The following is a 247,389-nucleotide window of genomic DNA, read 5'->3' as shown; positions in this document are numbered from 1 at the left end:
CAACATGAATCATCTGGTTCAAAGATTCAACTAACACCAGAATGTTCGAAGCTGCATTACCATGCAAGATGAACCTTTAGAAAAATATTGTGGCTGTCATAACAGCTTGTAAACAAGACCATATTTGGACAAAGCGATTCTAGGATTACAACACTTTTAAGTCCCCTAGAATAGCTATGACTAGAGAATAGAATGATAACTTTATTTAACCGTATATGCACTGGAATTCTACAGGCATAAATAATTGTGGCATACCTTAAAGATACTGGTTTTGTACTGGCAGCATGGCTGCCAAACTTTTATCGTAATAATTCACGGTAAAGTTTTACAGTGTATGCTTGTCGTAAGAGGCGAATAACGGGATCGGGTGGTCAGGCCCGCGGACGTGGTTGAAGCATGTCATCGATCCCAATTGCATGGATCGATGCTCATATCAATCACTGGATTGTTTGGTCCAGACTGGATTATTTTCATACCGCCGTCATATAGCTGGACTTTTGCTGAGTGCGGCGTTAAAGAACAAACCAAACCATCTGCGTGGATCGATGCTCATGATGTCAGTCAATACAGTCAAATACAGACTCGATTGTTAACAGCCTGGAATGTTGCCGAGTGCGGCAATAAACAACAAAATGTCATCATAATAACAGTCTGTCACTTATGTACAGACTAATGTCATCCGAGTGCGGCAATAAACAACAAAATGTCATCATAATAACAGTCTGTCACTTATTTACAGACTAATGTCATCCGAGTGCGGCAATTAACAACAAAATGTCATCATAATAACAGTCTGTCACTTATTTACAGACTAATGTCATCCGAGTGCGGCAATAAACAACAAAATGTCATCATAATAACAGTCTGTCACTTATTTACAGACTAATGTCATCCGAGTGCGGCAATAAACAACAAAATGTCATCATAATAACAGTCTGTCACTTATTTACAGACTAATGTCATCCGAGTGCGGCAATAAACAACAAAATGTCATCATAATAACAGTCTGTCACTTATTTACAGACTAATGTCATCCGAGTGCGGCAATAAACATGAAAATGTCATCATAATAACAGTCTGTCACTTATTTACAGACTAATGTCATCCGAGTGCGGCAATAAACAACAAAATGTCATCGTAATAACAGTCTGTCACTTATTTACAGACTAATGTCATCCGAGTGCGGCAATAAACATCAAAATGTCATCATAATAACAGTCTGTCACTTATTTACAGACTAATGTCATCCGAGTGCGGCAATAAACATCAAAATGTCATCATAATAACAGTCTGTCAATTATTTACAGACTAATGTCATCCGAGTGCGGCAATAAACAACAAAATGTCATCATAATAACAGTCTGTCACTTATTTACAGACTAATGTCATCCGAGTGCGGCAATAAACAACAAAATGTCATCATAATAACAGTCTGTCACTTATTTACAGACTAATGTCATCCGAGTGCGGCAATAAACAACAAAATGTCATCATAATAACAGTCTGTCACTTATTTACAGACTAATGTTATCCGAGTGCGGCAATAAACAACAAAATGTCATCATAATAACAGTCTGTCACTTATTTACAGACTAATGTCATCCGAGTGCGGCAATAAACATCAAAATGTCATCATAATAACAGTCTGTCACTTATTTACAGACTAATGTCATCCGAGTGCGGCAATAAACAACAAAATGTCATCATAATAACAGTCTGTCACTTATTTACAGACTAATGTCATCCGAGTGCGGCAATAAACAACAAAATGTCATCATATTAACAGTCTGTCACTTATTTACAGACTTATGTCATCCGAGTGCGGCAATAAACATGAAAATGTCATCATAATAACAGTCTGTCACTTATTTACAGACTAATGTCATCCGAGTGCGGCAATAAACAACAAAATGTCATCATAATAACAGTCTGTCACTTATTTACAGACTTATGTCATCCGAGTGCGGCAATAAACATGAAAATGTCATCATAATAACAGTCTGTCACTTATTTACAGACTAATGTCATCCGAGTGCGGCAATAAACAACAAAATGTCATCATAATAACAGTCTGTCACTTATTTACAGACTAATGTCATCCGAGTGCGGCAATAAACAACAAAATGTCATCATAATAACAGTCTGTCACTTATTTACAGACTAATGTCATCCGAGTGCGGCAATAAACATCAAAATGTCATCATAATAACAGTCTGTCACTTATTTACAGACTAATGTCATATAGCTGGAGTATTGTTGAGTGCGGCGTTAAACAACACAAGGACAAAAACTGATTCCATCATCAAGGATCACTTTCTATCCTTCATATGTCCTATGGGCAGTAATCCCCAATTGGGTACTCCCCGATTGTAAGGTGCCAGTGGCCTGTAGCCTGGTTTTGATTTATATAAACAAATTGACTGAACAATTCTTTGTTTTAATGGGCGGTCGGGTAGCCTAGTGGTTAAAGCGTTCGCTCGTCACGCCGAAGACCCGGGTTCGATTCCCGACATGGGGACAATGTGTGAAGCCCATTTCTGATGTCCCCCGCCCTGATATTGCTGGAATATTGCTAGAAGCGGCGTAAAACCATACTCACTCACTCACTCACTCACTTTGTTTTAATATAGATCAGGTTTGTTTTATATCTAAACTGTGATTGTACCTCACTGTTTTACTGTCCTTTGTCGACAGGAATTTTATTATAATCGACTTGATCTCATCGCCATATTGTTGCAATATTGCCGATGCGATGTAAAATTATAACTCACTCACTCACTCACTCCTATGGACAGTACCCAAACAAAGAAAGAAAGGAGCTTTACCAATCTGCAAATATGTGAGATTTGTCTCGCGAACACCTGCTTTCATCACTATGTGGCAGTAATTCATAAACACATGCTTAAAGGGCAAGTTCACACGGAAATGAACTTAATTTTCTTGTACTTTTTCCACAATAAAAGTGTTAACCTAGAAGTGTCATAGACAAAAATATAAAAATATCACAATTAATTAACATATGTTTTGCATTAAAACGATTTATATTTTTCACATTTACCAAGTGTTCTATTTCCATAACAAAAGCACCATGGCTTATGCCCCTTGCAATATGACGTCATTGGTGCCAATTGATAAACATTATGACGGCATCATGCTTTGTTAGAGCCGCTTCACGTGGTGTAGGTACAGGTGTGTGATTCTAGCATCTCAGATGCCAGCCAGCATAGTGTTATGCTGAGTCACCACTGCGCCGGAGTGTGTCGTAGGCCATGTTGTTTTACCGAAAACTTGTACTTGATATCTTTTGCGTTCAGAATAGACAGGGACCCAGTTGAATTGGCACCAATTACGTCATAATCTAAGGGGTATAACTAAGGGGTTTAGCTCGAAAAACGAAGGCCTCATAACGGCATATCATTTTCACACTATTGTGAGCTTCCTACTTTCACTGTGAAAAAATTGAGTGTATATTTTCACACACAGATACTAACTAATTCTAAAATTGCGTTTTGTTTAGAAAAAGAAAGAAAATAATTTTTGCGTGTACACTTCCCCTTTAAGGTACAGTGTGAGTCGTACTATAGACTCTGCTTAATGCAAAGATTTCTATTGGATATGGAAAGGGTTTTGTTGCTTTATTGACAACCCTGCACTGTTAAGGTGTTGTCGCACTAGGCTTTGTTAAATTATAATCTAATCTAATTGCTTATGTCGTTGTTGACGTTTTAGATCACTAGTTTTATGGCTTGTGCTTTCTCACAATTATGTTCTGTAATGCCGAGATTGCACTATGGCAGCAACGTGCGTTCATGATACGTAGTTGAAAGGAATACAATGTTGTTCTTTAACTGTAAAGACATGGTATAGGTCCACAGAATACATTACATTTCAATGGTGGTGTTTCATACAGATGAGTTCAAATTACACTATGTTCTGTATAACGAAATACAGTGTTGTAGAGAAGGCAGTTTCCAGTGATTGCAATCTGACATTTCACATACAGGTACAGTGGATCAAGAACATGTGTGAGTTTATGGTCTTATCAAAACTACCTGTTGTTTTTTGAAGGTCGCTGTAATTACCACAGGGTTAAGGGTACTTTCAGTATGTGAAATATCACCTGGAATGTGAGAGAGCTCAAGGTTTGTTTGAGAGAACTACATCGTGTATTTTTCTGACAAGAACATTAATAACATAAATTTAGTGAGTAGGGTTTTACGCACCTTTGTACCAATATCACGGTTAATCCAACTATTTGTTAATACATCTACGTGTATCTACTGCGCGTTGTTTAAATAATGCTCTATTTTAATTTTCAAAAATAGAGCCACAAGGCTCTGTAACTCACCTGAATTATTAAGGTACAATTTTATGATGGTTCGACATTACTCTTGTAAACTCGTCTGTGGTGAGGTTAAGACAAATTGGTGAAAAAATATTCCAGGAATAGAAACACCTGCAACATAGTTAAGGATGTAAAAACCACAGTGGCTCTTCAGAAGACGTTTTAGGATGTTTTTCGGCACATGATAACATGTAACCCTACTATGTATGTCAACCCATACTCCATACACGTATACACTGTTCATTTAGAATCGCGATTCTTCAGAGAAAAACAAGGTACGTTATTTTGTTGGTTGGTTGGTAGGTTTCTTGTTTAACGCCGCACTCGGCAATATTCCAGCAATATGACTGCGGTCTGTAAATAATCGAGTCTGGACCAGACAATCCAGTGACTGACATCATGAGCATCGATCCACGCAATTGGGATCGATGTCATGCATCAACCAAGTCAGCGAACCTGACCACCCGATCTCCTTTGTCGCCTTTTACAACAAGCATAGTCGCCTTTTACGGCAAGCATGGGTTGCTCAAGACCGTTACAAAGGACGTTTAACGACGACTTCTTGACCCTTCATTAGCTGAATGGAACACTATTCATATGCGTGTTCAGAACATGTAAACTTTCTTATTTTGTTGAGTATAAATAAACTGATTAACCTTCAGTGGAACATTCCCAGGTTGCAACACTGAAACACATTACGGTTCAGGTATAAATTGCTGACCCAGGATCACAGACCCCAGAGACTGCTTGCGAGGCACCATGTCTCAGCTGTTGCCTCTTCTTCTGTGTGCTGTTGTTGGGTGTTCCCTTCAGGGAGCAGCTGGACAATCAACCAATGCAGAGGGCCAAGTGGGTGCGGATAAAGGCGAGTAGCGAAATCATTTATTATCTATTACCTTCATCAACTCTCAGTCCTTAACAAAATAGGTTTCACCTTTGTTTTATTGAGTCACCTTTCAGTGACTGGGTGATTTGATTACAAGTCAGCTAACACTAACAGCTAACAAGAAATAAATAGTAAACTTGTAAAAGTTCTGTGAAACATTTTAGCACGGGTGTACATGCAGTAAAACTGCTGTTAACGTTTAGCACAACACACTCTTCGGTGAACTAATCTATGCATCATCCAAATTTAGTTCTAGCCTGTGTCATTTTCGAGATTAATCAAACATAACTGTAAGAGGTTTGTATATTATTGCATTTTGCTTCTTCTTTGAATAAGACCTGGATGTTTCGTAAATGGAAAGGTTTTACGAAGTATATTCCAGATGTATGTTTGAAACTTGTTATACGCATCGATCACACACCATGCGTGTGACTAAAACTGGACCCGTGAAGATTCCGGGGTAGAATAGGTCTTCAGCAACCCATGCTTGCCGTAAAAGGTGACTATGCTTGTCGTAAAAGGCGACTAACGGGATCGGGTGGTCAGGCTCGCTGACTTGGTTGATGCATGTCATCGATCCCAATTGCGTGGATCGATGCTCATGATATCAATCACTGGATTGTCTGGTCCAGACTCAATTATTTACAGACCGCCGTCATAAGCTGGAATATTGCTGAGTGCGGCGTTAAACATCAAAACAACCAACCAACTAAAAACTGGCCAATGATGTCCGTAGTTTGGAGCAGATGTAAACCATGTTGCTTTGAAGCATCAAGCATATGATCTGGTGATGTCTCAAAATTTGTTTTGTTTGTTTGTTGTTTAACGCCGCGCTAAGCAATATTCCAGCTATATAATGGCAGTCTGTAAATAAGCGGGTCTGGACCAAACAGTCTTGTGATTGACATCATGAGCATCGATCCACGCAATGGAGATACGATGACAAGTAGCGAGCCTGACCACCCGATCCCGATTATCGCCTCTCACGACAAGCATAGTCGCAGCTTACGCTAAGCAAGGATTGCGGAAGATCTATTCTCTTCACGGGTCCTCAAAATTTGTCTCTTATTTTTCTTAAGTTTTGTGTTTACTGCATGTGTTTTCTTAAATAACAACAGATATCAAAATACAAAGAGAGTCCTATCTGTTTCAAGATCCACTTCAACAAAATCATTGATGAGATTGGATTGAAAATAGTTATGTTTTATGGAAGATACATCAAAGGGTAACCTTCCTTTTCCGTGTGGCCTTTTGTAAAGGTATTAAGGGGATAAAGACAGATCTACAATATCCACTTGAAGGTCTGGTTTGTTTCCAGGCCGCCGTCGCATGGCAGTTGTTGTGAGTTGATTTGTTTGTTGCTTTACGCCGCACTCAGCAATATTCCAGCTATATGACGGCGGTCTGTAAATGATCGAGTCTGGTCCAGACAATCCAGTGATTGATATCATGAGCATCGATCCACGCAATTTGGATCGAGGACATGCATCAACCAAGTCGGCGAGCCTGACCACCCGAACCCGTTAGTTGCCTTTTACGACAAGCATAGTCGCCTTTTACGGCAAGCATGGGTTGCTGAAGACCTATTCTACACCGGATCTTCACGGGTCTCATGTGTGGCGTCAGGCAACAGACGCATACTTTTTATGCAAATTGTTTGAGTGGCGGGTGCTACAGGTAGCGCAGGAGATGTTTATCCTTTTTGTGAACACCTTGTGTCATCACTGAAGGGTAATCGAAACAGGCTATTCCCTGGCGTTGATGCTCTATGTTCAGATTGTACTCATATCTTCATGGCTGACATTAAGTGTTAAGCCCTTTTTTTCAGTAGGTATTTGATCACTGCACGTTACTTAAGTTTGTCCAATTTTTAAAAGGCACAGATACCTGCTTATTTTACTGACTTTACGAAACATAAAATCTTTGTGGATATACCTCTATGACATCATAATCTGTCCTGGGGCGGTCGGGTAGCCTAGTGATTAAAGCGTTCGCTCGTCACGCCGAAGACCCGTTTTCGATTCCCGACATGGGTACAATGAAGCCCGTGAAGCCCATTTCTGGTGTCCCCCGCCGTGATATTGCTGGAATATTGCTAAAAGCGGCGTAAAACCATACTCACTCACTCATAATCTGTCCTCAACAAAATATGGACTTTTCTGCAATTCCTTCTTTTTGAGGCTCAAAAGTTACCAGTCACCCTTCGTACGCTATTCATGGACTGTTTCCGTATTTTGGTTGCTGTTTAACGCGACGCTCAGTCAAGTCTCATCCAGACAATCCAGTGACTGACATCATGAACCTAGATCTTCACGGGTCAATACTGGATTGAACTGAGCAAACATAGGTCAGCGTAGATCACGAGCAAAATGATTGCTGTTTCAGATACACTTAAGGACGATGTGGCCTTCCTTGTCAATAGTATACGGACAATGGTGCAAAATCAGCAGAAACACGTCATCAAAGAGGGCATTTCGACTCGCACACTGAAACAACATAGTAAGTTCAACATCTGTTTGGTTTGTTGTAGTTCATTGTATTATACAAATGTAAGTGGTATACCACTTCTTTGTTTTGTTGTTGTTGGTTTCACACTGAATCCCTTTGCGTACAGAGACATGGAGACATTCGGATCCCGCACTCAGCAATATTCCAGCTATATGACGGAGGTCTGTAAATAATTGAGTCTGGACCAGACAATCCAGTGATTGACATGCGCATCGATCCATGCAATTTGGATCAAGGACATGCATCAACCAAGTCAGCGAACCTGACCACCCGATCTCGTTAGTCGCCTCTTACGACAAGTATAGTCACCTTTTACGGCAAGCATGGGTTGCTGAAGACCTACTCTTCCCTGGAAGATCAACATCTAGTTTCAAGGAAAATATTGTTGCCAACCGAGATGCGGTTACTGAACTCCAGTATTGCTTCCTATAAAAACAAATCAAATCGTTTGGAGGGAGCAGGACAGCGAATGGTTACCGCAGCTATTGTCATTCCAATATTTAGAATCACACTGAAACTAAAGTACTCACGAAAATATAAACCTCAGATCTTAAATAAATGCAGTTAATATACAAAATATGTAAATATTCAAACAACTAAATTAGTACTAATTGGGCCGTGGCACAAATACAGCGTACATGTATCAAATGTTTTTATGCCTTTTTACACGTAAAAGTGTGTAAAAATGTGAATAAAACAGACTATTGTGAAACAGGGCATAACCAGGTGTAAGTAGATCAAGGTGACCTATGACACCTTGACGACAGGTGAGAACAGGTGCATAATGCCTATAGTCTGTTTCTGCTATGTCAATTTGGACTTAGTTTTATTTTTGAATGTTGAAAGTGCCGACAAATTACCTCCTGTAAAGTACATTTTGTATTGTTCACTGAGATCAAACTAGCAAATCCAGACTAGTACTTTTCGAGTTGTTTTGTTATTTCGTATTTACAGCTACGTAACACTTTGTGTCGATTTTTAAATTGAGAAAAACAGGGTTTTTTCATTTCCGTGAGTACTTTATATTCCAGAGTGAGTGATTGACTGATCATTCTGTAGCATCCCAGTTTAGCAATATTCCACCTGTAATCGATTTGGGACCAGATACATCAGCGACATGTGATTCACAATCCGAGGCCATCGGTGCAAGAGGGTAAAGGGGGGTCATGGAGGCTATCAAGACGATCCTCTTATGACAAGAGGACCCGTGAAGATTCCGGAATAGAATAGGTCTTCAGCAGCCCATGCTTGCCGTAAAAGGTGACTATACTTGTCGTAAGAGGCAACTAACGGGATCGGGTGGCCAGGCTTGCTGACTTTGTTGATGCATATCCCAATTGCGTGGATCGATGTTCACGATGTCAATCCCTGGATTGTCTGGTCCACACTGGATTATTAACAGACCGCCGTCATATAGCTGAAATATTGCTGAGTGCGGCGTTAAACAAAGAAACAAGCATGCAAATTGATATGGCATAATTTTATAGCTGTGGGACGATACTTTTATTGTAGTTTGATTGCGTGGATCAGTTCGACCAAAAATGTAATATTTTTGCACAAAAACTCATCAATATATTGTTTTTATCAGCTGTGTTCATTGATACGAACGTTACGAAATGTTTAGGATTTCACAAATTGTGCCCACTGCTAATAATCTTAAAAACAGGCATTATATCTTAATTAGGCCAAAACTATCCTACCTGAGTAGGAGTATGGGAGATCGGAACCTGCTTCATCCAGGAAATAGGATATATTCACAATGTAATGCATTTATGAAATGTTGAAGGACTTTTTCCTTTGAACGATCTTCATTTGGTTACATTTATTTTAGACATGATTATAAGTGAACAATTTCTCAGAAACTTATGTGATAAATATGATTCAATTTTCCAGATGTAAATGCTATATTTCATCTTACTAGATTTATTTACCAATACTATAATTGGTAAATATGTTAGAAACATAATTATAACCAAATTGTTACCCTATTTGCTTTTAAGATCTACATTGTCATCCCTTGTTGAAGGATCATCATACATGTAGTTCGACTCTAAAATCTATTTTCATTTTCGCTTTTGAGCTTGATTGTTGCAACTGTGTCACGTGAGTGAGTGTAGTTTTACGCCGCTTTTAGCAATATTCCAGCAATATCATGTGGGGGACACCAGAAATGGGTTCGACATACTGTACCCATAACGGTTACTATGTAAGGTGTCGGCATATAATGGGAATATTGTTGGATGCGACAACATACAAAAACTTACAACGTGACATTCTACATGACTATTCAATGTTTTCAGTTTTGGACATCAACGCCACACTGCACAGTCTCAAATATGTGATGGACAAGAATGTAGAAGAAGATTATCACCGTTGCCTACTACCAAATTTTCGCCCCCATCACAGGAGACGTCATCCTCCTCCTCCGCCCCCTCCTCGTGGCCGTCATCCTCCTCCCCCTCCTCCTCCTCCTCCTCAGAAGAGTGGTCCTGCCACTTCACTGCCATCTCATCATCTAGTTCAACCTACGATTAATGGTGATCCTCCCCCTTCGCATAAGAGCGATCCTGTTCCAAAGCAACCCCCTGCTGGAGACAACAGTGGAAATTCTAGATCCTGGGGACTGATCTAACTTTGGTAAGTAGTGCATTGCATAAGATGAAAACGTGATCATTGTGAAGGATATATCAAGAATTGAACTTGGACATCTGTATAACCTTCACACACACACACACACACACACACACACACACACACACACACACACACACACACACACACACACACACACACACACACACACACACACACACACACACACACACACACACACACACACACGCGCGCGAATGTGAATGTTATACAAATGTCCTATAATATATATACATATATATATATTCACACGCGCAGACACACACACACACACACATATATATATTCTCTTTCTCACACACACACACACACACACACACACACACACACACACACACACACACACACACATATGTAAAATAGAGATGTCCGATCGTATACTGTTTAATGAATTTGACAGTAACGATAACAATTATCACCAAATATTCCTTTCATATATTTGTATTTTACTTCCAGGAATCTTCTACATCATCAGCCGTGCACGGGCATAATGAGTCGCAGTACGAAATAAATGATTGAGAATATCTCAACTTGTGTTACTTTCATCAAAGGAATATATTGGCAACCTTTTCTACAAGTTTTCTGCAGCCTTGAGAAACACTCGATGTTCAGGATGACCCGTAAAGATCCGGGTTAGAATTAGTCCTCAGCAACCCATGCTTGTCGTAAAAGGCAACTAACGGGATCGGGTGGTAAGCCTCGTTGATTTGGTTGATGCATGTCATCGTATCCCATTTGCGTAGATCAGTGGTCATGATGTCAATGATGTTGTTTAACGCCGCACTCAGCAATATTCCAGCTATATGACGGCGGTCTGTAAATAACCGAGTCTGGACCAGACAATCCAGTGATTAATATCATGAGCATCGATCAACCCAATTGGGATCGATGACATGCATCAACCAAGTCAGCGAACCTGACCACCCGATTGACATCATTAACATCGATCCACGCAATTGGGATCGATGACATGCATCAACCAAGTCAGCGGGCCTGACCACCCGATCCCGTTAGTCGCCTTTTATGACAAGCATAGTCGCCTTTTACGGCAAGCATATATTATGGTCGCCTATAGATGTTATGTCCTAGCCCAACATGACTGTCTTATCCAAGAAGATGCGGGTTAGAATTGGTCTTGATCCATCACACTCCAGACATGTTCCATGCGGGCGAGGTCTGGAGAAACAGCCGGCCATGGCAATACAGCAATGTTATAATGCCTCAAAAAGTCTGTTACAACACGTGCAACGTGTGGACGGGCATTATCCTGCTGCAACGTGACGTTACAACCCTGCATTTGCACAAAGGGTAGAACATGATCCGAACAATGTCGTCCCGGTAGCCTACACAATTCCAATTGCCATGAACGGTGATGAATTGTTTTCTCTCATGAGTTGTGATACCACACCGAAAAATGACGTCGTTGAGCAACGCAAGCGTTGCTAAAATAGTCTCCTGGACACATGTGGCCCCTTGCCTGATCATCAGAGCTATCCAGATGAAACCTGGACACATCTATGAACAGTACACTGTCCCAGTTTTGTCTTCTGAACCTTAGATGCTGTCTACACCAAGCTAGGTGTACATGGCGGTGACGTGGAAGCAAAATTGGGCGTATTTCTGGACCTCAGAGCCGGATGTTATGCTCCCTCAACTGGTTGCATACGGTTCTGCCACTGATTGGTCACAACCAAGGATATGTCTGAGTTGTTAATGTGGCATTTTGGTATCGATTAGGTAGATGTGCCAAGCAGGTCTTCTGTACGTGACGTCACACGTTGATGTAATCGTTATTCATTGTGTGCTGTTCTCTTTTTTTTAAAAACGTGTGTGAGTATAACAAACACTCAAATATCTCAAACTGTGCACCTTGCATAAACATGTTCATGCAACTTGTTAATCAATTTACAGTCGAGGAGACGTCTTCATGAATATATATTGAAAGATATATTTCCGAATACATATAAATACCTAATGAACAAAGACTCCATCACAACAGTTAGTTATGAACATAAACCCACATTATAACAACACCTGGCCACTGTCTGTCGAATAACCATCTGTCCTAAGGCATTCGTCGCTGATGGGGGCGGTCGGGTAGCCTAGTGGTTAAAGCGTTCGCTCGTCACGCCGAAGACCCGGGTTCGATTCCCGACATGGGTACAATGTGTGAAGCCCATTTCTGGTGTCCCCCGCCGTGCTAAAAGCGGCGTAAAACCATACTCACTCACTCACTCACTCGTCGCTGATGGCGTCACTGTCGGGAATCGATTCCGTAGATGCAAAGTACGCAAGTACCGGTCTTCATTGGGCATAGTTAGCCTGGATCTGCCTGTTCTTGGCCTGTCTGATGTCTGCCCGGTCTGTCTGTAACGTTGAATCAGGTTAGTTACAGCAACACGGGAGCAACCAAACGTTCTAGAAATGTGTCCATGGGTGACTCCCATCTGTATCATACACAGGACCCGCTCGCGTTTTTCGGGTGTCCGTTGTGGCATTTCTGCGGTGTGTGTTTTCATCAGTTTGAGTGTCTGACATGCCGTCCGTATCATTATTGAATGTGTAGTTGCGGCATCCCAAACGGAACGTGTTTTTTACTTTTTCGCATTTTATACAAGAAAACGTACGTGTATCACTTTCTGCACAGAGTATTGTTGTGTTTGGTCGATATGTTTTGCATTGATTTAGTTTGAACTTGGGTTTTTAATTTGTGCAATAATCATTTATAAAATGGTGAAGTTTCTTTTGGCCGTAAGTTTAGTTCGCCATGCGTCAGAGTGAACGTTCTTTTCCAACAATACAGATATACGGGTGCGTCAGTTTGAACACTCCTCTCTTCGTGTTGCCACCTGGTGTTTCGGAATTACTACACTATTGCTCCTCCGTAGATATTGCCAAATGCACTCACGAAATGCAATGTTAGATTAGAAAGATAACGTCACTTGCTGCTAGACGCGGGCGAAGGAGTAAGTTGGTCGTAACTCTCTACTTTTAACATATGTTGTTTTGCAGTTTTGTCTGTTTGTTGTATAACGCCGCACTCAGCAGTGGTCCATCGGTCTGTAAATAAGCGAATCTGGACACGACAAACCGGTGATTAGTGTTATTGGCAACGAGACACGCCGTCGGGTATCGCTGACACGTCATCTACACATGGTCTGACCTTTGGATCCATTAGGTCGCCTCGTATGACAAGCATAGGTTAATTGGAATTAGGGGAGGGGGTTATTCTAATCTGTTTCTTTTGAACCAAATGTATGGCCCCGAGTCAATCTACTACTACTACTACTACTACTGCTGATACTACTACTACTGCTACTACTATTACTACTATTACTACTACTACTACTACTACTACTACTACTACTACCCGGGTCGATCGATCAGTGTGTACTCCGTTTTCATTCTCAACAATTTCAATTTACTACTACTACTACTACTACTACTACTACTACTACTACTACTGCTACTACTACTACTGCTACTACTACTACTACTACTTATCCAAATTGCATGGATCGATGCTCATGATATCAATCACTGGATTGTCTGGTACTGACTCGATTGTTTACAGACCACCGTCATATAGCTGGAATATTGCTGAGTGTGGGATTAAACAAGAAACCAACCAACCTTTGTATGCCTATAATATGTTTCAATTAGCCGATGGAACAATATTACTTAAAAAACAAAGGGAATATTTGAAATTCAGGGATAGAAGTTAGCGCCAACCCGAGCAGTTTTGTTTTGATGTTAAGGTACCAAAGGGCTAGTAGAATTTCAAATTGGGAGGGGGGTGCTATATGTTGTCCCTTTTCGGACTCGTACTTTCTTGATTAATTTCCACCCCTGAAATTATAGAATATAGCACGGTTATGGGCCGGGAAGGCGAAAATCAATCCCTTAGAGTTAGAAATTACGTTCACCTTCCCGGTCATCACAAAAATTCTTATTATGGCAGATGATCGCCTTCCCGGTACTTGTTAATTACAAAGAAAACACCAATGAAATGAGGACACTATTGGACTATCTGGACAACAAAGTCAATATATAACAAGTATAGTATAACATATCATATGTCATGCATGTATTTGAAGATGTATATAGACATACATTTTATCATTTATGTAATAATTCAGTTCATTCCCAGTGCAGTAGATCTGCCACATCGTCAGTGTAGTCCATTGTTGTCGTCAATTGGTTCAACAGATCTTCTTTCAAGGCACGGAGTCGAGAGTCAATCACTCGGTATTTTCTCTTCCGAGCAGGTGCCCTTGGGTGAGCGCCTAGCTGCTCAATCCTCACTTCTGTTAAAGATTGTTCACGTTTCAGAAGATTCACTACCTCGAAGATGTTAGGGTGAGTCTTCTGGGCGCTCTTGTTCAGGTGATGATGCCATCCTTCAAGGTTGTTGTTTGTTCTGCGTCCCTGGTTTCCGAAGTGATTCCACAGGTCCTTGCTCCAAGATCCTTCTACCCATGTAGTGGTATCATAGTGCATGAAGCGCGTCACCTTGATGCCTTGAGGACTGTCTGCAATCGCATCAACCATGTCTAGTGGCACCAAGGGAAGGGCAGAAGCTCGTCTTACAACCTTCTTCACTTCTTCAACGCTAGTGTATTCTGTTGCCAGTCCTTCCTTCTGTACGCGTCGCCACATACTCTGGGTAAAGTGAAAGAAGCAGCCTCTAGTATGTGTAGTTGCGAACACAGATTGAACGGCGTTGTGGGCAGCGCGCTCAAAGTCTAGCTGAAACACCCGGGGAGTCCAGTCAAAACCTAAGTTGTGTGCAGCCTCTTGGATGTATTCAAAAGCTCTCACGTAAGTACACTCTGCCTTGTTTGGTAGAAGACAGAATATAAGAGGGAACATATGCTCTTGAAACTCAGCATGAATGGTGTACACTTGGTCGAACAGCTTCGGAGAAGACGAGAAAGTGCCATCTGCATACACAATGTCTGCTTCACACAACAGTTCTAGGTTCTTGTCAGTAGTGAAGATAAGGATAGGGTCTTCGCCTTCTGACATAGGTACCGTATGAAGAAATCTCTCTCCTCCTTGAGTACGGGTCCACTCTCCTTCTAAGTTGACGTGTAGTCTACTTTGGGGCAGGCGTGGAACAGTCTTGTGACGCTGGCGGTAAAGGATAGTCTTCATCGCTGCAAAGGTCGTGATCTCAGCCAGCACACCATCAGGTACAACGTCATGGTTCTTCCTCAGGTTGGCGATCTCATCATCGTAGATCCTGGGTATAGGAGTCACCTCGGTCTTGGTACGATGAACTAGTTTCGATTTGAAGGCATCAACGTGCATGATGAAGGGCTGTTCTACATGGTTGTGTGCCTGTCCTTGTGACTGAAGGACATCATCGGAGGTGACGAGTTTGGCCTTGCACTGGCTGGTGACACACTTCCAATAAGTCTTCTCATCAGTCTTCTTGTTAATACGATACTTATGACCACTGTAGTAAAGATGCTTGCCGCCACGAACAGAGTCGATGAAAATCAAACGTACCTGTGCATTAGCCATCGTTTTGAACGTTAATGATCTTAGGTAGTATTATGGATTTTACGACCGCTTCAGCCGTTGGCTATTTCGCAGTCGGGGCCAGACGGGTTAAACAATAATAAACAATAGTGGGTAATACATAAGTAATCGGCTGGCCCAAAAAAATGTAAATTAGGGGGGTTAAAGAAGAAAGAAATATAGTAAAGGGGTGTGAAGGGGAAAGAAGTTTAGCAGTAGTAATGTAGAACTGTAAGAAACCTAGTCTAAGGGAAGTAACTAGTGTAGAGACTTAGTATGATATATAATCAGTTAAGCTGATATGCTATGTAATAATATGTATTATAAAATGAAAAATAACAGTGGGGAGGGTGGAAAACCTATCATAAAAAGTTTGGGCTTACTGGCTGGGGTAGGGAGTCAGGAGAGGGGGGGGGGGGGGGGGGGGGGGGGGGGGAGTATTGGCCGTGCGCGTGGGTGCTGAGCTTGGGTTGGTGGCTGGTTAAACGGTCATGTTTATTATAGTATGGATATGAGCGAATTTGTCGCGCGGACGTCGGAGAAGTCGGTCCGCGCTGAGAATTTGGATCCCGATCCTAAATTGTAAATGTGTTGGTTTTAGATATAGTGTATATGCTGTAATTTGTTGGGATTTTTCTAAAGTTTGCTTATTAGATTTGTAGTTTTAAGGAATGTGGCTATATGGGTAAATTTAGCGGTATGGTTGAAGGGGTCTAGAAGCAGTTGGATGTTGTTTTTGAGCTGTGGGGGAAGAGAGTTGTATAGTTGTGTTTGTTGTTGTTTATATTGTGAGCAGTGGTTGAATATATGGTCTAGTGTTTCAGGTGTGTTGCAGTGTATGCAGTTTGGATGTGGGTGTCTGTTTTGTTTGTGGAGTGTTTCGTTTAAATTAGTTTGGCCGCTTAACATTCTATTAATGATTTTATCTGCTAAAATGGACTTTGTGAAGTTCCGACACTTTGTGACTGGCTTATTAAAGAGGGATTTTGTCAAGATTGACTTACAATTTTGAATATTTGTTTTGAAATTTTGAGATAATGTGTTTCTTTTGATTAGTGATTTTATCTCGGCTTTACTGGTGGTGAAGTCAATACTTGGTGATGGTTGGGTGGTGGCTAGTTTTGCTGCTGTGTCTGCTGATTGGTTGCCTGTTATGCCAGTGTGTGCAGGTGCCCATAGGAGAGTTATTGTTTTATTAGATTCTGTGAGTTTTGTGTGGATGTCTATGATATTGTTTATTATGTCTTGCCTTGATTTAGATTGTTTATTATGAATTTGGGTTAGTGCGCCTAATGAGTCTGAAATTATAAGGAAGTTAGTGTCAGTAGATATTTTTATGTAGTGATATGCACATTGTATAGCCAGTAGTTCAGCTGTGGTGATATGTGTGTAGTTGGTATAGTGGAAGTTTGTGGTGATTGGTATAGGTTGTGTGATCTGGATGCCTAGTCCTGTTATGTCATTATTAGTCTGTGATGCATCGGTATAGATATGGGTGTGGTTGGGCCAGTTTTGATGTATGTAGTTATTAGATATTTCTTTTTTGTCAAGGTTTTTGGGGTCAGGATGTGAGATGAATGTTTTGTGGAGTGAGAGGTCTGTTTCAGGGGGGGGGGTTGTCATTTATGAATATGTTTTGGGGGTCTATGTGTTTGATGTTTTCTAGCTTGTATGTTTTTAAGAGTTTATAGAGATGTGTGAGATAGGGGGCTAGTGTGTGATTGTTTTTGAATTTCTTTAAGGTGGCAGGTCTAAGAGTGTTGTATTTAGTGATGATTTGTTTTAGGATGGGGTTTTGTTGGGCCCCAGCCCAGTAGTTGAGAGTGGTTTGATTGCGGCGGAGTTGGATGGAGGTGGTTCCTGATAGTAGCTGGAGGGTATTTAGGGCTGTAGCGGTTCTGGTACCCAGGGCTATCTTTAGGGCTTTATATTGAATGGAGTTTAGTTTGTTATTGAGTGTTTCTGATATGGAGTTGAGGACTGGAGCAGCATAGTCAATCTTAGATTGAATTAGTGACTTGTATATATTAAGTAATGTTTGTTTGTCAGCGCCCCAATCAGTGCCGCTGATGGCTCTCATTAGATTTAAGTCTTTTTGACATGATGTGACCAAATTATGAATATGGGGAGCCCATGTTAGGTGCTGGTCAAAAGTAATTCCCAGAAATTTAGCTTCCTTTTTGAATGAAATGGTTTGATCATTAAGGGTGAGTTTGGGTGTACAATTTGGCATATGTCTATTTTTGAAGAGTAAGCCGATGGTTTTATTAGTGTTAATTTGGAATCCCCACTGGGTTGCCCAAAGTTCTATATGTTTCAGGAGGGGTTGAATTCTTTTTTGGATCTCTTTTAGAGATGTTGACGACGTCCAGAAGGAAATGTCATCTGCGAATTTTTTTAATTTTAGATGGGAAAATGTCGTCAATCATAAAGTTGAAAAGTGTTGGAGAGATTATACTACCCTGTGGGGTGCCGTTGTCTAAAGGATGTGGGTCAGATAGAGTGTTGTTGGTTTTAACTGTGATGTTTCTGTCTGTTAGGAAAGAGTGTATGAAATTTAGAATTCTACCATCTATGGCTTTTGCTTTAAGTTTTTGGATTAGGCCATGATGCCAAACCATGTCAAATGCTTTACTAAAGTCTATGAAAATGGCCACAGTATATTGTTTTGGGGCGAGTGCTGTTTTAACGTCATGTTCTAGATGTAAAACGTGGTCTAAAGTTTGTCGATTAGACATAAAACCACTCTGGTCCTCATTAAGTAGTTTTTGGGATGAAATTTGGAATTTTAGTCTATTGTTTATGACGGATTCCATTATTTTGCAAATATGGGAGGTTAATGAGATAGGGCGGTAGGAATCCGGTTCTTTGGGGGGCTTGCCTGGTTTGAGAAACCGGTACTACTAGGGCTGTTTTCCAAGAATGGGGGAGGGAGCCAGAAGTCCAAATTTGATTAAATAATTGGAGAAGGAGTTTTTGAATTTTAGGGGGGAGGTGGTTAAGAATAGTGTAGCTAATGTTGTCTGGGCCTGTGGCTGGGGCTGTATTTTTGTTATTGATGGCTGTTTGTAGTTCATGTATGTTTATTGTTTTATTGTATGACATGCTTGTGAGGGGTGGTCTGGGAGAATAAGTGGGGTGGTTTTTAATAGTGTCTTGCATGATGGGGGTGTGGTTGGCGGAGCTGCTAGTAGCCGAAAAGTGAGCAGCCATGGCGTTAGCCTTTTCTCTATCTGTATTTAGGTTAGGAAAAGATGGGGATGAGAAGGTTTTTGAAGTGCCCTTTATGGCTTTAAGTTTTTTCCACAAAATTTTAGTATTTTGTTTCCCCATTTTCAAGGAGCTGTAAAAGTTTGCCAATGTTTTCTTTTGGCTGCTCTTATAAGTTGTTTAGTTGAATTTCTGAGATGTTTTGCCAAGGGGAGTTTGGTTATGTCCCTCTTGGCTTTATTAAGTGCCTTTTTTCTAAGTTTTCTGGAATTTTCTATTTCTGAGCTCCACCAGGGGACAGTGATATGGTGCGGTGAGGTTTTGACTGTTGGGATGCATTGGAGGGCTATATTGTGAATTGTATTTGTAAAGTTTGTATTGAAAATGTCGTTGTCAATGTTGTGTATATTATGTGTGTTTATTTTATTGCAGAGTGTGTGGAATGTTTTCCAGTCAGCCTTTTTGAGATTGAATTTGGGTTGCTGGGGTGTGTTGTCTAATGGGGTGGCAGTTTGGGATTGGGGTAGGGGTGGGGTTGGGGTGGGTAGGGATAGTGAAATTTTGATGGGCGTGTGATCACTGCCCCAGGTGTCCGAATGGGCCTCCCAGCAGAGTTTAGGATGGAGATGGGGGGTAGTGAAAGTAAGGTCGATTGCTGTGGGGGATTGGAGGTGGCTTGTGGGGTACCTAGTGGGTTGGTTATCATTTAAGCAAATAAGGTTGTTTAATTCTGACCATTCTTGAATTAGTTTACCGAATCTATCTGTATAGTTTTTTGTGCCCCACAGTGGATGATGAGCATTGAAATCGCCTAGAAAGATGGTGTTTGGTTCAATAAATTTGGTTAAGACATTAAGGTCTTCAACTGAGAAGGGTTTTGTTCTGCTATGATAGACATTTATAATACTGATTTTGGTTTGGTTTATAGTTGTTTTGATGGCCAGGCATTCCAGATTTGGGGTAGGAATATCTATTATGTCATAGTCAAGATGGTTTTTGATAAAGATGCCCAGGCCGCCGTGTGGTGGTCCTGGGCAGTTAGTGGGTCGGGGTCTATCTTTTCGAATGAGAACATAGCCTGGAATTTTGAAGGTCTTTTTGGGAGATAATTTAGTTTCTTGGGCTGCGATTAATAATGGAGAGATTTTTTGAAGGGCGATGAGGGCCTTAAGCTCATGCCCATTGGTGGCGATCCCGTTGCAATTCCACTGGATGAACACCATTAGCTGGTTTTAGAATGAAGGGGAAGTTGAATGGATGGTGTTCCGGGGCTAATTTGGAATAATGTAGACAGAGTTTCATTTAAGGGTCCTTAAGGCTGCCTGGAATTGTTGTAGGGTTTTTTGGTATATGTTTGCTTGGTGGGCTAGGGAGTGGAGTTTCTTGGTGGTGGGGTTTCTAAGGAGAATGGCTGCTGAGATGAATTCGATGATTTTGTGTGTATTTGAGTGAAGTTTTTTGGGTGTGACTATGACTTGGGGGGTTGTTTTGAGTGTTTGGAGTTTGTGGGAGAGTAGTTGTTTTCGTGTTGTGTTGATCCTGTAGTTGATTTGCTTGTTTTTGTGTTGAGGTTGGTTTGATGGAATTGGAATGGCTGATCTAGCTGGATGGAGGGGTTTGGGAAGGGACAGGTCTGGTTGGGACTGTAAGGGTGTGGGTGGGTCAGAGGGGGGGGCTGTTTGAATGGAGAGGAGGGCCAGGATGGGGGGGTTAGGGGGGGGGGAGCTGGACAGGAGGGATTATGAGGGGGGATTGGTAAGGGGCTGGGGGCAGGTGGGGTTGGGGGGTGGGTAACAGAGCCAATTTGGGAGCTGTTTGGGGATGGGGCTTGTGGGGGGGGTGTGGGGATGGTTGGGGGGGAGGGGGGTAGGGAGAGGGAGGATGTGGGGGTGGGGGTGGGTAGTAGAGGGGGGGGGGGGTGCTTGGGAGGGGTTATCATTCCTGAAGAGTTGTTAACGTTTTCTCCCTTGGGGGCGGGGCGGGGGGGGGAGGGTTTCTGGGAGGGAGCTGGACAGGGAGTCAGTTGTAGAGTCGAGGTCGATGAAGTCGGGGATGGAGTTGTATATGGGAATTGTAGCTGGTTTGGGTAATTGGGCTTTGGTGATATGTTTGTTGAGCTTAAGGATGTGTGACTGTTTGATCGGGCAGGTGTTTTGGGTAGCTGTGTGTCCCTCTGATTTACAGTGTATGCAATATGCGGCCCATGTGCATTCTGGGGCTTCATGTCTGTATGAGCCGCACTTTTGGCACATGGGTGGCTGTCTACATGTGGATGTTGGGTGGGTGAATGAATGGCATATGGAGCATTGGGGTGGGTTTTTTCTAACTGGGTTGACTTTGAATGTAAGTGTGCCGAAAGTAATGTGTGTAGGGAGTTCAGTTGTTTTAAATGTAAGAAATATTGTTTCGGTTGTTGTCCTGCCCGGGATGGGTGTACGATTGTTGATGCTTTTGAAATGTATGATCTTTGGTTGGGTGTGAAGTTTGTTTGCCATGTTGATGTAATCTTGGATGTCTTCTTGTGTATCCCTGTAATCTATGTAAATGACCCCTTGTATCTGTGTAAACCATTTAGGCACCTGCCATGTGATGTTGAGTCCGTCTATGATTGGTTGTCTGCTGGCGTGTGTGAGTGTTTCGTGGTTTGGAAATGTAAGTTTGTATCCCCTGCCGCATTTGTTTATGTATTTGTATGTAATGTTTGCTTTGTGCAGGCAGAGGGCGAATTTGTTGGTGGAAAAGGTGTCGTTTAACGGTGTGGATGTTGTAGAGAATGCGAGTAGAATGTGTTTGGATAGTGTAGTTGTTTGTGGGGGGGGTTGTTGAGAGCAGGTTTTTTTGGTAGTTTGTTCTATTTCAGGGGGTGAGTGAGAAGGGCGTTTTGTTTGTTTAGGTGATGGATGTTTGTTTTCTGTTTGGGGTTGAGTGGCCTGGCTTGGGGTTTGGGGTTGTTGAATTATAATATGGGGTTCAATGTGTTGATGAGAGGGGGGGTGGTGTTTTGGAATGGTTGGGTTTGGGGTGGGGGGAGAGGGGGATGAACCTGACGGGGGTGGGGGGAGTATAAGGTTTAGTTCTTCCAGGTCGAGGCCGAAATCAAAGGGGATTGGGTTTGTGTTGTGTGTTGGGGTGAGACCTGGAAAGTGTTGTTTACTATTGATGGGTGTGGTGAAGAGGGAGTTGGATTGGGGAGATGAACGAGGGGGGGAGTCCATGATGGGGACGTGTTGGAATGGGGGTTGGGGGGTGGGTGGGGGGGGTATGAGTATTGACAATGTGAGTACAGTGGGGGGGGGGGGGGAACACAGTAATAGCACAATAGTATAAAGAAAAAGGGAGTAAGTAAGCATGCAGTATGGGAGGAGGGGATAAAGGTAGATATACTTAGCAGTAATAAAAAGATTGGAGATTGTTGGATGGATGCCAGTGGTTTTCCAGACGGAGAGGCGAGTGAGTCTCCTAGTCCGGGGGCCAACTTGGCCGTGGAGCGATAGTGGCGTTCGCTGATGTAGTTGGATAGTCTTAGTTCGATATCCCTGATTTGGTTAGGTTCGAGATCCCAATTTGGGTAGGAAGTAGATTTGAAGGAGGGCTAGTGCACAACAAAATGTCGTCCGACCATGCCGGAAGTAAAACGGTTTGTGTGTTTTGTGTGCTGTTAATGATCTTCTACATATAAAAATCTTATATACTTCTTACTTGGGTTTCAGAACAAAGAGACATCCTACTCACATTTCAAACAACTTTTGCGTTAAAGTCGCATCTTCTCAATACAAGATATAGTAGTAGAGATTAACTGATTCCCGCGTGTTGTTATAGCTTCGTCGTTTCTTTACTAGATTACTTAATCTGAGTTCAATGCAAGTTAGTAATCACATTCTCTGAGTTCAATTTTAACAAATTTAGTAGATTATCTCTTTCTTTATTTTTCCGTCTCACGAGTTCAATGGAAGTTAGTAATCACATTCTCTGAGCTCAATTTGTTTTATCTCTTTCTTCACTTTTCAATCTCACAACACCCCAGTGTCCTCAATGTATAAGTGTCCGTTGTATACATAACGAGGGTACACATCACTGTTCTTTTTTTGGTCTGGCGCAAAATCCACGCCTTTAGAGGTTTAAAACGACATAAAAAAAACACCTAGCATTAACAACTCAACCAACCCCGCCCAAAAAGCAAATAATCTCGCCAACCACTTTTCGGCCGTTAGCAGTAACTCCAACTTCAGCCAAAAATTCCAAGAAAAACTTAAAACAGAAAACAAACCCACAAAAGAACCAAACAATAACAATCTGGAAATAAACCAACCCTACACAATGGAGGAGCTCCTCTACGTAATCCAAAACAGGAAAAAGGGCACAGCCCCAGGATTAGACCTAACTTCTTACCAAATAATTAAAATACAATCTCATCTACCTAAACGGACAGGTTCCTACTCCCTGGAAACAGGCCCTAGTCATACCAATCCCTAAACCTAATAAACCAGCTAATCAAGCTAACTCATATAGACCAATATCCCTAACTTCAAACTTATGTAAAGTAATGGAATCAATGGCTAAAAATAGATTACAACATTACCTAACCCAAAAAACCATCATAAACCCAGATCAAAGCGGTTTCACTCCTGGCCGCTCAACCCTAGATAACCTCGCCCGACTAGAGCAAGATATAAAGACAGGACAACTAAATAAACAATATACCACAGGCATCTTCTTAGACTTCTCTAAAGCTTTCGACATGGTATGGCACGACGGGCTAATACAAAAACTTCAAAAAATGAGGACTCAAAGGTCAGATAATAAACTACATCCAGGACTTCCTAAACAATCGTAAAATAACCGTGGGTATAGACCAAACACTATCGGACCAATGTCCCCTAGAAAATGGCACTCCCCAGGGCAGTATCCTAAGCCCCACCCTCTTCAATATAATGATAAACGATCTATTCGAGGGCCTATCCCCTAAAGTAAACACATCGAAATTCGCGGATGATGGAGCCCTCTGGATCCGCACTAAAAGCATTAAAATGGCCCAAAATTTACTCCAAAAATCTCTTAATAAAATACAACAATGGGCTGACAAATGGGGCTTCTCCCTTAACTCAGAAAAAACAACAGGAATAGTATTCAAACATAAAAACATGAAACCCGCCTCCCCAATCCTCCAGCTAAACAACCAAACAATCAAATTTAAAAAACAAACCAAATTCTTAGGACTTATTTTCGATGAACATCTCACCTGGGATGCTCACATCCAAAACCTAACAACTAAATGCAGTAAAGACCTAAACACCCTAAGATGCCTAACTGGCTCTAACTGGGGAGCCTCCAAAGATACCCTCCTCTCTCTCTACATATCACTAATTAGATCAAAACTAGACTACGGCTGCGCCATATACAACACCCTAAACAACTCTCTATCTAAAAAACTTGACTCAATACAATATCAGGCCCTCAAACTAATTACACGCACCCAACATGGCACCTCCTACACTTCACTTCAGGCCTTAACAGGAGAAATGCCACTAAGTCTACGCAGGGAACAGCTAAGCTTAAATTTCTGGGCCGCGTCCCAATCAAACCCTCTCATCCAAAACTTAATAAACCAAAATATCAGCCCCAAAAACCAAGCTCTAGCTCGTAAACACCCCTTACTTACCCAAATATCCCAAAGAATAACAATCTACCTCAATGAACACCAAATTAAAAATCTTAAACAAAACTGCAAACAATCAAATAGCTTCACCCCTAAACTTAAAATACCCAAAATAGACACAACACTAGCTAGCCAAATAAATAAACAAACCGACCCAAACATAGCTAAAACCCCCACACTAGCATACATACACGAAAATTGGCCAAATTGGTGTCACATTTACACGGACGGATCTTCAGATCCGACCTCCAAACACACAGGTTTCGGAGTCCATACCACACAACCAACTAAAACCACACAATCCTTCCGACTCCCAAACAACCAATCAATATTCACGGCAGAACTAATGAGCATGGCCTCAGCCCTCTATAATCAAGAATCCAAAAAACAAAAACAAAATCCTAATACTTACCGACTCCCTAAGTGGACTGCAAGCCCTCCAAAACAAAAATACCAAAAACCGACCTAAATTAATAAATCAAATACTTAAAAGCTCCAACGACCTATCTAAGGCAGGCAAACAAATAACCTTCTTGTGGATACCCGCCCACGTAGGAATATACGGTAATGAAAACGCCGATAAAGCAGCTAAACTATCCCTCAAAATCCCAGAAATAAGCTTAAACTTACCAATCTCAAAATCAGAAATTAAAAGCGTAAACAAGCAAAAAATCACCAAACAAATGGCATAACCTTTATCTAAACTCAAATAGCCAAATCAAAAAAGTACTCAGCAAACCACTAACCAAACCAAAAATTCTCCATCCATCAAAAAAAATCGACAGAGTAATCACTAAACTCTAAACAGGACACACCAACCTAAATAACCATCTAATTTTTTTTTTAAAAACATACTACAGGTAACTGCCCACACTGCAAACAACTAGAAACCCCAGAACATGCACTCATCCACTGCACACATTACCTAACACATCGAACCGCATTACAAATCACCCTCAATCTAAACAAGGCTCTCACTCTAGAAGCAATACTAAACCCACAAAATAAACTAGAAAACTTCAAGGCCCTAGGCGTATTCTTAATCAAAACGGAACTAATAAAACGCATCTAAAAACACTATAATCTACCAAATCAAAATTACATAAACAAACAAACATCCACCATACCCAGCTCCCTTAATTCTCCTCCCCAACCCCATCGGCATCTATTCCAAATCTCAAAATTCCAAAATTCTATATAAGCAACCCCTAAAGCCCCCTCTTGGGTTGCACACACCACTTTCGCCCCTTTCGGAAACACATTAAATGGCCTGGCCGGGCCCGTGTGCGAAATACGCATCAGTCGGAAAGCGCACGTTAAATCTCCAAAGTAAGTAAGTAAGTAAGTAAGTACTGTTCTTTTCATTCGCCTTCCCGGTTCCCTGTCCCTTACCCCTCCATTCGCCTTTCCGGTACTACTGGTAAAAAGATTTTCGACTTCCCGGGCCGACACATATAGCACAAGCCCGTTAATCGTGTCTTTTAGTGCAATCCTAAAGGTATCCTGAAGACTACAAGTTTCAGGTTGTGGTTTCTTTTCAGGGTCTTTTTTTTCGGGATGGCGTGGATGAGAATGACAGGTTATATTAAACTTTGTTATTAATGTTAGGGCTAGCTAATCAAAACTCATTATTTCGTGTATAATGCGCACCCCCTTCTGCACAGCTGTGTTTTTTGGAGAAATTAGTGCGCGCTATACTCAAGAAAATACAATAATTAAAACAATATTAAAAGGAATTTTAATAAAATTTATGAAATAAGTCCACTTTAATAGCCAGACTGTCATTACATGATTAAATTGCGTACTTCAGTATGGATTTGTTGACATGATTAATATGCGTACTTCAGTATCGATTTGTTGACATGGTATTTCCAGTGTTATTTGCTAACGGTAATGTCTTTCTGTTCGGGGGGGGGACATCAAAACTCATTATAGCATGTATAATACGCACCCCCTTCTACACAGCTGTGTGTTTTTTTAAGAACACTATACTCAAGAAAATACGGCAGTAAAACATTTCCCTTTTTAAGGGTTTTGGTATATGTTATCATTATGTGGACTAGTGGATGAAAACTGTTAGTTTTCTATCGCCGATCTGATATGTTGGCAGGTGTACAGCCGGGAAGCTGCAGCAGCTCCACCCCCACCAGCTGGGGCTGGGGCGGGACCCCCTCCTGCCAGTGGACGGGCTTCCTACAGAGGTGGGGCAAAGGAGCCCCGGCCTGGGATGGCGGGAGAAGTACCTCGGCCACCCATCGAGGAGATAGCATCTATGTCCATAGGCACTGGAGATGCTAGCGAGGTGGGAAGGAAGCGATCTGACTTCCGTTACACTGATCTGAACACAAGGCCAGCACACATAGCTGATAAGAAGGGTAGGAGGAATTATTGTTACCATGGTTACTAGTCCAAGCTGTATTCTGGAATGAATTGATTTTTACAAAGCACAGTTCAAACTGACTTTTTCAGTAAACCAGTACACATGTAGATCCGGCTTTCAACTCGCAAGTTAAAATACTGCAGTCTGTTTGTTTCATGAATTCTGTGGCAGAAATATGTTAGGTTCTTCACAAAGTAGTTTTCTGCAAGATAGCTACATTTCTGTACTGAGTGGACGTCACATTTGTTGCAAAATTTTCTGCGAAAGCGCAATACAGCAGGCACTGTTACTCGTATTGGAAGTGGTTATAAAATAATGATTTATCCTCCAAACTGATTGGTCAGCAAACTCAATCAGTTGTGTCAGTTTGCTGTTTCTGTGTTAAGTTAGTAAAACTAGATCACACCTAAAAACAAATACTTACTTCAGCTCTTAATTTCTCAAGGGGGCACGGATGGCCCAGTCATCTATGGCGCCGTGATTCGCTGTGCAGAGTTGCATCCCTTGGGCATGTCAGAAACCTATGATTGTGGGTTCGAATCCCGGTTCGCCCCGATTATGTTTCTAGGTTTGTCAGCACCATACCCGTGCTCGTTGGTTTCACCAAAGTGGTAAAGGTCTGAGACCTGCATCACTTCGGGCTTAGCTTTGGTGAATGTTGAATGATGCTGAGAGTTTAGGAGTATTTGAATAGTTCATGGTGTTCATTGAAACCACACAAGTCAGGAAAGTTTCTTATTCTTCAGTTCTTTTATCATGTGTCTGATGAAACATCCCTGGAAAGTATGAAAACGTGCAGACTGCCACACACTAGTGGACAGCGTAAGACATTGTCACTAGTCCCATAGTCCTTGCCAAACTGCCCAATAGTTAAGGTATCATAAGGACTAGTAGAATCTTTTCCTTTTCAGGGGTTTTGCTATAAGTTATTATAAGGACTAGTGGGTTACAATAGTTATTTTCTATCGCGGAGGATATACGGATATTGCTTGAATATGTATCCCTGGGTGCCTGGGCATATTCTAATATAGTTGAGATTAAGTGAAGTGTTGTGTTGCAGGAACCTCGGGCCGCCCCATGCCTGTTTTGGCAAATTTCTTCCGCCTGGAGACTGCGCCGGATTGGATGTTGTATCAGTATCATGTGGACTTCAATCCAACCATTGACTCCAGGAGGTTGAAGAATGCATTGTTAATGTCACATATTGAAAGTCTGCTTGGAAATACTCGGGCTTTTGATGGCATGATTTTGTACTTGCCCAGGAAACTACCACAACAGGTGAGTTTGATTGATAAAGTTTTGTCTCCTTATTTAATGCTACACTGAGCAGTATTCCAGCCATATGATGGCGGGCTGTAAATAATAAAGGTTGGGGACAGATATTCCTGTGAGCAATTGAGCATCGACCTATGCAATTGGAACATGACATGCATCAACTAAGTCAGCAAATCTGACCACCTGATCCCGTTACTTGCCTCTTATGACAAGCATAGGTTGCTGAAGACCATTATAGCCCAGATCTTCATGGTTGATAAGAAGGCAAATGTTAAGAGTTTTCTTGCTTATCATGAAGTAGCATTTTAAGGTTTGGTTGAGGGCATGGATACATGCAACTGGGTAGGCATGTGGGGGATTCTGGGTTAGAATTGGTTCCCAGAAACCAATGCTTGTTGTAAGAGGCAACTAAATGGTTCAGGCCTCGTGATTCAGTTCATTGCTTGTTAACGTGTCGCAATGGCTGAGATTGTTGCTCATAATATTAATCATTGGACTGTCTGGTTGATGCTCGAATATTTGCAGGCAACCATCATAGAGCTGAAATATTGTTGAGGGGTGTTTATATTATATACAGGGTTAGATCTTAACACTAGCCCACTATTCCGGGGCTAGTACAAATTACTGCGGGCGAGTACAAATTTCCCTATTTCCCCATTGTTTTAACATTACAAGGGCATCTTATCTTTACCCGGGCTAGTAAAGTTTTTGCGTTCTGACCCTGAGTTAAACAGAGTGAGTACAAGTGTTTAGTTATGTGGATGAATTGGTATATTATTGTATTGTTTTACTAAATTGAGTTAAAATATGCTGACTGTTTTCTTTCAGACAACTGAAGTTTACTCCAACAGGAATTATGACAGTGCACAGATCCGTATTACGATCACGCTTACGAACGAGCTGCCACCAACATCACCACAGTTTATTCAAGTGGCCAACATTCTCTTTCGCAAGTAAGTATCATTGTTATCTACATGAATTATAAAGAATGCCTTTGATATGGGATGACAGGGCTCGGGTTACCTATGTAAAACATGCACCAGTGCAACCTATCATTGAACAGTGCTAACTAATATTTATGTCTACATGCGCCAAGTGAATGTCAACAATTTGTCTGACTAACCTGTACTCAACAACGATCTTTGAAAACACTCCAATCCCTAAGCTTTATGTACCATTCAACATCAAAATGGGGGTACTTTAAGTTAATGTGCACATTTTACTATTGCGTCTTACAGTAATACGTAATTATTTATGTGAATGAAGCCCATTTCTGGTGTTCCTGTCGTGATATAGCTGGAATATTGCTAAAAGCGGCGTAAAACCATACTCACTCACTCACTATGTGAAGTCAAGACATTGTATGTCAGCGTAGCCCAATGGCATAGATAGAGTTCATGTTGGCAATCACTGGTTTGTCTGGTCCAGACTTGATTATTTTCAGATGACTGGAATATGGCTGGAATATTGCTAAGTGCGGCTTTGAAGAACAAACAACCAGACTCGGATTATTTACTGTACTATATGCTAATGTTTGTTTACTTTCAGGTACCTCTCCATGATCAATATGAAACAAATCGGAAGGCATTACTTCAACCCAACATTGTCTATAGACATTCCCAGGCACAAGTAAGCATGTTATAGATGATTTGTCTACTGTTATTCCCTGAGTGTATTTTAGGCCGATGCTGCTGCAAAAGCAGCACTCAACAAATCTGTGACACCACTTCTCATCCCATAAACTGATTATAAACCCGTGATTAGATCTTACATCTGCTCAAACAAATAGAACTACAATTGTCTGAACAACTGAAATTGTCGTTCTATTTCATAGGTGTCATTCAGTGTCTGCTCTAGCTTAAATTTTCTTGGGGCCACTTGGACCCCTTCATCATAATATTAGGGGTCCCAAACAAAAATGGAGGGGTCCAATTTATAGCATCATAATATAACATAAACAACAGAATACAGTGGTTGTGAAAAATCAGACATCTTTTCGCAATTGCAAAATATCAACAAACAGGCAAAGTGAGAGAAAGGTTCACATCAGGGCACATCCTGCTCTCATGACCAAGAGGTTCACATTAAGGGACAAACAATTTCTTAAAATGGAAATTTGATACTAATGAATATTTTAACACAAAACTATCCATCTTAATATCTAACTTTGTAAATGAAAAGGCAGTACACGGGTTATCAGCCATTGGTAAGGGGTCATTGGGGCAGACATTTGTGAATGTTTATATCTAGATCTTGATTTGAAGTTTATGGATTCAGTCAAGTTCAATGGCTGTTCTGGTGCTACTGTACTGAGTAGTGAGTTCATGTCGTAACTGTGACAATAATCAATGAGTCATTACATAATTGGGATATCAAACTGTATTTTTAGTAAGAGTATGTTCAGGATCCAGCATTTCCTTCATAAATCTAGTCAACAATGAACATGTTTCAGGTGCTATAAATGTTAAAACATGTCAGTTACACTAATAACGGTTCTGGCAAAATGTGTTTTGCAATGTTTAATATAATACACAAGAGATTGAATTATAATCAGCTTGATAAGTCTGTTGTAGAATAACTAAATATTCAGTGTCCACTAAATAAAAACAATGCTTACCTAAACCATATAACCCACACAGGTACTTTGTTTACTGAACTTGGTAAAGAAAATCAGCATCGATCAATCCAATGAACAACAACAACAACAAAATTGTGAATCACATATTTAATAAGTTTATAAGCGTGCCCCATTACGATCCATTATAAATTAACTACCGCCATAACATAGCGTACCGTCCTACACGGTCGCTCGATTTTGCGGGTCACTGTTACCACGTTCTGAAGTATACCCTTGATGTGCCGGGCTATTTTTAGTTTGACACAAGGTTGGGATATTTTCGACCAATCATCAAGCTAAATGAATATACGACTATACCCGACCTGCTTAATATGCGGCACCTGATTGGCTGAAGCAAAGCTACGGACCATACCAAACATTGATACATGCAAAACCGAAAATAGATATAGGTCAAGAAACCGGTTTGGGTATTTGTCATAAACAAGGAAGGAATAATGAAACTGGTTTGGTTTAGCAAATGGAAGTGTTAATCAACATGCTTCCCTGTCTTGTTTGGCAACAAATACCTTTACGCAAAGACGTACGCCTTTGATTTACGATAACAGTGTCAGTTCGATATGAAATTAAAAAAGCCCCAGTCACTGCGTCCACGAGACCCACACATGTTACGCAGGTGCGTTCAAACTCATTTTTGTGCGTCCAAGACAGAAAAACGCGCTCTTCAGCCAACACTGTTTAAAGTCGTCGTGAAAGGCAACTAAAGGGATCAGGTGGTCAGGCTCATGACTTGGTTGACGCATGTCATCATATCCCAATTGCGTGGATTACTGGATCGCTGGTCCAGACTTGATCCTTTACAGACCACTCTCATATAGCTGGAATATTGCTGAGTGCATTGTTCAACACCAAACAAACAGTGACTTGGTTGATTGCATGTCATCATATCCCAATTGCATGGATCATGGTGTCAATTACTGGATCGCTGGTCCAGACTTGATCCTTTACAGACCACTCTCATATAGCTGGAATATTGCTGAGTGCATTGTTCAACACCAAACAAACAGTGACTTGGTTGATTGCATGTCATCATATCCCAATTGCGTGGATCATGGTGTCAATTACTGGATCGCTGGTCCAGACTTGATCCTTTACAGACCACTCTCATATAGCTGGAATATTGCTGAGTGCATTGTTCAACACCAAACAAACAGTGACTTGGTTGATTGCATGTCATTGTATCCAGATTGTGTAGATCACAATATCAGTCATTGGCTTGCCTCGTTCCGAATCGATTATTTAAAGGCCACTATCATATCGCTGGAATATCTTTGAGAACAGTCTTAAACAAACACTTCTCAAGTAGATATCCACGGTAGATGACAACATTAAGAGAGAAAAATGTCGAATTGAACTTACCTGAAGTATCGTAGGAAGTTAATGGGGTTTTTTCTTTTGTAGGTACAACAACAAAACTTACAGAGTGGATGATATCGATTGGGACAAGAATCCTCTGGACACCTTCAAGATGAGCGACGGCTCCCAAATCACATACAAGGAGTATTACAAGAAGGTCAGTGAAGTTTCAAGATGTTATAAGAGCCATGTTCAGGCTTGTAGATTCACACGGAGGAGAGGGCGGAGGAGAGATATAAAGCGTCCAGCCGTCCAAAGAACCCCGAAACTGATACACATTTCTTCTTGAATTTTGTTTGTTTGTTTGTTTGTTTGTTGTTTTACATTTTCATGACAACAAGTTGGACTTAAACTGAAAATGAGGGTCGTTCTAGTTTCTGGTGCAGAACTCCAAAACCATTTGGATATTTCTGGATGAAACCTGCTAAACACATCAGTCAAGTGGTGAGCTGATGCCTTTTGATAATTTTGAATTTTGAAATATACTAAACAGATTATGTTTTTTTTCACTGAACTGAAGGTATCCAATGAACCAAAAGTAGGGTATGAATAGCACCAGACCAGGGCCCCGTTCCTCAAAGTGATCGTAGCGCTAAGGTGATCGTAAGTCCCATACTTTTACATAGGCTTACCATCATCGTAGTGCTAAGATCGCTTTGAGGAACGGGGCCCTGGGGGATATGTCATCTCCTGATGACTCTTGTTTTATTTGTAGTTTAAAGAAGAAATATCTATTTTGAGAATTTGTCCACTCAAAATGTCATACCATCATCTTTCTCATTCAGTCTTATGAGATCACAGTCACAGATGACAAACAGCCACTGCTGGTCTCCAAACCAAAGAAAAGTGACATCCGACGAGGCCAGACAGAACCAATCTACCTTCTGCCTGAACTGTGTACACTGACTGGTCAGTAATGAATGCTTGTGAATTTGCATCTGTCCAATATAGACACTCCACTCGGTTTGTCAGATGTTGCTGTAGTCGAAATATAGAATTTACATATAGTTTCAGGATCATTTGACTGTATTATGCTGCAGACGATCATGTCGACAGGCTTTGGTGTCCTGACCAGTAGATAGTAATAAAATACCATTTGTAATTTGGGAAAAAGGGTAGAAATGTTGTAGTTTAATTTGAATTAATATGTCCATAAATCTCTCATCCAGGCCTGTCTGAAGAAGTTCGGGCAGACTTTAACGTGATGAAGGACGTGGCAACCCACACATGCATTGGGCCAGAGGGCAGGAGTAAACAGTTGACAGCATTCATCAACCAGCTGAATGCGTAAGTTAAAGTGCTTGTGTCCCCTACCATTCACGTTTTTGTATCAAATTGTTAGGCCTTGTACTTAGTGAGACCGCCTCCGTGGTCTAGTCGTAGAGCGTCCGCCCGGAGAGCGGATGGTCCGGGGTTCAATCCCCGGCTGCGTCATACCAAAAGATGTTAAAAGATGGTACTTGTTACCCTTACTGGCGCTTGGCATTAAGGGGCTGAAACAAGGACTGGTCGGCTCAGAGTCAGTATACTGTGTCTGAGTGGGGTATTCATGTTAAATTGTATCTCAGTGGGCTAGCACAATAAATCGGCGTCAGTCCGGACTAGCACAATAAATCGGCGTCAGTCCGGACTAGTACAAGCAGCCGCATGCACATGGCTATATCAGTTCAATAATCTCGGACGCTACGTTAAACCCCATTTCACCTCACCTCACTTAGTTAGTGGCTTCAGTACAAATTACATAGACTACTGTTTTGTCTTCCACCTATATACGGTAATCACCAGCGTTCATTCTAGTTGACAAAATAGGAAGGGCCCTTTACGCCAGTGTTTGTTTGTTTGTTGCCACACTGAACAATATTCCAGCTATATGACAGCGGTCTGTAAATAATTGAGTCTGGAATGAATCAAGTGATTAACATCATGAGCATCGATCCACTCAGTTGGGATATGACATGCATCAACCAAGTCAGCAAGCCTGACAAACCGATCCTGTTAGTCGGCTCTTACAACAAACTTTCTATTTACGGCATGGGTTCCTGAAGACAAATTCTTGCCCGGACCAGTGAATGACGAAAGAGTCGGTCGTGTGTGGTTTGTGTGCTTTTTGATTGGCTAATGTCAACTTCCTGTTGGTTGATCAATTTTGGGAAATCTCATTCTGATGTGACCTGTAATGAGATGTTTGCGAGCACTATGACCTGATTTTACATGTCAGATACTGCACCAAAGGTCCTTAGAGCGATACCTCATTTCCTGTTTCTATGATATGCTAGCATAAGGTGTCTCACTCTGTTTTGGAGTTTGCAAACTGCACACTTCCGATGCACATATTGGCAAGTAAAGCATGCTGAAGATTTCTCTGTCATAAAATAAGGCAATTAAGATTGGAAACCATGTGCCCAACTCTGCATGTTGGCAATAATTATTGAGAAAGAAGCCAAGATGCCAGGCTCTAGAATGACCACTGTCATTACCACTTGAAACCCTCGGCTTCTGACGTTAGATGATTTGCCAATGCTTACTAATGATGCTTTCTTGAGAAACTTTCTGATGTATTTTTGCTTGTTTCAGTGAACCAAAGATAGCAGAAGATATGCGTGGATGGAAACTGCGCTTCCAGCCACAGTTGTTGCCGATACAAGCTAGGGTTGTTCCTCAGGAGAAAATTCGACAAGGCAGGGATGCTGAGGTAATACTTAAGATTATCTGTGCTTTGTTTGCTTTTCAATGGATGGCATCTTACATTCACAGCCAGCAACCGATGCTTGCCGTAAAAGGCGACTATGCTTGTCGTAAGAGGCCTTGCCTCACACCCATGAAGCAATCAAATGTACCAGATACTCTGTTGTTTGAACGAACACAAGCATTTTCATTACTGAAGATAAGAGGCAATTAATGGGATCGGGAGGTCAGGCTCACTGACTTGGTTGATGCATGTCATCGTATCCCAATTGCGTAGATTGATGCTCATGTTATCAATCACTGGATTGTCTGGACCGACTCGATTATTTAAAGATCGTCGTCATATAGCTGAATATTTCTGAGTGTGGCGTTAAACAACAAACAAAACATTCACAGCCTGTGCCAGGAACTTGCCAGGAGGTATCATGCCCCAACTCAAAACATAATTTTAGTCTATTTTTTAGCGTTGTATGGATCAATATTTCTAAGCTTACTAGACTTGGACTTCGGACTAGCGGTTAATGTTAGACTGTATTCGGCAAAAAATCGTCGTACATTATACCCATGATAAATTGAATAGCATGTGAGCAGTTCCAACCACAGATTGTGTCAATGTGCTTTTATTTTAGGTTCACTACAAGCAAGAGGATGCTGATTGGTCAAGGGATATGCGAGGCAAGCATTTGCTCGTACCGGTCAGCCTGGAAAACTGGGTAGTCCTGTCCACTCAGAGAGACTCTCCATTGGCACAAGACCTGGTGCAGACTCTAGGCAGGGTTGGACCACCCATGGGCATGAACTTCAGCAAACCTCTCATGTATGTATTTCTTTCACAGATGTGTTGAGGTGGTGGGGATTTTAAATATGTACAACTCTTTTCCCTTTTTTAATTTGCCAATGGTATGAAATATGTACTAGTATGGATGTAGACGATCATTAAAGAAGCTTTCAGTATTTATTTCTGGGACAAATCAGTATGTTTCACAGGAATTGGACATTAACAGGGATTTATCTAGGTTTGCTCAGAGGCTGATAATCGTCCCCAAGTGTTCAGCAAATGCCATTTTCATCAATCCCAATTGCGTGGAATGATGCTCATGATATCAATCACTGGATTGTCTGGTCCAGGCTCGATTATTTACAGACCACCGTCATATAGCTGGAATATTGCTTAGTCTGGCATTGAACAACAAACAAACAAAAGCAAATGCCATTTAAGAATATAATAACACACAAGGATCGATTTAAGGATGAAATGTGCACTGTGAGATAGGATAAGTATTTATGTAAAATATACAATTTTGAACAAAATAATGATTATCCTAATCTACCTTCTATCAGTGGCCACAGGCAATTTTCCAGTGATTTATCCAGGATTCTAATCTTGTCAACTTTTTTGGTTCTCTCTGCATACAGTAAACACATTGTGCCTATCTCCTTCTATTAGGTGTCAGCTTCAGAATGACCGCAATGAGACCTACCTTCAGTATTTACGACAGAATATCACTGAGCATACACAGATGGTGATATGTCTCTGTCCCAACAACAAGAAAGACAGATACGATGCCATCAAGAAGTTTTGCTGTGTTGAACACCCAGGTACAATTTCAGCCATCTGCTTTTATCTTGTATGTTTATCTTGTATATTCATAGCTGCCAACGATCCGTGAAGATCCAGGGTAGAATTATGCTGAATAGGTCTTCAGCAACCCTTGCTTGCCGTAACAGGCGCCTATGCTTGTCGTAAGAGGCGACTAACAGGATCGAGTGGTCAGGCTGGCTGACTTGGTTGATGCATGTCATCATATTCCAATTGTGCATAATGATGCTCATGCTATGAATCACTGGATTCATTCCAGACTCAATTATTTAATGACTGCTGTCACATAGATGGAATATTGCTGAGTTCGGAGTAAAACTGCAGTCATTCTCTCATTTAAAGTGGGGTAGCAAAACGTTAAGGATCTTTTATTGACCCGTGAAGATCAGGGGTGGAATAGGTCTTCAGCAACCCATGCCTGCTGTAAAATGTGACTGTTTGTCGTAGGAGGAAGCGACTAACGGGATTGGGTGGTCAGGCTCGCTGACTTGGTTGATGCATGTCATTGATCCCAGATGCGTGGTTTGATGCTCATGATATCTGGATTGTCTGGTCCAGACTCGATTATATACAGACCGCCATGATATAGCTGTAATATTGCTGAGTGCCAAAATGTAACTCCATAATACCAGCCTAGTTCGGCAAGGGTGGAAACTGGACTTTTATAGTCAGTTAACTCCCTTGCCTCGGGAAGATGCTTTTATTTAAAAAACACTGTACTTGTGAGGCGTTAAACAACAAACAAACCAACTGTGAAGATGACAAATGTTGTTGGGTGTCACAGTAAGGACCTCCTATGTTCTTTTAGACAGCCATGATTTACGGGGTAAGATGAGAAAATTGTAATCGAAAACCTTCTGTTTATTTCCAGTACCAAGCCAGGTAGTAGTTGCACGGACTGTGAGCAAGAAGCAGATGCTGATGTCTGTGGCGACCAAGATCGCCATTCAGCTGAACTGCAAACTTGGAGGTGAAGTTTGGGCAGTGGAAATCCCGGTAAGTAATCAACGCCTACCTCGTGCCGCCCCTAGGGATTTGGAGTTAGAATAGGACCCCACCAACATGCCCCAAGTCTCAAGACATTTTCTGTAAGAATTGCCAAATTGGAATAAACCGTTTCCCAGTTAGAGCTCATACAGAACAACTAATTTTATGACTTTGTAGAGGTGAATGTATTTTACCCATATCAACAGGACCAAAAAAGTGGAAGGTTTTTTTTGTGTGCTCAGGTTTACACTATTGTATTGATAAAATATGAAAGCACATTGTCAAAATACCTCTGAATTAAGACACGACATGGGTACAATGCTCTCTGAATTAGACAAATTAAGCAATAAAAGCAATTCCTATTTGGAACAAACTGATTTTTTGCCTGCCAATGGTGCTTAATTTAAATTCTAGATAGATCCTGCATATAGAGTTGCATATACTAGGGACATGATCATTGGGGCCATTCAATCAGTTGGGTGGGGCTCCTGGTGTAGATCCCAAGGTAGCTTTCTACATGATAAAGGATAGCCATGCTTTCAAAAATGCTGTTGGACTCGTGGAGTATAGCTTAGCTTGTGAACAGATACATTAATAACATAGCATGAAAATTTCTTTTAATAATGTCAGATCTTTTAAGACAATATTCTTTTTGAATTGGGGGGTTACGGGTGGTGATTTGCTGTGCAGTGTTGCCTCCCTTGGGCACGCCAGAAACCTATGATTGTGGGTTTGAATCCTGGTTCAACACGATTATGTTTCTAGGTTTGTCAGCACCATACCAGTGCCGTGGGTTACACCGAAGTGGTAAACGTCTGAGACCTGCATCACTTCGGGCTTTCCTCCAACATAAAGCTGACACGATGTGATATAACTGGAATACTGTTAAAAGCGGCATTAAACCCAACTCACTATTTTTTAATTGATATGTGATGTTTACTCTCCTCCATGCATGCTGCTTATGTCGACCTATATGTCATGTACTCCATTTGCTGAAAGAAACGCTTTTAATCATGTACGGAAGTGTGAACATGACCGCAAATGAAATGTCGTTATTGTTGGTGGGACAGCTTAGCCAACCAGCAAGCTAGCTGGATCATGTAGTAGATCGACTTGCTTCTGCCGGTGTTGTGTGCTCACGATAACGATGACATGCATCAACCAAGTCAGCAAGCCTGACCACCCAATCCCGTTAGTCACCTCTTACAACAAACATAGTTGCCATTTACCGCAAGCATGGGTTGCTGAAAACATATTCTAAAATCAAAGCTCATTTATTTAAGGGTGCCCTTTCCCCGCGTTGATTGTATACAACTTTTGGTTACATAATAGTTTGAACAACCAAAACCAAAAAGGAGACTGCCCTCCCACCCTATTTTCAAAAGCTATTGCCTCAGAACCAATTCTTTTATTTTTTGAAGTCTTCAAAGAGGCTCAAGGTCCTAATCTTTCTACTTAATAATTAATATCGTTGAAACTGTCTAAAACCAGACTTGGGAACTCTGCGTTCCAATTTGGTATTTTTTTTAGACATTTTCTGTAGATCCGGAAGCCTGGATATTTTCCTGTAATGCTGATGTTAAAACCTTAGTTTAGTGTGTGGCGAAATTTGTGATACTATTTTTGAAAGCCTCAAGGACCTTTTGATTCCCCTGCTTTCTGACTGACAAGCATGCTTTATTTCCCCTGATAAATGTGTTGATTGTTCTTGTAAAAGTACATTTGTGGATCCATAGTGTGATTCGATATTTCAGAACCCATGTGAAATAACAAAGATTTTTTTCAAACAACGCTAACAGCCAATTCTATACACGCCTTCACAATCTCATTGTATCAGGTTTTCAGATCTGTTCATTTTCAAAGACATTGACTGATAATCATCAAAATGTCTTATTGATTTTGTTCCAAAATTAGGGAATGATATAGAGGAATATTCTATTAAATGTTGATGAAATCATGGACATGTTCCAATATGATTTGCTTTGTGTAAAATCACTATATATTTAGCATAATATTAAAATTCAGAATCACAGTATTGAAACCTTCAGTAGAACATGCTTTCTTGCTATACGACTTTAATATTCAAACTAGCTGAAATATTTGATGGTTGTTGGGATCGACTGCTACCACGACTCTGCGAAGAAGGGTCGCTCTGTGGGTGGAGTGATGGCCAGTCTTAACCTGCTTCTCACCCGCTACTACTCACGCTGTACCTTCCAACACAATATGCAGGAGTTGATGGACGGCCTAAAGATCTGTATGAATGGTTGGTTTGACTGGCTGCCTGACATTCAGTTCTTGCTGCGGTTTCAGCAGTGGTGTTTGCATGAAGCTTTAGCATGTGCTTTGAAGATGGCGAAACTGTTCTGGGTCATTGATTGAAACACATTCATGAGTATTTAAAAATATAAGTCTTTATATCCCATTGTGAATATTAAGCATTGTCAGTAATGCAGTTGATTCAAATAGGGCAAATAGAACTTGAAACATTTTTTGTCTTATTTAATCCACTGGCACTACTGAAAATTGGTAGTTTCAGGATGTGTTTCTTTCAAACCTGGAGACCTTTGCCATCAACTGCGTTTTTTCTGATCACTAGTTTGAAACATGCAGGTGCTTTTCTGTAGCTGAGGAAAAGAAATCACAAACTCTGGTGATCATTGACACGGGCCTCTAAGTTGAACATTTGCAACAAGTATGATTACTGGCAGTCAATACCAAATATTGACAATATTGCTACAATACCATTGATATGATTTTAGTGGCTATGAGATATTGCTGATTTGCTGCCTGTTTATTTTCAAAAAACATTTTTTAGCCCTTCCTCCCTCCCCTGTATGTGTACTGAAGGATTATGTAGTAATCAGCCTGTCCGTCCATCCGTCTGTAATCAGTTTTTGTCCAGACGATATCTCTAATTCTTATAGGTATTCTTTTATGAAACTTTAGACATACAAAGACCAGGTTGTCATCTGGTGCCTTTGGCTGTTTAGGAGTTTTTAGAATTTTTATTTTCCCACGTTTCCACGGCAGCATGTTTGACTTTTGTCTCTGTTCATGGTGGTGTTTTTGTCCGGATCCTGCCTCCGAAACTAACAGGCATTCTTTCATGAGACTATGCAAATACGAGGACAAGGTTGTCAGCTTGTGCCTTTGGCTGTTTAGGTATTTTTCAAGTTTGTTGAGGGTGTGGGGATTTGTCATCTTCTGATGACTCCTGTTTAGAAAGGGGCTGTGGGGTAGCCTAGTGGTTAAAGTGTTTGCTCGTCATGCCAGAGACCCTGACTTGATTCCTGACACAATGTGTGAGGCCCATTTCTGGTGTCCCCCACCATGATTTTGCTGGAATATTGCTAAAAGCAACATAAAACCATACTCTGTCACTTCCTGTTGTTTAGAAAGAGTCATTGAACGCACAAAATATGTCGCTTAGAGGCCTATTGATATGCAGTATGATTGATTACTAACATCAGCTATGCATGTTGCCAGGAATTTGGCATTGTTACCTCTATTCATTCATTTTTTTGTTCATTATTAATTCATGACTGTTTTTGCACGTTCAGCTGAATTACACGATGGTCGTTGGTATTGACACCTATTATGACTCCGCCAGGAAAGGTCGTTCTGTTGCTGGTGTAGTAGCCAGTGTGAACAAGAATCTGACCAGGTATTACAGCAAATGTACCTTCCAATTCTCCCACCAGGAGTTGATAGATGGGCTTCGGACATCCTTTACAGGTAAGATGCAATTTCTGTTTTAGCAGACAAAGACGCGTTTTTTAGTAGATCCATGCAAGTTTTCCTGGGCTTGATATTTGGCAGTAAATTACATTGGTTACTGTCTGCAGTGTCATTTGTCAGTGAAATTTCACAATTGATTATTTCAATAGGCTTGCGGACTTGCTTGATGTATGTCATCGTATCCCAATTGCGAGGATCGATGGTCATAATGTCACCGTATCCCTATTGTGTGGATCGATACCTATGATGTAAATCACTGGATTGTATGGTCCAGACTCGATAATTTACAGACTGCCGTCATATAGCTGAGTGAGGCATTAAACAACCAACAAGCAACCAAACAAACTTTTTTTTCAATTATAGTAATTTAAGCATCGTGGTAATATAAGGGTTCAAAGCATCACTAATAAACAATGCCAATGCATCATCACAACGCTTCTGCTGTCTACTTATGACTATGGACCTGCGTTGCAAAGGAGAGTAGCCCCCACTTGGACCAAGTGTACAGTCGACAGAATGTCTTTCTCCTGTTAACCAAAGAAAATTTTGGATTTTGTCTAACTCGTTTTGGAATATTCATAATTAAAATGGTATTATGTAGTAATATATATAAATATTTTTGTATATATTCAGGTTTGTACAATGCATCATATAGATCTACTGTGGCCATTGCAAATTTGTATATTCTAATGCTGATTTGATTGTTAATGTCTTGAAGGTTCTTCTTGGCTTATCTTGACAGCCTCATTTATCATGTTTATACATTAAACATTGCACTGCCTCCGTGGTAGGGCGTCCGCCCGGAGAGCGGAAGGTCCAGGGTTCAATCCCCGGCCGCGTTATACCAAAAGGCTGTGCCTCACAATATATTCTCAAAAAACATTGCTTGAGAACCATTTTATTTACATTTTGTTACATTTTTCTTTAAGCCTAATCCTTTGAGTTTTTAGCTGGCTCTGCTTGACTGATTTGTAGTAAAATCACAACTTTGTGGACTGGTAAAGTGTTATTGCCCTTATATTTTACTGGCTGTTGAGGACAACCATGAATGGATACTTAATAGTCCCTGACTATGATGAACTTACAATATATTTTCTATTTTGTGTGTATTCACAATGATGCGATGTAACGCAAACATAAACGTTGCCTGTTGCAGGGGCGTTCAAGAAGTTCCATGAAGTGAACAACACACTGCCTGAGAAGATCATCGTGTACCGAGATGGTGTGGGAGACGGACAGCTGCCGGCTGTGTATGAGCACGAAGTGCCACAGATGATACAGGCCATCTAGAAGAGTGGAAGCGCTGAATATGAGTATGTTGCACGTTTTGACCAGGCCCTAAAGATACGATAATACTTGTCATTCTCTTTCAGATTAAATCCTCCTTGGGGCACTTATTGCATTTTCCTTGCTCAAGAAAATCTACATGACATAGTTGTAACCATTTTCCTTAATAAAAAATGTTACCACACAAAAAACTTCGTTTTTGTATGATATACGACCACCCTTACGGGGCCTCACCCCAAAAAGCGCTTCACGCCAGGGGGAGCAACTCACACCCAAATCACTTTCCTTATGTCATCTGTAAGAGACAGACGTGTTGATTTTTCACACAAGGCAAAAATGATATATCTATCGTTCGACAGGAACCATGGCTGACAAACTGTATGTATGGTACATTTCTTTCATTGCAAAGGCGTACTACGTCGCATTGTAAAGTTATAGAGTTGTAATTATACGCCACGTGCACGGTACCTTTGTGTACGGGTGTCCATATTGTAGTTCCACGGGCTGATACATGTAACACCAAGGCCATTAGAAACGGCTTGGGGTTTTGTTATATCATACAGCATTGGTCTACAATTTTTTCCTTTACAAAAACCCAAGGTGGTGTGTTCATTTATAAACTACACTTACCTTTTTTACAGGTTTTACACCTTAGCGCGTCACACGCCCCTTTGGTGTTATAATTATACTACGACATTGGCTTAGTATCGCGTTACAAATCGCATTCTACATTACGCCTTTGCTTCTAGTTTCACAATTTCTGCACGTATCTTTCCGATCTTTATATCACACTGATACACTTTAATACCCTTCCCGCCCACCTCAGAAATTAGGGTCTTGTCTTGTTTGTCTGGCGGAGGACATTGCCTTTACCCCCTGGGGCCCCCAAAAAGAGACAAGTTGACTTGTTACACTTTAAAGAGGTCTATTAAAGGCGGGGGGTAGATATCAGATCTACTAAGACATCCACCATCCCCCCTCCCCATCTAAAGACGGGTAAACAAGCTGCCGAGACTGTCTCCCCCGCTCCCTCTCCGGGGGCCGGTGGAGAAGGCTCGTGGGTCCCCGTAGTAAGCACTGCACCCTCTCCTGCACTGTCTTTGGCAGACTTTTCAGCGTTACTTAAGTCGATGATGGAGGAGGTGAAGTCTTGGCTCCGGCAGGAGCTACGGGCCTTCCCCGTTGTCGGCGCCGAAAGAGGGGCTTCGAGACCTTGTGTTATGCCCGGCGTCGGCCGAGGCAGGCCACTTGGTCTCTGGGATGATCCGAGACCGGGCTTCGGCTTCGGCTCCGACTCGAGGTCGCTCCCCAGCTCCCCAGGGGTGGCGGGCGCCGGTCTGTGCACTACCAACGCACAATTTTCTGTAGCGGAGCCAGACGCCTCTTCCGAGGCCGAGTCTTCCACTAGTGGATACCTAGCCCAGTGCCAGGTGGGTTCCCTTGAACCTCCGGCACCTCGGCACCTCAGCACTGGGACTCGGCTTCGGGCCGGGTGCGGGACCGGATTGTCCAGGTACTGCCTCAGGTGGCTGCGCCATGCCAGACTCGGAGACCCCCAAATTGACTAAGGTCAAGCAGGGCCTGCGGTTGCACCCCCCCACTCCCCCACCTCCCCTTTCCTGCGTGCGGTGCAGAGTTGAAGGCTGCTTACATATGCTTCGAGGAGCAATATCATAATGCATGCCAACAGCTCCATGTGTCCGTACACTCCGCGTATCTGTTGGCTGTACAGAGGGAGTTAGCGGGAGAGGGGCCGGCCAACTCCGAAGTGCAACTAACGGAAGTTCAGTCATCTTGCACGGGACGCTATTCGTAGCGGTGCCTCGCAGATGATGTGCGCATTTATGGGCTTGCGCAGGCGGTGGATGTCGGTATCTAAATACTTGACTTACACACGCCAAGACCTACTTGCTTTGCCGTATAAGATGGGTGCCACCCTCTTCCCTGGGGCTCAGCAGGTGGTCCGAGAGGCTGCTCAATTGTATACTCCCATCAAAGACTTGTTGGAGGTACCAAGCGTTAAAACCACGTAAGCGGGCCTCTCCACTTGTCCCCTCCTCCGCTGATGCACGGGTCAGAAGTCCACACCTGCTTGGAAGCCGCCGCTTCTTTCAGGTATAAGAGCGCCGGGAGGAGCAAGAGAGGCACGGGCCGGGGCAAGGCAGCTGGTCGAGGCCAACAGCTTTTTCGCGGGGCTGGGAACCTGATGGGTTCCTATTAGCGCCCGAAGAGCCCCAGGTGGACCCACAGTTGCAAGTTATCGAACTGCCGCCAGCCGGGGTCCACTGCCTCCAGCCGGATGTCCCTGTAAGCGGCCGACTAGGAGACAGTTACATCACAGTCCCCGGACCCCATCATCCCCTTTCGGGGATGGCCATTTGCCTCGGGGGAAACATCATCCGCCCCTCCCCTTCTCAGGGATAAAGCTCACTCAGGTGCCTGCTACCCGAGAGAAGGCGGAATTCCTCCGTGCCAAGGTCGACACACTTCTTATGAAAGCTGCGATCAAACCGGGTCCCGAGGGACAGGAAAGCGAGGGCTTCTACTCTACTTATTTCCTAGTCACCAAACAGTGATCTCAGCTGTCGAGACAGGAGAAAGGCGTATTTTAAGTCTATTGACGGTAGCCAATCTCCACATACCCATACACCCAGAGTTCAGGAAATACCTGAGGTTTTCTTTCGGCGGGAGGTGTTATCAGTTCAGGGTTCTACCATTCGGGATCTCCACGAAAAAGCCCCGAGGGTGTTCACAAAGCTGATGTTGTTTCCTGCCCAAGTGGCCAGGTCGAAAGGTCGGTTCTGCCATCCGTACCTCGTCGACTGGTTACTATCCCTGAGTCAGATAGCTACACAAGAAAGTGATAGACATTCTGATCACTCTAGGGTAGATGGTCAATCTCAAGAAGTCAGATCTGAGCCCCACTCAGAATCTAGTCTTCCTAGGGGCTAATTTCAACACGGTGAGAGGACGTGTATCTCTGTCACAAGATATCAGGTTCCTTAAGCGCAAGTCACACTGCTCGTACATGGCTCCATTTACTGGACAACATGGTGGCAACAGTGGATGTGGTCTGGCAGGCGCGCTTGAGAATGTGCACTCCGTTGACTATGGGCAAACTCGGAAGATCTCGAGACTGTGCTCGAGACTCCGTAGTGGCTCATTACACACCTCCAGTGGTGGACCGAGGTCGGGAATGTGTCCCGGGGGCTCCCCCTCGACACTCCCGTTCCGTCTCTCACAGTTCATACAGACGCGCATTCCCCGGCTGGGGAGGCGTTCTGAATGATCACACTGCCTCGGGACTATGGTCCCAGCAGGAGATCAAACTGCATATCAATGTGCTAGAACTGATTGGTTGGTTGGTTGGTTGGTTGGTTTGTTGTTTACCGCCGCACTCAGCAATATTCCAGCTATATGATGGCGGTCTGTAAATAATCGAGTCTGGACCAGAAAATCCAGAGATTGATATCATGAGCATCGATCCACTCATTTTATCAATAAAATAGTGTAAACCTGAGCACACAAAAAAAATCTTCCACTTTTTTGGTCCTGTTGATATGGGTAAAATACAATCACCTCTACAAAGTCATAAAATTAATTATTCTGTATGAGCTCTAACTGGGAAACGGATTATTCCAATTTGGCAATTCATACAGAAAATGTCTTGAGACTGGGGTTATGTTGGTGAAGTCCTATTCTAACTCAGAATCCCTAGGGGCGGCACTAGGTAGGTGTTGATTACTTACCGGGATTTCCACTGCCCAAACTTCACCTCCAAGTTTGCAGTTCAGCTGAATGGCGATCTTGGTCGCCACAGACATCAGCATCTGCTTCTTGCTCACAGTCCGTGCAACTACTACCTGGCTTGGTACTGGAAATAAACAGAAGGTTTTCGATTACAATGTTCTCATCTTACCTCGTAAATCATGGCTGTCTAAAAGAACATAGGAGGTCCTTACTGTGACACCCAACAACATTTGTCATCTTCACAGTTGGTTGGTTTGTTGTTTAACGCCTCACAAGTACAGTGTTTTTTAAATAAAAGCATCTTCCCGAGGCAAGGGAGTTAACTTACTATAAAAGTCAAGTTTCCACCCTTGCCGAACTAGGCTGGTATTATGGAGTTACATTTTGGCACTCAGCAATATTACAGCTATATCATGGCGGTCTGTATATAATCCAGTCTGGACCAGACATTCCAGATATCATGAGCATCAATCCACGCATCTGGGATCAATGACATGCATCAACCAAGTCAGCGAGTCTGACCACCCGATCCCGTTAGTCGCCTTTTACGACAAGCGTAGTCGCCTTTTACGGCAAGCATGGGTTGCTGAAGACCTATTCAACCCCAGATCTTCACGGGTAACTAGAACTGAGAGCGGTCAGGTTGGTGTTCCAACACTTCCCGGATCTGCTTTGTGGCCAAGTGGTTCGTCTAGAGATGGACAACCAAACGGCGATGTCTTACATCCGGAAGCAGGTGGGAACGGCGTCTCCGTCGCTTCGACGAAAGACGTGGCAGTTCCTCCTATAGTGCGACTCTCACGATATCAGGGTGCTACCTGTTTATCTCCCGGGGGTGGACAACGTCCGTGCGGACGCTCTGTCTTGCCGGATCCTCGCTCCTCACGAGTGGAGGCTCGACCCGGGGATATTCAGGATTTTCTCCCTGTTATACAGGCCGTTACAGATCTGTTTGCGTCTGGGGTGAATCACCAGACACCAACGTTCTGCTCCCGGGTCCATGACCCGGGGTCGGTGGCACCGGACACCTTCCAGCTAGATTGGACGGACAGTTCTGTGGGCATTCCCCCTAGTACCTCTGATTTCCAAGGTCCTGTCTCAGCTAGGCACTGAGCCTGCGCGATGAATTGTGCTCATGGCACCTCTTTAGTCGGCGCGGTGTTGGTTTCCAGTAATACTCAGGTTTCTGGCCCAGCCTCCTGTTATATTACCTTTACGCCCGGACCTCCTATCCCAGACCGGGGCCCTCCACCTGAATCCCAGGATTCAATGGGTGGCCTGGCCACTATCAGGAATCGCCTCCAGACGAGCGGTATTCCTGCACGAGTTGCAGACACAATACTGGCTTCGCGGAGGGATTTGACAAACGTTCAGTACGAGGATAGATAGGCCTGCTATGCGCCCTGGTGTGTCGATAGAGGGATTGCAGATCTCTTTTTCTGCAGATCTCGTAGCCGTGCTTGAGTTCCTCCAGTTGACAGCCTGGCCGCATCGACAGTCCAAAGGGTACTCTACAGCTATCGCAGCTTTTCACGTCCCTGTCGACGGGCACTTCTGGGTGCACAGCTTACAGGCAGGGACCCCCTACCAGGTTGAAGGCTCCTTAGGTTAGAGCAGTGGCTACGTCAAAAGCGTATGCCGCGGCTCTGCCCATTGAGCAGATCTGCTCCGCGGCCCTTTGGAGCCAGCCGAGCACAATTCATCAAACATTACCAACTCGACAAACACTCCAGCGAGCTTCCTCGGTTTGGTCAGTCAGTTCTCCGAACTGGGCAAAGTTCTAATCTAAAGCCGATTGAGCGTTCGAGATTTTAGACAGTCCTCCGGTTATACTGCTCAGTAATGGTCCGGATTTTATCTTCTGCGGTCGATAAATATCAGTCCTTACTACTCGATAATACTCGTATTTTGTGCACGCACTCCTTCGATCCTCGGGGACCCTCTGCCCTAGCTCAGCCCTTGTTATGGTCTCTCGTGATCTACGCCCCTATATCACTTGTTAAAAAGGGTTGGGCGGTGGGAGGTGTTTCGAGTTCTCAACTTATGACAAGCCGCAATAACAGGCTTTATCATAATATATGGTCGACGACGCCCTGTCTCTAGCCCCCGATTTTCGACGGTGGTGCCTCACGATAAGGTTGGTTCCATTTATTGAACTCTTGTTTATTCATTGAAATAATCAAAATACGATGTATTTATGCACGCTTGCTGCTGACGGATGCCACTTCCTAGATTATCTTTAGGAGTCTATCTTGATGCAATAAGTGCCCCAAGGAGGATTTAATATGAAAGAGAATTTTACAAACCTGTAGAGGTTATGAATTCTCTGATGAAATCCTCCTTGGGGCACGGCCACCCACCTCCCCACATTCTGTCAGCATTTGACAAATGGAAAGTAATTTGGGTGTGAGTTGCTCCCCCTGGCATGAAGCGCTGTTGGGGGTGAGGCCCCGTAAGGGTGGTCGTATATCATACAAAAACGAAGTTTTTTGTGTGGTAACATTTTTTATTAAGGAAAATGGTTACAACTATGTCATGTAGATTTTCTTGAGCAAGGAAAATGCAATAAGTGCCCCAAGGAGGATTTCATTAGAGAATTCATAACCTCTACAGGTTTGTAAAAGTTATTGGACAGTTTCATTGAATAGAAAAATACTCGCATTAAGGTACATGGCTATTAGAACCGTGAAGATCTGGGGTAGACTAGTTCTTCAGCAACCCATGTGGTTCGCAGTTGAAGACTAAACTCAGATTAACTAACATGAACTTACCTTGCAATCAACTAAACGTGAAATCCCCTTGTAGTGTAATAAGATAAAATGAAATGGATTTGAAACTTAAGGTGAAGTAACCCTTTGATTAGCGTATGTCAACAGTTTAAATGGGTAACTCTCTCAACTATTTCTATTCTATTCTATTTCTGTACTTTTCTGGTTTACTAATTTGTAACTTAGAGATATCCATTTACTACTTGCACATATGAACGCCAGAAGCCAACTGAACTACACTGGGTCCAGAGCATGCACATTTTACGCTCATCCAGCAAGAAGCACATGCTGCATGCCAACTTTAACGCTTTCCGCGAAGCTGTTTTGTACCCATGAATCATCCGCTGTGTCCAGGAACCTGATGCATGTTCCTGGATACTTGTTCCAAGTGAGTGAGTGAGTTAATGCTTTACGTCACATCGGCAGTATTTCAGCCATATCGTGACGAGGAATTTTACATTTTTAATACATATATCTTTACTAAAGTAAAACCTGTCATCGATGGACAGTAAAATTACTAGAAGATCACAGTTTATTACTTAAAACTAGCATACAACTATAAAAAGATATCACTATAAATAACGGTACAATATAAAAAGGGCTATAGTTCGCCAGCAGCGGAAGGTAGATCACCATGCTAGGGTCCATGGGGACTTACAGTACTTTTGCTACCTGCATGGACCCCAGCCGGATTTACATCATCCCTTCCGCTGTTGGCTATTAATGACAAATTTAGCCAGGTTAAAGGAACATATATACTACGATTAAAATTGTGGTGAAAAAACCCCATTACTTTGAATGACATGGTCTGACATACCCTCTCAGGGGGACAATCATTTTACACTGCTTAAACCCCCATCAAGGGTAAAGCCACGAACAATCTCAGTTAACATGTTTTCCGCTACCAATACTAAAATATGTATTATTTACAGAACATATCATCAAAATTTATGTTATAATTCTATTTCCTTTAAAAAAACAATAATTAAATAACTACTTACGTGATTAAAAAGATCCTTTAGCGATGAAACTGAAATATTTATCCCTTGTGATGGAAAAATCAATACAGTCAAGCAGGACATGCTTGATCGTGATTCTCTCATCACAAGGGATGCAGAATGGAGGATCCTCACCTTTTAAAATATATTCATGAGTGTACCGTGAATGGCCAATACGGCATCGTCTTAAAATAACCTCTTGAAATCTGGACTGACAACCCAAGTAGGTATAACCGATATTTGCTTTTATTGCATGTAATTTATTTATACCCACTTGGGTGTCCAACTTCTTCTGCATTAGATCTCTGATATAACATCTAATAACAGGTTTATAATCACTGTAGGGTAGAAGAAGTGGTGTCACAGATTTGTTGAGTGCTGCTTTTGCAGCAGCATCAGCCATTGTATTACCAACAATTCCGACATGGCTGGGTAACCAACAAAAGACGATGTTGTATTGGCCAGTAGCAAGATTATTATGTAACTCAATGATGTTAAGTAAAACTGGATGTTGACATGAAGTATTTTTTATTGCCTGAAGACATGATAAGGAGTCCGAAAAAATAACGAATTCCTTATGTTTTGATTGTTTATGTATATATTCTAGAGCAGTTAATATGGCCTTTGATTCAGCAGTAAAAGTTGAAGAGTCATCTGGTAATCTAGTTGATATAGTTCTGGATCCAATGACGGTGGCGCTGGCAACAGCACCTCCATCCTTGAATCCATATGTAAATATTGATTTTTAAGTGTAAATCCGCTTCGTAACTGATTATATTCTTGTTGATATTGTAGTTGGTTTGTGTCAGATTTCTTTAGTTTAGATAAGGTAAGATTCACCTGTGGTTTTACCAATTGCCAAGGAGGAGAAGAAAGCAGATGGAAAGGAGAGATATTCTTGAGCTCAATTCCTGCAGCAGAAACATCGGGTTTAATTCTGATTCCTAGTGGTGGAATAACGGAGGACTTTTTATTGAACAGATCCTCATAAAGAGGATTAAAAACGCAGTTGTAAGCTGGATTGGACTAGTTTGAATATAATTGAGCTATATATTGCAACGATAGTTTTATACGGTGTTGTTTAAGAGAAGGTTCATCAGCTTCAATGTATAAACTGTGAATAGGAGATGTTCTAAATGATCCAAGACAGAATCTGAGACCTTGATGGTGGATGGAATCTAAAAGTTTGAGATTGCTTTTACAGGCTCCACCATAAATGATGGAGCCATAGTCAAGTTTAGAACGGACAAGTGATCTATATAAGTGCAGGAGGGTCGTCTGATCTCCTCCCCACTTGGAATTAGAAACGACCTTTAATAAATCTAGTGCCTTCAGACATTTAGCTTTCAAATATTTAATATGTGGTAAAAACGTAAGATGATGATCAAAAATTATTCCTAAAAATTTAGCTTCTTTTACGACTTTTATTGGAGATCCAGCTAGATGTAATTCTGGGTCCTTATGCGGTTGATATTTTTGACAGAAATGGATACAATTAGTTTTAGATTTAGAAAATTTAAAGCCGTTCTGCTCTGCCCAATTATTGATTTTATTTAGACAAAGTTGTAACTGTCTTTCAATCGTGTTCATATTTTTACCTCGACATGATATATTAAAATCGTCAACAAATAACGACCCATCAATGGAGTCATTCAAAACCTTAGCTAAACTATTAATCTTTATACTAAACAACGTTACTGATAAGATACTACCTTGGGGGACACCTTGATCTTGATCGTAAAAATCAGACAAAGTGGATCCCACACGTACCTGGAAATGTCTATCTGTTAAAAACTGAGATATAAAAGAAGGCAAACGTCCTCTTAACCCCATCTCATGAAGATCCTTTAAAATTCCATGTTTCCAGGTCGTATCGTATGCTTTTTCTAAATCGAAAAATATAGATACGGTGTGTTGTTTATGGACGATAGCATTTTGAACAAATGATTCTAATCTAACTAAATGGTCAATAGTACTTCTATTTTTCCTGAAACCACATTGAATATTTGTTATTAGATTATTTGTTTCCAAGTACCATATTAATCTATTATTGACCATTCTCTCCATGGTCTTACAAACACAGCTAGTAAGCGATATTGGCCTATAATTTGAAGGATCAGTGTGATCCCGGCCAGGTTTTGGTATTGGTATTATAACAGCATTCCGCCACGATGAGGGGAAATTACCCGTTGTCCAGATATTATCAAATATATTTAATAGTGTTTCTAAACAGGATTCAGGTAAATGTTTAAGTAACTGATAGTGGATATTATCAGCACCTGTAGCAGTATCATGAGCTTGCCTTAAGGCAGTATTTAGCTCATGAATTATTAGTTACAAACTCCTCAAGAATCGTACCTTTTGTGTTAGTATTTGTACCACCCCATAAAGGGTTGTGGCCATTCAAATCACCCATAGGTTAAAAGTATCTGTCTGCTTTAGATAGGTGTCTTGTAGACAGAATGCTGATGGTTGTAAGTCCTGTACTAAAAGCAGTAATTCATTAGAATTATTCTTCAGGCCTCTACAATTCCACTGTACAACATGTGAAGAAACTATCTCTAAGGAGGGTTTACCAGGGATCTGCCCCGCACTTTTCTGGAGGGCAACAAGCTGTGTGCCCTAAGCTGGATGTTTTCGGACACATCCATGTCCTCAAGAGAACCAAACTTGTTGTAAAGTTGTATCTGGTTCTTTGATCCTTTTGTGGGTCTGCCACTGTGATAATTTTTAGACGGTTCCGTTCCAGGTTTTACCGTGGTTTTAGATGATCGTGATTGAAGTTGAGATTCTGCAGTTTGAGTTGACTGTTCATTTGAGAATATTACAGGATTATCCGAGGGAACCCATGTCAAGTCGGTTTGGCAGTAAAGTCGAAGATGTTGTTACAGATGAAGTGAGTACTTTGGGGGTTGGTTCAGCTGGTGACCTGGTAATGAACGCATAAGATTCATTTGGTTCATGAGTTTGAACAAGTTTTTTTGCATCTGCAAAACTGATGTTTTGTGTGAATTTAATTTTGTTGATCTCCATTTGTTTTTTCCAGATAGGGCATTCTTTGGAGAAATATGAGTGATTTCCCAAACAGTTGGCACACTTCTTAAAGTTGCTGTCACATTCTTCTGTTACATGCATATTCTCACTACAGTGAGCACATGTAACAGGCAATGTGCAAGTATTCACACCATGTCCATATTTTTTACATTTAAAACATCGCAAAGGATTTGGAATGTAAGTATCAACATTGATACAGCAGTACCCTGCCTTTATTGATTTTGGAGCAGTCGGAGCGGAAAAAGAAAAGAGGTAGGTGTTAGTAGGTTGAGTTTGGTCGTTCTTGCGGGTTGTAAACCTTTTGACAAAGATAACGCCTTGATCTTTCATCTCAGTAACAATTTCAATCTCAGTCATGTCTGTGAATAATCTGTCTCTATCTCTCACAATCCCTTTGCTCGTGTTCAGAGTTCTGTGAGCAGAGATCAAAACCGGGACTCCAACAAACCGTTCAGTAGACAAGAGGTTAGTAGATTGAGGTTTTCGTTTACATTCTACTAAGATAGAGCCAGATCGTAAACGTTTGATGTTTTTAACCTCGCCTGCAATGCCCTGAATACCCTTTGATATTGCAAATGGGTTCAGTTTGATTGGCGTCTTGTCAGGAGTTTCAATAACCAGGAAACATGGCCAGTATTTGATGGATTTGGACGGTCTATGTTCGGCAACATCATGATCAGTATCAAGAGGACGTTTGGGGTTTTTTAAGGGGTGTTTCGTAATCCATGTTTAGTGTGTAAGTTTCATCATCCGAGCTCCCCACCCACCATGGAGTATCATAAAGACAATGCTAAATGCAAGTGGACCACCGTCTTGCAGCACCAAGGATACTCGGATGATATCCTCGAGCAGAAAAATCAAAAGATCAATTTTTCCACCAGATTGGCCCATGAGCTGGCGCCTTCTGGGCATAGGACTCTAGGCAATTTACGAAGTTGGAAATATACATTTGAGTGAGTTAAGATTGTAAATCACAACGGCAATATTGCTATATTGATAAGTGTAGTGGTGACCCGTGAAGATCCTGGTTAGAATAGGTCTTCAGCAACCCATGCTTGCCGTTAAAGGTGACTGTGCTTGTCGTAAGGGGCGACTAACAGGATCGGGTGGTCCCAATTGCGTGGATCGATGCTCATGATGTCAATCACTGGATTGTCTTGTCAAGACTGGAATATGTACAGACTGCCGTCATATTGCTGGAATATCGCTGAGTCGGCATTAAACACCAAACACCAATTCAGAGAAGGTGTAAACTACTGAAGTGTGCCTAGTATGGGCAAGAGTGAAGACAAAAGTTGATTCCTTAGCATATTGTGCTATGGACAGAGTAAAGCTAATGAATCATGCACTGTGTGTCCACCCATCTTTTGACAGTTTATGTAACTCCCTATGGGGATACCGGGTTAAAATTGGTCACCAGCTACTTAAACTGGTCGGATCCGGGGTAGAACGTCTTCAGCAACCCATGCTTGCCGTAAAAGGCGACTGTGCTTGTCGTAAGAGTTGGGTGGTCAGGCTCACTGACTTGGTTGATGCATGTCATCAATCCCAATTGCGTGGATCGATGCTCATTGTGTCAATCACTGGATTGTCTGGTCCAGACTGGATTATTTACAGACCGCCATCATATAGCTGGAATATTGCTGAGTGCGGCGTAAAACAACAACAACAACCAACCAACCTTGCAATGATGTAATTTTTTTGGCAATTCTTTTCTTCTTCTCATCTCCCTGTCCCCGCCCGGCACACACACACCACCAAATTATCAGATGGTCAGCCCCTTACCAAGGATCTCAACTACTATAAATGGCCACTGTGTCTCATGCTTTTTGCAAGGTAGACATGTGAGCAAGTTAAAATTTAACGTCACATCAGCAATATTTCAGCTATATTGTGACGAGAGGTTAGACATGTTTATCATGTCAGACTTGTGTGACATACTTGGGGAGGAACATGAACATCTGGAAATCAAATCACTTGAAACAAATTAAGAAAAAAGTCTACTTATTGGTTTAAAAATGCTCTATAGATTGTACCTAATGGAGTAAAGATATGTTGAATAACATAGAAAACTTTCAATGCCTGATGATTATCTAAGTTTCCCCAAGAGACTGGTCTCAAAATGATAGGTAGCCTTGTCCATCTGCGGTAGTAACTACTGCACTCTAGTGGGCGGAGCTTATACAAGTGATTTGACAGGTCAATATGACGTCACGGTAACACATACATTTCATTGGTTAATGTGTAAACGGGTGACGTCATGTAAACACCCACCCACGTGGGCCGTTTGACAACAAGGGCGTAAGTTTTAATGGTAATATAAATATCTACCAAACGATTCCAAGACTTTTCAACAACCGCGTACATCTTTGGTTTCAAAACCTACCAGCCATGTCGTCTTCACATCTTCATAAAATGATACCGTGGAATGTCCACGATTTATCCAACACAGTCCAACACACAAATTATGGTTCTAAATCGAGAACGAAATACGTTTGTCGTGATGCATATGAGCAGTGTAAATTAACAAGAAACATAATATGTGTTGGGGCACCAATCGTTATCCTGTTGAGTACGGTATATGTGCAGTTTATAAATAGCATTTCTCACAATATATACAGCAATCGGTGATTTCAACAATGTTTTTCTTCGTTGTGTTCGTCTTGCCTCATCTGGAATCTGGATGACAACGATCGTGTAAAAAACCCTGGTAATGGTCAAAAATATTTTCAAGTGATCAAAGTAGTTTCTTGTCGTTTTTTCATTGCCCAGTAGCAATGTATTTTGGCAAAGTCTCACTTGTCTGATGAAGCTCCTCATGCCGAAGTAACTCGATCCGTGAAACTTGGCGGGTCCCAGTGACCCAGATCCCTGTTGATTGGCATGCCAAAGGCCATCCATATTTTTTGTATGTTTTTCTCCCCTCAAGACTCAACTAATCAGAGAGAGCGCGGACGAAATAAAATTTATGACTAATCAAAAAATGTCTTTCAATAATTGTGTAAGTTATTTTATGACATTTTAAAAAAGGTTCAACACTTGGTACTAGAATCTAGTCTATGAATCGAGATCGATTCGCTTTTTTTCGGAAACATATTTTTAATTAACATGGGAACAAAGATAAAGTTGACCTGGTTCTTTTATGACGGTGCAATTGTAGATCTAGTAGTATTTCTTTTAATAGATCGGTGCGCAATTTTCCACAGCGGCAGCAAAATTGAGACACGAAGACATTATATTATTTCACGTCGGAATGGAGATAAAAATATTCAAATCTGGACAGCCTCATAGACTTCAAAATGATGTTCAGATAAATATTTGTTCACATTAATTCTGTCATGTGCGTGAAAATGGGTTTCAACATTACTTTCATCAAGCTTATATTCAGGTCGCTGGCTACTTCGGCAGTAGTGTTTTGTCGCGAAGCTCAAAGCAATGTTTCTCTCAGATACATTTTTCTCTCCATCCATGACGAACATCTGTCATAATGTGCCTCAACAATCTTCCTGGGCAGTTGAATTCAACAATGTAATACACACGGCCTCATTCACGGCATCATCGCAAAGATTCCTTCCAAATACCAACCACGTGATCAGGGTTACGACCTTGGGATAAATTAATAAATTATTTTGCATTTTTAGAAAAGATTCTTTTCGTGAATAATATTATTAAAAAATATCCTGTACATGGTACTTTTTCATTGCACTGGGTATTTCTTTTATTACTTTCTAAAACTTTTTATTTTCGCCTTTCTGAACACGCGATCTCCTAGCAACCACGCCCCATGAGCGCATCGAGTTGCTGCTTACAACTGTCAAGAACTTTGCAATTTTGTCTTATATATGAGCAACGGAACATTTTCATGTGAAGCCTAATTTGACGAAGAATTGTTCGAGATAATCAGGGAGCCTTAGGTCATTTCGATTGTGACATTGGTGACTTTATCGTGGAGAAAGTTCCAGTTCAAGATGACATCATTCCAATTTACAACTCGAATCGACAAGATGGCGCCTCTCTTCCCGCCCTTGCAATTCAACAGAAACTTTGATAAATTCAGTGCCGATTCTTGGGATTAGTGAATGAGTGTCACAGCTAGATTTCATTTTGGAACCAGATGAAGCCGAATATGTATGTTCACACTTCTTTTGTCAACCATGCGTGACACGGCACAGGCAATCGCAGTTAGGGAATGGTGCGGCCACCATGTTCCAGAAATTCGTCGATTCGAACACATTGTTTCTGGACTGAGCTAATTATACGAAGTGTTTGGAGAGATCGTAGATACTTGGACTTGAAGAAACGGAATTAAACGTTGCAGCAAATGAAGGATTGGTGTGGACAAAACGGGAAAGGGATCCCAGGTTGTATTTTAAAACTTGTGCTCGAAGTGTATCCAAATACCTCGAACAAAAATTACATGGGACAAGTGTGGATCTAATGATCAAACTCAGTTTTGTGTGTGAAAATTCTGTGAAAGCAAAGGAAATTCATAAATAAAGTTGTCTTGGAATATGTGTATTGGAGTTTTTCGTTTATCGTAAGTACAATATTATCCGGATACGCCTTCTCTAGGCCAAGACATCAAGTATAATCAGTTACTTATTTACCAGTTGCTTATGTGCATTGTTATGTTGATACATGTGACATATTCATCAATTGTAGTCAAGCTGAGAAATATTGGCGCAACTTCTGGTGCTTTAAATTAGGCCCCTTCCTAAACACTAGTTGAAAAATCTCTGTAATAATTTACGTTTCATGAATATGAACTGATTATTGTGTGGCACAAATCTAACTGTTGAATGCAAATGACCAAAACTAAACAAATATCTGTAATTTTCAGATTGAACTGAAAGAATTGCGTCGTCAATTTCGTATTTAAGTATCGTTACTGTTACATTAACTGAAACTGATGTTCTGCTGCTGTACTGCCGTAAAAATATACAACACAATACACTTTGACCACAAATGCATTGAATGTGCCACATCGGCACATGTACACATGACCATGTGTTTTGCTATTTATAGCGCAAACGTAAATAAGCTCCGCCCACTGTGATCGATGCAGACGCCAAACACGATCGATTCGATTTTTTAGGATAAAACTACAGAAAATTTATTGACTTATATCTTGATATGGAGCCATTTGTTGTATCCATGGTTTGTTATTCAAGTTGATACCAAGTTTGACGGTCAATGGTAATCTTGTCCCGTATGGTTTTCAAAAAACGTCTCCCGACACTCGGTTGTGTTTACATTGTCAGACATTGTTCGAAACTGAAACACCGCCACCTTGCGGGCTATTTATACTCATGGTGGTGTTCGCTTGTCACTCCGAAGACCTAGGTTTGATTTCGACATGGGTACAATGTGTGGAGCCCATTTCTGGTGTCCCCGCCATGATATTGCTGGAATACTGCTAAAAGCAGCAAAATATATCACTCACTTACTCACTCAAAATGATTAACTTTTTCAATGCAGAATATGCCAATCTATTGTTACTTCTTGCAGGGAACAATCCGAGTGCCGGCTCCATGTCAGTATGCCCATAAGCTGGCTTTCCTTGTTGGTCAGTCTCTTCATAAGGATCCATCTCCATCGCTGTCAGACAAGCTTTTCTTCCTCTGAGGATGAGAACAAAATGACTTATGAGACAATATGAGAAAAGAGTGCCAAGGACTGTGCAAAGTTTCCAAAGGATATGTTTTGAAAACATGGGAATAGAAGTGAAAGGCCTGTGAAGTTTCAGGGCACTGACAGCTGATAAGATGTTGATCAGCTTACTTACTAATGAACAACAAAACTTTCATTCTCTTTTCTTTCAAATTTATTCAACATTCACAAATCTTTCATTCATGAAAAAAAAGAAAAGAAGTAAGCTGATAAACATCTTATCAGCTATCAGTGCCCTGAAACTTCACAGGCCTTTCACTTCACCAAGACAATCCAGTGATTGACATCATGAGCATCGATCCACGCAATTGGGACCACCCGATCCTGTTAGTCGCCCCTTACGACAAGCACAGTCACCTTTATTGGCAAGCATGGGTTGCTGAAGACCTATTCTAACCAGGATCTTCACGGGTCACCACTACACTTATCTATATAGCAAATTTTAACCGATCCCGTTAGTCGCCTCTTACGACAAGCATAATCGCCTATTATTGCAAGCATGGTGTCTTGGAACAAGTGTCCAGGAACATGCATCAGGTTCCTGGACACAGCGGATGATTCATGGGTACAAAACAGCTTTGCGGAAAGCGTTAAAGTTGGCATGCAGTATGTGCTTCTTGCTGGATGAGCGTAAAATGTGCATGCTCTGGACCCAGTGTAGTTCAGTTGGATTATGGCGTTCATATGTGCAAGTAGTAAATGGATATCTCTCTCTAAGTTACAAAATAGTAAACTAGAAAAGTACAGAAATAGAATAGAATAGAAATAGTTGAGAGAGTTACCCATTTACACTGTTGACATACGCTAAACAAACGGTTACTTCACCTTAAGTTTCAAGTCCATTTCATTTTATCTTATAACATTTTCATTGTTCATTACACTACAAGGGGATTTCACGTTTAGTTGATTGCAAGGTAAGTTCATGTTTAGTTAATCTGAGTTTAGTCTTCAACTGCGAACCACATGGGTTGCTGAAGAACTAGTCTACCCCAGATCTTCACGGTTCTAATAGCCATGTACCTTAATGCGAGTATTTTTCTATTCAATGGAACTGTCCAATAACTTTTACAAACCTGTAGAGGTTATGAATTCTCTAATGAAATCCTCCTTGGGGCACTTATTGCATTTTCCTTGCTCAAGAAAATCTACATGACATAGTTGTAACCATTTTCCTTAATAAAAAATGTTACCACACAAAAAACTTCGTTTTTGTGCGATATACGACCACCCTTATGGGGTGGCCGTGCCCCAAGGAGGATTTCATCAGAGAATTCATAACCTCTACAGGTTTGTAAAATTCTCTTTCAGATTAAATCCTCCTTGGGGCACTTATTGCATCAAGATAGACTCCTAAAGATAATCTAGGAAGTGGCATCCGTCAGCAACAAGCGTGCATAAATACATCGTATTTTGATTATTTCAATGAATAAACAAGAGTTCAATAAATGGAACCAACCTTATCGTGAGGCACCACCGTCGAAAATCGGGGGCTAGAGACAGGGCGTCGTCGACCATATATTATGATAAAGCCTGTTATTGCGGCTTGTCATAAGTTGAGAACTCGAAACACCTCCCACCCCCCAACACTTTTTGAACAAGTGATATAGGGGCGTAGATCACGAGAGACCATAACAAGGGCTGAGCTAGGGCAGAGGGTCCCCGAGGATCGAAGGAGTGCGTGCACAAAATACGAGTATTATCGAGTAGTAAGGACTGATATTTATCGACCGCAGAAGATAAAATCCGGACCATTACTGAGCAGTATAACCGGAGGACTGTCTAAAATCTCGAACGCTCAATCGGCTTTAGATTAGAACTTTGCCCAGTTCGGAGAACTGACTGACCAAACCGAGGAAGCTCGCTGGAGTGTTTGTCGAGTTGGTAATGTTTGATGAATTGTGCTCGGCTGGCTCCAAAGGGCCGCGGAGCAGATCTGCTCAATGGGCAGAGCCGCGGCATACGCTTTTGACGTAGCCACTGCTCTAACCTAAGGAGCCTTCAACCTGGTAGGGGGTCCCTGCCTGTAAGCGTATACGCTGTACAAATGGTTGAAACTATCCACCTCGAGAGAAGATTGTTTGCTCGCAGGTGAGCCAGCCGTCCTACTGCCGTAACAGCAAAATAGTTCATAGTTCTGCTGATATAGGCCTTGAGGGTCATGCGGACATCCAAGACATGGGCATGTCTTGCAGTGGTCCCCGACGAGGAAGGCTGTGAAAGAGCAGGTAGCTCAATAGGAGCCGTTCACGTGGAAGCGTGTGCGACCCTAGGACGGTAAGAGTCCGGTAGTCGAAAACTGACTCTGTTCCGGTGGAAGACAGTTATTTCGGGATCGGCTGACATAACACGAATGTCGCCTACCCGTCTGCCGGACGTTACCACCACAAGGAACGCCGTCTTCCAGCTCAACAGCTGAAGAGAGAGAGACGACAGATCCTGAAAGGAAGGACAGGACAGCCAATCGAGAACGATTGACAAGTCCCAAGGGGGACTGATCCGCCGGACTGGCGGTCGGATCCTGTCCACACCTGCTAAAAAGCGCTGCACTAATGGGTGTGCACCCAGAAGTGCCCCATCGACAGGGACGTGAAAAGCTGCGATAGCTGTAGAGTACCCTCGGACTGTCGATGCGGCCAGGCCGTCAACTGGAGGAACTCAAGCACGGCTACGAGATCTGCAGAAAAAGAGATCTGCAATCCCTCTATCGACACACCAGGGTGCATAGCAGGCCTATCTATCCTCGTACTGAACGTTTGTCGAATCCCTCCGCGAAGCCAGTATTGTGTCTGCAACTCGTGCAGGAATACCGCTCGTCTGGAGGCGATTCCTGACAGTGGCCAGGCCACCCATTGAATCCTGGGATTCAGGTGGAGGGCCCCGGTCTGGGATAGGTGGTCCGGGCGTAAAGGTAGTATAACAGGAGGCTGGGCCAGAAACCTGAGTATTACTGGAAACCAACACCGCGCCGACTAAAGAGGTGCCAGGAGCACAATTCGTCTCACAGGCTGAGTGCCTAGCTGAGACAGGACCTTGGAAATCAGAGGTACTGGGGGGAATGCCCACAGAACTGTCCGTCCAATCTAGCTGGAAGGCGTCCGGTGCCACCGACCCCGGGTCACGGACCCGGGATCAGAACGTTGGTGTCTGGTGATTCACCCCAGACGCAAACAGATCCACCTGTAACGGCCTGTATAACAGGGAGAAAATCCCGAATATCCCCGGGTCGAGCCTCCACTCGTGAGGAGCGAGGATCCGGCAAGACAGAGCGTCCGCACGGACGTTGTCCATCCCTGGGAGATAAACAGGTAGCACCCTGATATCGTGAGAGTCGCACTATAGGAGGAACTGCCACGTCTTTCGTCGAAGCGACGGAGGCGCTGTTCCCACCTGCTTTCGGATGTAAGACATCGCCATTTGGTTGAAGATTCGGGGTTGAATAGGTCTTCAGCAACCCATGCTTGCCTTTAAAGGCAACTACGCTTGTCATAAAAGGCGACTAACGGGATCGGGTGGTCAGGCTCGCTGACTTGGTTGATGCATGCCATCGATCCCAATGAGTGGATCGATGCTCATGATATCAATCTCTGGATTGTCTGGTCCAGACTCGATTATTTACAGACCGCCGTCATATAGCTGGAATATTGCTGAGTGCGGCGGTAAACAACAAACCAACCAACCAACCAATCAGTTCTAGCACATTGATATGCAGTTTGATCTGCTGGCACCACAGTCCCGAGGCAGTGTGATCATGCAGAACGCCTCCCCAGCCGGGGAGTGCGCGTCTGTATGAACTGTGAGAGACGGAACGGGAGTGTCGAGGGGGAGCCCCCAGGACACATTCCTGACCTCGGTCCACCACTGGAGGTGTGTAATGAGTCACTACGGAGTCTCGAGCACAGTCTCGAGATCTTCCGAGTTCGCCCATAGTCGACGGAGTGCACATTCTCAAGCGCGCGCCAGACCACATCCACTGTTGCCACCATGTTGTCCAGTAACTGGAGCCATGTACGAGCAGTGTGACTTGCGCTTAAGGAACTTGATATCTTTGTAAAGGAAAAAATTGTAGACCAATGCTGTATGATATAACAAAACCCCAAGCCGTTTCTAATGGCCGGTACACGATGATCTTCTCAGGCAGTGTGTTGTTCACTTCATGGAACTTCTTTAACGCCCCTGCAACAGGCAACGTTCATGTTTGGGAATACACACAAGATAGATCATATCTTGTAAGTTCATCATAGTCAGGGACTATTAAGCATCCATTCATGGTTGTCCTCAACCATGTACAACAGTGTGACTTGCGCTTAAGGAACCTGATATCTTGTGACAGAGATACACGTCCTCTCACCGTGTTGAAATTAGCCCCTAGGAAGACTAGATTCTGAGTGGGGCTCAGATCTGACTTCTTGAGATTGACCATCTACCCTAGAGTGATCAGAATGTCTATCACTTTCTTGTGTAGCTATCTGACTCAGGGATTGCGATAGAGTTCTTAGGAACCATTCGACGAGGTACGGATGGCAGAACCGACCTTTCGACCTGGCCACTTGGGCAGGAAACAACATCAGCTTGGTGAACACCCTCGGGGCTTTTTCGTGGAGATCCCGAATGGTAGAACCCTGAACTGATAACACCTCCCGCCGAAAGAAAACCTCGGTATTTCCTGAACTCGGGGTGTATGGGTATGTGGAGATAGGAGAAAGGCGTATTTTAAGTCTATTGACAGTAGCCAGTCTCGACAGCTGAGATCACTGTTTGGTGACTAGGAAATAAGTCGAGTAGAAGCCCTCGCTTTCCTGTCCCTCAGGACCCGGTTCGATCGCAGCTTTCATAAGTGCGTCGACCTTGGCACGGAGGAATTCCGCCTTCTCTCGGGTAGCAGGCACCTGAGTGAGCTTTATCCCTGAGAAGGTTTTCCCCCGAGGCAAATGACCATCCCCGAAAGGGGATGGGGTCCGGGGACTGTGATGTAACTGTCTCCTAGTCGGCCGCCTACGGGGACAACTGGCTGGAGGCAGTGGACCCCGGCTGGCGGCAGTTCGATAACTTGCAACTGTGGGTCCACCCGGGGCTCTTCGGGCGCTTCAGGCCCATCAGGTTCCCAGCCCCGCGAAAAAGCTGTTGCCCTCGACCAGCTGCCTTGCCCCGGCCCGTGCCTCTCTTGCTCCTCCCGGCGCTCTTATACCTGAAAGAAGCGGCGGCTTCCAAGCAGGTGTGGACTTCTGACCCGTGCATCAGCGTAGGAGGGGACAAGTGGAGAGGCCCGCTTACGCGGTTTTAACGCTTGGTACGTCCAACAAGGCCTTAGAGTCTTTGATGGAAGTATACAATTAAACGGCCTCTCAACCACCTGCTGAGCCCCAGGGAAGAGGGTGGCACCCATCTTATACGGCAAAGCAAGTAGGTCTTGGCGTGTGTAAGTCGAGTATTTAGATACCGACATCCACCGCCTGCGCACGCCCATGACAGCGCACATCATCTGCGAGGCACCGCTACGAATAGCGTCCCGTGCAAGATGACTGTACTTCCGTTAGTTGCACGGCCAACTCCGAAGAGTCGGCCGGCCCCTCTCCCGCTAACTCCCTCTGTACAGCCGACAGATACGCGGAGTGTACGGACACACGGAGCTGTTGGCATGCATTATGATATTGCTCCTCGAAGCATATGTAAGCAGCCTTCAACTCCGCACCGCACGCGGGAAATGGGAGGTGGGGGAGTGGGGGGGTGCAACCGCAGGCCCTGCTTGACCTTAGTCAAGTTGGGGGTCTCCGACTTTGGCATGGCGCAGCCACCCGAGGCAGTACCTGGACTATCCGGTCCTGCACGTGCCTCTGCACCCGGCCCAAAGCCGAGTCCCGGTGCTGAGGTGCCGAGGTGCCGGAGGTTCAAGGGAACCCACCTGGCACTGGGCTAGGTATCCACTAGTGGAAGCCTCGGCCTCAGAAGAGGCGTCTGGCTCCGCTAGGGAAAATTGTGCGTTGGTAGTGCACGGGCCGGCGCCCACCACCCCTCCGCTGGGGAGCGACCTCGAGTCGGAGCCGAAGCCCGGTCTCGGATCATCCCCGAGACCAAGTGGCCTGCATCGGCCGACGCCGGGCATAACACAAGGTCTCGAAGCCGTGTCCGGCGCCGACAACGGGGAAGGCTCAGCCCGTAGCTCCTGCCAGAGCCGAGACTTCACCTCCTCCATCATCGACTTAAGTAACGCAGAAAAGTCTGCCAAAGACAGGAGAGGGTGCAGTGCTTACTACGGGGACCCACGAGCCTTCTCCCCCGGCCCCCAGAGAGGGAGCAGGGGAGACAGTCTCGGCAGCTGGTTTACCTGTCTTTAGATGGGGAGGGGGGTGGTGGATGTCTTAGTAGATCTGATATCTACCCCCCGCCTTTAATAGACCTCTTTAAAGTGTAACAAGTCAACTTGTCTCTTTTTGGGGGCCCCGGGGGGTAAAGGCAATGTCCTCCGCCAGACAAACAAGACAAGACCGTAATTTCTGAGGTGGGCGGGAAGGGTATTAAAGTGTATCAGTGTGATATAAAGATCGGAAAGATACGTGCAGAAATTGTGAAACTAGAAGCAAAGGCGTAATGTAGAATGCGATTTGATACGCGATACTAAGCCAATGTCGTAGTATAATTATAACACCAAAGGGGCGTGTGACGCGCTAAGGTGTAAAACCCGTAAAAAAGGTAAGTGTAGTTTATAAATGAACACACCACCTTAGGTTTTTGTAAAGGAAAAAATTGTAGACCAATGCTGTATGATATAACAAAACCCCAAGCCGTTTCTAATGGCCTTGGTGTTACATGTATCATCCCGTGGAACTACAATATGGACACCCGTACACAAAGGTACCGTGCACGTGGCGTATAATTACAACTCTATAACTTTACAATGCGACGTAGTACGCCTTTGCAATGAAAGAAATGTACCATACATACAGTTTGTCAGCCATGGTTCCTGTCGAACGATAGATATATCATTTTTGCCTTGTGTGAAAAATCAGCACGTCTGTCTCTTACAGATGACATAAGGAAAGTGATTTGGGTGTGAGTTGCTCCCCCAGGCGTGAAGCGCCGTTGGGGATGAGGCCCCGTAAGGGTGGTCGTTTATCATACAAAAACGAAGTTTTTTGTGTGGTAACATTTTTTATTAAGGAAAATGGTTACAACTATGTCATGTAGATTTTCTTGAGCAAAGTGTCCCAAGGAGGATTTAATCTGAAAGAGAATGACAAGTTTTATTGTATCTTTAGGGCCTGGTCAAAACGTGCAACATACTCATATTCAGCGCCTCCACTCTTCTTGATGGCCTGGATCATCTGGGGCACTTCGTGCTCATACACAGCCGGCAGCTGTCCGTCTCCCACACCATCTCGGTACACGATGATCTTCTAAGGCAGTGTCTTGTTCACTTCATGGAACTTCTTTAACGCCCCTGCAACAGGCAACGTTCATGTTTGGGAATACACACAAGATAGATCATATCTTGTAAGTTCATCATAGTCAGGGACTATTAAGCATCCATTCATGGTTGTCCTCAACGGCCAGTAAAATATAAGGGCAATAACACTTTACCAGTTCACAAAGTTGTGATTTTACTACAAATCAGTCAAGCAGGGCCAGCTAAAAACTCAAAGGATTAGGCTTAAAGAAAAATGTAACAAAATGTAAATAAAATGGTTCTCAAGCAATGTTTTTTGAGAATATATTGTGAGGCACAGCCTTTTGGTATAACGCGGCCGGGGACTGAACCCTGGACCTTCCGCTCTCCGGGCGGACGCCCTACCACGGAGGCAGTGCAATGTTTAATGTATAAACATGATAAATGAGGCTGTCAAGATAAGCCAAGAACCTTCAAGACAACATTAACAATCAAATCAGCATTAGAATATACAAATTTGCATAGCCGCAGAAGATCTATATGATGCATTGTACAAACCTGAATATATACAAAAATATATATATATATTACTACATAATACCATTTTAATTATGAATATTCCAAAACGAGTTAGACAAAATCCAAAATTTTCTTTGGTTAACAGGAGAAAGACATTCTGTCGACTGTACACTTGGTCCAAGTGGGGGCTACTCCTTTGCAATGCAGGTCCATAGTCATAAGTAGACAGCAGAAGCGTTGTGATGATGCATTGGCATTGTTTATTAGTGATGCTTTGAACCCTTATATTACCACGATGCTTAAATTACTATAATTGAAAAAAAAGTTTGTTTGGTTGCTTGGTGGTTGTTTAATGCCTCACTCAGCTATATGACGGCAGTCTGTAAATTATCGTGTCTGGACCATACAATCCAGTGATTTACATCATAGGTATCGATCCACACAATAGGGATACGGTGACATTATGACCATCGATCCTCGCAATTGGGATACGATGACATACATCAAGCAAGTCCGCAAGCCTATTGAAATAATCAATTGTGAAATTTCACTGACAAATGACACTGCAGACAGTAACCAATGTAATTTACTGCCAAATATCAAGCCCAGGAAAACTTGCATGGATCTACTAAGAAACGCGTTTTTGTCTGCCAAAACAGAAATTGCAACTTGCCTGTAAAGGATGTCCGAAGCCCATCTATCAACTCCTGGTGGGAGAATTGGAAGGTACATTTGCTGTAATACCTGGTCAGATTCTTGTTCACACTGGCTACTACACCAGCAACAGAACGACCTTTCCTGGCGGAGTCGTAATTGGTGTCAATACCAACGACCATCGTGTAATCGTGTAAAAAAACAGTCATGAATTAATAATGAACAAAAAAATGAATGAATAGAGGTAACAATGCCAAATTCCTGGCAACATGCATAGCTGATGTTAGTAAGCAATCATACTGCATATCAATAGGCCTCTAAGCGACATATTTTGTGCGTTCAATGACTCTTTCTAAACAACAGGGAGTGACAGAGTATGGTTTTATGTTGCTTTTAGCAATATTCCAGCAAAATCATGGTGGGGGACACCAGAAATGGGCCTCACACATTGTGTCAGGAATCAAGTCAGGGTCTTTGGCATGACGAGCAAACACTTTAACCACTAGGCTACCCCACAGCCCCTTTCTAAACAGGAGTCGTCAGAAGATGACAAATCCCCACACCCCCAACAACCTTGAAAAATACCTAAACAGCCAAAGGCACAAGCTGACAACCTTGTCCTCGTATTTGCATAGTCTCATGAAAGAATGCCTGTTAGTTTCGGAGGCAGGATCCGGACAAAAACACCACCATGAACAGAGACAAAAGTCAAACATGCTGCCATGGAAACGTGGGAAAATAAAAATTCTAAAAACTCCTAAACAGCCAAAGGCACCAGATGACAACCTGGTCTTTGTATGTCTAAAGTTTCATAAAAGAATACCTATAAGAATAAGAGATATCGTCTGGACAAAAACTGATTACAGACGGATGGACGGACAGGCTGATTACTACATAATCCTTTAGTACACATACAGGGGAGGAAGGAAGGGATAAAAAATGTTTTTTTGAAAATAAACAGGCAGCAAATCAGCAATATCTCATAGCCACTAAAATCATATCAATGGTATTGTAGCAATATTGTCAATATTTGGTATTGACTGCCAGTAATCATACTTGTTGCAAATGTTCAACTTAGAGGCCCGTGTCAATGATCACCAGAGTTTGTGATTTCTTTTCCTCAGCTACAGAAAAGCACCTGCATGTTTCAAACTAGTGATCAGAAAAAACGCAGTTGATGGCAAAGGTCTCCAGGTTTGAAAGAAACACATCCTGAAACTACCAATTTTCAGTAGTGCCAGTGGATTAAATAAGACAAAAAATGTTTCAAGTTCTATTTGCCCTATTTGAATCAACTGCATTACTGACAATGCTTAATATTCACAATGGGATATAAAGACTTATATTTTTAAATACTCATGAATGTGTTTCAATCAATGACCCAGAACAGTTTCGCCATCTTCAAAGCACATGCTAAAGCTTCATGCAAACACCACTGCTGAAACCGCAGCAAGAACTGAATGTCAGGCAGCCAGTCAAACCAACCATTCATACAGATCTTTAGGCCGTCCATCAACTCCTGCATATTGTGTTGGAAGGTACAGCGTGAGTAGTAGCAGGTGAGAAGCGGGTTAAGACTGGCCATCACTCCACCCACAGAGCGACCCTTCTTCGCAGAGTCGTGGTAGCAGTCGATCCCAACAACCATCAAATATTTCAGCTAGTTTGAATATTAAAGTCGTATAGCAAGAAAGCATGTTCTACAGAAGGTTTCAATACTGTGATTCTGAATTTTAATATTATGCTAAATATATAGTGATTTTACACAAAGCAAATCATATTGGAACATGTCCATGATTTCATCAACATTTAATAGAATATTCCTCTATATCATTCCCTAATTTTGGAACAAAATCAATAAGACATTTTGATGATTATCAGTCAATGTCTTTGAAAATGAACAGATCTGAAAACCTGATACAATGAGATTGTGAAGGCGTGTATAGAATTAGCTGTTAGCGTTGTTTGAAAAAAATCTTTGTTATTTCACTTGGGTTCTGAAATATCGAATCACACTATGGATCCACAAATGTACTTTTACAAGAACAATCAACACATTTATCAGGGGAAATAAAGCATGCTTGTCAGTCAGAAAGCAGGGGAATCAAAAGGTCCTTGAGGCTTTCAAAAATAGTATCACAAATTTCGCCACACACTAAACTAAGGTTTTAACATCAGCATTACAGGAAAATATCCAGGCTTCCGGATCTACAGAAAATGTCTTAAAAAAAATACCAAATTGGAACGCAGAGTTCCCAAGTCTGGTTTTAGACAGTTTCAACGATATTAATTATTAAGTAGAAAGATTAGGACCTTGAGCCTCTTTGAAGACTTCAAAAAATAAAAGAATTGGTTCTGAGGCAATAGCTTTTGAAAATAGGGTGGGAGGGCAGTCTTCTTTTTGGTTTTGGTTGTTCAAACTATTATGTAACCAAAAGTTGTATACAATCAACCCGGGGAAAGGGCACCCTTAAATAAATGAGCTTTGATTTTAGAATATGTTTTCAGGAACCCATGCTTGCGGTAAATTGCAACTATGTTTGTTGTAAGAGGTGACTAACGGGATTGGGTGGTCAGGCTTGCTGACTTGGTTGATGCATGTCATCGTTATCGTGAGCACACAACACCGGCAGAAGCAAGTCGATCTACTACATGATCCAGCTAGCTTGCTGGTTGGCTAAGCTGTCCCATCAACAATAACGACATTTCATTTGCGGTCATGTTCACACTTCCGTACATGATTAAAAGCGTTTCTTTCAGCAAATGGATTACATGACATATAGGTCGACATAAGCAGCATGCATGGAGGAGAGTAAGCATCACATATCAATGAAAAAATAGTGAGTGAGTTGGGTTTAATGCTGCTTTTAACTGTATTCCAGTTATATCACATCGTGTCAGCTTAATGTGGGAGGAAAGCCCGAAGTGATGCAGGTCTCAGACTTTTACCACGAGCACTGGTATGGTTACGGTTCTTGGTCGATGTTATTTTTATTAGTTGGTGCATCGTGTCTGCAATGGGAAAGGTTTACTCAGGAACTACTAAAGTTAAATACCCGTGAGAATCCGGGTTAGAGTAGGTCTTCTGCAACCCATGCTTGTTGTAAAAATCGACCATGCTTGTAAGAGGTGATTAACGGGTGGTCAGGCTCGCTAACAGATGCAGGTCATCGTATCTCAATTGCGTGGATCGATGCTCATGATGTTAATCACTTGCTTGTCTGGTCCAGACTCGATACTGACCACCGTCATGTAGCTGGAATATTGCTGAGTGCGGTGTTAAACAAGAAACAAAACGACGTTTTATGAATGAAACTTGGCATTACTATCGAAGAGATACTTTTCAAGAGTGAGTTCGAAACAAATTGTGTTGTTGGACTCAACTAATCAAGATTGTTTGGGGATATTTTGATCTTGATTTGACCTTTGAACATAACGGCATGGGAACGTGCTCATAATATCAATCATTGGTTTGCCAGGTCCTGACTCCACTATTTCTAACCAGTCGCTGGAATATATCTGACTGGCGTTAATCAATATTCACTTACTCAGTTGTCTTGGTTCAATATAAGACTGCCAGTTATTCAGCATTAAAACTTAAACTAGGCAGTTTTTCAAACTGGAGCTAGAATTTACTTAGGTCTACCAGTCTCTTGTCGTTCCCTAAATACTACTACTACTACTAAATATTTGTTAACACTGCTTAGTGTGACAACAACAAACAAACAAAACATCTGTTAACATGAAAGACGGAAATGTCAAGTCTTTTCTATGTGCGAATAATCTTGAGACTTTTAGAGAAGAAAGTGCTTTTGAATTAACACAAGTATTCGTTTTGACATAAGGTTTCTGCATGCGTTATTCCATGTTCTAGGCAACAACAATTGCTGCATCCCTGGTTTTAACATCATTCTGAAGCTGTGTAACTGTCGGCATTCAAATTTAGGCCACTCCCATGGGGCCATTCTGATACTGACAGAATACGACCACCTCAGATCAAATTCACAGGCACAAAACAATAACAGTTACTTAGCAAGTTTTTAATTTTATTTACAAAGTACATAAAAATAATTATTTTTACACTCACATCATTCAAACAATGCAATGAGTATGTAAAAGAAAATACAGAGTAAAATACTCAACATTTAACTTAAACAAAATATTGAGAAACTATGTTACAAAATATTGAGTAACTATGTTACCAACAGAGCAATCTAAAACATGTTCTAAAATTTAATTAATGATGAAACTGTTGTCAAAATAATAATCAGATTTACGACCATACAAATGTTAACTAAACCATTATGTATTTTCCTTTACACTTCTTAAACAAAAACCAGGCTCACAATCATGCCATGATATGATATGACCAAGGTAAATAGTTATTCTGTTACAAAGAGCAACTTAACATATGCTTTGTATAAATGAAACATGCACGTCCCTAACAAAAACTTGCACTGCCCGTTATTTCAAACCAGTGAATGCAACATTCACACAAGTCTTTCAATAATACATGAACAAAAACGATGTTGATAAAAACTTTCAGCTAACCGTCCTGTGAAACTCACTGGCCTTTCATGTCAATGTATACATATCTTTGAAATACGTATATATTATGATAATGAAAAATGCACTTGAACAACAAAACTTTCATTCCCTGTTCTTTCAAACCAATTTATTCAACATTCACAAATCTTTCATTCATGAAAAAAAAGGAAAAGAAGTAAGCTGATAAACATCTTATCAGCTGTCAGTGCCCTGAAACTTCACAGGCCTTTCACTTCTATTACCATGTTTTGAACACGTATCCTTTGGAAACCTTGCACAGTCCTTGGCACTCTTTTCTCATATTGTCTCATAAGTCATTTTGTTCCTGATCCTTAGAGGAAGAACAGCTTGTCTGACAGCGATGGAGATGGATCCTTATGAAGAGACTGACCAACAAGGAAAGCCAGCTTATGGGCATACTGACATGGAGCCGGCACTCGGATTGTTCCCTGCAAGAAGTAACAATAGATTGGCATATTCTGCATTGAAAAGGTTAATCATCTTGCGTGAGTGAGTGAGTGAGTTATATTTTTTGCTGCTTTTAGCAATATTCCAGCAATATCACGGCAGACGACATCAGAAATGGGCTCCACACATTGTACCCATGTCGGGAATCAAACCTGGGTCTTCGGTGTGACAAGCGAACGCTTTAACCACTAGGCTACCTTATCATTTTGAGACCACTCTCTTGGGGAAACTTAGATAATCATCAGGCATTGAAAGTTTTCTATGTTATTCAACATATCTTTACTCCATTAGGTACAATCTATAGAGCATTTTTAAACCAATAAGTAGACTTTTTTCTTAATTTGTTTCAAGTGATTTGATTTCCAGATGTTCATGTTCCTCCCCAAGTATGTCACACAAGTCTGACATGATAAACATGTCTAACCTCTCGTCACAATATAGCTGAAATATTGCTGATGTGATGTTAAATTTTAACTTGCTCACATGTCTACCTTGCAAAAAGCATGAGACACAGTGGCCATTTATAGTAGTTGAGATCCTTGGTAAGGGGCTGACCATCTGATAATTTGGTGGTGTGTGTGTGCCGGGCGGGGAGAGGGAGAAGAGAAGAAGAAAAGAATTGCCAAAAAAATTACATCGTTGCAAGGTTGGTTGGTTGTTCTTTAACGCCGCACTCAGCAATACTCCAGCTATATGACGCCAGTGTGTAAATAATAGAGTCTGGACCAGACAATCCAGTGATTGACATCATGAGCATCGATCCACATAATTGGGATCGATGACATGCATCAACCAAGTCAGTGAGCCTGACCACCCGATCTCTTACGACAAGCATAGTCGCCTTTTACGGCAAGCATGGGTTGCTGAAGACCTTCTACCCCGGATCTTTACGGCCTGTTGCAAGGTGTTTTTCTTAAATAAATATGTTTGTCATTTGTTTGTTTTAACGACGCACTGAACAATATTCCAGCTATATAACATCGACTTGTAACAACGAAATCTAGACCAGACAATCGAGTGACTGATATTGTGAACAAAGCCGTAATACAGGAGGATCCATTTGGTAACCTATACCTATTCAATATGCTAAGGAATAAACTTTTTTCTTCCCTCTTGCCCATACTAGACACACTAAATAAAATTGTAGTAGTTTACACCTTCTCTGAATATGTAGAAGTGTCATCTGCTTCATTTTTTTTAAAGGGACTTACCGGCCAGTTGTAGTACAAATGTGTTAGTTTATATGCCAGTCTCTGCATGTGATCTGGTTTCAATCCGGTCTTGTCCCAGATGATGTTGTAGTGGGTTGGTGAGACTGTTCCCTGCCGTACAGACTGGCTGATCAAAAAGAAGTCGTACCTGGAAGGAGACAGAATTCATTAAAGCAGGAAATGTACATTCACTCAACTTCTTTGTACATCTACAAAAGAGATGCCTTACAAAAATATAGAGATAGAGATAGAGAGGTATGGTTTTATGCCGCTTTTAACAATATTCCAGCAATATCATGACGGGGGACACCAGAAATTGGCTTCACACATTGTACCCATGTCGGAATCGAACCAGGGTCTTCGGCGTGATGAGTGAATGCTTTAACCCCGCCTTCCATTTGAAGAGCTTAAACACTGCAAGAGCTGTCAACTGGTTCACTTTAGTGGTAAATCTGCTGAAAAGTTGATTTTGTTGAAGGGAATACTTGCAGACCTGTTAAAACTACCAGCATTATCCCCCAAATTTTACCACATATAAAACTCTGGAACTGCTCTGTAAGGCATATCAACAAAAAAGTTGTTTCAAACAGCAATACTGATTCGGGATGAAACGATACAGCAAGATCATGATATGATACGTATCACGACGCAATACATATCACGATACATAGGTAAAGATATGATACGTAGTGCGATACTCATATTTACGTCAAATTGCATGGAATTCTTTCTGGACAATAAACATTTTAGAGTTGGTTCAAAAGCTAGCTGTAGACAAATGTTCGTAAGGGGTATTTTTAGTAGTGAACTTGAAACGCTAATTACAGTGAGCGAGTATGGTTTTACGCCGCTTTTAGCAATATTCCAGCAATATTACGGCGTGGAACACAGAAATGGGTTCCACACATTGTACCCATGTCGGGAATCGAACCCTGGTCTTCGGCGTGACGAGCGAACGCTTTAACCACTAGGCTACCCAACATTTTACTATATCTGACTGTCAAAAAACGCCAGAGGTCATGGAACGAGTAGTAAGCATTTTATTTCAGCAAGTGTATCGGCTTGTATCGATACAGAGAAAAACGTATCGTGTATCATATCTTCACATGAAAACTCAAGATGCACCCATCTATCGTCTGACCACCAATAGTGGTCTAGGTATAAGTACTTACCATTCAGGCTTGGTGACTTCACTGTCGATGACTGTTCCTGGCATTGGGTTTCCCGTATTAGGGCCATTCCTGGCAAAGAACCTTGCATTGATGCGCTTCTTGACAATCACAACAGCAATCTTGGGCCTGTGGAAACATAATAGTATTGTGCAATCAACAAAAGTCTTACATATTTTTCAATTTTAACAGCAGACTGAAAGTATTGTGTTTGTTGAAAAAGTTATCAGCTGATGACATATCCCACCTGTCTGGTGAAATTCAGACATGGAGTTTGGCTACTTTCAGCAAAGTTTTGGAACATTGCCATTTACACCCTCACTGGCTTCAGTTCAGTGCAGTATTTTTCAAAATCCAAAATCATCCAAATGAACCAGTTCACCACTACACTGTGTTTGTTGTTTAATGCTGCACAATATTCCAGCTGTATGACGGCGGTCTGTAAATAATCCAGTCTGGACCAGACAATCCAGTGATTGACATCATGAGCATCGATCCACGCAATTGGGATCGATGACATGCATCAATCAAGTCAGCGAGCTTGACCATCCGATCCTGTTAGTCGCCTCTTACAACAAGCAAAGTCGCCTTTTACATCACGCATGGGTTGCTGAAGACCTATTCTACCCCGGATCTTCACGAGTCACCACTACACTTATCTGTATAGCAAATTTCAACCGATCCCGTTAGTCGCCTCTTACGACAAGTATAGTCGCCTATTATTGCAAGCGTGGTGTTCTGAAGCATCTGGAAAAACGTTTGGAAACAAGTGTCAGGTTTCTGGACACAGCGGTTGATTCATGGGTACAAAACAGCTTTGCGGAAAGCGTTAAAGTTGGCATGCAGCATGTGCTTCTTGCTGGATGAGCGTAAAATGTGCATGTTCTGGACCCAGTGTAGTTCAGTTGGCTTCTGGCGTTCATATGTGCAAGTAGCAAATGGATAACTCTCTCTAAGTTACAAAATAGTAAACTAGAATAGTACAGAAATAGAATAGAATAGAAATAGTTGAGAGAGTTACCCATTTACACTGTTGACATACGCTTATCAAACAGTAACTTCACTTTAAGTTTCAAATCCATTTAATTTTATCTTGTAACATTTTCATTGTTCATTACATTACAAGGGGATTTCACGTTTAGTTGATTGCAAGGTAAGTTCATGTTTAGTTAATCTGAGTTTAGTCTTCCACTGCGAACCACATGGGTTGCTGAAGAACTAGTCTAGATCTTCACGGGTCTAATAGCCATGTACCCTAATGCAAGTATTTTCTACTCAATGGAACAGTCAAATAACTGACACGTTTTATCGTGTCTTTAGGGCCTGGTGAAAACATGCAACATACTCATATTCAGCGCCTCCACTCTTCTTGATGGCCTGGATCATCTGTGGCACTTCGTGCTCATACACAGCCGGCAGCTGTCCGTCTCCCACGCCATCTCGGTACACGATGATCTTCTCAGGCAGTGTGTTGTTTACTTCATGGAACTTTTTTAAAGCCCCTGCAACAGGTAACGTTTATGTTTGCATAACATCGCATCATTGTGATTACACACAGGATAGATAATATTTTTGTAAGTTTTTCATAGTCAGGGACTATTAAGCATCCATTCATGGTTGTCCTCTAGGGCCAGTAAAATAGGAGGGCAATAACACTTTACCAGTCCACAAAGTTGTGATTTTACTACAAATCAGTCCAGGAGGGCCAGCTAAAAACTCAAAGGATAAGGCTTAAAGAAAAATGTAACAAAATGTAAAAAAAAGTGGTTCTCAAGCAATGTTTTTTGAAAATATATTGTGAGGGACAGCCTGTTTTTTATAATGGGTTGTTCACACTAGTATGTAACCAAATAAACAGTTGTGTACATCAACCTGGGAAAGGGCTTCCCCACATAAATGTATAATTCCCTGATGAGTAAAATACTGATAAGTTTGTCGCTTCGTCTAATTTGAAACAGCTAGTGCAGGTCACCATGTAACTCTTCAGCAGGGAGACAAAGCTTTTGTTTTAGGCTAAAAATATATATAGTCACCCACATCATCAAAAAGTCTGCCACACGTTTTGTTTTTATTTCCACTCCTAATACTTAAGTATGCACAAAAAAAAAATTGAAAATGGAAACAAAAAGGAAATGTGTAATGAACTTTATGATGATGTGGGTAGTGCCTGACTAATATTTCTTTTAGCCTTACTGTATATCACAAAATTTTATTGAAGGCAATGTTTAATGGGTGAGGTGAGGTGAAATTGGGTTTAACGGCGCGTCCAAGATTATTGCACTTATATAGCGACGTGCATGTACTTGTGTCTGCACACTGAGATACCATGCCGCAGTTTAACATGAATACCCCACTCAAATACATTATACTGACTCCTAGCCAATGAGTCATTGTTTTAGCCCCTTAATGCCAAGCGCCAGACAGGGTAACAACAAGTACCATCTTTTAACGTCTTTTGGTATGACGCAGCCGGGAAATCGAACCCTGGACCTTCCGCTCTCCGGGTGGAAGCTCTACCACTAGACCACGGAGGCAGTCCAATGTTTAATGTATAAACATGATAAATGAGGCTGTCAAGATAAGCCAAGAAGAACCTTCAAGACAACATTAACAATCAAATCAGCATTAGAATATACATATTTGATCTATATGATGCATTGTACACACCTGAATAAATACAAAAACATATATATATATATATATTACTAAATAATACTGTTTTTATTATGAATATTCCAAAACGAGTTAGACAAAATCCATGACACAGGTTTGCTTTGGTTAACAGGAGAAAGACATTCTGTCGACTGTACACTTGGTCCAAGTGGGGGCTACTCTCCTTTGCAACACAAGGTCCACGGTCATAAGTAGACAGCAGCAAACCTTGTGATGATGCTTTGGCATTGTTTATTAGTGATGCTCTGAACCCTTATATTACCATGATGCTTAAATTACTATAATTGAAAAAAAAGTGTGTTTGGTTGCTTGTTTCTCGTTTAATGCCTCACTCAGCTATATTCCAGCCATATGACAGCAGTCTGTAAATTATCGAGTCTGGACCATGCAATCCTTTGATTTACGTCATAGGCATCGATCCACACAATAGGGATACGGTGATATTATGAGCATCAATCCTCGCAATTGGGATACGATGACATACATCAACCAAGTCAGCAAGGCTATTGAAATAATCACATTTTTTTTAAAATTGCGGTGAAATTGTGAAATTTAACCGACAAATGACACTGCAGACAGTAACCAATCTAATTTACTACCAAATATCAAGCCCAGGAAAACTTGCATGGATCTACTAAGAAACGCGTTTTTGTCTGCCAAAACAGAAATTGCAACTTACCTGTAAAGGATGTCCGAAGCCCATCTATCAACTCCTGGTGGGAGAATTGGAAGGTACATTTGCTGTAATACCTGGTCAGATTCTTGTTCACACTGGCTACTACACCAGCAACAGAACGACCTTTCCTGGCGGAGTCGTGATAGGTGTCAATACCAACGACCATCGTGTTATTCAGCTGAACGTGCAAAAACGGTCATGAATTAATAATGAACAAAAAAATGAATAAATAGAGGTAACAATGCCAAATTCCTGGCAACATGCATAGCTGATGTTAGTAAGCAATCATCCCACATATCAACAGCCCTCTAAGTGACATATTTTGAGAGTTCAATGACTCTTTCTAAACAAGAGTGAGTGACAGAGTATGGTTTTATGTCGCTTTTAGCAATATTCCAGCAATATCACGGCGGGGTACACCAGACATGGGCTTCACACATTGTACCAATGTCGGGAATCGAACCCGGGTCTACGGCGTGACGAGCGAACGCTTTAACCACTAGGCTACCCCGACGCACCTTTCTGAACAAGAGTCATCAGAAGATGACAAATCCCCACAGCCCCAACAAACTTGAAAAATACAGTAACAGCAAAAGGCACAAGTTGACAACCAGGTCTTTGTATCTGCATAGTTTCATGGAAGTATGCCTGCTAGTTTCGGAGGCAGGATCCGGACAAAAACACCACCATGACAGAGACAAAAGTCAAACTTGCTACCGTGGAAAGAGGGAAAAATAAAAATTCTAAAAACTCCTAAATAGCAAAAGGCACCAGATGACAACCTGGTCTTTGTATGTTAAGTTTCATGAAAGCATACCTATAAGAATCAGAGATATGGTCTGGACAAACCCTGTATGACACATACAGGGGAGGGATGTATTTTTAAAAATACAGGCAGCAATATTTCATAGCCACTAAATTCATATCAATGGTATTGTAACAATATTGTCAATATTTGTTGCAAATGTTCAACTTAGAGGCCCGTGTCAATGATCACCAGTTGTGATTTCTTTTCCTCAGCTACAGAAAAGCATCTGCATGTTTCAAACAAGTGATAAGAAAAAACAGTTGATGGCAAAGGTCTCCTGGTTTGAAAGAAACACATCCTGAAACTACCAATTTTCAGTATTGCCAGTGGATTAAATAAGATAAAATAACGTTTCAAGTTCTACTGCACACAAAGGCCCTCTTTGAATGAACTGTGCATTATTGACATTGCTTAATATTCACAATGGGATATAAGGGCTTATATTTTTAAATACTCATGAATGTGTTTCAATCAATGACCCAGAACAGTTTCGCCATCTTCAAAGCACATGCTAAAGCTTCATGCAAACACCACTGCTGAAACGGCAGCAAGAACTGAATGTCAGGCAGCCAGTCAAACCAACCATTCATACAGATCTTTAGGCCGTCCATCAACTCCTGCATATTGTGTTGGAAGGTACAGCGTGAGTAGTAGCGGGTGAGAAGCGGGTTAAGACTGGCAATCACTCCACCCACAGAGCGACCCTTCTTCGCAGAGTCGTGGTAGCAGTCGATCCCAACGACCATCAAATCTTTCAGCTAGTTTGAATATTAAAGTTGTATAGCAAGAAGGCATGTTCTACAGAAGGTTTCAATACTGTGATTCTGAATTTCAATATTATGCTAAATACAGTGATTTTACTGGAAGCAAATCGTATTGGGACATGTCCATGATTTTATCAACATTTAATAGAATATTCCTCTATATCATAACCAAATTTTGGAACAAAATCAATGAGACATTTTGATGATAATCAGTCAATGTCTTTGAAAATGAACAGATCTGAAAACCTGATACAATGAGATCGTGAAGGCGTGTATAGAATTGTTGATAGCGTTGTTTAAAAATAGCAATTTTTACTTGAAAGAAATCTTTGTTATTTCACATAAGTTCTGAAATGTCGAATCACACTATGAAACCCAAAATTTACTTTTACAACTACAATCAACACATTTATCCGGGGAAATAAAGCATGCTTGTCAGTCAGAAAGCAGGGGAATCAAAAAGGTCCTTGAGCTTTAAAAAATAGCACCACAATTTCGCCACACCCTTAACTCAGGTTTTAACATCAGCATTACAGGAAAATATCAAGGCTTCCGGATCTACAGAAAATGTCTAAAAATAAATAAATAGGAACACATAGTTCCCAATTCTGGTTTTAGACAGTTTCAACGATATTAATTATTAAGTAGAAAGATAAGGACCTTGAGCTTCTTTTCAGACTTCAAAAATAAAAGAATTGGTTCTGAGGCAATGGCTTTTGAAAATAGGGTGGGAAGGCAGTTTCCTTTTTGGTTTTGGTTGTTCAAACTAGTATGTAACCAAATAAACAGTTGTCACAGTATACAATCAACCCGGGAAAGGGCACCCCTAAATGAATGAGCTTTGATTTTGGAATATGTTTTCAGGAACCCATGCTTGCGGTAAATGGCAACTATGTTTGTTGTAAGAGGTGACTAGGGGGATTGGGTGGTCAGGCTTGCTGACTTGGTTAATGCATGTCATCGTTATCGTGAGCACACAACACCGGCAGAAGCAAGTCGATCTACAGCATGCAAACTACATGATCCAGCTAGCTTGCTGGATGGCTAAGCTGTCCCACCAACAATAACGACATTGATTAAAAGCGTTTCTTTCAGCAAATGGATTACAAGGCATATAGGTCGACATAAGCAGCATGACAAACCTAGACACATAATCTGTTGAACCGTGATTCGAACCCACAATCGTAGGTTTCTGGCGTGCCCAAGGGACGCAACACTGCACTGCAAAAAAATCAGTTTGTTCCAAATTGAAATTGCTTTTATTGCTCAATTTGTCTTAATTCAGAGAGCATTGTACCCATGTCGTGTCTTAATTCAGAGGTATTTTGACAATGTGCTTTCATATTTTATTCAATACAACAGTGTAAACCTGAGCACACAAAAAAAACCTTCCACTTTATTGGTCCTGTTGATATCAGTAAAATACAATCACCTCTACAAAGTCATAAAATTAGTTATTCTGTATGAGCTCTAACTGGGAAACGGTTTATTCCAATTTGGCAATTCTTACAGAAAATGTCTTGAGACTTGGGGCATGTTGGTGGGGTCCTATTCTAACTCGGCATCCCTAGGGGCGACACGAGGTTGGGGTTGATTACTTACCGGGATTTCCACTGCCCAAACTTCACCTCCAAGTTTGCAGTTCAGCTGAATGGCGATCTTGGTCGCCACAGACATCAGCATCTGCTTCTTGCTCACAGTCCGTGCAACTACTACCTGGCTTGGTACTGGAAATAAACAGAAGTTTTTCGATTACAATGTTCTCCTCATCGTACGTCGTAAATCATGGCTGACTAAAAGAACATAGGCGTTCCTTACTGTGACAACCCATAACAACATTTGCTATTAACAGTGGGTTGGTTTGTTGTTTAACGCCACGCTCAGCAATATCCCAGCTATATGACGGCGGTCTGTCAATAATCTAGTCTGGACCAGACAATCCAGTGATTGATATCATGAGCATCGATCCACGCAATTGGGATCGATGACATGCATCAACAAAGTCAGCGAGCTTGACCACCAAATCCCGTTAGTCGCCTCTTACGACAAGCATAGTCGCTTTTTACTGCAAGCATGAGTTGCTGAAGACCTATTTTACCCCGGATCTTCATGGGTCAAACAGCTCTTTGTAATAAAAGATCCTAACCATTTTGCTACCCCACACTTTAAATGAGCGAATGACTGCAGTTTTACTCCGAACTCAGCAATATTCCATTTATGTGACAGCGGTCATTAAATAATTGAGTTTGGAATGAATCCAGTGATTGATAACATGAGCATCCATATGCACAATTGGAATACGATGACATGCATCAACCAAGTCAGTGAGCCTGACCACTCGATCCCGTTAGTCGCTACTTACGATAAGCATAGGCGCCTTTTACGGCAAGCAAGGGTTGCTGAAGACCTATTCAGCATAATTCTACCCTGGATCTTCACAGGTCGTTGACAGCTATGAATATACAAGATAAATATACAAGATAAAAGCAGATTGCTTAAATTGTACCTGGGTGTTCGACACAACAAAACTTCTTGATGGCATCGTATCTGTCTTTCTTGTTGTTGGGGCAGAGACATATCACCATCTGTGTGTGCTCAGTGATATTCTGTCGCAAATACTGAAGGTAGGTCTCATTGCGGTCATTCTGAAGCTGACACCTAATAGAAGGAAATAGGCACAATGTGTTTAGTGTATACAGATAGAACCAAAATAGTTGACAAGATTAGAATCCTGGATAAATCACTGGAAAATTGCCTGTTGCCATTGCTAGAAGGTAGATTAGGATATTCATTATTTTGTTCAAAATTGTATATTTTATATAAGTACTTATCCTATCTCACACAGTGCACATTTCATCCTTCTTTATGGATCCTTGTGTGATATTTTATTTTTAAATGGCATATGTTTTTGTTTGTTTGTTGTTCAATGCCGGACTCAGCAATATTCCAGCTTTATGACGGTGGTCTGTAAATAATCGAGTCTGGACCAGACAATCCAGGGATTGACATGAGCATCAATCCACGCAATTGGGATTGGTGAGGTGAGGTGAAATGGGGTTTAACGTCGGATCCAAGATTATTGCACTTATATAGCGACGTGCATGCACGTGTATGTGTGTGTGGCTGCTTGTACTAGTCCGGACTGATGCCGATTTATAGTGCTAGCAGTTTAACATGAATACCCCACTCAGACACAGTATACTGACTCGGAGCCGACCAGTCCTTGTTTTAGCCCCTTAATGCCGAGCGCCAGACAGGGTAACAACAAGTACCATCTTTAAACGTCTTTTGGTATGATGCGGCTGGGGATCGAACCCCGAACCTTCCGCTCTCGGGGCGGAGGCTCTACCATTAGACCACGGAGGCGGTCCCAATTGGGATAGGTGAAAATGGCATTTGCTGCACACTTGGGGACGATTATCGGCCTCTGAGCAAATCTAAATAAATCCCTGTTAATGTCCAATTCCTGTGGAACGTACTGATTTGTCCCAGAAATAAATACTGAAAGCTTCTTTAAGGATCGTCTACATCCTTACTAGTATGTATTTCATACCATTGGCAAATTAAAAAGGGAAAAAGAGTTGTACATATTTAAAATCACGACCCAAACACCTCTGTGAAAGAAATACATACATGAGAGGTTTGCTGAAGTTCATGCCCATGGGTGGCCCAACCCTGCCCAGAGTCTGCACCAGGTCTTGTGCCAATGGAGAGTCTCTCTGAGTGGACAGGACTACCCAGTTTTCCAGGCTGACCGGTACGAGCAAATGCTTGCCTCGCATATCCCTTGACCAATCAGCATCCTCTTGCTTGTAGTGAACCTAAAATAAAAAAACACATTGACACAATCTTTAGTTGGAACTGGTCACATGCTATTCAATTTATCATGGGTATAATGTATGACAACTTTTTTGCCTGATACAGTCTAACATTAACCGTTAGTCCGAAGCCCAAGTCTTGTTAGCTCAGAAATATTAATCCATATAACGCTAAAATAGACTAAAACAAGTATTTGTCACAGAGTGACGAAATATCCCCCGCCATATACACCATAGTACCAAATATGAAGACAATCCAGCGATTAGTTCTTGAGATATTGTGGCAACACCGTTTTCCAACTCCAAAAACAGATTTGCCTGCTGTGACCTTGAAAATGGGGTCAAGGTCACCAAATCTGACAGGTGTATGCGGTGTCTGTATATACACTATAGTTCCAAATATGAAGACAATCCAGCGATTAGTTCTTGAGATATCGCGGCAACACCGTTTTCTAACTCCAAAAGCAGATTTGCCTGCTGTGACCTTGAAAATGGGGTCAAGGTCACCAAAACCGACTGGTGTCTGCGGTGTCTGTATATACACCATAGTTCCAAATATGAAGACAATCGAGAGGTTTAGTTCTTGAGATATCGCGGCAACACCGTTTTCCAACTCTAAAAGCAGATTTGCCTGGTGTGACCTTGAAAATGGGATCAAGGTCACCAAAACCGACTGGTGTCTGCGGAGTCTGTATATACACCATAGTTCCAAATATGAAGACAATCCAGTGTTTAGTTCTTGAGATATCGCGGCAACACCGTTTTCCAACTCCAAAAGCAGATTTGCCTGCTGTGACCTTGAAAATGGGGTCAAGGTCACCAAAACCGACTGGTGTCTGCAGAGTCTGTATATACACCATAGTTCCAAATATGAAGACAATCCAGTGTTTAGTTCTTGAGATATCGCGGCAACACCGTTTTCCAACTCTAAAAGCAGATTTGTCTGCTGTGACCTTGAAAATGGGATCAAGGTCACCAAAACCGACTGGTGTCTGCGGAGTCTGTATATACACCATAGTTCCAAATATGAAGACAATCCAGTGTTTAGTTCTTTAGATATCGCGGCAACACCGTTTTCCAACTCTAAAAGCAGATTTGTCTGCTGTGACCTTGAAAATGGGATCAAGGTCACCAAAACCGACTGGTGTCTGCGGAGTCTGTATATACACCATAGTTCAAATATGAAGACAATCCAGTGTTTAGTTCTTGAGATATCGCGGCAACAAACAGGTGGGACGTACGGACGGACGTACGGACGGTCGTGAATACTATATCCCCCGCTTCGCGCTTTCGCGCGGCGGGGGATAACAAGAAAGAAGTGAGCAAAGCTCACATACCCCTGTTATCCCCGCTGGTCAACAACAAATAGTAAATAGTTTGTTAATTAATGAAATATACCTGTTGCTTTAAGTCAGAGGAACTGCCCTTTCCTTTGTAACCCAATGAGGATGCATTATGTTTGAAAAGAACACATGTTTTTGCCAATATATTTCAATCTAGTGTGGGATAATCAATGCTTCGCACAACATACATTCTTGATGTTTCTTAATGTGTCCATGGAAACGGCCACAATTTAAAAAAATCAGAATCTTCAAACTAGCAAAAAGCACAAGTACTCATTGTGGTTAATGGGTGTAGAAGTTTGGTGCATGGTTAAAAAGTTATGGGCCGTCAAAAACTCAGACGGAAGGACAGACAGACGGAACGTTATATACCCATGATTTATTTCGTAAACGGGGGTATAAATATGTTTAGAGTTGGGGGATGATACCTCCTGGCAAGTTCCTGGCACAGGCTGTGAATGTTTTGTTTGTTGTTTAACGCCACACTCAGAAATATTCAGCTATATGATGACGATCTTTAAATAATCGAGTCGGACCAGACAATCCAGTGATTGATAACGTGAGCATCAATCTTCGCAATTGGGATATGATGATATGCATCAACCAAGTCAGCGAGCCTGACCTCCCGATCCCATTAGTCGCCTCTTATCTTCAGTAATGAAAAGGCTTGTGTTCGTTCAAACAACAGAGTATCTGGTACATTTGATTGCTTCATGGGTGTGAGGCAAGGCCTCTTACGACAAGCATAGTCGCCTTTTACGGCAAGCATCAGTTGCTGGCTGTGAATGTAAGATGCCATCCATTGAAAAGCAAACAAAGCACAGATAATCTTAAGTATTACCTCAGCATCCCTGCCTTGTCGAATTTTCTCTTGAGGAACAACCCTAGCTTGTATCGGCAGCAACTGTGGCTGGAAGCGCAGTTTCCATCCACGCATATCTTCTGCTATTTTTGGTTCACTGAAACAAGCAAAAATACATCAGAAAGTTTCTATTAATCATTTTCCTTGCAGCAAGAAAGCATCATTGCTAAGCACTGGCAAATCATCTCACGTCAGAAGCCGAGGGTTTGAAGTGGTAATGACAGTGGTCATTCTGGAGCGTGGCATCTTGGCTTCTTTCTCAATAATTATGGCCAACATGCAGAGTTGGGCACATGGTTTCCAATATGAAAAAAAATCGCATATTATAACCTTAAAGAGCCTTACTTTATGACAGAGAAATCATCAGCATGCTTTACCTGCCAATATGTGCATCAGAAGTGTGCAGTTTGCAAACTCCAATGCATAGTGATACACCTTATGCTAGCATATCATATCACAGGGAATAAGGTATCGCTGTAAGAAGCTTTGGTGCAGTATCCAACATGTAAGATCAGGTCATAGTGCTCGTAAAGATCTCATTACAGGTCATAGTGCTCGTAAAGATCTCATTACAGGTCACGTCAGAAACGAGATTTCCCAACATTGACCAACCAACAGGAAGTAGACATTAGCCAATCAAAAAGCACACCAACCACACATGACCGACTCTTTCGTCATTCACTGGTCCGGGGAAGAATATGTCTTCAGGAACCCATGCTTGCCGTAAATGGCAACTGTTTGTCGCAAGAGGCGACTAACGGGATCAGATGGACAGGCTTGCTGACTTGGTTGATGCATGTCATCGTATCCCAATTGAGTGGATTGATGCTCGTGATGTCAATCACTGGATTCATTCCAGACTCAATTATTTACAGACCGCCGTCATTTAGCTGGAATATTGCTCAGTGTGGCAACAAACAAACACACACTGGTGCAAAGGCCCTTCCAATTTTGTCAACTAGAATGAACGCGGGTGATTACTGTAAATAGGTGGAAGACGAAACAGTAGTCTATGTAATTTGTACTAAAGCCACTAACTAAGTGAGGTGAGGTGAAATGGGGTTTAATGTCGAGTCCAAGATTATTGCACTTATATAGCCACTTGCATGCACGTGTGTGTGTGTGTGGCTGCTTGTACTAGTCCGGACTGATGCCGATTGATAGTGCTAGCTCACTGAGATACCATGCCGCAGTTTAACATGAATACTCCACGCAGACACAGTATACTGACTCCGAGCCGACCAGTCCTTGATTCAGCCCCTTAATGCCGAGCGCAAGTCAGGGTAACAACAAGTACCATCTTTTAACGTCTTTTGGTATGACGCAGCCGGGGATCGAACTCCGAACCTTCCGCTCTCCAGGCAGGCAGACGCACTACCACTAGACCACGGAGGTGGTCTCACTAACCATGCTATCTAAGTACAAGGCCTAACAAATTGATACAAAAATGTGAATGGTAGGGGACACAAGCACTTTAACTTACGCATTCAGCTGGTTGATGAATGCTGTCAACTGTTTACTCCTGCCCTCTGGCCCAATGCGTGTGTGGGTTGCCACGTCCTTCATCACGTTAAAGTCTGCCCGAACTTCTTCAGATAGGCCTGGATGAGAGATTTATGGACATACAAATTCAAATTAAACTACAACATTTCTACCCTCTTTCCCAAATTACAATTGGTATTTTGTTATGATCTACTGGTCAGGACACCAAAGCCTGTCGACATGATCGTCTACAGTACAATACAGTCAAATGATCCTGAAACTATATGTAAATTCTATATTTCGACTACAGCAACATCTGACAAACCGAGTGGAGTGTCTATATTGGACAGATGCAAATTCACAAGCATTCATTACTGACCAGTCAGTGTACACAGTTCAGGCAGAAGGTAGATTGGTTCTGTCTGGCCTCGTCGGATGTCACTTTTCTTTGGTTTGGAGACCAGCAGTGGCTGTTTGTCATCTGTGACTGTGATCTCATAAGACTGAATGAGAAAGATGATGGTATGACATTTTGAGTGGACGAATTCTCAAAATAGATATTTCTTCATTAAACTACAAATAAAACAAGAGTCATCAGGAGATGACATATCCCCCAGGGCCCTGTTCCTCAAAGCGGTCTTAGCACTACGATGATGGTAAGCCTATGTTAAAGTATGGGACTTACGATCACCTTAGCGCTACGATCACTTTGAGGAACGGGGCCCTGGTCTGGTGCTACTCATACCCTACTTTTGGCTCATTGGATACCTTCAGTTCAGTGAAATAAAACATAATCTGTTTAGTATTTTTCAAAATTCTAAATTATCAAAAGGCATCAGCTCACCACTTGACTGATGTGTTTAGCAGGTTTCATCCAGAAATATTCAAATGGTTTTGGAGTTCTGCACCAGAAACTAGAACGACCCTCATTTTCAGTTTAAGTCCAACTTGTTGTCATGAAAATGTAAAACAACAAACAAACAAAATTCTTCTTTGGACGGCTGGCCGCTTTACATCTCTCCTCCGCCCTCTCCTCCGTGTGAATCTACAAGCCTAAACATGGCTCTTATAACATCTTGAAACTTCACTGACCTTCTTGTAATACTCCTTGTATGTGATTTGGGAGCCATCGCTCATCTTGAAGGTGTCCAGAGGATTCTTGTCCCAATCGATATCATCCACTCTGTAAGTTTTGTTGTTGTACCTACAAAAGAAAAAAACCCATTAACTTCCTACGATACTTCAGGTAAGTTCAATTCGACATTTTTCTCTCTTATTGTTGTCATCTACCGTGGATATCTACTTGAGAAGTGTTTGTTTAAGACTGTTCTCAAAGATATTCCAGCGATATGATAGTGGCCTTTAAATAATCGATTCGGAACGAGGCAAGCCAGGGACTGATATTGTGATCTACACAATCTGGATACAATGACATGCAATCAACCAAGTCACTGTTTGTTTGGTGTTGAACACTGCACTCAGCAATATTCTAGCTATATGAGAGCGGTCTGTAAATGATTAAGTCTGGACCAGTGATTGACACCATGATCCTCGCAATTGGGATATGATGACATGCATCAACCAAGTCACTGTTTGTTTGGTGTTGAACACTGCACTCAGCAATATTCTAGCTATATGAGAGCGGTCTGTAAATGATTAAGTCTGGACCAGCGATCCAGTGATTGACACCATGATCCACGCAATTGGGATATGATGACATGCATCAACCAAGTCATTAGTTGCCTTTCACGATGAGCAAGGGTTGCTGAAGACCTATTCTAGCCCAGATTTTCACAGGTTTGCAAACAAATGAAGACGGAAATCCTAACCAATCATTACATTAGTGATACACACCTTGTAAGCACAATGGAACCAACAAACTTCTTGAAGACTTTGTCATAGAAGTTCCTGTTGTCCTGTTCATAGATGGCATACATGATGTCAAGCACGGTGTCCGACCTCAGTATCTTGTGGGCAATATCTGCTCCCAGCAGAACGGAAGTCTCATACTGCAGGATGGACGTCGTGAAGCCTGGCATCACCTGCAATCTGAAAAATACATACACAAGGTATTTACATGGAATCTAAATGTATTAACTAAAGTTCCTCGGAAAGCATTTGAAATGACACCTACAAAATAGATCAACAATTTCAGTTGTTCAGACAATTGTAGTTCTATTTGTTTGAGCAGATGTAAGATCTAATCACTGGTTTATAATCAGTTTATGGGATGAGAAGTGGTGTCACAGATTTGTTGAGTGCTGCTTTTGCAGCAGCATCTGCCTAAAATACACTTAGGGAATAACAGTAGACAAATCATCTATAACATGCTTACTTGTGCCTGGGAATGTCTATAGACAATGTTGGGTTGAAGTAATGCCTTCCGATTTGTTTCATATTGATCATGGAGAGGTACCTGAAAGTAAGCAAACATTAGCATATAGCTCAGTAAATAATCCAAGTCTGGTTGTGTGTTGTTCAACGCCGCACTTAGCAATATTCCAGCCATATTCCTGTCATCTGTAAATAATCAAGTCTGGACCAGACAATCCAGTGATTGCCAACATGAACTCTATCTATGCCATTGGGATACGCTGACATACAATGTCTTGACTTCCCATAGTGAGTGAGTGAGTATGGTTTTATGCCGCTTTTAGCAATATTCCAGCTATATCACGGCAGGGGACACCAGAAATGGGCTTCATTCACATAAATAATTACGTATTACTGTAAGACGCAATGGAAAAATGTGCACATGAACTTAAAGTACCCCCATTTTGATGTTGAATGGTACATAAAGCTTAGGGATTGGAGTGTTTTCAAAGATCGTTGTTGAGTACAGGTTAGTCAGACACTATTGAAATTGTTGACATTCACTTGGCGCATGTAGACATGAATATTAGGTTGCACTTTTCAATGATAGGTTGCACTGGTGCATGTTTTACATAGCTAACCCAAGCCCTGTCATCTCATGTCAAAAGCATTCTTTATAGATAACAATGATACTTACTTGCGAAAGAGAATGTTAGCAACTTGAATAAACTGTGGGGATGTCGGCGGCAGCTCATTCGTAAGCGTGATTGTAATACGGATCTGTGCACTGTCATAATTCCTGGTGGAGTAAACTTCAGTTGTCTGAAAGAAAACAGTCAGCATATTTTAACTCAATTTAGTAAAACAATACAATAATATAACAATTCATCCACATACACTTGTACACCCTCTGTTTAACTCAGGGTTAGAACTAAAAAACTTTACTAGCCCGGGTAAAGATAAGATGCCCTTGTAATGTTAAAACAATGGGGAAATAGGGAAATTTGTACTCGCCCGCAGTAATTTGTACTAGCCCCGGAATAGTGGGCTAGTGTTAAGATCTAACCCTGCATATAATATAAACACCCCTCAACAATATTTCAGCTCTATGATGGTTGCCTGCAAATATTCGAGAAACAACCAGACAATCAAATGATTGATATTATGAGTAACAATCTCAGCCATCGCGACACGTTAACAAGCAATGAACTGAATCACCAAGCCTGAACCATTTAGTTGCCTCTTAAGACAAGCATTGGTTTCTGGGAACCAATTTTAACCAGAATCCCCCACATGCTTACCAAATTGCATGTATCCATGCCCTCAACCAAACGTTAAAATGCTACTTCATGATTAGCAAGACAACTCTTAACATTTGCCTTCTTATTAACCATGAAGATCTGGGCTAAAATGGTCTTCAGCAACCTATGCTTGCCATAAGAGGCAAGTAACGGGATCAGGTGGTCAGATTTGCTGACTTGGTTGATGCATGTCATGTTCCAATTGCATAGGTCGATGCTCAATTGCTCACAGGAATATCTGTCCCCAACCTTTATTATTTACAGCCCGCCATCATATGGCTGGAATACTGCTCAGTGTAGCGTTGAATAAGGAGACAAAACAACAACTTTATCAACTAAACTCACCTGTTGTGGTAGTTTCCTGGGCAAGTACAAAATCATGCCATCAAAAGCCCGAGTATTTCCAAGGAGACTTTCAATATGTGACATTAACAATGCATTCTTCAACCTCCTGGAGTCAATGGTTGGATTGAAGTCCACATGATACTGATACAACATCCAATCCGGCGCAGTCTCCAGGCGGAAGAAATTTGCCAAAACAGGCATGGGGCGGCCCGAGGTTCCTGCAACACAACACTTCACTTAATCTCAACTATATTAGAATATGCCCAGGCACCCAGGGATACATATTCAAGCAATATCCGTATATCCTCCGCGATAGAAAATAACTATTGTAACCCACTAGTCCTTATAATGATAACTTATAGCAAAACCCCTGAAAAGGAAAAGATTCTACTAGTCCTTATGATACCTTAACTATTGGGCAGTTTGGCAAGGAGTATGGGACTAGTGACAATGTCTTACGCTGTCCTCTAGTGTGTGGCAAGTCTGCACGTTTTCATACTTTCCAGGGATGTTTCATCAGACACATGATAAAAGACAGAGCTCCAGATAAGCTTTTGGTGTTGTGGGTATTTTACCCATGCATTTTAAAATCATTGGGGATCAGTAATTCTATCTGGGCATTCAAATTTCTGTTACCCACTAGTTTTAACACATGTGGGTATTCAAGTTAAATATTTAAAAACACTATTCATCTAGCCCCTGCAAACTGTTGTCGTGTGGGTTCGAGAGCTTTATATGACTCAAAAGTACTGCGATACTTCCACAAGAAAGTGTGATGACAAATGATCATGATGCAACTGTTATCGTGGAGTTTGGCAAGGTTGACGGAATGTCCATATATACATGATATAATTGAGTCCTTATTCACTAGAGTGCCCACTTTGATACCTATGAATTTCAAACAGTTGTAAATTTAATTCCAAGGAGAGTATCTGCAAAATCTGAACTACATTGGATACATCATGAATTTTGGAGATAGTAAACATATTTTGAGCTTTTTAAACAATGTATATAAATTAAATAAAAGAATTTTTAAATTAAAACAAGTGTGTTTTCTGAGTTCTGTTTGTTACATGTCTGTGCATACCTCCAATCTGTAGGCTGTATTCCACATTCAGTTCAATATTAATGTACGATTTTAACAGAATGTAACAGGTACCTTTGTACTTTAACAGATTTCAATAAAAAAAAAATTGAAAAAAAAAAAAAAAATTAATACAAATGTACAATTAATTTGACAAGTGTCGGACGTAACAATGTCTGTCCTCGATGGGTGGTGAACAAAAACATCATTTTGTAACGAATTCTGAAACCACAGAAAGTTACTTCGGAAGCAGAATGAAAGTTGGTGATCAATGTATGTTAAACCTAAACATGAAATCAAAACAGGTTTGCAACCACAGAAAATAAATGCAAATCATAAACGTCTATAGAAAACTCTGTCCCACTGTTACGGGCGAATTGTCGATCATAATTTAACTTTTCTGATCGCTACACGTCATCTGGTTTATATTCCGTCATCGGATTTGCCAAGTTCCGGTTGGTTTCCACATGATACGAATTACATGATTGCCGAAATTTGGTCAGCAGCAGAGATGGCGCCAAAGAAGAAGGATGCTTCCACGTCTGTCTCGGTAAGTGTAAATGTTACAGGCGACCCAATGTTACGGGCGAACATTGAATTAGTCGATTTATATACGATAGTTCAAGTTTTCACCAGTTCGGCCACAAGTACTTTAGAAAAGTAATTCAAACACACAATTAAACACGACTACTAGAGTTTGCTTCGCACTATGAATAAGAACAAGCTTTGCGCAAAGCCTCGCATAGAAAAAGTTGGACAGACTTACTTCGTTCGGGCATAACATTGAGACAGACATTTTATTGTCGGTCGTAACAAGTGGACATATTATCTGACGGTCGGACAAACTGGTAGACAGACGACTTCGGTCGGGCAAAATAGTATATATTTTTATGGACCTACCTGTAATATCATTCATTTATTTAATCTATCACATTTGACAATGTCGGAAATACGTATTCCTTTTCAATTTATCATTTTACATCGATAAATTAAAAAAGTATTCACTATTTTCCGTGATGTTATTGAAAATAAAATTATCGCACAACGGGTCCACATCGAACATGTCAAAGAGCAAAATATAGACGTTTTAAACAAATCTTTAAATATATTATACAAAGTAATAAATAAAATCAACAAAAATATATATAAAAGTAATCAAACTTACATAGATGGGTTATTATTTCCATATGTTCGTGTATCGCGTGTAATGCAAGTCAAATGACATCTCGGCTTTCATCGCCTTGAATTCTCGGCTCGGACACAATGTTTAATGCCAAAATATATGCATGAAAAATCTTTGTCACAGCTCATAACCTAGCACGATGCATTCACGAAGTTCCATATTTTTAATATATATCATGATTTCCTGCTTAAAACGTTCAGAATAATACGATTTAACGAAAATCTTTCGTCAACTTCTGAAAATTATCAAACACGAACTTGTTATTACAGCTGTAATTTGATTGGCTGCCTTAGGTCACGTGCTCAAATTTGGCTAATCGCGAACCTTGTAGCAGATTTCGGCAAGAAAGCCTCATAAGAAACCAATTTTATTCCAATGACATCGATTGTTATAACTACGGAACAAAAACCAGACCATGTTACGAGCGTGTAGATGGAGGAATAAGCTTTCCAGCGATGTGTCATATGCCATTCTTCAACGAACGTGTTATTCATACGAAGTCTCGAAAACGGGGGTATTTCTTCATGTTACTGAGCGGACAGCCGCTGTTATCGGGAAATGGGTGATGACAGAAACTATTTATAATTCTTTTTAAAATGATTTTCCAATTACGTAAACAATGAAAATAAAACAGAAATAGGTAAGTGGATTGTATGAAATCTTATATTTGCCGAAAATCGTCAAGTTTTCGCTTCCTTGGTCCTTAATCTGGATGTTAACTACGTGTTAGCTTACATTTTATTTATTTACAACAAACTTATGCATTATTTTAAATAATGTGAAAAACATAACTTTCATATTTATAAAATATAGGATTATAGGATCAGACCTTTCAATTGATGTATAACATGTAGCAGCAAATATATTTTACAAGCAGATATCTTCTTTGATGAATGTTGGCTTCATCTATCACACAAGAGTCTCTGGGAACTTGTGAGTGAGTGAGTGAGTGAGTTGGGTTTAACGCCGCTTTTAACAGTATTCCAGTTATATCGTGTCCCAGCAGTAAACACTTCTGGTTGACTGGTGTTGAAAGAGTTAATTGACTCATTTATATCTTGGAGCTACTTTAATCTTCCATGGGGCTATGTAAAACATGTTAAACATTTACATACAAGGGTTAAAACAATAAATGACATGAAAAAATGTGAACATGAATTTAGGTTAGGATGGATGACTTTTTGTAAATTAAAACCTGAGAACTGTACTGTTTCAAAGAAAATTATACCTCCATATAAAAATTACTTATTCAAAACTATATTATAGTTTTTTTAATTTGAATGCTGACATTTTTCAAAGTAGGGCCGAACAAAATTAATTGTGCGTTTCCTAGATTAGGATTTTAAGTGTGTAGGTCTACATCAAGCTTTATAAAAGTGAGTTTAAATTAAAAAAATAATGATAAAAAAATTCCCTATTCCTTAATCCTGGGAACATTTCATAAAAAATCAAAATATCTCCCCCCTCCCCTTTTCAGTTTTTTTAGCTTGGCGTAACAGAATATAAGTGTTGTCCTAGTTTGTTTATGAATAAAATATAGATCTATATGTTTATTGACAGTGCAATACGCATTGCTAAGGGTAACATTTTGCTTTATTGTAAATTAATGAATGTACTTATTGGTCTCATTAGAATGGTGAGAGGTGTAGGCGATGGGAGGCAGCTGAAAAAAGGTGACCAAGACTACATCGAACAGGAACGAAAGCGAAAAGCTGATTATAGGGGTCGGATGAATCCTGAACAAGTTGACAGGTAACAAACTTCAGAATTAACTTTGTGTTTTCCAATATAAAAACAAGATGGAGTTACTCCAAGTCAACAAGGGAAATATATATAGTCCGATATGTAGTAGATTAATAGATGGGTCCATTTCTCTGTTTATCAGTATGATCACATTGGACTCAACAATATACTTTTGGTTTTTAACAAAATGGAAACTCACATCCTCCAAAGGGAAGTAATTATACACAATATCATTACAAAATCTCATTTATGCTTAATAAATTAATCTTAAAAATAAAATACCACCTGGATATTAAACAAAACTTCAAATTTATATTTACTATATGGATGTGCTTCACTTTGGTAAAAGCATGGTAAATTACAATTATTACTTGTCTTGATACTTCCTAGATCACAATTAAATTTTTACAAACCTGTAGAGGTTATGAATTCTCTGATGAAATCCTCCTTGGGGCACTTATTGCATTTTCCTTGCTCAAGAAAATCTATATGACATAGTTGTAACCATTTTCCTTAATAAAAAATGTTACCACACAAAAAACTTCGTTTTTGTATGATATACGACCACCCTTACGGGGCCTCACCCCCAACGGCGCCTCACGCCAGGGGGAGCAACTCTCACCCAAATCACTTTCCATATGTCAAATGCTGACGGAATGTGGGGAGGTGGGTGGCCGTGCCCCAAGGAGGATTTCATCAGAGAATTCATAACCTCTACAGGTTTGTAAAATTCTCTTTCTGATTAAATCCTCCTTGGGGCACTTATTGCATCAAGACAGACTCCCAAAGATAATCTAGGAAGTGGCATCCGTCAGCAACAGGCGTAAATAAATACATCGTATTTGATTATTCAACAGAATAAAATATTGAGTTCAATAAATGGAACCAACCTTATCGTGAGGCACCACCGTCGAAAGGCGGGGGCTAGAGACAGGGCGTGGTCGACCATATATTATGATAAAGCCTGTTTTTGCGGCTTGTCATAAGTTGAGAACTCGAAACACCTCCCACCCCCCCACACTTTTTTGAACAAGTGATATAAGGGCGTAGATCACGAGAGACCATAACCAGCGCTGAGCTAGGCCAGAGGGTCCCCGAGGATCGAAGGAGTGCGTGCGCAAAATACGAGTATTATCGAGTAGTAAGGACTGATATTTATCGACCGCAGAAGATAAAATCCGGACCATTACTGAGCAGTATAACCGGAAGACTGTCTAAAATCTCGAATGCTCAATCAGCTAGAGATTAGAACTTTGCCCAGTTCGGAGAACTGACTGACCAAACCGAGTACGCTCGCTTGAGTGTTTGTCGAGTTGGTAAGGTTTGATGAATCGTGCTCGGCTGGCTCCAAATAGCCGCGGAGCAGATCTGCTCAATGGGCAGAGCCGCGGCGTACGCTTTTGACGCAGCCACTGCTCTAACCTAATGAGCCTTCAACCTGGTAGGGGGGTCCCTGCCTGTAAGCGTATACGCTGTACAAATGTTTGAAACTATCCACCTCGAGATAGATTGTTTACTCGCAGGTGAGCCAACCTTCCTACCGCAGTAACAGCAAAATAGTTGGTTATCCTTACGGACACCCATATTTCTGCTGATATAGGCCTTGAGAGTCGTGCGGACATCCAAGACATGAGCATGTCTTGCAGTGGTCCCCGACGAGGAAGGCTGTGAAAGAGCGGGTAGCTCAATAGGAGCCGTTCACGTGGAATCGTGTGCGACCCTAGGACGGTAATAGTCCGGTAGACGAAAACTGACTGTCCCGGTGATATTTATCGACCCCATGGAAGACAGTTATTTTGGGATCGGCTGACATAACACGAATGTCGCCTACCCGTCTGCCGGACGTTACCACCACAAGGAACGCCGTCTCCCAGCTCAACAGCTGAAGAGAGAGAGACGACAGATCCCGAAAGGAAGGACCGGACAGCCAATCTAGAATGATTGACAAGTCCCAAGGGGGACTGATCCGCCGGACTGGCGGTCGGATCCTGTCCACACCTGCTAAAAAGCGCTGCACTAATGGGTGTGCACCCAGAAGTGCCCCGTCGACAGGGACGTGAAAAGCTGCGATAGCTGTAGAGTACCCTCGGACTGTTGATGCGGCCAGGCCGTCATCTAGTCGCGACTGGAGAAACTCAAGCACGGATACGAGATCTGCAGAAAAAAGATCTGCAATCCCTCTATCGACACACCTGGGCGCATAGCAGGCCTATCTATCGTACTGAACGTTTGTCGAATCCCTCCGCGAAGCCAGTATTGTGTCTGCAACTCGTGCAGGAATACCGCTCTTCTGGAGGCGATTCCTGACAGTGGCCAAGCCACCCATTGAATCCTGAGATTCGGGTGGAGGGCCCCGTTCTGGGATAGGAGGTCCGGTCGTAAAGGTAATATAACAGGAGGCTGAGCCAGAAACCTGAGTATTACTGGAAACCCACTCTGCGCCGACTAAAGAGGTGCCAGGAGCACAATTAGTCGCGCAGGCTGAGTGCCTAGCTGAGACAGGACCTTGGAAATCAGAGGTACTGGGGAGAATGCCCACAGAACTGTCCGTCCAATCTAGCTGAAAGGCGTCCGGTGCCACCGACCTCGGGTCGTGGACTCGGGAGCAGAACGTTGGTGTCTGGTTATTTAACCCAGACGCAAACAGATCCACCTGTAACGACCTGTATAACAGGGAGAAAATCCCGAATATCCCCGGGTCGAGCCTCCACTCGTGAGGAGCGAGGATCCGGCAAGACAGAGCGTCCGCACGGACGTTGTCCACCCCCGGGAGATAAACAGGTAGCACCCTGATATCGTGAGAGTCGCACTATAGTAGGAACTGCCACGTCTTTCGTCGAAGCGACGGAGACGCCGTTCCCCCCTGCTTCCGGATGTAAGTCATCGCCGTTTGGTTGTCCATCTCTAGACGAACCACTTGGCCACGAAGCAGATCCGGGAAGCGTTGGAACACCAACCTGACCGCTCTCAGTTCTAGCACATTGATATGCAGTTTGATCTCCTGCTGGGACCATAGTCCCGAGGCAGTGTGATCATTCAGAACGCCTCCCCAGCCGGAGAGTGACGCGTCTGTTTGAACTGTGAGAGACGGAACGGGAGTGATTCCCGACCTCGGTCCACCACTGGAGGTGTGTAATGAGCCACTACGGAGTCTCGAGCACAGTCTCGAGATCTTCCGAGTTCGCCCAAAGTCGACGGAGTGCTTGTTGAATGGGACTCATTCTCAAGCGCGCCCGCCAGACCAAATCCACTGTCGCCGCCATGTTGTCCAGTAACTGGAGCCATGTACGAACAGTGTGACTTGCGCTTAAGGGACTTGATATCTTGTGACAGAGATACACGTCCTCTCACCGTGTTGAAATTAGCCACTAGGAAGACTAGATTCTGAGTGGGGCTCAGATCTGACTTCTTGAGATTGACCATCCACCCTAGAGTGATCAGAATATCTATCACTTGTTGTGTAGCTATCTGACTCAGGGATTGCAATAGAGCTCTTAGTAACCCAGTCGTCGAGGTACGGATGGCAGAACCGACCTTTTGACCTGGCCACTTGGGCGGGAATCAACATCAGCTTGGTGAACACCCTCGGGGCCGTGGAGATCCCGAATGGTAGAACCCTGAACTGATAACACCTCCCGTCGAAAGAAAACCTCAGGTATTTCTTGAACTCTGGATGTATTGGTATGTGGAGATAGGCGTATTTTAAGTCTATTGACGTTAGCCATTCTCCTGTCTCGACAGTTGAGATCACTGTTTGGTGACTAGGAAACAAGTCGAGTAGAAGCCCTCGCTTTCCTGTCCCTCGGGACACGGTTCGATCGCAGCTTTCATAAGAAGTGCGTCGACCTCGGCACGGAGGAATTCCGCCTTCTCTCGGGTAGCAGGCACCGGTGTGTGCTTTATCCCGGAAAAGTGGAGGAGCGGATGAGTTTTCCCGATAACTTGCGACTATGGGTTCACCCGGGGCTCTTCGGGCGCTAATGGGAACCCATCGTTCCCAGCCCCGCGAAAAAGCTGTTGGCCTCGACCAGCTGCCTTGCCCCGGCCCGTGCCTCTCTTGCTCCTCACGGCGCCCTTATACCTGAAGGAAGCGGCGGCTTCCAAGCAGGTGTGGACTTCTGACCCGTGCGTTAGCGTAGGAGGGGACAATTGGAGAGGCCCGCTTACGCGGTTTTAACGCTTGGTACCTCCAACAAGGCCTTATGAGTCTTTGATGGAAGTATACAATTGAGCAGCCTCTCGGACCGCCTGCTGAGCCCCAGGGAAGAGGGTGGCACCCATCTTATACGGCAAAGCAAGTAGGTCTTGGCGTGTGTAAGTCGAGTATTTAGATACCGACATCCACCGCCTGCGCATGCACATAACAGCGCACATCATCTGCGATGCACAGCTACGAATAGCGTCCCGCGCAAGATAATGTTAGTTGCGCGGCCAACTCCGAAGAGTCGGCCGGCCCCTCTCCCGCTAACTCCCTCTGTACAGCCGACAGATACGCGGAGTGTACGGACACACGGAGCTGTTGGCATGCATTATGATATTGCTCCTCGAAGCATATGTAAGCAGCCTTCAACTCCGCACCGCACACGGGAAAGGGGGGCAACCGCCGGCCCTGCTTGACCTTAGTCAAGTTGGGTGTCTCCGACTCTGGCATGGGCGCAGCAACCTGAGGCAGTACATGGACAATCCTGTCCCGCACGTGTCTCTGCACCCGGCCCGAGGCCGAGTCCCGGTGCCGAGGTGCCGGAGGTTCAAGGGAACCCACCTGGCACTGGGCTAGGTATCCACTAGTGAAAGCCTTGGCCTCGGAAGAGGCGTCTGGCTCCGCTAGGGTAAATTGTGCGTCGGTAGTGCACGGGCCGGTGCCCGCCACCACTACGCTGGGGAGCGACCTCGAGCCGGAGCCGAAGCTCGGTCTCGGATCGTCCCCGAGACAAAGGGAACCAACCTGGCTCCGGGCTAGGTATCCACTAGTGGACGCCTCGGCCTCGGAAGAGGCGTCTGGCTCCGCTAGGGAAATTGTGCGTCGGTAGTGCACGGGCCGGTGCCCGCCACCACTACGCTGGGGAGCGACCTCGAGCCGGAGCCGAAGCTCGGTCTCGGATCGTCCCCGAGACCAAGGGAACCAACCTGGCTCCGGGCTAGGTATCCACTAGTGGACGCCTCGGCCTCGGAAGAGGCGTCTGGCTCCGCTAGGGAAAATTGTGCGTCTGTAGTGCACGGGCCGGTGCCCGCCACCACTACGCTGGGGAGCGACCTCGAGCCGGAGCCGAAGCTCGGTCTCGGATCGTCCCCGAGACCAAGGGAACCCCCCTGGCTCCGGGCTACGAATCCACTAGTGAAAGCCTCGGCCTCGGAAGAGGCGTCTGGCTCCGCTAGGGAAAAATTGTGCGTCGGTAGTGCACGGGCCGGCGCCCGCCACCCCTCCGCTGGGGAGCGACCTCGAGCCGGCGCCGAAGCCCGGTCTGAGATCGTCCCCGAGACCAAGTTGCCTGCCTCGGCCGACGCCGGGCATATCACAAGGTCTCGAAGCCGCGTCCGGCGCCGACAACGGGGAAGGCTCGGTCCGCATCACCTCTCGGAGCTGAGACTTTACCTCCTCCATCATCGACGCCATCTGCGACTTAAGTAACGCAGAAAAGTCTGCCAAAGACAGTGCAGGAGAGGGTGCAGTGCTTACTACGGGGACCCTCGAGCCTTCTCCCCCGGCCCCCGGAGAGGGAGCGGGGGAGACAATCTCGGCAGCTTTTTTACCCTTTTTAGATGGGGAGGGGGGGATGTCTTAGTAGATCTGATATCTACCCCCGCCTTTAATAGACCTCTTTAAAGTGGAACAAGTCAACTTGTCTCTTTTGGGGGCCCCGGGGGGTAAAGGCAATGTCCTCCGCCAGACATATTCGGCAGCGTTCGTGCCTGTCTTAGAACAACCCGTACACAGTTTGAAGGTCTTGTAAACAAGACCGTAATTTCTGAGGTGGGCGGGAAGGGTATCAACGTGTATCAGTGCGATATAAAGATCGGAAAGAAACGTGCATAAATTGTGAAACTAGAAGCAAAGGCGTAATGTAGAATGCGATTTGTAACGCGATACTAATAGCCAATGTGTAGTATAATTATAACACCAAAGGGGCGTGTTACGCGCTAAGGTGTAAAAACCCGTAAAAAAGGTAAGTGTAGTTTATGAATTAACACACCACCTTGGGTTTTGTAAAGGAAAAAATTGTAGACCAATGCTGTATGATATAACAAAACCCCAAGCCGTTTCTTAATGGCCTTGGTGTTACATGTATCAGCCCGTGGAACTACAATATGGAAGCCATTACGGCCATTTGAATTCAAAGGTACCGTGCACGTGGCGTATTATTACAACTCTATAACTTCACAATGCGAGGTATTACGCCTTTGCAAAGAAAGAAATGTACCATACATACAGTTTGGTCAGCCATGGTTCTTGTCGAACGATAGATTTCTCTTATTTTTGTCTTGTGTGAAAAATCAACACGTCTGTCTCTTACAGATGACATAAGGAAAGTGATTTGGGTGAGAGTTGCTCCCCCTGGCGTGAGGCGCCGTTGGGGGTGAGGCCCCGTAAGGGTGGTCGTATATCATACAAAAACGAAGTTTTTTGTGTGGTAACATTTTTTATTAAGGAAAATGGTTACAACTATGTCATATAGATTTTCTTGAGCAAGGAAAATGCAATAAGTGCCCCAAGGAGGATTTAATCAGAAAGAGAATCAGTTATACAGTCTATATTTTGCTTATTAGAACCACTGTGGCAAAGTGGTTAAGTCTAGAACTCAAAATCCACAGGAAATTTGGGTCTGGGTTCAAATGAAAAGTTGGCCGAGTTTGTGGCAGCCCCATCTAAAATTAACCTGGTTGTTCATGGGGCAATATTTACATTTTCAGTCTTCTGTCTTCAGTCTGCTTTCGTGAATCCTTCAATAAAATTAAACTGTGCAGCTTGCTTATGAAATCATGTTGAAGTGGCAAATACATATTATATATTATAATTTTGATTTCAACAGGTGGATGATTGGCCATGGGTGACTTTTTTCACTAAAGTGAAACAAAGATGGCTGGCAAAGGACATCCACCACACTGTCATGTTTCGAAGACGTCAGAATAGCAATTGATAGGACATTATTTGAGGTAGGACATTTAATAGAACTTTATCTAACTCAAAATATTGCATCATATTTCTGACTGTTGTACTGAAAGAATTCAAGTTTTTGGTCATGAATATAATGTTGTTTAAAGGGACAGTCCCCGAAAACACTGTTTTTATGGTTAGATATGTTAGCATGTGCTGTGCATTGGAGCTGTACAACAATTTCAACAATAATCTTCATCTGCACATAGATAATAACAAAATAGCAAATTAGATTCACTATGAATGGACCGATTTTCACCAAACTTTACCATGTGTTGCACAAGTGTATCTTGCAAAAGTGAAGTGTAGCATACTAAAGTAGGTCACCTTACCTATATATTATTGACTTATTATCTTTCGATGAGGGACTATGAATTGCCTTGCCTTGTATGTTAATGTTCTTCAATTTTTAACATTTTATTGGTGATGCAATTATATATATCTTGTTGATACAGGAGATGACTAACGCCCTGTCCACCTTTAGAATGGACTACAAGATCAAGAACCAAGAGGACACCAATAACCAGTTTCTGAATAAACATAAAAAGGAGTATGGCAAAACTGATATTGGTCATTGAGATAAACAATATTCAAGATACAGGATAGCTAATGTTTAATTGCACAGTGGAAGACTTTCAAAGTTAAATTAAATTAAATTAATTTTTCTAAAATGATTTTTCATGTGGATACAAAATAGCAGCAATTGTACAGCTTTGCCTAGGAATAATTTATTGTGTCGCAGTTTTTTCCTGATTAAGTCTTGCGATAATACTTTGAATTCATCAACAATTTGAAGTGGTTTGTAAAATATTCAGTACAATGAATAATTGTCAAACAGTTACTGAATATATAAATTGTAAAGGGTTATTCCTAAATGAATGTTTGAGAGGGCTGGGATGTACATTTAAAAATATTTAATGAGTGGTGGGGATATCAAGATTCCACAATCTGTTATTTTTAATATACAACTTGCATACAGCATTATAGTTTTAAAATTTGATGGGCGTGTGGGGTCCCTGAGTCTTAGAAAATATCTTCCTGCCCTGCCCACATTAATTTCTGGAAAACCCCAAACCACATTCCAGGCTGTTGGGAATCTTGTCTACCGATAAACAATTGTACTTGGAATGAAATTATGTATTAATACAGTAATGGAATGTGTTATCACTATATATTACAACTTCATTACAATGTAATTACCCTGGTGTGTTAATTAGTAACTTAATGTCAAAATAATATCTAGAAACAAAAGAATTTTCTGCTAGAACATATTTCGGGCATACCATGAGGCACAAGCATTTTTTTTTACAAAGTTAGTAAAATCTAAATATTTTTTACATTTGTATACTTATCCTGCATTACTCCGTATTGCATTTACTGCTATGTTTGACAGAGAGACGAACTGTGTGAGATCCAGCTGCTGAAGAAAGTTGTCCCCAGCCCAGGAGGCAGCGCCCTCTCACAGTCGGCACGTGACCCGGAAGTCATGACGTCACACCAAAAGACATAACTGCTTTAAACATAACATCTGAAACTTCGTGGGGAGGTAGCGTAGCGAAAGGGAGGGAACTTAGACTTCGTAATGCAGGATAAGTATACAAATGTAAAAAATATTTAGATTTTACTAAATTTTTTAACTTATCCTGCATTACTCCGTATTGCATCTTTATCAGACGGCTTGGCCGGTGGGCATACTTGCAGATGTGAACCATATTAAACCCTCGTCAAGGTCCAATGAATCCGCACCGCATACAAGTGATGACCGGAACATCTACGACCATTCCTGTCTTCAGGAAACAAGAGTCGATGCAAAAACGAAACGCCCGAATAGGTAACCGAAATACAATGAGGCGTGTAGCCAAAATATATAACTTACCGAAGAGCGAAAGCGAAACGCAGTAGAACCTAGAGCTAATCTGAGGTGATAAACACCAGAGAGTTCGACGGGCCCCGCTCGGGGAATCGAAGAATCAGCGGCGTCGGCGGCAAAATCTACGACCAATCCCAAGATCGAATGCGAAACGCAGGAGAGCCCTCTAGGCTGGAGGCAAGGAACACCGGTGAGGTCGACGGGCACCGCTCAGGTACCATAGAAGCAGCGGCGTTGGCGTCGGCGCCGGTGTCCACATCTACTACCATTCCTGTCGTCAGGAAACGAGAGTTGATGCAAAAAGTAAAACCCGGATAGGTGACAGCAATAGAATGAGTCGGGTAACCCAAAACTAAAACTGACCTAAGAGCGAATGCGGAACGCAAGAGAGCCGTCTCGTCTGGGGTGATAAACACCAGAAAGGTCGACGGGCCCCGCTCAGGGTATCGGAGAATCAGTGGCGTCGGAGATAGATGACCTGTTGGGCTACAACCAGGGACCAAAACTGTGAACGCCGGCGACAACTTTCAAGGCTACATCACGGAAGTAGTGGTTGGTGAAGGCGGTGTCCGATCGCCACGAACAGGCTTCCCTGAACGACGGGATGGAACAGTATACCGTGAAGAACCAGTGTAAATACGATCGCCCTGATCTCATTTTATTTCAGGTAATAGCCTTTGGGGGGAGGGTCCAATCCGGCGGCTCATACGCTTTAAGGATGACCGCCCGGAGCCACAGGGAAAAGTATTCCGGCTGACCAACGACAGCGACGAAGGGGAGACCGGCAGAAAAAGGTGTTTCCTAGACTTGCGGCAGTCTTTAGATCGTAGAATAACCTTCAGTGCCCTTACTGGGCATAATGACGCTCGTCCTCATCCTCGGCACCCACACTGGACGAGGGGGGAGGGGACAAGGAATGATCTATCAGGCTGTCCTGGGAGTTGAGTCTTTACGCTGACGTCCCAGTACGGTCCATGATGAACGGCGCCCTGGGTACCGCATTCGAACCGGGCATGGGAGACGTCGAGGGCGTGCTGTACATGGACTCGAGCGGCAGTAGTCAAAACCAGTAGAAACACCCGTCTTCTACTTAAGGTCGAAGAAGGAAGACGAGGGGAGTGGTTCGAAGGGCATTGAAGACCACATTCAGATCCAACGCAGGCGGTCCGAACTTGGTCTTCAGGTCTTCAAGACTGAACGAGCGCAGCCAGGCCCATAGGTCGGGAATTGTCGTCTTTCTCCGATCGTCCGGGATGGCCAGAAAGGAGTAGATGGCGACCAGGTATGTGGGGGTGGTAAGCCCTTCAACCGATGGGTGCTACACAAGTACAGAAGGAACTGATCCAGGATCTGCGGTGACGCTGTCATCGGATCCTGGTGTTTGTCAGAACAAAATGCCTGGAACAAGCATCATTTATCAGCATACAGTCCCCCTGTAGATGGACGGTGGGCTGAAGCAATAGCCTTGGTCGCTCTAGCCGAATAGCCCTTGGCTTTCTGCATGTGTGTCAGGCGTGCAGACGATAACATGCGGGTATGAGGGTGTGGCAACAGACCGTGTGGATGGAGCAGAAGGTTGGACCACACCGGAAGTTCCAGGGGTTGTCTCTGGCTATGTTTCGGAGGTCGATAACCCAACTTCTGGCTGACCAATAAGGCGAGACCAAAGTCAATGGCAGGGGTCGAGTGGCCTGGATCTCTGAAGAACCGTGGGAGGGAGAACCGGAGTCGGAAAAGCGTACGCGCATAATCCTTCTCAGGAACGATGGAAGGCTTCGACTGCCACAGCGGTCGTATCCGGCACAGGTGGAATGGAAGACGACTGCTGGCCACATTCAGATATGAGGCAAACAGATCTAGGGTTGGGGTGTCGACCGTTTCACATAGTCTGGCCCGAGGCGCCGGAGAGCGTGAGGCGTCGGAGAGCTTGAGGCGCCTGGAACGCCTAAGATGGTGATTCTCGGGGGCGCCGGTCGAGTTTGTAGCGCCGGGAGAGGGGCGAGAACTCTGGGTCCGCAAACACCACACTACGGTGACGTCGTCAGTGGACACGATCAACAGGGCGTGACCGAGAATGCACTGTCAGCAAGTGCCGTCCTGGATAAGCATTTATCTCGAGGCTGTTGCTGTGCCTATGGTGTTGATCTCTGGATCACAGGTGGTCACAATGTGGGCTGGCGTGGGCCACTAGCCACTGACAAGGTGGCAGGGGAGGTAGTCAGCAACAGGGGTCTGCGATTGCGTACCGTCGGTACGATTCGGAAAAAGGTGTGATCGCCTGCGAGCCAACCTCAAGTAGACGAAGTAAACTAGCTTCACAATCGACCGCCGGGGCATCGACGTAACCGGGTAGTAGGAAGTCGAGGCAATATGGCCATTGCACGAAGTAATGAGATCGTTTTCATCCCTGAAGCGGCGTATAAGTACTCCTGTTCTTATATCGAGGTGACGATGGAGGACGACAACACGATACGAGGCAGGTATGCAACAGGGGTCAGTGGGACGGCCGAGGGACTTTAAGTATCAAATCGACACTGTGTCCGGTAGTCAAGGCGGAAGATAGGAAGGTGTCGTAGTCGAAAAGATCAAACCGGACGAAGGAAGGCGATCTTTTCCATCCCTTGAACGCCTATAGGCGCTATCGTTCTTATAGCGAAGGGTTGATGAAACAAGGTTCCTCGTGACAGCCGTGTTGGTAGAGGAGGTCTATTGTTTCCAACATCCGTGCATGGATGGACTGCGACAGGCGCCTGGTTGAGTGGTATCACCAAGCGTACAGGTAGACATGGAAACCAATCTGTAGAAATACATGGCACCCCTTGCCATGGTAAGTTGACCTAAATCCGGTCGGAGTTGTTGACAGTCCGAGTACTTGACACGTGACATGTAAATCACTCTGCGCAGTAGCCGAGAAAACCGCCTTGGAGTCGGAACTGAGGTGCAAACTCCACACACAGACAATCCTCAATGAACTGTGTGAGAGACGATCAAGTGGTGTACCCGAGTTTTGCGATAAAACACGGAACCCCATGGGCGTCGTGTAAAACCCGGGGAGCGCCGAGGAAGAGTCTCTCTCAGGAACGCTGGCGCTAGGGTAGGGTAGAACAGCGTTGATGTCTGCGATGTCGACGAAGTAAACTCTTTGTAAGTGGATGTCGTCATCGAATCTGATACAGACGCTGTTCACATGGCGCTCTGTTTCGATGGAAACCCGCAGGTCATCTCTCCGGAATCATAGCGCTTTAAACGACGGGATTATGGATAACGTCTCAGTGGGCAAGCTGAATCAGACCAACTGTCTATTGGTTGAAATGATTCCACCCAGGAAGTAGTACGATAGTCACGATCCCGAAGACCGACGGGAGAGTAGCGACAGGAGCGGCGACAGTTGTTTCACCATGCTTCTCCGTGTGACGAGTTATGAGACGGCAGCAAGAGAAGAGGGCAGTGGCGCCGGGGAGGCGATTGCCGATGGTGCCCCTTAAGCCGCAGTAGAAGATCGGATGGTCGGCTCGTTGATCTGAGCTTGATAAAGCTTGTTGATCTGAAGCTTGTTGAGCGCCGAAGACATCAGAGGATGCGGAGGCGCCGGAGCGCGGAGACATCAGAGGCGCCGAGACATCAGCGGCGCCGGTGGCACCGAGTCATCGGAGGCGCCGGGAGCGCCGAGTCATCAGCTTGTCATGAACAAGTCATGAAGCTTGTTGAGCGCCGAGACATCAGCGGCGCCGAGTTATCGGAAGCGCCGGAGGCACCGAGTCATCAGAGGCGCCGGAGGCGCCGAGTCATCGGAGGCGCCGGGAGCGCCGAGTCAGAGGCGCCGAGTCATCAGAGGCGCCGAGACATCGGAGGCACCGTGTCATTAGAGGTGCCGAGACATCGGAGGCGCCGTGTCATCGGAGGCGCCGAGACATCGGAGGCACCGTGTCATCAGAGGCGCCGCGTCATCAGAGGCGCCGTGTCATCAGAGGCGCCGGAGGCGCCGCGTCATCAGAAGCGCCGGAGGCGCCGTGTCATCAGAGGCGCCGGAGGCGCCGCGTCATCAGAGGCGCCGGAGGCGCCGGGAGCACCGTGTCATCAGAGGCGCCGCGTCATCAGATGCGCCGTGTCATCAGAGGCGCCGGGGGCGCCGGAGACATCAGCGTTGACGGTGTTGGAGACCGTGAACGGTCGTATGTCGTGCCAGGGGAGGCAGACTCTACGTTGGGAGCGCTGGAGCCGTCGGTGGAGTAGGAGACCGTGAACGGTCGTATGTCGTGCCATGGGAGGCAGACTCTACGTTGGGAGCGCTGGAGCCGCCAGTGGAGTAGGAGACCGTGAACGGTCGTATGTCGTGCCATGGGAGGCAGACTCTACGTTGGGAGCCGCCGTGAAGCTCCGCTGAGCGCTGCTGCCGTCAACGTAGGTGGGGGTCGACGAGCACGTTGAGCGAGGTGTGTCCTGGATACTCGCATGAGCTGAAGGATCACAGCGACGAATGACTGCAACATCGGCACTGCCTTGTGAAAGTACAGGGCGTCGTACAATCACGGCAGAAAGGGGCGGCCCCGGCCAGATTTGTTCCCGCGGCAACAAGTGCAGCGAGGCAGAAAATCTGGAATTTAAGCAAAACATAACTATGTGGCAAAGCCACAAAGTGCGGGAAGCATAATGTGTGGCCAATCACAAAGTATGGGAAGCATAAAGTAACTCAAAAACAGTATATTTTATTAAAGTTTATGAGATAAACAAGTACGCTAAAAGGGAGCGAAAAGGCAAAGCCTTAAGCAAACACGTAACCATGTGGCAAAACCACAGAGTACGGGAGACATAATGTAACTCATAAACTTCGTATTATATTGAAGTTTATGAGAAGAAACAATTACGCTTAGAGGTAGCGAAAAGGCAAGGCTTTAAGCACACCAAAACAACATACATAAATGTAATGTATTACCCAAGCCAAAGAGAGAATTCAAAACGCAGAACACGACATTACGTGGCCACGTGGTGAATGGCCAAAATGGCGGGAAAGAAAACAAAATGGCGGGAACAACATTGCGCCCGTAAATTACTGTGACGTGAGCCACAGACGAGCGATAAACGTTACAATTTACGAATGGGAAGACCCTAAGGTCACGGCCCACAACAGGTAACAATGTAGCAGCATATAATGAATGTAGAAACACGCAAAATATAAAAAACAAATAATAAGCTTTAATTTCCACAAGGGATACAAAGTACGTCCGTCCGTGGAGGTGACAAAGCAGTTATGTCTTTTGGTGTGACGTCATGACTTCCGGGTCACGTGCCGACTGTGAGAGGGCGCTGCCTCCTGGGCTGGGGACAACTTTCTTCAGCAGCTGGATCTCACACAGTTCGTCTCTCTGTCAAACATAGCAGTAAATGCAATACGGAGTAATGCAGGATAAGTTAAAAAATTAGACACATTTATAGTTGGTTGTAAAGAAGACATAATTGCATGATACTTCATGAATTTTTATGCTAAATTAGATATTATTGATATGCATATGATTTAATTCAGAAATAATGAACAGCTGTTATTTTCCGGCGATGGGACAGCCTTATTGGGTTGTTTATATTGAAAAATATTCCATGGTTATAGACCAGTTAGAAATTATTTTGAGATACATCGTCATCACCATTGTAGAATTTGTGACTTGTCACACAGTATGATTTGGAATATGAAATAAAAGTGGTTTGCAGACTGTATTTTATCCTGTTTTGCTTTGTATGTCCTTTGTTCGTCCTGACATCACAAATGTCTGTCCTTTGTTCGTCCCGACATCACAAATGTCTGTCCTTTGTTCGTCCCGACACAAAACCCTGATTTTTATTTGTCTTGTGCTGCTTAAATAGTTGTAATTAACCTTTAATTGTTTGATTATATCTTAATGTACTTGTAATGTTTCATTCCATACTTCAGGGAACAGTTAATTTTTCTTGTAAATTGCTATTTTAAAGCATCATGTCTGTCTCCGTTTGTCCCAACACTTTTTGATATTTTTTTTAACCTTGAAAGAGTTTCAAGACATTGATATATTCACATGTATTAATCCCATTTTGGGTGGCAAGTTGTACCCACTACCCGAAATGCAAATGAATTAAAACAGATTTATATGAAGAAAACTTAGGTATTGTCTGTCCTCGTTCGTCCCAACATGTCTGCGTACCATCAGTGTTTTCATGTCAAAATTAAACAAACTGAGCCAGATATATCTTCCCATGTCCAAAGATGAAAAAAAGAATGTTTAAACTTGTCAAAAATGCCGCCACCTTGTCTTTTCATAAATATCTAAATACTGACTCCAATGTAACACTTCAATGGGCATAAAAGTGAATAAGGACTCAATTTCAAAATAAGTTGCTGATTTGCTAATCGAATACGCAGGGTTACTTCACAATATTTTGATGATACGCACTAGTTTTATTTTTGTAGTGTATCTGTAATGTTTGTTGCGTATTTGATACACTCGAATTTTATTTCACTGCATATTTCTGATGCGTATTTTACGCAGATACGCAGCTTATCTGGAGCTCTGAAAAGAACTGAAGAAGAAACTTTCCTGACTTACGTGGTTTCAATGAACACCGTGAACGTTTCAAATACTCCTAAACTCTAAGCATCATTCAACGTTCACCAAAGCTTATCAGCTGCTTATTGTAAGTTATGTAACCTCCTGTTCATGTGTCACATCTGAGACAAGTAATCACCAAACTTACACTACTGTTTACTTAACTATTCTCATTTATTTGGAATTCAACTTCAAGCCATTAAAACCAAATAGAACAAAATATGCCTGGATATTAGTGTAATAACTAGGTGTTCCGATTAATTGAAATAATGACCAATATGAAGATTGATTGGAAGGTCCAAAGGTCCAAGTAATTGGACACAATTTTTCCTAATCCCACACCAATGACATTGTCCCAGCTCTCAACTGTTCTTACCTCTTAAGATTCACTTTCTTACATTCGGAGACACAAATTGGGAAAGAGTGAGGCCAGAATATTTTTTGAGAAATTAAGAGCTGAAGTAAGTATTTGTTTTTAGGTGTGATCTAGTTTTACTAACTTAACACAGAAACAGCAAACTGACACAACTGATTGAGTTTGCTGACCAATCAGTTGGGATGATAAATCATTATTTTATAACCACTTCCATTACAAGTAACAGTGCCTGCTGTATTGCGCTTTCGCAGAAAATTATGCAACAAATGTGACGTCCACTCAGTACAGAAATGTAGCTATCTTGCAGAAAACCACTTTGTGAAGAACTTAACATCTTTCTGCCACAAAATTCATTAAACAAACAGACTGCAGTATTTTAACTTGCGAGTTGAAAGCCGGATCTACATGTGTACTGGTTTACTGACACAGTCAGTTTGAACTGTGCTTTGTAAAAATCAATTCATTCCAGAATACAGCTTGGACTAGTAACCATGGTAACAATAATTCCTCCTACCCTTCTTATCTGCTATGTGTGCTGGCCTTGTGTTCAGATCAGTGTAACGGAAGTCAGATCGCTTCCTTCCCACCTCGCTAGCATCTCCAGTGCCTATGGACAAAGATGCTATCTCCTCGATGGGTGGCCGAGGTACTTCTCCCGCCATCCCAGGCCGGGGCTCCTTTGCCCCACCTCTGTAGGAAGCCCGTCCACTGGCAGGAGGGGGTCCCGCCCCAGCCCCAGCTGGTGGGGGTGGAGCTGCTGCAGCTTCCCGGCTGTACACCTGCCAACATATCAGATCGGCGATAGAAAACTAACAGTTTTCATCCACTAGTCCACATAATGATAACATATACCAAAACCCTTAAAAAGGGAAATATTTTACTGCCGTATTTTCTTGAGTATAGTGTTCTTAAAAAAAACACAGCTGTGTAGAAGGGGGTGCGCATTATACACGCAATAATGAGTTTTGATGTTTTTCTCCCCAACGGAAAGACATTACCGTGAGCAGGTAACACAGGAAATACCATGTCAACAAATCCATACTGAAGTACGCAAATTTATCATGTAATTACACAGTCTGGCTATACAAAGTGTTCTTTGTATATCCGGACTTATGTTTGTAACCTATTTCATAAATCTTATTAAAATTCCTTTCATATTCTTTTAATTACTGTATTTTCTTGAGTATAGTGCACACTTTTTCTCTCTCTCCAAAAAACACAGCTGTGTAGAAGGGGGTGCGCATTATACACGAAATAATGAGTTTTGATGGTTATTTCCCCCATGGAAAGATATTACTGTGAGCATACCATGTCAACAAATCCATACTCGAAAGGGTGCACGGGAATCACGCACGTTGAGACGCCAAACGCTAACACCGTATTCGTGCGTGCGTGATTCCCGTGCACCCTTTCGAGTTGAGTTGAGTTGAGTTGATTGGTTCCACTGTGTCATATGGCCCTGTGATGCAGGGGTAGCATTATGCAGATGGCTGTTTCAATGAATGCTTGTTCCACCCGTGACGAACACGTCTGGTTGTTGATGAAATATAGTGATAGCTAAATAGAGATTTTTTATTCATGCACCGATTGTCTTTAAATGTAATATTCAGTTATGTATGACTGTTTAATAATCTCATACCAACTTTGACTGGAGTAGATCCGATAGTTTTTCAGATATTGTAGTAAACGTTAGTACCTTATATTACCTTCCAGAATATATAGGACTAGCACCAGTTTCTACTGCTGAAGAAGGTGGTGCAAGATATCAACATATTTCATGCCACTGGTGTGCAGTGACATTTGTACATATATTATTTTGTGGAAATTTAAGACATGCAGGGACATTTGTACATATATTATTTTGTGGAAATTTAAGACATGCAGTGACATTTGTACATATATTATTTTGTGGAAATTTAAGACATGCAGGGACATTTGTACATATATTATTTTGTGGAAATTTAAGACATGCAGGGACATTTGTACATATATTATTTTGTGGAAATTTAAGACATGCAGAGACATTTGTACATATATTATTTTGTGGAAATTTAAGACATGCAGTGACATTTGTACATATATTATTTTGTGGAAATTTAAGACATGCAGGGACATTTGTACATATATTATTTTGTGGAAATTTAAGACATGCAGTGACATTTGTACATATATTATTTTGTGGAAATTTAAGACAAAACAAGAACATTTGCTTTCCGTCTTCGACAATTAACATTATTGACAATAACAATTCTGTTTCAGTAAGTCTAAACTTTATTTCATCACTATAGTTAGTGTAAGTTATTATCAATGACAACAATCTCATCGATAATCGTTACTATATCTTCCCATTGACTATAATTTGGATTATTGATCTTGTTAGCTAGCCCTAACATTAATACCAAAGTTTAATATAACCTGTCATTCTCATCCACGCTATCCCGAAAAAAAGACCCTCAAAAGAAACCACAACCTGAAACTTGTAGTCTTCAGGATACCTTTAGGATTGCATTAAAATACACGATTAACGGGCTTGTGCTATATTCTATAATTTCAGGGGTGGGAATTAATCAAGAAAGTATGAGTCCGAAAAGGGACAACATATAGCACCCCCCTCCCAATTTGAAATTCCACTAGCCCTTTGGTACCTCAACATCAAAACAAAACTGCTCCGGGTTAGCGCCAACTTCTATCCCTGAATTTCAAATATTGCCGACATTTTTTAAGTAATATTGTTCCATCGGCTAATTGAAACATATTAAAAGGCATACAAAGGTTGGTTGGTTTCTTGTTTAACGCCACACTCAGCAATATTCCAGCTATATGACGGTGGTCTGTAAACAATCAAGTCTATACCAGACAATGCAGTGATTGATATCATGAGCATCGATCCATGCAATTGGGATACGATGACATGCATCATCGATGTCAGCGAGTCTGACCACCCGATCCCGTTAGTCGCCATTTACAACAAGCATCGTCTAGAGGTGCGCGGTATACCCCGATATGGCTTTGCGCCCAATACGTATTGCGATAGTTTCAATATTGCAGCCATTTAAAAAAAGTATTACCTATCTGAATTTCTTGTTTAAATTCGTTGTTTCAAAGGCGATCGATGAAGCTGATGTCACGTTTGATTAGAGTTACGTCCCTTCTTACATAATAACGCGATATGCTACGAGATCTCGCCGTATCCATGGTAATAAAATGGCGGATCACGACTGGGAAGTCATGAGAAAAACTCGCCGTAAATCCGATGTGTGGCAGCATTTCGGGTTGAAAAGGCTTCAAATCGATCAAACAATCGAAAAAAATGTTGCCATTTGTAGAAAATGTGAATCGTTTGTGAAATACGCCGGCGGAACAACAAACTTAACCACACATCTTCGAAGACACCATCGGACTTTGGCAGGAAAGATAGGCCCATCAACAACAATGTTATCTCAAACTCGTATTGAAGAAACGAAATCGAATGCAAAATCAACAAAACAATCCCCATCTCAACCTACCAATCATGTAAGCTTCATCAGATTCAGATGAATATCACAAAGTTCTTGTGCAATGTGCATTTTCATTTGATTATTAATTGGATTGTTGTTTTAAATATTACTTCATTCATTATGTCATAAGTTATCAATTCAATTGACACACATAGACAATTATTACTCAGTTTGCATTTGACTAGTCACACAGAAATATATCATTTTGACTTTTGAGATGAGTTGGTGCTAAATAATAACACTTTCATTAGTTCATTCCTCTTGGAATACTCCATGATGATAATGTGTCTTTTCTAGTCAAAAAGAGAGTTTGTTTTTACCCAAATAATTAAACAAGTCTTAAAACAGAAGAATTTCTTTATTTTTTCTCAGAAGTTGAAAACATTTGGTTTGGGCAATATATTGTGGTACGTATCACAATACACGACTTTGTATCGCAATATATTGCAATACAGGTTCAAGGGGCAATACCCATCACTAGCATCGTCGCCTTTTACGGCAAGAATGCGTTGCTGAAGAACTATTGTACCCCGGAACTTCACAGGTCCATCTTCCCGAGGCAAGAGAGTTAACTGACTTTAAAAGTCCAGTTTCCCCCCTTGCCAAACTAGGCTGGAATTCCTGGGCTCAATCGTAGCGCCACCAGTGGCTATTACGAGTAATGTCCTTTCTATGCCTCTTCTATTGACCAATCAGATTCAACCTCTCGTATCACTTGCATTTGCTTCAAACAAAACAGTGGCGCCCACTCAAGACGATCTGATCTAAATTGTGATCAAACGAGTCTTACATTACGAAGTGCATCAAATCAAGTGAGCACCTTGATTAAAAACATGAAAAGATATAGAAAATATCTGTTGACAACAAGTTAGCAGCGGTGCACATGCTCTGCAAATCCTGCAGTCGACCGAAATATGCATGACACTTTACGAACCGGATTTCGATTTCAGTTCGCGATTTTCATTGGACTATGCATGGACTCGTTAGTCCAGCCAAAATGTAACTCCATAATACCAGCCTAGTTCGGCAAGGGTGGAAACTGGACTTTTATAGTCAGTTAACTCTCTTGCCTCGGGAAGATGTCACGGGTCAGGCATACAAAGGGTTGCTAGTTTCCGAGCATTATGGTACTCTGTACCACAATGCAAGTTTTTTTAATTAGGTATTTCTACAAAATGACACAGGAATTGATATACTAACCAGCATTTGTTAGGACCACACCTTTGACTAAAGATGACTATTTTGGTCCTAAGCAAATGTTGAGTAGCATATGTACATATTTGAAGGAGACCCATAGAATGATGTACTAAGCACCCAGGACGCTCTCAAAATTAGAAAAAGTGTCTCTTATTAGAATATAATTTTGGTGAAAGAGTCGAAAGATCGTAAATGTTATGGTTTCTGCTGACAGCCTGAAATGATACAAAAGAAGTCTGTGCGTATTATACACGACAGATATATTTTTCAAGGATTATATAGCCCGTAATTAAGGGTGCACATAACACACGAGTGCGTATTATACACGAATAAATGTACACGAATTGTGAACATTGATCAGTCGGAAGGGGGCTAAATGGGATTGTTCACTAGCCAATATATTGGGAAAAATCGCTGTGGGTGCTTATTAGAGCGGGGCGCTTATTATGTCGAATACGGTACTCTGAAAATGGCTTGTGAATGCTATTCTTAACAGAATAGCGACACATATATGTTCTCACTTCAAGCTTAATTGATACAAATTGCCACAAACTGAAACCAATCCGGGGTGAGCGAGTATGGTTTTACGCCACTTTTAACAATATTCCAGCAATATCACGGTGGGGGGCACCAGAAATGGGCTTCACACATTGTACCCATGTCAGGAATCGAACCCGGGTCTTCAGCGTGATGAGCGAACGCTTTAACCACCAGGCTATCCGACTGCCCCTCACTCACTGAAACCAATCATGTCAATGAAGCTAATGGATTTCACATAGTTAAACCCCAGTTGCATTCCAACTAGCGTAATCATGTCCTCTCACCTCTGTCCTTTGAGCCTCTTCCCCTGGCCTACGTGCCTGTTGTTGGTCCGTACCACCCCGAGCCCTTCCTCGTGCTCTGCCTCTAGCTCTACCCGACATCGCTGCAGCACTTTGGTAACACAATCCAGATTACTGTTCACTGAAAACATATGTGGTTGACATACAAAAAACTTCCTTCACCTATTCTGTCATGCATGATCATCCAACCAAAAAAAAGAGTAAAAAATATACAGATAAAAAATTCATATGACCAATGATTTTTTCATTTATCTACAGACATCATTTTTATTTATTCATATAACTTCATGCAAGTCTGCTTAATCTCGTGACAAGTTGTTTCAAGGGCTGTCAGGCTCATTATCGGTTTACAACAATACAAATTTTGTACAAGACTCGATTATTTACAGACCACCATCATATAGCTGGAATATTGCTGAGTGCAGCGCTAAACAAACATCCTGTGAACTGTGATATATAAGTTTGGAACAATGTGAAATGGAATTCATTGGGAATGTGATGTCAAGAAATCTGAGGGGACTATTATCTATATTGCACATTTGCCATATTGCTTTGCCTAAATAGATGTGTATGAGTGCCTTGCCCAGTAACTGAGAATTGTTATATACTTATCTTTGTTTTAATTATTAAATCTAGCTTTAAACTTCAGAGATTGTTGTGTGATTCTTGTAATTGTTATTTGTGGTATTAGCGGGAACCCCTGCCGTTTATACCACACGTAACAATATCCAAAGGGTTGCTTAGTTAATTTCAATCGTCAACACTCAACCTATTTCCTGAATTCTCACCTGTATGCTTATTACAAGCAATGGCAAGAAGTGAAGAACAAATGTTTGTTGTTTAACGCCGCATTCCAGCTAATGACGATGACATCATGAGCATCAATCCACACAATTGGGATATGATGACGTGTATCAACCAAGTCAGCACAGCCTGACCACCCTGATTGCGGCGTTAAACAACAAACAAACAAGACACTTGCATGTGCTCTTATCTGAGGTGTGTATACACAGTATGGCCAAATACCTGGCACTCTGATGATTATCACTTTGCAGTGTCAAGTAAGGTGTACGGAACCTTTAGAAGTCATTTTCACTCCTAATTAGCGTTTGGTGTAACATTTATTAAAGCAAATATTAAGGTAAGACTAAGAGTCTATATTTTGAACTTAGTGTGGGGCTGTGATCCATACTTGTATCAAGAAGTAAACAAAATTGTGATCCACCAATGCATCAGTGTATTGTCCCACTACTATTAATATGTTGACTAGCTTCATCACATGATGAATTTGAGCGGTAACAACACTTCAGTACTGAATATCCTCTTCACCTTGATGAAAATATTTACTTCTATTCAAGTGACAGGAACACCCAGTATCCTTGGTTCACAGATTTGCCATAATAAATTAACAATCTGCTTATTTAGAACATGTAGATGGCATGTTGCAAGTCTTGATATAAGAATGCTGGATCCACACACAGGATGCCGTTTATCAGAGAAGGCACAAGGAAACAAAGGATTTTTGCTTCATGGAAAGCTTTTGGGACTTTGTACGATGGTCGTTTGGTAATTGAGTTTGGCAACCCACTATATCGTGTCATTTTTTGGCTGTCAACATTCAATCTGGATACAGACTAATGTCAAAAACTCCAAAAAATATCATTGACATTTCATTTGGAAACTGTCATGAATTATTTTCATGAAGTTAGAGTAAACCGGGGTAATTTCGCCCACCCAAGTTATACTTTACAACCACCGCTCTCCCGGGTCAGCTACAGCATGTTTTCGTCGTTGGGGGAAGGTGAAGGTCATTAAGCCTATCACTTTCTGTAATGTGGAATTTGATTGGTCCATAGACGCCCACACCCATTGGAAGAGTGCAATATTACCGTAAACGGGGCAATTTCGCCCACCTCCGGGGTAAAATCGCCCACCTTCCTGGGGGAATTTCGTCCAACTATTTTATTAAAGGGTAATTTCGTACAGTATGTAATACACAACATAACATTTCATGTCATTGTCTTTTTTATCATAAACTGTTTTTTCTAATGACCAGAGTTGTTTATATATATATATTATTTTCTTTCAAATGAGATATCAAACAAACAACAAAGACGGATCCATTTCTGATGATAAAATTCATTTAATTAAAGAACTACTACTGGGAAGGGAATTTAAGAGACATGTCTCCTTTTTTGGTTATTTGTATGCAAAAATAGCAGTCATGAAACTATTGCGAGTGCAATTTTTGCGGAACATTCATACTCGCAAATCTCTCCAGATTTACAATATTCAACACATTACACGAATACAGAAGCAGAAAAACTTAAGTAATGTTCGAAACTGAAATACAGCTAGCGTGTGAGTGAATGAGTGTCGTTTTACGCTGCTCTTTGCAATAATTCATCAATATAACGGCGGGTGATATCAGAAATGGCCCTGACACATTGTACCCACGTGGGGTAAGTAACTCTTTCTCCACTAAATAATGTGTGAGTGAGTTAAACTTTTGAGTCACATCGGCAATATTTCAGCCATATCGTGACAATAAATACAATTAACTTACAGAAAAAGGGCTATGGATCGCAAGCCACTGAAGGTAGATCACCATACTGGGGACCATGGGGACTTACAGTACCTTTGCTACCTGCATGGACCCCAGCCGGATTTACATCACCCCTTCAAGTGCTGGTGATCACAACCCCACCGACGCTACTGTTAGATTTGCAAAGGTGACAGAAAAATGGTTTGTCATTTGATAAATCTTCCTGTGTAACTGTGTAGGGAAGGCAAGCAATGTGTGTCCACCTTGAGCATTTATCGCACTGAACCCAGGTGGTTTGCACTGAGTTGTTGATTGTGTTGGATGGATTTCGCCGTCTGCACACGGAACATACTGACTTTTTCTCCTTTTCCTGGCGTTCTTCTAACTTTCTCTTTCTGTCTTGAATCCTCTGCTCTTTCATCATGTTCTTCTTTTCCTTTTCTTCCTCTTGCTCCCTCTTCGATTGAATGACTTCATTACTGGTCAAAATGCAGCAAGAAGTAATTATTTTTTTGGTCTTTCTGGACTGGGGAGTAACAACAGGTGGCAGGAAGATTTCGTTAACAGCAGAGTTCCAAGATGATGTTTCAATCTCCTTGAATATTTTTGAACCGCCTGTTGCGAGTGATGGACTGTGTATCTAACACAGCTGTGACGTCTGCAGCATCCTTATCAAGAGTGGCAGAGGCCACAACCTCAGCATCGGAAGGAGCCTTCTCAACAACGTCCAACTCCAGTTCTAGCATCTCTTCAAGTGCAGAGTTACCAGGGCCTCAGGAGGTTCTGCAGCCTCTAGAGCAGAGGGGGGTACCAGGGCCTCAGGAGATACTGCAGCCTCTAAAGTAGAGGGGGGTACCAGGGCCTCAGGAGGCACTGCAGCCTGTAGAGCAGAGGGTGGTACTAGAGCAGCTGGAGCCTCGGGATCATCTAGAGTCGCCTGGGCTGCCTTGTATGACTGCGAGGGCATGAACGCTTCTGAAGGCAAAGCATCTTCATTAAACGGGAAAACACTGCACGCCCTGAACCCACTTGTGATGTTCCCATGGGTAAGTGCTGCATTATACACAGATCTAAATATGGCAGGCCAGGTAGCTTTGGATATGGTCTGTTCTGGGTTGTCGCTCATAAATATGGAGGCCATTTGATTATAGTTGCTCTTCACTGACCTAAAGACACTCCTGTCTAGTGGCTGAAGGTAGTAAGTGGTATGGGGAGGAAAGGCTAGTAGAGTTATATTCTCCTTAGAGGCTGCCTCTAGGAGACCCAGGGTCTCATGGCTGCAGTGACTGTCCAACAGCAGCAGCTGAGGTCTCTCCTCGCCGATGTTTGGCAGGAATACTTTCGTAAACCACTCCTGGGCAGTGACCACTACCGTGATGGATTCCCTGGAGTTGCTAGTTCTGTCAGGAACAGATTTGCTGCCTCTTTTAGCAATTATGGAGCTTGGGGTGTGTTCCATAATTATCCCCGTTTCGTCTAAATTCCAAATACGCTCTGGTTTATCCATGATATCCAGATTATCAAGTGTTTGGTTTAGAGTTTGAAAGTACTCTTCAACTATTGGCCGGTTCATCATTCTCACCCTACTCTGGCTGAGTTTTTCAGGGGGTCTTATTGATAGTTCAGGTTGACGTTTGTGGAAGCTTTCCCACCAATCTACACCAGGGATGCTTTCTTTAAAAGGCGTTTGAATTGTTAATCTTTTTACTATGCGGCATGTTTTAATTAACAATTGCTTTCTCGATATATCCCGAAACCCATTGCAGCAGCTTTGGAAACGTTATTCGCAATTTCATTTTCATTTTTTTCTGGGATTGCCGGGGGTCTGCCAAAGGTGGCACCAGACTACTCGCCCTTTAACGTGATCTCGTAAAGTAGATTTGGGGATGCCATACAGGGTAACAGCTTTGCCATAGTTTATTGTGCCAGATTTTAATCGCTGAAACGGCAGCTTCCAGTTTTATAATATCATGCTGCTTGTATACGCCCTTCTTGTAGGTTCGGGGCATCTACAAATTAGCAAAATATTTGTCAGGATTTCCTTTTGTCTTCATTAATCATTGCTATTTATGTGCAACTGATTAATGTTTATCACTATTTCATACTGTTTATTCTCATTTGATAACTTGTGAAGTCTATTTCTAAACAAAACTTAAGCTCATATTCGCATTATGTTTATTCAAATATCCTGTACAACAAGGACGGGGTAATTCCTTCCACTTTAAATTCCTGTGTAAAAGCTTATTTTTCAATTAAATTTATGTCAAATGTTACATTTTATTGAATTTTAAAACGAAAGTAACATGTTTAGAACTTTTAATATTTCCTTTCGGTCAGTGTTTTGGGTTGTTTACGACAGTTTCCTGACGTTGTCAAAAGCTGTCAAACCTCGGTTCCTGGCAATGGAGCGTCCCAGTGACGTCAGAATGTTGACCAATCACAATGAATGTTACAGTACTAGATAAAAATAACCAGTGACGTATTGGGAAAAAAACAGACTATTTATAGATTAGTCCCGAGTGAAGCGACGCCGTTTTTCTTCGGTTTTATAATATATTAGGTATGTAAATTGCGTTGGTGTGCGAAATTACCCCATTCTACCCTACATTTCTTTTGTTGTTCAGTATATTCAATGCACCAAATCCTTGAGAAGAAATTTAACATGACAAAGCCCCTTCAATCTCACAGTACAGTACACTGGTCATATTTACTGAGAAAGGGCCCTTGAAAAAAATTATAGTGGTCCAGAGGACTCCTAGTCTAGTAGGTCCAGGTAAAACCCTGGATAATATAGTTACTATAGAAGTCTATTGGGAAACATTTGCTTTTGTGTATAAATATTATATTTATAGTTCCATATTGCTTCACAACAACACGTCTGTCAGGTCAAGATTAATCCTATAAACATGATTTCACACGATAACATGTCAAAGACTATCAACCATTAGTTGTCAAGTTAGACCGTTCAAAGCATGGACACACTAGAAAACAGTTGTCAAGACCAATATCAAGATATGTCCTCGCTGCACATGGCTTCACTGCGTTCAGTTCGGAAAGGGACGGTAACAGGTCAGGTCACTCGGAAGATTAATCCGCCAAACATTAAAAAGTCACCGTTAACCATTATATTACTTGAGATGACATCTCTCCCATCACACAATAAACGCACATTCGGTACTTCAACTTTTAAACACTGTGTCTTCGAGTTCCTGTTCGTGAACAGTGCAAGGCTACCTATATGCGTGGCGTCCATTTTTGTTTTTGATCGCTGTTTGCAAACAACGAACGATGCTGTTCATACCTTATTCTGCGTAATATAATAAACATGTGCCATCAAATAAACACTGCAAATGGTTTCATTTTAAATAAAAATCATTACCATTAGTCCACGCTTCTGTCTTCTTCCCTCGCAAATGACTGCTGAATTTTTCGCACGCGCTTGTCCCCGTCAACCAATGATAAGTGAGGCGCGTTTTGGCGCATCAGACCAAAACTGCAGTGATGACTTAAAAATTGGTACTAGCCTAGGTTGGGTAAGAGAGTGCCAAAATGGACGATCTTGTTCTGAATCGCTTTCTAAAATGGAAACCGAAAGTTGTACGAGAAATGTCTGACTCATTTTCTTAGAAGGCATCAAAACCGAAAGTTGTACGAGAGATATAATTGGTTCCAAGACAGCCATGCAATGATGAGAATTGTCACATGTAGATCTATAATATATATTGAGCTATAGAGGACGCACTATACATAATATTAAAATAATATCAAATATATAACAAATATTAAATTTAAATATTAAACTTATACATTCACATCTATCAGCGTAATACTACATGTATAGTATTCAATAGTATTCAGTATGATGTATCTGTAGAATTTGAGTAGTAAGTACAGTCTAAGGTGAGGTGACGGCCATAAAATTTCCGAGTGCCGTGATGGGTTTCGAACCACGGACCTTCTGATCAGAGGTCGGACGCCTTGTCCACATGACCAAAGAGGTTAACCCCGTCAGCAAACTGACAAGGTAAGGATGTCATCTGGGGGATGACTCCACGCCCTGCTTGTCAGTTAGATAAGGTAAGGTGATCAGAAAAGATAAGAAGACGTATTGCCAAAAATCATTTCAGATGCAATATTTCAATATTTAAATGACATAACATTATGATTCATACATGTATATGAAGAAAACATGTATAGTTTATAACTTCCATTGTCACAGGTAAAGCTTTGATATATATAAAATACAAAATAAAATCCAAATGGAGCCTAGAACAATGCTTAATTCCAGCAGCTGAGGCAATCTAGACTTGCCAAATCATTCTCCACTTGAGTTGAATAATTTATATAATTTATTCTTTAGTTTGTGTATTTGTTCTTCACGCCGAACTCAGGAATATTCCAGCTATATGGAGGCGGTCTGTAAATAATCGAGTCTGGACCAGACAATCCAGTGATTAATATCATGAGCATCGATCCACGCATTTGGGATCGATGACATGCATCAACTAAGTCAGCGATCCTGACCACCCGATCCCGTTAGTCGCCTTTTACGACGAGAATTGTCTATTATATTGAGCTTACTGCACATATAATAGCTTAATAAAGGCTCAATTTGAATTTTATTAAGTAAATATTAGTATTTCATTAACAAAGTCTTGGCCTGATCATGCTGATTGGGGGTTCTAACTTCTTCAAACACACGTGACAGCCGCATTCGTGACCAACTCGTGTTTTACGGAAAGGGGCGAGTGGTGACGAATGGTTACAGCCGATGCGCCAAGCACAAGAGTTGTTTCTTTTGACTGAGCCGGAACGGGCTTTTGTTGTCAATTGAGTATTTGCATCTCCGGCTGAAGATGTTGCTATACTGTCAGAAAATAAGGCCTTTTTTTGTGATGCTGGCGATAAATCATACTCAGACCTTAGTCTTTAAAACTGTAGTTCCATGTGATTTGTAAAACATGATTGGTTTTTTAAAGGAGGACCTCAGCTGACGTTTTCTCCAACTCTTGTCACGTGACCCTTCCTCATTGTGCGTCATCCCCATCGAATATGGTCTGAATCCCCACCCGTTCAATGAGCAATTGTACGATGGTATTTATGTCAACGTGTTAACTTTGCGTATCGGTATAAAATGTCCAACTTCAAGTCGATAGTCTGGTGGAATGCTATTCCGCCTGCCTGTGTACTGACAACCGCTAGCATGCATTTTACTGTAAAACCTGGGGTAGGGTGGGGTGGGGTCTGGGGTCTGAGGTGAGGTCTGGGGTGAGGTGGGGTCTGAGGTGGGGTGGGGTCTGGGGTCTGAGGTGAGGTCTGGGGTGGGGTGAGGTCGGGTCTGAGGTGAGGTGGGGGTCTGAGGTGAAGTGCATGGGGTCTAAGGTGAGGTGGGGTCTGGGGTGAGGTGGGGTCTGAGGTGAGGTGGGGTCGGAGGTGAGGTGGGGTCTAGGGTGAGGTGGGGTCTGAGGTGAGGTGAGGTAGGGTCTGAAGTGGGGTTTGAGGTGAGGTCTGGGTCTGGGGTATTCGGTTTGGGTCTTGGGCTGGGGTAAGGGCTGGGGTCTCTTGTATTATCAGATGAAATATGTAAACAAAACCCCCAAATTGTGTTGGAAGATCTGTCTGGACCCATTATGGCAGCAATCACAGATGCTGGTTTTTCTAGCAGACGACATTTTCATTTGCCAGCTTTGGAATATATGAGAAGGATTTTAAATTCTTTATTTTTACAAAAAAATTAGTAAAATCATTCATGGATAGTAGTGGTATAACTATGAAGTGTAATTTATCTAAATGGAAAATAATGTACTTTACATATAATGACGATAAACATTGATACATTGTGATATATTTATAACAATAATAAGCTAGAAAACTTATTAAGTTGCAGTCTTCATCAGAGTGTTAATTTATGATAAATATCTAGCTGTATATCCTACACAGCTATGTTTATATGTGCGTCACTAATCACGTCTTCATTCTCAGCTTCAGACAGAAAACATATGATGTGAAACCAAGACCCCAGCCCATAACCCCAGCCCAAGACCCCAGCCCATAACCCCAGCCCAAGACCCATGCCCATAACCCCAGCCCCACCCCCCGCGCCCAAGACCCCAGCCCATAACCCCAGCCCCACCCCAGGTTTTGGCACGGGTGGCCCAGTCGTCAAAGGCACCGCGATTTGCTGCGCAGAGTTGCGTCCCTTGGGCACACCAGAAACCTATGATTGTGGGTTCGAATCCCGGTTAGCCCCGATTATATTTCTAGGTTTGTGAGCACCGTGCTTGTGGGTTTCACCAAAGTAGTAAACGTCTGAGACCTGTATTACTACGGGCTTTCCTCCCACATTAAGCTGACACGCCGTGATATAACTGGAATACTGTTAAACGGCGCGTTAAACCCAACTCACTCACTCACTCAACACCCCAGATTTTACAGTATGCCGGATGTGCCGCTCGGAAGACAAACTGAAAAAAAAACCCATTCAACAACCAAGAGATAAAGGTTTAAGTGACAGGCATATTTATCATGTTTATGTGCTCTCTAGCCAAGATCTTCCCGAAGCAAGGGATCCGAAGATTAATGATTTTACAAGTCTAGAAACTAGACGTTTAAAGTCAGTAAACACCCTTGCCTCGGAAAGAGTGCTGTTCTCATCAAAATTATCTATATTTATATAGATTCTAATATGTTGAGATATGGTGAAAAAAACCTCTTTACAGAAGACTTTTAAATGGAAGTGAAAAGATCTGCACCTGTCTCATGCTTGAAGACGCCCTGAATGTTTCCATACGGAGAGATTGCTACAAACATTGTGTGTAAAAACTGCTGTGTTGTAGTGGTAAGAGTTGCAAATACTTGACACTAAAAGCCCGTTCAGGCTCAGTCAAAAGAAACAACCCTTGTGCTTTGTAACCATTCGTCACCACTCGCCCCTTTCCGTAAAACACGAGTTGGTCACGAATGCGGCTGTCACGTATGTTTGAAGAAGTTGGGACCCCCAATCAGGCTAAGGCTTTGTTAATGAAATACTAATATTTACTTAATAAAATTCAAATGTAGCCTTTCTCCAAGCCGTGACAAAAGACAGATACATGTGACTAGACGCGCCTATTGAAGATGTAGACTGCTTCGATGGCCTCATATATATTTCACACACATTTTGGAGACGAAGCCCCAGCCTCACTAGCGTCTTGCCACACCGTGTAGCTCTCTTGTTGAATATATATTTGTTTCTGTTTCAACTTTATATCTAAGTTTATTTCGGGAATTATATGTTATTTTAAAGACCGCCCCAATCATACCAAGGGTTTTCAATTTGAACTGATTGTTACTACAATGTTGACATCTGTTCCGCATTTTCTGAGCTGGGCTGAGGCACAGGAGTCCGTATCTAAAAATAGACGCCCTCATGCATATTCATGACCATCTCCACACGCGAGCCCGAAGGGCGAGATGGTCATGAATATGCATGAGGGCGTCTATTTTTAGATACGGACTCCTGTGGCTGAGGCGAGCATAGTGACCTCGTTATATCTCAACATTGTTGTGCAGTGTAACGTGGCTATAGCGCACGTCAAGATGTACACAATATATGTGTGGTATTTGAAGGAGGGAAAGAGATGAATTATGTACAAACTACTTTGTAATCCGTCAACTTCTAAGAAATGCCTGTCTCACAGTCCTAGAATAACATCTTGTCTCTGAAATGAACTATTTTACAGGAAGAAAACCTGTTAAATTATAGTTATAAGATATAATAAAAGGGAGACCAGAGACTCCAATTTCCTGATACTGTAGTAATCTAGACTTGCCAAATATTATAGACTTGGATGGGCTGCATTGGATATAGTTGTTTCATGGTTAGTCTGTCTTACAGACCCTGATACAAATATATATCAAATACAGCCCATGCAAGTCTATAATGTTTGGCAAGTCTAGATCACTGCAGTATCAGGAAAATGAAGAGAGTCACTGGGCTCCTTTTTATTATATTTTTATTAAGATAACTGAACAACTGTTTTTTATGTACGATATGTTCATTTCAGAGACTAGATGTTAGTCTATTTCATGGTCTGTTTGACAGACTATCACAGTCCCAGAACCATATATTATTTTCCCTTCCGCCCGACCGTTACTGTACATAATGCTTTATAACACTAAATGAAGCAAGTCTAGATTTCTTCAGGTTCTCTAATCCCCATCTTACTGGGGCTCCTTTTCAATATAAATGTAGTTTGATTTCTATCAACATTATATATTTTCAGAGAATACGTCATTATTCCCAAAAGAAACGGAGGCTATATATCGATAGTTGCCCTGTGTGTAAACAACTGCGCATGCGCACAATACATGATGATCTCTCTCGCCGGGTGCATATGATTTTGATAGTGTGACAGTGGAATCACATTAGCCCATAATCACCACACACGAATGGAGTTGATATTTGTTGATATTGCACACGACACCTTGTTATCAAATCCTCATCTCCAAGTTGAGTCAGAGTGAGTGAGTATGGTTTTACGCCGCTTTTAGCAATATTCCAGCAATATCACGGCGGGGGACACCACAAATGGCTTCACACATTGAACCCATGTCGGGAATCGAACCCGGGTCTTCGGCGTGACGAGCAAACGCTTTAACCACTAGCTAGGCTACCCCGACCGCCCCCAAGTGAAGTCAGAAGGCACACTTGAGACAGAGAAGCAAGATGCTAGCCTCTTTGTGACATATATCTTTTCAAATCCAATTATTGAGAAAATGATAATCTAAATATATCACTGAAATGCTGAGTTCATGGCCGAATATATATTGCTTCAACGGGATTCAAAAGATTCATAATTTTTTCATTACATATTAATTTTGACAAATGACGTTCTAAATGACTCGTTGAGCAAGTCTTAGTAAGAATGGCTGACTTTTAAGTTATAATATTAGCATATAATGGCCCATGTCATTAGCACGATCTCCGTTTCTCCTTCACCCTAGACTAACACTTAGTATATGAAAACAATAATTGTTATTTATTTTTTCAAATAACCTTTCCTCCTCTAGACTAGTCTTAGTTTAGTTTGATCTAGACGTTCCTATAATGATTTTAGTAAAACAAATTAAAATATCTATAAATGACGCAGGACTACCATCACTCGACCGCCGTCATACAGCTGGAACATTGCTGAGTGCGGCGTTAAACAACAAACCAACCAACCAACCAACCATCATTCGTGAACGCATTTGTGCTTTGCAGTCCAGTTTCCACTCAGTAAACTCTCTTGCCTCGGGAAGATGGACCACATGAAGCGAAATTCATTTCTTGACACAATGTTGCTGTCGACAACGTCAACTGTGCATCACGCATCAAGAGGTCAAAGGGCATGGTGTGGCTACCGACGTTCTGACAAATACGGCATAGCGTGAAGTGTGAAGTGTGGAATGGAGTTCGGATTGAAACTTGGAACGGAATTGGGAATGAGACACAATGGAATATACTCATCTAGCACTGATAATAGTGAGTGAGTGAATTGGGTTTAATGCCGCTTTTAACAGTAATCCAGTTAATTCGCGGCGTGTCAGCTTAATGTGGGGGAAAGTCCGAAGTGATGCAGGTCTCAGACGTTTACCACTTCGGTGAAACCCACGAACACGGTGCTGACAAACCTAGAAACATAATCGGGGCGAACCGGGATTCGAACTCACAATCATAGGTTTCTGGCGTGCCCAAGGGACGCAACTCTGCACAGCGAATCGCGGCGCCTTAGACGACTGGGCCACCCGTGCCCCGCACCGACAAACCCTGTTGTATAGACTTATTGATACAATAACGGAGTTGACAGTTCGCAAACAGCTCCCCCCACTGCGCTCAGTCCCACTGCTGTAGAGACTTGTACAAGTCTACTACGTAACATTTGCGATAATGGATAGACATAATCGATATAATTTTTACTGATAATAAACATGATAAATATCAAAACAGAACATGGTGTTCTGTTGTGCCTCATCAGATTATCATATGTCATTATAGGTTACGACCCGTGAAGATTCCGGGTTGAATAGGTCTTCAGCAACCCATGCTTGCCGTAAAAGGTAACTATGCTTGTCGTAAAAGGCGACTAACGGGATCGGGTGGTCAGGCTCGCTGACTTTGTTGATGCATGTCATCGATCCCAATTGCGTGGATCGATGCTCATGAGATTAATCACTGGATTGTCGTGTCCAGACTCAATTATTTACAGACCGCCGTCATATAGCTGGAATATTGCTGAGTGCGGCGTTAAACAACAAACCAACCAACCAACCAACCAACATTATAGGTTACTATTTCCTCGTATACCTTGCTCCAAGGCTCATTGAAAGAGTGAGTGAGTATGGTTTTACGCCGCTTTTAGCAATATTCCAGCGATACCACGGCGGGGGACACCAGAAATGGGCTTCTCACATTGTACCCATGTCGGGAATCGAACCCGTGTCTTCGGCGTGACGAGCGAACGCTTTAACCACAAGGCTACCCGACCGCCCTCTCTACTGAAAGAAATATCCAATATGTGTAGTAATTCTATCCTCCTAATAGGCAAGTCTAGCTATGTGGACAGTCTAAGGACTCCAGTCTCTTATAGGGACAACTTGTTCTTATTGTTTACATAATCTAGAACTTATGATTAAAAATAATAATTATTGCCTTAGAGACGTGTGCAAGTCTATTTCCTCGTCAACTGTAGGCATATGTCTCCTCGCCTCTCATCGTAGTCGTGCACCATGACCGTGGAATATATTTATTTTATGAAAAAATATTAATCTAGAAATGCATACAAAAGCAAGTCTAGCCAGCTCAAGCTAGCTCTATTCCACATAGGGAATTTTTTTATTTTTAGAGTCAAGAAGGATATTGTGTAATATAAGATTTCAGAGACTAAATGTTAGTCTACTCTCATCGGTGTGGGCATGGCTGAGGAATACGCTGAGACCGACGTCCCTTAGCTTATCAATCAACAGCTGTTTATAAACTGTCTTACCATATTAGATCGGTGACTTAATTTTTTGTAAATTGGGTATGCTCCATTTGTCTCATTCCAAATTCTATCCCGGAATTCCAAGCTAAACTCCATTCCAGTCTTTACACTCTGCCGGTAACTACACGAAGAGCATGAACTCCACGTGCACCGCATCACAAACGCCATCGCAATCTCAATAAAATCAGATCTTAGTTCTGATCTGATCTGAGGACATCCCATTACGGGTCACGTCAGACCGACCTTGCACGAACTTTCACCGACCAATGGAATGACCAATCAGAAGGGAGCTTCCTCGTGCTTTACGACACTAATTTCAAATTTGCGACTACGCTTCGAAATATATTTTGACAAATTCTCGATTACAAATTTGAAACCTGAACAAAAGAACATTCTGGAATGGCTAATAGATGTCTAGAATGTATCAATTCAGTCGTTAAACCCGTAACATTCGTTCGGAGTTAAGTTTTCGAGGCTGCATGATTAGAAATCACATTCCGACTGTCACTTCCATGATCTGGTAAGCGATGCTCTGATTGGTCGGATGAAAGGTCGGTCGGATGAAAGGTCGTTCTGACGTGACCCCTAATGGGATGTCCTCAGATGTTTGTTTAGCGGTAGCGAGAACTGAGGTCTGATTTTAATGAGATTGACGCCATCGCAGTCCCAGCTCCAGGTCACTGATTCAGATTCTTCACGAGAGTCAATAAAAGAGACATAAAATAAACCTAATTATTGAACCACTCGTATATATTAATGTATACTGATTCTGAACTGAATTCGGTTTCGGCGAAGTTGCACGCGTTTAAATTGTCACTGGTTTGAGGGATTGCCTGGTGAAAAATAATTGAAAAAAAATCGTTGTGAAACAGTCCCCCTGCTCTAGACTGACATCTAGCGTCCAATGTAATTTTAAGTCGTTATAGACGGTAAATGTTGCGTTGCGTACACGGAAGGTAGCAATTCGTGTACCTCTTCTGCACCTGAACTACGGTAATCCCTTCGTTCTTGGTGCTGACAATCAGGGATGAGAGAGAGGTACAATGTCAGTACCCGAGAGCCTTGGACTTATTACCGTAGTTACTCCAACAAGCACAAAGAGTGATCTTCGTTTGCAGCTTTATTCACTCTAGCATTGTTGGTCAACCCAGTCTATGGTCACTTTGTTAACTTGGGCCGCAAGGCTTTACTCCCAGTCAAATTACTGGAGGTTTAGTATGGCTTTCCGAAAACTAGATCGAGTCAACAGTGTCAACACCTCGGGTTCCATCGTCCATTAATCCCCTCCTACGTCACGGATCTAATCATTTTTCCTTTTTTTCTATTGGTCAGCCACCTTCTCCCCCCCCCCCCCCCCCCCCCCTCCCCTCCTACACACACACACACACACACTAGATCGTGGCGGTGGTCATCAACTAAACTAAAGTATGGGTAATACTAGCCCTGCACCATGACTGTGGAATATATTTATATTAAGAAGAAAAAACAATCTAGAAATGTATACATGAGCAAGTCTAGCCAGCTCTATCAGCATAGGGCATTTGTTATCGTATCAAAACTTTTTTGTCATATAAGCTGTTGTCCTTGCACAGAACGAGTTAACTTCATTGACAGCGACAGATTATTAAGAGCATCCAACACACAGATGCCTTTCCCACGCCCTCGCTGCCACCCCCTTATCTTAGCGGGGTGACCCTGCTTGCTTCTCACCGTCAAGAAGACATTCCGCGAACTGCCAGTCCGAGGCCTGACCCCCCTTTCTGAACAGATCTCGACCAGATCACTCACACGGAGAAGCCGGATAGCTGGAATTTTACTGATAGGGCGTAATGCAATATTTATTCATTCACACACAAACGTCACATCATTATTATATACTATATTGTACCTCTATATATATAGTATGCGACCGCCTCAGTGGCCCAGTGGTACAGCGTCCGCCCGGAGAGCTAAAGGTCGTGGGTTCGAACCCCGACCACGTCATACCAATATACGTTAAAATGTACTTGTTGTTACCCTGGCGCTCGGCATTAAGGGGGTAAAACAAGGACTGGTCGGCTCGGAGTCAGTATACTGTGTCTGAGTGGGGTATTCATGCTAAACTGCGGCATCAGTATCAGTATCAATATTAAATCGGCATACAGTCCAGACTAGTACAAGCAGACACACACACGTGCATGCACGTTGCTATATAGTTGCAATCATCTTGGACGCGACGTTAAATCCTACTTCACGTCACCTCGCATCGTCTGCTTTGCTACGCCAGGTTATGCAGGATGCGACAGAATGTTTGAAGGACCACTTCTTCAATAATACTTTCTGGTGATAGTCATGCCTTAAACAACTCCCCCCAAGTTCTCATTCCGCGAGGATCCGGGTAAAGAATAGGTCTTCAGCTACCCATGCTTGCTGTAAAAGGCGACTATGCTTGTTGTAAGAGGCGACTAACGGGATCGGGTGGTCAGACTCGCTGACTTGGTTGATGCATCCCATCGTATCCCAATTGTGTGGGATTGTCTGGTCCAGACTCGATTTTTTACAGACCGCTGTCATATAGCTGAAATATTGCTGAGTGTGGCGTTAAACAACAAACAAACAAACAAACACACGCACGCACGCACGCACGCACGCACGCACGCACACATGTCGTCTGCTACAGAAGAGCCTGTGGTCATTAATCAGCTGTGACACACCAGGGAACTGGCAAGGGGACCCCTGCTGATAGTGGGGGTGGGGTGGTGGTAAGTATGGAATGCAGTTAGCTGTTCCTCACTTTGAGGATTACAGAGACCCTTGTACCACTAAGTGTAATATTATGTACAGCGTACATCCCTTTCTTAAAAAACAAATGAGCGACCCATAAAGAGTGACATCTGTCCTCAATCAAAAGCACAATCTCGTCAAGGGCAAGACACTGACACCCCCAAATGTGCTCATCACACGTAACATTGCGTGGCCCAGCTGTTGTGCGCATGTCCCGTGGTCATCCGACCGAACCAATAGTCTCCATACGTCATAGCCCTGTCACAGACATGGAGTCTGTCGGCTTACCCTGTGGCATGTTGTAAACAGTTGATCTTGATAGTGATACTCAATGACAGACACTGCCGAAACAACGCTACCTCTGTCTGTTGATTATAAACGACCCATACTGCCACAAAACTACATATATAGCCTAGGGATGCCCCATGTGACGTCATTTCTTTCAGTGGTGACACGACTTCGTGACTGGTATACTGGACCAAGTGCATGAATATATGGTGACTACTACACTGGACCAAGTGCATGTAAATGTGGTGACAGGTATACTGGACCAATCACATGTAAATATGGTGACAGGTATACCAGACGAAGCACATGTAAATATGGTAACAGGTATACTGGACCAATCACATGTAAATATGGTGACAGGTATACCGGACCAAGTGCATGTAAATATGGTGACTGGTATATCAGACCAATCACATGTAAATATGGTAACTGGTATACTGGACCAATCACATGTAAATATGGTAACTGGTATACTGGACCAAGTGCATGTAAATATGGTGACTGGTATACTGGACCAAGTGCATGTAAATATGGTGACTGGTATACTGGACCAAGTGCATGTAAATATGGTGACTGGTATACTGGACCAAGTGCATGTAATTATGGTGACAGGTATACTGGACCAATCACATGTAAATATGGTGACTGGTATACTGGACCAAGTGCATGTAAATATGGTGACTGGTATACTGGACCAAGTGCATGTTAATATGGTGACAGGTATACTGGACCAATCACATGTAAATATGGTGACTGGTATACTGGACCAAGTGCATGTTAATATGGTGACAGGTATACTGGACCAATCACATGTAAATATGGTGACTGGTATACTGGACCATGCACATGTAAATATGGTGACTGGTATACTGGACCAATCACATGTATATATGGTGACTGGTATACTGGACCGAGTACATGTAAATATGGTGACAGCTTTTCTTGATATACCGAATGTCAGTCATGGGGTTTCCGTCCTAATTTGTTGAGTACTGATATTAATCCAGGGGATATACAACATTAAATGCAAATATTTTCAACGTTATTCATTGAACAGATACAACTTTACTAAAACATGACGAGTTGTAGCATATACCATGTCGTCTCCACAAAATATGTATACACGTCGTAGATCTCACCAGGGGGTCTACAAAGATAAAGTCTGTATCTCAATAGTCTCCCTGATATAACATAATACATCTCGTCCAGTAGCCTTGCTCCAAGGCTGTATTGAAAGAGAAGTCCAGGGATGTGTAGCTATTCTGTTCTCCCTAAAGTCAAGTCTAGATATGTGGACAGTACAGAAGGACCCCAGTCTCTTATAGAGACAACATGTCCTTATTATTTACATAATCTAGAACTTGTGATTTAAACTAATAATTATTGCCTTAGAGACTTGTGCAAGTCTCGTCCAGCATCATGGCTGCCTGGTAAACACGGCTGGTTCGGCCATATGTGCCCCGGACTTGTTTCACAAACACTAAACCAAACGTTCTTAACAAGTCCCGCTTATTTACGTTCTGTATCAGGCAGTTGACGACTTGAACCAGTTAATATAAAAATAGGTTCCCCAAAACAAAAACACCGAAAACGGCTTACCAGTACAATATGCAGCAGGTACCATCAAGTAAGAAATACACACCCATCTGGTTGGGTGACGTGTAGCACGGGAGCAACCTTGACCTCCTGACACCCATTCGAAGCATGTGGGAAAAGGGGTCATTCAGGGGTCACAGTACACGGGCGAATAAACATATGATTCACTGGCTGGTAACTAATTGGCTGTTACCAAATGTCTGTGTAAGAGCGTGAGCGTCTCTGGACTGTTTCATATCTTTTTTAAAAACAAACCTATTTTAAAAAAAAAATTGCAAACATTATCAAAGTAGTATCAGGAAAAAACAGTCGCCGAAACACTGTAAATTTCAGGTCCAAAACACAACTGTGATACCCGTATCAAATACATCTCCATCGAATAAACATTTCTTGTGTGTATAATGTTATCACTATTAGACATGGTGTATACTTTCTGTTTATAATATGAACGAGCCCAGAGAGTCTTTTCCTTTTAAACTGAATAAATCTAGACTTGCTAAAGCATTATAGACTTGCTTGAGACTTGCTTTCGCGTGTACGGACATTGTTGGACGCCGTACTGTTCTTAACGTTTGTAATGCGAGAGATTCTCGTACTGACAGTGTTTTTTCGAGTGAGTGAGTACGATTTTCGACGCTTTTAGCAATATTCCAGCAATAACACGGCGGGGGACACCATAAATAGGCTTCACACATTGTACCCACGTGAGGAATCGAACCCGGGTCGTCGGCGTGACGATCGAACGCTTTAACCTCTAGGCTACCCCACCACATCGTGTCTTCTTAAAGGTCAGTGGATTGGGCGAATGATATCCACAGTAAGTTGAGACGTGGGGTTTCCTGGTAAGAATATAGGTAATAGACGACTATGCTTGTCGAAGGAGGCGACTAACGGGATCGGGTGGTCAGGCTCGCTTGCATGTAATCGTATCCCAATTGCGTGGATGGGTACTCGTGCTGTCAATCTCTGGATTGTCTGGTCCAGACCCGATTATTGTTATCTCATCTGCTGACCTGATAAAGTTGACAGTGTCGCTGGTGTCTGTCACCCTTGCAGATATCAACATTGTCAGGTCACTCGATCAAATGAACAAGTTTTTTGAAAAAGAGATACGTTATTTCAGGGTAAGAGCTCGGATTAGGTCCCCAACGCTCTATATTTATTGTCGTGAGTGGTAACTTAATAGGCCTGGTGACTTTGTGTGTCATCGTACCCGACCATGCACATGCCGCCCTTCACTGGTTTGGCTGTCGAGGCGTGATGACCCCGAGAAAACTGACATTAACACGGCGACAAACACTTTGTTCATCAGATTAAAATAAAATAATTTTCCATAAAATATGTTATCAACTGCCTTGTCTAATACAACATGAACAGGAATTTAGTTTCCTGTTTTTCACCTTAAACAATGTTTTGGACTACTTTGACATAACTACCCCACCCCATACATACTGAATGAGATAAACAAGTCCCTCCACGGTAAATGAGCACAGTAGCTGATTCAGAGTGTCTCCCTTTTTTTTATAAACGGTAAATGCTTAAAAAATAAATGTACTGCTGTCGTTGCAAATGTTAAACAACATTTCTAGAACTAAAAATGTATTGGTGCATAGTTTAGTGAGTGAGTATGGTTTTACGCCGCTTTTAGCAATAATCCAGCAATATCACGGCGGGGGACACCAGAAATGGGCTTCACACATTGTACCCATGTCGGGAATCGAACCCGGGTCTTAGGCGTGAGGAGCGAACGCTTAAACCACTAGGCTACCCTACCGCCCCGGTGCATAGTTTAAGATTTCTTACTACGCCGTCATATAGCTAGACTATTGCTGAGTGCGGCGTTAAACAACGAACAAACAAACACATGTGTATTATATCTTTATACTGATTCCATAAATTTGAGCAGGAAACCTTTAGGGGCGGTCGGGTAGCCTAGTGGTTAAAGCGTTCGTTCGTCACGCCGAAGACCCGGGTTCGATTCCCGACATGGGTACAATGTGTGAAGCCCATTTCTGGTATCCCCCGCCGTGATTTTGCTGGAATATTGCTAAAAGCGGCGTAAAACCATACTCACTCACTCACTCACTCACTCAGGAAACCTTTGTCACATACAAATAACCGCTCCCAACAATTTCCCAGTGCTCAATCTCAGAACAAGTACTTTTTCCGGCGACTACCGTCGCCGTCATTAAATGTCATGCACGTCAGGGCTTAAATAAAATATAACTGATCAACTATCAAAATATGAGACATGTAGGAACAAGTAAACCAAATATTACATGTTATAAACAATTGTTTATGAAGATACAAATGTAAGTTCTTTCAGTTCAATTCCCCATCAGTCCCACAGACAATCGCCACCCTATCATTATTGCTGTATCTTTTCTTAAAAATGCGATGCATTTCAGGGTTTAAGTAAAACTAAAACTAAACAACTAATTATATTGAGAATTTTAATAGCTCCTAGACCAAATGTAAAATTTTAAGAGCAATTGAAAACAAGATATTGAATACACCAATAAGGAAGTGTTAAAAGATTTATAAAAAGCAATTATAAGAATTGTATATACTTTGATGTAAATTGTGGATCAAGATTCTGTCAGGTTATACACTCCCGTCTCAGGCTTGGCTGCAGTGATCTTAAGGCCGACAAATTAGATTTATATCCGGCAGCCCGAGATGTTGTGGCTATCCATCGGAAGATGCTCTTCATTTCTTTCTTACGTGTCCCTTAAACAGTACATTAAGGCAAAATATGTACCGTTTCGTAAAAGGCTACGATTTAAATTCAATTCTAAATAGTAATTCACATTTAACGACAGTAACAAATCTTGAAATTTTGAAATCAGTGCACAGTTTTATTCTATCTTCTTGCCGATTTAGAGATTTTGTCTGAGATGTTGGCTTTGGTATATGATACTGCGATGTTGCGCTGGATGTAAATAATAACGTAGCTGTAGTTACGAAAGATACTTCAGTAATTAAACATTTACAGAAAAATATTTATCTTAAATGTCAATTAAATAATGTATGCTATTTCTCATGTCATTTTGAATACATTGCTATTTGTACATGTATCATGTTTGGGGAGGCATTCAGATAAGCCAAATTTGCTTGTTTGCCAATCCCTCCACTTTATGGAAATAAGTGTTTAAATCAAAACAAGATTACTTTGATTCAGATGATCATTACCTATTGATGTAAGTACCTAGCATGCCTATCCTCCCATAGGGGCGGTCTGGTAGCCTTGTGGTTAAAGCGTTCGCTCGTCACGCCGAAGACCCGGGTTCTATTCCCGACATGGGTACAATGTGTGAAGCCCATTACTGGTGTCCCCTACCGTGATATTGCTGGAATAATCCTAAAAGCGGCGTAAAACCATACTCACTCACTCACTATGCTGCCACAATAAAGGGCACATGGGTAACACAGAAGGTAAAACAGATTGTAACTTGCATGTGGTGAGTTCAGAATCAGGAATGGAACATGGTACATTTCAGTTTAATTATTTATGTAATACAAAAGTACAAAGCAAACATATTGTGAAAAAACCCCTTGTAATATGTTTTCACAACAATGACTTCCGGAAACATTTGTTATTATTTTCAAGGGACAGGGGGTATTAAGTTGACACAATCATAGTGGTATACATGATTCTGTAGACATTGATATTTCTACAGTGGTAAAGTTATAAATATTTTTTTCATAACTAATCTTTTAGCTGCGTTGTCCCTCTCATGATTCTTGCCGAATAACACAAATATGTTAAGTTAAATAATTCACGGTTAGGAATGTTTTAAACAATATTTTCATAATCATTGATGTATTTCGTATGTACACTTATCATTATACACATGTGAGACAAAGGGAAAGTTTCTTTCAAACGATTACTCATCCCCAGTGCCCATATGGTGAAGATTTTACGTACGATTTGATCACAATTTTATCACGACAGAGGTGACGATTTTATGGCCGATTCAATCACTAAACTGTCGATCAGCCTGAATACCCGTGAAATATATACACAACTTACCTGTTAATCACTTCTGAATATATATATATATATATACATATATATATATATATATATGTATATATATATATATATATGAATGACACATTTATTTCATCAGGTCTTTGAAATGCATTTAGAAGTGATACACATATAAAGGAGAGAATATATGGATGTCAATTTCTTTAGTATGAGGAACACAACGTTTCGGAGTATATGATTACTCCTTCACCTGATGAAGGAGTAAGCATATACTTCCAAACGTTGTGTTACTCATAATAAAGAAGTTGACATCCCTATATTCTCGTCCTCAATCATTTCATGTTAAACACCGCAACGGTCATAAATAGCATACAAGGGACATAACTCGTTCATGCCTGTGTCACTACAGGCCCGATAAAGATTTGCTCCCACCATGTGAACTGATTTTGCAAGCACATATTATAAACCCTGATAGGCATAAAACACAGGATTACAGCAGGGTTCATTCATGGTGCCAACAATTCCTACATAATTCTGAACTTGTGTTAAAAATGGCTGTTTCAAGCAGCCATATTGAAACAGTAAATTTGTGACATTGACTTATCCATTTATTAGTAGTAATGTTACAATATATATCATGTTATATATCTTGGTGTGCTGTCTGTCGTCCTTCTTTATTTCTGTAGTTATTTTTTAATATATTAGTCCAATAAGGGGCACATTTCAACATTTCCACATCATTGAGGTTGAAGATCTTACACTGATTGTTCTCGGGTAGGTTTTCACCATTCCATGGACATGCTGACTTGTTATAAGGGGCCGGTCACAAATTGGGCGGGTGGGCGGGTGTATGGGTCATCAATTCTTAATTTGGAGGGTGCCCCAAAAAACAAGTGTGAATGTTATCGTTGACGAATTGATTTGATATTACTGTGTTTGCTTGTTGCCTTTGTCTTTGATTATGTCTTGGACCCGTGGGGGCGGTCGGGTAGCCTAGTGGTTGAAGCGTTCGCTCGTCAAGCCGAAGACCCGGGTTCGATTCCCTACATGGGTACAATGTGTGAAGCCAATTTCTGGTGTCCCCCACCGTAATGTTGCTGGAATATTGCTAAAAGCGGCGTAAAACCATACTCATTTTCTCACTCTGGGACCCGTGAAGATCCCGGGTAGAATAGGCCTTCAGCAACCCATGCTTGCCGTAAAAGGTGACTATCCTTGTCGTAACGGGATCGGGTGGTCAGGCTTGCTGACCTGGTTGATGCACGTCGTATCCCAATTGCGTGGATCGATGCGCATGGTGTCAATCACTGGATTGCCTGGTCCAGACTTGATTATTTAGATACCGCCGTCATATAGCTGGAATACTGCTGAGCGCGGCGTTTAACAACCAACGACCTACCGACCGAACGATTATGTCTGGTTTTGATAATAATGAACACACCGTTCTACACTTGCAATGTGTTAAGCCCAGAACGCGGTAGGGGTCTCTTGTGATATCTCTGTTTTACAAATAGACGTATTGTATAGGCTTGCTTGGGTTTGGTCTGTGTTTGATAAGCGTTACAATTGCTGTACTGCAGTGGTGGTACTGATACACCTTTGGCGACTGACATGAACGGGTGCCGTCGGGTACAATGACACCAATCATCCAAGTCCTTCAGCCAGACCACCCGATCTATATATACAAGCATGGGACCGGTTGTAACCCATCTTCCTGAGGCAAGAGAGTTAACTGACTTTAAAAGTCCAGTTTCCACCCTTGCCGAACCAGTGTGGAAACTGGACTTTTATAGTCAGTTAACTCTCTTGCCTCGGGAAGATGGTTGTAACCCCGATTCCCAACACGTTTACTGTTTACGAAAGGGGACATCATGTAACCATGGTAACTGCACACCTAACCAGTAATACGTTGCTAGTTTACCTGTAATTGCGTCTTGAATCAGGTTTCGTTTTAAGTCGACTCCATGTCGTGTCCACGCCGATGCATTCGCCACATAGCCGCACCCTTATAGCACAATATTCAATCAGTACAGGACACAGTATATTGATCAATATCAGTACAGTATCAATATCATGCAATACAAGGGGCGTCACGCATGCCGAGGCTTTTGATTAGCATGTATAGCCATGCAATAAGGGAATACCCATACAAATGTATTTCCGCGTTTTCGACAAGGCCTATACAAATGAGAACAATAGCCTGTAGTTATGTTGTAGAGAAGCCACCACTGCTGCCTGTAAACACGGCGTTCTATTATAAGGTAATTCTATATGTTCTATATGACATCACAAGCAACAATACCCGTGAAGCTCCCGGCGTAGAATAGGTCTTCAGCAACCCATGCTTGCCGTAAAAGGCGACTATGCTTGTCGTAAAAGGCGACCAACGGGATCGTGTGGTCAGGCTCGCTGACTTGGTTGATGCATGTCATCGATCCCAATTGCGTGGATCGATGCTCATGAGTTCAATCACCGGATTGTCTGGTCCAGACTTGATTATTTTACAGACCATCGTCATATAGCTGGAATATTGCTGAGTGCGGCGTTAAACAACGGGTCCCCAGAATATCAAATGGTCGGTCCCTAAAGCAAATCATTTAAAATGTCAGTGTCACTATTTTCACGTCGGCTTGCTGTACTGCAGTACCTATCTCTGCCTTGTCAAAATAATGAACTGACACTGATGTTTAGAGTCGTGGGTAGTAGAGGTCCCAAGCAACCATGGTATTGTCCCAAGAGCTGGTTAATCGAAGAAAGGGCATACTCGCTAGGTTGTACCTCAAAAGTTGTGAAATGCAGACATCACAGGCTGGAGTGAGTGAGTATGGTTTTACGCCGCTTTTAGCAATATTCCAGCAATATCACGGCGGGGGACACCAGAAATGGGCTTCACACAATGTACCCATGTCGGGAATCGAACCCGGTTTTTCGGCGTGACGAGCGAACGCTTTAACCACTAGGCTACCCGACCGCCCCTCAAAGGCTGGAGAAGCTCGAGTATTACTCGACACGTGAAATGAAAGCAGACTACAAATGAAGCCTTGATTGGAAATACATCTTGTAATCTTGTCAGTTTTGTTCGAAAAGCCATTTCGTGACACGCTTACATTATATCCTTATAGTTGCAATACTGTGGATGTTGAAAAAGCATGTGAATGTATTCCGTTTATTATATGATATACGGTATCAGACTGCCCATTGGCCCTGTGGCACTTGATTAGAGTCTCAAGAGGAAAATAAATGGATCAAGATGTTTTATAGACCCGTGTTGGCACAAAACTGTTCTTTACATCTTAGGTCGCGTGTGCGAAGTCCAAATTACCATCGGTCAATCTAATGCCCGCACAGACCGATGCATGCATGTACTTAATGCGTTTACTGCCTTTGAAACGCACAGTATGGCTCAAATGAAATCAGGTTAGTATTTCTAACGCACAATAACTGGTAATTTGCCAAGAGGTGTATCGTTTTTACAGCATACGAGGAACAGATTACGAAACAGAATTTTGTCAGAGCTCCAGGTCCAGATTCAGGGCATCATCTCACAACCATACAAGCATGGAGACTGATAAACACATCACCGATGCAAATTCCCACGGAGAAATATGAAATACTGAGGGTGCAATTCTAGCATTCATGAATTGACAAAAATGAGCATGAAGAAAAGAGGTGAAAAATATCACAATTTTGATTATAATCAAGTTCATATGAATACAAATATACATTTATTTATACATGTATTTCTCCCCTATACCCTGTTGTTGTCAAAGCGACACGTCTCGGATCTACTGCAACCCAATTAAATGAAATGTCAAATCCATCTCTATGTAACGGCAAGGGAAGCAGTTCCCCATATCTGCCGCAGCCCAGTTGCCAGATCACAGTAGTTGGTATAGAGGTTTGTTAACCAGGTAACTCAGCATGTAGATATCGGCCCCGCCTGCCTGCCTGCCACCACTGGACTTGACTGACGGAAAGCAGATTTTACTTATTTAATTGTCCTAACTTTGAGGTGTCTCCCTGTGGCCACAGTGTGTGGTTTCTATCTTGTATTAGTTCGCATTGTGATGTGGGATATTCATGTTAAATCCCACTCAGACACAGTATACTGACTCCGAGCCGACCAGTCCTTGTTTTAGCCCCTTAATGCCGAGCGCCAGACAGGGTAACAACAAGTACCATCTTTTAACGTCTGTTGGTATGACGCGGCCCTGGACCTTCCGCTCTCCGGGCGGACGCTCTACCACTAGACCACGGTGGCGGTCGAATGACTGATGACTTGGCCAACCCATTATTCAAACATCTACGGTAGCTTTAAGCAGCCCAACCGTTCTAATTATCTTACGCGATCTCATTAACGGTCTCGCGGCAACACCGGGACTTTAATTCCGTTTTTACTGACATTTGTAGACACTCCTATTCTTCAGTAGGAGTAATCACCCACATGATAAAATTGCTTTCACACATCAAATCGTTTTACTAGTCAGTACAATGTAATATATAGCTCATTTGTCTGTGCGTTAACGCGTTTCTCCTCCGCTGTTTATGGTGTCGGTTCCCCTCGGCGTATTTTCGGTTTCATGGCGACAGGCCGAGTACAGTAAACAGATCATCACAGAGCAATTAATGTATCAGACATCTCTCGTCGAGATAACTGCCCTTTGGAGTTTTCTTGTAAAGTTTTTCAGGGTTGCTGCTGCTGCTGGAGTATTTCAGTTACATGTGTCGTCAGTCGAGTGTACGGGAGGTAAATTGTCTTATCCTTTTTTTCTCTCAGGTGATTGACTTGCCTTTGCATGTGTTTGTGACTGATAACCCTGTGGGCAGGATACGTTTGGTTTTTCGTTAACGCTTGGTTTCAACACTATTTGATAGTGTTTAATAAACATATGCTTGTGATATAGTCGGAATAGTTGAATGCCTTTGTCCCGTGCTTTTTGCAGGTGAATGTTTGCTTTGCTTTTGCATGTGTTTGTGACGGTGCCACCGATAGGGCAGGGTACGCCCATCTTTTCGCGAACGCCCTGTAGCATCCCTATTTGATAGTGATTCATGATGAAGTCACAGATATTTTGTAACAGATATTGTTTTATGAATACATCTTTCCAAGGAAGAGGAGTTAACTGATTGTAAAAGTCCAGCTCCCACCCTTGCCGAACTAGGCTGCAATTTCGTGGTTCGATCGTAGCGCTGTCAGTGACGATTACGGGTTATGTCCCTTCTTTGTCCCTCCTATTGACCAATCAGATGTCACCTTTTATATTACTTTCATTTGATTCAAAGACAATGGCGGCGTCCAGTCAAAACAATCTTATCGATAATCAAGATTGTTTTTAATAAAATGGGTCTTACCTCGCACTGTACATCAAATCACTTGAGCACCTCAATTTAAAACATGATTAGATTAAGAAAACATCTGTCGACGCCCATTTCACGGTACACTTGCTCTTCAAATCCTGCAATCAACTCGGCAGCCGCCATGTTGTTTATGAACCGAATGTTCCAACTCGTTAGCCCAGCCAAAATATAACCTTGACTCGGGAAGATGTATGAATATAGAACGGGGTTTGCTGTTTGTTATACACAACGACACCCATGTGTTCAGCGCTCAGTTAGTATTCAATGCGGTGATAAATGGCCAGATTTGTCAATTGTCACAAAGGACAAATGTAAGACTCAAACATATGTTACCAGCGCGTCAAATATATGGTAGGTACCTTGAATTGTATTTTGTATTTCGATTTCGCAAGCACTCTATATTCACAATTATAGCTAAATCTCGCAGGCTTCCTATTATGCAACGTGATGATCACGAGCGGCATTGTTGTTCGTCAGGTTAAAAAAATGGGAAAATGGTACCAAAAAGTGTAATCGTTACCGAATTTGGCATCCATAAATAACAAATATGTAAGTGCCGGGCTGATCTTTTCGGCCGGCCAATGATAAGAACGTAATGTGTCCTCAGTCAGTTACTGGCAAATCCACTAACTGGAGCCCATTTCTGTTGGACCCGCAATGATATTACTGGACTTTTGCTCAAAGCGGCGTAACACCATACTCACTCACTCACTCACAAACTAGGATCCATAAAACGAGCATTGATAATGTGTATTACATTCTCCAAGTCCGTATATGATACATCAATTGTCATGGCTTACTGTCGAATAGGTCTTCAGCAACCCATGCATGTCGTAAAAGGTGATTGTGCTTGTCGTAAAAGGCGACTAACGGGATCGGGTGGTCAGCCTCGCTGACTTGGTTGATGCAAGTCATCGATCCCAATTGCGTCGATCGATGCTCATGATATTAATCACTAGATTGTCTGGTCCAGACTCGATTATTTACAGACCGCCGTCATATAGCTGGAATATTGCTGAATGCGGCGTTAAACAACAAACAACCAACCAACCAACTGTCATACAGGGTTAGCCCTGTAGGAAGTGCGCCTGCTGAACACATCTACATGGCTCGTTTCCTTATGCCCCCCTTTCACTACGACCACGAATATCCCGAATCACCACGAATCGGAAAATTTCGAAATTCGTGATGATTCGGCCAATAATGCAAACTATCGTGGCTAATCGGGTTGATAAATATGAAGAATGCCAGGAATGGGTTAGGAAACATGTACGAATTACAAGATTTCATGTACGGATCATACACGAATTGAAAGAATCACCTACGACTAAGTTACGAATATGCCGAATGTTGTTCTTACTTAATTTTTACATGATTCGTAGTTGACTCGGGACACTCGTGGCTGTTTCGGGATGTTTTCGGGTTGAGGACAAGACATTTTTGGAGCCACGAATCGCTAAGAATAGCCAAGAATGCAAAAGAATGGATTACGAAGCTGTTACGGAACATATGAATTAATTACGAATGGATTACGATGCAGCCACGAAATTGCAATTTGGGGACCCTCCTACGAAAGTTTTGGACAAACAAAAACTTTCTCGCCGATTCGACGAACTCCCGCGAACTGTACGAATGTTTGGGAATCAAATAAGATTCATTTAAGAACTTCAAGAAATGATTGAGATTTATCTACGAACATGAAAAATGTCCTATTCGGGGTGATTCGGGATATTCGTTGGTTGGTTGGTTGGTTGGTTTGTTGTTTAACGCCGCACTCAGCAATATTCCCGCTATATGACGGCGGTTTGTAAATAATGGAGTCTGGACCACACAATCCAGTGATTAATATCATGAGCATCGATCCACGCAATTGGGATCGATGACATGCATCAACCAAGTCAGCGAGCCTGACCACCCGATCCCGTTAGTCGCCTTTTACGACAAGCATGGGTTGCTGAAGACCTATTCTACCCCGGAATCTTCACGGGTCTGGGATATTCGTAGTCGTAGTGTAATTGGGGCATTACGCACAACCATGCAGGTGAATGGGAAAATGACATAATTACCACAATTACAGAAACTTGCATAGACACGTTTAACACGTGCAGCGGGATAGGCCTCACGTCCAGCATGCTAGTCGTCAAATCCGATTAAAATGAGTGTTATGTCGTTAGAATGGTTTGGATAGTTGTTCATGATATCAACCACTTGTTTACATGCTACAGCTTCGATATATTTACAGGCCTCCAAGATATAGTAACAATGTCGACGGTGGCGTAAAACAACACTAAATTTCGAAATAAAATATATCACATCACATGTTTGTTTGTTAGTTTGTTGTTTAACGCCGCACTCACCAATATTCCAGCTATATGACGGCGGTCTTTTAGTGATCGAGTCTGGACCAGACAATTCAGGGATTGACATCATGTGCATCGATCCACGCAATTGGGATCGATGACATGCATTAACCACGTCAGCGAGCGCCTCTTACGACAAGCATAGTCGCCTTTTATGGCAAGCATGGGTTGCTGAAGACCTATACTACCCCGGATCTTCACGGGCCTCATGTTGGTGAATGACAGTATTTGTAATACTGAAGTCAATGATTGAAGGCTTCAGTAAAGAGATTGATTATCTATATCAATGCTAATGAAATACTTGTGTTCGCCGCGAAAAGCTGGAAAATTTCTGATGCAGCATTAAGCAATATTCTTTCAAATACTCGTGGATTGTTAAGAGGAAATGATATTGAAGGATTCCGTGTCCCTCTTCCGAGTGTGCTGCTATCCGTGGTAGTAGAATCAGGGGCACCACAGCACCAAGTGCGACCAGCAATGAGTTCCTGAATTTATGTTTGTTCGCATATGCGTTCAGTCATGTTCAGTCATAATAAATTATTTGCTTTTATTGTAATTAATATAGTTGAAGGCATGATTTACTTTATCTAACTAATCTGATTTGCATTAAACATCCATGAACATGCGTTGTATGAAAGGATAATTTGTTCTCGTCGCTATACAGCTGATATATTGACAATGCTATATGGTTTTAAACTTATTCAGTCATTTGTTTCAAAACATCAAAGTTGTTTTCACGAGCAGAAAAACATTCTGATTTCTAATCTTTTGAAATATAAATTCTAAATGTATTGTCGAATCGACGAAGTATTAAAACAACGTCTTCAGTCATAGTCTGAACAAAGGGAAGCATATGAAATGAAATATCTCTGCAAGAAACCTTAAAACAGTGTGTGATTTATTTGCATTTTTAGTCAATTGGTTTTGTGTAAAACATAAATTTCAAAATATCGATTTGTTCTTAAGCCCTGCATAAATCACTGTTTATTTTGTGTGACGTCAGTGGTTCTTGCAATAGCCTCGTTGCTGAGCAATACTTGTATCATCTCCGTGCTCGCGATCTCTAAAATCATTATCTTCATAAATTTAATCTTTCTTTTATCTCAACAGATTCTCCAACCAATGTGAACTACTACCGTTTTTCGTCAATATTCGCTGTAAAGTTGCTTAGTTTGCTGTTTAACGCCGCACTTAGCAATATTGCAGCTATATGACGGTGGTCTGTAAATAATTCAGTCTGGACCAGACAATCCAGTGATTAATATCTTGTGCATCGGTCCACGCAATTGGGATCGATGGCATGCATCAACTAAGTCAGCGAGCCTGACCACCCGATCCCGTTAGTCGCCTCTTACGACCGGCATAGTCGCCTTTTACAGCAAGCATGGGTTTCTGAAGACCTATTCTACCCCGGATCTGTACGGTTCCGCTGTAAAGCAAGGTGTTCCTTTGGCGTGCCAGAAACCTTTAATCATGAGTTCGAATCCCCCTGATTATGATTATGGTGTTACCAAACAGTTTTAAACGTGGGCCATCTTGGTCTTTCCCCACAAATCAAGCTGACATGATGTGACATAACTGAAATACTGAAATATAGGGCACGTTAACTCAGTCACTATTCATACAGAAGTGCTTTCCCATAATTTACTCGTCTTAAACCAAATATACATAAATTCAACTGACCTTGTGCAACTGAACCGCCTCGACGATTCTGGGGTAGGATAGATTCCCCATTTCCGATGGTTGTGAAAGACGACAAAAGTACAATACGGTAATGGCAATGTATTTAAGAAAGTGAGTGAGTGAGTTGGGTTTAACACCGCTTTTAACAGTATTCCAGTTATATCACGGCGTGTCAGTTTAATGTGGGAGGAAAGCCCGAAGTGATGCAGGTCTCAGACGTTTACCACTTCGGTGAAACCCACGAGCACGGGTATGGTGCTGACAAACCTAAACACAGAATCGGGGCGAACCGGGATTCGAACCCACAATCATAGGTTTCTGGCGTGCCCAATGGACGCAACTCTGCACAGCGAACCGCGGCGCCTTAGACGACTGGGCCACCCGTGCCCCCTATTTAAGAAAGGGTCAGGTGGTCACAATGCTATACCGAGCTCCGTTGACATGGAACCTTACACCTTCCATGAACCACTGGTTGCCCTGGTCCAGACACGATTAAATATGGGCCATGACATAATTTGTTTTCGTTTGTTTGCTTGTTTGTTTGTTGTTTAACGCAACACTCAGCAATATTCCAGCTAAATGGCGGCGGTCTGTAAATAATCGAGTCTGGACAATCCAGGGATTGACAACATGAGCATCGATCTACGCAATTGGGATACGATGACATGCATCAACCAAATCAGCAAGCCTGACCATCCGATCCCATTTGTCACCACTTACGACAAGCATAGTGGCCTTGTACTCATGACATAGCGCGCATGTGCGTTGACAAGAGCAATCGTCAGTAACTCATGTCTTTCGTTCAATAGGATGTAAATGAAGAGTGATGAGGGAGTATGGTTTTACGACGCTTTTAGCAATATTCTGGCAATATCACGGCGGGGGACATCACAAATGGGCTTCACACATTGTACCCATGTCGCGAATTGAACCCGGGTCCTCGGCGTGTCGAGCGAACGCTTTAACCACTAGGCTACCCGACCGCCCCTGTAGATGAAGACAAAGTTGACAATTGCATTTCGAGAATAAAATCAACTCTCTTTTCATTGATGCTACAGTTTTCAACATGTAACCTGAAGATAAGATTGTTAAAGATGGTATATGTTCAAAACCCATAATTCTTCTTGATCTTAAATTAATTTCAAGGAATGCCACCTTTGATGTAAACACTTCTGCATTAAACATGTACGAAGGGTGTCATCGATGTGTCGGTTTTAAGGACATTAGTGATACGAAAGATCTTTTGCCGTATTGGGACCTCACTCAAAGGGACACTAGTTCCAGCAACTGCAATAAGCAAATTTTGTGTGTGTGTGAACTCATATGTTATGATGTATATCAATGTGGCTGTTGATAATTACCCTAAATGCACACATACACAGCTTCGGTTTGATACCACTCACTAATTGCTCAATTTTCGCATGAAACGAAAATGGTCGTGGAGAAAGGTCCCCTTAATATAACTTTGTTAAACCCCAAGCACTACTCACAGTGATTTTGTTGGATCCTGTACATGTTTATGAGTATCGCGTTGATTGGATTAACAGTTTATGCAAACTCTGTTTTGGGAATATATTATGTTATTTTTAAAGTTTCGAAACTGATGGTTTGTTTTCATACTTTGATTTCTGACATTCGTAATATGGTAATATTGTACAGATTCCTCTTAATGTCAAATATCTGTTCATTTGTCACTCACAACAATCGTTAAGGGGGCACAAATGTGATCGTGAAGATGCTTATTTGATTTTTTCAGCATCCAATGTAGTGTTTGATATGAACGTCAACATGTGTGATTGTGAAAACATCTTGATCAAAGGTCTTCTGTAATGTTAAAACCAAATGATATCGTCGTCTTTCGCTTGCCTTTGATCTTTGCCGATGGTTTGCAGCTTCTTTTGGCTGTTTTCTGCTAAGATGCTAATTATTTAAATGGACTTGTGACTATAGAGGTTGATCATTCAAAGGGGATTGTTTGATCCTTTTAGGCAAAGAGTGTGATCTCTTTGATGAAGAAGCAGCTTCAGGCAATCAGGCCTGCGAGAATACAGTTTGAATTTAACTTGAAGAATCTGCTTTCGAACTTCCTCTTCGTCAATGACCACATTCTGAAGTTTGTTTCCTGGCTGAATAAGACACTGCAAGGGGATCACAACATGTCGTAGTTGATATCACTGAAGAATGCCGCAGAGAGTGAGTGGGTTGTGTCCGACATTGAAATTGAAAATGGTTTGTTTGTTTTTTGTTTTACGCCGCTCTCAGCAATATTCCAGCTATTTGAAGGTGGTCTGTAATAATCGAGTCTGGACCACCTCTGGACCTATTTACAGACCGCCGTCATATAGCTGGAATATTGCTGAGTGCGGCGTTAAACAACAAGCAAACAAACAAACATTGTCATGAATACAGTAGTTATTTTGAAAATCGGCAAGGTGCATTTTGGTTCAAGTTAATGAATTAAATAATGCGACCCAATTTTGGCATCATCCGCATGTCAGTTGACATTAAGAATATTACATTGTTCTTAGTTAAGATTCAAATTTCGAAAAACCTCTCACAGATATTAAAAAAAACGTGATTCACAGCGGACACTTTCAGTGAACAGGTTGCTGTGCATTGCTCGGGGACTTCCTTACCCAGTTGCTCTGGTACAATGTACGTTATTCATGAAATCATTTCTGTGCTATGTAAAATCAGGTACACACATTTATCATTATACGAAAAGAAAAGGGATTTTTTTAATTAAATGTAAATGCCATTTCAATGTATTTAATCAGAGGGGCTTCAGTACATTAAAAGGTAATCTGTTTTCGATTAAATGAGGTGTTTTTCAAATCACTTTATGTTTTGCGGTTTCACGTGAATTTTGTTTCGGAAGAGATATATTTTCTTCACACGATTGCAATTACCTGACAATAAATCATTGAGGTTAGGACCAAAAATCCTAATGTACACGCCTCCCGGATCTATGCCAGACCCAAAATGCAATTACTCCATCGTATCATTTCATTTATTTATAAAGCACAGCAAACAGCTCTGCAATAAATCCGAAAGCCCTTGTTGTATTTAAGCGTTGTTTGAGTTCCTACAAGAAATGAATAATCTCTTTAGGGATCAGTTAACTTGTTTTTACACTTAATGCATCACATAAATTACAATTTGACTCCTATGTTTAATAGCGATGTTGCGTCTGCTGGCAAAGAAACTTCAAACTAATAGCCAATAATAAAAGTACGACGGCCACGTTCCTGGTTAATCAGGTTGCTGCAAGAAAGCGCTTGAATGATTACATTGATGCGCAGGGCATGAGTGAGTGAGTTGGGTTTAACGCCGCTTTTAACAGTATTCCAGTTATATCAGGGCGTGTCAGCTTAATGTGGGAGGAAAGCCCGAAGTGATGCAGGTCTCAGACGTTTACCACTTCGGTGAAACCCACGAGCACGGGTATGGTGCTGACAAACCTAGAAACATAATCGGGGCGAACCGGGATTCGAACCCACAATCATAAGTTTATGGCGTGTCCAAGGGACGCAACTCTGCAGTGCGAATCGCGGCGCCTTAGACGACTGGCGCCTTAGACGACTGGGCCCGCGCAGGGCATGAACTACATGCTCCACTACGACATTGACCTGTATTATAATGAACGACTATTCTTGCAATATGACAGCAGCATGTAAATAATCGATTTAGGACCAGAAAATCCAATGATTGATAGTTTGAGCAACGATCCACGCCATCCGGGCACGAAGACACACAATCAATAAGGCGCCCGATTAAGTCGCCTCGAAAGACCAGATTTTAATCCGTGACACCAACTGGTTTCTCATTTCGTGTGTACAACCATTTAGGCCCACATCTGTGTAGTTAGCTTCCAAGTAGAGTCATGTCATTTCTGACAGCAGTATTTGCTCCTGAGGTCTATCTCTGGTTGATGGTGGTGGCCTACTGTTATATGATACTTCGTGGATAACCTCACCCCCTGAGTAGCTCACCCACTGTTCTAATTGCTCAAAGAATGTGAGGTGAGGTGAAATGGGGTTTAACGTCGCGTCCAAGATTATTGCACTTATATAGCGACGTGCATGTACGTGTGTATGTTTGTGTGGCTGCTTGTACTAGTCCGGACTGATGCCAATTTATAGTGCTAGCTCACTGAGATACCATGCCGCAGTTTAACATGAATACCCCACTCAGACACAGTATACTGACTCGGAGCCGACCAGTCCTTGTTTTAGCCCCTTAATGCCGAGCGCCAGACAGGGTAACAACAAGTACCATCTTTTAACGTCTTTTGGTATGACGCGGCCGGGGATCGCACCCCGGACCTTAGCTCAAAGAATGCAATACCATCGCCAGTTCCCACTCACATTGTCACATCTGTTGCATTGGTTATATATCACTGTGCTTTTCGCACTTTCTAACCAGTAACGGGTGTTCCCACTTGCAACTTGGACGGTGTGCATCCCCCGTGTTGTCGAAATCCTGGACTCCCTGGGGAGTTTTTAAGTCGAACCATGGAAATACTTTAACAGTATTAGTTCATGATGTATAAGGTTGACGTTGTTATTCAGTAGATAGTTACCTTGGAAAATACAGAGGCAAGCCAAATCGGCAGATATTGACAAGCATGTTGGACATCACAAATGTAATATATTATTATAGCAATAGTTTAACAAATGCACTGAATGAATTTAAATGTTCTTAAGAAAGTAACTGCATCAAACTGCATATCACTGTATGAAACATTCCGCATTAAGTTGTGTTTGTTGTTTAACGCCACACTCAGCAATCTTCCAGCTAAATGATGGCGGCCTGTAAATAATCGAGTCTGGACCAGACAATCTAGTGATTGACATCATAAGCATCGATCCACGCAATTGGGATCGATGACATGCATCAACCAAGTCAGCGAGCCTGACCACCCGATTCCTTTAGTCGCCTCTTACGACAAGCAAAGTCGCCTTTTATGGCAAGCATGGATTGCTGTAGACCTGTTCTACCACGGATCTTCATGGGTGTTGTCAGATGTAGTTAGATGAGAATTGCAAGTAGAGAACTCTTCATCATGATTTCTAGGCCACTTTCCAAATGGGATACTCCCAAATTGGAGTGCTGATTGAATACGGAAGAAAAGCATTTCCTGGCAAAGAGAAGTCGTCGGTCCGTACATCACATAAGAGTGCCTTCACGTACTACTTTTAAAGCGATGAAGAAATCTGAGTCTTTGTCAAAATGTGAAAATATGAACAAATTTCAGCTTTGATTATAGGCATGCACATATGGATGTGATTTGTGGTGTTGGGATTATATTATACGTGATTTGTTGGGGGTTGTTCAGCCAACGAAACGTGTGAGCGGAGAGAAACAAAATTATGTGCCTGTTCATCCATATTTAATAAATGGTAATAACCATATGTTAGATTCACTGCAAGCTCATGATGACCGGTTCTTCATTTGGAAGCATTTCACTCGGGCTATTATAGATCATCGATATTTAACATGGATATTGCATGTTTGACATGTTTAGTGCTGCCAGAGGCACTGGTAATAACCTCATTCAGATCGTAGGAATGAAATCAATATTTATCAAACGATCTTGACAGGACAGCCCATCCCTTTAACAGGCAATGTCAAAATGAAAATGATTTCAAAAAGAAACCTGAAAGGGGTTAATTGTCTATTGGAAGGTCCTTATTGATGGTGAATGAACATTAGATACCGTTTTGAAACAGAAGTGAAAATATGGTGGTCAGGTTTGACAATATATTCCCTCAAGATTTAAAGAAAATGCGAAGGGCATGTGTAGTACATGAACGTGAAGATGTGCGAAGTCACAAATCATTGTCATGTTAATAATCATATGGGCGACACCCATATTGTATTGGTTCTCTGAAGTGTTGAGTGAGTGTTGTTTTACGATGCATTGGCAATATTCCCTCAGTATCACTTTAGGGGGACATCAGAAATGGGCTTTATACTATAAATAGGTGACTATCAACAATTTATATCGATAAACAGGTGATCAACGACACACGGCCTAGCTAAATGGGTTGTCATCTATAAAGCCTGACAGAGCTACACTATCAGTGGCTGATCAACGACACCCAACACAATTAAAGGGGTGATCAACGACACCTGACTTAGCTAATTGGGTATTCAAGGACGTTGTTAAATGTGTCATGATTCATGAACAACATCACAAATAGCTAAACGGGCCTTCACTTTATTCAGTACTTGTAGGCCACGGGCCTTTTTGTACAGACGAATGTAATTTGTCGCGGAAACTACAAATATATTGATTGTCAATGATAAGATGCCCAAGATACCCATCACTAGCATCTTTGTAAGTAACTATATTTAATTATACCTTCGTAGAAGCAGTGCAGACTAAGCGCCAGGACAGCTCCTTTGTTAATATAATGACGCTAACCTAAGATATTTAATTGGACACAAAACATATGATAAAATCAACTGAGAGGTATAGTTTCTGTTGCTCCTCAGTTTACTTGTAGAAATGTGTTACTTTTATCTGACTAATCAGATCTGTATTAAATGTGTGATATCTATTAGACTGCTGATTTAGATCTATGCATTAAGATTCAGAGTGGCAAAACACTCTCCACAAGACTTTATGACAAGGCTTCAACCTTCCAACAGTCAACTTTCCCTTCATGTGGAGAAATATTCCAGCAGCTCCAGCAACTCCAGCCTTTGGTGTTTACAACTTTTGAGATACAGTCAAGCATGCACTTTCTACCAAGACTTCACACAACGTCATACGATCAAAGCTGTTTGATCAAGGTTGCAATATTCAAGACCTCAGTAAAACTTTCAAAAAGTTTTATGGTAGAGATGTAGAGGACATTTCCAAATTTGACGCATTAGTGACCAAAAATGATGTCCGATGCAATTCTCTATTTTGACTTGTACCACGTGTTCCCGTGTTTTTTCATGTGAACAATTGATTTGACTTTGCATGTGTTTGTGGGGCAGGATAAGCTCACCTTTTCGCGAACGCCTAGTATCATAACTATTTGATAGCGATTCATAAACACATGCTCACAATATAGTCGGAATCGTAAAATCGAATCGATTTCTATTTGATATGGAAAGGGTTTTGTCGCTTTATTAAATTATTAAAGTGTACATGTCTTTTTATGAATGCATACTTTGCACTCGGTTCTACATAGATGAGAGATTGACGATGCCACGTTGATTCTGAACATGAGGAAGCATACCAAAATGGAATATCTCTACAATAAACCTTTAAAAGAAGTGTAGGATTCATTTGAATATTAAGTAAACTGGTTTTGTGTAAAAATGCAGTTATTCAAATAAATATTGATTTGGTCCTAAACCCCTTCATAAATAACTCTTTCTTTTGTTGGCATCCGTGATCAACGGTTCGTGCAATGGCCTGTTTGACGAGGAATAATCGTATTACCTCCGCGCTCCCGGTCTCTAAAATCATTATCTACATAGTTGTTAACTATTTTTTTATATCTCAAGCGGCTTTGCTACGAATGTGTAATATTATCCTATTTCTACATGAGGGCCAAGTGTCATAATCGTCTAATTCGCTGTGCAGAGTTGCGTCCCTTGGGCATGCTAGAAACACTTGATCGTGGGTTGCGATAGCATCCATCCACTTTTGGGAATACCACGAGCAAAGGTATGGTCGTCATTGATACCACAACTTCCAAGTCAAAATGCTGGCCATTTACTTACCTCTCAAAATTAAATCCAAGTAATGAAACTTCGACTTCTGCATAGATCCAAGTCGAGAATGTCCTAGGTGTGTGGCTTTAAAGGACATCAATGACACAAAGGATCACATGCCATAATTGATGTATGGGGACTTTTGGCTCCGGTAATTGGCAGCAAAATTTGAAAGATGTCTCCGAAAACTCACTTTGCGTGACTGTGAACTCCATTTTTGTCATACACATGTATTCTAATGTGTCTGTTGATGATTCCCATAATTACATACATACACTGTAACACTATCAGTTTGACACAGGCAATAATTACACAATCTAGACATGAACCGAATAAGGCCACTAGGTCGTGAAAATATATTTTATAGTTTCGATTAATATATTTTTGTTGAACTCCAGCGACTACTCACATTAATTTTGTTGGATTCTGTTCAAGGTAATCTTGTTGATATGATTAACAGTTTAATGGAAATGTTATGAAAATACAATGAATTGAGTTGTGTTTAAAGTTTGGAACAAACGTTTTAGTTATTTTCTTTACATGTTGTATCCATTTTGATTTAAGTTATTCGAAGCATTCCTTATGGAATGCTTTAGATCCTCTTTTCCTCTGTCAACGTCAAACATCTTCTGTTTTGTCACTCACAACAATCCGCAAGGAAGCACAATATGTATGTAAAGATGTACGTTTTATTTCCCGGCCGTCAATTATTGACATGAACATCAGCATATACGCCAGTAAAACGACTTGATCTGACGTCTTTTGTAATGTCACAACCAAGACACATCATCGTCTCTCACATGACTTTAGGGGGCACGGGTGGCCCAGTCGTCTTAGGCGCCGCGATTCGCTGTGCAGAGTCACGTCTCCTGGACACGCCAGAAACCTATGGTTGTGGGTTCGAATCCCGGTTCACCCCGATTATGTTTCTAGGTTTGTCAGCACCATGCCTGTGCTCGTGGGTTTCACCGAAGTGGTAAACGTCTAAGACCTGCATCACTTCGGGCTTTCCTCCCACATTAAGCTGACACGCCGCGATATAACTGGAATACTGTTAAAAGCGGCGTTAAACCCAACTCACTCACTCCTCACATGACTTTAATCTTTCCACATTCTTTGGACTGTTGCTAGATGCTAATTATTTAAATCGACTTGAGGATACATAGGTTATTCATTCACAGGGGAGTGTTTAAACACTTTTGGCGAAGAATGTGATCTCTCCAATGAAGACGCACCATAATTCAATCAGGTCAGCGACAATTGAATTTAAATTTGAAGTGAAGAATCTGCTTACGGTTCTGCTCTTGAAGATGAATACTTCAGAGTCTAAATTTGGTTCCTTGGTTGAATAAGATATTGTACAGAGATCACAACATACCGTTTTTGACATCAATGAAGTAAGCCGAAGAGAGTGAGTGCGTTGTATCAGACATTACAATTGACTTGTAAAGAACTAAACTAATTTGCAACAAACACATAAAGAAAACAAAGCAGCCAGTTCACAAACTGAAATTGTCTTGCCGTGTATGAATTAAACTGAACTTGATACAGATAACAAACATTGTCACAGTGTTGTGAAGACGGCGTTTGTTTAACGACGGTAAAACAACTTAACAACACAATACATCTAAAAGTTACATTGTTAGGGTGAACACATTAAACACAAGGCAAAATTAAAGACAGAATGCATTGAAACACCGCATAGAAAGTTTATTATAGGATCTATGGTAACGTCAGTTTGTTTCTTGGTTGAATAAGGCATTGTACAGGGATCACAACATAGCGTAGTTGATATCACTGAAGTATGCCATAGAGAGGGAGTGGGTTGTAACCAACATTGAACGTGATTGATTTGCAACATAAACATGACGAAATGAAAGCGGCCTGCCCACAAACTGAAACTGCCTTTCCATGTATTAGTGAAACGAGATTTGATACCGATAACAAACACTGACACAGTGTTGTAAAGGTGACGTTTGTTGTTGCATCGACGGTAATACAATGCAACAGCACCATACATCTGAAGGTAACGTTGTTTGATCAACACATAAAGCACAAGGCATGCTTGAAGACAGAAATGACTAAATACCACCGAGGAGGTAAATCATAGAAGCTATGGTAAAGCCAGAATAGCCTCACACATATCAAGTTCTACGGAGCTGTTTCTTTTGATCTCGTTAACTCTCACCAGGCTGCTTCTATGCGTTTAATAACGTCTTAATGCCATTCTGTTGCTGAAATTCAATAAATCTGTAATTTGATAAAATTGCGTCCTAACACTTAACGAGGTCTTTCGTCAGCACGATACAGTGACCGCCTCAATTTGAGGCATTTGTTGCCCACAATGGGCTTACAAGTTATGGTCTTGTCTCTCCTGAACGTAGTTTAGTTTGACCAAAGAAACCTTTCTTACAATAAATAAACTGCTTTTTTAACACGTTTACAAATTTCTACCACGTCCCTACGGGAAGATATTTCTCACTGTCAGCACCGCTGGCTTTATGTGCGTTACGTGGGATTAGAGGCAATACTATTGTGCGTTTCTAAGATTTACAGCTGACTTTAATTTTTGTTAATTAATTAATTTATTTTCTTTATTAATATTTTCAACTGTTTCTTCTACATTCATCAATTTCCACAATTCTTAACATGTAGTATCTATCGTTCTTGAACCAATTAATATGGGAGGAAAGCCCGAAGTGATGCAGGTCTCAGACGTTTACCACTTTGGTGAAACCAACGAGCACAGTTATGGTGCTGACAAACCTAGAAACATAATCGGTGCGAACCGGGATTCGAACCCACAATCATAGGTTTCTGGCGTATCCAAGGGAGGCAACTCTGCAGTGCGAATCGATAGTTTCATTGATAGTTTTACCACTTCGGTGAAATCCACGAGCACGGTTATGGTGCTGACCCCTGTGCAGGGCATGAACTACATGCACCACTAAGAATATGACCTGTATAATAATGAACGACTATTCTTGCAATATGACAGCAACATGTAAATAATCGATTCAGGACCAGAAAATCCAGAGATTGATAGTTTGATTGATAGTTTTACCACACGGGTATGGTGCTGACAAACCTAGAAACATAATCGGTGCGAACCGGAATTCGAACCCACAATCATAGGTTTCTAGCGTGCCCAAGGGTCACAAATCTGCCCAGCGAATCGCGTCGCCTTAGACGACTGGGCCACCCGTGCCCCCTATTTAAGAAAGGATCAGGTGGTCACAATGCTAAACCGAGCTCCGATGACACTGATCCTTACGCCTTCCATGAACCACTGGTTTCCCTGGTTCAGACACGATTAAATATGGGCCATGACATCATCTTTTTCGTTTGTTTGTTCGCTTGTTTGTTTGTTGTTTAACGTCACACTCAGCAATATTCCAGCTATATGGCGGCGGTCTGTAAATAATCGAGTCTGGACAATCCAGGGATTGACAACATGAGCATCGATCTACGCAATTGGGATACGATGACATGCATCAACCAAATCAGCGAGCCTGACCTACCGATCCCATTAGTCACCACTTACGACAAGCATAGTGGCCTCATGACTCATGACATAGCGCGCATGTGCGTTGACAAGAGCAATCGTCAGTATCTCATGTCATTAAAAGGTCACTTTGTCACCAGTCTTTCGTTCAATAGGATGTAAATGAAGAGTGACTGGGTGAGTATGGTTTTACGCCGCTTTTAGCAATATTCTGGCAATATCACGGCGGGGGACATCACAAATGGGCTTCACACATTGTACCCATGTCGGGAATTGAACCCGGGTCCTCGGCGTGTAGAGCGAACGCTTTAACCACTAGGCTACCCGACCGCCCCTGTAGATGAAGACAAAGTTGACAATTGCGTTTCGAGAATAAAATCAACTCTCTTTTCACTGATGCTACAGTTTTCAACATGTAACCTGAAGATACGATTGTTAAAGATGGTATATGTTCAAAACCCATAATTCTTCTTGATCTTAAATTAATTTCAAGGAATGCCACCTTTGATGTAAACACTTTTGCATTAAACATGTACGAAGAGTGTCATCGATGTGTCGGTAAGGACGTTAGTGATACGAAAGATCTTTTGCCGTATTGGGACCTCACTCAAAGGGACACTAGTTCCAGCAACTGCAATAAGCAAATTTTGTGTGTCTGTAAACTCATATGTTATAGTGTATATTAATGTGGCTGCTGATAATTACCATAAATGCACACATACACAGTTTCGGTTTGATACCACTCACTAATTACTCAATTTTGACATGAAACGAAAATGGTCGTGGAGAAACGTCCCCTTTATATAACTTTGTTAAACCCCAAGGACTACTCACAGTGATTTTGTTGGATCCTGTTCATGAGTATCGCGTTGATTGGATTAACAGTTTATGCAAACTCTGTTTTGGGAATATATTATGTTATTTGTAAAGTTTCGAAACTGATGTTTTGTTTTCACACTTTGATTTCTGACATTCGTAATCTGGTAATATTATACAGAATCCTCTAAATGTCAAATATCTGTTCATTTGTCACTCACAACAATCGTTAAGGGGGCACAAATGTGATCGTGAAGATGCTTATTTCATTTTTTCAGCATCCAATGTAGTGTTTGATATGAACGTCAACATGTGTGATTGTGAAAACATCTTGATCAAAGGCCCTCTCTAATGTTACAACCAAATGATATCGTCGTCTTTCGCTTGCCTTTGATCTTTGCCGATGGTTTGCAGCTTCTTTTGGCTGTTTTCTGCTAAGATGCTAATTATTTAAATGGACTTGTGACTATAGAGGTTGATCATTCAAAGGGGATTGTTTGAACCTTTAAGGCAAAGAGTGTGATCTCTTTGATGAAGAAGCAGCTTCAGGCAATCAGGCCTGCGAGAATAGAATTTGAATTTAACTTGAAGAATCTGCTTTCGAACTTCCTCTTGCAGATGAGTACGTCAATGACCACAGTCTAAAGTTTGTTTCCTGGCTGAATAAGACACTGCAAGGGGATCACAACATGTCGTAGTTGATATCACTGAAGAATGCCGCAGAGAGTGAGTGGGTTGTGTCCGACATTGAAATTGAAAATGGTTGGTTTGTTTTTTGTTTTACGCCGCTCTCAGCAATATTCCAGCTTTTTGAAGGTGGTCCGTAATAATCGAGTCTGGACCACCTCTGGACTTATTTACAGACCGCCGTCATATAGCTGGAATATTGCTGAGTGCGGCGTTAAACAACAAGCAAACAAACAAACATTGTCATGAATACAGTACTTATTTTGAAAATCGGCAAGGTGCATTTTGGTTCAAGTTAATGACTTAAAAAATGCAACCCAATTTTGACATCATCCGCATGTCAGTTGACATTAAGAATATTACATTGTTCTTAGTTAAGATTCCAATTTCGAAAAACCTCTCACAGATATTAAAAAAAACGTGATTCACAGCGGACACTTTCAGTGAACAGGTTGCTGTGCATTGCTCGGGGACTTCCTTACCCAGTTGCTCTGGTACGTTATTCATGAAATCATTTCTGTGCTATGTAAAATCAGGTACACACATTTATAATTATACGAAAAGAAAAGGGATTTTTTTAATGAAATGTAAATGCCATTTCAATGTATTTAATCAGAGGGGCTTCAAAGTACATTAAAAGGTAATCTGTTTTCGATTAAATGAGGTGTTTTTCAAATCACTTTATGTTTTGCGGTTTCACGTGAATTTTGTTTTGGAAGAGATATATTTTCTTCACACGATTGCAATTACCTGACAATATATCATTGAGGTTAGGACCAAAAAGCCTAATGTACAAGCCTCCCGGATCTATGCCAGACCCAAAATGCAATTACTCCATCGTATCATTTCATTTATTTATAAAGCACAGCAAACAGCTCTGCAATAAATCCGAAAGCCCTTGTTGTATTAAAGCGTTGTTTGAGTTCCTACAAGAAGTGAATAATCTCTTTAGGGATCAGTTAACTTGTTTTGACACTTAATGCATCACATAAATTACAATTTGACTCCTATGTTTAATAGCGATGTTGCGTCTGCTGGCAAAGAAACTTCAAACTAATAGCCAATAATAAAAGTACGACGGCCACGTTCCTGGTTAATCAGGTTGCTGCAAGAAAGCGCTTGAATGATTACATTGATGCGCAGGGCATGAGTGAGTGAGTTGGGTTTAACGCCGCTTTTAACAGTATTCCAGTTATATCAGGGCGTGTCAGCTTAATGTGGGAGGAAAGCCCGAAGAGATGCAGGTCTCAGACGTTTACCACTTCGGTGAAACCCACGAGCACGGGTATGGTGCTGACAAACCTAGAATCATAATTGGGGCGAACCGGGATTCGAACCCACAATCATAGGTTTATGGCGTGTCCAAGGGACGCAACTCTGCAGTGCGAATCGCTGCCTTAGACGACTGGGCCCCCCCGGGCCCCCCGCGCAGGGCATGAACTACATGCACCACTAAGAATATGACCTGTATAATAATGAACGACTATTCTTGCAATATGACAGCAGCATGTAAATAATCGATTCAGGACCAGAAAACCCAGTGTGCATCCCCTGTTTTGTCGAAATCCTGGACTCCCTGAGGAGTTTTTCAGTCGAACCATGGAAATACTCTAACAGTATTTGTTCATGATGTATAAGGTTGACGTTGTTATTCAGTAGATAGTTACCTTGGAAAATACAGAGGCAAGCCCAATCGACAGATATTGACAAGCATGTTGGACACCAAAAATGTAATATATTATTATAGCAATAGTTTAACAAATGCACTGAATGAATTTAAATGTACTTAAGAAAGTAACTGCATCAAAAGTATCACTGTATGAAACATTCCGCATTAAGTTGTGTTTGTTGTTTAACGCCACACTCAGCAATATTCCAGCTAAATGATGGCGGCCTGTAAATAATCGAGTCTGGACCAGACAATCTAGTGATTGACATCATAAGCATCGATCCACGCAATTGGGATCGATGACATGCATCAACCAAGTCAGCGAGCCTGACCACCCGATTCCTTTAGTCGCCTCTTACGACAAGCAAAATCGCCTTTTATGGCAAGCATGGATTGCTGAAGGGTGTGGTCAGATGTAGTTAGATGAGAATTGCAAGTAGAGAACTCTTCATCATGATTTCTAGGCCACTTTCCAAATGGGATACTCCCAAATTGGAGTGCTGATTGATTACGGAAGACGTGATTGAAATATTGGTTTCCGTCCTCAACATCTGGTGGCATTTCCCATTACAACATATTTAAGCCTTTTCTAAAGCATTTCCTGGCAAAGAGAAGTCGTCGGTCCGTACATCACATAAGAGTGGCTTCACGTTATACTTTTAAAGCGATGAGTCTTTGTCAAAATGTGAAAATATGAACAAATTTCAGTTTTGATTATGGGCATACACATATGGATGTGATTTGTGGTGTTGGGATTATATTAAACGTGATTGGTTGGGGGTTGTTCAACCAACGAAACGTGAAAGCGGAGAGAAACAAAATTATGTGCCTGTTCATCCATATTTAATAAATGGTAATAGCCATATGTTAGATTCACTGCAAGCTCATGATGACCGGTTCTTCATTTGGAAGCATTTCACTCGGGCTATTATAGATCATCGATATTTAACATGGATATTGCATGTTTGACATGTTTAGTGCTTCCAGAGGCACTGGTAATAACCTCATTCAGATCGTAGGAATGAAATCAATATTTATCAAACGATCTTGACAGGACAGCCCATCCCTTTAACAGGCAATGTCAAAATGAAAATGATTGCAAAAAGAAACCTGAAAGGGGTTAATTGTCTATTGGAAGGCCCTTATTGATGGTGAATGAACATTAGATACCGTTTTGAAACAGAAGTGAAAATATGGTGGTCAGGTTTGACAATATATTCCCTCAAGATTTAAAGAAAATGCGAAGGGCATGTGTAGTACATGAACGTGAAGATGTGCGAAGTCACAAATCATTGTCATGTTAATAATCATATGGGCGACACATGGTATTGGTTCTCTGAAGAGTTGAGTGAGTGTTGTTTTTTTACGATGCATTGGCAATATTCCCCCTGTATCACTTTAGGGGGACATCAGAAATGGGCTTTATACTATAAATAGGTGACTATCAACAATTTATATCGATAAACAGGTGATCAACGACACACGGCCTAGCTAAATGGGTTGTCATCTATAAAGCCTGACACAGCTACACTTTCAGTGGCTGATCAACGACACCCAACACAATTAAAGGGGTGATCAACGACACCTGACATTGCTAATTGGGTAATCAAGGACGTTGTTAAATGTGTCATGATTCATGAACAACATCACAAACAACTAAACAGGCCTTTACTTTATTCAGTACTTGTAGGCCATGGGCCTTTTTGTACAGAAGAATGTAATTTGTGGCGGAAACTACAAATAAACTGACGTCCAAAAGAAACTTTACCAACTGAAAATATAAATTTCAGACAAAGTATAACTTTTTTTTCGATGAAGTCTATCTTAAACACATAAACTAAATACAACAATAGTGTATGCAGAAAATGTTCATCGTCTGTTACATGTTTGCGAGATAAAACGCGAAAAAGTGAAAAACACGTGCACCACGGACAACTGCAAATGCACGTGCGGGCAAGGGTATAAAACGATTGCAACGGCAACTTTACTTCATGCATGTATGTTTTGTTGTTTTTGAGCAAGAGTGAATTGAAACTCTGGTAAAGTTTCTTTTGGACGTCAGTTTATATTGATTGTCAATGATAAGATGCCAAAGATATCCATCCCTAGTATATTTTTTCAAGTAACTATATTTAATTATAACTTCGTAGAAGCAGTGCAGACTAAGCGCCAGGACAGCTCCTTTGTTAATATAATGACGCTAACCTAAGATATTTAATTGGACATAAAACATGTGATAAAATCAACTGAGAGGTATAGTTTCTCTTTCTCCTCAGTTTACTTGTAGAAATGTGTTACTTTTATCTGACTAATCAGATCTGTATGAAAAGTGTGATACCTATTAGACTGCTTATTTAGATCTATGCATTAAGATTCAGAGTGGGAAAACACTCTCCACAAGACTGTATGACAAGAGGGATGACTTCAACCTTCCAACAGTCAACTTTCCCTTCATGTCGAGAAATATTCCAGCAACTCCAGCCTTTGGTGTTTACATTTCACAACTTTTGAGATACAGTTGAGCATGCTCTTTCTACCAAGACTTCACAGAACGTCATACGATCAAAGTTGTTTGATCAAGGTTGCAATATTGAAGACCTCAGTAAAACTTTCAAAAAGTTTTATGGTAGAGATATAGAGGACACTTCCAAATTTGACGCATCAGTGACCAAAACTGATGTCCGATGCACCACGTGTTCCCGTGTTTTTTCATGTGAACAATTGATTTGACTTTGCATGTGTTTGTGGGGCAGGATACGCTCACCTTTTCGCGAACGCCTAGTATCATAACACATACTCACAATATAGTCGGAATCGTACATTCGACTCTGTTTTATGCAGGGATTTCTATTTGATATGGAAAGGGCTTTGTTGCTTTATTAAATTATTAAAGTGTACATGTCTTTTTATGAATGCATACTTTGCACTCGTTTCTACATAGATGAGAGATTGACAATGCCACGTCGATTCTGAACATGAGGAAGCATACCAAATGGAATACCTCTACAATAAACCTTTAAAAGAAGTGTAGGATTCATTTGAATATTAAGTAAACTGGTTTTGTGTAAAAATACAGTTATTCAAATAAATATTGATTTGGTCCTAAACCCCTTCATAAATAACTGTTTCTTTTGTTGGCATCCGTGATCAACGGTTCGTGCAATGGCCTGTTTGACGAGGAATAATCGTATTACCTCCGCGCTCCCGGTCTCTAAAAACATTATCTTCATAGTTGTTAACTATTTTTTTATATCTCAAGCGGCTTTGCTACCAATGTGTAATGTTATCCTATTTCTACATGAGGGCACAGTGTCATAATCGTCTAATTCGCTGTGCAGAGTTGCGTCCCTTGGGCGTACTAGAAACACTAGATCGTGGGTTGCGATAGCATCCATCCACTTTGGGGAATACCACGAGCAAAGGTATGGTCGTCATTGATACCACAACTTCCAAGTCAAAATGCTGGCCATTTACTTACCTCTCAAAATTAAATCCAAGTAATGAAACTTCGACCTCTGCATAGATCCAAGTCGAGAATGTCCTAGGTGTGTGGCTTTAAAGGACATCAATGATACAAAGGATCACATGCCATAATTGATGTATGGGGACATTTGGCTCGGGTAATTGGCAGCAAAATTTGAAAGATGTCTCCGAAAACTCACTTTGCGTGACTGTGAGCTCCATTTTTGTCATACACATGTATTCCAATGTGGCTGTTGATGATTACCATAATTACATACATACACTGAAACACTATCAGTTTGACACAGGTAATAATTACACAATCTGGACATGAACCGAATAAGGCCACTAGGTCGTGAAAATAGTTCCCATTAATATATTTTTGTTGAACTCCAGCGACTACTCACATTAATTTTGTTGGATCCTGTTCAAGGTAATCTTGTTGATATGATTAACAGTTTAATGGAAATGTTATTTAAATTCAATGAATTGAGTTGTGTTTAAAGTTTGGAACGAACGTTTTAGTTATTTTCTTTACTTTTTGTATCCATTTTGATTTAAGTTATTCGAAGCATTCCTCTTTTTTCCTCTGTCAACGTCAAACATCTTCTGTTTTGTCACTCACAACAATCCGTAAGCATTCACAATGTATTTCCCGGCAGTCAATTATTGACATGAACATCAGCATATACGCCAGCAAAACGACTGATCTGACGCCTTTTGTAATGTCACAACCAAATCACATCATCGTCTGTGACTTGACTTTAATCTTTCCACGTTCTTTGGACTGCTAATTATTTAAATCGACCTGAGGATACATGGGTTATTCATTCACAGGGGAGTGTTTAAGCCATTTTAGCGAAGAATGTGATCTCTTCAATGACGACGCACCATAATTCAATCAGGTCAGCGACAATTGAATTTAAATTTGACTTGAAGAATTCTGCTCTTGAAGATGAATACTTCAGTGTCTAAAGTTGGTTCCTTGGTTGAGTAAGATATTGTACAGAGATCACAACATACCGTTTTTGACATCAATGAAGTAAGCCGAAGAGAGTGAGTGGGTTGTATGAGACATTAAAATTGACTTGTAAAGAACTAAACTAATTTGCAACAAACACATACAAATAACAAAGCAGCCTGTTCCCAAACTGAAAGTGTCTTGCCATGTATGAATTAAACTGAACTTGATACAGATAACAAACATCGTCACAGTGGTGTGAAGACGGCGTTTGTTTAACGACGGTAAAGCAACTCAAAAACACCATACATCTAAAAGTTACATTGTTAGGGCGAACACATTAAACACAAGGCATAATTAAAGACAGAATGCATTGAAACACCGCAAAGAAAGTTTATTATAGGTTCTATGGTAACGTCAGTATGTTTCCTGGTTGAATACGGCATTGTACAGGGATCACAACATAGCGTAGTTGATATCACTGGCAATATTCCAGCTATATGACGGCGGTCTGTAAATAATTGAGTCTGGACCAGACAGGGATTACAATTGGGATCGATGACATGCATCAACCAAGTCAGCGAGCCTGACCACCCGATCCGGTTAGTCCCCTCTTACGAGAAGCATAGTCGCCTTTTACAGCAAGCATGGGTATTATGCTTACAAACCTAGAAACATAATCGGGGCGAACCGGGATTCGAACCCACAATCATGGGTTTCTGGCGTGTCCAAGGGACGCAACTCTGCAGTGCGAATCGCGGCGCCTTGTACTCATGACATGGCGCGCATGTGCGTTGACAAGAGCAATCGTCATTAAAAGGTCACTTTGTCACCAGTCTTTCGTTCAATAGGATGTAAATGAAAAGTGAGGAGTGAATATGGTTTTACGCCGCTTTTAGCAATATTTTAGCAATATCACGGCGGGGGACACGAGAAATGGGCTTCACACATTCTACCGATGTCGCAAATCGAACCCGGGTCTTTGGCGTGACGAGCGAACGCTTTAACCACTAGACTACCCGACCGCCCCTGTAAATGAAGACAAAGTTGACAATTGCGTTTCGAGAATAAAGTCAACTCTCTTTTCACTGATGCTACAGTTTTCAACATGTAACCTGAAGATACGATTGTTAAAGATGTTATATGTTCAAAACCCATAATTCTTCTTGATCTCAAATTAATTTCAAGGAATGCAACCTTTGATGTAATCACTTCTGCATTAAAGATGTACGAAGAGTGTCATCGATGTGTTGGTTTTAAGGACGTTAGTGATACGAAAGATCTTTTGCCGTATAGGGACCTCACTCAAAGGGACACTTATTCAAGCAAATGGCAGTTGCTGCAAATTTTGTGTGTGTGTAAACTCATATGTTATAATGTATATCAATGTGGCTGCTGATAATTACCATAAATGCACACATACACAGTTTCGGTTTGATACCACTCACTAATTACTCAATTTTGACATAAAACGAAAATGGTCGTGGAGAAAAGTCCCTTTAATATAACTTTGTTAAACCCCAAGGACTACTCACAGTGATTTTGTTGGATCCTGTTCATGAGTATCGCGTTGATTGGATTAACAGTTTATGCAAACTCTGTTTTGGGAATATATTATGTTATTTGTAAAGTTTCGAAACTGATGGTTTGTTTTCACACTTTGATTTCTGACATTCGTAATATGGTAATATTATACTGATTCCTCTAAATGTCAAATATCTGTTCATTTGTCACTCACAACAATCGTTAAGGGGGCACAAATGTGATCGTGAAGATGCTTATTTGATTTTTTCAGCATCCAATGTAGTGTTTGATATGAACGTCAACATGTGTGATTGTGAAAACATCTTGATCAAAGGTCTTCTGTAATGTTAAAACCAAATGATATCGTCGTCTTTTGCTTGCCTTTGATCTTTGCCGATGGTTTGCAGCTGCTTTTGGCTGTTTTCTGCTAAGATGCTAATTATTTAAATGGACTTGTGACTATAGAGGTTGATCATTGAAAGGGGATTGTTTGAACCTTTTAGGCAAAGAGTGTGATCTCTTTGATGAAGAAGCAGCTTCGGGCAATCAGGCCTGCGAGAATAGAATTTGAATTTAACTTCAAGATTCTGCTTTCGAACTTCCTCTTGCAGAAGAGTTCGTCAATGACCACATTCTGAAGTTTGTTTCCTGGCTGAATAAGACACTGCACAGCGATTAAAACATGGCATAGTTGAAATCACTGAAGAAAGCCGCAGAGAGTTAGTGGGTTGTGTCCGACATTGAAATTGACTAAAGTACAAAATGCACCTGACGAAATGGTTGGTTTGTTTTTTGTTTTACGCCGCTCCCAGCAATATTCCAGCTATTTGACGGCAGTCTGTAATAGATCGAGTCTGGACCACACAATCCAGTGATTTTTATCATGAGCATCGATCCACGCATTTGGGATCGATGACATGCATCAACGATGTCAGCGAGCCTGACCACTCGATCCCGTTGGTCGCCTTTTACGACAAGCATGGGTTGCTGAGTGCGGCGTTAAACAACAAACAAACAAACAAACGTACTATCTGTCCATCCTGAATTGATTAATAAAACGTAACTGCATTTTTCGTTATTATGGAAATAACAAGTTTGTTTTGTAGACAGTGCACCCATTTCAGTGAATGTGATTATGTACTGACATTGTCATGAATACAGTAGTTATTTTGAAAATCGGCAAGGTGAATTTTGGTTCAAGTTAATACGTCGGATGGTAATGCGACCCAATGTTGGCATCATCCGCATGTCAGTTGACATTAAGAATATTACATTGTTCTTAGTTAAGATTCCAATTTCGAAATACCGATATTGGAAAAATCGTGATTTACAGCGGACACCTTCAGTGAACAGGTTGCTGTGCATTGCTCGGGGACTTCCTTACCCAGTTGCTCTGGTACGTTGTACGTTATTCAAGAATCCATTTCTGTGCTATGTAAAATCAGGTACACACATTTATCACTATACGAAAAGAAAAGGGATTATTTTAATTAAATGTAAATGCCATTTCAATGTATTTAATCAGAGGGGCTTCAAAGTACATTAAAAGGTAATCTGTTTTCGATTAAATGAGGTGTTTTTCAAATCACTTTATGTTTTGCGGTTTCACGTGAATTTTTGTTTCGGAAGAGATATATTTTCTTCACACGATTGCAATTACCTGACAATAAATCATTGAGGTTTGGACCAAAAAGCCTAATGTAGACGCCTCCCGGATCTATGCCAGACCCAAAATGCAATTACTCCATCGTATCATTTCATGTAATTATAAAGCACAGCAAACAGCTCTGCAATAAATCCAAAAGCCCTTGTTGTGTTTAAGCGTTTCTTTGAGTTCCTACAAGAAATGAATAATCTCTTTAGGGATGAGTTAACTTGTTTTTACACTTAATGCATTACATGAATTACAATTTGACTCCTATGTTCAATAGCGATGTTGCGTCTGCTGGCAAAGAAACTTCAAACTAATAGCCAATAATAAAAGTACGACGGCCACGTTCCTGGTTAATCAGGTTGCTGCAAGAAAGCGCTTGAATGATTACATTGATGCGCAGGGCATGAGTGAGTGAGTTGGGTTTAACGCCGCTTTTAACAGTATTCCAGTTATATCAGGGCGTGTCAGCTTAATGTGTTAGGAAAGCCCGAAGTGATGCAGGTCTCAGACGTTTACCACTTCGGTGAAACCCACGAGCACGGGTATGGTGCTGACAAACCTAGAAACATAATTGGGGCGAACCTGGATTCGAACCCACAATCATAGGTTTCTGGCGTGTCCAAGGGACGCAACTCTGCAGTGCGAATCGCGGCGCCTTGGACGATTTGTTCATGATGTATAAGGTTGACGTTGTTATTCAGTAGATAGTTACCTTGGAAAATACAGAGGCAAGCCCAATCGACAGATATTGACAAGCATGTTGGACACCAAAAATGTAATATATTATTATAGCAATAGTTTAACAAATGCACTGAATGAATTTAAATGTACTTAAGAAAGTAACTGCATCAAAAGTATCACTGTATGAAACATTCCGCATTAAGTTGTGTTTGTTGTTTAAAGCCACACTCAGCAATATTCCAGCTAAATGATGGCGGCCTGTAAATAATCGAGTCTGGACCAGACAATCTAGTGATTGACATCATAAGCATCGATCCACGCAATTGGGATCGATGACATGCATCAACCAAGTCAGCGAGCCTGACCACCCGATTCCTTTAGTCGCCTCTTACGACAAGCAAAATCGCCTTTTATGGCAAGCATGGATTGCTGAAGGGTGTGGTCAGATGTAGTTAGATGAGAATTGCAAGTAGAGAACTCTTCATCATGATTTCTAGGCCACTTTCCAAATGGGATACTCCCAAATTGGAGTGCTGATTGATTACGGAAGACGTGATTGAAATATTGGTTTCCGTCCTCAACATCTGGTGGCATTTCCCATTACAACATATTTAAGGCTTTTCTAAAGCATTTCCTGGCAAAGAGAAGTCGTCGGTCCGTACATCACATAAGAGTGGCTTCACGTAATACTTTTAAAGCGATGAGTCTTTGTCAAAATGTGAAAATATGAACAAATTTCAGTTTTGATTATGGGCATACACATATGGATGTGATTTGTGGTGTTGGGATTATATTAAACGTGATTGGTTGGGGGTTGTTCAACCAACGAAACGTGAAAGCGGAGAGAAACAAAATTATGTGCCTGTTCATCCATATTTAATAAATGGTAATAGCCATATGTTAGATTCACTGCAAGCTCATGATGACCGGTTCTTCATTTGGAAGCATTTCACTCGGGCTATTATAGATCATCGATATTTAACATGGATATTGCATGTTTGACATGTTTAGTGCTTCCAGGGGCACTGGTAATAACCTCATTCAGATCGTAGGAATGAAATCAATATTTATCAAACGATCTTGACAGGACAGCCCATCCCTTTAACAGGCAATGTCAAAATGAAAATGATTGCAAAAAGAAACCTGAAAGGGGTTAATTGTCTATTGGAAGGCCCTTATTGATGGTGAATGTACATTAGATACCGTTTTGAAACAGAAGTGAAAATATGGTGGTCAGGTTTGACAATATATTCCCTCAAGATTTAAAGAAAATGCGAAGGGCATGTGTAGTACATGAACGTGAAGATGTGCGAAGTCACAAATCATTGTCATGTTAATAATCATATGGGCGACACATGGTATTGGTTCTCTGAAGAGTTGAGTGAGTGTTGTTTTACGATGCATTGGCAATATTCCCCCTGTATCACTTTAGGGGGACATCAGAAATGGGCTTTATACTATAAATAGGTGACTATCAACAATTTATATCGATAAACAGGTGATCAACGACACACGGCCTAGCTAAATGGGTTGTCATCTATAAAGCCTGACAGAGCTACACTTTCAGTGGCTGATCAACGACACCCAACACAATTAAAGGGGTGATCAACGACACCTGACTTAGCTAATTGGGTATTCAAGGACGTTGTTAAATGTGTCATGATTCATGAACAACATCACAAACAGCTAAACGGGCCTTCACTTTATTCAGTACTTGTAGGCCACGGGCCTTTTTGTACAGACGAATGTAATTTGTCGCGGAAACTACAAATATATTGATTGTCAATGATAAGATGCCCAAGATACCCATCACTAGCATCTTTGTAAGTAACTATATTTAATTATACCTTCGTAGAAGCAGTGCAGACTAAGCGCCAGGACAGCTCCTTTGTTAATATAATGACGCTAACCTAAGATATTTAATTGGACACAAAACATATGATAAAATCAACTGAGAGGTATAGTTTCTGTTGCTCCTCAGTTTACTTGTAGAAATGTGTTACTTTTATCTGACTAATCAGATCTGTATTAAATGTGTGATATCTATTAGACTGCTGATTTAGATCTATGCATTAAGATTCAGAGTGGCAAAACACTCTCCACAAGACTTTATGACAAGGCTTCAACCTTCCAACAGTCAACTTTCCCTTCATGTGGAGAAATATTCCAGCAGCTCCAGCAACTCCAGCCTTTGGTGTTTACAACTTTTGAGATGCAGTCAAGCATGCACTTTCTACCAAGACTTCACACAACGTCATACGATCAAAGCTGTTTGATCAAGGTTGCAATATTCAAGACCTCAGTAAAACTTTCAAAAAGTTTTATGGTAGAGATGTAGAGAACATTTCCAAATTTGACGCATTAGTGACCAAAAATGATGTCCGATGCAATTCTCTATTTTGACTTGTACCACGTGTTCCCGTGTTTTTTCATATGAACAATTTATTTGACTTTGCATGTGATTGTGGGGCAGGATAAGCTCACCTTTTCGCGAACGCCTAGTATCATAACTATTTGATAGCGATTCATAAACACATGCTCACAATATAGTCGGAATCGTAAAATCGAATCGATTTCTATTTGATATGGAAAGGGTTTTGTCGCTTTATTAAATTATTAAAGTGTACATGTCTTTTTATGAATGCATACTTTGCACTCGGTTCTACATAGATGAGAGATTGACGATGCCACGTTGATTCTGAACATGAGGAAGCATACCAAAATGGAATATCTCTACAATAAACCTTTAAAAGAAGTGTAGGATTCATTTGAATATTAAGTAAACTGGTTTTGTGTAAAAATGCAGTTATTCAAATAAATATTGATTTGGTCCTAAACCCCTTCATAAATAACTCTTTCTTTTGTTGGCATCCGTGATCAACGGTTCGTGCAATGGCCTGTTTGACGAGGAATAATCGTATTACCTCCGCGCTCCCGGTCTCTAAAATCATTATCTACATAGTTGTTAACTATTTTTTATATCTCAAGCGGCTTTGCTACGAATGTGTAATATTATCCTATTTCTACATGAGGGCACAGTGTCATAATCGTCTAATTCGTTGTGCAGAGTTGCGTCCCTTGGGCATGCTAGAAACACTTGATCGTGGGTTGCGATAGCATCCATCCACTTTTGGGAATACCACGAGCAAAGGTATGGTCGTCATTGATACCACAACTTCAAAGTCAAAATGCTGGCCATTTACTTACCTCTCAAAATTAAATCCAAGTAATGAAACTTCGACTTCTGCATAGATCCAAGTCGAGAATGTCCTAGATGTGTGGCTTTAAAGGACATCAATGACACAAAGGTAGACTAAAATCTAGTCTCTGAAATGAACATATCGTACATAAAAAAACAGTTGTTTAGTTATCTTAATAAAAATATAATAAAAAGGAGCCCAGTGACTCTCTTCATTTTCTGCAGTGATCTAGACTTGCCAAACATTATAGACTTGCATGGGCTGTATTTGATATATATTTGTATCAGGGTCTGTAGGACAGACTATTTCTTTACATGCTGTGTCCATTTTGATTTAAGTTATTTGAAGCATTCCTTATGGAATTCTTTAGATCCTCTTTTCCTCTGTCAACGTCAAACATCTTCTGTTTTGTCACTCACAACAATCCGCAAGGAAGCACAATGTGTTTGTGAAGATGTACGTTTTATTATAATTATTGACCTGAACATCAGCATATACGCCAGTAAAACGACTTGATCTGACGTCTTTTGTAATGTCACAACCAAGTCACATCATCGTCTCTCACATGACTTTAGGGGGCACGGGTGGCCCAGTCGTCTAAGGCGCCGCGATTCGCTGTACAGAGTCATGTCCCCTGGACACGCCAGAAACCTATGGTTGTGGGTTCGAATCCCGGTTCACCCCGATTATGTTTCTAGGTTTGTCAGCATCATGCCTGTGCTCGTGGGTTTCACCGAAGTGGTAAACGTCTAAGACCTGCATCACTTCGGGCTTTCCTCCCACATTAAGCTGACACGCCACGATATAACTGGAATACTCACTCACTCTAATCTTTTGAAAACTAAATTCTAAATGTATTGTCGAATCGACGAAGTATTAAAACCACGTCTTAAGTCATATTCTGAACAGAGGGAAGCATATCAAATGAAATATCTCTGCAAGAAACCTTAAAACAGTGTGTGATTTATTTGCATTTTTAGTTAATTGGTTTTGTGTAAAATATATATTTCAAAATATCGATTTGTTCTTAAGCCCTGAATAAATCATTGTTTATTTGGTGTGGCATCAATGATCAACGTCAGTGGTTCTTGCAATAGCCTCGTTGCTGAGCAATACTTGTATTATCTCCGAGCTCGCGATCTCTAAACTCATTATCTTCATAAATTTAATCTTTCTTTTATCTCAACAGATTCTCCTACCAATGTGAACTATTACCGTTTTTCGTCAAAAGGGCGCATGGATGGCAATATTCGTTGTAAAGTTGCTTAGTTTGCTGTTTAACGCCGCACTTAGCAATATTCCAGCTATATGACGGTGGTCTGTGAGAACTGAGTCTGGACCAGACAATTCAGTGATTAATATCTTGTGCATCGATCCACGCAATTGGGATCGATGACATCAATCAACTAAGTCAGCGAGCCTGAACCCCCGATCCCGTTAGTCGCCTCTTACGACCAGCAAAGTCGCCTTTTACAGCAAGCATGGGTTGCTGAAGACCTATTCTACCCCGGATCTGTACGGTCCGCTGTAAAGCAAGGTGTTCCTTTGGCGTGCCAGAAACCTACAATCATGAGTTCGAATCCCCCTGATTATGATTATGGTGTTACGAGCCAGTTTTAAACGTGGGCCATCTTGGTCTTTCCCCACAAATCAAGCTGACATGATGTGACATAACTGAAATACTGAAATATAGCACTATTCATACATAATTTACTTGTCTTAAACCAAATACACATAAATTCAACTGACCTTGTGCAACTGAACCGCCTCTGGGGTAGGATAGATTCCCCATTTCCGATGCTTGTAAAAGACGACAAAAATACAATACGGTAATGGCAATGTATTTAAGAAAGTGAGTGAGTGAGTTGGGTTTAACACCGCTTTTAACAGTATTCCAGTTATATCGCGGGGTGTCAGTTTAAGGTGGGAGGAAAGCCCGAAGTGATGCCGGTCTCAGACGTTTACAACTTCGGTGAAACCCACGAGCACGGGTATGGTGCTGACAAACCTAGAATCATAATCGGGGCGAACCGAGATTCGAACCCACAATCATAGGTTTCTGGCGTGCCCAAGGGACGCAACTTTGCACAGCGAATTGCGGCGCCTTGGACGACTGGGCCACCCGTGCCCCCTATTTAAGAAAGGATCAGGTGGTAACAATGCTATAGAAAGCTCCGATGACATGGATCCTTTCACCTTCCATGAACCACTGGTTTCCCTGGTCCAGACACGATTAAATATGGGCCATGACATTATCTTTTTCGTTAGTTTGCTTGTTTGTTTGTTGTTTAACGCCACACTCTGCAATATTCCAGCTATAAGGCGGCGGTCTGTAAGTAATCGAGTCTGGACAATCCAGGGATTGTCAACATGAGCATCGATCTACGCAATTGGGATACGATGACATGCATCAACCAAATCAGCGAGCCTGACCACCCGATCCCATTAGTCACCTCTTACGACAAGCATAGTGGCCTTGTACTCATCATATAGCGCGCATGTGCGTTGACAAGAGCAATCGTCAGTAACTCATGTCATTAAAAGGTCACTTTGTAACCAGTCTTTCGTTCAATACAAGGACAGGATGTAAAGGAAGAGTGAAGGAGTGAGTATGGTTTTACGCCGCTGTTAGCAATAACACTGGCAATATCATTGGCATGTCGCGAATCGAACCCGGGTCCTCGGCGTGTAGAGCGAAAGCTTTAATCAATAGGCTACCCGACCGCCCCTGTAAATGAAGACAAAGTTGACAATTGCGTTTCGAGAATAAAGTCAACTCTCTTTGCACTGATGCTACAGTTTTCAACATGTAACCTGAAGAAACGATTGTTAAAGATGGTATATGTTCAAAACCAATAATTCTTCTTGATCTCAAATTAATCTCAAGGAATGCCACCGTTGATGTAATCACTTCTGCATTAAACATGTACGAGTACGAAGAGTGTCATCGATGTGTCGGTTTTAAGGACATTAGTGATACCAAAGATCTTTTGCCGTATTTGGACCTCACTCAAAGGGACACTAGTTCCAGCAACTGCAATAAGCAAATTTTGTGTGTGTGTAAACTCATATGTTATAATGTATATCAATGTGGCTGTTGATAATTACCATAAATGCACACATACACAGCTTCGGTTTGATACCACTCACTAGTTACTCAATTTTGACATGAAACGAAAATGGTCGTGGAGAAAAGTCCCCTTAATATAACTTTGTTAAACCCCAAGGACTACTCACAGTGATTTTGTTTGATCCTGTTCATGAGCATCGCGTTGATTGGATTAACAGTTTATGCAAACTCTGTTTTGGGAATATATTATGTTATTTTTAAAGTTTCGAAACTGATGGTTTGTTTTCATACTTTGATTTCTGACATTCGTAATATGGTAATATTGTACAGATTCCTCTTAATGTCAAATATCTGTTCATTTGTCACTCACAACAATCGTTAAGGGGGCACAAATGTGATCGTGAAGATGCTTATTTGATTTTTTCAGCATCCAATGTAGTGTTTGATATGAACGTCAACATGTGTGATTGTGAAAACATCTTGATCAACGGTCTTCTGTAATGTTAAAACCAAATGATATCGTCGTTTTTCGCTTGACTTTGATCTTTGCCGATGGTTTGCAGCTTCTTTTGGCTGTTTTCTGCTAAGATGCTAATTATTTAAATGGACTTGTGACTATACAGGTTGATCATTCAAAGGGGATTGTTTGAACCTTTTAGGCAAAGAGTGTGATCTCTTTGATGAAGAAGCAGCTTAAGGCAATCAGGCCTGCGAGAATAACATTTGAATTTAACTTGAAGAACCTGCTTTCGAACTTCCTCTTGCAGATGAGTACGTCAATGACCACAGTCTGAAGTTTGTTTCTTGGCTGAATAAGACACTGCACGGGGATCAAAACATGGCGTAGTTGATATCACCGAAGAATGCCGCAGAGAGTGAGTGGGTTGTGTCCGACATTGAAATTGACTAAAGTACAAAATGCACCTGACGATATGGTTTGTTTGTTTTTTGTTTTACGCCGCTCTCAGCAATATTCCAGCTTTTTGACGGTGGTCTGTAATAGATCGAGTCTGGACCACACAATCCAGTGATTTATATCATGAGCATCGATCCACGCATTTGGGATCGATGACATGCATCAACGATGTCAGCGAGCCTGACCACTCGATCCCGTTAGTCGCCTTTTAAGACAAGCATGGGTTGCTGAGTGCGGCGTTAAACAACAAACAAACAAACAAACAAACGTACTATCTGTCCTTCCTTAATTGATAAATAAAACGTAACTGCATTTTTCGTTATTATGGAAATAACAAGTTTGTTTTGTAGACAGTGCACCTATTTCAGTGAATGTGATTATGTACTGACATTGTCATGAATACAGTAGTTATTTTGAAAATCGGCAAGGTGAATTTTGGTTCAAGTTAATACGTCGGATGGTAATGCGACCCAATGTTGGCATCATCCGCATGTCAGTTGACATTAAGAATATTACATTGTTCTTAGTTAAGATTCAAATTTCGAAATACCGATATTGGAAAAATCGTGATTTACAGCGGACACCTTCAGTGAACAGGTTGCTGTGCATTGCTCGGGGACTTCCTTACCCAGTTGCTCTGGTACGTTGTACGTTATTCAAGAATCCATTTCTGTGCTATGTAAAATCAGGTACACACATTTATCATTATACGAAAAGAAAAGGGATTATTTTAATTAAATGTAAATGCCTTTTCAATGTATTTAATCAGAGGGGCTTCAAAGTACATTAAAAGGTAATCTGTTTTCGATTAAATGAGGTGTTTTTTAATCCACTTAATGTTTTGCGGTTTCACGTGAATTTTGTTTCGGAAGAGATATATTTTCTTCACACGATTGCAATTACCTGACAATAAATCATTGAGGTTAGGACCAAAAAGCCTAATGTACACGCCTCCCGGATCTATGCCAGACCCAAAATACAATTACTCCATCGTATCATTTCATGTAATTATAAAGCACAGCAAACAGCTCTGCAATAAATCCGAAAGCCCTTGTTGTGTTTAAGCGTTTCTTTGAGTTCCTACAAGAAATGAATAATCTCTTTAGGGATCAGTTAACTTGTTTTTACACTTAATGCATCACATAAATTACAATTTGACTCCTATGTTTAATAGCGATGTTGCGTCTGCTGGCAAAGAAACTTCAAACTAATTGCCAATAATAAAAGTACGACGGCCACGTTCCTGGTTAATCAGGTTGCTGCAAGAAAGCGCTTGAATGATTACATTGATGGGCAGGGCATGAGTGAGTGAGTTGGGTTTAACGCCGCTTTTAACAGTATTCCAGTTATATCAGGGCGTGTCAGCTTAATGTGGGGGGAAAGCCCGAAGTGATGCATGTCTCAGACGTTTACCACTTCGGTGAAACCCACGAGCACGGGTATGGTGCCGACAAACCTAGAAACATAATTGGGGCAAACCGGGATTCGAACCCACAATCATAAGTTTATGGCGTGTCCAAGGGACGCAACTCTGCAGTGCGAATCGCGGCGCCTTAGACGACTGGCGCCTTAGACGACTGGGCCCGCGCAGGGCATGAACTACATGCTCCACTACGACATTGATCTGTATTATAATGAACGACTATTCTTGCAATATGACAGCAGCATGTAAATAATCGATTTAGGACCAGAAAATCCAATGATTGATAGTTTGAGCAACGATCCACGCCATCCGGGCACGAAGACACACAATCAATAAGGCGCCCGATTAAGTCGCCTCGAAAGACCAGATTTTAATCCGTGACACCAACTGGTTTCTCATTTCGTGTGTACAACCATTTAGGCCCACATCTGGGTAGTTAGCTTCCAAGTAGAGTCATGTCATTTCTGACAGCAGTATTTGCTCCTGAGGTCTATCTCTGGTTGATGGTGGTGGCCTACTGCTATATGATACTTCGTGGATAACCTCACCCCCTGAGTAGCTCACCCACTGTTCTAATAGCTCAAAGAATGTGAGGTGAGGTGAAATGGGGTTTAACGTCGCGTCCAAGATTATTGCACTTATATAGCGACGTGCATGTACGGGTGTGTTTGTGTGGCTGCTTGTACTAGTCCGGACTGATGCCAATTTATAGTGCTAGCTCACTGAGATACCATGCCGCAGTTTAACATGAATACCCCACTCAGACACAGTATACTGACTCGGAGCCGACCAGTCCTTGTTTTAGCCCCTTAATGCCGAGCGCCAGACAGGGTAACAACAAGTACCATCTTTTAACGTCTTTTGGTATGACGCGGCCGGGGATCGCACCCCGGACCTTCCGCTCTCCGGTAGCTCAAAGACTTCAATACCATCGCCAGTTCCCACTCACATTGTCACATCTGTTGCATTGGTTATATATCACTGTGCTTTTCGCACTTTCTAACCAGTAACGGGTGTTCCCACTTGCAACTTGGACGGTGTGCATCCCCCGTTTTGTCGAAATCCTGGACTCCCTGGGGAGTTTTTAAGTCGAACCATGGAAATACTTTCACAGTATTAGTTCATGATGTATAAGGTTGACGTTGTTAGTCAGAAGATAGTTACCTTGGAAAATACAGAGGCAAGCCAAATCGGCAGATATTGACAAGCATGTTGGACATCACAAATGTAATATATTATTATAGCAATAGTTTAACAAATGCACTGAATGAATTTAAATGTTCTTAAGAAAGTAACTGCATCAAACTGCATATCACTGTATGAAACATTCCGCATTAAGTTTTGTTTGTTGTTTAACGCAGCACTCAGCAATCTTCCAGCTAAATGATGGCGGCCTGTAAATAATCCAGTCTGGACCAGACAATCTAGTGATTGACATCATAAGCATCGATCCACGCAATTGGGATCGATGACATGCATCAACCAAGTCAGCGAGCCTGACCACCCAATTCCTTTAGTCGCCTCTTACGACAAGCAAAGTCGCCTTTTATGGCAAGCATGGGTTGCTGAAGACCTGTTCTACTACGGATCTTCATGGGTGTTGTCAGATGTAGTTAGATGAGAATTGCAAGTAGAGAACTCTTCATCATGATTTCTAGGCCACTTTCCAAATGGGATACTCCCAAATTGGAGTGCTGATTGAATACGGAAGAAAAGCATTTCCTGGCAAAGAGAAGTCGTCGGTCCGTACATCACATAAGAGTGCCTTCACGTAATACTTTTAAAGCGATGAAGAAATCAGAGTCTTTGTCAAAATGTGAAAATATGAACAAATTTCAGCTTTGATTATGGGCATGCACATATGGATGTAATTTGTGGTGTTGGGATTATATTATACGTGATTTGTTGGGGGTTGTTCAGCCAACGAAACGTGTGAGCGGAGAGAAACAAAATTATGTGCCTGTTCATCCGTATTTAATAAATGGTAATAACCATATGTTAGATTCACTGCAAGCTCATGATGACCGGTTCTTCATTTGGAAGCATTTCACTCGGGCTATTATAGATCATCGATATTTAACATGGATATTGCATGTTTGACATGTTTAGTGCTTCCACAGGCACTGGTAATAACCTCATTCAGATCGTAGGAATGAAATCAATATTTATCAAACGATCTTGACAGGACAGCCCATCCCTTTAACAGGCAATGTCAAAATGAAAATGATTGCAAAAAGAAACCTGAAAGGGGTTAATTGTCTATTGGAAGGCCCTTATTGATGGTGAATGAACATTAGATACCGTTTTGAAACAGAAGTGAAAATATGGTGGTCAGGTTTGACAATATATTCCCTCAAGATTTAAAGAAAATGCGAAGGGCATGTGTAGTACATGAACGTGAAGATGTGCGAAGTCACAAATCATTGTCATGTTAATAATCATATGGGCGACACATGGTATTGGTTCTCTGAAGAGTTGAGTGAGTGTTGTTTTACGATGCATTGGCAATATTCCCCCTGTATCACTTTAGGGGGACATCAGAAATGGGCTTTATACTATAAATAGGTGACTATCAACAATTTATATCGATAAACAGGTGATCAACGACAAACGGCCTAGCTAAATGGGTTGTCATCTATAAAGCCCGACAGAGCTACACTATCAGTGGCTGATCAACGACACCCAACACAAATAAAGGGGTGATCAACGACACCTGGCATAGCTAATTGGGTAATCAAGAACGTTGTTAAATGTGTCATGATTCATGAACAACATCACAAACAAATAAACAGGCCTTTACTTTATTCAGTACTTGTAGGCCATGGGCCTTTAATGTAATTTGTGCCGGAAACTACAAATAAACTGACGTCCAAAAGAAACTTTACCAACTGAAAATATAAATTTCAGACAAAGTATAATTTTTTTTCGATGAAGTCTATCTAAAACACATAACCTAAATACAACAATAGTGTATGCAGAAAATGTTTATCGTCTGTTACATGTTTGCGAGACAAAACGCGAAAAAGTGAAAAACACGTGCACCACGTACAACTGCAAATGCACGTGCGGGTAAGGGTATAAAACGATTGCAACGGCAACTTTACTTCATGCATGTATGTTTTGTTGTTTTTGAGCAAGAGTGATTTGAAACTCTGGTAAAGTTTCTTTTGGACGTCAGTTTATATTGATTGTCAATGACACGATGCCAAAGATATCCATCCCTAGTATCTCTTTTCAAGTAACTATATTTAATTATAACTTCGTAGAAGCAGTGCCGACTAAGCGCTAGTACAGCTCCTTTGTTAATATAATAACGCTAACCTAAGATATTTAATTGGACATAAAACATGTGATAAAATCAACTGAGAGGTATAGTTTCTGTTGCTCCTCAGTTTACTTGTAGAAATGTGTTACTTTTATCTGACTAATCAGATCTGTATTAAAAGTGTGATACCTGTAAGACTGCTTATTTAGATCTATGCATTAAGATTCACAGTGGCAAAACACTCTCCACAAGACTGTATGACAAGGGGGATGACTTCAACCTTCCAACAGTCAACTTTCCCTTCCTGGGAGAAATATTCCAGGAACTCCAGCCTTTGGTGTTTACATTTCACAACTTTTGAGATAAAATTGACCATGCTCTTTCTACCAAGACTTCACAGAACGTCATACGATCAAAGTTGTTTGATCAAGGTTGCAATATTCAAGACCTCAGTAAATCTTTCAAAAAGTTTTATGGTAGAGATGTAGAGGACATTTCCAAATTTGACGCATCAGTGACCAAAAATGATGTCCGATGCAATTCTCTATTTTGACTTGTACCACGTGTTCCCGTGTTTTTTCAAGTGAACAATTGATTTGACTTTGCATGTGTTTGTGGGGCAGGATACGCTCACCTTTTCGCGAACGCCTAGTATCATAACTATTTGATAGCGATTCATAAACACATGCTCACAATATAGTCGGAATCGTAAAATCGAATCGATTTCTATTTGATATGGAAAGGGTTTTGTCGCTTTATTAAATTATTAAAGTGTTCATGTCTTTTTATGAATGCATACTTTGCACTCGGTTCTACATAGATGAGAGATTGACGATGCCACGTTGATTCTGAACATGAGGAAGCATACCAAAATGGAATATCTCTACAATAAACCTTTAAAAGAAGTGTAGGATTCATTTGAATATTAAGTAAACTGGTTTTGTGTAAAAATGCAGTTATTCAAATAAATATTGATTTGGTCCTAAACCCCTTCATAAATAACTCTTTCTTTTGTTGGCATCCGTGATCAACGGTTCGTGCAATGGCCTGTTTGACGAGGAATAATCGTATTACCTCCGCGCTCCCGGTCTCTAAAATCATTATCTACATAGTTGTTAACTATTTTTTTATATCTCAAGCGGCTTTGCTACGAATGTGTAATATTATCCTATTTCTACATGAGGGCCAAGTGTCATAATCGTCTAATTCGCTGTGCAGAGTTGCGTCCCTTGGGCATGCTAGAAACACTTGATCGTGGGTTGCGATAGCATCCATCCACTTTTGGGAATACCACGAGCAAAGGTATGGTCGTCATTGATACCACAACTTCCAAGTCAAAATGCTGGCCATTTACTTACCTCTCAAAATTAAATCCAAGTAATGAAACTTCGACTTCTGCATAGATCCAAGTCGAGAATGTCCTAGGTGTGTGGCTTTAAAGGACATCAATGACACAAAGGATCACATGCCATAATTGATGTATGGGGACTTTTGGCTCCGGTAATTGGCAGCAAAATTTGAAAGATGTCTCCGAAAACTCACTTTGCGTGACTGTGAACTCCATTTTTGTCATACACATGTATTCTAATGTGTCTGTTGATGATTCCCATAATTACATACATACACTGTAACACTATCAGTTTGACACAGGCAATAATTACACAATCTAGACATGAACCGAATAAGGCCACTAGGTCGTGAAAATATATTTTATAGTTTCGATTAATATATTTTTGTTGAACTCCAGCGACTACTCACATTAATTTTGTTGGATTCTGTTCAAGGTAATCTTGTTGATATGATTAACAGTTTAATGGAAATGTTATGAAAATACAATGAATTGAGTTGTGTTTAAAGTTTGGAACAAACGTTTTAGTTATTTTCTTTACATGTTGTATCCATTTTGATTTAAGTTATTCGAAGCATTCCTTATGGAATGCTTTAGATCCTCTTTTCCTCTGTCAACGTCAAACATCTTCTGTTTTGTCACTCACAACAATCCGCAAGGAAGCACAATATGTATGTAAAGATGTACGTTTTATTTCCCGGCCGTCAATTATTGACATGAACATCAGCATATACGCCAGTAAAACGACTTGATCTGACGTCTTTTGTAATGTCACAACCAAGACACATCATCGTCTCTCACATGACTTTAGGGGGCACGGGTGGCCCAGTCGTCTTAGGCGCCGCGATTCGCTGTGCAGAGTCACGTCTCCTGGACACGCCAGAAACCTATGGTTGTGGGTTCGAATCCCGGTTCACCCCGATTATGTTTCTAGGTTTGTCAGCACCATGCCTGTGCTCGTGGGTTTCACCGAAGTGGTAAACGTCTAAGACCTGCATCACTTCGGGCTTTCCTCCCACATTAAGCTGACACGCCGCGATATAACTGGAATACTGTTAAAAGCGGCGTTAAACCCAACTCACTCACTCCTCACATGACTTTAATCTTTCCACATTCTTTGGACTGTTGCTAGATGCTAATTATTTAAATCGACTTGAGGATACATAGGTTATTCATTCACAGGGGAGTGTTTAAACACTTTTGGCGAAGAATGTGATCTCTCCAATGAAGACGCACCATAATTCAATCAGGTCAGCGACAATTGAATTTAAATTTGAAGTGAAGAATCTGCTTACGGTTCTGCTCTTGAAGATGAATACTTCAGAGTCTAAATTTGGTTCCTTGGTTGAATAAGATATTGTACAGAGATCACAACATACCGTTTTTGACATCAATGAAGTAAGCCGAAGAGAGTGAGTGCGTTGTATCAGACATTACAATTGACTTGTAAAGAACTAAACTAATTTGCAACAAACACATAAAGAAAACAAAGCAGCCAGTTCACAAACTGAAATTGTCTTGCCGTGTATGAATTAAACTGAACTTGATACAGATAACAAACATTGTCACAGTGTTGTGAAGACGGCGTTTGTTTAACGACGGTAAAACAACTTAACAACACAATACATCTAAAAGTTACATTGTTAGGGTGAACACATTAAACACAAGGCAAAATTAAAGACAGAATGCATTGAAACACCGCATAGAAAGTTTATTATAGGATCTATGGTAACGTCAGTTTGTTTCTTGGTTGAATAAGGCATTGTACAGGGATCACAACATAGCGTAGTTGATATCACTGAAGTATGCCATAGAGAGGGAGTGGGTTGTAACCAACATTGAACGTGATTGATTTGCAACATAAACATGACGAAATGAAAGCGGCCTGCCCACAAACTGAAACTGCCTTTCCATGTATTAGTGAAACGAGATTTGATACCGATAACAAACACTGACACAGTGTTGTAAAGGTGACGTTTGTTGTTGCATCGACGGTAATACAATGCAACAGCACCATACATCTGAAGGTAACGTTGTTTGATCAACACATAAAGCACAAGGCATGCTTGAAGACAGAAATGACTAAATACCACCGAGGAGGTAAATCATAGAAGCTATGGTAAAGCCAGAATAGCCTCACACATATCAAGTTCTACGGAGCTGTTTCTTTTGATCTCGTTAACTCTCACCAGGCTGCTTCTATGCGTTTAATAACGTCTTAATGCCATTCTGTTGCTGAAATTCAATAAATCTGTAATTTGATAAAATTGCGTCCTAACACTTAACGAGGTCTTTCGTCAGCACGATACAGTGACCGCCTCAATTTGAGGCATTTGTTGCCCACAATGGGCTTACAAGTTATGGTCTTGTCTCTCCTGAACGTAGTTTAGTTTGACCAAAGAAACCTTTCTTACAATAAATAAACTGCTTTTTTAACACGTTTACAAATTTCTACCACGTCCCTACGGGAAGATATTTCTCACTGTCAGCACCGCTGGCTTTATGTGCGTTACGTGGGATTAGAGGCAATACTATTGTGCGTTTCTAAGATTTACAGCTGACTTTAATTTTTGTTAATTAATTAATTTATTTTCTTTATTAATATTTTCAACTGTTTCTTCTACATTCATCAATTTTCACAATTCTTAACATGTAGTATCTATCGTTCTTGAACCAATTAATATGGGAGGAAAGCCCGAAGTGATGCAGGTCTCAGACGTTTACCACTTTGGTGAAACCAACGAGCACAGTTATGGTGCTGACAAACCTAGAAACATAATCGGTGCGAACCGGGATTCGAACCCACAATCATAGGTTTCTGGCGTATCCAAGGGAGGCAACTCTGCAGTGCGAATCGATAGTTTCATTGATAGTTTTACCACTTCGGTGAAATCCACGAGCACGGTTATGGTGCTGACCCCTGTGCAGGGCATGAACTACATGCACCACTAAGAATATGACCTGTATAATAATGAACGACTATTCTTGCAATATGACAGCAACATGTAAATAATCGATTCAGGACCAGAAAATCCAGAGATTGATAGTTTGATTGATAGTTTTACCACACGGGTATGGTGCTGACAAACCTAGAAACATAATCGGTGCGAACCGGAATTCGAACCCACAATCATAGGTTTCTAGCGTGCCCAAGGGTCACAAATCTGCCCAGCGAATCGCGTCGCCTTAGACGACTGGGCCACCCGTGCCCCCTATTTAAGAAAGGATCAGGTGGTCACAATGCTAAACCGAGCTCCGATGACACTGATCCTTACGCCTTCCATGAACCACTGGTTTCCCTGGTTCAGACACGATTAAATATGGGCCATGACATCATCTTTTTCGTTTGTTTGTTCGCTTGTTTGTTTGTTGTTTAACGTCACACTCAGCAACATTCCAGCTATATGGCGGCGGTCTGTAAATAATCGAGTCTGGACAATCCAGGGATTGACAACATGAGCATCGATCTACGCAATTGGGATACGATGACATGCATCAACCAAATCAGCGAGCCTGACCTACCGATCCCATTAGTCACCACTTACGACAAGCATAGTGGCCTCATGACTCATGACATAGCGCGCATGTGCGTTGACAAGAGCAATCGTCAGTATCTCATGTCATTAAAAGGTCACTTTGTCACCAGTCTTTCGTTCAATAGGATGTAAATGAAGAGTGACTGGGTGAGTATGGTTTTACGCCGCTTTTAGCAATATTCTGGCAATATCACGGCGGGGGACATCACAAATGGGCTTCACACATTGTACCCATGTCGGGAATTGAACCCGGGTCCTCGGCGTGTAGAGCGAACGCTTTAACCACTAGGCTACCCGACCGCCCCTGTAGATGAAGACAAAGTTGACAATTGCGTTTCGAGAATAAAATCAACTCTCTTTTCACTGATGCTACAGTTTTCAACATGTAACCTGAAGATACGATTGTTAAAGATGGTATATGTTCAAAACCCATAATTCTTCTTGATCTTAAATTAATTTCAAGGAATGCCACCTTTGATGTAAACACTTTTGCATTAAACATGTACGAAGAGTGTCATCGATGTGTCGGTAAGGACGTTAGTGATACGAAAGATCTTTTGCCGTATTGGGACCTCACTCAAAGGGACACTAGTTCCAGCAACTGCAATAAGCAAATTTTGTGTGTCTGTAAACTCATATGTTATAGTGTATATTAATGTGGCTGCTGATAATTACCATAAATGCACACATACACAGTTTCGGTTTGATACCACTCACTAATTACTCAATTTTGACATGAAACGAAAATGGTCGTGGAGAAACGTCCCCTTTATATAACTTTGTTAAACCCCAAGGACTACTCACAGTGATTTTGTTGGATCATGTTCATGAGTATCGCGTTGATTGGATTAACAGTTTATGCAAACTCTGTTTTGGGAATATATTATGTTATTTGTAAAGTTTCGAAACTGATGTTTTGTTTTCACACTTTGATTTCTGACATTCGTAATCTGGTAATATTATACAGAATCCTCTAAATGTCAAATATCTGTTCATTTGTCACTCACAACAATCGTTAAGGGGGCACAAATGTGATCGTGAAGATGCTTATTTCATTTTTTCAGCATCCAATGTAGTGTTTGATATGAACGTCAACATGTGTGATTGTGAAAACATCTTGATCAAAGGCCCTCTCTAATGTTACAACCAAATGATATCGTCGTCTTTCGCTTGCCTTTGATCTTTGCCGATGGTTTGCAGCTTCTTTTGGCTGTTTTCTGCTAAGATGCTAATTATTTAAATGGACTTGTGACTATAGAGGTTGATCATTCAAAGGGGATTGTTTGAACCTTTAAGGCAAAGAGTGTGATCTCTTTGATGAAGAAGCAGCTATGGGCAATCAGGCCTGCGAGAATAGAATTTGAATTTAACTTCAAGATTCTACTTTCAAACTTCCTCTTGCAGATGAGTACGTCAATGACCACAGTCTAAAGTTTGTTTCCTGGCTGAATAAGACACTGCAAGGGGATCACAACATGTCGTAGTTGATATCACTGAAGAAAGCCGCAGAGAGTGAGTGGGTTGTGTCCGACATTGAAATTGAAAATGGTTGGTTTGTTTTTTGTTTTACGCCGCTCTCAGCAATATTCCAGCTATTTGAAGGTGGTCTGTAATAATCGAGTCTGGACCACCTCTGGACCTATTTACAGACCGCCGTCATATAGCTGGAATATTGCTGAGTGCGGCGTTAAACAACAAGCAAACAAACAAACATTGTCATGAATAAAGTAGTTATTTTGAAAATCGGCAAGGTGCATTTTGGTTCAAGTTAATGACTTAAAAAATGCGACCCAATTTTGACATCATCCGCATGTCAGTTGACATTAAGAATATTACATTGTTCTTAGTTAAGATTCCAATTTCGAAAAACCTCTCACAGATATTAAAAAAAACGTGATTCACAGCGGACACTTTCAGTGAACAGGTTGCTGTGCATTGCTCGGGGACTTCCTTACCCAGTTGCTCTGGTACGTTATTCATGAAATCATTTCTGTGCTATGTAAAATCAGGTACACACATTTATCATTATACGAAAAGAAAAGGGATTTTTTTAATTAAATGTAAATGCCATTTCAATGTATTTAATCAGAGGGGCTTCAAAGTACATTAAAAGGTAATCTGTTTTCGATTAAATGAGGTGTTTTTCAAATCACTTTATGTTTTGTGGTTTCACGTGAATTTTGTTTCGGAAGAGATATATTTTCTTCACACGATTGCAATTACCTGACAATAAATCATTGAGGTTAGGACCAAAAAGCCTAATGTACACGCCTCCCGGATCTATGCCAGACCCAAAATGCAGTTACTCCATCGTATCATTTCATGTAATTATAAAGCACAGCAAACAGCTCTGCAATAAATCCGAAAGCCCTTGTTGTGTTTAAGCGTTTCTTTGAGTTCCTACAAGAAATGAATAATCTCTTTAGTGATGAGTTAACTTGTTTTTACACTTAATGCATTACATGAATTACAATTTGACTCCTATGTTTAATAGCGATGTTGCGTCTGCTGGCAAAGAAACTTCAAACTAATAGCCAATAATAAAAGTACGACGGCCACGTTCCTTGTTAATCAGGTTGCTGCAAGAAAGCGCTTGAATGATTACATTGATGGGCAGGGCATGAGTGAGTGAGTTGGGTTTAACGCCGCTTTTTAACAGTATTCCAGTTATATCACGGCGTGTCAGCTTAATGTGGGAGGAAAGCCCGAAGAGATGCAGGTCTCAGACGTTTACCACTTCGGTGAAACCCACGAGCACGGGTATGGTGCTGACAAACCTAGAAACATAATTGGGGCGAACCGGGATTCGAACCCACAATCATAGGTTTATGGCGTGTCCAAGGGACGCAACTCTGCAGTGCGAATCGCTGCCTTAGACGACTGGCCCCCCCCGGGCCCCCCGCGCAGGGCATGAACTACATGCACCACTAAGAATATGACCTGTATAATAATGAACGACTATTCTTGCAATATGACAGCAGCATGTAAATAATCGATTCAGGACCAGAAAACCCAGTGTGCATCCCCTGTTTTGTCGAAATCCTGGACTCCCTGAGGAGTTTTTCAGTCGAACCATGGAAATACTTTAACAGTATTTGTTCATGATGTATAAGGTTGACGTTGTTATTCAGTAGATAGTTACCTTGGAAAATACAGAGGCAAGCCCAATCGACAGATATTGACAAGCATGTTGGACACCAAAAATGTAATATATTATTATAGCAATAGTTTAACAAATGCACTGAATGAATTTAAATGTACTTAAGAAAGTAACTGCATCAAAAGTATCACTGTATGAAACATTCCGCATTAAGTTGTGTTTGTTGTTTAACGCCACACTCAGCAATATTCCAGCTAAATGATGGCGGCCTGTAAATAATCGAGTCTGGACCAGACAATCTAGTGATTGACATCATAAGCATCGATCCACGCAATTGGGATCGATGACATGCATCAACCAAGTCAGCGAGCCTGACCACCCGATTCCTTTAGTCGCCTCTTACGACAAGCAAAATCGCCTTTTATGGCAAGCATGGATTGCTGAAGGGTGTGGTCAGATGTAGTTAGATGAGAATTGCAAGTAGAGAACTCTTCATCATGATTTCTAGGCCACTTTCCAAATGGGATACTCCCAAATTGGAGTGCTGATTGATTACGGAAGACGTGATTGAAATATTGGTTTCCGTCCTCAACATCTGGTGGCATTTCCCATTACAACATATTTAAGGCTTTTCTAAAGCATTTCCTGGCAAAGAGAAGTCGTCGGTCCGTACATCACATAAGAGTGGCTTCACGTTATACTTTTAAAGCGATGAGTCTTTGTCAAAATGTGAAAATATGAACAAATTTCAGTTTTGATTATGGGCATGCACATATGGATGTGATTTGTGGTGTTGGGATTATATTAAACGTGATTGGTTGGGGGTTGTTCAACCAACGAAACGTGAAAGCGGAGAGAAACAAAATTATGTGCCTGTTCATCCATATTTAATAAATGGTAATAGCCATATGTTAGATTCACTGCAAGCTCATGATGACCGGTTCTTCATTTGGAAGCATTTCACTCGGGCTATTATAGATCATCGATATTTAACATGGATATTGCATGTTTGACATGTTTAGTGCTTCCAGAGGCACTGGTAATAACCTCATTCAGATCGTAGGAATGAAATCAATATTTATCAAACGATCTTGACAGGACAGCCCATCCCTTTAACAGGCAATGTCAAAATGAAAATGATTGCAAAAAGAAACCTGAAAGGGGTTAATTGTCTATTGGAAGGCCCTTATTGATGGTGAATGAACATTAGATACCGTTTTGAAACAGAAGTGAAAATATGGTGGTCAGGTTTGACAATATATTCCCTCAAGATTTAAAGAAAATGCGAAGGGCATGTGTAGTACATGAACGTGAAGATGTGCGAAGTCACAAATCATTGTCATGTTAATAATCATATGGGCGACACATGGTATTGGTTCTCTGAAGAGTTGAGTGAGTGTTGTTTTACGATGCATTGGCAATATTCCCCCTGTATCACTTTAGGGGGACATCAGAAATGGGCTTTATACTATAAATAGGTGACTATCAACAATTTATATCGATAAACAGGTGATCAACGACACACGGCCTAGCTAAATGGGTTGTCATCTATAAAGCCTGACACAGGTACACTTTCAGTGGCTGATCAACGACATCCAACACAATTAAAGGGGTGATCAACGACACCTGACATAGCTAATTGTGTAATTAAGGACGTTGTTAAATGTGTCATGATTCATGAACAACATCACAAACAACTAAACAGGCCTTTACTTTATTCAGTACTTGTAGGCCATGGGCCTTTTTGTACAGACGAATGTAATTTGTGGCGGAAACTACAAATAAACTGACGTCTAAAAGAAACTTTACCAACTGAAAATATAAATTCCAAAGTATAATTTTTTTTTCGATGAAGTCTATCTTAAACACATAAACTAAATACAACAATAGTGTATGCAGAAAATGTTTATCGTCTGTTACATGTTTGCGAGATAAAACGCGAAAAAGTGAAAAACACGTGCACCACGGACAGCTGCAAATGCACGTGCGGGTAAGGGTATAAAACGATTGCAACGGCAACTTTACTTCATGCATGTATGTTTTGTTGTTTTTGAGCAAGAGTGAATTGAAACTCTGGTAAAGTTTCTTTTGGACGTCAGTTTATAATTGATTGTCAATGACACGATGCCAAAGATATCCATCCCTAGTATATTTTTTCAAGTTACTATATTTAATTATAACTTCGTAGAAGCAGTGCCGACTAAGCGCTAGTACAGCTCCTTTGTTAATATAATAACGCTAACCTAAGATATTTCATTGGACATAAAACATGTGATAAAATCAACTGAGAGGTATAGTTTCTCTTTCTCCTCAGTTTACTTGTAGAAATGTGTTACTTTTATCTGACTAATCAGATCTGTATGAAAAGTGTGATACCTATTAGACTGCTTATTTAGATCTATGCATTAAGATTCAGAGTGGGAAAACACTCTCCACAAGACTGTATGACAAGAGGGATGACTTCAACCTTCCAACAGTCAACTTTCCCTTCATGTCGAGAAATATTCCAGCAACTCCAGCCTTTGGTGTTTACATTTCACAACTTTTGAGATACAGTTGAGCATGCTCTTTCTACCAAGACTTCACAGAACGTCATACGATCAAAGTTGTTTGATCAAGGTGCAATATTGAAGACCTCAGTAAAACTTTCAAAAAGTTTTATGGTAGAGATATAGAGGACATTTCCAAATTTGACGCATCAGTGACCAAAACTGATGTCCGATGCACCACGTGTTCCCGTGTTTTTTCATGTGAACAATTGATTTGACTTTGCATGTGTTTGTGGGGCAGGATACGCTCACCTTTTCGCGAACGCCTAGTATCATAACACATACTAACAATATAGTCGGAATCGTACAATCGACTCTGTTTTATGCAGGGATTTCTATTTGATATGGAAAGGGCTTTGTTGCTTTATTAAATTATTAAAGTGTACATGTCTTTTTATGAATACTTTGCACTCGTTTCTACATAGATGAGAGATTGACGATGCCACGTCGATTCTGAACATGAGGAAGCATACGAAATGGAATATATCTACAATAAACCTTTAAAAGAAGTGTAGGATTCATTTGAATATTAAGTAAACTGCAGTTATTCAAATAAATATTGATTTGGTCCTAAACCCCTTCATAAATAACTGTTTCTTTTGTTGGCATCCGTGATCAACGGTTCGTGCAATGGCCTGTTTGACGAGGGATAATCGTATTACCTCCGCGCTCCCGGTCTCTAAAAACATTATCTTCATAGTTGTTAACTATTTTTTTATATCTCAAGCGGCTTTGCTACGAATGTGTAATATTATCCTATTTCTACATGAGGGCACAGTGTCATAATCGTCTAATTCGCTGTGCAGAGTTGCGTCCCTTGGGCGCACTAGAAACACTAGATCGTGGGTTGCGATAGCATCCATCCACTTTGGGGAATACCACGAGCAAAGGTATGGTCGTCATTGATACCACAACTTCCAAGTCAAAATGCTGGCCATTTACTTACCTCTCAAAATTAAATCCAAGTAATGAAACTTCGACTTCTGCATAGATCCAAGTCGAGAATGTCCTAGGTGTGTGGCTTTAAAGGACATCAAAGACAGAAAGGATCACATGCCATAATTGATGTAAGGGGACAATTGGCTCGGGTAATTGGCAGCAAAATTTGAAATTTGATAAGGCCACTAGGTCGTGAAAATATATTTTATAGTTTCGATTAATATATTTTTGTTGAACTCCAGCGACTACTCACATTAATTTTGTTGGATTCTGTTCAAGGTAATCTGGTTGATATGATTAACAGTTTAATGGAAATGTTATGAAAATTCAATGAATTGAGTTGTGTTTAAAGTTTGGAACAAACGTTTTAGTTATTTTCTTTACACGTTGTGTCCATTTTGATTTAAGTTATTCGAAGCATTCCTTATGGAATGCTTTAGATCCTCTTTTCCTCTGTCAACGTCAAACATCTTCTGTTTTGTCACTCTCAACAATCCGCAAGGAAGCACAATGTGTTTGTGAAGATGTACGTTTTATTTCCCGGCCGTCAATTATTGACATGAACATCAGCAAACACGCCAGTAAAACGACTTGATCTGACGTCTTTTGTAATGTCACAACCAAATCACATCATCGTCTCTCACATGACTTTAGGGGGCACGGGTGGCCCAGTCGTCTAAGGCGCCGTGATTCGCTGTGCAGAGTCACGTCTCCTGGACACGCCAGAAACCTATGGTTGTGGGTTCGAATCCCGGTTCACCCCGATTATGTTTCTAGGTTTGTCAGCACCATGCCCGTGCTCGTGGGTTTCACCGAACTGGTAAGCGTCTGAGACCTGCATCACTTCGGGCTTTCCTCCCACATTAAGCTGACACGCCGTGATATAGCTGGAATACTGTTAAAAGCGGCGTTTAACCCAACTCACTCACTCACTCACATGACTTTAATCTTTCCACATTCTTTGGACTGTTGCTAGATGCAAATTATTTAAATCGACTTGAGGATACATAGGTTATTCATTCACAGGGGAGTGTTTAAACCCTTTGGCGAAGAATGTGATCTCTCCAATGAAGACGCACCATAATTCAATCAGGGCAGCGACAATTGAATTTATATTTGATTTGAAGAATCTGTTTACGGTTCTGCCCTTGAAGATGAATACTTCAGAGTCTAAATTTGCTTCCTTGGTTGAATAAGATATTGTACAGAGATCACAACATACCGTTTTTGACATCAATGAAGTAAGCCGAAGAGAGTGATTGCGTTGTATCAGACATTACAATTGACTTGTAAAGAACTAAACTAATTTGCAACAAACACATAAAGAAAACAAAGCAGCCAGTTCACAAACTGAAATTGTCTTGCCGTGTATGAATTAAACTGAACTTGATACAGATAACAAACATTGTCATAGTGTTATGAAGACGGCGTTTGTTTAACGACGGTAAAACAACTTAACAACACAATATATCTAAAAGTTACATTGTTAGGGTGAACACATTAAACACAAGGCGAAATTGAAGACAGAAAGCATTGAAAACACCTAAAAAAAAGTATATTATAGAATCTATGGTAACGTCAGTTTGTTTCTTGGTTGAATAAGGCATTGTTCGGGGATCACAACATAGCGTAGTTGATATCACTGAAGAATGCCGTAGAGAGGGAGTGGGTTGTAACCAACATTAAACTTGATTAATTTGCAACATGAACATGACGAAATGAAAGCGGCCTGCCCACAAACTGAAATTGCCCTTCCATGTATGAGTGAAACGAGATTTGATACCGATAACAAACACTGACACAGTGATGTAAAGGTGACGTTTGTTGTTGCATCGACGGTAATACAATGCAACAGCACCATACATCTGAAGGTAACGTTGTTTGATCAACACATAAAGCACAAGGCATACTTGAAGACAGAAATGACTAAATACCACCGAGGAGGTAAATCATAGAAGCTATGGTAAAGCCAGAATAGCCTCACACATATCAAGTTCTACGGAGCTGTTTCTTTTGATCTCGTTAACTCTCACCAGGCTGCTTCTATGCGTTTAATACCGTCTTAATGCCATTCTGTTGCTGAAATTCAATAAATCTGTAATTTGATAAAATGTCGTCCTAACACTTAACGAGGTTTTTCGTCAGCACGATACAGTGACCACCTCAATTTGCCGCATTTGTTGCCCACAATGGGCTTACAAGTTATGGTCTTGTCTCTCCTGAACGTAGTTTAGTTTGACCAAAGAAACCTTTCTTACAATAAATAAACTGCTTTTTTAACACGTTTACAAATTTCTACCACGTCCCTACGGGAAGATATTTCTCACTGTCAGCACCGCTGGCTTTATGTGCGTTTCGTGGGATTAGAGGCAATACTATTGTGCGTTTCTAAGATTTACAGCTGACTTTAATTTTTGTTAATTAATTAATTTATTTTCTTTATTAATATTTTAAACTGTTTCTTCTACATTCATCAATTTCCACAATTCTTTACAAGTAATATCTTGCGTTCTTGAATTGATTGGTATAAAGCAACTTCATTTTTAAGTTATTGAAATAACAAGTGTGTTCTGCTTTTGTAAACAATGCGCCTTTTACAATGAAAATAGTATTTCAATTGCCATGAAGAAACTGATGATCCATATTACATTCTTCTTAGTTCAGATACCATTTTCTAAATGCCACTCAAACATATTGAAAATCTTGATTTACTGCTGACGATCTTGCTGTTTAAAAATACCGTGGTTTACAGCTGACACCTTCAGCGAACTTGAGTGAGTGAGTGAGTGAGTATGGTTTTACGCCGCTTTTAGCAATATTCCAGCAATATCACGGCGGGGGACACCAGAAATGGCCTTCACACATTGTACCCGTGTCGGGAATCGAACCCGGGTCTTCGGCGTGACGAGCGAACGCTTTAACCACTACGCTCCCCGACCGCCCTCAGCGAACTTGAAGCTGTGCATTGTTCCGGGACTTCTTTCTTATCCAGTTGCCCTTGAAGGTTGTTCATGAAACCATTTCTGTGCTATATTAAAACAAGCACACATATTTATCATTATTCGAAAAGAACTATGATAACATTATTTAAAATGTAAATGTTACTTTAATGTTTTTATTCAGATGTAAGATTCTTCAAAGTACATACAAAAGTAATCGGTCTTCGATTACATGCATTCTCCAGTGCTGGCTCTTTCTTAAAATCACTTAATTTCGTGAGGTTTGACGTGAACTATGTTCCGAAAGTAATATATTTTCTTTACACGATTGCAAAAACCAAACAATAACTCATTGAGGATTGCACTATAAGCGCTCGAATTCAAGCGCCTCCCAGATCCATAACATACCCAAAATGCTAGTATTCCTTTGTAAAATTTAATTCAATAGGAAAGCACAGCAAACAGATAAAATAACTTAAATGTATTTAAGAAAGTAAATGCACACTAAAGTAACACATTATAATAGAAAAAATGGGGTAAATACGGTTATTGGTACGATTTACACATTATCCTTCAGACTATGCAGCTTCCAGCGAACAAACGGTTACCAAACAATAATATTTACATGTGAACTATTCCACGGGCGGTAATAGCTAGGGATAGATAGACGACCATTGCAAGAAGAGAACTCTTTACAATGATTACTAGGCCACTTTCCACATGGGATACTCCTAAATTGAGTGTTGATTGAATAGGGAGGACGTGATTGAAATATTGAGTTTCCTTCTGAACATGTGACGGCATTTCCCTTTACGCCTTTATTTGAGGCGTTTCTGAAGCATCTTATGGCAAAGAGAAGTCGAGCGTTGGTCCGTAAATCACACCAGGCCGTCTGTACATAAAACCTCTAAAAGCTGAGTTTTTGTCAAAACCTGAAAATGTGAACAAATCTCAGCTCTGACTATGGGCATGCACATAAAGATGTGATTTGTGGCGATGAGATGCTACTTTACTGTGACTCTCTGTTGGTATAATCACACATGAAGCAAGCGGAAGGAAGTAAAATATGCCTGTTCATCCATATTTAATAAATGGTAATAACCACATTTTACATTAACTGGAAGCTCACTGTTGACCATTTCTTCATTTGGAACAAGTTTTGTGCAGCATCACGATTAGGATGTTATAGATTATCGATATTTAAGAATATGAACATTGCATACCGGACATGTTTATGTTTCTGGAGGCACTGGCAATAACGTCAATCAGATCGTCTGAATGAAATCACTATATATCAAATGATCTTGACAGGAAAGTCCATCTCTTAAACTGGTAATGTCAAAATGGAAATGATTGCAAATAGAAACCTACAAGAGGGTTAATTGTCTATTGGAAAACCCCTTTTTGACCATCAGTGGACATAAGATGACGTTTTGAAAATCGAAGTGAAAATATGCTGCTCCGTTTGGACTATATATGTTCTCTAGATTAAATAAAACATGGGTAGGACATGTTTAAAAGCGAAGATTTAATAAAAGGCTTAAGTCACAAATGACTGTAATTATAATAATCATACGGGTGAAGTATTCGTTCTCTTAACAGGCGTGTATTGCTTTACGCCATGTTTAACAATATTCCATTAATATCACAACAGGGGGTACCAGGAATGGACTTACCACTCTAATCAGGTGATTATCAACCTTTGATACAGCTAAATACGTGAGCATCGACATATAACATAGCTAAATGGGTGGTCACATCAAAAACGACACACAGCACAGTTTAAGGCTTGAACAACGACAGCTGATATTGTTAAATGGCTACTGAAGGACACCAAACAGGTGTCGTGTATGAATGTCATCGCTATAATTCAGATCATGCCACAGACATTTCATAATCGTCACTGTGTCACATGACTGGCAACTATATTGTAGCCTATTGACGATGTAACGTAACACGGTGGCACCATGTTAACATTAACTACGTCATGATGGGTTAGCAGGGTTGTTATGGGCAAATATTCGTATGTCACACCTAACACTAATTATGTGTTTGCTTGAATAAGCTTCTGATACGTAATCATTTGCAGCCTCATCGACTGGAGAAATTCAGCTGACTGTCTTGTAGTTGTTTCAGAACGTCCATGGGATTCTTGATTCTGGGGCAGGATAGGTCGGCAAATCCAATCAAAGGAGAATCCGGTTACAAGACTATATGACCTAGTAAAGTCGCGCGCGGATTGTATGAACCGTTGTTCATGCTATCAACCACTTGTTTACATTCTCCAGATTCAATATAATTGACAGATGTTACAGTGCAGCTCTTGGGGTAAAACAGCATTCCCTCACTCACTCCGCCTACTACCCGTGTAACCATAAACCCAGTGCACAATCGTTAATTTCCCCTTCATGTCGAGAACTATTCCATAAGCTAAAGGATATGACATCAGCATTTCTAAATTAGATCTTTCTCAGCATATACATTTTATTCAAATTTCACCAAAAGACATTTTGCCTGCGACTAGGCTTTTCAATCAAGGTTTCAGGGTCCATAAAAGTCGTGTTTATCGCATTCCAGAAATGTTATAGTAGATATCCAGAGGAATTTACTAACTTGACATTTCGTTCGCGGTCATGGTGCGCGATGCTGTCCTATGATGACCTTTGTGTGGACGTTTCACACCTCCTTACTCACTGTCAGCTACGTTTATAATTGTAATTGTGTGAGTGTTGGGTGCTACCTGTAGAGCAGACATAACTGATTCCAGCGATCCATCCATATGATTATCGTCACTGAGTAGGCTATCAGAGATTTAATAGTCAATAAAAGAAGGCTTCAGAAAACAATCCACTTTTAACCCAATATCGATTGTCCATGTTGATCTCACATCGAGCAAGTAAAAAATATGTTTTTAATCCCTCATAACTTTCTTGGTCGTCTTTAAACCGGTCCGATAACAAGACTGCGTTTCCTTGCTGCGTGTGATAATGAAATTCGTAAACTTGTTTCATTCAGAATTGTTGACCTGACTCAGTGTCATATCGACGTGTTGTCAGTCAGTTGTCCTTCTTTACCTTTATGGGCGAGTCTATGAACTCTATTCTCTGCGATTTCCGCACGAAATGTCGTATGTAGTATCGAAATACGTATCGTATCGTGGCTTCTGCATCTATATATATATCGTATCGTGTGACCCTGTATCGTGACATCCATATTGCTTATATATATCCTTCAAATCAAATACTAGTGGATTGTTGGGAAACTAGTATTGATGGATTCCAAGTCCCTATGACGGGTGTGTAGTTATCACTGATAGTATCTGGAGTACCACAGCACCAAGAATGACCAATAAATTCCCAAATCTATATTTGTTCGAATATGAGGACAGCCATGTTCAGTCATCAGAAATTATTTTGCTTTTATTGTAGTTGATATATTCAAGGGGACAAAAGAAAGCATACCGAGTATGTTTTTTATGTGTTTGAAAATTGAAAGAACTGTTTGAACTGTTTATCTTTGATTATGTCTATTTAACCATCACTCATTCCTGCAACAGTTTGTTAAAAAGGAATCTGTGCCTGGGTAATGTTGTGTAAAAGTAAATTGGTTCAACGAAGACTGGAGGAAGAAATGAATTTTCAACGACATGACTCCTACTATGTTTGAAACGTTGTAAATGTGTGCTAAATAAAGCAAATTTCTTGATTTTCAAAGATCACATGTCTCAGATACCCATCAAAAGTTGTTTGTTTTAATATTTTTTAGTGTTCTAAACTTAAAGCTACATTTGAAAAGAATATTAAAATGTAGGTGTAGTGCCGACAAAGCGCCAGTACATTTCGTTTTTTGGATATAATATCGATAAATTAAGATATTATTAATTGAAAATCAAGCATATGATAAATTCAACAGAGACGTATAGTTTCCTTTGCTCCTTACTTTACTTGTAGAAATGTTTAACGTTTTCCTGACTAATCATACTTATATCAAATCTGTGATATTTAGTAGTCTGCTTTAGTTGACGTCTTTTATGAATGGAATTACATACATACAATGCATCAGTTTGACACACGTCAATAATGACCAGACCAAGACTTAAACCAAATACGGGCACCAGGTTGTGAAAAAGGTCCCTTTGTTAAACTTCAGTGGCTCCTCGCGTTGATTTGATGCATCCTGTTCACAGGTAATCTTGTTAATAGGATTTACAGCGTATTTAAAATAAACTGAGAATTGATTGATTTGAGTTGTGTTAAAAGTTTGGAACAAATGGTTTAGTTATTTTCTTTACATGTGTCCATTTTGATTAAAGATGTATGAAATATTCTTCATGGATGCTTTACATATTCCTCTGAATGCAAATATCTCCTGATTTGTCACTCACAATAATCTGCAAGGATGCACACTGTGTTTGTAAAGATGCTCGTTATATTTCCCGGCAGCCAATGTTTGACATAAACATCAGCATATACACCAGTAAAACGACTTGATCTGACGTCTTTTATAATGTCACATCAACGTCTGTTACTTGACTTTGATCTTTCCAGCTTCTTTGTTTCATGTTGAGATGCTTATTATTTAAATCGACTGGAGACTACAGTCAATCACAGAGGAGTGTTTTAAAGGGCAAATAAAGTCAACATAGCAGATTTTCAGATTTTAATACTTTAGGGAATACTTAATCACAAATACTTGACCAAAATGAAATTTGAAAAACGGAAAACGACACGCGAAATCGCCCCCCCCAAAAACCCCCAACAAAACAACAAAACAAAACAAAAACAAAACAAACCCCAACAACAACACAACAACAACAACAAACAAACAAACAAAACCCAAAAACAGAACCCAAAACAAAACAACAACAACAACAAAAAAACGAAATAATCCACCAGAAGGGGATTCCCCTTAGTGGAGGTTAAAACGGGTTCCCTCTGTTCGACGTACTGCACAATTTAAATGTTCATGACAACAGGGCCGACGCCCACTCTGCCGGCTTCTGCTTCCGATTCTGTCATACATTGTCTTTTTTCTGCCTGCTCGTCCATTTGAATTGATGCAATGTTGTTATCTTTGTAGGCTTAAAGGAAATAGCAGAAATAGTATATGTTTGAACGCAGCAAACCTCAGCCAATGAAACCAGTTGTCACCTCTGTAACCTTAGGCCACGCCCCTCAAAAGGTTTGTTATGGAAGCTGATTACAGAGCGTGTGATTTCAGCACTTTTACTTGGACATTTAAATACTTTCTTCTAATATTATGAGTTTCTCTCCCTCTCGGAAAATGACCAAATGCATTTTAAAAAATTGATATTCGCAAAAAGATCGCACTAAATTTGCATTCACTTTACTTTCCCTTTAAATCATTTTGGGAAAGAGTGTGATGTCTTTGACGACGTCGCAACTTTAGTCAATCAGGTCTGCGACAATTGAATTTAACCTTAAGAATCTGCTTTCGAACCTGCTCTTGAAGATGGATGCTTCAGGGTCCAAAGTTGGTTCCTTGGTTGAATTAGACATTGTACAGGGATCACAACATACCGTTGTTAAAGTAACTAAAGTATGCCAAAGAGAGTGAATGGACTGTATCAGACATTGAAGTTGACTTCTAAAGGACTAAACAAATTTGCAACAAACACATTAAGAAAACAAACTGAAATCGTCTTGCAAAGTATGAATGAAACTGAATTTCATACAGATAACAAACATTCATCAGAGTTTGCTTGTTTGTTTGTTTGTTGTTTAACGCCGCACTTAGCAATATTCCAGCTATATGGCGGCGGTCTGTAAATAATCGAGTCTGGACCAGATAATCCAGTGATTGACATCATGAGCATCGATCCACGCAATTGGGATCGATGACATGCATCAACCAAGTCAGCGAGCCTGATCACCCGATCCCGTTAGTCGCCTTTTACGACCCGCATAGTCGCTTTTTAAGGCAAGTATGGGTTGCTGAAGACCTATTCTATCCCGGAATCTCTACGGGTCCATTGCCACAACAGACGCCATCTTCAAAACACTCTCATTCGTCTGTTGTGGCAACGACGGCAAAGCAACTCAACAGCACAATACATCTAAAAGTAGCATTTTTAGGGTGAAGACAAGGCATATTTGAAGACAGAATGTATTGAAACTCTACCAAGAAAGTTTATTATAGAAGCTATGGTTACGCCAGAACAACCTCAAGTTCGTCTAAGCAGTTTCCTTTGATCTCGTTAATCCTCGCCACGCTGCTTCTATGCATTTAAACCGTATTAATGCCATTCTGTTATTCAATTGAAATAAATCTGTAACTTAATAAAATTGCGTTCTATCATTAAACGAGCTTATTCGTCAGCACGATATAGTGACCGCCTCAATTTGCCGCATTTGTTGCCCACAATGAGGTCACAATTTATGGTCTTGACTCTCCTGAGCATAGTTTAGTTTGACCAAAGAAACATTTCTTACAATAAATAAACCGTTTATTTAGGCATTTCTTACTGGCAACACCACTGGGATTATGTACTTCTTGTGTGATTAGAGTCAATCCTATTATACGTTTCTAAGATTCACGGCTGACTTTAATATTTTCAACTGTTTGTTCTACACTTGTCAATTTCCACAATTCTTAACATGTAGTATCTGACGTTCCTGAATTGAAGGGTATAATTAGATTGCATTAATTGATAATTTGTAAATAGTATGCCTTTTCAATGAAAAATAGGTCTTCAGCAACCCATGCTTGCCGTAAAAGGTGACTGTGCTTGTCGTAAAAGGCGACTAACGGGATCGGGTGGTCAGGCTCGCTGACTTGGTTGATACAAGCCATCGATCCCAATTGCGTGGATCGATGCTCATGATATCAATCAGTGGATTGTCTCGTCCAGACTCGATTATTTACAGACCGCCGTCATATAGCTGGAATATTGCTGAGTGCGGCGTTGGTGTAACAAACCAACCAACCAATGAAAAAAGTAGTTCAGTTGTCATTAAGAAGCTGAGGAGCCATATTACATTGTCCTGAGTTAAGATTCCATTTTCTAGATGCCAAGATATTTAAAAAGAAGTCGTGGCAACTTAAAGCTGTGCATTGTTCGGGGACTTCTTTCTTTCCCAGATGCCCTGGAGGGTTGTTCATGAAACCATTTCTTTGCAATGCAAGAATATGCACACACATTTATCATTTTGCGACATGAGCAGAGATAACATAACTTAAAATGTAAATGTTCTTTAATGTATTTGATCAGTTGCAAGATTCGTCAAAGTACATAAAAAGATAATCTGTTTTTGATTAAATGCGTTCTCCTTAAGATGGGGGTCCTTATTTAAATCACTTAATTTCGTGCTGTTTGATGTGAACTATTTCGGAAGTCATATATTTTCTTCACACAATTGCAGTAACATAACAGTAAATCGTTAAGGTTTGCGCCGAAATTCACGAACCCAAGCCCCCCTCAGATCCATAACAGACCCAACATGCTATTATTCCATCGCATAATTTTCTTTTCTTAAAAAGCACAGCGCAAAAAAACCTATGATATATTTGACGTTTTATTTGATTTGTGTCCTTATAAGAAGTGAATTATCTCCTCAGGAATCAATTAACTTGTTTTACACTTAATGCATTACATAAATTACAATTTGACTCCTATGATCGACTGCGATGTTGCGTGAACTGAAAGAGAAACCTCAAAGAAATTATCAATAATGAAATTACGACGTTCATGTTCCTCGTTAGTCAGGTTGCTGAAGAACGTCAAATGATGACGTTGATGCATCAACAACACGCACCAACACGACCTTGATGTGTATTATAACAAACTATGTCGGTATTCACTACTTCTGGTCGTCTGTCGAAAAGACCACGCAATATCTACTCGACATGGGTTTGAGTTAAAGATACGTCACGTGCACAGGAATAAGAGCTCACCCCAGGTGCATGCACGTCGCTATCACCTCACCTCACCTCACCTAACCTCATGTTAAGACTCACCCCAGAAATCGAGCGCTCTTATTCCATTCCAGACTCACCCCAGGTGCATGCGCGTCGCTATCACCTCACCTCACCTAACATCATGTTAAGACTCACCCCAGAAATCGAGCGCTCTTATTCCAGCCCAGGTGCATGCACGTCGCTATCACCTCACCTCACCTCACCTAACCTCATGTTAAGACTCACCCCAGAAATCGAGCGCTCTTATTCCATCCCAGGTGCATGCACGTCGCTATCACCTCACCTAACCTCACCTCACCGAACATCATGTTAAGACTCACCCAAGAAATCGAGCGCTCTTATTCCATTCCAGACTCACCCCAGGTGCATGCACGTCGCTATCACCTCACCTCACCTAACCTCATGTTAAGACTCACCCCAGAAATCGAGCGCTCTTATTCCAAAAAGAATGCACAGCCAAACCAGAAAATATATCAGATATTGTAAATATTTCGGATGCAAAAAATAAATAATAACTATCAGAAAAGTAGTTCACCAATTTCGTACAGTAAATGTACGAAATATGTGTAATATAGGAACAGATTCTGAAACGTCAATGCCAGAAAATATCCAGTCTGGATTATCTGATGAAAAAGATCTTATTGGGCGTTAAAGGTAAGCAGTGAAAACTATATGAAAAAACGTGACAAATGTCAATTGATCTAATTTGGTTATTGATATTATTCGCACACTAGTTTAAGCATATGAAGCCTTAAAGTGACAGAACATCACTAAACAGTACAATTTACGTGTGAAATGTTCCACGGGGGGTCATGGTTAGAGGTAGTTAGACCATTGCAAGTAGAGATCTCTTTACAATGATTACTAGGCCACTTTCCACATGGGATACTAACAAATTGGAGTGCTGATTGAATAAGGAGGACGTGATTGAAATATGGGGTTTCCTCCTGAACTCGTGACGGCATTTCCCATTACGCCTTTATTTAAGGGTACTCTGAAGCATCTTTCAGCCAAAGAGAATTCGAGCTTTTGGACATAAATCACACTTAAGTGAGATAAAAAAAACTGTTTGATTTGTGGTGATGGGATTATGCTAGAAGGCTGGGTAAGTTCTCTGTTGGAATAATAACCCAACAAAACGAGTAAGCCGGGAGAAATAAAAATATGTACCTATGCATACATATTTAATAAATGATAATAACCATATTTTAGATTTTTGCCGCATCTCTTGCCGTTATTTAAGATCACCGATATTCAAAAAAATCCCATTGATGCATGGACATTGCATGTTTGACATGTTTAGTATTTCTAGAGACTCTGGCACTAACCTCATTCAGATCGTTTGAATGGAATCAATATTTACCAATGATCTTCTCAGGAACGCCATTCCTTCTCCCGCAAAGTCAAAATGGAAATGATTGCAAATAGAAACCTAAAAGAGGTAAATTGTCCATTGGAAGACCCTTATTGATGATCAGTAGACATTAGAAACCGTTTTGAAAATATAAGTGAAAATATGCTGTCGTTTTGACAATATATTCCCTCAAAATGTAATAGAAAATGCGAAGGTCAGGAGGAAAATATGAAATCGACGATATATCGAGGATTTACTTAAAGGTTTAAGTCACAAGTATTTGTAATGAAAATAATCACATGGGTGACACCAGGTATTCGTTCTTTAAACAGGAGAATGAGTGCTGCTTTACGTCGAGTTTCCAAATATTCCATCAATATCACGGCAGGGGAACAACAGAAATGGGCTTCTTGGACAGAGTTGTGTTGCTTATATTTTATTCAAACTCTAAATAGTTGATCATCAACACTTGATGTAGCTGAATAGGTGATACATGGCCACCTAAATTGCAAAATGGGTAATCAAGGAAGCCGAACATAATTAAAAGGGGGCGTCATTGACACCTAACTTAGCTGAATGTGTTGTCATCTGTACAACCTGACATGGCTACGATATCAATTGGTGACCAAGGACACATAACACAATTAAAGGGTTGATCAACGACACCTGGAATTGCTAAATGGGTGCTCAAGGACATTGTTAAATATGTCATTAACAACAGTTAAAATAGCTCAACGGGTGGTCAGTTGAATCTCATAGATAGATAAGACAGGCCCAGGAGTGGAAGACCACGAGTAACCACGCCCCGTGAAGATCGTTACATCCGGGTATTACACCTGAGGAACCGCACCGTAACAGCGACGTCCACGGCGGCTACAGCACTTGGACACAGGATCAGTCGACAGACCGTCTACAGGAGACTACGGCAGTATGGTATCCGGCCACGTCATCCCTAACGCGGACCGCTCCTGACGCCTCGACACCGGAACAACAGACTGATCTGGGCCAGGCGAGTTCGACGTTGGCAACGGCGGGACTGGGCACGTGTTATGTTCTCTGATGAGAGCAGATTCCTCATCTTCAGAAACGATGGACGGCAGCTTGTATACCGACGATTTGGTGAACGTTTGGCGCCTCGTGGACTCCTTTTCCAACATGACAATGCAAGGCCACACACAGCAAGATTGACACAGAACTTCCTTGCCAACGCCAACGTACAGGTTTTGCCATGGCCCGCATGTTCACCGGACATGAATCCCATCGAGCACTTACGGGACCACCTCGATCGGCAAATCCGACGTCGCCGTGTGCCTCCAGTCAACGTCCAGGACTTGGAACGATGTCTCCTCGAGGAATGGCAACGCATCACTCCCAACGTCATCAGTCCGTAGGCGTGTTCTGGCATGTATTGATGCTCACGGTGGACATACCCGCTACTGACTTGACTTTGAGACGTGTGGTGTGACATTTCCCGTTGTTTCTGTGATCAGTGCTCTAACGAAATGTTCATTTTTCGACCCCACCCATCTTTAAAGGCTTGTCATATTGGTTGTACAGATTTTATTGAAATGAAATTTTTGTACAGATGTTGTGAAAGGATTTCTCAAAAGCATAACACCAATCCTAAACTTCTGCATTGTTTAGTTTTTCTTTTATGTCGTTGCAAACAGGTGGTATCGTTTCTTTTGGACACTAGTTTATGTATAACCGTACGCCGATTGTGGTTGTTTCAGAACGTCCACTGGATTCTTGATTCTGGAGCAGGGTAGGTCGTCAAATGCAATCAAAAGGAACATCCGGTTACAAGCATGTATGATATGACCTAGTAAAGCGGCACGCGGATTGTGTGAACCATTGTTCATGCCATCAACCACTTGTTTTCATGACTCAGATACGATATGATTACAGGTGCCTAGAAACGGTTATTAATTGCAGATTGTGGCGTAAAACAGCATTCATTCATTCATTCCACCTGCAGCCATTCGTAACAACTAATCCAACGTAAAAGTATAATATTTCATAATTTGTGGAATGATCTGGTTATCGTATTACTTTAGATGAAATCAGGTCATTAGATATGAATTCGATTCTCCAATGGTGATTTTTACCTACATGTCGATCACTATACCATCAGCTCAAACTTATGGCGTCAACATTTCTCAATTGCTACTTTAGAGCATATACATTTTATTTTAACTTCATGGAAAAGAATTCATTTACAACTAAGCGTTTCAATCAAGATTGGAACATAAAAGGCCTGTTTAAGTCATTCCAGAAATGTTATGGTAGACATCAATAGGAACTTACGGAAAAGGACAATTGCTTGTGGTGATGTTGAGGATGAGATGTTGTTTTTTCAAACTTATTCAGTCATTTTCAAAGCATCAAAGTTATTTTACGAGTCTGATTTCGATTTCTTTGTATTCTCGAATTGATGAAATATTAACATATCGTTTCCACTCATATTCTGATCATAAGGAAGCAAATAAAATGGAAAAAGTGTCATTCGTTTGAATATTACGTCAACTGTTACAGTTATTCAAATAGAATTTCGAAATATTGATTTGGTCAAAAGGGCTGAATAAATCACTTTCTTTTGTTGGCATACGTGATCAACGTCAATGGCCTCGTTGGCAAACAGTAGATGTAATCTTCCGTGTACGAGTTCTCTAAATTCATTATCTTCATAAATTTAAACTTTTTTGTTCCAAAAAGTTTTGCGACCAACGTGTAACATTACCGTATTCCTTCTAGAGGGACAAGGATGGCGTAGTCGTTTAAAGGCGGCTATTCGCTGTACATACTTGGGTCCTTTTGGCGCACCAGAAGCTTATCATCATGGATTAATTCGAATCCCCTTCTCCCCTGAATATGTCTCGCGAGTTTCACCAAAGTGGTAAACGTCTAACACCTGCATTTCTTCGTTTTTTTTCTCCCACATCCCAACTGTTATGGGATCCTTGGGTAGGATAGATTCCACATGCCCGATGCTTGTAAAAGACGACAAAAATACAGTACGATAATAACAGTGTATTTAAGAAATGATCAGGTGGTCCCAATGCGTCAGGGCTATGCATTACCGTGCTCCACTGACATGGATTGTTACATCATCCTGGAACCACTGGACCTGGGGTAGGATAGATTCCACATGCCCGATGCTTGTAAAAGACGACAAAAATACAGTTCGATAATAACAGTGTATTTAAGAAATGATCAGGTGGTCCCAATGCGTCAGGTCTATGCATTACCGTGCTCCACTGACATTGATTGTTACACCATCCTGGAACCACTGGACCTGGGGTAGGATAGATTCCACATGCCCGATGCTTGTAAAAGACGACAAAAATACAGTACGGTAATAACAGTGTATTTAAGAAATGATCAGGTGGTCCCAATGCGTCAGGGCTATGCATTACCGTGCTCCACTGACATGGATTGTTACACCATCCTGGAACCACTGGACCTGGGGTAGGATAGATTCCACATGCCCGATGCTTGTAAAAGACGACAAAAATACAGTACGGTAATAACAGTGTATTTAAGAAATGATCAGGTGGTCCCAGTGCGTCAGGGCTGTGCATTACCGTGCTCCACTGACATGGATCATTACACCTTCCTGGAACCACTGGTTTGCCTGGTCAAGACATGAGTAACTACGGGCCACGACATTGTGCGCATTTGCTTTGACAAGAACCATCATCATTCACTCGTGTGCCTGGAAAGTCATTTGTTCATCCGTCTTTTCTTAGATTCTGATGTATGAGACGTGATACATGTATTTTAATGAAGACAGGTTGACAATTTCATTTAAAGAACAAAGAATTTGAAACTCATACATCAAATCTGTCTTCACTGGTGGTACAGTTTCTGATATGTCATTAAAAGATAGAATATTAAAAGATGACATATGTTCAAACCAAAATTTTTATATTGTTTGTTTGTTGTTTAACGCCGCACTCAGCAATATTCCAGCTATATGACGGCGGTCTGTAAATAATCGAGTCTGGACCAGATAATCCAGTGATTGACATCATGAGCATCGATCCACGCAATTGGGATTCGATGACATGTAACAACCAAGTCAGCGAGCCTGACCATCCGATCCCGTTAGCCTCTTACGACAAGCATTGATTTCTTTTGTAATGTAACATCCAAATCATATCACTATCATTTTCTTGCCTTTGATCTTATTCGAAGCTTTGCAGCTTCTTTGGTCTGTTTAAAGCTAAGATGCTAACTATTGAAATGGACTTGAGCGTGAGGCCACAGAGGTTGATCATTCAAAGAGGATTGTTTAAACTTTTTAGGCAAAGAGGGTGATCTCTTTGATGACGTCGAACCATCGGGCAATCCGGTCTGCGACAATAGAAAATTGAATTTGACTTGAAGAATCTGCTTTCGAAACTGCTCTTGAAGATGAATACTTCAAGGACGAAATGATAAGATATTATGCAGGGATCACAACATATCGTTGTTGATATCATTGACGTATGCCATAGATGGGTTGTCACATACATTGAAATGGACTTGTACAAAGGACGAAGCTAATACGCAACACACAAATGCAGAACAGAAAGCAGCCTATTCATGAATTGAAATTGCCTTCACAAGTATGAATGGACATGAAAGACAACAAACATTGTCACAGTCTTTAAAGACAATGTTTTTTTGTGGCAACGGCGGCAAAAGAATTCAAATGCACCATACATTTTAAGGTAACAAAGTCTTCATTTTACTCTTTGTTTGCCGAAGCATAGTAAACACAAGGCATACATGAAGACAGAATGTACTATCACATTACCAAGAATGTTTATTATAGAATCTATGGTAACGCCAGAAGAGCCACACGCATCAAGTTATTCTAAGCTGTTTCCTTTGATCTCGTTAATCCTCCCAGGCTGCTTCTGTGCATTTAATACCGTCTTAATGCCATTCTGTTACTCAATTGAAATAAATCTGTAATTTGATAAAATTGCTTTCTCTCATTAAATGAGTTTATTCGTCAGAACGGTGCAGAAACTAGCCCACAACGGACTCATCATTTATGGCCTTAACTCCACAGAGCGTACTTTCGTTTGACCAAAGAAACCTTTCTTACAATAAATAAACCGTTTATGTCAGCACGCGTACACATTTCTACCACGTCCCTGCTGGAAGATTTTTCTGAGAGGCAGCTCAACCGGCATTAAACATTTTTTGGGGGATTATAGGTAATCCTATTGTGCGTTTCTAAGATTTACAGCTGACTTTATGTTTTCATCTGTTTCTTTGGAAGTGTTTGTCTCAAAAAGGACACTCAACAGTTCCCGCAATTCTCAGCATGTACTATCTGGCCTTCCTGAATTGATTCGTTTAATGCAATTGCATTGATCGGTAATTGGAATAACAACTGTGCTTTTGTTTGTCGACAATGCATCCTTTTCAGACAGGGGCGGTCGGGTAGCCTTGTAGTTTAAGCGTTCGCTCGTCACGCCGAAGACATGGGTTCGATTCCCGACATGGATGCAATGTGTGAAGCCCATTTCTGGAGTCCCCGCCGTGATATTGCTGGAATATAGCTAAAAGCGGTGTAAAACCTCACTCACTCACTTTTCAGAAAGACAGACATGTTTATTCAGTAGTATAGGCCATAAGGCCTGATGTATAATTGATACTAACTCATAATATATTCTCACGTGTATATACAGAAATTACATCTTCTTGAATCTGATATTAAAACGTTAACATATACACTGGAAGGATACATGTGTATTTTGTGAGTTGATAACATTTATCATTAACATTTAAGATTTATAGTCATTATTCAAGAAAGAAAGATATGTACTGTAACATCTAAACTGAATAACTTTTACACTTAAATAAGACAAGGAATACATCTTCAATTTCACCTGTGTCACAGTTGGTACATGTACATACGCCATAGACAGCATCAAAATCTTTAGATTTACGACACATTGAAATTATGCAATGAAAATCTAAATTTATAAAAAAAGATCTTATTAATAATTTGTCTGGTAAGACAGATTAAAGTGAGTGAGTGAGTGAGTTGGGTTAAACGCCGCTTTTAACATTATTCCAGTTATATCACGGCGTGTCAGCTTAATGTGGGAGGAAAGCCCGAAATGATGCAGGTCTAAGACGTTTACCACTTCGGTGAAACCCACGAGCACGGGTATGGTGCTGACAAACCTAGAAACATAATCGGGGCGAACCGGGATTCGAACCCACAATCATAGGTTTCTGGCGTGCCCAAGGGACGCAACTCTGCACAGCGAATCGCGGCGCCTTAGACGACTGGGCCACCCGTGCCCCCAAGACAGATTAAAACATTTCAAGTTGAGGATGTGACTTAAATTTACTATCATGATAATACTAAGATAATGAGTGAATATGATTGTGTAATGATATTGTCGTAAAAATAAATAAACTGCACTTTGGTTCAAGTTTACGAATTAATCGTTTTTCAGATTTTTGTGGCATCATACGCTTGCTAAGAGTCTGTCTAGGTGTCATAAAGAAGTTGATGATCCATATTATATTGTTCTTAGTTAATTTCTAAATGCCACTCAAAGATATTAATAAATCGTGATTTACAGCTGACACCTAGAGCAAACAGGTTGCTGTGTTCGGGACTTCCTTCTTACCCAGTTGCGCTGGTACGTTATTCATGTCACCATTTCTCTGTTATGTAAAACATGCATACACATTTATCTTTATGCGACATGAACAGTGATAATATTATTTAAAATGCAAATGAGATTTCAATAAGATGCAAGATTCTTCAAAGTACATAAAAAGGTAATCTATTTTCGATTAAATGTGTTCTCCAGAGATTTGTTTGAAATCACTCAATTTCGTGCGGTTTGATGTGAACTATGGTTTGGAAGTCATGTGTATTCTTTTCACGATTGCAATTACCTCACAATAAATCATTGAGGTTTCACTAAACATCTTCAATTTACACGCCTCCCGGATCCATGCCAGACCTAAAGTGTAATTATTCCACAGCATAATTTAATTTGATTACAAGCATAGCAAACAGCTCAGCAATAAACACGAAAGCCCTTGATTTATTTGAATGTTGTTTGTGTTCTTATAAGAAGTGAATTATCTCATTTGGAATCATTAAATGAATTACAATTTGACTCCTATGATCGATTGCGATGTTGGCCGTACTGGTAGAGAACCCTCAAACAAATTGTCAATGATAAGACTATGACGTTCAGGTTCCTCGTTATTCGGGTTGCTGCTAAAAACCTTTAAGGGATGACATTGGTGTAGAGGGCATAAACAACATGAGCTCCAACGACCATTATCTGTATAATAACAAACTTTCAATGTTTGTTGTTGAATGCAAAAATGTAATATTCTAGCTATATGACAGCGGCAGGTAAATAATCATCTTAACCTGTCATTCTAGTGATTGGTATTATGAGCAACGATACATATGCACTCTGAAACACAATCAACCAACAGGCCGATTCATTTAGACACTTGTTATTGTCAAAATCATGATTAACTCAACCAAAGAAATCATAATTAATTCAATCAAGGAGAAAATTCTTTTATATTAAACAGAAAATATTTGAGGCAAGTGGAATTTATACCATGTGGATTGTCATAAACGCAAAGGATTTGCTTGAATGTTTGCAGAAAAGAAGACCTATTCTACCCCGGAATCTTCACGGGTCTGTAATGATATGAATGATATGGTGATACAAGGTATCCGTTCGCTAAATAGAGTGTGGAAGGGACACAGGAATGGACATGGTAATGGCACAGACATGTTCGCGAACACCGGGTGTCATCCAGATTTTGCACTCTAAATAGGTGATCAACGACGACTTCTTATTACTAAATGGGAAATCAAAGAACCTATCATAGTTTACGCGGTTGTCACATAGCCATTATATCAATGAGTGATCGACGACACATGACATACTAAAGTAAGTTGTCAACGATCTCTGACGACCCACGGTAATGTTAAATGGAATATTAAGCACACCTATCGAGGTTAAAGTGGTTATCATTGACGCCTTACTTAGCGGGTCATCGTATATGCTGGATGAGAGAGTGAGTATGGTTTTACGCCGCTTTTAGCAATATTCCAGCAATATCACGGCGGTGGACACCAGAAATGGGCTTCACACATTGTACCCATGTCGGGAATCGAACACGGGTCTTCGGCTTGACGAGCTAACGCTTTAACCACTAGGCTACCCGACCGCCCTATATGCTGAATGAAGATGCATGACACCCGATACAGCTTATGTTCAATGAATCACACCAGGTGCTCGATAAAAAATAGCACGGCATTACCAACAAAGATGAATGAGGGATGCATTCAGAGTCACGCGGGGCGAGTGGAGAGTTGCGTCACTTGGGCATGCCAGACACCTATGATTGTGGGTTCGAATTCCGGTTCACCCGAATTATGTTTCTAGGTATGTCAGCATCTTGCCCGCGCTCGTGGGTTTCACCAAAATGGAAAACGTTCGAGACTTGCATCACTTTGGGCTTTCTTCCACACCAAGCTGACACGCCATTCAAAGCGGCGTTCACACTCACACACTCCACTCATAGTCACTATAAGTTACCCTTTGGGCTCGCGGAACAAATGGGAACAATATGTTTTGGTGCGAGAATGGAATATGTGTTATTCTCTGGCACGACATTTTACATTCTCTACAATTTGGAGCTACGTTTCACAACCGCCAAACGAACAGTGTTAAGTGTCGTGCAGGCAAACCCGGATCACGACAATCTTAGTGGTTAACATTCCTAGATGGCAACTAAATCGAAGGCTATCAGCGATAAAAATTAAACCGCTGGTATCAATTTAACAGTAACTACTTCATGATGGCTTGGCGAGTTGGGAATTGACAGTTAGGCTTATATTACACGGATTATTCATTATATTGGGGGCACAGGTGGCCCGGTCGTCTAAGGCGCCCCGATTCGCTGTGCGGAGTTGCGTCCCTTGGGCACGCCAGAAACCTATGATTGTGGGTTCGAATCCCGGTTCGCCCCGATAATGTTTCTAGGCTTGTCAGCACCATGCCCGTGCTCGTGGGTTTCACAGAAGTGGTAAAGGTCTGAGGTCAATTCGGGCTTTCCTCCCACATTAAGCTGACACGCTGCGATATAACTGGAATACTGCTAAAACGGCGTTAAACCCAACTCACTCACTCGTTATTTTGGACAAGTACCCGATATGCAGCCAGTTGTGGCCTCTCTGGCTTCAGAAAGACACCCAGATGAGGCCTGGTTAGCCTCGGAATGATACGATGTGGCATGTGTATCACCAATTACAGCTTGCCTAGGTCTTTTCTGTGCTTCAACATAAAGACAATATTATGCAACAGTACCAGTGCGTTTGATAGCACTTTTGACCTGCTACACATGAATTTTAATGGAAGAACGGCACAAGTTGCAAACGTTTGGCACGAATTAATATATCATCGATCGGGTTGTAAGAGTCCATATCATCAGCTTAATGATGAGTGATAGTTTCAGCCTCAGAAGCTGCGTAACCGGTAAAAGATATGTCAGATCACGTCCCCAAAGGCCAGTTAGGATTCAACTGTCATAATGTTGTCAGGGAGGCCGTAACTGGATGCACTAAAACACAAGCGGGGCTGAGGAGGGAATGTCGGATCACAGATTACTTTTGCAGTTTATATTCAGAAGCTGTTTGACACACTACATCTCAATGTACAACCCACCCAAATGAGTTTTGGTTTAGGTTTGTTGTTTAACGCCGCACTCAGCAATATTCCAGCTATATGACGGCGGTCTGTAAAATAATCGAGTCTGGACCAGCCAATCCAGTGATTGACCTCATGAGCATCGATCCACACAATTGGGATCGATGACATGCATCAACAAAGTCAGCGAGCCTGTCCACCCGATCCCGTTAGTCGCCTTTTACGACAAGCATAGTCGCCTTTTACGGCAAGTGTGGGTTGCTGAAGACCTATTCTACCCCGGAATCTTCACGGGTACCACCCAAATGAGACATGCTATTCATTGTCATTTTCTCTGAATGAGCTTAGTATCTGTGTGTTTAGTTTGTTATTTAACACTACACGGCGGTCTATAAAAGTCGAGTCTGGAGCAGACAGTCCATTGACTGACATCATGAGTGAGCATGGTTTTACGCCGTTTTTACCAATATTCTAGGATTATCACGGCAGGGATCACCAGAAATGGGCTTCACACATTAGCGTCACGAGTATCGATCTGCTCAATCATGAATCTATGACTCCCGATCCCGTTAGTCGCCTCGTACGACAAACATGGGTTGCATTTCTATTCCTGATCTTCATGTGGGACAAGCAAGGTGTGCTGGAGACGAAATCCTAACCCGAATCTTCATCGGAGACAAGCATGGTGGCCGCTTACGACAAACATGGGTTGCTGAAGACCATTTCTATCCCAGATCTTCATAAGGGACATGCAAGGTTTGCTAAAGACCAAATCCTGACCCGAATCTTCACCGGAGACAAGCATGGTGGCCGTTTACGGCAGACATGGGTTGCTGAAGACCATTTCTATCCCGGATCTTCATGGGGGACAAGCAAGGTGTGCTGGGGACGAAATCCGGACCCGAATCGTCACCGGAGGCAAGCTAGTGGCCGCTTACGACAAACATGAATTGCTGAAGACGATTTCTATCCCTGATCTTCACGGGAGCATCAATATGTAACTCTGCAAGCATATCGTGTTTGTAGCTACTATTTAAACTGATGTTAAATGATACCGTGAGGTGTCACCACGGCCAAGGAACGTCTCAAGCAGAACGAAATAACTGATTCGGTTTAAAAGGTTTAAAAAGTTGAGTCAGTGTAATTGCATTGGACGTCGTGACATGGGTTACAAATACCTTAAAATGACATTAGGATTTTCATTGATGACGTTTCAGTTGAGCTACGCGTGAAATATTGAACGTGAAGCACAGTCTTTTTTGCAGTGGGGTGGGTTAAATGAGATTTATTTGGATATTTGGGGTATTTTCATAACGTACAAAAAACGTGAAAAAAGTCTGGCCTATGAGGATGACAAACCTTTCTTGGATGTTCGAAATGGTAGTATGTCTACACTGTTCACACTCGTATTTTCGGAACATGAATAAATGGCCTATTATTCTACTGCACGCGAACCAGTCAGTAAGTCATGCAGTTGAACCAGTCTACTAGACCAGTACTCGTAGTACTGGATCAGTATCTGTATGTTGCTGCTGTATGTTCCTTCCCTGTGTCATACAGTGCTATTAGACACCACAACGCCTTTCAAGCCCAGTCGGGGGCACGGGTGGCCCAGTCGTCTAAGGCGCCGCGATTCGCTGTGCAGAATTGCGTCCCTTGGGCACGCCAGAAACCTATGATTGTGGGTTCGAATCCCGGTTCGCCCCGATTATGTTTCTAGGTTTGTCAGCACCATACCCGTGCTCGTGGGTTTCACCGAAGTGGTAAACGTCTGAGACCTGCATCACTTCGGGCTTTCCTCCCACATTAAGCTGACACGCCGTGATATAACTGGAATATTGTTAAAAGCGGCGTAAAACCCAACTCACTCACTCACTCACTCCAAGCCCAGTCGTCAAAGCCGTCGCTCGTGGGTTCGAAGCCTAGATTTGCACTGATTATGATTCTGAGCTTGTGAGTTCATACATGTACCCGTGCTCGTTGGCTTCACCGACCCATGAAGATCCGGGGTAGAGTAGGTCTTCAGCAACCCATGCTTGCCGTAAAAGGCGACTATGCTTGTCGTAAGAGGCGACTAACGGGATCGGGTGGTCAGGCTCACTGACTTGGTTAAAGCATGCCATCGATCCCATTTGCGTGAATCGATGCTTATGTCAGTCACTGGCTTGTCTGGTCCAGACTCGATTATTTACAGACCGCCGTCATATAGGTGGAATATTGCTGAGTGCGGCGTAAAACAACAAACCAAACCAAACCAAATCGTTGGCTTCACTAAGTGTTAGAAGATCTAAGAGTGACAACATTTCGGGCTTTCCTACGGAAAAGGCTGACACGCCCCAAGAGAACTGTAATTCTATTCAAAGCGACGTTTAATTTTTAATACGACTCACTTACTAAAAACAAAATGCATCTCCGATCTGTGTACGCCCCTCCTTGTTCTCCAGCCGTCATTGACATGGATTACGTGTACATGCAGCGACACGGAGAGCGGAAGGTCGGTGGTTCGATCCCCGGCGGTGTCATACCAAAAGACGTAAATAGATGGTACTTGTTGCGCTCATTAAGGTGATAAAACAAGGACTGGTCGACTCGTAGCCAGAACATGGTGTCTGAGTGGTTTGTCCGTGTTAAAACTGAGGCATTGTATCTCAGTTGGTTGGAAATATAAAACCGGCATTTGCCCGGACAAGAACAAGCAACCACACACACACACACGCAGACACACACACACACACACATACACATACGTCGCTTTTAAAGTGTGGAAATCTTGAACGCGTAGTTAAACCCCATTTCACCTCACAAGAAGCCACGCACACGCACGCACATATGCAACGTCGTTATATAAGTGCAATAATTTTAATGCGACTCAGTTGCCCCTATTTTTAAATTTTTTTTTGACAACATGTCATATTTGGTCTGCTTAACCTTAAAATTCCCCCAAAATTAGTTGTTCAGTTTTATAAGTATTTGTCCCTGGAAAGCATGATATTAGTTAGAAAGTTTTCCGCAAGAATGGAAAGGAGACAGTGCCATCGTGGCGCTTCCTCACAGCAAATATAGCGGCGACCACGTGGCCTGAATAGGCTGCTGTGTTAAGTTTACTGTGGAAAGAATGTAAATGAGGTAATCGCATAGCAGTTAAATACATGATGTAAAACAGGGAACGACTCGAAACTAATACTGTTCAATTTGTTTTAAACATGCTTGGAAAAAATAGAATATTGTAAATTAAATTTGTTTGCCATTTTATTGAAGACATGATAATTTGTTGCCGCTGTGTTGACGCCAAGCATCGAAGTTTTCTTGTGTCTTGTTTGTCACGTACGCAAGGAGAGTGTCACTGTTTTTTATATCCGTGTTCAAGACAATTGATTTCTTTGAATAATACCGAACGTTTATTGTTAACCTACCTTACTGTACAATATATTTCACCATTGCAATTAATTCTGCGGGATTGTCTGCAATATTGAATCAGGGAAGGCGTCCTTGACATTTTGGTGTGAAATTGAATGATTTTAAATTAGGTTATTTAGGCAGTGTCAAGGAAATGGATGCTTTCTTCAAACAAACCTGACTTGCAGCTAGGCGACTGAGCTTGTTGTCAACGAGAATGAAAAGGGATCTTATTGATTTGAAATAACCCCAATGGGAGCTAATAATTCTTTGTTAGAACTTCTAAACTGCTTTTAAAAATGTTTCTTTTAAAGAGGATGTGTCAGCAACTAAAGTGAGAAATTGCTTTTCGTAACGCCAGCTTGCGGTTAATTAATCTCCCCTAACTTAAAAGTACCTTTATAATGTTTTGAAGATGTATTTTACGATCAACGAATAGACGCACTGGAACAAGATTTCGTCAGTTGCATTGTCTCCCTTTGACCGATGAGTTATAGGCATGCACACAAACCCTTTAGTAATTTTGATACTATTAGGCTAAATGTGTTTATCATTATGAGTTTACAAATTTAATTTGTTTTTGAAGACACGGATTCGGAAAATAAATGGGATACACACACTAATGTCATTATCTTCGATTATCAACACTATATAATTAGCTGTAGGACCCGTGAAGATCCGGGGTAGAATAGGTCTTCAGCAACCCATGCTTGCCTTAAAGGGCGACTATGCTTGTCGAAAGAGGACTAACGGGATCGGGTGGTCAGGCTCGCTGACTTGGTTGATCTTAAACTGGTCCAGATTCGATAATTTACAGACCACCGTCATATAGCTGGAATATTGCTGAGAGAGAGAGAGAGAGAGAGAGAGAGAGAGAGAGAGAGAGAGAGCCGTTCCTCTCAGAAACTAGGTTGATGCATGTCATCGATCCCAAATGCGTGGGACCCGTGAAGATTCCGGGGTAGAATAGGTCTTCAGCAACCAATACTTGCCGTAAAAGGCGACTATGCTTGTCGTAAAAGGCGACTAACGGGATCGGGTGATCAGGCTCGCTGACTTGGTTGATCTTAAACTGGTCCAGATTCGATAATTTACAGACCACCGTCATATAGCTGGAATATTGCTGAGAGAGAGAGAGAGAGAGAGAGAGAGAGAGAGAGAGAGAGCCGTTCCTCTCAGAAACTACTTCTTCCCCGCCAAAGCGGCATCGTTCAATGAATCCATTAATTCACAAGCCAAAGTACAAAAATGTATTTTTGTAATTCCAGATATTATCCTTAACCCAATCATTTTGTTTAAGAAATATGAAGGATTGATCACGGATGACAAATGAGTTGTTTAGTGTCAGAAATAATTAATAAGGGGGACTAAAACACATTTGACACGCGCAAACAAGACATAAACACGTTTTCATGAAAGAATTGGCAACACCTTTGTGAAATGATAAGCGTTCATTTGGAATTTATTTTATTTTGCTCCGTGTCTCCTTGGAATCTATTAACACTCATTTACCGTCACCATGGACGTCAATAGATGCTATTTAAAATATGTTTTTTGTCAAGTAATGTTTGTAAAAACACAATTACCCAGTGCAAATTGAGACGGCATATTTGAAATTAAGGAAATACATATGTACACTATTTTAACACTGTTATTCTATTGGATATACGAGTACATATCATATGTACAATAATGGGCTCTTCGTTCATTTGACTTCTCATCATTATTTGATAGTGATTCATAAACACATGATCATGATATACAGTAAACTACGGTTATAACGAACTTAAAGGGACCCCTTTATTTAGTTCGTAATAACCGTAGTTCGTTATAAGCAAATATACAGCATATATACAGCAAATGGACTGGGCAAAAAACCCGTTCGTTATATCCGTCAGTTCGTTACAAGCGTATTCGTTATAAACGCAGTTTACTTAAGTCGGAATCGTACAATCGACTCTGCTTGTGGCAGGGGTTTCTTGAGAATATGGATGACCGCCTCCGTGGTCTAATGGTAGAGCGGAGAGCCCGGAGAGCGGAAGGTCCGGGGTTCGATCCCCGGCCGCGTCATACCAAAAGACGGTAAAAGATGGTGTTTGTTGTTACCCTGTCTGGCGCTCGGCATTAAGGGGCTAAAACAAGGACTGGTCGGCTCGGAGTCAGTATACTGTGTCTGAGTGGGGTATTCATGTTAAACTGCGGCATGGTATCTCAGTGTGCTAGCACTATAAATCGGCATCTGTCCGGTTGGTTGGTTGGTTGTTAAACGCCGCACTCAGCAATATTCCCGCTATCTGACGGCGGTCTGTAAATAATCGAGTCTGGACCAGACAATCCAGTGATTGACATCATGAGCATCGATCAACGCAATTGGGATCGATGACATACTTCAACCAAGTCAGCGAGCCTGACCACCCGATCCCGTTAGTCGCTTTTTAAGACAAGCATAGTCACCTTTTACGGCAAGCATGTGTTGGTGAAGACCTATTCTACCCCGGAATCTTCACGGGTCTGCAGTCCGGACTAGTACAAGCAGCCACACACACACACACACACATATACACGTGCTATATAAGTGCAATAATCTTAGACGCGACGTTAAACCCCATTTCACCTCACCTGAGAATATGGACGGGGTTTTGTTTCAGATGATGGTGCTTGCATACTACCAATGACACACGCTCAGTATCTGTGTGTACACATTGCAAGATCGGTTGTGTAAATAGCAATACAAATATTTGTAGATAGAAGCACACATCATCAAACGAGCAACATCCTTGTTGGTTACAGTTGTCACAGGGATGTCTATTGTCAGAACACTTTCACTCGTGAAATATAATCGGATATAATACAAGATATTAATGAGAATTAAATATTGATACGCCCAGATAATACTAATATAGATTATCACTAAAAGACAAACAAAGCTTTTAAACATTTTTGTTTGACTATATCACTATTTCTGATTTCGACTTCACTATCGATCATTGGAAGAACTACGGCTTTATGTGAAATTTTACGAGAAAAAACAGATTTTATGGAATTCCGAAGGAGGTACTCTATTTCTTGCAATGGGTTATGGAACATCAATAGTTTTTCATGGGAACAATTTGAGTTTATAACAGGACTGTGTTATATTCCATGCATTTCTTCATGCAATTTTTCCAATTGATTGGATGATACCATGTCTGTGGCATTTTGAGTAGGAAATTAAATGATTGGAAATTAGATCCTTCCGGTTGTGTTCATAAAATGAATGTTTCTTAAAAAGGAACTTGATGTGATACTACCCGAACGATCATGTTTTCTTCCAGTCAAATTAAAATGGAATTGATTTGATGTAACAAATCTGAAGGGAGCCAATCGTATTTTTAAGGAAATGCCTTTTTAATGTTTCATGGGCGTCACAGTAACGCCACATCTAATAGCTGAGGAATTTACAACACGGTATTTGGGGCTATGCATAAGTCTTCTTCAAACTGTCACTTCTCCGAAGGACCCATTGGCCGTCCGTTTGTGAAAGCAGACAAATGTGGTCTTCCAACTGAAGTTTATGTACTCGTATGTTATTTTTCGTTGGATTGGTTGGTTGGTTTGTTGTTTAACGCCGCACTCAGCAATATTCCAGCTATAAAACGGCGGTCTGTAAATAATCGAGTCTGGACCAGGCAATCCAGTGATTGATATCATGAGCATCGATCCACGCAATTGGGATCGATGACATGCATCAACCAAGTCAGCGAGCCTAACCACCCGATCCCATTAGTCGCCTCTTACGACGAGCAAAGTCGCCTTTTACAGCAAGCTTGAGTTGCTGAAGACATATTCTACCCCGGATCTTCAAAGGTGTTTTTCGTTGGAACATCTTATTGTATGTGATGGTGCTTTTCTCGGGTACTACTGTATGACGTACAAACATTTAATACTTCACATATGATATATCTAAGTGGTATTTTAGAAGCTGTATTATCAATAAAGAAAGAGTTGGATTTTATGGATTTTATGTAATTTTATTGCTTAAATGCAGCGTCTTGATACAGATAGCATTACACTTATCAAGCAAGTAATTTTGCATCAAAATGTAAATATTAAATGTAGATCATGCAATGAATTTAATGACATTGTCCATCACCTTGTCAGTGGATGCACAGCTTTGCCACAAACACAATATCTTTTGCGACATGATGGAGTGACTCGATCCTTTTATTACCGTCTTCGCCATGCTTGTGGTTTTGACACAGAGGTCCATCCATGGTACGACCCAGAATATGTAGAGGTCTTCATGGAAAATGATAACTTCAAAATCCTGTGGAATAGACCCGTTTACAGCCTCAGACATATCCAGGCAAACAAGCTGATGATGAGCTTATCGGCCTCACTGTGCCAGGATCACCCAAACCCTCTTTGCTGCATTTTTAATTATAATCTGTAAATAATAAAATAATATTAATAATAATAATAATAATCATTGAATTTTCTGTCCCTTTTGACAGTAATGTGAATGACAAGATTAAGGAAAAACATGGCAAATATGCGGACCTCGCTTTCGAAATGTCACGCTTGCATCCCAAGTACCAAGTAGTCCGACTCCCCAGTGTTCTCGGTGCCTTAGGTTTGGTACCTCCCGATCTGTTGACTGACATCGGGAGAGTACCCGGGTTTGCTACCAGTAATACAGCCCTTCTGACAATCTGGGTAATGCAGAAGGCTGCAGTGTTGGGGAGTCTTCACATTCTCCGAAAAGCTCTAGTTTGGTTCGACTAGACAGCGCTTCTTTGGAGAAGTCCCATTCGCTGTCTGGGCTGCGTGAAGAGGGGGCAAGGGTCCTGAGCTGATGATGAGCCTCACCAGCCTGCATGTGCCAGGATTTTATTTTAATCTGTAAATAATAATAATAATAAAAAATAAATAAAAATAATAAAATAATAAAAAGAAATAAATAATTATACAGATTAAACAAAGAGTACCACCGCGTGCATAAACAATGGCAGGTCATTACAATGAGTCTTACGCAAAAGTAATTGCATTTCATCATGTCTGTGCATTGACGTTAAGTAGATAATCTTATTGATTATGATGTAAACCGCTATCCGCTCTTATAGCTAATTTGAATATCCCATACTTTTATCAAGACAGTATTCAGTCAAAAGCTTCAAGCCCCAGAGAAATTCAAATGGATCGGTGCTTTCGGCGGCGCCATGGTGAGTGTCACTTTCATGGATAATGTATTACTTATTGGCATTGAAAAGGCCAATCTCCACTTTATCAATCATAATGTTATGCCATACGTACCCTTTCTTCATTGATTGGGTATGTCAAGAATTATGGTACGTCTGACACAGCTGGTGGTGGTGCGACGCACTGTGTCGTTTTTAGCCCATTGCTTCATTTGGTGATTATTGACGCTTGGAGGCATACTAAAGATAAAAGAGTGAGGGTCATATATCTAGTAATAAATCTCCCAATTCAACCAAGAACTCTTTTTTCACTCATCAACCGAATTAAGGAAAGGTTTCGCGGACTCTGGTAAACGCCTTTCATCTTCAATTCTCAAGAAAGGTTGCTCGAACGCAAGTTAACCGCTCTTATCGTCCTATTGATGTCCTGTGCAGACTGCGAGGTTGGGAATTTATCCAACACCATGGCTCGGGGATTACCATCCGTGGACTGGCGATGAGATTTGAACACTATCCCGATGACAAGAACAACGGAAATGATGGGTATCTTCAAAGTATATTGCAAGAGTGTTTTGCCTAATTAATTATCTAAACTATTTTTAACCCAGACCCTGCGTGATACCGATATATCCGCGTCTTTTGCCAGTGTATTTTGGGTAACCCTGAAATGAGATTTACAGATATTAGACGTTTGATCACATCGTGAATTGTCATTATTGATCATGAAGTTTATGAAGATTTGAAAAATGCATACTAATAATAAGACTGTTGATTTACGTTTCGTTGTACATTAATGTACCATAATCAAAATTTGAGATACATATTGTGTTTTCGTGACAGCTAAATTAAATAAATACGGCAAAACCATTTCCATAATTTCTGCAAAAAATATCCCCTAAAGGCGGAATCGATGGCCACCCCCCTTATAATAGTGGACATCAACCCGCCCCATTAATGATAAGCTTAAGAACATGGTTTAAATAAAGATGGTGTGCTGTCCTCATGAGACCTGACGGTGCATCCTCCATATCCCTGTCTGTCTGTTAGACGTCTCTCTTCGCAAAATTAAAGTACATTTCTGTCGACAATCACAAAGGGCACACAAGAGTAATTTCGATACTACATTAAGTAGAACGTGAAAGTGCTTATTGATTAACTATGTATGACTAAATGTACAGCTGTGTCTGTAGTGTCCAAACGTTCGTAGATGGGAGTGATTGTGAGTGAGTTGGGTTGAACGCCGCTTTTAACAGTATTCCAGTTATAACACGGCGTGTCAGCTTAATGTAGGAGGAAAGCCCGAAGTAACGCAGGTCTCGGACGTTTACCACTTCGATGAAACCCACGAGCACGGGTATGGTGCTGACAAACCTAGAAACATAATCGGGGCGAACCGGGATTCGAACCCACAATCATAGGTTTCTGGCATGCCCAAGGGGCGCAACTCTGCACAGCGAATCGCGGCGCCTTAGACGACTGGGCCACCCGTGCCCCCTTCGTAGATAGGAGTGTGTTAGAGCAATCCCTAAACATAATAAGCAGCTCGTGGTTTGACTGGTTATCGACCGCGAACTTATTCCTGTAAATACTGTGTAAAAACATCGAGTGACTGGTTTACAATATTTGTCAAGGTTAACGAAACGAAAAACCACAGATTGTGGTGACAAATAGATCGACTGCAGACCAAATGGATCCATAAATAATTCAAACTATTGGGCTGCCATGAGATCTACCGATGCAGAGTCTACGGGCAGTAGGTTATTTCGAGCATGTAACTGCCGTTTCACGTCTATCAGGAGGCCTAGTCGGCGCAACAGTTCGTGAATAGTTACGTCCTTTAGGCGTGCCAGAAACCTATGATCGTAGATTCACCGTGATGTGTTCTGTTCCTTGGTTTGTCAGCGCCATACCCTTGATCGTGGGTTTCATCAAAGTGGTAAACATGTGAGACCTGCATCACTCCGTGCCTTCCTCCCTCATTAAGTCTTAATATAACTGACATATTTTTAAAAGCGGCATTAAATCCTACTATCGAGACATACATGTACCTTGATCTCCATGGACACAAAGACTCTTTCAGAGGAACATGCTTCACCAGAGTCCAGCGAATCCATTATAATGATGTCGTAAGAGACGACTAACGGGATCGGGTGGTCAGGCTCCCTGACTTGGTTGATGCATGTCATCGATCCAAATTGCGTGGATCGATGCTCATGATACTAATCACTGGATTGTCTGGTCCAGACTCGATTATTTCCAGACCGCCGTCATATAGCTGGTATATTGCCAAGTGCGGCGTTAAACAACAAACCAACCAATAATGATGGATTGTTTCAAAGAATGTTAAAGTATGTTTTTCATTCTTCTAATTAGTCTATTTTATCATCTTGTCTCGACCACCATGACCTGTAGAAATGTGGTCAAACATTTCTTCAGTTAACACGAAGTAAAATATATCTTCAACATCTTCACGTTTACGGATGATGTTCTTAACATCCCCAAACTCAAGGACTTCAAACTCCTTGAAGAATTATTGGTAGAATTCGCAAAACCATTATTTTTTGCATAAAGGAGTTAAAGTTATTTACAGACCGCCGTCATATAGCTGGAATATTGCTGAGTGCGGCGTAAAACAACAAACCAACCAAATCTTTGTAGAATTTGTATCTTCAAGAAGCAGGCTGATGATGTTCTGGTATTCTTCTTTGGCAGCAGAACAGAGTTGGGACGGTAGATTAGCCCAGTGGTTAAAGCGTCGCTCGTCACACCGAAGACCCGGGTTCGATTCCCCACATTGGTTCAATGGTTGAACATCTGAAAATGTGATAAAGTTATGCAAACATCTTTGTCGTTTTGGAGATGGTTCATGGTAGTTACAATATAACTTCCTTATCTGTGAAAAGGTGAGACGCGCCATCTATCTTTTAACAATCCCATACCTCACTCACCACTGCCTCTTAATGCTCATGTAATTTGTCAATAAAAGCTCAAAGTACTATGATGTCTTTTTTCATCAATATGGTGCAGGGTAATCGGGTTAAAACCACGCGAGGCCCATGTGTCATAATCATTTCAGCCGCGCTACCGAAATGCTGACGTTATGAAAATGGGATTGATCATCCCTTATTTATTACTGTATGAATGGTCTTCATTATCCTGCTTCTGTGATTCATTTTGTTGTCGTGTAGTTCGTACAAATGTACTTATATACACTTTATATTTCAATGTCCGTTGAATCCAGTATGCAGGTTGGTTGGTTGGTTTGTTGTTTTATCGCACTCAACGATATTACAGCTATATGACGGCGGTCTGTAAATAATCGAGTCTGGACCAGACAATCCAGTGATTGATATCATCAGCATTGACCCACACAATTGGTTTGGTTTGGTTTCTTTGTTGTTTAACGCCGCACTCAGCAATATTCCAGCTATATGACGGCGGGCTGTAAATAATCGAGTCTGGACCAGACAATCCAGTGATTAATATCATGAACATCGATCCACGCAACTGGGATCGATGACATGTATCAACCAAGTCAGCGAGCCTGACCACCCGATCCCGTTAGTCGCCTCTTACGACAAGCAAAGTCACCTTTTACGGCAAGCATGGGTTGCTGAAGACCGATTCTACCCTGGAATCTTCACGGGTCCAATATGCAGGTGTACTGTTATTAAGAACACTGCGTTAAACTGTTCAGCATACTATCTTCAGTTCGGATAATACGGATAATGACGCGTATATTATCCTATAACCACTATGACATGACTAAACAGATGCACATGCCACATTTTGCAGGAGCAGCTCGGCCAGCAACATGCATAATATAATATAACGGGAGCCGATCGTTCAGTAGGACGATGTGACCTTGAGTGAAGTGAGTGAGTGAGTGAATATGGTTTTACGCCGCTTTTAGCAATATTCCAGCAATATCACGGCGGGGGACACCAGAAATGGGCTTCACACATTGTACCCATGTCGGGAATCGAACCCGGGTCTTCGGCGTGACGAGCGAACGCTTTAACCACTAGGCTACCCGACCGCCCCACCTTGAGTGAAGACATCCACATGTAAGATATGATTTCTATGGATGCTCAGCTTTGGATTCATAAAAGGATTATTGCTATATGTGACTCTTCCGTTGTTAGTTATAGAGATCCGCTGGAGTCGACCAATGATATTAAATAATGTGTCTGAAAATGTATCTGCATGGACTCATTATGATCAGTTCGCATAGACCATTGACGTGAATGGGAGTAATACATGACGGATGAAGCTATTTCACTTTTGGCTTATTGCATTGATATAACATTTTCCGGCATTACTTCTCCATGGCCTGTCTGGCTCGACACTCAAGGCCGTCCCCACGAGACCGTATAACGCTGCTTACATCTGAATCTTTCCTTAACTCTGACAACTGATGCATATGAACACAATTACGATAAAAAACTGGCAGTCACAAATTTAGAAACAGAACCCATAATTCACTCACTTTGGTTGTTATTCCGCCAGCAGTGAAAAGATGAAGTTGTAACATCTGAAAACATCAACGGCTCTCCCGTAACAGTTGTAAGTGTATTTACTAGGATGTGGCCCTGCATTACCAGCCATGGAGACGTTTTTTAATCTTTTACTGTATTACAATCGACGTAGAGGATTTCAGTATCACGAGTGCAGTTGTGTTCCATAAATGTTTATCAATACATCTTTCAGTCTATGGCCCATGAAGACACACGCGTCTTAGCGTCTCTCTTTTGTCAAGATAGGAATATACATGTATACCTACTTTCCAGATAGTTATACATATCTTATGGTAAATCGACGATTCACAGATGAATACATATCTTTGGGTAAATCATCTTTCCAGATTGGAATACACATCTCTTTAGGTAAGGGCAGTGGGGTAGCCTAGTGGTTAAAGCGTTCGCTCGTCACACCAAAGACCCGGGTTCGATCCCCCACCTTGGTACAATGTATGAAGACGGACCCGTGAAGATTCCGGGGTAGAATAGGTCTTCAGCAACCCATGCTTGCCGTAAAAGGTGACTATTGCTTGTCGTATAAAGCGACTAACGGGATCGGGTGGTCAGACTCCCTGACTTGGTTGATACATGTCATCGATCCAAATTGCGTGGATCGATGCTCATGATATCAATCACTGGATTGTCTGGTCCAGACTCGATTATTTACAGCCCGCCGTCATATAGCTGGAATATTGCTGAGTGCGGCGTTAAACAACCAACCAACCATCCATTTCCGGTGTCCCCCGCCGTGATATTAGTGGAATATTGCTTAACAACGGCGCATAACCATACCCACTCACTCTCTATGGGTTTATCTTCTGTCCATAACTGAATATATATTTTCGGGTAAAACTAGTGTCCAGTGATGAATACATGTTTTAGGTGAATTTTCTTTCCAGATAAGAATACATATCTAAATGCTACATACATTTTCCTCATAGGACTACATATTTTTAGGGTAAATCTGGTTCCCAAATAAGATTTTTTCTTGGGAAAAATACATGATCTCCAAACGCCAAGAGGGTGACATTCACCTCATTCTGACTTAGAAACGCATACCTCTCTCTCTCTCTCTCTCTCTCTATCTATCTCTCTCTTTCGGACCGCCTCCGTGGTCTAGTGGTAGAGCGTCCGCCCGGAGAGCGGAATAGTCCGGGGTTCGATCCCCGGCCGCGTCATATCAAAAGACGTTTAAAGATGGTACTTGTTGTTACCTTGTCTGGCGCTCGGCATTAAGGGGCTAAAACAACTGGTCGGCTCGGAGTCAGTATACTGTGTCTGAGTGGGGTATTCATGTTAAACTGCGACATGGTATCTCAGTGACCTAGCACCATAAATCGGCGTCAGTCCGGACTAGTACAACAGCCACACAAACACACACACGTACATGCACGTCGCTATATAAGTGCAATAATCTTGGACGCGACGTTAAACCCCATTTCACATCACCTCTCGTTCCCTGTCGATAATATTTTCCCTGAAAACTTTCTACATTGCAGCTGTTGAGATAATATTATAGTAGATATAATTGTGTCACGACGCCATAGCCGAGGGCTCCAGTTTGTTATACAGATCCATTGGAGACAACGAATGGTTTAGATTTAATAATGTGTCTGAAAACGTATCTGCATGGACTCATTTTGATCAGCCGGCATCGATCATTGGCCCGAAAGGGAGTAATACATGACGGATGAAGCTATTTCACTTATTGGCTTATTGCATTGATATAACATTTTCCGGCATTACTTCTCCATGGCCTGTCTGGTTCGACACTCAAGGCCGTCCCCACGAGACCGTATAACGCTGTTTACATCTGAATCTTTCCTTAACTCTGACAACTGATGCATGGGAACACAATTACGATAAAAAAAACTGGCAGTCACAAATTTAGAACCAAAACCCATAATTCACTCACTTTGGTTCATAATCCGCCAGCAGTGTATGGAGAAGGTTTTCGCATGTGAAGAAAAAAATCAACGGTTGTCTCTGAATAGATATAAGTGTATTTACTATAATGTGACCTTGCATCACCTACTTTGGAGACAGTTTAATCTTTTACTGTATTAGCACTTAAATATAATGTGTGTTTGTTTGTTGTTTAACGCCGCACTCAGCAATATTCCACCTATATGACGGTGGTCTGTAAATAATCGACTCTGGACCGAGAATCCAGTGGTTGACATCATGAGCATCAATCCACGCGATCCCGTTAGTCGTCTCAATATCTTGAGTACAATCATGCTTCCATATATCGTTCAGTCTACTACCAGGCACACACATCTTTGAAGTAAATTTACTGTCCAGAGTGTGTTCGTGTGTCTCTTGATAAGCGCCACAGTCAGCACAATTTCAGCTATTTGACGGCGGTTTCGAAATCATCGAGTGGGGGCCAGACAATCCAGTGATTGCGAACTTAACCACTGATCCACGCAATTGGGAACCTGACCACCCGATCCCGTTAGTCGCATCTTACGACAAGCATAGTCGCCTTTTCCGGCAAGCTGGGTTGCTGAAGACCTGTTCTACCCCGGATCTTCACGGGTCCTACTGTCCTGAGATAAAGTCATATCTTTGGTGAATCTACTTTCCAGATCGGAAAAATGAGTGAGTTAAATTTTACATCGCACCGGCAATATTTCAGCCATATAGAGATCGGAAAAAAACACATCTTTGGGGTACATCAATTTTCCAGATAGGAATACATATCTTGCGTTGCCATTTGTATATCACCATATTTTGACTTGAAACCGAACATAGTGAATGTATTTGTAACAACCAGATACATACACGTTGCTGTAAGCACTACATCTTCTTGCACTGAGATAACCGACTTCGAAAAATGAAAGCGAAAGATGGATTATACGGAAGCCTTTTAGGGCCATTTGTTTTTTATTTTTTTTCGACACTATCTACTACTAGTTGAAATTTCAAGAAATTAAGTTGAAATTTCAAGAAATTAAGTTGAAATTTCAAGATAGTATCTTGAAATTTGAACTTAGTATCTTGAAATTTGAACTTCTATATCTTGAAATTTCAACTTCTATATCTTGAAATTTCAACTTAGTATCGAAAAAAAAATAAAGAAACAAATGGCCCTAAAAGGCTTCCGTAGGATTATCTTCAACGTAAGTTTAAAATGTGAGTTTTCTAAGACCTTTTACTGTTTTCCGTTTGTGTTGTATAAACCTTTATATGAACGGATTTCAAGTAAATATGACATCGTCTCAATTTGAGAAGATGTGCACTGACACCAATACATTAATCAGTAAGAATGTACTTCAAGGTGCGCGATTTTGTGATGTTCGAAGTTCAAAGTCCCTATTATTGAGCGCCCGAAGTCTGTGGTTTGAAAAAAGACATCTTTGATGTAAAGAAGCAGTGTAATGTGGTTGCTTTTTGCCCAATGATGACGAACGATGAAAGCTTTGTGTACATGGATGACATTGACGTTGCAGACAAGACTGTAACTAGCCTTTATTAAAGATGAAAGATTCACAGATGCATCAAATAACTACCTTATACAAATTGGTATGATGCATTCTACGGGATGAAAGCCAAAGTGCTCTTTCATCAGGTACTATTCATGACCATCATTTCACCATCAGATATTATTTTCAATTGAAGCATAAGTAATGTTAAAGAATTTACGCTGACGTATGGAATTTTGCGTGTATTCTTTTAAAGGCGCAGTTCTTTGTGAGAAAGAATATCTTTGTGATTAAGCTGTACAGGCACTCACAACCTATAGTATCAGATTCATGATGCGTAAAATCAGGTGATTGTTGGTTTCTTTTTTAACGCCGCACTCAGCAATATCCCAGCTATGTGACGGCGGTCTGTAAATAATCGAGTCTGGACCAGAAAATCCAGTGATGGACATCATGAGCATCGATCCACGCAATTTGGATCGATGACATGCATCAACCAAGTGGGCGATCCTGACCACCCGATCCCGTTAGTCGCATTTTACGACAAGCATAGTCACTTTTTATGGCAAGCATGGGTCGCTGAAGACCTATATTCTACCCCGAAGAGATGACATGTCCAAATTGAGGTATTGGCAGGGCGAGACAACAGTAACCTCACCTGAAAATAACATCAACAAAACCATAATCACAAGAAAGATCCCACAACAGGAGAGTCCATTGTACGATTCCGACAATATAATATCAAGCATGTCTTTATGAACAAACATCAATAGAGTCGATACCAGGTGTTCGCGAAACGGTAAGCGAATCCTGCCCTACTGGTTGGTTGGTTTTTTTACGCCGCACTCAGCAATATTCCAGCTACATGACGGCGGTCTGTAAATAATCGACTCTGGACCAGACAATCCAGTAATTGATATCATGAGCATCGATCCACGCAATTGGGATCGATGACATGCATCAACCAAGTCAGCGAGCCTGACCACCCGATCCCGTTAGTCGCCTTTTACGACAAGCATAGTCGCCTTTTACAGCAAGCATGGGTTGCTGAAGACCTATTCTCGATGACATGCATCAATCAAGTCAGCGAGCCTGACCACCCGATCCCGTTTGTCGCCTTTTACGACAAGCATAGTCGCCTTTACGGCAAGCATGGGTTGCTGAAGAGCTATTCTACCCCGGGATCTTCACGGGTCTGCCCTGCTGGGGGCACCCGTCCTCAAGATGTCAACATGCCCTCAATATGTCTTTACAGCTTTTCTGAGGATTATTGTAAACCCGACCAAACAACATGTGAGGCTCTTTGAAACCGTCGTGGCAAGACCATGCTCGAATGTACCTTAAAGATGTGAAAGGTAGACACCAAAGGCTGGTCCTAATAGCATACTGCTCGGCATAAAGCAAACGCTGCCTGAAAGAAGGCTTGTCAGCCTGTCATGGCGTGTTGTCTGGCAGTCATGTTAAAATTGACATATAATTTGTTTCAAAACAGCCTCTGGATAATTAAATATCGGCAAAACACGCTAGTGGTTGAGCGGACGACAATGTTTCCCGACGTAGGTACATGACGGCAAATAAACAGTCAAGTGAAACAGCCTGTTCTCCTTACTCAAACTTGCTTCTGGCGACGAGATATACTCAAGAATCTCAACGAAGGCCATTGTGAAGACATTTATTGGTGTATCATGGTGGCGAGTAATGGTTAGAGACATTGTCAAATTCTTTGGTGTATAATGTTTGATGGTTTGACGGTGGTCTGTAAATAAACGAGTCTGGACCAGATAATCCAGTGATTGACATCATGAGTATCGACCCACGCAATTGGGATACGATGACATGCATCAAGTCGGCGAGCCTTACCACTCGATCCCGTTAGTCGCCTCTTACGACAAGCATTGTCGCTTTTTACGGCAAGCATTGGTTGCTGAAAACCTATTCTACCCCGGATCTTCACGGGTCATCCCTCTTGTTGAGAGTTTTTTGTCACTTTGAATCTAAATGCATAGATCTAAACCTGGTCCAGACCGCCGTCATATAGCTGGAATATTGCTGAGTGCAGCCTTAAACAACAAACAAACAAACAAGCATCATACTATCTGATTCTTGACAACACCTCCACACATGCTGGTGTTCAGCCTTGTGTGATTACGTGTTGTGATTTGTAACTTTCTGATTAGATTCCCCGTGAACGTGTAGCTGATATTTAGGATAGTGACATTCATTTCAATGTTACTAATGCTTTGCTGTCTTGTCTAAAACATGAATTTGCCAAATGAATACCGGGCATGAATTTGACGTAATTGCTGCAGATGTTTTTTCAGTTTATTCGGTATTGATCATTGATAAATGACATCTTAAAGCTTAATGGTGTCTTCATAGCGGTTCGCCGTGCCTTGATTGAAAACATGGCGAATTATGCAAATACATCCAGCGTGTTTTGCTGTAATGATTGAAAATTCAGTGTAAGAATCACTTCATAACATTCTTCATGTGTAATGAAAGTAGAAAGAATTAATTAATTAATTGGAAGATAGCACGTTTGACATTTTCCATGGAAACCAAATAATTATAACCTTAGGTCAGTGAGCATGAAATAAATGTTTGTAAAAGCTGATCTGACGTAACACTAATCGAGAAACCATGTTACCTTACTTTCAAATCAAACTGGAATAGATTTAAAATTAACATCTTTGAAGATAACATTATCATTGAGTGTAACTTCTCAAGGCGATTTGCATAACAACATCCTTTAAAAACCCTTCTCTCCATTGATTTAGAACGCAATGTTTTAATTGCATTTGGATGAGCTTCTTTACAACCTTTTAAAAGAGTAGCGACTGCATTCGAAAATGATTCCATGGGATTTTTTGGAATACACGGGATGGAAGATGTGGAAGGATTAGAAGTTGGTTTGTAATTGGATTTGCTTGAAGCAGATGGTCTATCTAGAAAGGAAACCGAAAATATATGATTCTCTAATGTTAATATTCCTCGAGAATTGCCGCCGCACTACATTAAGCATTTCCAAACAAGATATTACACATTTTTCCAAACTCGCTTTCCCTTAAGGTTTTCGTCATTAATGGTCGAAGAAATTACTGAAGTTAATAGAAAAACGTCATGTATTAAACTCAATACAGTAAATGTTTATCACCCAAGGACAAAATCACATTAGCTAGTGTGAATATAGCCATGCATGATTGTTCGAGATCCTCCAACAAAGGTATTGATTGAATCCAATTCGGTATTCATTTTGCCTGTTGATAATAATCTTCTGCCAAATGCTATTTTAACATTGGGGACCCGTGAAGATCCGGGGTAGAATAGGTCTTCAGCAACCCATGCTTGACGTAAAAGGCGACTATGGTCAGGCTCGCCGACTTGGTTGATGCATGTCATCGATCCCAATGGCGTGGATCGATGCTCTTGATGTTAATCACTGGATTGTCAGGTCCAGACTCGATTATTTACAAACCACCGTCATAAAGCTGGAATATTGCTGAGTGCGGCGTTAAACAACAAACGAACGAAAAATACGTTTGCAAGTTTTGCACACCTCACGTTAATATGTGCTGATTTAGGTTTCACTATGTTAATGTTATCTGCTCCGCTAGTGTAGGAAAAGCGCAAAGTTAAGGTAGCAGTTGGATTCAAAAATGGCCATCTTCAACTTATCGACTTTACAGATGTTGAAGGGAACCATCTAGCATCTGCACTCATGTATTGCGGGAAATAAAACTTGATAGAAAATACATTGATGATGTTTTTAGTAGCTAATTTCCTTTTGGTTGAAGTGACTCTAAAACTGAACTCTTTGCCGACTTTTTCGTTTTCTTCTGGAACTATCGAAATAACATTGATCTGAAACCCGATTAAACGACAGGTTGGGCGAAAGGAGGATTAAGTTGGCTGTTACTGCCTTGAAAATAAATGAGATATGCTTGAGGAAAATTGCCACTCATGTTCTCAGCCTTTGAAAAAGAAAGAATACTCATTCGGGAAAGTTTGAACATGCAAGGTCGCGACTTGTGTAGATTACAGAGTCGTGAATGCCACTTTTAGGGCACATTTCGTTGATTTAAAGTAGTGTCTGTTAGATGTGGGTTAAAAGTTAAAAATATCAAGAATGTTCCTCTCAGATGAATATGCTGATCATGAAGTGAGTTGAAATGATAACACCATTTTTACGGAAATACATCAGATCCAAAAATGCATAGAAACTATGTAACGATGGAGATATATACACATGCACAAAAGTTAAGCGCCGTCATATTCATTGTCTCTTGATTTCACGTGTGGGAATCAGAAATACGAAATATGATGATGTATGACTGAATTAGGCTTCCATGGTTTTATGAACCCAAATGTGTCCAGATACCACAAGGAAAGCGTGCTTTGAGTGTTGCTGCAGTTCCCCTACCCTATAAATAGTGAAATTCAAGTTTCAGACACGTGGTTGCAGTTTTGCTCCTGTGTGAAATTCCCCTTCCAATAGAGGTTGAAAATCAGCCATGGTGAGGAGAATGTTAACGAACGCTGAAAGATGGCAGGTGATAGGCATGAAAAATGCTGGCATGTCATGCAGGGCCATTGCAAGACAAATGGGTCGTCATCACAGTGTTATCACTCGTTTGATTGTCAAACATGGTCAAACCAATGATGTCAATGACAGGCATAGGTCTGGTAGGCCAAGAAAGACCTCTAACAGTAAGAGAGGATAGACGTCTTTTCATGATAGTCAGACGAAATCCATTTGCCACTTCAACAGATTTAAGACTGCAGTGGATTACCCATCAGAGACTCTCGACGATGACCGTAAGGCGTCGCCTCAGAGCGGCTGGTTATAACGCCAGAAGACCAGTAAAACGTCCTCAACTGACTGAGAGGCACATGCGGAATCGTCTGATATGGTGTCGTGCCCGTAGTTGATGGAACTTGGCCAACTGGGGAAGGATCCATTGGTCTGACGGGTGTCGAATGCTGCTACGAACTGTTGATGGTCGAATACGTGTTTGGAGGCAACGTAACACTCGTTTTGCACCAAGGAACATACAGAAGACCTTAGCATGTGGCGGGGGGTCTGTCATGATATGGGGTTGTTTTTCCTTCGGCTGCAAACTTACGCTGGTGACAATTCGTGGAAACCTGAATGGCCAACAATACCAAGATGCCGTTCTTCGTCCAGTGGTAGTCCCTCATTTTGACAACCATCCTCTTCAGACAAGACCTGTTTACATGGACGACAATGCTAGACCATACAGATCTCAGGCAGTTTTGGCTTATTTGCGTCAAGAAGCTATTGCCACTCTTCCTTGGCCGGCCTGTAGTCCGGATCTTAATCCGATTGAGCATCTCTGGGACATTCTTGCCCGGAAAATCAGACATTGTGATCCCCCAGTTCAAAATCTCGCTGGACTTGAAGCCGCACTTCATGAAAAATGGATCCGTTCGCCTCAGAGAGGCATTCAGCGACTTGTAATGAGTATGAGGCGTAGGGTTGAAACTGTGGTCAATGTCCGTGGATCATACACACGTTACTGACGTTTCTGTCTTGCAATAGACTCTGCACTCCCTAGGGTGTCTATGTGACACCTGATATGTTCTGCTGATATCATGACAGTTACATGACAAAAAAAGTTTTTCAATGTTTTCTAATCCTTCAATTTCTGGTCTTCGGTAATATTCCTTTCTGTTCATATTCTTTTGGAACACAAGATTAACTTTCTTTGGGACAACTTTTGCATCACATGTGGTTTACATATACGGCTTATAACAATCGTACATCTCGTTATAATAGTCATCATTAAGTGCCAAAAGTAACAGCTCACAAATATGGTGGGTGGCGCTTACCTTTTTTGTGCATGTGTATACTTATACTCTTTTGGATTATATATAAAATATTGTACTTGTTGTTACACTGCATGGCGCTCGGCATTAAGGACACAAAAGTTTGTTTGTTTGTTTGTTGTTTAACGCCGTACTCAGCAATATTCATGAGCATGGATCCACGCAATTGGGATCGATGACATGCATCAACCAAGTCAGCGAGCCTGACCACCCGATCCCGTTGGTCGCCTTTTTCGACAAGCATAGTTGCCTTTTACTGCAAGCATGGGTTGCTGAAGACCTATGCTACCCTAGATCTTCACCGGTCCTTGATAAATCTACTTCCCAGATAGGAATACGTATCTTGATGGCATATCATATATGTCATTTGTATATTACCATATTTTGACTTGAAACCAAACATATTGAATACAGCAACCAAGTCATCGAGTCTGACCACCTGATCCCGTTAGTCGCCTGACTTAGTTGATGCATGTCATAGTATCCTAATGGTGTGGAACGATGCTCATGATGTCAGTCACTAGTCCAGACTCAATTATTTACAGTCCGTCGTCATATAGCTGAATTATTGTTGAGTGCGGCGTTAAACAACAAACAGCGAAAACGATAAGCTTAATTTACTTCTTGTTAAATTAGACTTAATATGATTTGGTTTAAACGCTTCGTGAGTAAACCTGTTATCAGAACAGAAGGCCACAAGAAGGTTGGATACAGCTAAAGGAAGAATAATTGACTGATGAGGACGTTTAAGCACTTTGCTAAAAACAAAATAAACGATTACAGTGGCATTAACTGTTATCATTCTTACTTAACAGCGACATTACACCGTGCATGTTCTTTACTTTGGTCACGGCAACCTAGGAAATTCGTTTTGGCACGAAGGATTATTCAGGATTGGCACCAGGAGAGTTCCTTTGATCCCAAGAAACTCCTCATTCTTCTACTGTCAACTAATTGATTTAAGTATGTTCTTTTCTTGAGGCATGGTACTTTAAGGGTCTGAATGCTTACAGCAGAGCATCCTTGTTTCAATTATGATATTAGAAGAGGTATATCAATCAGTTTAGGAAAGCACCATACATGAATAATAATGAGTGATAACAAATTGTTTGCAATTCAGCATGCAAAGAAGACATCATGATCAAGACAAAAGCTAATCTCATAATGCAAATTTGAGAAAAAACAATGTAATGCAGACATTGCATTAATTCAAAATATAAAAGGGTGTTGGCTGGTATACTTGAGCAAACCAGGGGGCGGGAATATCATCAGTCTCTTTAAGGTAGGCAGTGATGAAATGTTTGGTTGTTTGTTGTTTAACGCCGCACTCAGTAATATTCCAGCTATATGACGACATGAACATTATCATTTTCCATAATAATTGTTTTTATAATGCGTATGAATGTAATTACGTTTGTTGATTTGTTCCTGAGAATGCGACCAAATTAACTTCGTCCATAATGTAACCCAGTAATTCACTGCTAATGTTAAAGTCAGGAACACGCATTATCAGATGCAACTTCGTTATGTCACACAATTTAAGGACCAATGGGAGTGAAAGGGTATTTCATGATGGATGCAGCTATTTTATTTATTGGCTTATTGCATTTTTCAGCATTATTTTTCGATGGCTTGCCTGGCTCGACACTCAAGGCCCTTCCAGTGAGACCGTATAACTCTGTATACATCTGAGTCTTTCAAGAATTCTGACAACTGATGCCTGGAAACAAAATTAAGATAAAAATCGTGGCAGCCACAAATTTAGAACAGAAACCCATAATTCAATCACTTTCATTCTTAATCCCTCGACAGTTTGGGAATGAAGCTGTCGCACGTGAAACAATTCATTGCTTCACTCTCAATAGATACAAGTGGATTTACTAGGATATGGTCTTTTATTACCAACCTTTGTGTTTGTTTGTTTGTTGTTTAACGCCGCACTCAGCAATACCATGGATACCGTTTAAACAAATCGACAAAGTGCCCATGGGAATGCTTCTTGTCTAAATGTCGTATTTCCATTCTTCACTCAGATGTCAACGTCTTTCTCTTATTGTTATGAATAGTGACAATATATTCATGTCTGCTTTACGCGGTAGCGTACTCCGATGAACGTCAAATAAACGTTGCGTTTATGCTTTAAAAACATTCGTCAATGATTATGCCGATGCGACGTTAAATTTAAACTCACTCACTCACTCGCCAATGGTCACATAAAAGAATATCTATCTTAATATGATTGGTTGGTTGGTTTGTTGTTTAACGCCGCACTCAGCTATATTCCAGCCATATGACGGCGGTCTGTAAATAATCGAGTCTGGACCAGACAATTCAGTGATTGACATCATGACCATCGATCCATGCAATTGGGATCGATGACATGCATCAACCAATTCAGCGAGCCTGACCACCCGATCCCGTTAGTCGCCTCTTACTACAACATAGTTGCTTCACGGCTCGAAACAATTCAATGGTTCACTCTCAATAGATGCAAGAGGATTTACTAGGATATGGTCTTGTATCACCAACCTTTGTGTTATTCTTCTTCTTTTATTATTGTGTTACTATCGACGTAGACGATTTCAATATCAAGAGTACAATTATGCCTCATAAATATTTATCTATACACCTCTCAGTCCAGCGCCGACACAGGAATACATACCTTAGGGTCACTCGACTGTCTGGATACGAATACATATCTTTGGATAAATCTATTGCCAAGAGGTGAATTCATATATTTTGAGTAAATCTTCTTTCCATACAGCAATACATATCCAGAAGCTAGATCTGCTATGCAAATAGAAATACTTTACTTGGAATAAATCCGTTATCTCTAGAATCCTCAAGTTCCCATTTGTATTTCACGACATTAAGATTTTGAAACACACTTCTTTCTCTCTATCAATAAACGATTTCCATGATTACTTACCACATGCACTATTATCCAATGTACTTATAGAGATAATAATATTGAAGAGACGATATTGCGTGATGATATCACAGCCGAAAGCTAGGGTTGTTTAAATGTGGTATTTGTTAGTTTGTGGCAGCTAGATTCAAGCTGTAGGTTCACTTAGATTCAGACCCGTGAAGATCCGGGGTGGAATAGGTCTTCAGCAACCCATGCTTGCCATAAAAGGCAACTATGCTTGTCGTAAAAGGCGACTAACGGGATCGGTTGGTCAGGCTCGCTGACTTGGTTGATGCATGTCATCGATCCCAATTGCGTTGATCGATGCTCATGATGTCAATCACTGGATTGTTTGGTCCAGACTCGATTATTTTACAGGCCGCCGTCATATAGCTGGAATATTGCTGAGTGCGGCGTAAAACAACAAACCAAACCAAAACCAAAAAAACACTTAGATTCAACGGTATAATACGCACTTGTTTCTGGTGGTAATTTGTGGTTGTGCGTTTGATATTCTGTAGGATACTCATATCCAATATATCGCATTATTGTTACATATTATCTCTACAATACATCACAAAATTATATTCTAATCAGTCAAATCCAGCTTTTGAATGCATATTCAATCCTCTCTACGAAGATCTTTACAATAAGAAATCAACACTCACTCCACCACTCGGAATTAGATTGAAATCTGCAATTTCAGCTTCAAATATTAAACACCAAGATATTGCTCCTGCTCAACGTTTCTCATCTCCTCCTTGGCAAATGGTAAAGCCAGAGGTAGACCTCACATTAACAAAACTAAAGAAATCAGATACTAACCAATTAGTTTACCAACAAGAATACCATCAACTAAGAAACACCTAGGACACTTATAAATCTATATTTACAGATGGATCCAAGGATGGTGGTGCAGTTGCTAGTGCCACTGTCATTGGATCCAGAACAATATCTTCACGATTACCCGATAACAGTTCCATATTTACAGCAGAAGCACATGCCATTTTTACGGCACTAAAATATATCAGTCATCAGTCTAAACATAAACAATTCATTTTTTTTCTGATTCACTTTCGTGCCTTCAGGCGATTAACAATATGTCTTGCAAACATCCACTTTTAATCCAAATTCTTGAGTTATTTAATGATCCTGCTACTGGCCAATATGACATCGTCTTTTGTTGGTTACCAAGCCATGTTGGTATCACTGGTAACACAATGGCCGATGCTGCTGCTAAAGCAGCACTCACGAAATCTGTGACACCACTTCTCATACCATACACTGATTATAAACCTGCAATTAGATCTTATTGAAAGGTGAGGATCCTCCGTTTTGTGTCACTTGTGATGAAAGAATCACGGTCAAGCATGTCCTGCTTGACTGCATTGATTTTTCCATCACAAGGGATAAATATTTCAGTTTTAAAACAAGTAAGGACCTTTTTAATGATGTTAATTCTCGTTTAATCTTATGTTTTTTAAAAGAAATCGAACTTCTTCATAAATGTTGATGTGTTTAATGTATTATTTTACATATTGGTAGTGCTTATTTATAACTGAGATTGTTGGTGGCTGTACCCTCTCGGGGGGTTAAAGTAGTGTAAAATTATTGTCCCCCTAAGAGGGTATGTAAGTCCCACATCATTCAAAGTATTGTTATGCATGCCAGAATTTTAAAACGTAGGCTTTTGTCATTTTATTATAAGGCTTAACTGGTATACCATCGCCAGTGACTGAAGGGTTGACATAAATCCTGCCAGGGCCCATGCAGGAAGCAAAGGTACTGTAAGTCCCGATGGTCCCTGGTCCCTTTAGTTACTGACGATCTCTAGCCCATTTTTATATTGTGTTGTTCCTTAGTACTTTATGCTTTTTAAATCCTGCCGGGGAACCATGCAGGTAGCAGAGGTACCGTAAGTCCCCTTGGTCTCCAGTATGGTGATCTTACCCTTGTTGCTGGCGATCTATAGCCCCATTTTTATATTGTGTCGTACCTTAACAATCAGAAATCTTTAGTGTTCTACAACTAGTTTTGGGTCAATCTGTGATATATTGCTGGTTTTTATACTGTCCCTCGTCGACAGTTTTTATACCTATTGTATAACTTGTTCAAGTCACTTTATGGCTGAAATATTGCCGACGTGACTTTAATTAAACTCACTCACTCACTCACTTAAATGTTCCGCAACTAGTTTTAAATCTTATCTGTGATATTCTACTTATCATACTGTCCTTCGATGACAGATTTTTATAAAGTTTAAATATATGTATATTTCATGTATAACTTCTCGTCACGATATGGCTGAAATATTGCCGATGTGATGTAAAGCATTAACTCACTCACTCACTATTGTTACATATATAGCGATCAGCATGTCCTTCCGTTCGTTCGTTTTCCGATTAGGGAGCAGAACTCCAAAAACATTCAATGTTTCGTGATGAAACTTGTTATACATGTACATATCAGCCTTGTGGTGAAGTGGTGCCTTTTGATGATTTGGGATGTTGCACAAAACTGGACAGCATTATTTTTTGTCCTCACTGAAATGAACGTTTCCAATGGCAATGAACCCAAAGTTGGGTATAAGTAGCCATACTCCATTTCCGAGTTGCACCTGAATGGGGGAAAATGTCATTTGATGACTCGTGTTGAATTTTGTAATATTTCAACAACAGATATTATTAATTAATAATAATAATTAATAATGTTTAAAAAAGGTAGATGGCCTGGGTTATTAAGATGACGTTTGACAGCCAATTTATTTACAGTTATATTTTGATATTGAATGTATTCAGTATCATATCAGTATCACTGGGTCACATAACTGAGTGCTCTATTGACATTAAGTCGTGGATGTCATCAAGGAGGCTGAAGTTGAATGACGACAAAACCGAAGCCCCACTAACTGGAATGAAGCATCAACTTTGCAGTGCAGCAGAGACAAATATTACCATTGGACAATCGCAGGTTGACTTCATGGACAAAGTGAAAGTATAATCATTGACTCAAACCTCACCCTTGATGCCCAAGTTAACCAGCTTTGCAAATCATGCTACTTTCACTTAAGGTTCTACTACACCAAATCAGTACCAGTTTGGACAGCCTTCAGTGCAGATCGAGAGATATCTGCAGGCTGTGATTGGAGGATATTCTGTAAGATTTTTATGTCTTTCAAATGTACATCCATCCAGTTAGTAAAACTGACCATGTGTTTCTATATTTAGTACTTTCTTTTTCAACATGATGACTTATGCTGAATGTGACCACAGCTATTTTCAAGTAGGTGACATTTGGTGCGAAACTGGGGGTGTTGTCTTTAGCTTCCGGTACTCGGAAAAGGAGCTGACTAAGCTAGTCATTTTTTATTTTTTTGTTGCTGCTCTAAGGCCAAACTGTGCACACACGTACAGGTAATAGCTGTTGAATGCTTCGTTATTCAATTTTTTTTTTATACCGTTACTATAGAAGTCTATGGGAAAACATTTGGTTGTGTGTAACCTTAAGATGCATTGGTAAGATAAGGAACCTGATTCAGTCTTTGGTGCTGTCTCGGCTAGACTATGGAAACAGCTTGTTGTGGGGGGTTGCAAAGCAAACGCTAGACCGTCTCCAGTTAGTGCAGAACACGGCAGCCAGGATTGTGACAAGGACATCACGTACGTCACACATCACCCCTGTCCTCAAGCATCTACATTGGCTTCTGGTTGAGTCAAGGATCATGTACAAAATGCTGTCGTTGACTTACAAGTGTCAACAACCAGTCTCCAGCTTATCTCTCCACTCTGCTCCAGCTTCATAATCCACCAAGAACTCTTCGATCAGCAAATCAACACCTGCTACCTGTGCCTCAGTATAGACTTTCCAGCTATGGACTAAAGACTTTCAGTGTGGCTGCCCAAAGTTATGGAATGATCTTCCACTTGAGATTAGACTTTCCTCAACATTTCAGACATTCAAAGCAAAACTAAAGACACATTTGTTCAAAAAAGCTTACCAGAGTGACATTTGAATGTAGCGCTTTGAGCATGAACTCTACATGGAGGCTAGCGCATTTTAAGTGCACATTATTAATTACATGGGCTTTACGTTTTCTAATATTCTGCAGTGTACATTCAATAGTTTTAGAAGGGATGTTATGTTGAATTGCATCTTCGTTTAAAATCAGACTTTTCTCAGACTTTGTTCTGTTTTTGTTGTGTGTTTGTGTATGGTAAGACATTATAATAACCGTGTTTAGGTAAATATAGCATCGACTGAATTTGAGACGATGTGCACTGACAGTACGGTTGCACTTGATCAGGATGCGCGATTTTGCGATGTTCGAAGTACAAAGTCCTTATCATTGAGCACCCGAAGTCTGAGGTTTGAAGTAATACACCTTTGATGTAACGAAGTCTTGTAATATGGTTGAAGATGACAAATGATGATATTGCTGTTGCAGACAAGACATTAACTGGTCTTTATTAAAGATTGAAAGATGCCTCAAATAACTACTTTATACCAATTGGTATGATGCATTATCCAGATAAGAGCCAAGCCGCCCTTTGATCAGGTACTATTCATAAACTCCATTTCACCATCATAGATAATTTTCATTTGATGCATAAGTAATGGTAAAGACTTTACGCTGACTTACGGAACTTTGGGTTTTCCTTAGTTAAAAAATGTTAAATCCTTTGTGAAGATGAATATTCTTTTGCCATTAAGCTGTGAACACACTTACAACGTATATTATAGTGTTGATGATCAGTTCCCTTGAAGTGGGTATGCGAATACGTCCAAGACGCCAGTTACACAACCCGAAATAGTTCTTCATTTCTCTATGACGGAAGTGATGGCTGAACTTTGATGACTTCTTTTCGAAAAGTGCCTATTTCTATGAAAACAAGTACGACCACAATGAATGGAACGTTGAGTGCGTGTATGGAACGCATCTACATGACTTCACGAAACACTGGACGGTTTGTGTGGGTTTGTGGTAATTTGGGGAAGACATGTCACAGTGGATCTTGTATTCACTGTGTCAGGGTGAAACAGTTTTAACTCTCCGGAAATCAAAAGCGACAAGAAAATTTCCATGATCCTAAGAAATATTTGCTAATAGCACAGTCAAATGTGCGATTCTGACAATGTTGTGTGGACCCGTGAAGATCCGGGGTAGAATAGGTCTTCAGCAACCCATGCTTGCCGTAAAAGGCGACTATGCTTGTCGTAAAAGGCGACTAACGGGATCAGGTGGTCAGAGGCTCGCTGACTTGGTTTATACATGTCATCGGTCCCAATTGCGTGGATCGATGCTCATGATATTAATCACTGGATTGACTGGTCCAGACTCGATTCTTTAAAGACCGCCGTCATACAGCTGGAATATTGCTGAGTGCGGCGTTAAAAAACCAACAACCCCCCCCCCCCCAAAAAAAAAACAAAACAAAACCCGACAATGTTGTGAGCATGTCTTTTATGCATCATTGTCAGTGATGACACCAGGTGTTCGCGAAACGTTGAGGATATCCTGCCCTTCCGGTGGCACCCGTCCTCAACATGTCAGCGTCTACTCAACATCTCCCCATTAAACGTTTTGAAGGCCTTGAGTATGACATGCTGATCAAACAACATCTCTGACCTCTGATCCGGGGTAGGAATAGGTCTTTAGCAAACCACGCGCCATAAAAGGCGACTATGCTTTTCGTAAGAGGCAACTAACGGGATCGGATGGTAAGGCTCGCAGATTGAC

At 41.3% G+C, this 247,389-nt stretch overlaps 3 protein-coding genes and 1 long non-coding RNA gene across 6 annotated transcripts; 3 read left to right on the top strand and 1 right to left on the bottom strand.

Moving 5' to 3' along the window:
• Window positions 1–5,064: 5,064 nt before the first annotated feature.
• Window positions 5,065–10,915, top strand: LOC124145705 (formin-1-like). Its single transcript, XM_046515600.2, has 4 exons — window positions 5,065–5,210; window positions 7,617–7,730; window positions 10,040–10,376; window positions 10,848–10,915. The coding sequence occupies exons 1-3, from the start codon at window positions 5,105–5,107 to the stop codon at window positions 10,369–10,371; spliced, it is 552 nt and encodes a 183-aa protein (XP_046371556.2). The 5' UTR covers window positions 5,065–5,104; the 3' UTR covers window positions 10,372–10,376; window positions 10,848–10,915.
• An 8,165-nt stretch (window positions 10,916–19,080) lies between these two features.
• Window positions 19,081–58,930, top strand: LOC124128725 (piwi-like protein 1). The gene is made up of 16 exons (XM_048401337.1): window positions 19,081–19,118; window positions 21,842–21,893; window positions 26,894–27,158; window positions 28,224–28,441; window positions 29,267–29,391; window positions 29,987–30,067; window positions 32,475–32,586; window positions 33,215–33,338; window positions 33,599–33,716; window positions 35,004–35,121; window positions 35,744–35,931; window positions 36,562–36,713; window positions 37,586–37,710; window positions 41,265–41,439; window positions 42,599–42,755; window positions 58,808–58,930. Exons 1-15 carry the CDS (start codon window positions 19,081–19,083, stop codon window positions 42,730–42,732), a joined length of 2,025 nt encoding a protein of 674 aa, XP_048257294.1. The 3' UTR covers window positions 42,733–42,755; window positions 58,808–58,930.
• Window positions 58,931–71,552: 12,622 nt separating this feature from the next.
• Window positions 71,553–122,941, bottom strand: LOC124145747 (piwi-like protein 1). Of its 3 annotated transcripts, none has more exons than XM_046515643.2 (19): window positions 122,746–122,941; window positions 116,804–116,942; window positions 111,800–112,064; window positions 91,305–91,522; window positions 90,356–90,480; window positions 89,681–89,761; window positions 89,200–89,394; window positions 88,438–88,549; window positions 87,725–87,848; window positions 87,347–87,464; window positions 85,843–85,960; window positions 83,474–83,661; window positions 82,347–82,498; window positions 81,443–81,567; window positions 79,660–79,834; window positions 76,265–76,421; window positions 74,923–75,048; window positions 73,751–73,898; window positions 71,553–72,520 (listed from the first exon to the last, which is right to left on the bottom strand). In XM_046515643.2, the coding sequence occupies exons 2-19, from the start codon at window positions 116,900–116,902 to the stop codon at window positions 72,404–72,406; spliced, it is 2,643 nt and encodes an 880-aa protein (XP_046371599.1). In that variant the 5' UTR covers window positions 116,903–116,942; window positions 122,746–122,941; the 3' UTR covers window positions 71,553–72,403. The 3 variants fall into 3 exon arrangements, with proteins under 3 accessions (XP_046371599.1, XP_046371598.1, XP_046371600.1); XM_046515642.2 differs by lacking the exon at window positions 79,660–79,834 and adding an exon at window positions 78,272–78,446; XM_046515644.2 differs by lacking the exons at window positions 79,660–79,834; window positions 122,746–122,941 and adding exons at window positions 78,272–78,446; window positions 122,536–122,557.
• Window positions 72,432–77,017, top strand: LOC125382921. Its single transcript, XR_007222598.1, has 2 exons — window positions 72,432–72,563; window positions 76,240–77,017. It is a non-coding gene; the product is annotated as an uncharacterized LOC125382921 (long non-coding RNA).
• Window positions 122,942–247,389: the final 124,448 nt, after the last annotated feature.

The sequence above is a fragment of the Haliotis rufescens genome, unplaced genomic scaffold (assembly GCF_023055435.1).
Source record: "Haliotis rufescens isolate VD_foot unplaced genomic scaffold, xgHalRufe1.0.p SCAF_21, whole genome shotgun sequence".
In the NCBI taxonomy this organism is placed as follows: domain Eukaryota; kingdom Metazoa; phylum Mollusca; class Gastropoda; order Lepetellida; family Haliotidae; genus Haliotis; species Haliotis rufescens.
Note: the sequence above shows the minus strand (reverse complement) of the source record. Positions and strands in the feature narration are given on the sequence as shown.

Excerpts from the sequence above, each read along its gene's own strand:
- LOC124145705 (XM_046515600.2), top strand. The coding sequence starts at position 5,105 with ATGTCTCAGCTGTTGCCTCTTCTTCTGTGTGCTGTTGTTGGGTGTTCC. Across the intron at positions 5,211-7,616 it reads CCAAGTGGGTGCGGATAAAG|ATACACTTAAGGACGATGTG; the intron begins GCGAGTAGCGAA and ends TTGCTGTTTCAG. Across the intron at positions 7,731-10,039 it reads TCGCACACTGAAACAACATA|TTTTGGACATCAACGCCACA; the intron begins GTAAGTTCAACA and ends CAATGTTTTCAG.
- LOC124128725 (XM_048401337.1), top strand. The coding sequence starts at position 19,081 with ATGGGGGTGTGGTTGGCGGAGCTGCTAGTAGCCGAAAA. Across the intron at positions 36,714-37,585 it reads TTGCTGTGTTGAACACCCAG|TACCAAGCCAGGTAGTAGTT; the intron begins GTACAATTTCAG and ends GTTTATTTCCAG. Across the intron at positions 37,711-41,264 it reads TTTGGGCAGTGGAAATCCCG|CTGAATTACACGATGGTCGT; the intron begins GTAAGTAATCAA and ends TTGCACGTTCAG.
- LOC124145747 (XM_046515643.2), bottom strand. The coding sequence starts at position 116,902 with ATGTCGGGTAGAGCTAGAGGCAGAGCACGAGGAAGGGCTCGGGGTGGT. Across the intron at positions 87,849-88,437 it reads ACAAGGAGTATTACAAGAAG|TCTTATGAGATCACAGTCAC; the intron begins GTCAGTGAAGTT and ends TTTCTCATTCAG. Across the intron at positions 85,961-87,346 it reads TTCATCAACCAGCTGAATGC|TGAACCAAAAATAGCAGAAG; the intron begins GTAAGTTAAAGT and ends TGCTTGTTTCAG.